The following is a 288,358-nucleotide window of genomic DNA, read 5'->3' as shown; positions in this document are numbered from 1 at the left end:
TGGTAAAACTGCCAGCTGCAAGATGTCTGATGATCCTGATAACTGCAGGTTGTTCCAGGGAGATAGGTAGCTGCAGGATGCCTCCCAGGCAGCATGTCTCCCAGGGGGCTGTCAGGCTAATCTTTGAAGGAGAATTTCCTTCTAGTTCCCGACATTTCTCCCTTTCTTATATAAAATATTTGACCATACCTTACCGGCCATGTTTTTAGGGGGTGATAGAAGCTCTGTTCCTCTAGAAGGCCTTAGAATATCTCCTGATCCAAGCGAGCGTCTTCACTAGGAGATTTCGAGGTGGCCTTGGCATGTTTTTGGAGGAGACGGATTTGAGGGGGGAGCATGCCAACCACCATCACCAGAGCGTGTCACTCAGAGGTCTTGGGTTTTGGGATCCGTGGATCCATCCTCCTGCAGTCCTTCCTGCACCCTCCGTTATTATGGCCTAACGTCTTCACTCCATGGGTGCGTCCTCCCCCAAGCGGAGGGGCCCATGGAGGAGCGAACCCTTATGGCAAGGGCAGAAGATGGTTGGTCAGAGCTGTTACTTATAAGAAAGAGAGATCTGTGGGGATGTAAACTTAAGAAGTAAGCCTGAGAGAAGGGTAGAACATCCTTTTAAATGTTGGCAGCACGGTCTTCCATCTCCAGACGGTGATAGTGGACCTGTATGGGCTTAGAGGCCAAAATATTAATCTGTTCTTTAATACATTTTACCAGCCTGTTTATAATGCAGGGTCCTAGGGACACCATTAAAAGTAAACCCAACAAAGGGCCTAATAGTGGAAGAAGGTAGGGTAGAAATCCATTAAGCCCAGTCCAGAGGGGATTTTCAAATAGTTCCATTTGTCTCTTTTCTAAATCTTCTTGAAGCTGCTTAATTTTAGTCCGTACTATGCCTGATTTATTGGCATAAAAGCAGCATCTTTCCCCCAAGGCCAAGCAAGTACCTCCCTGGTTAGCTGTCAGCAAATCTAAGCCTCATCTGTTTTGAAGGACCACTTCTGCCAGGGAGTCTATTTGGTCCTGTAAATCTTTAATGGTTCCTGATAGAGTTTGTACATCATCTATAAGTTGTTGAGACAGGCGACGGTAAGAGTGTATAGCTGTGCCGAAGCCAGCTGTACCTGTGCCCACAGCAGCTGTTATTCCAAGGCTGGCAAGGAGTGGTAAGGCCTGTATTGCCCGCCTGTGTCTTTTGACTAAGGTGTCTAGGCTACGAATGGGTAGAGGTTCATCTCCTGGGACAATAGTTATATCAGGGAGTAATAAGGCAAGAACACAGCCACCGGTCCAATTCGCTGGAAGCCTGGGGAAGGCTGAGTTTCCTCCACACATAAAAACTGTGCCATTGGGGGGACAAAGAGATGGGGTGGGTGAGGAATAATTTTGTACTGTTGAGCAATTTCCAAAGGAAGTAACTCCAACATCAATATCATAGGTATTATTCTGCATCGCGCCTAAAAGACATGATGTTGTAAAGGTAAAATTTCTAAGCTGATTCTAAGCTGCAAAAGTCTGAGTTAAAGTGTAAAAGACTAGGGCATTGTAAAGCTTCTAGATTACAAGGCCTGGGCTAAAAGGTAAAAGTCTATTGTTACAATTCCTCTGCTATCCCCGGAACCTATAATCTCTGTAAAGTTGTTAGGACAATGCAGGAACTGCCCAGTAAATATCTCCATTGATTCCCTGGTTGTTTAATAGCTAAGGGCTCCAGGTAGCACGGCACGTAAGCATATAGGCCCCAGAACCAATCAGTTTAAATGTGTACCCCAATTAGGAGTGACCAATCACCCCTGCCCAGCCTGTTCCCGCCAATGAATGGACTAATCACGTATCAGAATTGTTGTTCAATTTTCCCGCGCCTCATGATGATTTGTTCTGATGTATGCAAAGCCCACTGCCCTCTCCAAAAAGTGTACTTAAGCTCTGCTTGACCTCTGCTCTGGGCTCTGGGCTGCTCTCCCTTCTTGAGTGAGCACGGAGCCCCAGCGCGCTGGAACGGATCCCTAATAAATCCCTCTTGCCATTGCATGAAGCTAGTCTCGTGTGGTCTCTTTCTCCGACGCTTCGCCAGACCCTTACATTTGGTGCATTGGCTGGGAACTGCGCATCGCCGGACAGGGAGACCTACGAACTGCTTCGGGGGTAAGTAAGGTGCCTTTCTCTCTCTCTCTCTCTTTCTCTCTCTCTCCCCTCCTTCTTCTCCTTTTCTCCCCGTTGTTCTTCTTTCGCGATCGCTCAGGTGCGATCGCTCAGGTTCGGTCTCTGGCGGCTCAATGGTGGGTGTAAGTCCCCAAAGGGCATAATCTCTCAGAGCCTCAGGTGGGGTTGGCAGTGTGTGTGTGTGGCTGTCAGTGGAGAGCGTAAGCTCCCCCTGGCGGTGACTGGCAGACGTGCCTCAGGAGTCACAGGCCACGCCCCCAAGGGACGCTTTGGGGGACTCGGGGGGACGGAGGTGCTCCCCATCAGGTAGAGGGGCGGATGAACCCTTGTCGGTGTATTTTGCTGCCAACCTGTCTGGTTTTGCCGGCAACTCTTTCTGTTGAATTCACTGTCTGTCTTTAATTTTTGCTTCTGAATTTGTGTTAAACGTTTACTGTGTGTCTGTGTTTGCGTCACGTTTGTATTGTCTCTCTGCGCTTCAGAATGGCCCACCCTCGGAATTGAATGGCCCCCAGGAGAGTCCTTCCATCTCTCTCTCTAATCTGCAAAGTCAGAGATATTGTCTTTCAGCCGGGGCCGCATGGCCATCCAGATCATGGCTTCTAACCTTTCAGGACCGCACAGTCTGCTGGGAGGATTCCACCCGGTGGTATGGCGGATCTGTCCTGTCCCTGTTCCTCCCGGCCCCTCCACCCACCTGTCCTCTCCGCCCCTGGCCATCTCCCCTCCCGGGAGGGGGGTAAATGCTCCCGAAGGTTCGGGGGACGGGCGGATGGAATCGGGGGTGAGGTCCGTGGGGGACCGCCCCTCCTCCCCCTCCTCTGCCGGCAACTGGTTGCCACTGGGCGCATTTGCACCACAGCAGAGCTGGCGGGGTTGGCGGGGGACTGCCCCCCCCTCCATCCTCCCGGCAAGCAAAAAAAAGCAGCTCGGGGGCACCCGGCCCTCTCCACCCCCTCGTGGGGGGTAGAAGGGACCGGGTCCCCAAACCCCCCGAATGTTACAGCCCTCCCCGTCTGCAGTGATCACCAAATCCCGGGGCCAAAGAAGCGAACGGGTCTTCCTCGAGTCGGGCTGCTTGGAAATGCAGCCCAATGCGGATGATAAATTCCATCTAAGGCTAAATACTGAGACTAGGAAAGCAATGTTTTCTTTCCCTCCCGTAATCGGCTTGAATGCAAATAGAGATGCCTGCTGGGGATTTAACAACTTTGACATCTCGCTTTGACTTTTCTCAAAGCCCTGTCCTCATTATTAAATTGGTGTTAATTGGCTTTAGAGATGGGAACCAAATTTTCAGTCACAAATTTGAGTCTCCACTCTGCTTTCTTGGGGAAGCCTAGCACTCGAAACAACTGCAAGAGGAGGATGAGCTTTTTGGGAGCTGGCTACTAAAAAGTTAGGAAAAAAAAAAAGCCTAGTGCCTAAGGTCAAACCAAACTGGAGGAGCTAATCCTGTGGGTGGGAGTTAAGACTAAGGGACTCCCAGCAGCTGCCAGAGCCATTTTGCTTTGGGGAACTCCCTTATCTCTTATCTGTACTTTAAGGATTACTCCACCTTTGTTTACTTAAAAAGAAGGGACACTGAATGCAGTAAAGCCAGTCACACTGAGACCCTTGATTTTATACCTATAGTTGCCCCTACATGAAAACATCTGGTCCACTTGTGGGAAAGTCTATGGTGCCACTGATGGGAGTCATAATTAAATGAGAGTTCAAAACCTGGAGGGATATATTCTTATCTGGTTGTCTGATTGTTTCTTAAAGATAAACTAGGTTAAATGTGTGTCTAAAAAAATTTTTTTATTATTATAACAATCTGGTATCTGAATGGGTTTCTAAAGCATTGCACTATCTTGCAGTTAAAAGTTGGGTTTAAGCAGTTGTTTAGTTTGATTTCAGATAGTTCTAAAGAATTTCAATTTTGAACTGGGTAGCCTAAGGAGATTTCACTAGGTATACAGTGCATTGATTTGGGCAAGGATAGTAAATTATGATTTGGTATCTGTTTCTCTCAGTGTGTAAAATTAAAAAAAAAAGTGTTAAATTAAAACGTTGGTCTGGCTTATTAAAATAACATTAGATAATTAAATAGCAACAGTCTTAGAAATTTTTAAAGCTTAATTTCAGATATGCATGGTAGTGTGTAGTTCTTTTTTTTTTAATTTTTCAGGCAAATTTAATGTAACTTAATGCTACTTTAGAAACTTCAGAACAAGCAAAGTGGCATAGAGGTCTTAAAGAAATTTCTTCTGATGGTAGAGATCCTATTTCCAGTTTTATGTAAGCAAGTTTTTCTAGTGTAAAAAGATATAAAATTTTGGGAATTGCTTCTTAAATTTGTATCATAATTTTCAACATCCAAATCTGGAAAATATAACTTAAGGTTAAAATGCCTTAGGCCTAAAGTGTCTGCTCAAAATAGTAGTTTTTCCCTGCTCCTTCCAGACCTTAGCCAGGGCTTAAGCTGATATGAAAACAGAAGAAGCTTGGAACTCAGGCCCAAGGGAAAAAAAAAGGGTAAAAGTGTCTTTTTATGGGAACTCAAACTAGATTAAACCAAAGAGTAAATTGTATGGCATTTACTAATTACTGGCCGGTCAATTTTTTTTTAGGACTTTTGCCTTTTCTTAGATTCTATTTTTTTTTTTGAGCTCATGATTTTTATCCTACAGACAAGTTAATGTTTTTCTGATAAGTTCTAGTTTTGATCAACTGGAGTTTTTTTAAACATTGCAATGAGATTTCACCTGAGAAAGCTGCAAGGCCTTTTGTGTTATGTGTTACTCTTGTTATGTGTTGTATGTCGGTATGTCTGTATGTGTGTATGTCCATATATCCTGCAGTGATATAACAATTGACAGATGAGGAGCGCTCATAAAAAAAATTAAAAATGGATCCAAATATCTTTGATTCATGTGATTCAAAAGGCTCAATTTAAATTGGGTAAACAGATGAAAGTAAAGAGGTCTTAAATTAAGCTTATAAGTTTTTCTAGGTGTTCAAAAAATGCCCTAATAAAATGTTAACTCTGCTTAAATTTAAAAGTTTACAAGTATTGTTTCAAAATGTGAACAAAAGGAGGTTAGTAGATAAAAAAGAGAAACTAAAAGGTTCTAGGTATGGAACTAATAGAGAGAAAAAAAATTGTGTTTCTAGATAGGAGAGTCTATGTGACTAAGTAATCAAGAGGGTTTAAGTAAGGGATGAAGGAGGTTTATGTAAATTAGTTATGTGTATAAGTTTTTGAATAAGTTACACAACTATGGTTAAACAACAACTGTTGTTTTTCAATACTTTTCTTGTGCCCTCTTGCTCTGCATAATGAAGTTCCTTCAAATCCGATTACAGAAAGTCTCAAATCAAACTTCCAACCAGCTTCTGCTTAGGCACTACCAGCCTCTGATGACCGATGGACCCCCAACATCTTCAAGAGAACAATTCACTCAGTGCTGAAGCTCACTACCAGGCACGATGGAATGCAGCGGACATGGGACAGCGGGAAACAACAAGTTCAGAGAACCTCTTAATCTGCCATCCTGGATTCATGAGTCTTTATGTCCTTCTAAGCTTCCTCATGGTCCTTGGTCTCTTTTCTGTCAGCCCCCCAACATGGAACTTCTGCCAGAAATTGATCTTTGCTCTAATTTTTATCTTCATTCTGTTCTTATTCGCTCTGATCTTCTTCAGGTGCTGGTGATGATATCTGGAAAAACCTGCCAATAGACGGGTTGCCTGCTATTTATCTAAGCCCTGCCATCTCCCCCTTAGTCATTTCTTTAAAAGCCAAATATGGTTAACATAAAATTATCAATGTAATTATGGTAATTTTAATGTGTTCATATCTTCCAGGTTTACAAGTCTGTAAGGTAGAAGCTTCAAAAAAAAACATTATATCAAGCTGGTGTTCTAAAGTTGTATGGTAATTTTAGGCTTAAAAAAATGTTGGAGATTTATTTATATCATTTGTGTTCTATAACTGGACTTGTTATCAGTAAGATATGTAAAGTTCTATGTTGCTTTCTACACTGAGACACGATTTAAATGTGTTTTTAAGTCAATGAGAGCCTAATCTGGGTGAAGGTTTTATTGTAAAACACAGAAATACTTTGCTACTTTCCAACAAGAGGTTAGAAGCTTCCCGCCTTCCTTTAATTCATGTTTTAGATGTGATATTATGTTGTGTTAGCTAATATTCATGTAAACTTGAGCAACAATTTATGTAAACTTTTTAAAATGATGTCTAAAAAGCAAAGATCAGCTTCAGAACTATAGTATTTAAGACTTATAAAGAGCCCCACCTTACTTGAGATAAGGCTCTATGTCCCATCTCACTACATGTGGGAGCGACTAAAAAATAGACCAGATTTCAGTGCATTTAAAGTTGTGCCCAAAAGTTGGTTTTTGTCACGATTGCCAGGATATCAAACAGGGGATTATAATGTACAACTCTGCCAAAATTCTAGGTAGCTATTACATAGACTAAATATGTTTTTACCCTAGTTAGTCTTGTTTTGTAGTTTGCTTTTAGATGGACTAAGGATTGCCTGTTAATATTTTAAAGAGGTACTGCTTTAAGAACTCACAACCTGGGTTAATTTAAGATAATGTGTTACAAGGAGTTATCACTTACAGGATAGAGAGATAGGTACTAAAGCCCAGTACTCTTAATATAAGGCTGTTAACTTATTTGCTAGATGTTTAAGATTAAGTTTTAAAATTAAAAATTTGGCTCTTGCCCTCTGAGTCAGTCTGAATCAGGGAATAGGGAACTTTTTCAAAGGGCTCTGCAACTCTGGGCCACATAACTTCCCGAGCAGGGAGATTAATGAGACCAGTGGAGGGCAGAAGGCCAATCAGTGCATTTTCTGTAAAGAGGAGGGTCATCAGAGAAGGGAGACATCCCTGATGCTTCTGAGGGAAGCCGTATGGTCAAGCAAGGCCTGGACCCATCCTAGCGCAAATGGCACTAGCAGAACTGAGAAGCTGCTGTAAGTTCCCGAGGACTCCCAGGATAACTCAGCTGACTGTTAACAATAGGTAGAACAGAAGTCAGTTTGACTTGCTTCATCTTAAACACTTAGCAAAGACAGTCAAAGCCAAAGCACAGCTGTTCCTGGACATCTTAAATGATAATAATAGTTAAATATAACCTCCAACAATAAGTAAACTGGAGGTTACAACAGAGATTCTTAGACAAAAATGCCTGATAACTGTCAAAGGGACTGCTAGAGTAGTTTTAGTCTAAGGCCTTTATTTCTAACCAATGCAGGTAGGCTTGATGTTTGCTAACATGGTTATCCCACCCTAAGTAGCAGAATTAAAGATTTACATGCTCAGATGGAAGCCATGTCCTCAGCAACTTTGTCGTGGAAACAATATCTTAGCTCCTAGTTCCTGGTACTGCCTGATGGAAAACATTGTTGATCTTTGTCTTGGTTATTATACTCATTGGCATATTTCTGTGCTGTGGCATTTATTACTGCATCAATATGGTTCCAGTACTAATGAGTTCTTGTTTCTCTTATAGACCACCTATCATTCGAATGGCCCTCCAGCCTATTACTTCTCAATTGGACTTTTATCATGGACCACTCGATAGACCCGATATTTTTAAGGGGGACTCCAAACTGCTTGCCCCACACCGTCCCTTTTCAGCCTGAAGAAGTCAGAAAGATTCTCTTCGTCCCCCTTCCTCACAGCAGTAAGGAGTTCCCAAATTAGAGGGGGGAATGAAGCCAGATTTAAAGTTAGGTAGTCAGTGTGGCTGGATAAATTGGGGTCTAATATCGAGTGAAATCTAAAATGGAGGCCATGCTGAAATCGATTCTAGGAAACGCAGGACAACTCATAGTAATCAGACAACAATATGCTCCACTGGCAGAAATGAAAAATGAGACCTTCCAATAATTATGATTCAGTACTTTTAAGATTAAAAGTAGTCAGAAAAAGGAGTGGGGAATGTAAAGGTAAAATTTCTAAGCTGATTCTAAGCTGCAAAAGTCTGAGTTAAAGTGTAAAAGACTAGGGCATTGTAAAGCTTCTAGATTACAAGGCCTGGGCTAAAAGGTAAAAGTCTATTGTTACAATTCCTCTGCTATCCCCGGAACCTGTAATCTCTGTAAAGTTGTTAGGACAATGCGGGAACTGCCCAGTAAATATCTCCATTGATTCCCTGGTTGTTTAATAGCTAAGGGCTCCAGGTAGCATGGCACGTAAGCATATAGGCCCCAGAACCAATCAGTTTAAATGTGTATCCCATTTAGAAGTGACCAAATCACCCCTGTCCAAACTGTTCCCGCCAATGAATGGACTAATCATGTCTCAGAATTGTTGTTCAATTTTCCCGCGCCTCATGATGATTTGTTCTGATGTATGCAAAGCCCACTGTCCTCTCCAAAAAGTGTACTTAAGCTCTGCTTGACCTCTGCTCTGGGCTCTGGGCTGCTCTCCCTTCTTGAGTGAGCACGGAGCCCCAGCGCGCTGGAACGGATCCCTAATAAATCCCCCTTGCCATTGCATGAAGCTAGTCTCATGTGGTCTCTTTCTCCGACGCTTCGCCAGACCCTTACAATGTAAAAGTGCCTATAGGCTGTACTTTATACTATTTTTTTTAAAGAGAGAGTAAGAGAGGAGAGAGAGAGAGAGAGAATTTTTAATATTTATTTTTCAGTTCTCGGCGGACACAACATCTTTGTTGGTATGTGGTGTTGAGGATCGAACCCAGGCCGCACGCATGCCAGGCGAGCGTGCTACCGCTTGAGCCACATCCCCAGCCCTAGGCTGTACTTTAAAAGGAAATCTGGGTTGGCATGTATTATCATTGTTTATGATAGAATTAATAGGAACTGCCATAGACATGATTGCCCCTGTTGTCATGCAGAGCCAGCAATCACCAGCAAGGGTGGGGTTGGAATTATTAGTGACCAGCCTGGCCTCTTTGGCCATCCTCAATCCTCTCTCTTGTGAACAGGGAATGACTTGCACTGTCTCTTAGAGAATGAGCATCAAGCTGGGCCCCATGGGGAGGCTGCCTCACCCTCTGACATCCAGGTCTGGTCCTGAGGACTTTGACTGGGCACAGTGAGGGCCCAGCTGGCCCCTGGACCCTCCTGTGACAGCAGGTGGCACATCCAGCCATGCTTCCCTGCCCTGTGTCCCCTCCCTCTCTCTCTTGAATTTCCCAGGGAAGGCTTCAGTTGAGAGCTGCACTGAGCTTAGAATGGATTTGCACCATATGCTTCCTAGGCGGACTTGAAAGAGGCCCGTTTCTCTCGTGGAGTCTGTTGACGGGCATGGGATATCGGGTGTGTGGGGGGGTATCTGAGAAACAGCCCATCCAGGGGAATTTTGGGCACATCCCACACTAGGGACTTTCTTTCCTTGGCTGGGTCTTGAGGGGAACTTCCTCAGGGTCACTACACGTGTCCCCAAGCCCCATGTGGCCCATGGCAGCTCCGAATCAGGGCTAGAAACCCCATCTCTCTAATCTTTATGCATGTAAGCTGCAAACAGTCTGTCATTGCATTATGTAGAAAACCGATGTATTTTATTCATAAAGAAATCATGAAAAACAGTAAAAAAAAAAAAAAAAAAAACAGAAAAAGAATACAAGTAATGATACAATGATATACATTTTGCTTCGGTGCCATTATCTGCATAAAAAGCCACAGAACTGGCTTGTCGTGGTTTAAAAGTAGAGCACCAGAACAGGAAGGTTGAAGTCAACTGCACAACCGTGACAGGTTATCAAGAGGGGAGAGGCCCAGCCTGTACAGGGGCAGGGGACATCCACAGGGGGGATGCCAGGGTCACCAGGATTGAAACCCAATCTGGACAAAAGAAAGGAAGGGAAACTGAGCAGAGTCCAGGACCCTGAAAGGGAAGGTCATTCTTACAGCCCAGGAAGCTGCCCAAAGCCAGTGTCAACCTGCCATGTACTCTTTGTCCCCTAGAGACACCTCCAAAGACCTTGGCAGGGTCAGATGCCTTGGGCAGGGGACCAGCTGTGCTGCTGATCATCTCTGAGGCCTGGGCGGGTTTCCTTCTGCACATGGCAGCCGGGTGCACAGGCTCACGAGGACTGGGGGAAGTGACATATTGGGCCCATGCCCATGGGGCATTGTGAGGGGCCTCTTTCCTTCCAGAACTGGCACCTTGGAAGGTCCACAGCTGTTAAAGGCAGTGATGATTGTAACAACGGCTCTCGGTACTGCTTGTGTCAACACCTCCCAGGACCCTGAGGTGCCCTCTCCAGCTCCCTTGCACAAATGGGGACACAGATCCAGAGTGGTCAGGGAGGGGCTGTGTCCAGGCAGAGCAGAGTGTCAGAGGGACCTGGGTTTGGAAAGGGGCATGAGGAGTTGCGGAGGCCCCAGAGGGGGAGGGGCGAGAGAGACAAGTGGCCCAGAGCCCAACTCTGTGTGGGTGAGCCCTGCTCAGAGAAGAACTGCACCTGGGGGCCACGCTCTTGTCCAGCTCCTCCACCTGCTGCCCAAGCCGTTGGTCACTGTGGTACCAGCATCATCTCATATTCCCCGGGGCATCGTTGATGTGGAGCAGGGGGTGCGGCCCACTGTGGCACGGCAGGGTCCTGGGGGCGCTCCTTCCTCCCTCTCTTGGCTGCTAGCCCTGCTAAGCCCCAGCCAACACCTCCCTCTCCTGATCTTGTGCTTTGTGTTTGTCCCCAGGGTCACCCTAGCCTGGCAATTCTCAGGGCCTGGGCATGATGTCCTGGAATGCCCTACAAGTGACACATGCCCGGCACTCAGTTTGGATCCAAGAAAACGCCACATTCTGTGACAGTTCAGGGGGCAGATGATGTACTGCCAGGCCTTGGCTTGCCCTGTGCGTTGGGGTGTGGCGGTGTGTGTTTGGTTGTGCAAATCTGCCTGGGAACACGTGGTCTGGACTTCAGGGTCTGTGAAGTTAGAGTTGGGGGTGTGGGTTTTCTTTGGTGTGATTGATCCTGTGATGTCCTGTGATGTGCATCTGTGTTGGCGGTTGCCTGTGTGTTCCTCCGTGAGTGGGTGTCACTGTGGACTTCATAACAAGGCAGATGTGCGTGGGATCTTTCCAGTGGTGACTAGCTGGGGTGAGTGAGAGGGGGACAGCAAGTTCTTCTCCACCCACAGGCTGGGACGCTGCTGCCCCTGCTCCTCTCTGCCTCCGGTCTCCCCCTGGTGGTTGTACACCAGACCCCAAGTGTGGCTACCCACACTGCCAAACCTAAAGACAGGCGAGGTGGCATTAAGACACCCAAACATTTACAAAGAGAAAGCTGGGACCAGGTAGGACATCAACCCCTGATGGAAGAACAGTGACCCAGAGTAGCACAGTATGTTTATTATGTAGGTTTTATCATCAAAAGGTTACTTGTGGTGGGATGTGGTGGGGCACGCCTGTCATCCCAGTGGCTCCGGAGGCTGAGGCAGGAGGGTCGCGTTCAAAGCCAGCCTCAGCAACAGAGAGGCACTAAGCAACTCAGTGAGACTCTGTCTCTAAATAAAATACAAAATAGGGCTGGGGATGTGGCTCAGTGGCTGAGTGCCCCTGAGTTCAATCCCTGGTACCAAAAGAAAAAAAAGGGGGGGGCAGGGAGGAAAAAAAAGTTATTTATGGGAAGTTTCTGCAAAGTGGTCAAGCTTGAAGCCCATAGCACTTGCAAGATACTGTGGGTTTCTTGTCATGCTCAGAATTCTCTATTCCCAGCAGTCAGTATCTGAACTCAAGGTCAAGACTGTTATTGTTCCAAACCTTTGCACAGAACTTTCTCAGGCAAGGGCTTTACCATAGCTCCTGGGCAATCTTTTTGTTGTCGTTGTTGTTTTTCTTAGTCATTGATGGACCTTTATTTTATTTATTTATATGTCATGCTGAGAATTGAACCCAGTGCCTCCCACGTGCTAGGCAAACACTGTACCACTGAGTCACAACCCCAGCCCCTCCTGGGCAATCTTGTCCTGCACCTTTGCAGGGAAATTTCCCAGGGCAAAGCACAGCCACGGCTCCCAGGCAGTCAAAGACCATGATCCAAGTCACCGCTCTCCACACCCAAGGACATGGCCCAGGCACAGGAGTCTAAACCAGCGGGTGGAGAGGGATCTGGGACCCTGGGGGGGGGGTTACAGTGAGAAGGAGAAGAGGTGCTGTCTGGGGAGGACTCTTGGATAAGGAGGGGGTCCTGATCCCTGGCAGAGTGAGTGGGGATCCCTAGCAAGCTCCTGAGTCCCTGGGAAGGAAGGGCTTTGCTGGCTGTCTATCAAGGAAAGTCGGGGCTGTGGGCTCCTGTGTCTCGCAGGGGCAGGCGCGTGGTCCAGCAGACAGAGTCTCCTTCCTGGCCCTGGGTCCTGGCTATGGAATGGAGCTGGGAGCCTCTCCAGATGCTGGTGCTAAGAGGGAGCATCTGGCCATGGGGTGTGCTGGACTGGGGGTGGGGGTGATGGTGGAGGGAAGGCGTTTGGCACAGATGGAGTCACTAAGCAAACGGAGAGCACTGAGGTGCTGTTGCAGCTGCTGTTAGTGTTTTATTACCTGCGACCCCAATCCTCGAGCTCACCTGGGCCCTCCAGGAGAACAGAGGACTTCCAAGGAGGGCAGCAACCAAACTCAGAGGGACAAAAAAAAAAAAAATACTGGGGCCTCAGACCTCCTGATACCCCTCCAAACCCCACCCTATTGAGGAAATTGAGGCACCCCAGGGATTTGCCTAAGTCACGGGGTAGGTTCTGATTTTTTTCCTGATGACATCCCACCAAACTCCTTTTTCCGGAGGTCACTCCGTTTAATCTTGCCGGTGATGGTTTTAGGCAGTTCTAGGACAAATTCCACCTAGTTGAGAAGAAAGCAAATCCCTTCTGAGTCTGCTATACTTTCCCTACCCATTCCCCATGACCTTCCTTTCCCCTTCCCAGTCCCCTAAAGGATGAAACTGCCTGACAACCTAAGTGGGGTCCACTGAGCTTGGCAGATTCCTCTCCCAACTCCCTGAAGCTGGACAGAGCCCTGTGACTGGCTTTACCCATGAAATGGGGTGGAAGGAAGTAGGTTTCATTGAGGCCGAGAGTCTGGAACCAACAGCCTCCCTATCCTCCACCTCGTACAGCACCTAGCAGGTAACTATGTGGTGGCTGCTCCTTTAACTCAGCCCCAGGATGAGCGGATGTGGGGCAGAGATCCTAGAAGAGCTATGGGGGATGTACTGCATGATCAAAAAAGAAACCTTCATCGTTACAGCCCTTCATGGTTTGGGGTGCTGTATTACTTGCAGGGACATCTCACCTCCTCCCTGGGGAGAGCACCTGTTCTGCTGTCGGTGAGCTGGCAGAACATTATGCTTGACACGAGATTTGCTGTCAGACACACATGCATTTGGCTTCTAGTTCTGCCTCCCAATGAAGGTGATCCCAGTTAATCTCTTTTGCAGAGAGCAAAGCTCTCCACTGCAGGGCCACCCTCAAGATGTGCAACAAAACCCTGGGGACTGTGCGGGGCACGGGGCCCATCCCTCTGCCCTGGCTCACCTTTCTTGGGTACTTGTACGGGGCCGTCACCGACTTCACATGCTGCTGCAGATCCTTGGTGAGCTGGTCCTTGTCATGGGACAGGAACTCCGGGTTCAGGACAATAAATGCCTTCACCACCTGCAGAACGGGAGTGGGGTCTCAGATGAGGGCCCCTCAGAGGAAGGGCCTATTATGTACAGAGTTTAAAAAGTGTTTATTGAATGAATGGAAAGGCAAGTTGATGGCTGAGCCCAGGGTGGTCAAGAGCACCAGAGATTTGGAAAAGGAGGGGGAGCAGGTCCATGTCCCTGGCCTTCCTATTTCTATTTCATACCGAAACTCATTTTGCTTCTCTGGAAAATGGGGACAATACACGTGTCATTCCTCATAGGCTTTCTGTAAAAGACCCATGAGGTAACACATAGAAATCGTCTGTTTCCATTTGTTATCACTCCTACTAATCATCTTCATGTGGAGATCTGTGCTGGAAACCAGCAGGGTTTAATAATTGTTAACAATTCATTTTTACATCAGCAATTTTGTCCCAGTTCATTGCAAAAGATTTTGTACACAGAAGATATTCAATTAATACTTGTTGACCCAGTAAACACATGCTTTGGAGGTAGGTTGCTTGGAGTTCTCTTTTGGAACTATGTCCTCCTCTTCCATCTCCTCCTCCTCCTCCTCCTCCTCCTCCTCCTCCCTCCCTCCCTCCCTCCCTCTCTTTTAGGTACTGGGGATTAAACCAAGGTACCCAGTACTACTGAGCCCAGCCCTTTTCAGCTGTGTATTTTGGGTACGGTATCCATAAGTTGTCCAGGTTGGCCTTGAGCTTGCGATCCTTCTCCTTCCGTCTCCCCAGTAGCTGGGACGACGGGCATGGACCCCCACGCCTGGCTGGCCCCACCTCATATTAGGTGTGTGATTGACGGGCAAGTTACTTAACCCCTTCTTTCCCCTTGTCTATACAGAGAATACAATAAGCATCCTTAGATTGTTGGCTTTGCAAGCGTTTAGTGATTTGGCACATAGTAAACGCTCATTAAGCTTTAGCAGCTGTTTCAGAGCCTCAGCTGAGGCCACAGCGCCACCTGGTGACCCCATAGTAGTTGTGCACATGCGCATCTATTAGGCCTTCTCCCTGTTCTAGGTTTCCTGGAGCTGCTCCGCCAGGGCACACACGGACACACGGATCTGGGGACCTCCTCACCTCCCCACGCTTCGGGTCCGGGCTGCTCACCACCGCCGACTCGGCCACCGCAGGATGCTCCGCCAAGGCGTTCTCCACCTCTGCCGGCCCGATGCGGTACCTGCGGGATGGGATCAATAGTTGGGGCAGAGGCTGGGGCTGGAGGGAACTAAGTCTAACTCTTGTACCTTGGAGGGTCGCATCTCCCCTGGACCCCAAGGGTAGCGGTCCTGGGGAGTCTGAGACTTGGTAACTGCCTGTGTTTGGTCCCTATGTGCAAAGGCTTGGGCATTCAGTGCTGGAAGTAACCCTCGCAGCCCAGCCCAGCAGTGACCAGGGACTTCTGGCCCCAGGGCCTCTGGTGGGCGGGAGGGAGCAGCTTTCTCTTCCAGAGCCTGGGTGCTTGGGCAAGTCGTTTCCCCAGCACAAGACTTCCCGGGAGTCTGCAACTTGCAAGCAAATTCCACATCCTCTCCTCACTCTACCAACATGCTTTATTTTATTGAAATGGATAATATATATATATTTTTTTAAATATATATTAGTGTGCTGGCTTTTATATATATATGTGTGTGTGTGTGTGTGTGTACACATATGCACATATATGTGTGAGTAATATATACTAAAGTATTTACAAGCATGTTTATAAACACAATGCTTTACATACACATAGTGAAATTACCACAGTCTAGCAGATTAACATGTCCATCACCTCCTGTACCACTGCTGGTGGGTTATGTACAGTACTCATGCATGGCCAGAAACTTAGAACATACTCTCTTAGCAAATTTTCAGCACACACCCATATCAACATGTTTTAGAAATTTATAAGTAGGAGGTTTTATTGCTATTTCACAGCAGGGTGACTATCGTTAACAATAATGTATAACATATTTCAAAATAGAAGGGACGTTTGAATGCGCTCAGCACAAAGAAAGGATGGATGCATGAGGTGATGGGTATGCTAATGATCTGATTTTGTTACTCTTATTGCAGATGTGTATCGAATTATCATGATGTACAATTATTATGTGTCCGTTAAAAATATTGCAGTTTCTGAAATATTCAAGGGAAGTTGTGTCATATGTCTTGGTTTCAAAATCAGGTTGGAGTTAGGGCTCAGCCTCAGGCTGCCTCGGCTCTGATCGGGATGCCATCATTTATGACATTTGAGCCTGTGGGCCAGTTTCTTCACTGTTCAGTGACCCAGTTTCACTGTCATCTCCCGTTTGCATTGAGATGGGTTATAGAGAGCAATGGAGAGTTTCCACATGGTAAGTTCTTTGCAGGGGTAGGCTCTTATTATTATTACCACGTTTCTCCTTGGATAAGCTGTGCTGTGTAAGTGGAACACAGACATAAAATAAGCTCCGCTAGGTTGGGGGACCCAAACTGTCTCCCCTCCCAATCCCACCACCACCTTTAAATTGTGTGATATCTTAATCCCCATCCAGAACTTTGAACTCTGTTTTGATTGGCTTTTCTGGACACAAGAGGTGCACAGGACCCATAGATGCTAGAAATGGTTCTGCTCAGAATTAGACCTCAGGTCCCATCACCCAGGCATGGAGGAAGCTCAGACAGGCAGTGGATCCTGGGAGACCTGTGAGGGTGACAGGATCCAGCATAGGGTCAGCCACACCTACCCAGAGGCGTTGATGATGTCATCGTCCCTGCCCAGGAACCACAAGTAACCTTCTGCATCCATAGTTGCTCTGTCCCCGGTGTTGTAAAAGTCCCCACACTCCACCTTCGCTGTCTCCTTTGGGTTGTTCTGTAAAGAGAACAGACCCCGTTTGTGAAGGCGGTGAGGTGAGAGAGGATGAGCTGCAGCCTCAGGCTCGGATCTGGGGTTGGATTCTGGTTCTCCCCGGTACCTGGGCAAATTTTGTAATGCCTTTGAGTCTATTTACACCACATGCAAGAACTCGGTGCTGCTGCTTCTCCACGAGTGGACATTATGAGGCATTTTTAAAGACAGTCTTTAGAAATAACAGCTCACTTTTGTGTGGCATGCCACCAGAATAAAATTTCCCTTAATGTGGGAAAGCTTTCTACTTTATTCCCTGCTAGGAGCTCAGCATTTACAAGGTGCCTGGATAGAGGGGAGGGGCTGATGAGCATTCACTGCGTGAATTTTCTTCCCCAATACTTTTCCATTTGATCCTTACAGACAGCCTAGAAGGGTGGTAGTTTCAAGTTAACTTTTCCTTGGAAGATAATTGTAGATCTGCACACAGTTTTAAGAAACATGATAAGGAGATCCCATGTATCGCTTATCCAGTCTCCCCCAATGGTAACATCTTGCAAAACTATTTTTCAGTATTCCATTAAGGATACCGACATTGATAGAATTTGCTGATCTTATTCTGATATTTTCTAGTTCACTTTTACTTTGTGTATGTCTGTGAGTATATTTATTCATATGCAAATTGACCACCTGTGTAGGTTTGTGTACCCTCCACAACAGTCAGGGCACAAAACAGCCCCCACTAGCAGAATTGCTTAGGGTTTTTTTTTTTTTTTTTTTAATACCAGGAATTGAACTCAGGGGCACTCGACTACTAAGCCACATCCCCAGCCATATTTTGTATTTTATTTAGAGACAGGGTCTCATTGAGTTGCTTAGTGTCTCACTTTTGCTGAGGCTGGCTTTGAACTCACGATGCTCCTGCCTCAGCCCCCTGAGCCACTGGGATTACAGGCATGAGCCACTGTACCCTGCACTCAGGTTGCTTTTGACAGCCATGTCCAACTCCCTTCCAGTCCCTTTCCCTCCTCTCTTCCCATCCCTAACCCCCTTGGCAACACTATCCTGTTCCCTATTGTTATAAATTGACACATGATAACTCTGCATATTATTGGGAAGATTCAGTATATGAACACAATATGTAATGACCAAATCAGAAAAATAAGCATCTCTACCTCCTTAAACATTTACAATTTTTTTTGTGTGTTGAGAAATTTTGAACTCCTAATTCTTCTTTATAAAATACAAAATAAATTGTTGTAACTATAGTCACCCTATTGTGTTGTAGGACACTAGACTCATTCATCCTGTCTCATTGTTTTGGTATTCGTTATCCAAACTCCCTCTCTTCTCCATCCCTTATCCCCTTTTGAGCCTCTAGTGACATTATTCTACTCTCTATTTCTATAAGATCAAGGTTTTAAGCTTTTGCACGAGAGTTAGAACACAAGGTATTTGTCTTTCTTGTCTTTGGATTAATTTACTTGACAGAATGTCCCCCAGTTCTATAAGTGGACTCATAGTATGTAGCCATTTAAGACTGCTTCTTTCCCTTAGTATAATTCTCTGGAGATTCATCCACATTGCTGTGTTCATTGATAGTTTGATTTTTTTATTTTGCTGAATAGATTTCCTTGCTATAAATGTACCTCAGTTTTTGTTTAGCTATTCACCCATTGAAGGATGTCTGGGTTTTTTTCCCACTTGGGAGCTATAATGAGTAAAACTGCTACAAACATTTTTGTATGCGATTTTGTGTGAGGCTGGATTTTTTTTTTTGTAGCTTATTTTATAGAAGAAGAAACTGATGCTCAGAATAGCACAGTTACTTGCTCAAAATCAACCAACAAATCAAAGAAAGGGATGATATTTGAATTTAGTTCTTGTTTCATAGCCTAGTCCTTGATCCATAAGCCGCCCTTCTTGTGGGACACCAGATGATTTTAAGAGACACCTGCAAACCCAGGAGAGTACCCCGCTTTTTGAATTCACTTCTGATTGTTCTGCTTTTATCAAGGAGATTCTTGGTTTGCAGTTCACATGTTTTTAGAATTTCTGCAAATACCAAGAGGAAGGTAAGCTTTGAGATCAGAGCTTTAAGCAGAAAAAGGATTTATCTAAAATTTTAGACAGTTTCTTTAAAAATATTTAATTATAGTTACAACAGCCTTCGGATTTTCAAGTGATACTGTTTTCCACTTATGATACTAGATCAATTGTTTAAAAAAATTTTTAAGTGAAACAGTGAGTTTGTTTGAGAACATATAAGGTAGATAAAAGCATAGTTAACAAAGAATAGAATGGACAGTGGTCAGATGTGGACAGAAATGAATGAAACTTAGGAAACATTGCATTGTGGGTAATATTTCCCCTGATTCATGCACCACTGGGGTATGAAAGTATCTTTTGATACTTTGGTTAATGCACCCTGAAAGACAGGTCCTCCCTGATGGGAATGAGTTTTTCTGGTATCCTCTTCTCAGATAGTGCCTGAGCCTAGCCCCTAGAAGACAGCCTTACACATCCATAGAAGCAATTCTTTCCTCCTTCTGAACCTGATTTCTTGAAGGTGAACCTCACTAATCCTTCCTTGGAGAAAAGAAAAGCTCCTGAGGGTCAGGGAGAAAATATCTCACCTACACATGGAGAGGGGCAGAGTCCACATTTATCTCCTTCAGGTAAACCTCGGCTACTTTTTATTTTTTTATTTTATTTATTTATTTTTTTTAAAGAGAGAGAGAGAGAGAGAGAGAGAGAATTTTTTAATCTTTATTTTTTCGTTTTCGGCAGGCACAACATCTTTGTTTGTATGTGGTGCTGAGGATTGAACCTGGGCCGCACGCATGCCAAGCGAGCGCGCTACCAGTTGAGCCACATCCCCAGCCCCTCGGCTACTTTTTAAAGGTGGTAGAGGGGATTGATGTTAGGGAAATGGCGGATTAGAAGCTCTGATCTCTCGTTCCTCCATAGAAACATCAAATATCAAATCAACCACACAAGTGAAACCCGGAAGCTGTCTGAACTGACTTTGTAGTTGCTCTAGAAGGTAGCCAAAGATTTACACCAACTGAGCGATTTCTGGTCAAGGAAAAGCCATCTTCAAAATGGTAGAAAAGTTTGTGGCATTTGGACTCACAATGGCCCCACCTTTACTCCAGCACGAGAGTCATGGTCTGGCCGTGCCTGCTCCCCATTTCCTCCTCTCTCCTCCCACGACTGTAGGGAGCAGAACAGATCTTATGTGGATATTGCTATGTCCTAATTTGTCTGGTTGATACTTGGAGGGCTGTCGCGAGGTGATGACTTAGTTTAAGCAGAATTCAGGTGCAAAAAGCAGTAGGAAGAAAGAGAATATGATTTTCAGGGTTATATAGAGTTACCACATTAAGACAAGCACAGACCCAATTTTTAACACCACCACCAGGTGCAACAACAAAGTCACAGGCATACAAAGAAGCAGGGAAACATGGCTCATCCCCCAAATAAAATTAATGGACAGAAACGGCCTCTGACATCCCCAACATTGTCTTTACTTGACAGATAACTTGAGTATTTTACATATGCTTAATGAACCAAGGGGTAAAACAGACCAGAGTTAAAGGAAGTCAGCAAAATGACATATGCATGAAACAAAAAAAAAATCTAAAGAGAAAGAAATGATGAGATTTCTCTTTCCAAAAGAGAAATTCTGGAGCTCAAAGGTATAATAACTGAAGTAAAGAATGCACTAGAAGGGAAGTGCATACTAGAGAAGGCAAAAGAAAGAATCAGGGGACTGGAAATAGAGTAACTGAAAAGAAATCAAGTTTGAGAACCAAAAAGAATGAAAAAAAAAAAACTGAACAGGGCTGAAGGGGCTCATGAGGCATCACACGTCTGGTGGTTCTGAAGCAAGTCTTCTTTCTACCTCAGCCGTTACCCATTAAGCCTCAGAGGGGTTAGGGTAGGGAGATGGAGCGATGCCCTGTAAGCCTTGGTGGTAATTTAAAGGGGCTTCATCAAGTGAGAGCAAACAGAGGATGCCCTGAAGTAGCTCGGGAGGCAGGGCTCTGGGCAGGGGTACCCGGCGTTCCATTACCTCGTAGTACATGAAGAGGCCTGGTGGCCTGGTGGGCTTCATCCTGATGCCTATGTTTCCTTCAGCATTGGGGGGCAGGATGTTGCCCTTGTCGTCTATGATCTGGAGTAAGAAGCCTGTCAGTCCTGCCGTGCAGGACTCGCCCAGCCCATCTGCCCCCGCCTGAGCATGGCCTGGCTTCTACACGGGACACCAGGAAGAAATTGGGGAGAGTGATGGGAGAAGCATGTCTGAAAATAGAATATGACTTTCAAAATTCGGTGAAGTGAGTAATTGCGGAATCCGTGTCAAGGGTCAGGGTGTCTCATGAGTGTGTAGCCATCACCCATGTGCCTTTGGCACCACTTGGTGGGGAAAGCCTCCAACGCTCCGGGGAGGTGTCCTCCCTTCACTGTGTGTGAGGATCTGGCTGCCAGGGAGCCTCCATAAGAAATGGAAGAGAAACAGGGAGAGAGAGAGAGGGAAGGGACACCGGGCAGGGAAGCATGGCTGGATCTGTCACCTGCTGTCACAGGAGGGTCCAGTGCCAGCTGGGCCCTCACTGTGGCTTTCTGCCAAAGTCCTGAGGACCAGACCTGGATGTCGAAGGGTGAGATGGCCTTCCCCATGGAGCCCAGCTTGATGTTCATTCCCCGGAAGACAGCACAAGTCATTCCCTGTTCACAAGAGAGAGAGGATTGAGGATGGCCAAAGAGGCCAGGCTGGTCACTAAGCAGCAGAATTCACACAACACAGCCCCAGCCCCCGCCCTGCCCTGCACAGATGTCAATCATGCTCTACAAGGAGCCCTTGTGGGGGAAGCTGAAGTCCTGGACTCCATGCTCAGGGCACTGACCCAACTGTACAGTGACCCCAGCAGGGGGTGGCTCTGTCTTAAGTATGAGGAGACCAGTGCCCAGTGAGGGGTCAAAGAGAGATGCAGAGGGTGAGCCCAACCTGGGGCATGTGCTGTGGGGCCTGAGACACACCAGGGCCCGGCTGGGTCCTTGCCAGGGGAGACCAGGCGTCCACATGCACTTGCTCTAGGCTCCTGGATGGTGAAGGAATCGGCCTCAGCTCCCTCTCAGGGCCGTGTTGAGCGTGCCCACTGTGCTGGCCCCACTGCTGCTCCGCCCCTTCCCCTCCCTGACCACTGACCCCTTGGCTGCTCCTTGTTATCCCTCTTTCCAGGGCTGAGCATTTGCAGTGTGACCACAGCGCAAGGCCACCCAAAGGTGTAGGGGAGATCAGCTACGGGCCAGGATGCAGGAAAGCCCGCTGGTCATTGTCCTTCTGCAGGACTTGCTGCACACATCACTCTGCACATTAGCCCCACACCTCTAACTACCCTTGCTTGTCTGCCTCCTGGGAGAGAACAAGCCCCCGAGAACACAGAGTGCCCCGTCCACCTGTGTGTCCCCAGCAGCTCCAGGGCGAGCCTGTGCTGGGGCCCTGTGGCCAGTGCTGGGCACACAGCCTTTCCCTGATCACAGTCCTGTCAGCCGGCCATTAGGATTCGCATTCTCCAGGGGGACAGCTGAGGCTCAGAGGGTCAAGGGACAGGGGCATGGTCCTGAAGCCTGTCAGGGGCAGGGCTGAGACCTGGGCCTGAGCCCGAGCTCCTGGCAGAGGAAGGAAGCTCTGTCCCCACAGCGCAGGCCATGCACACTGGAGGTGGGTGGGAACCGCTGCGTGGATGGAGGACAGGGCTTTGAGGACGAGGCACCAGCTATTGTTGCAGATGGTGGACACAAAGGGACGGGGGCCATGGACGAGCCTGTCGTCCTCACCCACCCTCCTCCTCGTCCAAGCACAAGCTGTGAGCTGCCCAACAGCCCAGACTTGGAATGTTTCTTTTTTTTTTTTTTTTAAGTTTGGAAGAAAACCAATCAGGTGATTTTTTTTTCTTAAAAAATGTCAGATAAATATGTTGAATTGCAACAAAGGAACTAGTTTTCCAGTTTGTCCCAGGGCCTGAGGTGCGGTCATCCCTCTGTTAGCTGGAGGAATGATGGGCTCACCCAGCATCAGACATGGACTGAGAATGTGTTGGCAGAGGGGCACCCTTCCACACTGCTGCTGATGGAGTCTTGGAGGTTCAAGGCTTGCATGCCACCCTAAATGCCCTCCAACCCGGTGGCCCAGTGACACTCTAGGCTCACACAGAGTGTGTTTGTGTCTGGTCTATACAGAGAGTCTCTGGCCCCTCATCCACCCTGGTGGCATTCCACAGTCAAACCTGTGTGACCCTAACCACTCCAAGAGGACCCTCTGGAGCCAGTGTCCAGGCCTCTGCATGGGGCCACCTGGGAAGGGACACGCGGTGGAGTTGGCAGGACCTCCAGGTGGTGGTCTCCCTGTTGAGGGAGAGGTCCTCCTAGCCCACCCACCCCTGGGCTCCCTGAGCTAACATCACAGGCAGAGTGGCAAAATGTCCTTAGGTCCCTTTTTGAGACCGCGCCCGTCCGTCCTCAGGTGTTGGTGTCCTGGTGGGTTTTCAGCTGTGAGTTCTCTTTCTGTAAATCCACTGGAGGCAAATGAGCTTGGAGCCCTGGAGCCTCCTGTTGGCTCTGAGCAGTGAGGGCCACACAGTGGGGCTGAGCACAACACACAGTAGGACCAGCAGTCTCCAAAGCTCAGTGACCCAGCCCGTCCAGGCCCGGGCACCCACCGTCTCCGACTGTCCATAGAGCTCGTGGAGCAGGAGGCCCGTGTGTCGTCTCCACTGCTCATGCTCCTCGGGCAGCAGGGCCTCCCCGCCAGTGCTGCAGTGCTCCAGGGTGGGGAACCTGAGGCTGGGGGAGGGCAGCAGGGTCAGGCCTGGAGCTGGCCCCAGGCCTGTGCCTTAGCAGGTGACAGCGGTGTCCCCTGCATCATCCACCGCCCACTCCCTGACTTTCCTGTACAACTTCGGGTCATTGTGGTGAGGTCAAGGCCAAGTGGAGGCTCTCCCTTCCTGCCAGCCCCCGAGATCTCTCCTGGCATTGATGGGCGGGTGGTCGTGAGGCTCTGGGCTCATCAGGAAATTCGGGTTCAATTTGGATTTGGGGAGGGAGCAAAGTGGGTTCATCAGAACTCATCTTAGGGAAGCAGATGTGCAGCTCAGGGTGTGGACACGACCCTGAGGGACACGCTGGGTGGTGGGGGACCGTGCTGCCCTCAGTGAGGGCTGCTGGTGCTGACTGAAGGCTCTTGTTTCTAGGTGGGAAATGAAGCTGGGTTTGGAGATGATTTCCCCAGGGCCTCGGGGAAGGTGGGGCTGAGCCGGAAGAGACAGAGGCTGGCAGGGAGCAGAGGACACCTCAGAGCAAACAGAAGCTCAGAGAGAGGGAATCCCAGGGAGAACAGCAAAGTCTGATGGGAACGTTTCTCCTAATTGACTGGGTTCCTGGGTGGTGGGAGATCTCCCTCCCCTGAAGTTCTCCTAAAGCTCCCAAGAACAATCGCCAATCAGGGTTGGATTCCTGCAAGAAAGTGGGGGGAGGGATTGCTTCTGACCCAGCTGGCATGGGCGGTGCCTGGCCAGCCCCTGGGGAGGACAGAGGGAGTGGCTTCTGCACCACCTTCCACCTCATCCCCTCTCCTGGTGCAGACAGAGGGGGAGCAGGGGCGAGTTCCCCTGAGGAGCCTCCCTCCCTCCTCTGGGCTTTGCTCCACGTGCATAAGTGAGCAGAATTTCAGGTGGACTCGCTCATTTTGCACTGAATAAATCTTACTGGCTTTGGACAAAGGCCATCATCTGAGGAATGTTGCAAAATTTAACTGCGATATGTATGAGCTTGGAAATTCAATGGAATCAGAATCCAGCCAGACCAAGGCTCCATGAATAATGTCCCTCAGGTTCAAAGAGCAGATATCTGGTTAGCTAAAAATTAACTTTCAAACACAGGGACATGCAAAAATAAAACTGTGTAAGAATGGTGTACGTTCATCAGAGGGGCAAAAGTTCTCTTTGACAATAACAAATGTTAGCGAGGATGTGGAACAACGGAAACTCCTACATTTCTTTTGGAGCATTAGTTGGTTTAATCTTTTGGCTTTGTGTATTATCAGCATGATCTGCTCATTCTTCTAGAAAATCTCTTCAGAAATGCATGCTTCTGTGTACCAGGGTGCATGGCCCAGAGTTCATTGAGAGACTGAGTCAATAGCCCGTATGTGAAAACTACCCACATCTCCTCTACTGGTAGAATTGATAGAAGAAAACTGTGGCTTTTCCATAAAATGGGATATTATATGGCACTGAAAATTAACTACATTAATGGACAACAACATGGGAACTCTTAAAAACAATTCTGAAGAAAGAAGCAAGGTTCACAGAATGATGTAGAATTACAGATATCAAGTTCAAAAGCATGTAAAATGGAATCACTCGCTCAGAAATATTGCCTTAGTAGCTAAACTTGTAAAGGAAAATAGGGAAGGGACCGCTATCTGATTGAGACAGTGGTTGCCTTTATGGATGATGAGTCACGTGGAAGCCCCTGGGGTGCTGGCAAAATGTTCTATTTCTGTTATTTAGGTGAGTGCTACGCAGGTATTTTATTTTCAACATTGGATTCATCTGTAATCTTCCATCTTGTGCGTGCTCGCTGTATGTCTGTCATTTGGAATAAAGACACTTGAATAACCCCACAAAGATACAAGGCACATTGAGCTTTTCTCTCGGGTCTCGGGGTCACAGTTTAATTTAAATAAGTCTGACTGATAATCATCATCACCAGCAAAACACACACACACACACACACACACACACACACACACACACACAGTCTTCCCAGAAAAAGAGGAAAATCTCTCATGCCATGACACATCAGATTCCTTAAGAAAATAAATGCTACTCAGAGCTCCTTGTTACCAACCACTTGTACATACTTGGTGAATTTCTCCTGTAGAATCATTCGGAATACACCTGGTGCAGCCAGGAATTGGGTGATGGGGTATTTGAACAACACCTGGAAAACGGGAAGAGAGGGGATTTTATTTTGATAGTTAAGGTTAAAAGCATCCCCATGATGAACACGGCAGTTCTGACCTCCCCTCTAGAGAGCTCACTCATTTGTTAATTCTTTCCATATACGTGTATCGGGCAGGAACTTCATTAGGGCATGTGTCAGATGCTGTCAGGGGGGACACAGAACTAGGGAGGTGACATCAGACATGACAGAGCAGACACAGAGGAAATAAGACAGGCACCAAATGACAAGGCAGAAGCTGGCAGATGTCAGAACAGAGACTTGGAGGAGTTATGTTAAGAACACAGTGAGGGAAATAGTCCTTGTGGTTGGGCGGTCAAACCCTGATGGAGGAGGTGGCACTTAGGGGGGGGACAGTCACAGGTGGGCAGGGGTCTGCAGCAGAGAAGTGGGAAGCTCCTGTTCCATGCATTAAAACCCCAGTGGTGAGGAGGACTCGGGCCTGTGGGCCAGGGAGGCTTGTGCAGCTCTAAGGCTTGGGTGCCCAACGCACTGCAGCCGAGCACGACGGGAAGCAGAAGCTGATACCGAGTAGGGCTGGGGGTGAGGTTTGAGAAGCGCAGGCAGAGGAGCTGGAAAGGCGACCTGTCCCAGCTGACCCACCATCAGGGACACATGGAGAATGAGCCTGGAGAGAGAGGACTAGACCCCCCCCACCCCCTCCACCCCCCCACCCCCTTCACCCCCCACCCCTGTAGTCTTCACCCACCCTGGGGAAGAGGGAGGTGAAGGAGGCTGCTCAGAAGGAGAGGGAGGAAGAGAGGACTCGGGGACTGCGGGCTCAGGAGGGAGACAGGGGAGGCCACTGCAGGCAGAGGACATTCTATATTGAAGATGGTGCCAGTTAGGACCAGGGCCCGAGCCAAGGTGGAGCGCCACCAAGATCAAGGGAAGGTGCTCTAGCAGGGTGCCCTGACCATGAGCATGGACCAGGGAGGGGAGCTAAGGAAAAGTGAGACTCAGAACTTAAGAGGCCCCTCCCAGGAGCACAGGGAGAGGATCAGGATGTGCAGCCCTGTGTGGAGGCCGGGGGACCATGGACGGTGGAGGGACAGGCCTGGCCCTGAGGCAGAAGGAAGGTTGTTCAGGGAGACACAAAGAGAATTTTCTGATGAAGTCCACACATAGAGGGAGCTCATGCAGGGGACTTCAAATGTCATCATTGACGGCTGTTTTCTATGTGCCAACCTCAGGGCTAAACCCATTACACACTCTGCCAGGATCATCTCATCAATATTCCTAATGATTTTATCAAGCCATAACTATTAAACACCCCAACTTATAGATAATGAACTGGGGTCTGGAGATAGCCTTCCAATTAATTTCAGAGGTGGGATAAGAAGTGAGATCTGTCACATTCCAAGGGCTCCTTTTTAAACATTTTATTATAAGGAGTAGCAACACACACACACACACACACACACGCACACACACACACACACACACACACCACACCAGCTACCTGGCCCCAGGAGACGTGGGCTGACTGGGGTTGCTTTTGTTTCTCAAAAGGCACCTTCCGGGACCTCACACCCATAACATCTCATCTGCAGGAGGTCGGGAGATGGCCCAGAAATCAGGGTTCTCTTCCAGGTTACATTTTGATGTGAGTCTGATCTAGTGACTCTCGTTCAGTGTTCCACCCTGAGAACCTCAGAGCTCGGGTTCTCTGATGCACGTGGACCTTGCTTAGTATTGCTGAGCAGAAACATGGCCTGGAAACATGGGTTTCTTCTGGAGTTTGCTGATACTGGAATGTTGGTGTTCTTACCTGTACAATGACCTTGGGGTCCAACTGGGCCAGGTGGTGGATGAACAGCGTGGATCCTGCTGTCCACGGTTCAAGCAGGCACCCCACGAGAGCCAGAATCCAGCCTGGGTCCGACATGCACCACAAGACGTCCGAGGTCTTCAGCTGAAATACTTTCCTGCTAAACTCCAAAATGCAGTGGACTCAGCTGGGCCAGCAGCAGGGGAGCTGGTCAAGGGGGGAGGGGCTCTGGTTTTCAGCTAGGGAATCGCCCTCCCACTCTGAGTGCATGGGATGGGGCTCCGGGCACCCTCACCACGGGTCCCTAATGTGCACCACGTTCTCTGATCACAGGCTACCCAGACTAATGCTAATGATTCTTAAGGCCTAGGTAACGACAGCTTGGAAGAAGTCTGTTGCTGGATCTGAATCAGTTACCACCAGGTGATGTAGAAGACACTTTTCAGCAATGAGACACAAGCCTTTCTGAGAATAGCGTCAGCAAAGCAGAAACAGAGCTGAGGGGTGGAGAGAAGAGAACCCAATCTGGAGTCTCTCCAGCAATGTCGGGGGCCAATCAGTTCTCCTCTTCATTCTTAGGCTAAAAGGGTTCTGGGTGGGGCTTTCTGACCTTTGCAAAGGGGCACACAATGTGAGAGGGAGAAAAGAACCAATGAGCACCCACCTTGGCAAGGGACAGGAAGTAATTAGCCAAAGGGCTGTAATTGGAGGTGGAGTAGGGAGGGTTTGTCACCTCTCTGCCCCCCTCCTGCTGCTCCTAAGGGACCTCTGTGTGCACAGATCCTTGAGGAAGCTCAACACTCCCCTGAGCAGGCTGTGGCTGGAGGAGCTTTTCTGTTAGCAGGGAGGGGCTCTCACAAGCCACCCACAAGCCCCGTCCTGACCCTCTTAGGGGTGCGGTGCACCCACAGGAAATCAGGAGCGAGGGGCCTCTCTTCTGAGCTTCAGCTCAGCTTCCCATGAGCACCTCTTCTGGGGTCTCTCAGGAACCCCAAACCCAGAGTTCCTTGTGCCTCTTCTGGACTGTTTCTCCTCCAGCGTCCTCCCTTCTGTGAAGATCATCACGTCTCAGCCCATATCTGGAGGCCAACCTTGACCTCCCTCATCTCCCACACCCAGCCAGCAGCTCCTGCCCGCTCTGCCTCCTGCAATTTTGAGTGTATTAACGTCCTTCCCGTCCCTGGCACCTGGTGCAGGCCACTCTCCGCATCTGGACTACTCTAAGAGGTGGTACCTGTCTTCCCCACCTCCATTCCAACTCTCTCCAACTCCTTCTCTGTCCTGAAGTAACAGGGACTTTTTCCAAATGCAAATCTGGCCACATCTCCCCATCACCCAAACCTTTCAGCACCTCCTCATTACCTTCCTCCTCCTTAGGCCCAAACTCCACATGGAGGGCCCGAGAGCCTGCCCAACCTGGGCCTTGCTCACTCTCCAGCTCTTCCATTGGTCCTCTGTCCTTCATGCTCAGGGCCATCCTAGATCTCTATAATCCGATGAGTATACTTTCTATAGGATTTTATAATATAAATCTACGAATGCTTTTTATATCTCTGTGTTTGGACGTATTAGTCCAAATGCACCAACCTCCTTCCCTTCTCTCCTCCTGGAGTCTCGGTGCTCAGCTGCTAGCCTTAGCACTAACACCCCTGCCCACAAGGAGCCACTTCTGCCCCTTGTTCTAATTACTGAGTCAGAAAATAGGTGGAGTGTGTCTGATGAGAATATTACTAATTGCAGAGGAGGAGGGGTGGGCAGGAGAGGCTCAGTTTAAAGTTGGTTAAATGATTAACACAAAGCTCCAGCTTCAGCTCTACGGATTCTTGGTTCAAGGTCGGGGCAGTGACTTGGTGTAACTCAGTTCTAGATAGTTTCTTCCCAAGTACTTCATGGTTGGGAAACTCCAAGTTCAATTTATCCAAAATAGAGAAGAGGAGGGGCCATCTTGCCTCGGGTTATACTTCGAGATCCTTCTCTTTTCCCCACTGTTGACCACCTTCAGGGACACGACAGCCTGTCATTTGTGTGGCTTGCAGAATGCCTGCTGCCCCCACCCACATCTCCTCCACACTCCTGTGGAGGTGCTCAGGTAGGACCCCCAGGGCCTCCTTATTATTTTTCTGAGTCTCTGTCAACATTCAGGATTCAGGACTCCACCTCCGGGACCCTCAGTGGGCTGAAGCAGAGAGCAGACAGGAGGCCCAGCATGGAGACCCTCCTACAGAGAGCCGCGAGGCCCACCCTGCACATGGGCACCCACTGCTGGCACCAGACCTGGGGGCCAGCCTCTGAGCTGGTGCCCTCTTCCTACCTGGAGGAGAGGCAGGACTTTAAGGCCAGTCCGTGGCTGTGCTTCGCCATCTTGGGGAGCCCCGTGGTCCCGCTGGTGAAGAAGATGACCATGGGATCCCACGTCTTTGACTTAATACAGGTGTGGTTGGGGGACGCTGATCTGCAAAGAGATTCAAGACAAAGGAAAAGATGTCTCGCTTGCTGTTTCTCCATCTTCTGGGAACCAAAAGAAGCACAGAGTCAGGAAACTGGGATTTGCAACACTGGGGAGAAACGGAGCCCTCCAGGGTCAGCCATTAGAGTGACTGTGGGGTGACATGGACAAGTGGATTGGGAATGGAAGGGGGTGATGGAGAAAATAGAGTGGATTCTAAGAAAATCAATGAACACTCCCATAGCATGGGTCCCAGGCCACGCTCTGAGCTTTGAGAGAGAGGAGCTCACTCCATGCCCAGAGCCACCCCAGAGGGGAGCATGGCCCTCAGGAGGCCCATTTTGCAGATGAGGAACTTGCCTGGAGACATAGCAAGGGCAGAGCCAGGTTCCACCCCAGACCCTCTGGACTGTGGTCTGGGCTCCTAACCTCGCTGCTAAGCTTGTGATTGACACAAAGTAGCTTCACAGCAATCTAACTCCATGACCTTGGCGTTGAGGAGTAGGGGAGAGAAAGCAGGGGAGGACAGTGGAAGGCTGTGCGGGATCGCTGGTCTGGAGGGGCTTGAGCTGGCAGGTGGGATCTGCGGCTCCTTCCGTCTGCTGTGACTCTGAGGACCTCCTGGCTGAGAGGCTCCTGGCGACTCTGACTGTAAATGGCAACTTCCTGCAGTGTTCAGAGAAAGCTGCAGACGATCTCAGCACTGGAGGACAGGCCCTGGCTCTGCTGCTCTTCCTGCCAAATGGCACCCTCTTGCCTTGGGCCATTGGAATGGTTTTCTAAGAGTTTTCTTAAATTTTAAGGTTTTCTCATTTAATCCTTTGGCTTCGGCATAACATGTAGCTTTGCTATAATGTTTGCATTTTGAGGTTGAAATAAGGAGCTTTAGAAACTGAGGTGCTTCTCCAAGGACACAAACCCAGTATGGTTTGTTTGTAGGATACAAAATCAGCCTGAGTGCTTGCAGAATCCGAGTTGGAGGGAAAGGAGTCTTTCTTACCCCACCTAATCCCATGGTGTCCCATGGGCCCCTAGTTTCCGGCTGATGCAGTGTTTATGCTTGCTTGAAGCTTCAGGTCCACCAGAAAAGCAATTCAATTTGTACTGCAGCCTTAAGCTTTGCCTTACAAAAATTCATTTTTACATTTCATGAAACTTCTTCATATATGCATTTTTTATAGAAAAGTAAGATTTTTCAATCCCCTATCTGCAAGGAGTATATGACACAGCAGCCCTCTCTCTTTAAACTTCTCCTTTATATACATCCAGGCTGAATGAGAGAAGCTTGGAATTTCAATTTCCTTACAGATAAAGCAGCCAAGACCCAGAGAGGGGAAGGCACTAATCCAGGATCATAGAGCAGATAACTCAGCTGGGAAGAGAGAGTTTCTGACATCTAACCTTGTGAGCTTCAGATGACTGGCTGCTTGTCTCCCAGGTCTTGGGAGTGGATGCCCTTTCCCCACCACCCACATTTATCAGACCAGAAACTCACCTGATCAGTGACCGAAAGTCCAACCACCCTTCACGGCTGTGATCAGACACCAGCAGCTTGGTTTTCAGAGTGGGGCACTCAGAAGCCACAGAGTCCACCGTAGGGGCAAGCGTATCTGTGGTCACAATGGCCTTGGCTTTAGATGCTTGTAGTCGGTACGTGATGTCCTTGGCAGTCAGCTGGGTAGTCCCGGGTATGAAGACAATGCCTGGGGACAAGAAGGAACGGCTTGTTTCAGGTTCTTTCACCACCATTTGCTTCAGGCCTGGCTCATTTGCAGAGACATCACCTGACCTCTTGCTAGGCAAGGTATCGTCCACCTGGGATGCAGAACCTCGCACCCTGCACCAAACCTGCTGAATCAAAATCTTCATTTTAACAAAGTCCCAGAGGGATTATATACATGGTAAATTGTAAGCCTTGCCCTAAATTTTCTGCTTTCTATGGATCCATCCAGAGGACAGGTGGAGCCAGGTTTACACAAATTTATTACAGATTTGGGGACACAGTTGCGAATAGGACTGTGTCCCTAACATCAGGACTGGCTGAATTCCAGGGCCCATCTTCACCCTCTAATGTCTTTCTCTCCCAGTTTCATCTCAAATTTCCTCTCTTTCGCTCATTCCCAGTTTAGCAGCATGGTTCTTTTGAACTTGTCTACCTTCTCTTCCATTTCTATCACCAACAGTGAGTTGAAGCCTGCGGCCTCCTCTCCTCTGAATGCCCTGTTAGGAACCTTCCTGCCACCCAAGTTCCATAAGACACCGACGTTTTCCCCTCCACATTTCTTCTCTGCTCTAATGCCTGTGCCCTCTCTCCGTGAGACCACCCTGCCCATCCCGATTCTGCAGGGCTGTCCACCTGCCATCTTCCTCTCTCACAGCTCTTCTCTATTTCAAAATGGCCAATCTTCACATAGGCCACTCCTGACTCTAAGCCCGTGCTTGGAATGCTGTTCCTTCGCTTCTAACCCTCGGTAATTCTGCTCATCCCAGAGGGCTCAGCTCAATCAGGTCTTGGATTTCCCATGGATCATTTCTAAGCTCTATACTTCCTCTGCCATCCTTGTTATATTTTTAAATATTTTTTTTTAGTTGTAGGTCAACACAATACCTTTATTCTATTTATTTATTTTTATGTGGTGCTGAGGGTAGAGCCCAGTGCCTCACATGTACCAGATGAGCACTCGACCTTTGAGCTGCATCCCCATCCCTGACGTTAATTCTTGATTCTAAATAACCTGGTTGAATTCATCGATTATTTTATTAGTTAGAAGAGATGAGATGGAGAGAGAGAGAGAGAGAAAGAAAGAGAGAGAGAGAGAGAGAGAGAGAGAGAGAGAGAGAGAGAGAACGCAGGACAGGAGTGTAGCATGATGGAATAAGATGTGATTCAGAAATAGTAACCATGAGTCCCATGTTGGTTCTGAATCGCATGGATAAAAGCCATACAGGTAGTTACAAGAGGAAGGGCGCTCTCTACAAAAGAATTCCAACTGATAAATGTAGAGAATATGATACAGATAGACACTTCTGTATAAAACAATCATAATGTAACTTAATTCAGTTGAAAATTACTGATGGATAATTCTGATTGGAGTCAACCATAGTGTAAAGACTCTTGGGGAATGGGACATTCACACAGTCTCATACAGATTACTGCTAAAAAAAAAAAAGTGGTGAATACCACCTTGTTAAAGTAGTGGAATAATTACTATAGATGATCAGGATGCTCACACTGAGAAAGACCCCACCTTTCCTGGGACTAACCCTACCCAAAGTGCGTAACCTGAATAGAACCATGCAGGAAGAGACAGAACATCTGGCCCTGGACTCTTTAAAAATTTCCTTGTCATGCAGAAGAGGTGGGGGACCATTCTATATTGAAGGACATTAAGGAGACATGACAACTAAATACAATGCATGATACTTCATTAGGCTTAAAGAAATAATATCTACAAAGGATGTTGGTACCGCTGAGAAACTTGAACTCTGGGCGCGTGTGTTGGGTAGTGTGTTGTGCTATTGTATTCTGTCAAGGGATTGTCTTGGATTTTGACAGATGCATTCTCTTGTGTTTATAAGCATTTGCCTACTGTTGGTAGGTATCACAGTGTCCACAACCAATTCTTAAATGTTTCACTGAGAGAGAGAGACTGAGCAATCACTTAAATATGGGAAAATGTTAACAATTGATCAATCTTTAAAAAAACAAAAATGTCTGGGACCATGCAAGAGAAAGCATGTGCATGTGTGCAAGAGAGAGAGAGAGAGAGAGAGAGAGAGAATTTTGGCATTAATGACATTGTGCTTGAGAATGTATGAATGAGTGTGTGAGAAGAATTGCCAGAGCCAAGGGAGCCTGGCCCATGGTTCCAGCAAGAGAGCAGGGACTCCTGTGCCAGGCTGGGTGCCCAGAACCTGATATCCCAGGACTGACTGGCTCTAGGGCGTCCTGAGAACCACTCAGCACCCCTGGAGTCACTGACCTGTCCGAATGCAGCCCACGGTCACCAGCCACCACTCAGGCACGCGTGGCAGAATCAAGGCCAGATGATCTCCCTGCTGCAGGCCACAGGCCTGCGTGAAGACGTTGGCTGTGCGGCGGGTTAAGTCGGATATCTCCCGGAAGCTCCACTTCACTTCATCGCCTTGGCCGTTCACCCACCACAGGGCTGTCTCTGAACCTCTCTTGCCCTCCTAGGTGAGATCACACACCATGTGTTACTTCCTGCTTCAAAGGAAACGGCCACTTCTTTGGACAATCCATTGTCGTGGTCACATGGCTGGGTGAGCATAGCTCAAGGACCCAGATCCCATTTTAAACATATATGGAGCCAAGAGAATTTGGGAGATGAGGTGAGGACCCAGCCAACTTCTGCCCTTCTGTAGCCCCCTCCACCTCAGTTCCCATAAGACCATGCACGAACAGCCTTCATGTCTTCTACTGAAGATTTAAGATTCTGTTTCTTCATGTTTCTCTATTAGTTCTATTTGGACAGTGGATTTCTCTCTATGCCTCAGTGTCTCAATTATGAAATGGGAATAATTATATTGCATAGAAGTTAGTAGAGTTTGAGATATTTAATGAGAAAAATACTTATAAGAGTATCTGGCATAAAGTAAGGGCTCAATATTATCACAACAAAATAAAACAAAAGAGCATCACTTGATTGCTAAATATTTTGAGATTTTTTTTTTTTAGAGAGAGTGAGAGAGGGGAGAGAGAGAATTTTTAATATTTATTTTATTTTTTTAGTTCTCGGCGGACACAACATTTTGTTGGTATGTGGTGTTGAGGATTGAACCCGGGCCGCACGCATGCCAGACGAGCGCGCTACCACCTGAGCCACATTCCCAGCCCCATATTTTGAGATTTTAAAAAATTAAAAAGGTACTTCTAGAGGTCGGGATAACAAGTTAGCAAACTATCCAGGCCCTTATTTCTTCAGAAACTTCAAGTGAACAACAACAGATTTACTAAAATAGCTTCTGGGAGCTCTAGAAATTAGTCAAGGATCTTCAGCAATCAAGCAAATGCCCACAGCAAGCAAGAAAAAAAAAACAGTTAAAATGTAGAAAGATTTGTGATGTTTTTGTTTATCTTGGCCTCTTCCCCATGCTTGGGGTGGTGCACTGCAGTCAAGGGTAAACCACCCAACTCCTGACTCCTCTCTCAGGAGAGAAGAAAAAGAGTCTAACTTGTTTGCAATGTTCTGGCTTGGCCCCGGACTGCCTGAGCAACTGGTTTCTGTGCTTCCTGATTCAGAGGAAAAGCAGAGTTTGAGTATCAGATTGAAGATCTCTGAAAGCAGCAGCAGGTATCATGGTGACTGGGGGCAAGAGATGATGGACAGAGAAATACGATTGGACATCCAAGACCCTGAGAAGAATTGAGGATGAGGTGTCTAGGGCCATTATGACATTTAAAGACTTCCTGGTAAATGAGAAAATTAGTGGGAGGAGGAGCACTTAAACAGGCCCTAGGAAAACAGCTTTCTGAAAAGGCCTGAGCTGACATTAATCTATTAAGCTGGGCAAACTGGTGAAGGTTTTCATCTGTAGGGAGTCAGTCTACAAGACTGAGACAAGTGTCTTCCTCCACACCAAATGCTCACAAAGCACACAGAGGAACAGGGAAACATGGACTATTCCAGGGAACAAAGTAAATCTCCAAAAACTTACCCTAAAGAAATGTAGGCATCGGTTTCTCAATGAAGATTTTAAAACATCTATCTTAACTATACTCAAAGAGCAAAAGGAAGACATAGACAAAGCCCTAAAGAAAATCAGGAAAACTAAATGAACAAGTGATAACATCAACAAAGGGGAGTTAATTATTTTATTTTTTAAAAGAACTAAATGAAATTCAGGAGCCCCAAATTGCAGTAACTGATTTGAAAATTCACTAGAGGGGGTCACCAGAAGATTCAAACAGGTAGAAGAAAAGCATGAGTAAAGTTGAAGACAGTGCATTTGAAATTATTGGATTTGAGGAGCAAAAAGAAAAGTAAATAACAACAAATGAACAGAGCCTAAGAAACCTATGGCATATTACCAAGCACAACAATATACACATTTTGAGAGTCCCAGAGGGAGAACAAAGAGAGAAAGGTACATTGAACTTATTTGATGAAGTAAAGCCCAAACTTCCCAAATTTGAGGCAAGACTTGGACAAGAGACTCAACATCTTTAAGAAGGATAAACCCAAAGAGAACCATAATTAGACACATTATAATCAAAACATGAAAGCCAAAGACAAATAGATAGTCTTGAAAGCAGTAAAATAAAATCAATTCACCGTGATTCATTGTGTACAAGAGATCCTTAAGAACATTTTTAACAAATTTCTCAGCAGAAAACGTTCGGGCCAGAAGGCAGTGAGATGATATATCTGAAGTGCTTAAATAAAAAAAGAAAAAAATCCTATCAGCCAAGAATTCTATACCCAGCAGTTCTACTTCAAAACTAATGAAGAAATTAGTATATTCTCAAATAAACAAAAGTTGATGGAGTTTCACTAGAATTGCCTTATAAGATCCTAAATAATAGGGGTAGAAAACCAATGACCCTCACTTTCCCTTCACATTTTGTTAATTATTTTCTTGATGCCTTAAGGAAAATGTGAAATATGAAAACATCATTTTTATAAAGGTAGTTACATGTTCCAATATGAGAATCATCATTATTTTAATTTTGGCTTATAACTTTATACTATTTAAAATATAAGGCATAAAATATTCTAAATTTATGCTAATAGGTACATACTACATAAGGATGTCCTTTGTGACAACATACAGTGGGTAAAAAACTGTAAAGGAGAAGAATTTTTGTATGTGACTGAAGTTCAGTTTTTTTCTTTTCTTTTTGGCACAGGGGATTGAACTCAGGGACACTCAACCACTGAGCCCCATCCCCAGCCCTATTTTGTATTTTATTTAGAGACAGGGTCTCCCTGAGTTGTATAGTGCCTCACTGTTGCTGAGGCTGGTTTTGAACCCGTGATCCTCCAGTCTCAGCCTCCTGAGCTGCTGGGATTATAGGCGTGCATCACTGCACCTGGCCGGTTATTATCATTTTTTAAGTAGATTGTTATAAGCACAGGATGTTTTGTGAAATCCTCATGGTGGTCACAAAGGAAATATTTATAGTTTCCAGATATTCAAAAGGAAATGAGAAAAATAAAATAAAATCATGTCACTATCAAAGATCAACTAAACATGAAAGTAGAGAGAGAGAGGAAATGAGGAACAAAAAAGCTATAACACATGAAGAAAGCAATTGGCAAAATGCAAAGTAAGTGAAGACTCGTACGTTTTATTTACTTGTCTATTTCCATTATTTAGAATAGTTCTTGGTACGTCTTAGGTGTTCATCAAGTCTTAGATGAATGAATGAATAAAATTAATTAGAAACAGAATGAATAAATGTTGACATGAATCTCTCATGAATAAATTTGGATGCTGCTCCAGAAATCAACTGGAATTAAATATACTATCCTAGGATATTATAATAATACATAATCTGGCTTCCAAGAGCAACAATGGGTTACAAATTGGGTGGCCTCAATAAGTAACTATATTCCACTCATGGACCATGTTGTCTAGCTTACAAGCTCCATTTTGTTTTATAAGGAATTCTTGGCCAAGACTAAAATGATCAAAATATTTCACCAAAAACTCTTGCATTTCTAACTTACATTTTACAATTAAAATATGTTGAAAAAAAACCGAGTCAATATAAATGCTGTCACTCTATAATGGTTCGGGCATTGCCATTGATTAGGTCATGGATCGGTTTCTGTGTGATGCTTGTTAATCGGTAAGGAGAGGTTCAGGAAGCCAGAGAGGACCTTATGGATGGTCTTTCACAGGAGTAATCAGCAAGGCATGTACCAAAATTAGTTTATTCTACAACTGCAGTGAGAAACTATTATGTTAGGTACCAGACAAGTCTCTAGAGAGAGTCACTGAATGAGTCTAAGTTACTGATCATGATCAAGGCAATTGGTAAAACAGAAAAAAGACAGCCAAGAAATATTTTGAGAATGAATACCAATGGGATGCTGGGAGTGAGAAAGATTTGGAGATATGGAGAAATTGGCAGTAACTGATAATGATGTTATAAAGCCCAACAAAGATTAGCATTCTCTGGGGGGGAATGTTTACTTGGTTGTTAAATCCACAGGTTGATGCGTGAACTTATTAATCAGAACTTTAGGGACATAACCAAGGAAAAGGTGATATACCATTGCTTCTTCCTTTCTACTTCCTCTCTGGTTCATTTCATGTTCCAAAGTTCTTAACCAGATTTCTGGTTTGGGCATTGAAGAAAGTCAATTTATGCTCTGAAGGCAAAATCTGACCTCATCAGATTTTGAGACTTGGTTAAATAATGGATTATGAAAGCCGTCATCCCGGGCACCAAATTCTGCTCCTCCACCAGCAGGTTATTTAAGTCCTTGGAGCCTCAGTTTCCTCGTGTGGAAGACGAGGACCATAACTGCCCATAAAATCAAAGGATTAAATGCAAAGTGATTGACGTAAAACAAAATGTTTTCTGTAATGAAAGGCTCTATTTTTCTTAGGGTTTATGTTATCCTTGAAAAAATTGAGGAAAGTAAATATCATGTCTCTGAAATGCCTCTTTCCCTTTCTGAGAACCTAGCCAAGACAAGGGACCAATGAGAATAAGCATATAGATTGGAATGCCCAGATAAGGATTATCATGAAGGACACTGATTCTCACACATGCAATACATTTTAGAGCAAATGTATTATCTGTAGAACCTGCATTCTTACACATATGCCAAGATAATCTACTCCTTGAAATTATGGTTATACAAGGGAACAATGATGTTCCACTGATATCACATACTATGATATCACTATTTATGTACACTAACCAATAAAATCCCTCCCCCTGCAGTAACTGGTGTGAAACAGAGCGCTGTAGGGAGGATCCAGTAATCTACAATACTGTATAAAGCCCTATGAGGGATGGAGGTGCCATTTGTCTAGTGCATCACCTTAGGACCTTCCCTATAAGCTCGTTTTTAATTAACCCTATGTCTCACATACCATCTCCAGGTTTCTTTGGTCTCTCAGCAACTCATACCACTTCCCTAGCATAACTGGATGTGGACAGTCTGGGGTTATTATGAAAATTTCGAAAAAGGAAGAAAAAGAGGGTGGAGAGAAAGACATTTGAGAAGGCATATTAGCCTCAAATAATAATATATGGATGCATGTTCATGGGGTTCATAAAAAAAATTTTATCCGCTCCAACTCCATCTCAGGTGAATTCTCTCTTTGTACAAAGATGGATTCTGGGTGAATTTTCACAGTGTGGCTGAGACTTAGTAGCTGGACACACCACCCATTGTCCACTCTAACTTCTCGTGCCATCACTATTTTGCTCTTGGTCTGTGTCTTGGGTAAAGATGAGCCATGTGCTAGAGGATGAATATTTTGGAGCCCCCAGGGACTAGTTTCTCTGGACACACCTAATAAAAACAAGATCAGGCCACTGAGACGGACCCTCTCTCTGCCCTCAACACAGTGCACTCTTACCTTCTCCATCTGAGCCCAGTAGTCCAGCACTGAGCTGGCGAAGTTGAATTCCTCAGGTGTATCATGGTCACTCCACCTTGGGGCTCTAAGTCCTGATGAAGATTGGCGGCCCAACTGCCGAGGGGCAGGGTGGAAGATGTGGAAGGATTTGTGGATGCCACAGAGGATCCGGAATCTCATCAGCCACTGCATAGTGGGGTAGTCCTCAGGAAGTGGACACGGAATTCTCAGGTCACCACCTGCCTTGGGAAGAGATGGCTTTACCGGTTGACCATGCAGCAGGAAACGTTCCCACAAAAAGGATGAGTGTTCTCAGTTCCTGGTTAGAGTGAAAGCTTTGTTTCTGTTCACCAGGGGCTGGAAGGCACAGCTTATTGATTTAGGTGGGGATTTATCTTCTCCACTGAGGAATCTTGGGGTACAATGTGCTACATGAGGTTGGTACACATTCATGGTGGCCTTCTCCTTCAGCAACTTTGGATTTAAGTCAAGGATGGCAACTGTATGGCCAACCATTTGCCTTGTGGTAGAAACGGGTCATTTTGGAAGTTCTGTACCCCAGTCTGTCTTTATTTCAGAGATCACTCTTCCCACCATATTTAGTCTGGTGGTTCCCATAGAAATGGCTACGTCTTCAGATAACCCTATGTCCTGACTAAAGGTGTTTGGTTCAGGGTTGTGCAGTCATTTCTAATGATGTTATTAACCCAATCTGGGTCAATCAGAATCCCTCTCCGTGTGTGTGTGAGTGTGTGTGTGTGTGTGTGTGTGTGTGTGTGTGTGTCTCTGTGTGTGTGCGCAGGCTCAAAGAATAGATATGGCTGACTCTCACTAGGGGAAGCCCCAAAATGCACATTTGGGGAACTGTGTCTATGATTCCTATCATGTGAAAAGAGGGAAGCTTATGTTTAGAGAGATGGAGATGAGGGTAGCAGAATTCTGGAGACATTCAAATCCCTGCTTTATATTGCTCCTGAGAGGCCCTCTGCCACTCTCGCTTATATTCTGTGAGCCAACAATTTCCTCCTTGCCTGAGACTGGGTTTCCGTCCCTTGAAACCATGTGGATTCTAACACACATGCACCACCATCCTCAGGGAAGAAGCTGCTAGTCTGGGAGCCCCTTCCCCACTGGACTGGGATATAACCATGAGATCTTCCCTAGGCTCTCCCGGGCAGCCATTCCCGATCCATCCGAGTTAACACACGAAAGGAAACCTGTTGGTCCTTCTGGAGCCTGAAAGGTGTTTTCAACATGGGAGTAGAACTCTCATTTATTAAGATTCTTCTTGAATTTTGAATATGAAAATTGGCTTATGTGAGAATCTACCTTTCCATGAAAATGGCTTTATTTTGTCATTTTATGCTAGAAAATTCTTTCAGAGACTCTGTGTTTGGAAGTTAGCTTTAGATTTTACAGACTGGATTGCGATGGACTAACTGATGATGATAACTAGATTGTGGAGTTAAAGACTCCAACCGACTCTAATTTTATCATAGGAGTGACTATATTGAAGGGTGTAGGCCCTAGACATAGGGTCTTCATGGAATAGACGCTTGTTAGTTGTTGTTTTTTTTTTTTTAATCTTATTTTAAATTGACAAATAATAATTTTACAAATGATAATTTTGCATATTTATGGGCTACAGGGCAACATCTGGATCTATCCATGAAAATGTTCACTGAACAGATAGATGTTTTCCACTTGGCAAACAAGATTCAAGCATTTTATCACTCACAAGGCCACCCTCCCTCAGTTTTGACAGTAATACTCTTTGACAATAGCGTCATAGAGTAGATCAATAAGAGTAGTAATGGCCAGCAACACTGGGTTTTTATTTCAACCTGGCACCAACCGGCTGGGGATGAGGACTGTGTGCCTCATTTACATGGGACATTGTCCAAATTGACCCAGTTCACACCATTCCCTGTTTTATCGCACCTCCCTCCTTCAGTAACCTTAGCTGCTCAGCCCCTGTTGACATTTGAGCTTTAAATCCCTAGTCTAAGCTAAGGAGGGACACGGGTATCTCCAAAGTTGCAAGGCAAGTTTAACAGCAGAACCGTTTCATTTCCGCCTCTGTGATTTTCCCCAACATACACCTCCCTGCACAGATGTGAGCTGGTTTAGAGTGAGAACACCAAACTCAGTTGCTATTTTTCTACTACATATATGACCTCGGGGGTCTTCCTTAAATATTAACTCACTATTTGCTCCAAAGACAGTGCAAATGGCCCCTTAATAAGTGGCTAAAGAACAAGAGATATAATGAGGAAATTCATTTACCCTTGATTCTGTGAGCCAGCCATGTCCTCAATTGGATTTCTGTCACTTGAGGCCATACGGATTCTGAAACACATACACCACCATCCTTGGGGTGGAAGCTGCTAGCCTTTCAATACCTTCCCTACCAGACTGAGTGAACCTACAAGATCTGCCCTGGGTTGGTCTTTTACAGAGTCATTCCTAATCAAGTTGACATATGAAATGAAACCTGTTTCATCATTGGGCTGGATTGTGTTCCCCCAAAAGGCATGTTGGAGAAATAATCCCCAATACTTCAGAATGGGACTGTTTTTAGTGATAGAGTCTTTTAAGTTGAGGTTCTTAGGTGCTGAGGGCCATTGCCAAGTAGGAATGACGCATCGAAATTTCCTTGCCAGCGTACCCCATGTTAAATGGACTTGCCTTAGAATTTCGCTGTTGACATTGCATGTAAGGTGACCTTGCTCAAGGACCAGGGCGGATCCGGGTTTAGAGCTGATCAGGTTTGAGGAAGTATCCCGCTCCTTGAGTTTAGGGCGTTACCGGTTTAAGACAATAGGGGTTTTAGGGAAGTTCGAGGTTGAGGATTATTGCTGCTGGGATTAGGGTGTTCCTGCTGCCTGAGCTCCCATTGAGTTCTCGTGAGATTCAGAAAGGATTTTGGGAAAAAAGCCTCGTGGAGTAGTTGAATTGGGCGGTGGCAGAACGGGATTGCCCCAGAACGTGTATGGAGGCCGGTGTGAGTTTGGGAATAAAGAATTGCTGTTTGAATCTACAAAGCTGTGTGGTGGCTCGTGATTCTGTGCCCAGCCAAGACATTGGCACTTAGGATAGGTCCTCATACAATGACTGCTTGCCTTGTAAGAAGAGGAGATAAGGACACCGAAGGCCAAGAGAAAAAGAAGACAGCCATCTACGAGCCAAGGAGACAGGCCTCAAAAGAAACCACCTTGACTTTGGCCTTCTAGTCTACAGAACTAGGAGAAAAAAATGTCTTTCATTCAGACTGTGGTAATTTGCTACTGCAATCATGATGAACCAATAACCTTCTTGATCAAATACAGAGTAAATGACTTTGACATCATCATCTTATGGTTGCAATTCGAATTTAATCTTCATTATGCAAGACGGCCAAATCCGGTGCCCAGCTAAGGAGGAGTGTGGCAGTTGAGAATGTGGCCTTAGGGATCAAAGAGTTCCACTTCCAGCCCCTTTGCTGGGCACCTGCATAACTGTGAGCAGCCTACTGAACCTCCTCTGCAAACCTCAACAGGAATAGCAGCAGCTGTTGCCTGGATTCGTGGTGGTGATGTAAAGACATCCTGAGAAAGGCGTTTTGCATCAACCCAGCACAGATGCACACTCTCAGAAGATGAGCTAGTAGGTAACACTCTCCCTGGGGAACCTTGATGAAGCCCTGCCTAGAGAAATGACCCTTCAACCTCTGGAATAGGGCCTAAAAAGAAGTAGGGCTCGGTTTCTGAATGTAGAAACTACAGGTCCAATTTTGCACTGATATGTACAGACATAGAGGAACCTGATTCATGATGTTAAGAAGACTAAAAAGTCATCCAGGCCTGGTGGTGCATGCCTGTAATCCCAGCGGCTCAGGAGGCTGAGATAGGAGGATCCCAAGTTCAAAGCCACCCTCAGTAACAGTGAGGTGCTAAGCAACTCTGTGAGATCCTGACTCACAGACTGGGGATGGGGCTCAGTAGTCAAGTGCCCCTGAGTTCAATTCCCAGTGACCCCCCACCAAAAAAAAGAAAGAAAGAAAGAAAGAAAGAAAGAAAGAAAGAAAGAAAGAAAGAAAGAAAAAGTCAAAAATACCTATATCTGTACATCTATGTTTAGGCCTATGTCTCTATCTACATCAGTATCTACACCTATATCTACCCTCATAATTATTATTTTATCTATATTTATAATTGTACCTATATGCATATCACTATCTCTAACTATGTTGATATGTGCATATCAATAACTATATCTGTCCTCCATCTGTTGCTTATAGTGCTTGGCACATAGGAAAGTACTCAATAAATGGTTAGTTTTTTCCTTTTTTGTCATAATTCAGAAAATCAGGGAGAGAAAACCCAGTATGGCCATAGATTGAACTATAGAAAAAGATATTTGTTAATTTCTAAAATATCTATTGTGGATGTGCCACATATGGTTGTAGATACTATCAGAGATTAATTAGACTGAGAGAGTTCCTACCCATTTGAAACATTCAGTCAAGAACATTCTATGAAGATGGCTTTAAAGAACAGTCTTTGAGGTGTTTAAAGTCTATTCTGAAGGCAAGTTTGGACTTGGCTTTGAGAGGTAGCTGGCCTCCAAACTACATGTGCAGGCACTCAGGTGCCTTGAAAATCTTCTGCAACCAAACTCTGACTTCACAGCCTTTGAACTCAATAAGCTACTTAAGAAGGCAACAGCACTCGGTGTGTTAGGCAATCCTGGAGTTCAGAGACAGAGTTTGACTTTTGGCCCCCCCACCCCCATCTGGGTGCTCTCTGCAACTGTTCATGTCTCTGAACTTGGGGGCATAATAACACCTACTTCCCAGTTTTCCAGCATTGAGTAGGGTATGCAATACGAGCTCAATCAATGCATGTTGAAGTGCTCTTCAACTCTCAGTGATTCTAAAGCCAGCCACACTCCTTCTTTGATACATTTTTTTAAAGAAAATGAATGAAGGCATTCATTTAATAGAAAGTGGACCAACTTCTGCACTGTGAAGTTCTCTTTCAGTCCCTGGGCTCCCCCGCTGCACTCTCCACCCAATTCCACCACGGCCAGAGTTGCCTGATGGGTAAACTATGGGCCAGCCACTGGGCTCCACTGAACATGGTGTATTCCCATTTATTTATTTATTTATTTTTGGTGCGGCGGGGTTGGGGGGATACCATGGATTGAACTTAGGGACACTCCACCACTGAGCCACATCCCCGGTCCCATTTTATATTTTATTTAGAGACAGGGTCTCACTGAGTTGCTTAGCGCCTTGCTTTTGCAGAGGCTGGCTTTGAACTCGAGACCCTCCTGCCTCAGCCTCCCCAGCTGCTGGCATGACAGGCGTGGGCCACTGTGCCTGGTCTTATTTATTCTTCTTACCCCATATCACCATCCTTATTTTTCAGGGAAAGAAATGAAGTGTAAGAGAAGTTAAGTGACTGTTGCCCAATATGTCACCTAACTGGTCAATGGCATTATCAGAACTTGAAATTGGATTTTCAGTTCAGGGCTTCTGTGACACACACACACACACACATATACACACATGCACGTGCACACATATACACACATGCACGTGCACACACACACATACACACATGCTTTCAAAGAAGCTAGAGTCTGTTTCTGTCTTACCTGGTGCTGTTGAGGACACACAGCTGAATTAAGTCCCCGACAGGAATAGGAAAGGGGGCTTTGTTTTGTGCTCAGGTCTCTCCAGACAAGTACACACGGCAGACCTTGGATCCTGGCTTCAAAGAACCTTGAGCAGAGAACTGGTCAGGAATTGGTTGACTCAGCACGGGGGAGGAGATGCCCAATAAAACAGGGTAGAACACAGTCGCAGGTCTCTAAGAGAGAAAATCAGTTAAAGAGACAGATTCTACAGAGTCACCTCCTACTTTTGTGCGATGACCCTGGTGTGCAAGAATAATAACCACAGGAGCATGTTCATCAGCTGTCTGTGGCTAACTGGCTTCTCTCATCCAGCCCCACACCCTCATGTCTTCATCTGGTGACAGCTGAGTGGCAGCAGCTAGGTACTGCGCCCTGAGGCAGAAAGATCTGGGTTTGAGCCTCAGGTTTGTCACTTAACACATGACAGATCTTGTTGACTTCCTTGCTCTGTGGCTCACTTTCCTTATGGGTGAAACTGGAATGGTAACTGTCAATACCTATTTTCCAAGTTTTTTTTTCTTGTGTGTGTGTTTGTTTTAGGATTAGATGAGACAATTCATGAAATACATAACACCGTGCTAAGCAAAACCGTTAATGGCTGCTGTCTTAATCTGGGATTCTAGGAGAGACAATTGAGTGCATTACAAAATGCAAGAGCTGAGATCCTGGCTCAGCCACTTACAAGAAGGCTGTTGCGGAAGCCCTTGACCTCTTTATTGTTTTGTACTGGGGATTGAACCCAGGGGTGCTTAACCACTGAGCCCCATCCCCAGCCCTATTTTGTATTTTATTTAGAGACAGGGTCTCACTGAGTTGCTTAGGGCCTTGCTAAGGGGCTGAGGCTGGCTTTGAACTTGCGATCCTCCTCCTGTCTCATGCTTGTTCCATGGGACTATTGAAAGAATTGTGTGACAGAAAGTCTATAGAGCGCCTGGCCTGGGCATTAGACACAGGTTTGAGATGGAGGTTGCACTGGTCACCCTGGGTTGTCACAGGTACTGGTCTGTACTATTAGTTTGCTAATGGAGCCATATTTTATTGTGGGGGTGGTTCTTAGAGAAGAGAAGACTTCCAGGATTCTGGCCCAGCTTTCCCAAGCACCTTTGGCCTTCCAGTCGCCCCTGAGTATGGGGGAACAATACCTCGACTCAAAGTCACCGCTAAAGATCCCTGGCAACAGGGCTGAGGGTCAAGTCTAGTTTCTTACATGGGTAAGAAGGTTGGCTACTCATTAAACCCCCAATGTATCAAAGTACGAAAACCCTGTTATTAAAGCAGAGGTCTCTTTCGAGGACAGAATGGAGACTGGAGGAAGAGCCCATGAGATACATCCTGGAGTCCCCTGTGGGACAGTAGGACTAGTCTATGGTCAAGAGGACAGGCTCCGGGCCCAGGCAGCCTAGCCTTGAGTAGAACGTTTACCATTTCCCAGCTCTGTGACTTGGACAGGTTTCTTATCCCTCTTTGCCTCAGATTTCTCATCTCTCACCACAGTGTGTTGAGAGCCACAGCTGAGGGGGCCCCAGCAAACTTCCAGCTGCCAGCAAACTTTCAGCAGCCAGCTGATGATTAGCTCACAGCAGCCCCAGCAAACTTCTAGCTGCCAACTGATTGGCTCCTCTGTGGTGATGCTCATTGGGTTGTTTCCCTGCCCTTTCAGACCACGGAGCTGCTCATTGGGGGACTTTTTTTGGCTCCGCCCACGTGTCCCAGCCAATCCGGCCTCAAGAGCAGGAGGAGTGGGGGAGGTTGAGAGGCTTGTGGGTAGCCAGTGGTGGCAGTTGGGCTCTGAGGGAATTCCCGAGGAGCTGTGTGGTGCAGTGTGTGTGTTCTAAAAATAAAGTTCATTTCTTTTGACAAGTGGCTCCTGAATTGTGCCCAGCCAGACTGCGGCACAGGTGGACTGTGGAGATGGAATTCTTGGAAGATCTTTTTTTTGATTCTCTGATGTGCAGCTTCTCCTCTAGTTAGCCCTGGGCCACTAGACTCTAAGTCTGGGCAGCAAACTTCAGGTGGAAGTGACCCAGACACGTCTGGTTTAGGTCATGGGAGAAGCTGATAATCACTCTACGCCATGAGTGGAGAGAGGGACATCATCGAATGGCAGAGAGTCCCTCCATCGACTTCTCAAAATGACTTCATGGAGTTGACTCTCCTGTCATCCTGGGCCCTTGATACTTGCTGTCCTCCTTAGTCTCATAACCAACCTCTGGTTCATTCATTCATTCATCCAACAGGGACTTAAGGAGCATCTTGCAGGTGTGGCTGTAATATGAACATGTCAGACAAGGTCACTGATGTCAAGGAGTTTACATGCTCATGACAGAAAGGCAAAAGACAACAAGCCAAATGTCAATTAAATGGCTAAAAGGATTTCATATGGTGACATAAGGCAAAAAGTAGAACAGGGCAAGACGATGGTGTTACTAGGGGTGACATTTTGAGGTCAGAAGAGGGGATGGAGCCAGCTTTGGGAGAGGACTGTCAGGCAGAAGGCACCTACAAAGGTTGGTGGCTGATGGCTTCAAGGAACAGCTAGGAGGCTGGTGTGGCAGGTTATAGAGTGAGAAGTGTGATCAAGAATGAGGTCAGAGACACAGGCAGAAGGCATAACAGGAAATACTTTTAAGATCCGTATAATGAAGTCAAATTCTATTCTAAGTGCAATGGGAAGTCTTCCCCCAATTTTAAGGGGAAAGAGATGATCTGATTGATAACTAATTTTATTGATTATGTGATTTTGAAATAAAACTGGAGAGTAAAACATTCAGAAAAAGAAACGGCTAGATTTACAAGGCCTACTGTGGCAGTTCTTTGGAGAAGAGATTTTAAAAGGAGTCAAGAATGGGTAAGGGGGCTGGGGACATAGCTCAGATGGTAGAAAGCTTGCTTTGCATGCACAAGGCCCTGGGTTCACTCCCTAGCACCACATACAAAAAATAAATAAATGAATAAATGCAAATTAAAAAAAGAATAGGTAATGGGTCTCCAGCCAGGAGGCTGCTGCTCTAGTCTAAGCAAGTAAGATGGCGGCTCTGACAAGAGTCAAGGGAATGCAGGTGGAGAGGGGTGCGTGAACATAGAGCATGTTTTTGAGTTACCATTAGAAGGACTTGCTGTTGGTTTTGATAGGGAATTAAAGATGACAAGAAAAAAAGAATGAATCTCAGGCTTTGGGCATCTGCAGTAACATGCATGGTTGGTCATGACTCCTATACGAAGAAGTGGATGCTGCAGAGATTCCGTAACATGTCCAGGGTCACAGAGGCCCTATAGGGCAGGAATAAGACTTGAGCCCTGGTTTTATTTAAGCTGGTTTCACCTGTTCAAGTTTCCTAATGATGTTCTGCCTCTCTGGAGCACTTTCCCATTTGCAATCCTGGCATCTTCCACCAAGAAACAGACATGGTTGGTAAATTGAGATCTTTCTTATCCTGAGGAACTAGGAGAAACATTCTTTTGTCTTTCCATTACCTGGTCAACTTTATCATCCAACTCCAGGATAAAAAAGTAATAATAATTTGCCTCTACATTTAAGAACATGACAAAATCTCAGTGTGGTTTCATCTAGAATACATCAATGGCTTCCCTTTTCATCTCAGATTTAATATTAAATGGGGTTTATGTCCTGGGGTGGGGGGACGATTTGAAATAATGATGGGAAGACACTTGCCAATACTTAGCACATGGCAAGTGCTTTTCAAATGGTAGTCAGATGGACAGAGCTGGAATTCTCTACTACCTGTTACTATGTCACACAGACCCTGACAAAGCTCTAGAAATGCTCTACCTCTATTTCTTCACATGAAAACGACAGCACCTACTTCATATGATTACTGTGATAATGAAAGGGGATAATATATGTATAATAGCGACAGCTTAGAGTGGGCACACAGTAAGAGGAGTATTCTTATTATTGGTTATTAGGAGAGGGGAGTAGTGAGAGAAAATAAATAACTTTTTTCTTTTTAGCCTTCAACTTTCTTTTTGTGGAAAAAGTGGCAAAATGCTTTCATGTATCACAATGTCACCTTTAAATTGATTAGACTCTCCTTATTACCTTCCAAAAATACATTTAAATTCCTATTCCAGAGTGAAAAGTGACACATAAAATTATATATATATATAACTTATTGACCACAGGTTACTTTATCCGGCTATAAAACATCAAATGACATGAATAAATATCAACCAGATTTGTTATTTCTATACTAATCCAAGATTATTGCTACAGGCAATTTTAGTTTGGAGAATACAAACTAGGTAAAGGGCTTTTCCCTATGCTTTACACTTAACTAAGTTTAACTTTTTTTTTTTAAAGAGAGAGTGAGAGAGGAGAGAGAGAGAGGGAGAGAGAGAGAGAGAATTTTTTTAATATTTATTTTTTAGTTCTCGGCGGACACAACATCTTTGTTGGTATGTGGTGCTGAGGATCGAACCCGGGCCGCACGCATGCCAGGCGAGCGTGCTACCGCTTGAACCACATCCCCAGCCCCTAAGTTTAACTTTTAAAGTACAGTTTAGAACCCATAGTGTATGGTAACAATAATCACAGGGCTGCATGGGTTAAGAAAAAATCAAAGAATAACCTTAAATCCTCACACATGTAAGAAACAGTGTTACTGATCAGAAATGGAGTTAGAGTAAACAGATATGACAAGTCTTCAAAATGATAATGTGGCCTTTCTATGTCAGATACCATGTATAAAGGAGATCACTTACTGGTTATCTTGCTGGTAAACTTACATAAACTTTCATTTTATAAATTTTACATAACTTTTTGAGTTCTTTGTACATTCTGGATATTAGGGCTCTATCTGAGGTGTGAGGGGTAAAAATTTGTTCCCAGGATGTAGGCTCTCTATTTACCTCTTTTATTGTTTCTCTTGCTGAGAAAAAACTTTTTAGTTTAAGCAAGTCCCATTTGTTTATTCTTGTTATTAACTCTTGGGCTATGGGCGTCCTATTAAGGAATTCGGAGCCCGACCCCATTATATGTAGATTGGAGCCAACTTTTTCTTCTATCAGACGCAGCATCTCTGATTTGATATCTAGCTCCTTGATCCATTTTGAGTTAACTTTTGTGGATGGCGAGAGAAAGGGATTCAATTTCATTTTGTTGCATATGGATTTCCAATTTTCCCAGCACCATTTGTTGAAGATGCTATCCTTCCTCCATTGCATGTTTTTAGCCCCTTTATCAAATATAAGATAGTTGTAACTTTGTGGATTAGTCTCTGTGTCCTCTATTCTGTACCATTGGTCCACCTGCCTGTTTTGGTACCAGTACCATGCTGTTTTTGTTACTACTGCTTTGTAATACAGTTTGAACTCTGGTATCGATATACCTCCAGATTCACACTTCCTGCTTAGAATTGCTTTTGCTATTCTGGGTCTTTTGTTTTTCCATATGAATTTCATGATTGCTTTATCTATTTCTACAATAAGATAACAAATAACCCAATCAACAAATGGGCCAAGGACCTGAACAGACACTTCTCAGAGGAGGACAACAAGTACATGAAAAAATGCTCACCATCTCTAGCAATCAGAGAAATGCAAATCAAAACCACCCTAAGATACCATCTCACTCCAGTAAGATTGGCAGCCATTATGAAGTCAAACAACAATAAGTGTTGGCGGGGATGTGGGGAAAAGGGTACACTTGTACACTGCTGGTGGGACTGCAAAATGGTGAGGCCAATTTGGAAAGCAGTATGGAGATTCCTGGGAAAGCTGGGAATGGATCCACCATTTGACCCAGCTATCGCCCTTCTCGGACTATTCCCTGAGGACCTTAAAAGAGCGCACTATAGGGATACGGCCACATCAATGATTATAGCGGCATAATTCACAATAGCTAGACTGTGGAACCAACCTAGATGCCCTTCAATAGATGAATGGATAAAAAAAATGTGGCATCTATACACAATGGAGTATTATGCAGCACTAAGAAATGACAAAATCATAGAATTTGCAGGGAAATGGATGGCATTAGAGCAGATTATGCTAAGTGAAGCTAGCCAAGCCCTAAAAAACAAATGCCAAATGTCTTCTTTGATATAAAGAGAGCAACTAAGAACAGAACAGGAAGGAAGAGCATGAGGAAAAGACTAACAGTAAACAAAGACGAATGGGGGAGAGAAAGGGAGAGAGAAGGGAAAGCATATGGAAATGGTAGGAGACCTTCAATGATACACAAAATTATAAGAGGTTATGAGGGGCAAGGGGGAGGGGGAAAAAAGGGGAGAGAATTGAACAACAGCAGAGGAGGTAGAGAGGGAATATGGGAGGGGAGGGGAGGGGAGGGGGGATAGTAGGGGATAGGAAAGGTAGCAGAATACAACAGTCACTAATATGCCATTATGTAATAATGTGAGTATGTAACAGACGTGATTCTGCAATCTGTATTTGGGGTAAAAATGGGAGTTCAAAACCCAATTGAGTCTAATGTATGAAAGATGATATATCATGAGCTCTGTAATGTTTTGAACAATCAATAAAAAAAAAGAAAAATAAATAAATTTTACATAACACTTAGACAAGGCTTAGACAGAGTTCTCAGATGCATACATATGCCTGGTCAAATATTTGGGGTGTCAACTATATTGTTATAACCTAAAATATGTTGTTTACTTAACCAGTTACAAAGTAATCTTTTAAAAGGCTTTCAACCAGGCACAAACCCTAATTCCTTTAAGACTTGGTTTACTTAAGTAAAAAAGCCTAACATATACAGGAGAATTATCTTGATAGGCAAGAGAAGATAAATGATTCAGACTTTGCTTCATATCGGTCTATTAATTAAAATTAAATCACTTTGTGCTGATTATAGCCAATTACTCTTATTATAGCAAACCCTCTTTCTCTTCGACAGGCTTATACCTATAGGTGGCCCATTCAGCCAACATCTCTGTGTTCAAGAGACTATCAGTAAAATCAATGTAGCATGGTCCATGTCTTAAAGGACCAAGAACAAATACAAAACACACAGATAGAGAGATTTCCCGGAACCCAGGGCTGCCAGACAGGAACCTTCAAAACAGATAGACCTGCGTGTACAAATTTCTTCCACTTACTTTACCTTTGAGAGACCAACTCCAGTTGAAAGATTGTGTAATAATCCAGAAAGCTATTGAAAAGCCAGATGGTTACAGTAAAAACACGATCTTAGACATGCTTAAACTTGTAGATGGTAAGCTGAGATCTTTCTTGTCTTCCCTTTTCATCCCAGATTCAATATTAAATGGGGTTTATGTCCTGGGGTGGGGGACTATTTGAAATAATGTTGGGAAGACATTTGCCAATCCTGAGCACATGGCAAGTGCTTTTCAAGTGGTAGTACTTAAACTTACTTTCCTCTGACAGACCAACTGCAATCGCAAGACTGTTCAGAAAAGAAATACATAGACAACTAGAGAGGAGCCCCCCAACTATGGCTGACAGAGAGGGACCTTTAAATTGACCAGCCAAGATCTTTCCTAAGAGACTACCTGGATAATCAATGCAGGACTGGCCATGTCTCAAAAGGGGCAGTAACAGATACAAACAGAACACAAACACAAACAGATAATCAGAGGGCATTCCCAAACCCAAGGTCAACAAACAAATGAGAACCTAGAACAGACCAGTAGGGAGTAAATATCCCTAGAGTGCTGCTTAACCATGACCCCACACCAGTGACTCCACAGATGCTCCTACAAAGAGGGACCCGAGGTTCCCATGAAGAGAAAACAGATGTGTGAAATCAAGGGTCTCTGTGTGCACACTGGGGCACTTACCAGATGGCCAAGCGTGTCACAACTTTACTGAGTTCAGTTTCCTTTTTCTCAAAGTGGACAAAACTGGAGAAACCTGGGCCATTCAGGGAGAGATGGAGGGATTTCCCACCTTCAAAAGGAGCTTCAGCAGCTACTGGGATACTCCCTGAGTCCTTCCCTTTATTCACAGGAATAGCTCCTCCTCTGTTCCTCTGCAAACTCAGAGGACAGCAAACTCCCCTGTCTCCTAACTCTCCTGCAGGTGGCTCTCAACAACTTCACCAGCCACCTGAATCCTCAGCCTGCAAGTGGGGTTCCTTGGAGAGCCAGGCCTGCCCAAGAAAGCTGGAGAAAACTGCTCTTGGGCCCAAGAAAACCGCTCTGGCGTCCCACCTGGGTTGCCAAATCTGTTCCCAAAAGCTCAGTCCTCATCCCTGATGCCAATCCAATAACAAGGACACAGTTTCGAGGAAAAAGAAAAAAAAAAGATTTTATTGCTTTGCTAGCAAAGGGGAAACTCCTGTCCCCAAGCCTGTGATTCTCAATTATTTCTCAAGTCACCTCTTGCCTGAAGACATGTATAAACATCATCTCGCTCAAATGTATATTAAAGCCACAAGATGGGTGTTTTCTTTTCATGATGAAGATGAAGAAATTGAGACTCAAAGTTTCCATGATTAAATCATATGGACTCAAACATATCTACTGTTCACTGTGTTGCAGTGTCTCAAGTCATATAATGTTACACCTCATGTGGAAGGTATATTAGTACCGCTATTGCATTAACAAGAATATTCACACTCACGAATTTAAGCTCCTTGTCCAACCCCAGGAAGCTTGGAAATGACAGAAAGAGTATATGGACCTAGATCTATCCGGCTTTAAATTCAGAACTTAGTCACCAAGATCAATTATTAGAACAAGTTCATCCTAGGGAAAACTTCCAACCCAAAGAATACAGAGTTCTTTGCAAATCAGACTTTGTCTTCATCTCTAAAGTCCACATGTTCAGCAGGTGAAAACATCCAGGGGCAGAACAAAGCTTGGCTTGAAATGATTCAAATCCAAAAAGTTCTCTTACATCATTCTGGGAACCCTGCAGCTATCTTATGAAACAACAGTTTTTGTGTGTCTTTAAAAAAAAAACAAAAAAACAAAAAACTCTGTGTACACTCAGAGTAAATATCAGTGAGTGGCAGAGATTAATTAAATAATTCACAACTAGGACTAAACTGCAGAGCTCTCACTTCAAGTAATGGAGGGGTGAATCATCTGGAGGACTCCCTTCTGACTGATGCCATCTATCAAGTATGGACAACACGTTTAAGAAGCCACATCATGATGTTCTGGAGAGCAACCAGAACGGGCAGAATGTGTTGGTCATCTACAACTGGAAGATATAAGTGGGACTGTTATCAGCTTCTCATCTTTTAGGAAGGAAAAAAAATCTAAAGAGAGTGGGAGAAAATAAATCACAAATTCTATGAAAGAATTCTGCCCAAATTACCCGCAGATTGTGGAAATACACAGAATCCATGCAGCCTTGGATTCGAATAGCTGAGTGGAGTTTTTAATTGCTAGGCATTATCGGATGTAAAGAGTTTGGAGTCTGAGTGTGGCCAAGTTAACCACCTGCTAAAAAAGAGAGAAAGAGAAGGAAGGAAGAGAGGGAGGGAGGGAGAGAGGGAGGGAGGAAGGAAAATTTTTAGAGACAGAAAAAGCATTCTCATTAGAAATGTGACATAAGTGTAGATAACTAATGGCTCAGATGTTGGCATTAGTAGTCAAGGACTTTAACATCTGTGTTAAAGCTATAATGATTATGCCTGGGGACCAAGCAATGAACAAATAAAAATTTTTAAACAAGAAATAAAATTTTAAATTGAGAATAATTTGCTGAGTAAAACATTTATGACCATAAGTTACAAATTAACCAAATAGATTTTTTTTTCTGTCTCTATGCATTTTGATTAATTTTTAATTGGTTGTTCACAACATTACAAAGCTCTTGACATATCATATTTCATACATTAGATTGAAGTGGGTTATGAACCCCCAATTTTACCCCAAATGCAGATTGCAGAATCACGTCGGTTACACATCCACAATTTTACATAATGCCCTATTAGTAATTGTTGTATTCTGCTACCTTTCCTATCCCCTACTATCCCCCCTCTCCTTCCCTCCCATCTTCTCTCTCTACCCCATCTACTGTAATTCATTTCTCTCCTTGTTTATTTTCCCATTCCCCTCACAACCTCTTATGTGTAATATTGTATAGCAATGAGGGTCTCCCTTCATTTCCATGCAATTTCCCTTTTCTCTCCCTTTCCCTCCCATCTCATGTCTCTGTTTAATGTTACTCTTTTCTTCCTACTCTTCCTCCCTGCTCTGTTCATAGTTGCTCTCATTATATCAAAGAAGACATTTGGTATTTGTTTTTTAGGGATTGGCTAGCTTCACTAAGCATAATCTGCTCTAGTGCCATCCATTTCCCTGCAAATTCTATGATTTTGTCATTTTTTATTGCTGCATAGTACTCCATTGTGTATAGATGCCACATTTTTTTTATTCATTCATCTATTGAAGGGCATCTGGGTTGGTTCCACAGTCTAGCTATTGTGAATTGTGCTGCTATGAACATCGATGTGGCAGTATCCCTGTAGCATGCTCTTTTAAGGTCTTCAGGGAATAGTCCGAGAAGGGCAATAGCAGGGTCAAATGGTGGTTCCATTCCCAGCTTTCCCAGGAATCTCCAAACTGCTTTCCAAATTGGCCGCACCAATTTGCAGTCCCACCAGCAATGTACAAGTGTACCCTTTTCTCCACATCCTCGCCAGCACTTGTTGTTGTTTGACTTCATAGTGGCTGCCAATCTTACTGGAGTGAGATGGTATCTTAGGGTGGTTTTGATTTGCATTTCTTTGACTGCTAGAGATGGTGAGCATTTTTTCATGTACTTGTTGATTGATTGTATGTCCTCCTCTGAGAAGTGTCTGTTCAGGTCCTTGGCCCATTTGTTGATTGGGTTATTTGTTATCTTATTGTCTAATTTTTTGAGTTCTTTGTATACTCTGGATATTAGGGCTCTATCTGAAGTGTGAGGAGTAAAAATTTGTTCCCAGGATGTAGGCTAACCAAATAGATTTTTCTAGCCGATTGGAGATGATTAAAGAAAGTCAGATCAAAAGAATGAAATTAGATCAAAAGAATCTTGATTTATCACCCTAAAGAACAGAGGGAAGAATATTAAAAAAAAAATAGAATGAGTGGAGCCTTCACAGCATGTATAATTGGAGTTCCCAAAAAAGACAAAAATATTTTAAGAAATAATGGCCCCCCAATTTTCCATATTCTGGTGAAAGATATACATTTACAGTTCCAAGAATGTCAGAGAACCCCAAACAGGAGGAACACACACACAAAAGAATGATATTTAGGCATATCATAATCAGATTTCTTGGAATCAAAAATGGAGAGAAAATTGTGAAAGATGACAAAGGAAAATGACATGTGACACACGGGTGAACAGAGGTTCAGATTACCATCAACTTCTCAGCAGCAACCAAAGAAGCTGGCTCACGCTCCTCCCCCTTCAGCAACAATAATTTCTCAGCTATTCACAGGTTAAAAAAATGCCTTGGTGTGGAAGCTTTGGGATTCAGGCAGGAGTTAGTGAAACCCCAAAGGGGCCCAGAACCCAGGAGGGGTATTTAGAGAAGGTAAATCCAAGCCAAGGCAGACTCATTGGCTATGATCCTGCCTATAGACCTGGACATGGTCCCGTTCCCTCGCTGACTTGGCTGAAGTCCCACTTGGCATTTGCTCTGCAAGCAAAACTATCCACCAAGGGGCCTAGCAGGAGAGGCACACACCAGAAGTGCAGCAGAAGGCAGCTCTATCCAACTTGGTCTCAATTCTGGACCCTGAAATGGCCCTCTAACTCAGTTTCTGACCATCTCAGCTTCAGCATGAGATCATTCCTTGTTCACACAAACCCAGAGTGATGCCTGGACCAGCCTCTGGGGAGAGCTTGCAAATTTCAGTACCACAGAAGATCCCGAAAAGGCTGAATCTTGTCTTCAGCCTCTTTCCGTTCCCCATCAATTTTCTCTGCTCAGGAAACTGCTGGGATACTTGCCTGTCTATGTCTCTGGGACACATTTATCCATCTCTGTTGTACAGCAGATTCTGAAAGGGCCCCAAGCCTCAACCCCAAAGCTATGGACTGAAAGCAATTCTTTCCAGCCAGGAACAAGCTGAGAGACTTACTCATCTAAGTCCTTGGGGCAGACTTGACAAACCTGGGTCCTGCAGCAGATCCTGAAACAGTCCCGTGTCTCAGCTCCACTTTCTCTCAGTTGCAGATTGAGAGCAGGTTTCCTGGCCAGTGGCCTATTAGAAGACACTCCCACCTGTGGCACCAGGGATCAGTCCAAAGACTCTGGACTCTGTTGTAGACCCTGAAGCAGTGCTGCAACTTGGTTCCAGTCCCGATCAATCTCAGATTGAGTCAGTACTGCCTGCCCAAGGACCCACTCAGAAATCCATCCAGAGCCTTTGCAGAAACCTAGAAGAACTTACACTTATCCACAAGCCAGGCCACAGAACTACTGGCTATGCATTCTGAAAGTGACCCTGGATCCAGCACCAGCTGCTTTACCTATGTCCTTGAGAGAGTTGATTCCACACCTAGGTACCAGACAGGATCCATGCCTGTTCCCTAACTCACCAACTGTGGACCCCACTGTGGGAAGAGCAGCAACCGTGCGATTTGACTCCAAAAGCATTTGACTATGACCCAAGAGAGACAATCTCCTCACCCCCAGATATGTAGTAGAAAACCCCAAGCAGCCCAAATCAGTTTGTAAGAATTGGAGGAAGTATTTGTTCCTTCTTATGCACAGACACTAATGCAAGGCTACATGACTAAGAATCAGGAACACTAAAGAAAAATCATGGAGCTCCTTCAACTCACCACCAAGAATTTAATATATTTTAATTACTTGAGAGACAATTCCAAGTAATCATCTTCAAGAAGCTCAGTGAGATGCAGGAAAACACAGACAACTAAATGAAATGGAAAAAAAAAATGCATTCAAGCTTTTCCTTTAAGCTTGGGAATAGACAAGGATTCCTACTCTCACCACTTCTACTTCACATGGTATTGGAAACTCTAGCCAAAGCAATTAGGCAAGACATAAAATAAATACAAGGCATCCAAATCAGAAATGAGGACATGAAATTATCTCTGTAGATGACATGTCTTATATGTAAAAAACCCTAAAGATTCCACCAAAAAAAAAAGTCAGAGCTTATCAATAAATTCAGGAAGGTTGCAGAATATAAAGTCAACCTACAAAACTCAGTAGCATTTTATACATTAACAACAAACTATCTAAAAAAGAACCCCCCCCCCAAAAAAAATACCCATTCACCATAACAAAAAAAAAAAAAACATAGAAATTAATTGAACCAGACAGGAAAAAGACTTCTACACCATGAAACAAGGTGCACATGATGAAAGAAATTGAGAAAGACACAAATAAATAGAAAGATATCCCATGTTCATGGATGGGAAGAATTGATATTTTAAAAAATTTTTATAGCACCTCAAGAGACCTACAGATTCAACACAATCCTTATCGAAATTTCAGTGACAGTTTTCATAGAAATTCTAAAATTTGTATGGAATTACAACAACAGAAACCCCTAAACAACCAAAGCAACCTGAACAGATGGAACAAAGCTAGAGATCTCACATCACCTGGACTTCAACTTACACTGCAAAGCTGCAGCAGTCAAACCAGCATGATATGGACTTCGTAGAAGACATGGACACCAACAGAACAGAGTAGAAAAACGAGAAATAAATCCACACATTGACAGTCACATATTTTTAGACAAAGATGCCCTCAACACAGGATGCGGAAAGAATGGTCTCTTTAATTAAGAATGTCTGTACAGCTGGGTATCCACATCAGGTCCTTTATCTCAACCTGTTTATAAAAGTGATCTCATGATGGATTATACAAGTAAATGTAAGACCTGAAGGTCAAAAATAGAAGAAAAAAATAGAGAAAGATCTCCATGACTTTGGTCTAGGCAGTAGTTTTTTTTAAAAAAATGTTACCCAAAGTATCATATTTTTTTAAAAAAGCCAAAATAAGTCAAATGGGATGAAACTAAACTAAAATGCTTCTGCAGAGACAAAGTAATCAACAAAATGAAGAGATGAATGGGAGAAAAGATTAACAGACCATAGAGCGAATAAAGGATTAATATCCAAAATATAGAAGGCACTTAAATCAATAGTAAGAGAATAAATAACCTGATTGAAAATAGGCGATATCTGTCTACCTAGACATTTCACAAAAGAAGACATAGAGAGAGGGGGGGTTGAGAATAGAGAACACTTTTACACTGTTGGTGGGAGTGTAAATTAGTACAACCACTATGGGAATCAGTATGGAGGTTCCTCAAAAGACTAGGCATGGAACCACCATACGACCCAGCTATTCCACTCCATGGTATTTATCCTGAAGAATTAAAGTCTGCATACAACAGTGACACGTGCCTGCCTATGTTTATAGCAGCACAATTTACAACAGCCAAACCATGGAACCAGTCTAGGTGTCCATCAATGGATGAATGGAAAAAGAAAATGTGGTGTATATACACAAGGGAGTTACATTCAGCCATAAAGAAAAATGAAATCATGGCATTTGCAGGAAAATGGATAGAACTTGAGACCATCGCAGTAAACTAAATGAATCAAACCCAGAAGATCAAGATTATACATTTTTTTTTTCTCTCATATGTGAAAACTGGAGAGGTAAAAGGAAAAGAAAGGGTGTGGGTGGGGAATCTCATGAAAATCAAAGGGAGATCAAGCAGAGGAAAGGGATCAAGGGGCGGGATGCAGGGAGGAGGGGAGTACGTGCTGGGGAGTGATATTGGCCAAATTATTTTATTATATTGTGTGCATGTTTAAATATGTAAATTCCATCATTATGTACAACTATAACGTACCAATAAAAATGTGGTAAAAGCAGAAGACATATAAATAGACAATAAGGCATTTGAAAACAGGTCAGAGAAATGCAAATTAAAACCACAAGCAGCTATCCCCTCACACCTGTGGGAAAGGCTATTATCAAGAAAATGAGAGGTTGCAGGTGTTTTTGGCAAGGGTGTGCAGAAAAGAGAACTTGTATATATTGTTGCTCAAATGTACATTAGTAAACTGTTACGGAAAACATTATGGAGGTCCTCAAAAAACTGAAAATAGTCCCTCAATGATCCCACTTCTACATATATACGTAAAGGAAATGTGAGGAAGAGATATCTGTGGCCTCGTGATTACTTGGGCGTAGAAAGATGAATACTGCGTGACCTCACTCACAGGTGTGAAGGATATAGGAGAAGAACTCAAACTCAATCTCTTCCACTCTCTGCTCACATACAGATCACTTCTGTGACCCCCAAAACTCTGGGGATTTCTCCTCATCAGCAAACAAGCAATCAATTCTGCAGCAGACACCAGCTGGGTGTCCCCTAGTTCAATTCAATTCCGAGGAGATACTGCCCAAGGAGGGGACCCTTTCTGGCCACTCCCCTGTGGATCTTGGCTGGCCGGAGACTGCTTTTCTCTAAAAGTCAGAGGAACGACTCCATGTTGGCCTTGGACTAATCTTTAAGAAGACTGACAGCTTCTGCTATGATCTCAGGGAGACATAAATGTCTTACAAATGTCCTGCCTGCCCTGCAGGAGAAACCACATAAAGGTTTTTTGTTTTTTTTTTGTACTGGGGATTGAACTCAGGGTCACTCCACCACTGAGCCCCAGCCCCAGCCCTATTTTGTATTTTATTTAGAGACAGGGTCTCACTGAGTTGCTTAGTGCCTGGCTTTTGCTGAGGCTGGCTTTGAACTCACCATCCTCCTGCCTCAGCCTCCCAAGCCGCTGGGATGACAGGTACGTGCCACTGTGCCAGGCTCACATAAAGGGTCTTGAGATGGCTTGGAGAGGGGAAGAGGCCCAGTCAACCCCGCAAAGACTTAATTAAAGCATGAAACAGCCTTGAAGCCTCCAGCACAGCCCACCTGCCGGCTGACGACCGCAGCAGATGCCAGTTGATGCCATATGGAGTCGAAAGATTTCTCATGGCAGCCACATTCAAATACTTCACCCACAAAAATCATGTTTTAAAATGAAAGGAGGACCGTTTAAAGCTACTGAGTTTGGCATGGTTTGTAATGCAGCCATTAGTAACCATGCTCAATGAGTCCTCGTAACCATGCTGCAAGGTAGACACAGGAATGATCAGTTACAGGAGAAACTGAGGCCCAGAGAAGTTAAGTTACGTGACTCGGTCACGTGCAAGTGAGTCACCGGGTCTGTTCAGGACTTGGTCCACTGGCCTCCCACGGCTGAGGTCTTAACCACGGAATCAGACATTTTTCCAAGCTTGTGTTTGCAACACTTCAGAGTCCAAACACCGTTTGTCCCACCAGAGAGGACCACAGCTCAGCTCCTTGGAATGGGCATTGGTAAACTGAAGAGGCAGGGGAGTAAAGAGACCTTGTTATTTATTTATTTAGCTAAACGTAGCCTAGATGTTGTTGTTTCCCTTCAACAACAGGGAAAATAAGAGGGAAAAAAAATTTTAAAAAAAGATGAGCTGGGAACAGCCGGGGCCTGAGGGAGCAAAGAGTCTTGTTGACAACCAGTTGACCACAGGGTCTTGTTGACAATCCACTGATTGAGTAAATCTTGGATTGAGCTGGGAAAGTTTACCCTGGACTAGGAAGAAAGGGAGGGAGGAAGGGAAGCCACAACCTAGGCCTCTGGTCCCTGCTCTGCTAAGGATCACATTTCTTCATTCGAACACTGGGGAACTGGAAGAGATAGGGCTTCACGATATCAATACGGCTCCTGGTCACTGATGTTTGAGGGCCAAGAATCCTCTGAGGCAAGTAGAAAGCTGTGAGGTGTTTAGCAGCATCATTGGCTCCTACCCACTAGACGCAGGTAACCCTCACCTGAGTTGGGATGACCCAAAGTATCTGCAGACACTATCAGTGCCTCCTGGAATACAATCGTCCACCAGCTGAAATCCGTGGTGTTAGATACTCTCATCAGCTCTCAGACTTTGCCTCAGTTTCCCAGTCTATGTAAGGAGAATTTTAAAAACACCACTGCCTTTTTGGTTGACCTCATAAGATAATACAGATTAAATAAAAGATTAGATTATAACTACAGATGCCGTCCAGAGGAAGCTGGGTTCAAGGGTTTGGGCGCTGCATGGTGACCAGACCAGCTATCATGCATCTGGGTTTTGCCTACTTTTTGCCTCCGTGGTCTTGGTCAATTATGCCTGGAAATCTTGGCCGAGCTCCAGGCTGTGGATCAGGACAGACCTTTGCCCTGGACAACCGAATCACACCTACCGGGTCTGTCTCTGAAGCTCAGACTTTGGTGCCATCCCCAGGAGGAATTGGAGGACTTGTGTGTCAGTGAATCCCATGTAAGTGAGAAGCTCTGCTTTTCAAAGAAGTCAACTGCTTCCCAAGGCAGCTCAGAGCATCAGGGAAAAGACTTTTCACTTCCAGAAAGTTCTGAGGTTGTTCAAGCTGAGTTCGCCTTTAGGCTGTTCACCCTCACGGTTCCTAGATTGGCCTTGGGACCTCATAGAACCAGCCAACTTTCCAGGGATCCCCCCCCATTCCCAAGTCGGCCACCAGAGACAATCCAGGGGAGCTGCCTCTGTGCCCTTCCAAGATGACTCTGCCTTCCATGTAATATGGGCTGAAACGCCGAACCCCATGTACAGGTCAGAATCAGGTGGATGACAGGCTTCCCCTGTTATGTCCAGAATTCAGGGGAGACAGAGGAAGGACCTGAGAGAGAATGAGGAGGCTGGAGGGAGCTCCAACGGGGTGTTCATCCCAATACACCTGATAAGGAAGACCCACTAAGGCCCATCTGGCTCCCTCCAAATTCTCTCCCCACATGTCTCTGGAAAAATTCCCAAAGAGCCAGCATCGGCCTCTAGGGAGGAGAACTGTGATGATGGGGTGGGGTGGGGGGACCTTTCACAAATTGCCTGCACTTTAACAGTTCCAGGAACATCCTTGGGGATTATTGATTTGCAAAAACCGTAAGAGAAAACAGGAAAGATGGAGGTTGTCCTGACACTGTCACCTCCGGGGGCCCTTTCTGCATTTCAGGTTTCAGAGAAGTCCTGTTATCGATGGTCCTGCTCCACTGGCTGGGATATTGGGACCCCCCGGATCAACCGTGGGTTGGGCTCTTCATCCAGCCTATAGCCCCAGGGTCCCCCATATGCCAGGACCCTCTTTCTTGTAAAGTACCCAGGCCCCCTGGGAGGAGGTAGAATGACATCCAATAATGAGCAGAAGGTAAGGTCTACAGAAGGTCTGACCCCATCCAAAAGCTGGATCCTGGCTTCTGCGAATCTCCCTGCTCTCCTGACTACCCCACACCCCTCTCTGCTCATGCCTGCCTCCTGTCTCCCCCTGGCAGGGGGCTGCCTCCGTGGACTGGCCAGAGGCAAATACAAGGAAGCTAGCAGTTGTTTCTATTCAGTCCCCTCAGCCAGTTGGTTGTGTCCAGCCTGACCACCCCTGGATTAATGAACTAGCTCCATTGACCCCTACCCCTGTCCCTCCCACTGGCCCCTCTCAAGTCCTGCCCAGCTGTTTACCTGAGTAGGACTGGGCACATCAGTGGGCGTGATCGGCATGAATCTCTACTGCATCCCTGTGGGGGTGTTGGATGCTTCCATTTTCCAGACGAGGAAACCGAGGCTCCCAGTGGGCAGCGTATTTCAGAACTAGAACTCAAACCGACCCATCGCCTTCATCTCTACCAGTTAGCTCCGTTTCCCATGGGTCCTCAGCTACTTCCTTTTTGGTAAGATGACACCACTTGCCCTGCCCTTGACTGTTCCTGTGGGTTTCATTCTTCCCTTCTCCTCGGTGAACTCCATCCGTTCCCGTTCTGACATGGTTCCAACTTCAAGCATTCAGGCCTCCTCACCTTTATTTATTTTGCTATCACCATACCCAATGACCTCTTGTCTTATTGACTCAGTTTTTTTTTTTTTTAACATTGCTTCCTCTATTTTTTTTAACAAAATAAAAAATAAACTATACTAATCTAAATGAAACTCTGTATCCCTAACTTTAAAAAAAGTTTTACTTGCCTACAAACATATGGAATGAAAAGGGGACACAAAGACAGTCCTCTTGATTAGCGTCATCAAATCCCCCCCTGGATGTGTCTTGTTCTCTTGGTTAAAAGAGAAGGTTCAGGTTCTACCTGTCACTTATCACCAGGACGATTTTCACAACAAACCCTCTCGAGTCTCAGGGGCTTACACCAACTCCTATTTATCTTTCTCTCACAGGACTGCAGGGTGTCTGGGGCTCTGGGTCTACCATGGCTCTCCAAGGGCCTGTTCTTCTCACCAAGATGGCAGACACACCGCCCATCAAGTCCAGTCAGGGAAGTGTGTGCAAAACCTCTGTCTCCCCACCCAGTGGTCAAAACCAGCCACAGTCCCAAGCTCAACGTCAGCAGGAAGCTGTTACCTCCCCTTGGGGGAGCAGAGAGGGAATCGTGGCTGAATGACAAGTTCACTTTATGACGAAAAGGTGGAAGATGTAGAAGGAGCAAATTAAAATTCTTCTCGGCCTGAGGAACTTCCGGATCCTAGAGTCTAAACATGGACGTGCACCTGAGGCACTTCTGGATGCTACGGCCTAAACATGGAGGACTGAGGAACTTCCGGATCCGAGGGCCCAAAGATGGACATGCACCTGAGGAACTTCCAGATCTGGAGGCCTAAATATGGACGGGGGCCTAAATATGGACGTGCACCTGAGGAACTTCCGGATCTGGGGCCTAAATATGGATGCCTGAGGCACTTCCAGACCCAGGGGCTTAAACATGGACGTGCACCCGAGGAACTTCCGGATCCGGGGGGCCTAAACATGGATGGGCACCCAAGGAACTTCTGGATCCGGGCGCATAAACATGGACGTTCACCTTTGGAACTTCCAGATCCGGATCCGGGGGCCTAAACATGGATGTCTGAGGCACTTCCAGATCAGGGGGCCTAAACATGGACGTGTCCCTGGAACTTCTGGGTCCTTGTGCCTATAAAGGGCAGGGTACGACTCTCACAAGGGATGTGGCCCATGAAGGGGAGCTGAGTATGGGGCCTGTTGGGGGGCAGACTGAGCTGTCGCACCCTGAACTTGAATGTGACGGTGGCCTCACTTCCCGGCCTTCCCCTGGGTGTCACTTCCTCCCCTTTCAGGCGGTGCTGGGGAGGAAGTGAGGCCAGGCGCAGGGGCCAGTCCACCGTCTTTCTCCTCGCTTAGCCAGGCGCCCAGCCTGGCTGGGGACGGGGACGTCTCGTGACACTGGCTGCCTCCTACATCCCTGCCCCAGGACCTCAGGGACCACAGGCGGGGAATCGTTGACATGATTCTCCCCTGGCCGCTGACCCTCAGCCCTGGGGTCTGCCCAGGGAGAGCTCTGTCTCCCAGAGGGTCAGGGGGCCCCTGTGACCTGCTGCTCCTTACCCACCGTCATCCTGGGCGAGCACAGGTCAGGACACCAGACGCTACTGAGAGTGACATCTCCTGGATGGGCGGCTGGGGACTTTGCCTCTGTCCCCAGGCCTCGGACACCAGATGATCCCTCCCAGAGACAGAAAATAACCCCACACTGCCCAAAGCTTATTTTAAGCTTTGGATTCTGAAATTTTCCTGCTGCCACCTTCTTTGTGAAGCCAGTTTTTCAACAGAGACAATATTCCAGGGGAAAAAAAATACAACATGGAGTCAGTCAAACCAAGCTGACCCATCTGGTCCTCCCAGAGAAATCTGGATTGGGGGGAGAAGAGCCATCCTCAACTGGCGAAATAGTGAAGTTCCCTTGTCCTTATTTTGTGTAAGCAAAACGAATAATCCAATGTTAACTCATTGAATTATTTTTGATGAGTGCTTGGATCATAGGAAAACTGCTTCTGTTTTATGGAATGAAGTGTTACCTGATTTTAAAATGTAAAATGAAGCCAATTAGAATTGTTAAAAAAATAAAAATAAAAAAATAAAATTCTTCTCACTCTGAGAGCTGGAGGAGGACTGGCCCTCGTGGTGGGGCTCACTCCTATTCTAATCAAAGTTGGGGATCTTTTAGCCAGAAACAGAGTGGTGAGCAGAGGTTGGGGGACTGGCTGCTGGTGGGAGAGATGAGTGTTTGCCACGTTGCCCGAGCCCTCCCTCCTCCACAAGTTGCTTCCTTTAGTCTTTATCTTTTCTTTGGCTTCCCCCCCCCATTTATGTTTATTAAAAGAACACACGACCTTAGATGCTCCTCTCTCTTTCCCCCTTTCACTGATAAATCAGCAACAATTTTTTTTTTTTTTTTTTTTAGTACTGGGGATTGAACTCAGGGGCACTCGACCACTGAGCCCCATCCCCAGCCCTATTTTGTATTTTATTTAGAGACAGGGTCTCACTGAATTGCCTAGAGCCTCACCATTGCTGAGGCTGGCTTTGAACTCGCCATCCTCCTGCCTCAGCCTCCTGAGCCACCGGGATTACAGGCATGTGCTTCTGCGCCCAGCAACTATCAGGTTTTTATCCTAAAGTATCTAATGGCACTTTCTGATTGGCGGGGATGGACACTGGGAGATGTCCCCTCAAATGTTTTGCCACCAGATTTAATGGATCCTCTTCAATTCTTACTTATGGATGTCCTTGGCCGTGCTGATCTGTGCTTATACTGCTCTCTGCCATCTTTCTGACCCGACGCCTGATTTCTTCTGCGTCTTATTTCTCCATATCATTCACAGGATCTTCAGCCTCTTTCTATCCTTTAAATATTACTATTCTCCAAGGACCCCTCCTCACTTAGAGGAGAGGTAGCTGGTTTTGACCACCCTTCTGCTCTGTCTGTATTCCTGGTCCATCTTAGTCATTCTCTGTGTGGATGATGATACCCCAAACCACACTGGAGACCTTGAACTGAGTTCATAAATATCCCACTGATTACTAAATACACGTGAATCTTGGTTTTACATGAACAAGCTACATGGGCAAAGCCACAGAGAAACTCAGTGTCTCTGTAGTGCCGGATTCGTGGGACCCCAGGAGACCTCCAGGAGCCGAATCCGATGCAATCACACAAGAGTCTTTATTGCAAGCTCAAGCCTGGACTCACAACCTTTCCCGATGCAGCAGTCCCAGGGAGTGAATCCCGGTCCTTTGTTCAGTGAGATTTTATAGGTTTTGGGGGGATACTCTATGCGTCACAACATCACACAGTAAATCATTCCATACCGCGGGAAAGTCACACAACAGCTCTTAACGTTGATGAGCACATTCACTGGCGGGAACAAGTTGGGTAGGGGTGATTGGTTAGTACAAGAGGGGGATTACTTTGAACTGATTGGTTTAGGCCACGAGGGGTGTCTGTGCTGAACTACATGGTTTCCCAACATGTTATCAACCACCACAAACTACTGGGGGGTCATCTGGCATCCCAGGTATTTCCCTGTCTCATGCTGATTGGTGGTTGCTGGGGGGGGCGTTGATATGGGTCCTCACCTAGCCTGAGTCAGGGACACCTTTATTTGTAGACAAACAACTCAGCAGGTGGGTATGTGCCTAGAAAGGCTCTGTGGGTTTTTCCAAGGTCAAGGGTCACCCCCCCTTCCTTGGACAGGCCTTGAGGTAGAAGCTGCTGTTATTTATTTATTTTCAAAAATGGAGTCACATCAGTTTCTCATCTCTGATCTTCTCCTCCAGATTTTCTCTTCTCAGAAAGTGTTAGAACCATGGATCCGTTTACCTAATCCCACAACCTGGGCGTCCGCCATCCTTCAGGGCCTGCTTTCCTTTGGTCATGAGATTCCCAAGTTCCAAGAAGAGATTCTAAACACCTCTCAGTTCCCCCCTGAATCCTCTCACAGTTCAGCGATCAGGGTCAGCGTTTTAAATTGCACAGTGGACTGAGTTTGCTGTGCTCCTCGACCCACTTTAATGGTGCTGCTCTTTCGAGGAAGTCCAGACTCTTTATCATGGGATGGACTCAATGACCACCTCTTCTGACCTTCTAAAAGTTTAGCTGATGCCGTTATAAGACTGTAATGAGGCGACGTCCCTCCTCCAGGCACTAATGTGTGAGCTGACCTCTTATGTAGTAAGGACAGCATTGAGTCTGGGGGTGGGACGCTCAAGTGTGGGTGTGCACTGTCCACACAAGGTCCACTGAAGGTCCCATGAGGGGTGGTGGACCCTTTAAGACGAAGAGCCTCATGGAGGTACTGAGGTTGTTGGGATGTGCTCTTGAAGGATATTGTGGTTCCCAAGCTCCTTTCTCACATGCTTTTTGCTTCCTGGATCATGAAGTGAGCAGTTTTTTCTCTGCCACACACTCTTACCATGGTGTGCTGCTTCGCCCCAGCCCCCAAACACGGCCAACTAATGGGGGACTGGAATCTTCAAAACTATCAACCAAAATAAACATTTTATCTTTATAAGTTGATTTTTCTCAGGTATTTTGTTATAGTAATGGAAAGTTAATACACAAACTGGTACTGAAAAATGGGGTTGTTGTAACCATATACCTAATGATGTTGGAGGGGGCCTTTGGAGTTGGTTTATGTCGAGTTCAAAAAGGTTTGGAGGAACAGGCCATAGAAAGTTCAGAATTCTGTAAGTGGAGCTTAACGGGTGATGGTGGAAGGGGCTCAGAGGGCAAGGGTGCTGATAGAAATGGGCATAGTAAAGGCTCTGCTGATGAAGTTTCAGATGGAAACCAGGACACTGGAGGCCATGCCCGTTACGCTGTGACAAAGAACCCGAATTCACATGGCTTATCCCTGGGACTTTGTAGGAGGCTGAGCTTCAAGGTGATGGACGCCATCGATGGGTAGGTAGGGACACTGAAAAGCACAGGTGTTATATAGGACAGGCTGGGTTAGAATCTGGCCCTATCACTCACGGTCCCGGGGAGTTTCACTAAACCTCTCCAAGTCCCATTCCCCCCACTGTACCACGGGAACCACAAAGGCCTGACTGTGAACCTGGAGTAGGATCTGTCCACGGGCTCGCTTGGTGTCTCACTCGCAGCAAGTGCTGGGTAAGTGCTAAATACCACTGTGGCTGCTGTCATTGCTGAGTGTTCCCAAGAGAAGTCAGAGCCCACTTCCCCTTACTCCAGCCTGCAGGAAGGCTGACCCTCCACCTCCAGACTGTAGGTGAGGACCTCAGAGTCCTCTCTCCGTCCCCTCCTGGACCCCAGGGGGCCCGGCTACTGAGCCTGGGGGTCTGTTCTTCAACAGCGCCACCTGCTGTCTACCTCCGCGGGTTCCCTACCCCACGAGGGGCTGGAGACATCCCTCTCCTTCTTTGTCTTCCCCCCAAACCATCCTCAGGGTCTTGATTTAAAAATGATTTTATTACTTGATTCTAGGAAGACCAGATGATATCAAAAGCATGGGGCGTGGGGACTGGCTCCTTCTTAGTCACCACAGCTGTGATCAAGGATGAAGCAAAGGGGTTGACGATGTGTCTCAGACTGTGCCTGGCTCATGGCAAGTGCCAGTGTTTATTTCATGGACTTATTTTCCAATTGCTTTCCCTTGCTGGTGAATTTTTCCACGACATTTTAATTTCCTTTTCCTGTTACCCTCTTATTTTCCCTCTCATCCCTTTTCTCTTTCTTCTTTCAGCATCTAACAAGGCAATACTAATAATCAAGGTAAAAAAAACCCGAAAATCCTCACAGGGAGACTGAAGCCCCCGAGGGAAGGGAAAGGGGAGGGGAACCTTCAAAACGATCAGCCAAAATAAACATTTTATCTTTATAAGTTGATTTTTCTCAGGTATTTTGTTATCGTAATGGAAAACTACACAGAAACTGGTACTGAAAAATGGGGTTGTTGTAACACCCCAGTGAGTGACCCCGGGGTGGGGCGGGGTCTCACTGGGCCCGGGCTTGCTCAGACGTCTTCCACTCTCTGGCTCGAAGCTTTGCTCGTTCGATTTTCCCTGAGATGGTCTTGGGCAGGTCCAGGACAAACTCCAACTGTGGGGAAAAAAGGGACACAGAGGGGCTGGATTTTTCAGAGGAGTTTCTGTGACGGGGAATCCTGAGGCTGGAGGCTCCGGGTGAGTGAGGACAGAACCTGGGAAATTTCCAGAAAATCTCTGTGTGCAACAGGAAGCTTCAAACAGTGCCACGGGGGCAAGGAGAGGGTGGCTAGAACAGGGCAGAAAAGTCTAGAACTCTGGTCTCCAACCAACTGTCACTCAGAGGAGAAGCAAGAGAAGGAACTGGGTTTGGCACAGAGGCCAGCGCTCAGAAATGTCAGCTGTTATCAGTCTGGACGAGGAAGAGCAGATGGCTAAAGTCAGAACGCCTGGTTTTGTTGTTGTTTTGTTTTTAGTACCAGGGATTGAACCCAGGGGTGTTTAGCCACCAAGCCACATCCCCAGCCATTCCAAAATATTTTATTAGAGACAGGGTCTCGCTGAGTTGCTCAGGGCCTCGCTAAGTTGCTGAGGCTGGGTTTGAACTCGAAATCCTCCTGCCTCAGCCTCCTGAGCTGCTGGGATTAAAGGCGTGCACCATTGCCCTCGGCCAACCCCTGGTTTTTCATTTAATTTCTCAGATGGTTTCCTATTGATCTGCTTTGCTCCAATTTCACTATCTTCACCTGTTAAAGGCAACGTTGGAAGTTGAGAACCCTCCATGTCTAATAACCCTGAGTACTAAGATACAGATGAAGATAAACCACGGAGACTTCCAGTTTTAGGGCTCGGCTGACCACGGCCCTGGTCTGGGAGTCAGACGTTTCAAAGCTCAATAAAAATAATAACCACAGGCATCCCGACAGAGAAAGCGTATCTTAGCAGTGGATGTGAGATTTCTTCCATAGGCAACACTGACTGATGAGAAAGGAGTTTGTTCAGACCCTAGGGTCAGGGGTCAGAAACGACGGCTTGGGGGCAAAGTCCAGCCCTCTTCCTGTCCCTAAATAAAACACAGCCACACCTACTCCTCCAGGTATGGTAGTCCCTCCTGATCCATGATTTTGATTTCCATGGATTGATTCAGTTACCTGTGGTCAACCGTGATCCGAAAAGATCAAATGGAAAATTCTGGAAATCAACCATTCATACATTTGAATAGTTTTTGTTTCCGTAAATTGTTATAATTGATTTATTATTGTTATGGTTCATTTCTTATCGTGCCCAAATTTTAAGGTTTTCTTTATCATAAGTATGTACGTATAGGGAAAAAAAAAAAAAAAACGTAGTCTACCTGTCGGGTTGGTGCTATCTGGTTTCTTAGAGCCTATTCCCTGCAGATGAGGGGGCAGTACTGTCCAGTCTGTGGTCACTTTAGTATTCAGAGGCAAAGTTGAGGAGCTTCAACAAAGACAATGAGGCCTAAACTATGGACCCTGGGGCCCCCGCGGGGTAGACAGAGATGGGAAGTAGGTCAGAGTGGACATGTGGGTTGATGCTAGGTAGCACTCTCTTTGGCACGGTTGGTCAAAAGAACCTGCTGCCTTGGGAATTCTAGAGGAAAGACGGAGGGAAGGACTTCATCTAGGGGGGGACACTTAAGTAATATGCTGTAAACTATGGGATAGGGCCCTTCTACTAGATCTTCCAGAACATTCTATCACAGTTCAGAATTCATAACGACGTTTGGTGTGTTTTGGTTCCTAGTCTCCTTTAAAAGTACTGGGTGTGGTGGTGGCCCATGCCTGGAATCCCAGTGACTTGGGAGGCTGAGACAGGAGGACAGCAAGTTTGAGGCCAGCCTCAGCAACGTAGCCAGGCCCTAAGCCAACTTAGCAAGACCCTGTCTCAAAAAATAAACAAAACAGAACAACAACAACAAAAGGGCTGGGGGGATGTAGCTCAGTGGTAAAATATCCCTGGGTTAACTCCCCACTCCTCCCCCCTGGAAGAAAAATCATAACCCAACTCAGGGACTCAGGAAATGCTTCTTAGGTACCATCCTTCCAAGTGCTTAATGTCCTATAAATGTTACCTCGTCCCCGACAGCCTGTGGCGGATAATCATTAGCCCCATTTTAAATGTAAGTGAACAGAACAGAGAGGTCACGGGGTAAGTAGAGGGAGTTGGAATTTGGACCCACAGGCCTGTTCCTGAGACTCTGAGAGGCTGCCTCCCTCTGAGCTCGAGGCTGAGAGCCTGTAGGGGGGACTCTGATGGGCAGCAAGGTCCCCCTTCAGGGATAAGGACTTACCACCGCTGCAGCCCCCTTAGAGGATGGTCCCAGCTAAAGACAGCTGTCCTGCCCAGGCTCAGGGGGCAGCCCGCACCCACCCCTGATCTACAGGGGTCTGTAAAGGATAGGGCCTGACTCTGGATCATTCTGAAAGCTCGTCCTAACCTCAGACCCTCCGGTGGGGCTGGCTGAGGTCCTCCCGAGACTGGATCCCAGAGCAGCCTCACCCCCCAGTCCTGCTCCCTGCCTGTCCCCCTCCCTGCCCCCTAAGAAGCCTCTTGCGAGCCAGTCTCCGCCCCGGGATCTGCGTCTCAGGAAACCCCCATGTCAAGGAGCATGTGCTGAGGAGGGTGGCCATCGGGTCACCCGCCGATCCAAGGGGCCCCGGCTCACCAAGGTCTCTGTCACCTTCTGCTCCAGATTCAAAAGACCTTTGTTTCCTTTCCCTGGAACCAGCCCTTACCTTGTACCCAAACCTGTGAACCGGCTTCTCTTGCCATGTTGACATCCAGACCCTAGTTCCCTCCCCAGAGATCAGCCGAAGAAGACGACGACGGGTACAGGACATCTTACCCTCGGGGGACCACATGACCCAGAGCTGGCCGATCAGAGGATCTACCGCCTGGTTCCAGGGGTCGGTTTAGCCCTGGGGGCGCAGCCCCCCGGTTCTCCTACAAGCGTCAGCCCTGGGCCTCTGCTGGGGGCCCGTGGGGACATCCATGCTCTCTTCCCCCTGGGATTTGCTAAGCTGCTGAGAATGGGTGGGTGTTTGGAGCTTCTTGGAGCCACCAAGGGAGAACGAGTCCAGAAATGAGGCTAATAGAGAAGGAGGGCCGAGGTGTGCCAGGGACACTCCTGACCGCGCTGTCCGGGCACCTGGGATCAGGGGGATGGGACACCCTCCCCTGGACCGTCCTCCCGTGTGAGCCAGGAACGGAAACTTAACTTTCTGCCACCTGCAGCTGAGAGTTGTAGAGCCCCGGATGTCCCAGCAAGACCCCCGGGCAGGGACAGAAGGGGACAGGCCGGGGTTGGCTGGCCCTTGTTCGCCTGAGAACATTTGACATTTTGTCCCCATTGGGAGTCGGTCCAAGACTGAGTCTGGTTTCTAGTCCTCAGTGGATGGTGGTTGGGTTCTCTTGGGTGGCTTCCTTGGTCACAACCCAGGAGGGGTTTTGGACCGAGAGGCCTCGTTCTCGGCCCCCTCCCCTGGGAGTGGGAAGGCTCACCTTCCTCGGGTACTTGTATGGGGCCGTCACCGACTTCACGTGCTGCTGCAGCTCCTGGGTGAGCTGGTCCCGGTCACGGGACAGGAACTCGGGGGCCAGGACCACAAAAGCCTTCACCACCTACCGCCAGGGAGACAGAGAAGGGCGCGTAGGAGGCCCAGTCATCCCCTGGGTCCCGCCAGGCCCCGCAGCCACCACCTGGGTGGCCCCTCAATGTCACCTCCCCATATTTGGTAGGGTCTTTCTTTATTCTCAGAGTCCCTGGCAGAAGGATCCCATCCTTTGCTCCAAATCCTCCTCTGTTCTCTTGGTCAGGAATCAGGCTCTGATTCAAATGCCAAACAGCAGGAGGAAATTCCTTGTCTTCCCATAACAAGAGTCTGCATATAGGTGGAGCTTACTAGGTGCTTGACCCTGTCCTAACACTTTACAAATATCAACATACACAGTCCTCGTAGCAGCCCCTCATCTTACAGAGGAGCTAGCTGAAGAACAGAGAGGCTAAGTCGCTTGCCCAAGGTCACACAGCCAAGGTGCGGGCCTAGGCTGTGCACACCCCATCACCTCTCCTCGGTCGGGATCTGGACTGCTGATTACAGCCGACTCGACCACCGCAGGGTGCTCCAGCAGGGCGTTCTCCACCTCTGAGGGCCCAATCCGGTACCTGCAGAAGGACCAGTCCTTCAGTGAACACTGGACTCAGCCTCTAGGTCATCCACAAAGCACAGAACCCGCCAGGATAAAGGTCCAGAATGCCCTTCCCAGCCCAGAAGCCAAGCTCACCCGCTGGAATTAATGATATCGTCTGCCCGCCCCACGAACTGGAAATACCCATCTTCATCCTTGATTCCTCGGTCCCCCAGAAGCCAAAAGTCCCCGCGAATATTGGCTGCGGTCTTCTGGAGATTGTCCTGGTGACCGCAAAAAGCAAGTCGTTGTACCTGCCAAGTCTAAGTCCCTGTCCCAGGGCTACCATGAACAGATGTGCCGGTTGAGCAGTTGGCAACCTGAACAACTACACATGGTGGACCTGCCATGAACCCACTCACCCTGGATCCCTAATCCAACTGAATTTTCCTCCTTCATTTCAGTTCGTCCAGCTAGGGTCTCTCACTTATTTCCCTGGGTCTGGTCTGATGGGTAATATCGATGCACTCTTCCATCTGTACACTAGGGGATTTCTCCCCATTGATTTCAGCCTCCCTTCCGGACAGCCTCAACTCTGCTCACTCCCTGATACTGTCCTAGAGTTTCTGGTTGACTCTGTCCTTTTCCTGGCTCCCTCCAATGTGCGGGGCCCCTCTAGGCAGCTGAGGCTTGGGCTTCCTCCCCTCCGTGCACCTTCCTGTCTTGTTCAGCTGTGGGGGTGATGTGGCCTTCAAATTGGGTGTTCAGTTACTGGGTTAGACCGTGTCATAGAGGAGCCTTAGCCTAGCTCCCTCACTGGGGAATGTGAGGGCACTGAAAAATCAGAGAGGTCAAGAGGATTGTCTGAGGCTCAACAGCCATTCTAGGTGATAGAGCTGAGACCAGAAGCCAGATTCCTGAACTACTAGCTTAGCTTCCTTCCTCATGTCACGAGGAAACTGAGTCAGGAGAGCTCAGGGCCTTGCCCAAGATCACCCAGTGAATGGGGAAGCAGGGTTCTGAATTCAGCAAGCTGGATCCAGAGCGTCCGTAGGGTGACCAGGAGGATTGAATGACTAAGGTAGGTGAGGTGCTTTAGGACAGCGCTTCCCTTGTAGTACCAGCTCAATAAAAGGGGACACTTGTTAATCAACCAGCCTGGGGGCCAGGATGCATGTGTCAAGGGTCTTCCCTGCCTGCTTCCCAGTAGCCCTGGGCGTCAGTGACTCTGGTAATCTCTGGTGTCACCGTCCTCACCTGCAGGTGAGCCGCCTGAACTCAACGACCCTCTCTACCTGCACCTTCTGGGGGCCTGAAGCTCGGGATGCACCCCCCCCCCCCCCCGCCACGGGGAAGTCTCCAAGCTTCAGAGGGGAAGGTGCAGGTGTAGGCTGTAGGGCAGGCCTGTGACCCAGATCCCAGAGGCGGGCTCAGGTTGTTCGGGGAGACGGGGCAGCCCTTCCCCTTGGCGGAGCACCCATCCTGGGACACTGGACATCTTGCCGATGCCTCTTGAGAGGTTCATCACTTGAGGTCCCCTTGTGTCCCTTGGTGCCCCTCGTTCCCCCTGGAGAGAGGAGGACGGGCACTGGTCCTTACCACATAGCCCAGGAAGATGCCTATGGGCTTGGTGGGCCTCACCCTGATGGCCATGTCTCCCTCTTGACCGGGAGGCAGCACGTGGCCCTCCTCATCGATGACCTGGAGGAGGAAGCCGATTGGAAGGAGGTGACCCGTGTGGCCGCGTGAGTGGGTCAGACAGAGACCTGCTCTGGAGGAGTCTGTAGAGGCCCTGGGACATAAAAATCTCCCGTGGTGTGTGAGGCCACCTTGGAAAAGGACAAAGAGAGTCTCAAATTCCACCCTCTGCCTTAGGAGTAGTTGACTCTCAGAGCGCTAGGCCTCGAGGTTTTCTGTGTCACACAGAGGGACAGCCAGGTCAGGGTCTTTATCCAAACAAAACCGGACACTAAGAAAGCAGCTCAGTCAGTGGTTCTCATGGAGAGTGGGGCGACGGGTAATGACACATGATCCTGAACAGAGTATTAACAGTTGCCCTTTAGAGGCACACGACGGTGCACATGACCACGGGTCCACAAACACAGATCCTAGCTCTTGCAGTTCAGCCCCAAGAAATAAAGCAGGGAAAGGGGCAAAACTTTAGCTACCACCCACTCAGTAAGGTCTCGATTTGACTAGTCAAAATCTGGGTATCACCCTTTGGGCTGACCGATGACATATCTATTACCTAGTTATTAAAAGTCATGATGTACATTGGCATCCATTCACCTAGAGAGATGGTTACACACAGTTGGGCGCGGTGGCTCACGCCTGTAACTCAGCAGCTCAGGAGGCTGAGGCTGGAGGATTGCAAGTTCAAAGCCAGCCTCAGCAACTTGAGTGAGGCCCTCAGCAACTTAGCAAGACCCTGTCTCTAAATAAGATATTTAAAAAAGGGGCTGGGGACGGGGCTGAGTGGTTAAATGCCTGGGTTCCATCTCTGGCACCAAAAGCGAAACAAAAAAACCCCAAAAACCAAACCAATAAAAATTTACCCTTATTTCTATTTTTAGAACACATGTCCTTCTCTAGCCAATTTGTTAGCTGTACCAAGCTGTTCTCTGTGTATGGCAGGAATATAAATCTACCTTCCCTTCTTCTCCCTCCCTGTCTTCCTCCCTCCCTCCTCCCCTCTTCGCCTCCAGTTCCATATTATTTTCATATCTTTTATTCTCAATTATTTTTGACTCAATGAACAATCTAATAAATAGATGACTTAACAGGTTTATGATTTCCCTGCTCAGGGGCCCCAGCAGACCTGCACGTCGTAATGGGGTAAGGCCGTCCCCAGGCGACCCGGCTTGATTTTCATGGTCTTGGAAACTCTGCAGGTGAGTCCCTGTGAAGAGCAACAGACTCAGGAGCAGCCCCCAGGGGCACAGAAAAAGAATAGAGGCCGGGAAGAGAGAGAGAGAGCGATTCCGCCACCTGTTCCTGGCGCCCGCCCTTCCCATCTCCCAACTCTCTCTCCCCTTTCTTGGAACCTCAATCCTGCTCAGAAAGCAGCCTCCCCGGTGATGAGAAACTAACAACCACCTCATAAAAATATCTGACGGGCCAGGCATGGGGGCGCACGCCGGTCATCCCAGCGGCTCGGGAGGCTGAGGCAGGAGGATCGCGAGTTCAAAGCCAGCCTCAGCGACTTAGCCAGGCCCTCGGCAACTTATGAAATTACCAACCTGTGGTCTGAACAGGCCTAAAGGATGCTTGTTAGATAACTTCCTAGGATAGGACCGGTTCTGCTTGAATCCTGAGAGGGGGCCCTTACAATGGAGGTACCCATGTCCCCAAAGCTTTCCCTATAGGGCCCTCCCAGGGTGGCTGGAAGCTCTGGCCAGGCTGTTCCTCACAAGAGCTTGCTAAACTCTTCCCATATCCCAGCTCTGCCATGGCCCCCTGCAGGCGGAGAAAGAATTCCAAGAAGATCTCCCAGCAGGTGAGGTTGGGCCTTGCTGGCGGCCTCTCCCCACCCCTCACTTAGACGGAAGCAGCTTGCTACAGTGCCTGACAGGTTGAGTTGAAGGAGCCCGAGGCCCTTTCTAGAAGATGGTCGGATGCAGCCACCCAATCCTGAACTTCCCAGCCTCCAGAACCATAAGCCAGCATGAATCACTTTTTTTTTTTATAAATTACCCAGTCTCAAGGATTCTCTTATAGTAACAGAAAAATGGACTCGGACCCTAGCCCTTCTGTCTAGTTCACCTGCTTCATTTTCTATGTCACCTAGTTCACCGCGCTGTTCCATAGCTCTCCCGGGCCAGCTACCTTGGCATCTATTCATTTATTCTCTCTCTCCCGCACTAAATGCAATCTCTATGAGAGCAGGCGTTTGCCTGTTTTGTTCCCATAGCAGATGCTCAATAATTTTTTTTTCCAGGTAAGTGAATGCTAAAGGGTGGCTAATATGTTTATTATCAAAGCCCACCAGGTGCACCAGCCCATGATTCCCCTGAGAACGGGTACCGTTTCTGTCTGGCCGTAGAATTCCCAGATGTCCAGCCCTGTCTGGGCCCTCCAGTTCTCCAGAGTTTCCGGAAGCAGGGTCTCCCCTCCAGTAAAGCAGTTCTGTAGGTGTGGGAACTTGTGTCTGAAGAAGAGAGAGAGGTAAAGGTCCCTCAGCCCAATGGAAACCAAAGTCCCCCTGGCCCACCCAGAGCTGGGGTCTGGGTGCTTTGAAGCTCTGGGGCTGGTTTCATGGGACGACCCGTGTTTACAGGGTCAGGTGGACAGACTTTTGCATGTACATGAGGGAGGTCTGGGGACGTACCCACAGGCTCCTACCAAGCTCCCCAAAGTCCCATCACCTGGAAAGATCCTGTTGGAGCAACATCCGGTAAACGAGGGGGGCAGCCACCAGGTTGTTGATGGGGTAGCTGGACAGCACCTGAGGGGAGACAGACAGCTGGACACTCAGCAGGTCACATGCCAAACTTTCCAACATGCACAGAGGTCACCGCCCTGGGACTTGGAGTCACAGCGGTCTAGCTGGAAACCTCAGCTTGTTGGCCGGTTTCAGGCTAAATGAGCCTCACAATTCTCATGCATCAAGACACACAGAAACTGAAAAACTCCATCGCAGCAAAACAGTCTAGGACTCATTTGGAACACTGGCTGCCTGTTCCCGGCCATTTAAGACTTGCCCGAACCAACACACCACTTAGTAGTGTCTAAATCCCCGGGCATCGTGGAAAGACTGGGGCAGCTCAGCTGTGTGACCTTAGTAAGTCTCTTAACCTTGCAGAACCAGCTTTTTTTTTGGGGGGGGGGAGGGGAGGGGATACCAAGGATTGAACCCAGGGGCACTCGACCACTGAGCCACATCCCCAGCCCTGTTTTGTATTTTATTTAGAGACAGGGTCTCCCTGAGCTGCTTAGTGCCTTGCTTTGGCTGAGGCTGGCTTTGAACTCACCATCCTCCTGCCTCAGCCTCCGGAGCCGCTGGGATGACAGGTGTGCGCCACCGTGCCCAGCTGGAACCAGCTTTTAAATAAATTGTTTCCGACCTATTTTCCTGAAAATCTTTTTGGAGGATAATTGAGTTTTTTTTTTTTTTTAAGTTCTTGGAAAAGTTAAAAGTATCTGTAGACATTTCAAAAGAAATGTTGCAAAAAAGACCTAGTATTGACCACTTGCTATGCCCTGTGCTATCTTGTTTAATTCTCCCACGAACCTTGGGAACTCTGTACCGTCATCCCCATCTTATAGAGGAGAAAACTATGACTCAGGGTTAAGTAACTTTTCCAAGGTCACAGCCATCAAGTGGAAGATCAAGTATCTGCCCCATGTACTCTTCAACTGTTATGTAATATCAGCTTCAGTCCAGGAGAAGGATTGTCCAGAACTGAAGAGCAGTTTAAACAAAATGTCTAAAAAAATACTAACACGAGAGCACCGCACTGTCGGTTCATTCAGGGGCTCTCGATGAACTAGCATAAGCTACAAAAATCACCCTGCGTCCCTGCCGTGCAGGAAGCTCAACTTGCATTGACCTACTTATTTGCTAAACGTCTTCTCACCTCTCCTTTGTGAATTTGCTCAATTCCACCAAGTGGATTTTACAAACATGCATCTGTTGTCGAGTTTTGCTTTACTTTGTGTTTTGTTTGCAGAACTTAGCAAGAGCCAGTTCAGAATAGAATAATCTGTTTTGGGAAAGTAGTGGAAAAATAATCTGTTGAAGACAGAAGGATGGTGTCATTCCAAGAGAATCTCCAGAGGTAATCCAGACCACCCCTGACTTTTTTTTTTTTTTTTTTGACTTCTGAAGGTGTCATTTGTCCCTTAGTTTGTTTCTGGAGGCCTTGATGGAAGCCAGATGAATGTCTGGGTTACCTATGAACTGCTACAGAGATCTGCAGACCCAAGAAGGCAATGATCCAACTCCCACAGCATAAGCACAGTTCAAATTCATTAGAGCATTGCAAGCAAAATGAGGCCACTTTTACTGCTCATGGCTACATGTTAACAAATAGTTATGGTTTGTGGATTTTACTTAATGATTTCCCAATCATGTTCTATAGGGAAAAAAAATCCAATTTGTTCTTCAGGATTCCTCTTAGATAATACCCCCAAAGTAGATCGAATTCAAACATCCATCAATAAAAGATGGAGAAGAAACTTAGGATTGATTCACAGAATGGAATACTATATAGCAGTTTCGAAAAACAAACTTCAGACACATGCAACAGTGTGCACGAATCTCACAGAGAACAGGTTGAGTGAAACAAAAGATTACAAACACAAAAGATTACATGTTGTATGAGTCCACTTACATAAAGTACAAGAAGGGGCCAAATTAATTTGTGGTGGTAGAAGTCAAAAGAATGAGGAACATCTTGGGTGAGGATATGGTCAGGAAAGGGTGTGTGCACCTTCTGCATGGATGGAGATGTTTTGTGTCTGGATTTGGTGGTAGTTATCTGGGCGTCTGAGATGAATGCAATGTGCCATATGCATATGATGGAGCCCCAACCTTTCATGTGATGGTATTTGAAGGTGGGAGGTCATTACATCAGGTAATGAGGGGGGTGCCCCAAAGATGCATTAGTGCCCTTTTAAGAAGAGGAAGAGATTCTCTCAAGAAGGCACTCATTTGCAAGCCAGAGAGAGGACCCTCACCCAGAAGCCAACCACGCTGTTACAATGATCTCGGATTTCCAGCCTCCAGAACCGTGAGAAAAAAGTGGTGTCTTAGTCACTCTGGGGTATTTTTATCGTAGCAGCCCAAGTTGACTAAGACAACGTCGAACGTGGGTAAATTATTTTCAAGTTGAACTCTTGGGGCCACTTGGGTCAGGGACCATTTCTACCTTGCTCACCAAGCCCGCTCACGTGGGCTGGGCTCTAGCAAAAATGATATGAATGGAAATCCACTGCCCTAAATGGGCACATGCAAACTCTGGGCCCATCCTGACCAATCAATGCAAAGTGGGTCTTCTCTTACCTTCAGAATGGTCTGGGGGTCAAACTTGGGCAAAAGATGGATAAATACGCAAGCTCCCAATGTCCAAGGTTCCAGAACTGAGGTCAAAATGTTCAGGATCCAACCCGGGTCTGATACGGTCCATATGATGTCCGAAGCTCGCATGCCTGTCCAGGTGCTGGGCACAGAGAAAGCACACATCCATCCCGGAGAGAGCAAGTTGGGGCGTGTGCAACACAGGGTGTGTGTGTAGGTGTGTGTGCACAGGTGTGTGCGTGTCTGCCCGTATGTTTATAGGAATGTGCGTACGTGTAAGCAGGGAGAGGGCAGGAAAGTTGTTTTTCCTGCACAGTCTGTCGAGAGGGATCAAGTGTTCTAAATGTGACCCCAGCAGATATGACTGAATAGACACTTGGGTCTTATGTGTTCTCCTTTTGTCCTCAGAACTTAGTAGAGCATCACATGTGGTAACCACCCAGGATTAGTGTGCTAACAAGAGTCATCTAAGTAATAGTCTCACAAGGGCCTGGCCAAGTTCAATTTTGACTGAGCAGAACGCGGGTTTTCATTTCTCCAAGCATCATGAACAGGTAACACTAGTTCCCTTTATCTCTTCAGCTCAGAGTGAGAGGTATTAACCCCGTGTTAAAGCAAGAATCATTTAGATTGGACAGGAAGACGTCAGGACCACCTAAATGAGGCTGATGGTCACCACAGTAGGTGCCCTTTCTTGCAGATTAATATTTTCAGCTCCGTAGGAAATTAGGCCTATTAGGACCAAAGTTGGGGTGTGTGTGTGAATGAATATATTACCTATATTTAAATAATTTATCCTCCATTGTTTAAAAATGGCATTTCCCTACAGCTCAGCTATTAAATAATTTGTATAATTAATTACATTTGCTGATACAATGGGCTCGTAAGTAGGACAATGAAGTTTTTACAGGTTTTTTTCCCTGAAAGTATTTTTCCACTCTAATAACATAATAAAATTAAAATAGAACAGGCCAGATCCCAAAGATGTCAGAAGATTCCTTCTTATAATTGCATGAAGATCTTGCCATAGTGTTTCCTGGTTTCACAGATGAAGCTGATGTAGGAATGGAATACATTTCTGAATTATGTGGTCTGTGATCCAAAAACTCTGAGATCTCAGCTCATTTAACTCATCCAACTCCACCTTCCATTTTAATAAATTTGCAAAGCAATTTTCTGTTAACAAAAAAATGTCCTCTTGGAATACTGGTACCATCAAAGCCAATTGGCAGCATCCCACAATACAAGATAGAGATTGTTCTGGGAAAAATGCACATGAACTTTACTGCTCAACGTTTACCCTACTAGCCACATGGTTCAAAACCTGGAAGAAGTTTTGAGATTTGGAATTACCTGTAATGGAAACATCACCCTGAAGAGTGCTGGATTTCCGGTATGGGAAACCTTGCTTCTTAAGACCCCCTCCCCAGTTGTCTTCCTCAGAAACTCCCAAGAAGGGTCAGGTCTACCCTCAGAAAAGCCTGTATGTCTGGTCCCTGGGCTCTCTGGGAGGGGAGGGGCGTGGCTTACCCAGCATCCATCTGGGCCTTGATGCCCAGGCTGGAGTGGGAGTGTTCCGCCATCTTGGGAGGGCCACTGGTTCCACTAGTGAAGTAAATGGCAGCTGCTTCTTGGCTTCTGGTCGCCACACAGCGATGAGTGGTGGGTGCCTCTCTGATGGAGACACAGACTGTCACCTTCTCACATCTAGCCTGGACACCAGATGTCACAGTGACTCATTTGCCCACCAGCTCCCACTTGATCCACTTCAGAAGGAGGGAGGCCATTGAGTAGTTAAGATCATGGGATTCTGAGTTAGTCAGATTGGAAGTGAAAACCACTCAGGTTTGGCACTTTGTTAACTGTGTCAGTTTGTACTAGTCAATTAACCTCTTCAAGTCTCACTTTCCATACCTGTGAAAGGGGATCAATACAACCTGTCTCATAGACCTCTACCACAAAGGCAGTATTCATTGTGCTTAGTAGAAACTTCATAAAGACTAATCTGACTGTGGTGCACAGGAGGGGGGGCAGTGGGTGTTCCCAATGCTTTCTTTTTTTGGGGGGGTGGGATACCAGGGATTGAACTCAGGGGCACTGGACCACTGAGCCCCATCCCCAGCCCTATTTCATATTTTATTTAGAGACAGGGTCTCACTGAGTTGCTCAGTGCCTGGCTTTTGCTGAGGCTGGCTTTGAACTCATGATCCTCCTGCCTCAGCCTCCTAAGCCACTGGGATGACAGGCCTGTGCCACCGCATCCGGCCCCCAGTGCTTGCTTGCTTTCATCCTTTCTTTTTCTCACAGTGCTTCCTTGATGTCTTCTTTTATTCCTTGAAATCCCCTACACATCTCTCAGACACCTCCCCCGGCACCCTGATTTTGAAGCTGATGTCACTTCATTTCTGACAGTTACCTTAAAGACCATGACATTAGAAAGGAAAATGTCCCTCGCGGAGGGATTTCAGACATGTGACAGGGAAGCACATTCATTGGTGAGTCTTGCTATGGACCTTTGGAAGGACCCCTGGAAAGCCTTGCTCAGGGATGCAGAGGCGAGAAGGTGCTGGAGACTCAGTCCATCGGCCATCTCTTAGACTTGACCTCCCATACTGCTGGCCTCACGCGGGTTTGAGCCGCGGTTGCCACAACCCTGAACCCCTGGAGGTTACCTTATCAGTTCTTTCTTGGAAAATCCTGGAAGTTTCCTGTGTTTTCCTCAGAGGGTCCCCACACAAAGCTCCACTTAGCCCTTGAAATGACCTTCCTGCCCGCTCTTCTCTCCCAAGTCCCCCACTCTGCTTCCTGAGCGCCCCCACCCCAATAAAGCACCTGCCTGCGAGTGTTTGGCTCGGTTCCCCCTTTCGGGGAGCAGCCAGGCCCAGGCGTGCCGAGACTCACCGCATCAGGGTCCTGAAGTCCAGCCACCCGTCCCGGCTTTTCTCAGACACCAGTAGCTTGATTCTCAGGGAAGGGCAGTCGGAGGCCACTGTGTCCACTTCTTGGGCCACCTCGTCCCCAGCCACGATGGCCCTGGCCTTGGACGCCTGCAGCCTGTAGAGTATGTCTCTGGACTTCATCTGGACAGTCCCAGGCATGAAGACGAGGCCTGGAGAAGCCAAATGGTTCAGACAGAGCTGGGAGGAAGGGCGGGGGACGGTGGCCAGCCGCTGAGGAACGGGGGCCCAGGGGGAGAGCGGGAGGCACACTTCCTGGAGGGGCTGCTCTGGGCAGAGGCAGCTGTGTGTCTCTGCCCCGGGAAAGAGGCGGCTGCCCAGCCTGCGTGGCCCGTCACCAACCTGCTCGGAAGCAGCCCAGGGTCACCAGCCACCATTCAGGCACTCGGGACAGCACCACGGCCACACGGTCCCCACGCTGCAAGTGGCAGGCCCCCGAGAGGACGCTGGCGGCCTGCTGGCTGACTTCACTCAGTTCTCTGAAGTTCCACTGGATCTCGTCCCCATCGCCACTCACCCACCACAGGGCTGGGCCTGGAGGCCTCTTCCCAGCCTGGAGACAGAAGCCTGCGGCTAACTCAGGGTGGGGGACCAGCCCAGAGACAGACCCCAGGCCTTGGGCTCGCTAGGTCAAGGCCTGGCAAGCTCAAGGCCTGGCAAGCTCTCGGGACCCCCACAGGCTCTTAAAAGGTCTTGAAAAACTTCAAGTGTTGCTTTTTTATTTTTGAGTTAGATCTGTCAATATTTACCATGCTAGAAACCCAAACGGAGAATTCAAAAAAAAATATGTGTTTTTAAGAAGTGACAGTAATAAGCCAAGGGTGGGTTCTGGGAAATGTGTCGTTGGCAGCTTCAGGGTTGTGTACACTGTGGGACAAGCTAAGACAGCCTGACCTCATGACGTCACTAGATCATATAATCTTACAGGATCACCATCATGTCATTGGTCTGCCAGGGGCTGAAATGTCATAGGCAGCATATGACAGTCCAATTAATACAAGACCGCTTCAAAATGACACTATTCTGCTTCTTAATTCAGTAGTCACTCCTTATTCAAGGCTTCGCTGTCTGCTGAATGAGTACCCTGCTGTCCACGACAGTCCAAAAACGTGAAATAGAAAGTTCCAGATATAAACCGTTCGTGATTTCTAAATTGCATCCTCTTCTGAGCAGCATGATGATATCTCATCATGATTAGGATGATTCATTTATTTATTTTTAGGTGGTGCTGAGGATCAAACCCAGTACCTCAGGCTTTCGAGGCAAGCGCTCTACCACTGAGCCCCAGCCCCAGCCCCAATGAGTAAGATTTTTGAAATAAAAAAGTCAGTATATTTCCCCTCAAAAAAGAAAAAAAAAGAATAAATAAAACACAAGAAAAAAGGAAAGAAAGAAAGAAGTGGCATAATTTTACATTTACTTTTCGATTCATGTTTGTTTTTTAACGGATACATAAAAACATAAAACTTGTGCCTACTGATGGGCACCCATGATGGCTCAGTACACGCGTATACCTTTAAATCAGGGTGAGCCTGTCTCCTTGAACGTTTATCATTTCTCTATGGTTTCTCTATGGTGAAAACATCCGAAATCCTTTCTTAATCTCGTAAAATACCCAGTTGTCTCTGGTCACCACTGGGCAGTAGAAAACCAGAACTTCTTACCCCATCTAACTGCAACTTAGTTACCCTGATCAGCCTCTCCCTCTCCCTCTCCTCTCCCCATTTTAGCTATTTTCAGGTGTATAGTCCAAGGACATTAAGTCCTTTCACCTTGCACAACCATCACCATCTGGAGAAAACTCTCCATTATCTAAAACTGAAACTCTGGACCCTTCAGACAACTACCCCTCATCCCTACTCACTTAGACTCTGTCACCACCCATCTACTTTCTGTCTCTATAAATCTGACTCTTCCAAATCATACACTGGCTTATTTCACTCAGAATGAGGTCCTCAAGGCTCATCTCTGTAGATGCAAGTGTCAGAACTCCCTTCTTTTTTAGGGTCGAATCATATTCCATTGTATGGAGAGTCTACACTTTGGATCTGTTCATCTGTTAATGGACACTTGAGTTTTCCTGACCTTTTGGCTATTTTGAACAAAGTGACTATGAATCTGGTTGTATGAATATCTCTTTGATATACTCCTTTGGATTCTTTTGAGTATAAACCCACTGGTATGATGGATGCACTCTATGGTGTTGTATTTTGGGGGGTCAGGAGTGGGATTGCATTATATGGTAATTCTACTTTTTTTCAGATTTTGAGGAATGACCATATTATTTTCCATCATAGCGCCACCACTTTATGTTCCCACCAGCAATGCACAAATATTCTATTTTCTCCAAGGTTTATTTCTGGAATAGTTTTTCACTCCACAGATCCCCTGAATCTTGTGTCATCTCAGGGGGTTCCCAGGTCATAATTGAAGACCAACAGGCAAGCAAAAGAGGAAACACAAATATTTCAAAATTCCACTAGAGTGATATGAATTTGAGCTAAGAATGTGTTCTCTCCTGTGTTGTCAAACTGTGGTCATCAACTAATGTGACAGGAATAAAATATGATTTCAGTGAAGAAATTTTGCCATTGTCTCAATGATAGTTGAGTATTCTTTTCGGTATGTTGAGTAGTCATTTGAGTTCATTTTTCAGTGAACTGTCTGCTTATATTCTTTGTCCTCTTATTTTGGGTGAAGCCTCTTTTTTTCTTGTTTTATGGGAACTCTTTTATATAGGGGATATTAATTCTTTTTTTTTTCTATTACTTGAATCGAACATTTTCCCCCTGGTTTGGATTAATTTTCATTTTCTTATGGTGTTATTGATAGAAAGGTTCTTTTGATCTTTATGCACAGATTTTATTAAACCATTTCTTTTATGGTTTCAGAATTGTGGGTTGAGCTGGTCGGGCCTTTCCTCCGTATTCCAAAGAGATATGACTTTCAAAGGAAATCCAAAGATAGAAATTTTATTTTAAAATTTTTCATTTTAAAACGTGGACCTAACTTTTTTTTTTTTTTCCAGAACACCTGAACCTAGGTTCTATCGTCAGCCTGGGGGGCCAGATATTGTGTCACAGTATTGGAACTTCAGGACAATGTCACCATTGTGGCCACCTTTGAGAGCGCCCTTGTTTAAAACCCATTCTGGCAGATCTACGCCTTTGCTTATCCTAACCTTGGGTGGGCTCTTCCATCCCCAGTCATGTACACAAGGCTTCAGGTGAAGCACCAACTGGGTTGGCATTCTAGAAGCTCAGGAGAACTCAGAAAATGTGCACCACTCTCACTCTCTTTGCTGTCTCAGGAGGGAGCCCTTCTGAAATCTCTGCCTGGTGGACATCCTTCTTGCACGTCCTTGATGACAGACGTGTGACCCAACTTTCGAGAAGACTGGCTCAGATTTGCTCTTCTCAAACCCAGACCCATTTCTTCTGTGACCCCAGCCCACTTGCTCTTGGTTTGCTCTTGGGGGTCAGAACAGAGCCTGCGCCATCTTCCAGGGGTTACCGGATGGCACCATTCTGTGCCAGGCTCCCGGTGCCTTTCTGTCTGGCAAACCCATACCGTCTCATTTTCCCACTATGGGCGATGAGCATCCTGTTCATAGCTTCTTACAGGGACTGATACGTAAGCATTCAGTAAACATTTATCGAGTGAATGGAAGAATTAATGAAGCCAGCCAAACAGTCCCACCCAGTGCCTCTTCTCTCCCTCTTACCTTTTCCATACCAGCCCAGTAATCAATCACGTTGCTAGCAAAGTTAAACTTTTCTGGCACATCTTGGTGGCCCCACGGTATGGACGACAGTTGCCTGACGGTAACGTGGAGAGTGTACCTGGACATCTCAGGACTCCATAGGGTATAAAGTCTCTGAAGTTTTTGCAGCCAATGCATGTTTGGATCTGTGAAGGAAAGGAGAGGCAGGGCTGAGCCTTTCCTTAGAAGATTGCTCTATGAATCATCATCTCAACGTCACAAGGCTCTCTCCAGGAGTTGACTTGTGGTAGTCATGAGTGGGATTGGCTCTCAGAATCTGTTCTAGTATCCTTCTAATATGCCTCATTCTCTGAAGGCACCTGTTCAATATTTCTGACCATTCTGTGACATCCAATTTCATATAATGAGTCCCTTTGTGCTTAAAATACAGGGAGTAGTAGATTGTATTATTGTTCCTGGCAATTTGATTCCTGTAGTGAGACTATATCTATATCTATATTTATATCTGTCTGTCTGTCTGTCTGTCTGTCTCTCTCTCTCTCTCCTCATTCACTTCCAGGTGATTTCCCAGTGTGATCTGAAAGAATAGCATGTATACCCCTGCCATGGACCTTGGCCTTCCCACGTGGTATGCTCTGGTCAGTGGAAGGAGAGTGAGTTGGTCTTACTCTTGCATGTCGATTCTCTCTATGAGAATTTCATATCCAAGATGGGTATTTTCCCTTTATTCTGGGGCCCAGAATGTTAGGGCTAGCCACAGACAACCCTCAGACCCACAGAGGGAAAATATGAATGGTTAAAAGCTACCGGGATGATTTGGATGTTGGTGAGTGTATCCCCTGCTGACTAATACAAGGAGCATCTATTTCTTGAAACTGAAACTTGACCGATACTTGACTGGTATCTTAACTACTATGGACCTGCTACCCAGGACCCAAGACAATCACTTCCCAAGGTCTAGCTGTTGTAATTATTGTTTCCATATACATTGGCCCCAGGGAAAGTAGTTTCACAACTGGTTGGCCTTTGAGTCCCATCGTATGTGCCCTGATGATGTTGCAGAATTTAAGTCTAACAACCCTTGATTCCAGAAATCCAGCCGGCAGGACAGTCAACTGGCTCAACTCCAAGACATGTTTGTTGAGGCAGCAGCTGCCAGAATACTCAAAATCTCTGGCACATTTGCAATCTCTCCTATTTTCTAAAAGAATAACAGGCTAAGGTTCCCTAATACCTGGGTCCTAAGCAGGAATATATACTGCTTCTGTACCTGTGGGTGCTTCTCTCTTTCCATGACTGGCTCTTGTGCCTCCTTCTGTCCTCACCTTCTCAGACAGGCACCTTTCCTGATGGCCACCCAGCTCTTCCCTGACCACCCTCCTCCCAGCTCCACAGTCCCTCCCATTAGCTTTGCTACTATCACCCCTTCCTCTTCCCAGGTTGCTTCCTCACTAAGACCTGGCAGATGCTCTTTCTCTGTGAAGGGTCACTCTCCTTGTTAACAGTAACTCCTAAAGATTGGTGACACCAGGAGGCAGCACCCCATCTTCCATTCCTGACAGCAGCGCTCACCTGCTGAGTTCTTTCTGGAAGTCTCTCTGGGGATACCTTGGTCCACTCTCTTCCTGAATGAGCAGCGAGAGTGTCCCCAAAGCCTTTAAGAAGAGCACAGTAATCATGCAGAGAGCCCCTGAACTTAATTTCTCCAGACGTGGTGGAGAGCACAGCTAATCATTAACTGTGCATGGTCCTGGAATCTTATGTGATGTAACATCATTCCTCTTAGCCAAGTTTACGGACAGCCTGGCCCTAGAGCCTTCGGGTCCACTCACTCTGCACATGATCTCATCCAAGGTCATAACCACCTTGCCAGCGACCCTCACCTGTGCATCTCCAAAGTAGATCTGTTTCCTGCATCTTAATCTGCTTGGTTTCTCCACTTGGGTGTTTAATAGGCACTTTATACACACTTGTACAGAGCTGAGTGCCTGATATTATCTCTTCCTGCAAATCATTCCACCCCATCTCCTCTCCTACCCATCTCTTACCCATCTCTTCCCCTAGCATTCCAATTCTTCCTACTTGAAACCTTAGAGTCTTCCCTGACTCATACCTGGGTCTGGCAAACCCATCGCTTGTATCTCAGGCTATCCAGAATCTGTCTCATTCTCTGCCCTGTTCCAAAACACCACATTCACTCCATGAGAGTATGTTGTGGCCTTCTGTCTGGTCTTTCTACCTCTGCTTTTTGCCCCCTGAAATCTGTTCTCGAGCAGAGTTAGCCAGACTTAAGTCAGACTGTTACCAACTGGCCAAGGGTTCTTTTGTTCAATTCAGATACAAATCACAGAAAGGCGGAGTGAAGCTCCCTTAGTGTAAGCAGCTCTGGGAAGCTCCGCAGCAGCTCTCAGCTGCTCTCCTAGCAGCTCTCTCAGCTGTGAGCATTGGCAGTCCTGGCTGTTGGCAGCCCTTAACGTTACCAGCTTAGCAACCAGCTCAGCCTGCCCAATTTAGACAGAAATTACAGATAGGTAAAATAAAACCATTCAAAGGAGGCTTTACTGGAGCTTGTGCTGCAGCATAAAGGGGAGCAGGGCCTGGGATGGAGCTTTCTGGTCAGGCTGATGAGGTAGCAGTGCTACTGATGCAGAGAGATGGGCCTGGCTCACGCATGTGCAGTTTCCTGCCTGCTAACTGCAGGTGTTCTGTGCCATTATGCCAGTCTGTGAAGGCTGCTGAGCTGCCTGTCCTGGCTGTCACGGATCGGGGAGGTGCATCTCTGGACAGGAGAGAGGATGTTTAAAGCAGCTGCAGGATGGAAGGCTACTGCAGATGTGAAGGGGCCGTGCCATGCTCCTCTCTGCCTCCTCGGACCATCCTGGAGTAGTTGGGGCTGGTCCCTGACGTCACAAATGGTGCAGTCTCAACTCTGATCCCTGCCACCCCTCCATCCTGTGCTTCAGGCCCAGGTGCCACCCATCTTTATCCCAAGGCAGCAGCAGCTGCCCCTGAGTGACTGGGCTTGAGGAAGGGGTCTGGTAACTGTCACTCAAACAGCCTGGTGGGCTGACCCCTGCTCCCAGCAGCTTCGCCATGGGAAAGAAACAGCAATCTGTTCTAGAAAGGAGGAATCACAAAAAAGCAGTCTCGCGGACCTCCTTGCTGTTCTACCTGCATATAAGGCACTCTCCCGGCCTCAGGGTCTCTGCAGGTTCTGTTTCCTCTTCTTGAAATTCTCTTCCACCTAAACATCCAGATGATTAGCTCCCTTCCTACCACCACAGCTTTACCAAAGGATGTGTGGTCCTTCTCTGCCCACCTGCCCTAACCTCTCTGCCATACTTTGTCTCTTTGGTCATCTGTGTCTCACTACCTATGCTTTATTCATTGTTTTTCTTTCCTTTACCCAACATAAGCTCTCTGAGAGCAAGGATGTCTGGGTTTGGTGCTTCTTGATCCCTAAGCCCCAAACCAATATCTGGCACCTATCGAAGGGTTGGTCAATAAATATTTATGTTGAATAAAATGTCCTTCTTCATCCTCGGGACAATGCTATAAAACAGGGATTACTTCATCTCCTCTGGATACATAAAGAAGCTGAAGCTTGAAGACCTTGACCCTAAGCTCCCTCAGCAAGTGAAAAGCAGAGAGAAAAATCTAAGGGGCCATCTCCATGGGCTCCCCACTCACTTTTTCCTTGAACCTTGTGGAAATCTCACCTTTCCCTCCCTCTCAGGGAGTGTGACAAGGGACCTGTACTCATTAACCTAGGCTGAGGTCTGCTGGGCCCCAGTGCCATCTGGTAATGGTTCACCCTCCATTCCTCCCCAGAGTCACTTGGTATTTCTCCAAATGTCCCAGGTTCCCCCTCCTGCCCAACCATTTCTCAGTTTAGTGAGGTGGAAAGTACACGGATACTGGAATCGGGCATCCTTTCTGACCTGACTCTTACTATTGGGTGAATTGAATAAGTCAAGTTTCCCCATCTGGAGAACTCTGAGAACTCTGAGAGGGGCTTCCCTCTCAGAGGCGAGCGGGAGAACGTGGTGAAATCACCCTTCTAAGTCACTTTCCACAGCGGGGACATCTAACAAGATATAGTAGCCCTTCCGCAGCTGAGTCGTTCCTAAGAATCAACCCTCAAGGTCTCCTCAGAGGGTGGGCTGGAGAGGACTGAGGCCAGGAGTGGAACAGGTACTTGCTCGCGGTCCCATAGCAGGTCGGTTGTCGCCGGACCCCAGCCTCCCAGAGCAGGGTCTCCCGTCCATGCCGCTGAATTAAAAATGAATCTTAGGCCTAGAGGACGGAATCCAGAGGGCCCTGGGTGGCTGAGATGAGGTGTTTTCCAGGAAAGTCCGCCGAAGTGAAGAGTCTCCCAGCCAGAGAAGTGACCGCTGGCACTGCAGGCCACGTCAGATCCCGCGTCTTCCCCGTTGGGGAAAGTGATGTCACAGAGCTTCCACATGGGCAGGGATGGGGCTCCGTCAGCTGCCATTTTTCCTTCAGAGACAGAAGCCCTGGAAACACAGACCCACAGGCCAGGGCCCAGACGGGGGCACCAGAAACCTGGGTATGACCCGGCAAAGGCCCATACCAATGGACATCTGGGGGGTCCAGAGGTCTTGAAGGCCCTGGAATCCTGCACTCCAAAGGGGTTCTGGGGAGAGAAGAGAGAAGACACTTGAAGGGTACCCAAGAAGCAGTTTGGGCCCCTTAATAGTTTTTCTCTGGGCCAACCCTGGAAATGGTAGGGCTTGAAAAGTCTGTGTCTGAAAACAGCAACCACAACCTGGAAAAAGTTCTTCACCTGCTCTAGGAAAGCTTACAGCCCTGAAGATATCTGTCATCCCTTCTCCTACCATCCTGGCATAGACATTTCTGAGTGTCTCAGAATCACACTGCATTATGAGCCTCTTAAATGCCTTTCTAGGAAGTCCTCCCCATGGCTCCCTTCAGTCCCTCTTGCTGTTGCTATTCAGTGCCTCTCACCATCGGCCTGAACAGATGCTTCAGAGCACAAGGATGAGGTTAGTGGTGTACTCCTCTTTCCCTTTTGATGGGGACCAGTTGGCTAGAGTGGGGGAGGGAGTAGGACCCCAAGACCTGGAATGGAAATCGAAATCTTGAAGAAGGCTGCACCCAACTTATACAGTAGAACCTTGTAGGTTCGGGAGTCAGATTGTCCAGTTTGGGTTCAGGCTCCCTGCTACTGAGCCGTGGGGTCATGAAGCAGTGATGACATCCTTACCCTGAACCTTGGTCTTCTTGTCTAGGAAGTAAGGGATGACCTCGGGACACCTCTTAGACACATGAACCCTGAGCTGGACAAGACCTATCAAACACGTGGCCACAAAGATGTTTCCAGCAACTTCTGTTCTAGGAGGGTGGCCTTGAAACTGCTAAGCTTTTGGGGACAGAGGAGCTAGTTCAACTTTGAGCCTTGTTAAAGTGTTTCCTTTTTAAAAGTCAATTATTTAAATCTGAGTTACTTATTGACTTATTCCAAAAGGGGATGAGTAAAGATTTAAAAAGAAACAAAATGCATTATGGACTGTGAACGCTCCAAAAATTGCAGCACATGTGGTTTGGAATGGGGGAGACAGAGGGGATGTCACACACCTGTATGGATCGAGGTCTGGGGTCGGTGACCATGGACGCAAACAGATTTGGGAAGTGAGGGATGTGGTCCAGGGCGCAGCAGTCGGCGGCACACCAATGAGAGGAAGCTCAGGAAAACGTCATTTGTCCTCTCAGAAATTGGGGACCAAAGGGACCCACAGACTCATTTGGTTTGGAGCTTCCAGAACCAAATTCTAGAAGACAAGCCATGGGATGCTCTTCTTCCTGGCAGTATCCGTCCCTGTCCCTTAGTCAATTTATGCTGGGTACCTAACAGCAACATCAGAGTTGTGTCCCTCTAGAGTTGTTCTCCCTTAAGTAGAGGTGACCAAGACAGAGCCCTCCTGGTCTGGAAGTAATACAAATCATAACAGGTGAAATGACTTAGTTCCTGTTAGATGCTGGTAAGGGTCAGAGGTCAGTTCAGGTCACATCTCTGTTCAGAACCCACCTGGGAACTTCAGTTTCACGTAAAATAAACATTCTGACCTCACCGTGCAAGGTGGGGCCACACTCACTCTCCTCCTCTCTGCCGCCACCCCTGACTCTTGGCACCTCAGCAACACTAGGTAGGTACCTTCCTGCTCTCTGCAGGCCCAACCTGCCTCAGGGCCTTTGCATGTTCTCCCCCTCCCCCTCCCTCTCCCTCTCCCTCTCTCTTTCCCTCTCTCCTTCTCCTCAGACTGTTTTCCCCAGGTGTCACCCAGATAACTCCTGCTCCTTCAAACCTTAGCCAGAGATTTTTATCACCTTCTCAATAAAGCTTGGACACCTACTTAAAGTCATACCCAGCTCCAAACTGGTTCTCCCTCTGCCCCATTATCAGGTGCTAGGCTCCCTACCGCTCATTTTCTTTTCACATGTTTAGTTTTTCATTTATTTATTATTAAGTTTATTTATTATTAAGTTTATTTATTTTTAAGTTCATTATTTATTTAGTTTTTCATTTATTTTTTGTCTGTCTCCTTCCATTAGAATCTAAGCTTCATGAGGTCAGAGATCTTTGCCTTTCTTGCTCATTGACTTAGTTAAGGACTGAGGACAAAGTAAGTACTGGTGCAGAGTTTAGTACTCATAAATTACCAAGTGAATGAATAAGTAAATGAAGAAAATAAAACAATGTGATGTGATAATGGGTGTGACTGTGTGTAGCTGTGTGGGACAGCCTGTGTGTATGTGTGTGCATATGTAACTGCTGGGTATGAGTGTGTGTACACGTGTGCGTGACTGCACGCCTGAGTTTGTGAGTGTGTCTATTGGCTGTGGATGCATGGGGGGGGGGTGTGAGATTGTGTGTACATGTATGTGCATGGGTGTCTGGGTTTTGCAAGGTGATTTTAGATCAGCAGTTTTCATACCTGTGGTTTGATGTACATTAGGGGAAAAAAAAAGTCACAGCATGCCCGACGTTCATGAATACTGTGGAGAGTGCAGCTATTTTCTTTTAAAAGCGAGTTGAGCTGGATCCCGTGGCGCGTGCCTGAATCCCAGCTACTCGGGAGGCTGAAGCAGGAGGATTGGAAGTCCAGCCTCAGCAACTTAGTGAGAACTTGTCTCAAAATAAAAAATAAAAAAGGCTGGGGATATAGCTCAGTGGTAGAGGCCCTGGGTTCAATGCCAAGAACTATAAAATAAAGAAATGAACAATGAATGTGCACTGACCTAGCCCAGGGGTGAGAACACAGCTACACTCACCAAGGGACAAAGAAGATCAGCTCTAGTTGCAAGGAGCCAAGGCAAAGGATTCCAGTGGAGCACGCGGCCCCGTGCCTGGGGAGAGTAAGTTCTCGATGAATCCATGGAGGCAGTAGTGGCCAGAGCTGCTGGTATTTGTCACCAGTGACTTCTGGGGCTGGTGGGGAGGTCGGGCTGGGTGGTGGTGGAGCCTGGCTCCCCGAGCTACATCTGTGGCTGGGAGTTTGGCCTTTTTCTTTTTTTCCTATGGAGGTGAGCTGGGCTGAGGTCCCTTTGTGGGAAGGTTGCCTGGGGTGCCAGTGGGGACAGACATCCAGTCCTGTCCTGTACCTCCTGAAGTGGGAACCAGCCCAGGATTGCGGATTCCAGCCGGAGAGGAGCCCAGTGCCTTAGCCCGTGGGGTGGGCAAGAGAGTCCACTACCCAGCAGAGAGTGACCCTGTGCGGCAGGTGCCCCAGCCGCCATTTCCATCCAAGCCTCTCGGCTTCCAGGGGACAAAGACACGTAGCAGAGGCGGCTTAGCCCCCTAACATTCTGGGGGCTCAGGAATCCTAGCAGCCTCCTCTGCTTGACTCTAACCCCGCTGGCCAGGAAGCTGTCAGTGGCTGGACTTGCAGGTTTTCCTTGCCTCTGGCTCCCCCTACTGTTGACCTTGGGCAAAGCACCCAAAACCCTCAAGGTTCCACCTTTAAAACCAAGAGAATTTGCACCAACTGACCAACCAACCAAATAAATTGCTTCAATACATTTATCCTTTAAAGAAATATTTAAAATTTCAGCTTATGGATAAACCAGTTTTTTCAATTGAGCCACCCTGAATTATTCGTAAGAGGTGAAGTGTGTGGATGCCAAAGCTGGGCCTCCCGGCTTGATTTCCAGCCCTGCAAGATGCTGGCTGTGTGACCTGCAGCACGTTGCTGGGCCTCTCTGACCCATCTATGGAATGAGATGTGATCAGCGCCTACCCAGGAGGTAGCTGAGGCTGAAACCCTCAGGATGGTGCGTGGATGTGACTGTTTCTTCCTGAGTGTGCGTGAACTGTTCTGGGAAACACGAGTCTCTCCTTCCCACCCCAAGGCCTTTCCCCCAGCCTGCGTCCTCTGTCCAGAGAGCTAACTGTCTATCTCTTTACTAACATTAGTTGCATTTTTCCTTCAATCCCAGGTTACCAGAAACTTCTTAGGGAAGTCTCTCCCAAGACCCCAAGACCCTTCTGTCTCCACAGTCTGTTTACGACGTGGCATTTAACAGTGTGCATTGATCTCCATTATTCTGCAATAAATAACCCCAGCGTCCCCACTAGGCTACACTCTGCAAGAGCAGTGCTGGGGTTGAACCGTGTCCTCCTCTATCGGCAAGTTGAAGCCCCAGCGCCCAGGACCTCAGAGTGTGACTGTGTTTGAAGACCGGGCCTTTACAGAGGTGATAAAGTGAGATCATGAGCCCCTCGTCCAACAGGACATGACAGGTGTCCTTAGAAGAAGAGGAGACTGGGACACAGGGCCGAAAGCACAGAGAACAGATCACATGAAGACCCGGGGAGAAGACGGCCATCTGCAGTCCAAGAAAAGAGGTCTCAGAATGAAACCAAATGCTGACCCCTTGATCTTGGACTTGTAGTTTCTAGAACTGTGAGGAAAGGCACTTGTGCTGTCTGGGCTTCCCTGTTGTTGGCACCTGGTGATGGCAGCTGTAGAAAACTCCCACAGGTAGGGACTGCATTGGCTTTTCCTTATTATCGTGTTCCCGGATCCCAGCACTAGGTAGGTGCTCAATAAATATGTACCAGAGAGTGGCTGTAGGTGCTGGGAGTCAGGTGGGGGACACCCGGTTCCATGAGCTTCTCCTGCGTGTGGCTCGTCTCTGCCTTCCAGAGCCACCTTTCGGGACATTGGTTTCAGGTCTCTGCCTTCTTCCAGGGTCAGATATAGGACACTGGAACTCCAGGACACAGTGTGCAAAGGAAGTGCAAAGGAAGAACTAGACATGGGGCAGGAAGTGGTTCGAAAAGATTGTTTCTTTAAAATAACTTTTTCATGAAAATAGTTATATCTACTTAATAAGTTATCTTGGAAAATACAGGAATGTATCAAGAAAAGAGAAAAAAATGTTATTTTCCCTTTCTCCTCTATTCTCAGGAAAATCGTCACTAATATGTGAATGCATTTCCTTCCATTTTTTTTTTCAGAGCTGTGATTCTCCAGTCTGAAAATGGTTTTCATTCCAATGTTGAAAACTTAACATAGCTTATGCTTTTCCCGAAACATGGTACATTTCCTTCAATATTTCAGTGGCCACAGAATAAGCTATCAAGTGACTGTGATGTAATCATCCCCCCATGGCTTTGGCATTGATTTCTTTTTTCAGTTTTAAACAATGCCACGGCAAACATCTTGGTGCACCCAACGTTTTCTACATTTTGAATCCTTTCTTTTTATATTAATTCCCAAAGATGGAATTTCTAAGCTAAAGGGAATGGTCAATTTTATGGTCTAGAAATAGGACCAAATGGCTTCATCTAAAGGGTTAATCCTTTACCCTCCCACTGGCAGGGAAGGAGACCCCAAGCACCCCTAGGCCATGGTGACTGCATTTTGTAGGGATCAATGGGAATGTTGTAGGGACAAACGAGGCAAGACACCAAAGATAGCAGGAAACAGTTTTATTTGGCTGCAGCCAGGTTCAGAGGGCACAGCTTTTGCTGTAATCAATTAATCCCCTGAACCCCGAGTTCAGGGAGTTTCAGAATTTTATAGCCAGTGTGTAAGGGGAGGGGCTCAGAAGTTCACAGTCTGCAGAAGTTCACATAAAAACAGCTGTTTCTTTCACTGTTCTGGGCAAGTTAACTCTTCAAGGACAGCACCTGAGAAGGGGGGAGCTTCTTCTCCCCTTTCTTCCCTCCCTCTGCCAGCTGTTACCATGGAGCCAGTTGTAACTTATCTTAAAAATGTAGACATCTCTGTGAAGCCCAGCTCAAGGCCAGAGGCCTTGTCTGCACATTTCTTCAAAGTACTATACTGGATATGTTTGTAATAACTAATAACGGGGTGTTCAGCACCTGGAGTGCTGGTATCTTCTCGGCCAGTGGCCAAGTAAACAGGGTGACACGAAAATAGGAAGTTTATCTACATTGAACTCTTTTGCTGACAGTCCTAAAATCAGCCCTGGGGAAGAGGGCTTTTCTGTGGACAAAGGGGTGCCACTTCAGGAAGATGCCGAGAACAGCCAGACGGGGGGGGGAGCTGAGCCGCTGAGCACGGCTAGACCGGGCCTGGCTCTGTGCTCTGGGTCAGTGATGTTCTCTGTTCGGTTCTAAGAGCATCCAGAGGTTCTGGAGATGCCCCCTTGGAAGCTGAGTGTCGTTGTTGATGTCTGTGAAGTTGTCAGGACGATGCTCCAAGCAGGGGCTGACCAGTGACCCCACCAGGTCCTTCTGGGGCCTTTCTGGGGTGGCACCTCATCTCCCCCATTCTTGGCTCCTCAGTTTACTCCTTTGGATCTTTCCAGAAACTGTCTTCGGCAGTTCTGAAACAAAAGCCACCTAGGGGCCCAAAACAAAAAGAAAAAAAAAAAAACACTTAGAAACCATCATTTCCCCAGGAGACTTCTGCCTGGGGTCATCACCTTCTGCCACCACATAGGAAACCTCCCATGAGTCTGGGTTTCCCCAAGTGATCGCCATCAAGATTTGACCTTTAACCCGGATGCAGAGGGTGGTGCTGAAATGCTGGCAGCCCAGGCGCTGCAGGGCCCAGCCCTGTTGATGGCCTGTTGCAGGCCCAGCCCTGCAGCACCTCTGCCAGCATTTCAGCACCACCCTCTGCATCCAGGTTAAAGGTCAAATGATAGGGTAAGAACAAAATGGGCTTCAGGGAGGGCCAGTGAAGAAACAGGCCAGCAACTGGGGGTGTATGGATTTCTGGCTCCTCGGTACCAGGCACGGAACCTGTCCCAGCATGCACCCTTCTCATTCCCCCAGAATTCCAGACACTTGCCTTCCTGGGGTACTTGTAGGGGGCGGTCACCCTTTTCACATGCTCCTGGAGTTCCCGGGTTAGTGCTTCCGGGTCATGAGAGGAGTAGGTTGGAGAAAGAACTATAAACGCCTTTACCACCTGCAGGGGGAAAACAGAAGGGGTCAAGCCTCCCAGAACCACGCTTCAGCCTCGTGAACGAGCACTCGCACTTGCCAGGGCTTGGGCACGTCCAGTGAAATAGACAACATCAACTTTTCTGTCACCTTCCTTTCCAGGATCAACAGTTAGAAGCATTGGCTCTCGGGGAAGGGCTTCAGAGCCCTGTTTGTTCTCAGACTAGTCCCTGTCCCTGAGTGACACCACGAGGAACCAACGTTGCTTCTCCTAAGACGCCAACACGTTGGAGACCATTTACTTCCAGGTTTTCCTGCCTGAGAATGAGGCATGGGTCTGCTCGGGCAGGATTGAGAGAAATGGCTACCTCCAAGGGCAGGAGGGTCTTTCAGAGGCTGCATGTCTGCCAATATGGAGCTGGACAGCTTCTGGTCCAGGTCTATCCCGAGGGACGTTCTGCACCTTGGCTTTTCCTGTCCAGGTTTCTCCTACAGGGTGTCTACTGCCAAGGAGGAGGAATTTGGTTGTGTCCCAAACTCAGACACAACCAAACATGCTTTCTGATAAGTCCACTTGGCGGTTAGTCCATGCCCGCGTGAAACTCGGCCAACAATATCACTGTCCCTCCTGCTTCCAGGGTGGGAAGATCCTTGGGATTTCACGTTCTGGTAGAGCTGGCTTTGAGGAAGGGCTCTCCTGTACTGTGACAACAATGCACACTTGCTCTGTGCCAAGCTGCACTCTACGAACTGCACACAGGTGAGCTTGGAGCAGGCAGCCCTTGGTCACAGATCAGTCAACTCCCAGCATGCAGAGCAAGGCACGGTTTCCTAGGTGTCATCTCTCCAGCCCACAGATGGGACTCACACCTCCCTCCTTCCATAGCAGTGGACTCAAATGATATGGAGGGGGGAATTGCCTGGCAAGGGGAGGCCGGCTCACATGCAGACGCTCTGGGAGGCATCCCCTGCTGGCCTCGTTCAGCAGCTCTGACTTGAGATCTTAAGGCTGAATTTTAAATAAGAGCCCCAGATGACGCAGCTGTGAACAGTCCAGGGACCACTGTGAGAATTGATGCTCCGGCCCTGGTGCTTCTAAAAAGGCAAGGTGAAGCAAAGCTTCCATAAGGTAACTGCTTTGGCAGGGAGCAGTGGCACACGCCTCTAATCCCAGCAGCTTGGGAGGCTGAGGCAGGAGGATCGCAAGTTCAAAGCCAGCCTCAGCAATTTAGCAAGGTCCTAAGCAACTCAGTGAGACCCTGTCTCTAAATAAAATACAAAATAGGGCTGGGGATATGGCTCAGTGGCCGAGTTTCCCTGAGTTCAATCCCTAGTACCCAAAAAAAGAAAAAAGAAAATAAAAAGAAGATAACTGCTTTGTACTGAAGCATTATTTTGGATTTACAGTCAGTGAAAAGTACATGGGTCTGCATATAAAGCTCATCCTTCCCATTCTATCTGTGTCTCTGGGACCCACAAAAAGCAATTCGCATTTATCCAATGAAAACCAAGCTTATTAACATTGGCTCATTTTTCTCTTGCTACACATATACATATTCTGACATCTTCAAGTTGACTGTCCTTCCTGGATTACAGCTGACAGTAACCTTGTCTGGTATACTTGCTGCTTGCTCCTCTGTGAGGAGGAAGAAGTGTTTACTGGGTAGGATGGATGACAGAGCCTGTCCCTGCCACCAAGATCTCTGGTCCCATAGTCAGCGTCCTTTGGATCCAGTTCAATGTCCACCTAAAATGATAGTGTGGCATTTTCTCTATGTGTCCCTCTAGAAAGTTTCTGCATCCCTGAAGGCACGAGGCCAATGCTTAATCAAAAAGAGTGTGCATCTGTTGGTGGCCTTTCAACTTTGTGTTACTGGACAGGGTGAGGACAGGGGAATGTGGGTCAGAAGCAGGAGGCCGTGTCCTGGGCAGGCCTGCTCACCTCCCCCCGGGTGGGGTCTGGGCTGCTGACCACCGCAGACTCCAGCACAGCGGGGTGCTCGGCAAGCGCGCTCTCCACCTCCACAGGTCCAATTCGGTAGCTGGAAAAGAAAAGGAAACTTCCAGATGGCTCCCCTCCACCCGAGGAATTTCAGAGGAAGGAGGAAAGAGTAGACGCGCTGACCTCGAAGAGTTGATCACATCATCGCTTCTTCCCATGAACCAAAAGTAGCCGTCCTTGTCCATGTGGGCTCGGTCCCCTGTGATGTAGAAGTCTCCTCGTTCTGAGGCCGCCGTCTTCTCGGGATTTTCCTGAAAGACAAGGGAAGTCTATGAAGGACATTCTGCACAGCCACCCAGGGTGTGGCTTCTTGACTGTCCCAGAAGCCCCATGCAGGAAGCTGGAGAGCCCCAACAGCAAGTCCAGCCGTCCCCAAGACCATGCTGGCCCAAACTGCCCTCAGAGCAGGTGGCTATAGGCCTGGGAATTTGATGGAAGCTTCCAGGGAAAGATCGAGGGCAGCCACCATCGCCATCTTTAGAAGGGTGCTATCCTTGCTGAGGCTGGCTTTGAACTCGTGATCCTCCTGCCTCAGCCTCCCAATCCACTGGGGCTAGCGTGTGCCACTGTGCCCGGCTTGGGGATTGGGAAGAAGGCTCTACAAGGGAGAGGCAAGGGCCCAAGAAGGAAAAAGAAGTCAAACTGTGATTCTCAAAATCTTAAAGAGAAAGCTACTGTTTGGCAATAAAAAGACACAGATTACTAATAAATACAATAACCTAGGTGACCGGCCACACGTTATGCTGGAAAAGGCCAGACTTGCAAGAGTGAATGTTTTAGGATTCCACATTATATAAACGTCTTTTTAATGGCAGAATTATTATGTAGTGACAATAAATAATTTACCAATTGCCAGGAGTCTGAGGTAGGGAGGATTGACGGCCAAGGAGCACAAGGGAATTTGGGGGTGACCATACAATGTTCCACAAGTGACTCTGGTGGTGGTGACACAGGTGTATATACTTGTCAAAAGTCACTGACCTTCATACTTAACTTAAGAGAATTTTATTTCAGGTAAATTATACCCCTTTCAAAAAATACACTTTGAGGGCTGAGGATACAGTTCAGTTGGTAGAGTGTTTGCCTCACATGCACAAGGCCCTGGGTTCAAGACCCACACCACAATAAATAAATGAGCAAATATAATTTGAGGGGGAAAAAAAGCAAAAAAAAAATCTATCAATGCCTAAACTTAATACAAACTGTAAGATATACACAGAGAAAACTTAAAACTCTACAGAATGTTGAAGAAGATATCAACAAATGGAAAGATAGAAAACATTAACAGAAATGTCAGTTCTCCCCAAGTTGATTCATAGATTCAATGCAACTCCAACCAAAATGCTAACAGACATTTTCATGGAACTTGGCAAGGGGATTCTAAAGTGTATGGGAGGCCGAAGACTAGGTAAGATACTTTTAAGAAGTTGAGTAAGAAGGAGAGATTGTTGACTAGTTGTGATGAACTCCACCTTTGTCTCTTTTGAACAACACTGCAGTGGATATCTGCACTCTCGATTTCTTTCCCTAGGAAAGCGAGTCTATTCCTTATCTTAGACATAAAATGGACCCATGTGGGAGGCCAACCTTGCATGTGACTGGGTCACACTCCCCAGCTGGGTGCTGAGGCTCTCAGTCACAGAAATGTGCCAGAGCTTTCCCCACCCTTCTTGGGTCCGAGGGTCGAGGGTCGAGGGTCGCTGTCTTGTGCATGGGTGTGTCTTGTTACAGCCCCATGGGTGGAGCTATGCTCACCTGTTCCTTTGTAATCTAACCCCTTGCCCTGTTTAGGATAGAATCTTCCATGGAAGTGCCTTGTGTGTCCCCTTCTCTTACTGTGCCCTTGGGTGTGGCCTACCCAGGTGTCAGTCAACCTGCTGACAGTGGACATCATGAAGATAGACTCAGCCCCCTGAAACCTGACCCCTTGCCTCATTTCAATAGCTTCCCTCAATAAAAGGGGTCAGCACGTGCTCTCTCTTCCTGCGGACCCTTAAGGTCGGAGGAGCCGTCACAGCGACCCCAAAGAAAAAGGTATTTGGGTCTCTTGTGTGGTTATTTCGCACAGCTCAGTCAGCCCAGTTTACCTGGAGTGACCCCTGAGCCTTTTATTTTACTCGCGAGAACAGAAACCTGGCAGACCTAGCTATATTATGTTGACATGTGCAATTTCAGCTATTTGGTAATGGCCAACAGTACTTTGAAATGTGCATGCTTATTGTGGGGGCAGAATGTGTTTAACCTGTCAATACTGCTGAATTTCCTTCATTCACAAAGCAACCCTGGTGTGACATTTTCTATTAATTTTCCCCTATGCCGTGATTCTCATAAAAAGATTTCACATTTTTCTCTTAGTTAATGACATGGAAAGAAAATTAGTTTTTGGTGTGGGTGATGGAAAGGAAAATGCACAAAAAGTGGAGGTTCTGGTCCTGCAAATGACTTCAAAAATTACTTTAGTATTCCCTCAATGGAGTACTCACAGACCCAGAGAGATGTGTTATGTGAACTCCATGAGTGCCACTGTATACCTAGAGGCATGGAGCAGACACTCAATAAATAATGAACAATTTTTCCAAGAATGTTAATTCACTGCTTACAAAAATATTAGAAGAAAGTATATTAAAATTTTAACCTTATTCTTGCTTAGCATGATTATTACATTTAGAAGTAAGTTTATTTATATTTATTTTTTAATTGTAGTTGGACACAATGCCTTTATTTTAATGTAGTGCTGAGGATTGAACCCAGGGCCTCTCACGTGCTAGGCAAGTGCTCTACTGCTGAGCCACAACCCCAGCAGAGAAGTAAGTTTATTTTAAACAAAATAAAGCAAAAAAAAATCTCTTGTACTGACATAAAAACCCTAAAATACAACATAACGAAAACAAATTGACTGATTTTTATCTGCTTCTTTCTGCTGATGGACAGCTGAGTATGTGCATGAGATGGAATTTCTATAAAGCAGTTGTTATGGTTTGGGTGTGTGGTGTCCTCCAAGGACTCACGTGTGAGAGGAGACAAGGAGGTTCAGAGGTGAAATGATGAGCTTCTGAGAGCTTTAACCTAAGCAGTGGATTAATCCACTGCAGGCAGGTTGGGGTGGCTGGAGGAGCTAGGTCACTGGGGACGTGCCTTTGGGGTTTACATTTTGTCCCTAGTGAGTAGACCTCTCTGTGATTCCTGCCTGCCGTGTCCTGAGCTGCTTTCTCCCACCACATTCTTCTCCATGATGTTCTGCTTCACGTTGGGCCCAGAGCCATGGAGTCGGCTGATCATGGACTGAATCTCTGAAACCACGAGCCAAAATAAACTTTTCCTTCTTTATGATTTTTTTTTCGTATTTTAGTCACAGGGACCAAAAAGACTGACTATTTTAGCAATGGTTCTTAACCTTGGCCACACATTTGAATCCCCTGGGAAGTTGACCCACAGCATCCAAAATTCTGACTTAATTAGTCTGAGGTAGGACACAATCATCAGTAATAGCTGAATCTTCCCAGGTTTTTTCTAAATTATTATTTGTTTGTTTTTTAATGCACAGCCAGGTTTGAGAATTTCATGTTAAAGAATTGGGAGAAAAATCCATCATAAATGTTGGGAGTCCCCCGGCTCCAAAGACTAATTTCCCCATCTCCCAAGAAGAGCCGTCCAGTGGTGAGCCCTGCTGGCTCACCTGATCCTTACCCACCAATCAGACTAGCCCTGCTGGCTCACCTGATCCTTACCCACCAATCAGACTAGCCCTGCTGGCTCACCTGATCCTTACCCACCAATCAGACTAGCCCTGCTGGCTCACATGATCCTTACCCACCAATCAGAAAGCACCCCAGCCAACTGTCAAACTGTTCAACCATTAAACTGTCATAACTGTCAAACCGCTGCCGGCTCTATAAATATGCAGAGCTGTTCTTCAATAAATGGGCACCAAGCCTTGATCGTTCTTTCAATAAATATCAGCCAAAGTGGGTATAAAGAAAAGTTAGCTACTGGTTTATTTCAGACACTGGATCTGAAATCCCAGGACCTGAGGCCTTAGCAGCAAGGAGAACCCCCAAAACTCAGCCCTGACATAAAATTGCAGTTTCACCTTTGGTAAGTTCTTTCCCTCCCTGGAACTTGAATTTTCTCATCCTTAAAGTAATGAGGCCTCCTGCATGTCACTTTCAAACACTGAAAGCCCACGACCTGTGTGTACAACCTACATGTCACTTCTCTGTGTCGCTTTCCATATCAGTAACAGGATCTCGCTGACAACAGGAGCAACCTACTCCCTAGGACGACCTCAAGGGTTAAACAAATATTTATAAAATGTGCCGCACAAGGCTGGGCACGCAGTCACTGCTGAGAGAGTGGCCTTCCCTGTCTCTTACCAGATAGCAGTTGAAGAAACAGAAGGGCCGGGTGGGTCTGACGCGCACGGCGATATTCCCCTCTTCTCCTGGGGGCAGGATGTGGCCCTCGTCATCCACAATCTGGTCGAGGGATCATGGGGTGGTGTCTGGGCACCCGCACAGCCAGGCCGCCCGCCCGCCAGCCCAGCCTGTACCCAGCGGGTCCGTGTGTCCTGCTCCTCGCCCGCCGTGACCGAGGTGGCCTACCTGCACGTCGTAAGGTGGGGAGGCTTTCCCCATGGACCCCGCCTTGATGGTGGAGCCTCTTGGATTAGCACAGATTACAACCTGGAAGGAACCAGAGCCCATAAGGAGCCTCATCCTCACTCCCTTTCTCCTTCTTCCCTTTCTTCTCTCTCTTCCTCCTTTCCTTTTTCCTTCTGTTATGGTTTGGATAGAAGGTGTCCCCCACCCCCAAGCCCCTGTCCTAATGCAGGAATCTTTGGAGGTGAAATGCCTGGATCGTGAGAGCTGGAGCCTAGTCAGCCCACCCTCGTTTGAAGGAACTGTCTGGATGGTGACTGTAGGCAGGTGGGTCCCTGGAGGTGTGCCCCAGAAGGGCGCATCTTCCCTGTACCCCTTTCTCCTTTCCTTCTCTTGCTTCCTGGCTGCTATGAAGGATGCAGCTTTCCTCCATATCACCTGTCCACCATGATGTTCTGCTTCACCTTGGGTCCAGAGCAATGGGTTTGGCCAACCATGGATTAAACCTTTTAAACCATGAGCCAAAATAAACTTTTCCTCCTCTAGGTTGTTCTCGTTGGGTGTTTTGGTCACAGAGTTGCAAAGCTGACAACCACACCTTTCTCCTTCCTCACTCCTATCCCCTCTTCTTCCTTTCCCTTCACCTCCCCTTCCTTCCTTCCTTCTGTCTTCTTTCCATGGGGACATTCATTTATGGAGCTCTCGAATGGGCATCTGCACATCAAGAACTTAATGTATAACTAAGCTGAAGGATTCCATTGATCTCCACATCTCTGCCCTGAGGGCTATAGAAGTTGCTTCTTAGGATTTGGGGCTCTCCCAAAAACACACGTAGGCTGTTCCCATGGGGACAGACAACACCCTTGGCCAGGAGAGCTGGCTTACTGGTCATGGAGTAATTGTGAAGTTACCTCTAAACCCAAAGGTTCTAGCTGTTGGAGTTTTGTTAGCAGTGTTTCCACCCTGGGGACAGGGCCGTCCTGACAGGTATCAGAGAAAGGACAGACAGAAAGGCAGGAGGAACTATGGAGCCAGGGATCTTGTCCACTGGACTGAGAGCTCAGATGGTGGTGAACTGGGGCAGGGACCTGGCCACACAGCACTCACTGTTTCGGACTGCCCGTAGCCTTCGTAAAGCTCCAGGCCCGTCTGGTTCTTCCACTTCTCCCTCACGTCAGGGTTGAGGGCCTCTCCTCCAGTCAAACAGTGCCTCAGGCTGTGAAACTGGTACCTTTGTCAAATGAGAAGACAGGTGGCCTTTTCAGGACCCCCACTTCCACCTGCCAGCAACGTGGCCCAGTCCAGACCCCCGCCCGAGCACTAGGGAATAAACATCCCTGTTTTAGAATCTTCCTCAGGGACCCCACCCTCTGGCTTTCTAGGCATGTTCCTCAGGGACAGATAATTTTTTTTTTAATTCATTCTTAACTGAGTTTGGAAAAAAAAAAAAACTAGAACCTACTGATTTGGGAATCACCTGGGTGAGTTTCAGGTAAATTTGCCAAAATAATTTAGCTAGAAACAAACTGATAGATAATAAAGTGATTGAGATAATTACTGGATTGAAAAAGATAAAACAATTAAAACTGAGAAGATAAAAAGTGGTTCTCTGAGAATCTCCAATGGTTCAAAAATTTCTAAAGATATTAAGTTGGAAAGCAACCTCTCAGCTCAGCAAATTTTCTGAAGTGTTAAAAAGAATCAGTGATTGCAAATATACTTTTAATCATTTTCCCCTCTTTGGATCAAATTGGATGGATTGAGTTACTTAGTATTACTAAGCACTAAGTACTGAGAACTTAGAGTTATCACAGTGCTTGTGGTGATTAGTACCATTCAACCAAATTCCTTTTGAACAAATTACTCAGAACCTGTTTTCAGCTAAAATCATAATGTGGTGATGTCCAGTAGATGGATAAATGGAATGAATTCTTACATTTCATACTTTGAGAATCAAGTAAGATCTCCCTCTTTAAGCACTTCAGGGCCAGAGTGTGATAAGGGAAGATAAGAGGTAGGTGAAGAGAAAGACAGATTAGAATTAGTATGTTACTGAGGGGTGAGGGAATTCTCTGGTACCCCAGCAACTTGCTCTTGCCTTCCAGTCGACATTGCTTTGGATTCACCCAGTAGGACAGCCATCCAGTATTTTGTCACCTTCTCTCGAGCAGGTATCTAAAGAATGGCTGACTTAGGTCAGTCTGGGTTTGGGAGATAGAAGACCTACTGTGGTACGCTTTTTAGTCCCACCAGACCTATAGGTTCATTCCATAGGTGGTAAATAATAGCTCAACAATTTCTGTACTCTCACAGATAAAAACAGACACATTGCTGAGGGAATCGCCTATGGTAGGAAGAAAGCCAATGTCAAGTGTTGGAACGTCAGACTGCCTTAAATCTATTTAGTTCCATTTGGATATACATTCCTGGGGTCCAGAAAATCATCTTTGAATAGTGTCTACAAGGGATATGAGTGTGTACTCTTGTGAGAGAGAGAGAGAGAGAGAGAGAGAGAGAGAGAGAGAGAAATAAAGGAGACAAATAGACATAGATAGAGGCAGAAAAAAAGAGACAGAGACAAAAAGATAGAGACACAGAGACAGAGTTGGAATGAGAGGGTGGGGTTACATATATTCACATTCTTTGGCCCTCAAAGCACCAAATTGACAGGCTATACCTTGTCAGATCCTCCTGTACAAGCAGCCGGAAGATGGTTGGGACACAGCAAAGGGTGGTTATCGGGAACGTGGAGAGAGTCTAAACAAAAACAACAGGTGGAAGATTTTAAGAGTCCCTGGGGTGGAACTTCATAGACAAGGGATTAATGAACTGATTCTTCATATCCTCATTATTGAAGAAAGAAGTAGAAAACTATGTGTGGTGCCCAGCCTCCAGCCTCCAAGGTAACCTCTAATGATCTCTGTCTCCTGGTATCTGTGCCCTTGTGGGTCCCTTCCCACACTGCACCAAATTGGTTTGTGGGACCAACAGAATTCTGTTGAGGGGCCAGATATTACTTTTGAGATTACTTATGAAGAGGATGGCCTCTGTCTTAAATATTCTCACTATTTCTGCGTCTCTTGGATTACTCTTTCTGGAAGAAGCAAGCCACCATGCTGTGAGGACACTCAAGCAGTCCTGTGGAGGAGTACACAAATGAGGAATGGAAACCTCTGACCCAAAGCCAGTGAGGAACTAAACTCTGCTGAAAATCGCAAGCCAGTGTTTAAGCAGATTCTCCAGTCTAGATCAAGTCTTGAGATGACTACAATCCTAGATCATATTTTTTTAAAAAAAATTATTACTGAGGCAAAATACACACAACAGAAGATTTCCTCATTTTAAGAGTACAGTTCACTGGCACTGAGTATTTCCACATTGTTGAGCAACCGTGGCCATCAACTATCTGCAGAACTCTTTTTATCTTTTGAAATGGAAACTCTGTACTCATTACACAATAACTCTCCTTGACCCTCTGCCCCAATTCCTGGTAGCCACCTCCCACACTCTATGAATCTGACTACTCTAAGGACCTGATGGTAGTATTTGTAGGAGTATTTGTTCTTCTATGCCTGAATTCTTTCACTTAGCACAGTGTCCTCAAGGCTCATCCATGTTATAGCATCTCAGAATTTCTTTCTTTTTAAAGGCCGAATAATATTCATACAACATCTTCTTTACTCACTGATCCATTGAGGGACATTTGGGTTACTTTTACCTTTTAGTTACTGTTAATAATGCTGCTTAGGAGCTGGGGTTGTGGCTCAGTGGCAGAGCGCTTGCCTAGCACATGTGAGGCACTGGGTTTGATCCTCAGCACCACATAAAAATAAAATAAAGGTATGGTGTCCATCTACAACTAAATATATATATATATATATATATATATATATATATATATATGAATATATACATATAATATTAATAATAATAATGCTAAGAACTTTGTGGTACCTCATTGACATCTTGGCTACAGCCTCAGGAGAGCTGCTGCTCGGGAACCACTTAGTTAAGCTACTTCCAGATTCTTGACTTTAGAAACCATGAGCGAATGAATGATTCTGTTTTAAGCTTATAAATTTTGAGTTGATTTACTACATAGCAAAAGATGATGAGTACGCTATGTCAGGGCTGGAGGCAATGGAAGGAGAAGACACACGTGTTGGCTGATCAAGTCCTGTGTAAATGACGATGCGGATGAGTTTGATTGATAATAATAACTAACATGTGTAGAGCATGTACTATGTTCCTGGAATCACTTTATTCTTGTGACCACTTGATATAACTATGTTATCCCTTTCTGTGCTTCAGATGGGGAGACTGAGACTTAAGGAGTCTAAGTGAGTTTCCTAAGGCCAAGCTGCTAGCTAAGAGAAGGTGTAAGATGACAGTCCAGGTCTGACCAATGGCACAGTGTGTGCCATTAGTCACCATGTGATACAGCTTGCATCCATGCAGAGCACGGGCAGATGGGTCTTCTGATGTTTTAGGGAATGTCAGTCAGGATGTGGAGGACAGAAGAAAGCAGCCCTATTTCTTCACTGGGAGGATCAATTCTCCCTCCCTCTGAGAAGACCCTTGGAGACTGGGCAGCAGGCCTCAGGTCTATAGTTGGGCAAAGACACCCAATGAGCAGTAGGGACAGCAGCATATGGAATTGAGAAGCAGACTCTGATTTTACCCAAGATTTTGACTAATAACTAGGGTCTCAACAGGATCATAAAAAAGAAGATGGTAGAGAGAGAGAGAGAGAGGCAACCCAGGCAGAAAAAGATAAGATATGCAAAGGTCTAGAGAGATGCTCTTATTTATATCTAGGGATCTAGATTGAGCATAAGCAGTGATTGAAGACGGCCAGGTGGTCAGGAATGGACTACAGAAGGTCCTGGGAGACTTCCTGGTTAACATCAGCAGGAAGGAAGCCCATGGTCACCGGTTGGTGCGTTTTCTCCTACAACCTTGAAATCGACACCACACTCACCTTGTTTACACCAAAGACATAAAAGTCTCTTACATTTAGGATGACTTTGGCATTAACCCGAGGCAGTTCGTGCACAAAAATACAAGATCCATTAGGCCAAGCAGAGAAGAGAGCCCAGGCTGCCTTCACCCAACCAGTGTCGGTGGTGTTCCAGAAGATGTCTGATTCAGTCAAGGCCACCCACTGCCTGTCAAACACAGGGACAGTCAGCACCCCCAGCAATGCTTCTGACTTTACAAAGGATTACCTGACCCAGATCTCCTTATTTGGAGCCCCGATCAGTCAGATCTGCACAAGTCCACTATTATCTCAACAAACATTTATTGAGCGTCTTTTATCTACCTATGATCTAGGCTAGTGGTACAGAGTTAAAATGACAGGTCTCTCTCTTCTCAATGTACTTAACTCTTTGCTGAGCTCATCCAATCTCTTTTTCATTGACTTTAGACTTGCTGATCCAAATGCCTCCTCAACATCTCCACTTTTAACTAATTATGGAGATGCATAATGCGCCTCTCAAGTTTCCAGTGCTGAAAATTGACTCCTGGTTTTCCTCCCATGGGCAGGCTCATTCCACCATCTTCTCCATTTCATTGATTGCCATACAACTCAGCGTCATCCTTGACCCTTGTCTCTCTCATTCCACGTTGAAACAGTCAGCAAATCTCCCTATATCTATATTCAGAACACACTGGGAATCTTCTCTGTTCTCACCCTGTGGCTACGGCTCCCCTGGACGATCAGCACCCTTTCCTCTTAATGCACCAGCCCCTTCCTTGACCCTCCTGTCACCCTTTGTTCCTGGCATTTATCATCAACCCAACATAGTGTGTGAGCCTGTAGAAAAACAGCACAAAGGCATATTGTGTCACTCTTCTGTTCAAAATTTTCTGTTTCTTAAAAAAAAAAAAATCAAACATAGAATTGCTCTGCGATTGAGCCATTCTGTTTCTGAGTGTGTCTCCCCCAAGAATTAAAAGCAAGGACTTGAACAGATATTTGCACACATGTGTCCACAGCAACATTCATGACAATGGCTCAAGTGTCCCAAGTGTCGACCAATAGATGAGTGCATCTAAAAAATGTTTCCTGTGCCCACCATGGAATATTTTTTCAGCCTTAAAAAAGTAATGAAATTTTGACACCTGTTACAAAATGGATGAAACTTACCATGCTAAGTGAAAGAAGCCAAGTTTCAAAACCAAAGAGCAAATATTTACATAAAGGCAAATTTACATGAAGTACCTGGAGTGGTCAAATGCATACAGATGGAAAGTACAAGAACAAGAGTAGGCTCCTAATTGGAGTAAGTTATATTCCATATGTGTACAATATGTCTGAGGCCGGAAGATCATAAATTCAAGGTCAGCCTCAGCAACCTAGCGAGGCCCTAAGCAACTCAGGGAGACCCTGTCTCTAAATAAAATATAGAAAAGGGTTGGAGATGGGGCTCAGTGGTTAAGCACCCCTGGGTTCAATCCCCAGTACAAAAAATAAAAAATAAAATAAAATAAAAACCCACACTCTAATGTCATGTATATCTGGGGGTGGGGGGTAGGGGAGAGGGAAGTTGGCAGTTATTGCCTGCTAAGTGGAGTTTCTGTTTCGAAATCTATTTTAAAAGTTATAGACGGTAGTGACAGTTGTAAAAAAAAATGTGAGTATATTTAAGGATAGTCAATGATACACTTAAAATGTTTAAAGTGCTAACTTTGGCTAGCAAAAAGGATTTTGAATATTTTCATCATAAATAAATGATAACCGACTGAGGATGTGGATAGGTTTACCATGACCTGAACATTCCACAACATATTTTTGTGTATGGAAATGTCACATGGTACATAGGTATGATTTTATGTATTGGCTAAAATTATTTTTTAATAATGGCAAATTTTATATTATGCATATTTTGCCACACTTTAAAATAAAACCCTCCAATGGCTTTTCACATTACTCAGAATAAAGTCCAAACACCCTAGGACCCTACCTGATTTGCACTATCATTGCTTCTTTTCCTTTTCTCTCTCTTTCTTTTTCTCTTTCTTTCTCCTTCCTTCCTTCCTTCCTTCCTTCCTTCCTTCCTTCCTTCCTTCCTTCCTTCCTTCCTTCTGAACCTCGGGGTGCTTCGCCACTGAGGCACATCCCAGCCCTTTTAAAAAATATATTTTATTTAGACACAGGGTCTGGCTGAGTTGCTAAGGGCCTCGCTAATCTGCTGAGGCTGTCTTTGAACTCGCGGTCCTCCTGCCTCAGCCTCCAGAGTTGCTGGGATTACAGGCCTGTGCCACCGCACCCCTCTTTTCTCATTGCTTTCTGACCTCAGTTCTTGCCGCTCTCCCCTTCACACACCCCTGCTCACTCACCCATGCTCTGCTCTTGCACCCCCTAGACAAGCCATGCCCAGTACCTTCCACTGGCCACAAAGCCCAGCCCGTAGCTGCCCTGGGAGTGCTCAACCATCTTGGGGTTCCCAGTAGTTCCGCTGGTGAAGTAGATGGCCAGGGCATCTCGACTCTTGGTCTGCACACACTTGTGCTCTGCAGATGCCTCTCTGGAAAATGTAAAAACATGGGGTGGAACTCCCAAGAGTGGACACAGGGAACAGTGACCATATTTTTTACCATTTCAATAAATACATGTGAGGTGCTGCTTCAAGAGAGTGGCAGCTCGGGCTATCTACAGCCACCTCCTCTCATGATGACCCTTTTGCAGACAAGGAAACTGGGGCCCGATGTGATTAAGTGACTCACTCAAAGAGCCCCCTATTCTTGGAGCATGGAGTGAGAGGTTTGCACATCCATGTGCCTAATTCAGCACTTTTAGGCATGACCCCATCCCCACCTCAATTCCTAAGGACTTAGAACTACTTCTAAAGGTTTCCCCAAACTTGGAAGTTTGAGATTTGGTTAATTCCCAAGGTTTTGTGATTTGGAGAATCAGCTAATTTATGGTTCATGGTTCTCAACCCCGGCTGCACCTTGGAATCCCCAGGTAAGTTTTTTAAAAGAAATACCATTACCTGGGCCCCACCTTGGACAGATGAAATCAGAATCTCAATGCTTTTTAAGCTCCTCAGGAAATTCTACTAACAACTACAATTGAGAACCACTGGTCTGGGCCAAACTGGCAATATATCAAAATCACATGGGCTGATTTAAAAAAAAAATACAGATTCCAGGAGCTCTGCCTCATATATGGTTAACTATGTCAGCTATGGGACCTTTGGATCCATATTTTAAACAGAACCCAGGGAAATCTGGTCTGACGAACATTTGTGACTTGATAGTTCCAGTCTCTGAGGGTCCCCTTTTGGATGCCGGCCTCTAATCTGGAGAGAGGTTTCCACCAAGTCCTTGCTTCAGGGGAGATGTGACTGTGGCTCCATCCCAACACTTATTTAACTATTTTTTTTTAACATCTTGGGTCGGTCACTTCACTTTTGCAAATCTTTTTTCCTCACCTGTAAAATTATGTGACATTGCAACTCCTAAGGTATTTTTCAAGATTATTCATTACTGACTGCATTCTGAGCACCAAACACAAAGCTTGACACAAAATAGATGTTCATTAAACCTTTCCCTGCACAAAGGAATGGAGGTGACTGCTTACCTAAGCACATGATGCATGCACTTATTTTATTATCGGCCGCCTGCTGTGTACCGAATGCATGGCATAGGTCAGCTCCTCCACACTGAGAGCTCCAATAACTACTGCCAACAGTGTACAAAAAAAACAAGGCATAGGAAAGCTAGTGACACATTGATTACTGACTGAGTGAGTGACCTGGAACATTCAGATGGTCCCAAGGATTCTATCTCAGACCATTCTGGCTTCCAAGGTGAATGTCGCTCTCTGAGTCACTTTGTGTGCAGTCGGCAATGCCTTCTGTGGTCTCTTGTTGGCTAAAGGGGAAATGCCTTGACTTCTTTGTCATTGTCATTGTCCAAGGGAGCCTCGACTCACCGCAGGAGTTCCCTGAAGTTCATCCAGCCTGGGCGACCGCTGTCCGACACCAGGAGCTTGACCCGGAGGGAGGGGCAGTCAGCACTGATGGCGTCCACCTGCGGAGCCAGGGCGTCACTGGTGATAATGGACTTGGCCCTGGATGTCTGCAGCCGGTACTTGAGGTCCTTCTCCGTCAGCTGGGAGACGCCAGGAATCATGACAACACCTGGCATCACGCACAGGGAGAGGACGTTGGCTCAACATCAGGGAAGACCCCGCGTGCGGGAACCAGAGATGATCACAGGAAGGAGAGGACTGGGGCGCCCGAGCTGGAAGAGGGGCCGGTAACGAGGATAAAGAAATCCAAAAATGCTCCTGGAGCTTTGGCTTGTAGAGGAGCTTGATGTATCTTATTTAATTCTCATAACCTTGGGAAGTGCATGCTATTTGATACCTATTTTGTAGATTAAAAAAAAAACCCTAAGTTTTAGAACTGTATGCCTTAAATAAATTAAATAACTTGCCCAAGAGCACCAAGCTAATAAGTTGTAAAGCTGGAGTTCAAAGCCAAGCAGCCATAAATCTTGATTGAATTGTATTGCCTGAGAGAGCACCGAGCTCGGGGGTTTTCAGTGCTTTTAAATGAAATACCTCAATGCAGCCTTCTGTTGGGCGTGGGTTACTTGCTGGTATAAGGGAAGGATGAGGTGGAGGATCCTGGACCCCTCATATGGCTTCAACCAAAGCCGATTCCATCCCCCCTAAGGGGAAGAGGAGAGGAAGCAAAAACCAGGCGTCAATTTTAACCAGGCGTCAATTTTAACCAGGCTCAGAATGTCCATGGTCAGCATTTCCTGGGGCCCAACACTCTGATTTCACAAACAAGAGGAAATGGATCCTAAAAGATCCGTCCCCCGCCTGCATCCAGTTATTGAGGGCAGAAGAGAGAGGAAGGGGCCAGTCACAAGCAGCATGAGAGCCCCACCAGGGTCCTTGCCCTTTGCAGGATTTAGAGTCCAGCACGACAACTTGGAGCTGACCGGTGGGATTCCTCAGTCCACCTCCACGTTTTAGTTTTTTCCAGGAGCCAGTCTGCCCCACCTAGGGTTTTGGTGATGGTGCTTTGGGGAAGAGAGGTAACAAAAGAGTATAAGGAGAAAATGGGTGTAACCTGCACAGGACATCAGCTTGGGTGTCTTTTAAAGAGTTGGAGAGGATGTCAGACTTGATGTGTTAAAATGGTGTGTGGTTTCCTTGTTCTTTTTAACAATTTGCCATTTATTTACTTGGTGCTGGGGTTCAAGTCCAGAGCTAAGCATACCTTTTACACCACGCTCTACCCATGGGCTATACCCATTTATTTTTTCTTGCCTTTTTTTTCCCATATTTTTTATAGGTTCATTATAGTTGTATATAATGGTGGGATTTGTTGTGGTTTGGGGTTATTTTATTTGGACCTCAAAGAGAAGGATGACTATATACAATTGGAGGGACAGGAAATTTAGGTAACAAAAAAAAATAATAACAACCAAAGGGAAATTTCGATCATGCCAAACACTTCACCCCATGACTGGCACATAGCAGTTGCTCAAGAAAAGCACAGGGGCTCCTTATACTTTGGCCCATATGAAAGGACCTGCTTTTATGTATTGCTTTGGGGTCTTGCCCTTGGCTGCAGTCAAGATGGTGATGGTGATGGTTGGGCAGACAGAATGCCACACGGCACTCAGGATGCCGTGGGCCTCTGGCCGATAGTGTCAGCCCTAACTGGAACCCCAGCCCTGCCCACTGACCTGTGCGCATGCAAGCCACGCTGGCCAGCCACCACTCTGGAAGCCGTGGGAGCACCAGCATCATTCTGTCCCCGGGCTGCAAGCCACACACGCTCGCCAGGATGTTGGCTGCCTTCCTGGACCAATGTCCCAGCTCCTCAAAGCTCCATTTGACCTCCTTTCCTTTACCATCCACCCACCAGAATGCAGGATTCGGGGGCCGGTGCCCATCCTAGATGGTGGTGCAGGAAGAAGAAAAAGTAGAAATCCTTCATTAGAACTTTTTTTTTTAATTCATTTTTACTTTTTACTATAGTTAAGACATTCAATATATTTATAAGGCTCAGAAATCAAGGTGATACAGAAAGACACTTATGGAGAAGGTTTGTTCCCTTCCTCGGGCCTCTCTACCCTGTCCCCCACTTCACCTCCCTTTCACTAATAATAAAACCATATTGGTTTCTTCCATATCTTTCTAGTGTTTCTTTAGGCAATCATTAGTACATCTTTTCCCCAAACCATTTTTTTTTTGTACTGGGATTGAACACTGAGCCACATCCCCAAACCTTTTTAACATTTTTTTTTTTTTTAATTTAGAGACAGTGTCTCGCTGAGTTACTTAGGGCCTCATTAAGTGGCTGAGGCTGGCTTTGAACTCGTGATTCTCCTGCCTCAGTCTCTGGAGCCTCTGGGACCCACACCATCTTCTTAATGCAAAAGATATTCCTTTTTTTGAAATGTATTCCTATATATTCCTCTTTTTGAAATTGAAATATTGTTCATCTACCACTAAAGTCATCAAAGTTCACAATTCTTTGGCTTTTAGTATATTCTGCAAGGTTGCAGAACCATCAACACTATCTAATCTCAAAATATTTTCATTATCCTAAATAGAAACAGTGTACAAATTAGCAACTCTACCTTGGCCTTCACCTCTTGTTTGCTCAATAACCTCCAGGTCAGCCCAAGGTGAGAGCTTATGGTTTTTTTAGGTCTTTCTTGAGCATGTGCAAAGTCCTGGGAGTGTACAGAGTTCAACTTGGGATGTCGCTTCTGAGATTCCCAGGAACATATTGGAGATTTTCAAAGCTCCTAGGGATATGTCATTCCCTACCTTCTCATTTTTGGCTTTTGGTTTGTCTGTTGCTTGACCCGACTGGGATCCACCCCATCATGTAACCACAAAGTTAAAACACTTGTCTGTACTTGTTTTTGACCAATGGACTCCGGGGAAAATTCTTTTCTGATTGGTTGAGGTCTGAGTCAGGTCAAATACAAATAACCTTGAAAATGAGGTTTTCCTAAAGAACCACCAGACTGTTCGAATAATGATAATTCTTTGGGAATGAATTTTGGAAAAGGTCCCAGCTCCATTCTGCTTCCTCTCTGGCTTCCGGGAGGCCTGGGAATGAGGATATGGTTTGACAAGGTGACCATGTCACTGTCAAGTGGGGGTTTGGACTCAGGAGTGGGAAAAGGCCACATGGCTTGCCATTCTTGCCGATTTGGTCAGTCCTGGGATGCAGACTCCCTGGTTGCTGTAGTATCTGGTTGGTTTCTGGAGTCTGAGGAAGTTGATTCCCACAATTTCTCTGACTCTTGTTGCTTTTATGAAGCAGAGAGTTTTTGGAAGGTCCTTACTCCCCCATTTTGCTGACTTAATCCTGCTTGTTTGTTTTTTTGGATCATCAGAAGGTCTCTGAGGACGTCTCCTGCCCCCCAGCATGACAAAAAGAGCTGAGACTTTGTAGGCAGAAATGGAGCCTCGGGACTGCGATATTCACATTGGTTCCTGATTCAACTCTCACAGGAACTCTGAGTGCCATAAGGGGTGACTCCCATTTTACAGGTGAGAAAACTGAGACCTAGAAAGCTTAGGCAGCGTGTCCAAGGTCACACTTCCAGTGAGCCACGTCCACCTGACTGCAAAGCCAGCCTTTAATCTTGTCCCCTCATTCACCTCTCTGAGCTTCACCGAATTCACCAGCAGTACTTACCATATCTGCTCCTGCTGGTGTGGACCTCATTGTTTCTTTTTTTTTTTTTTTTTTTAATTTTAAAATGCAGGGCTTAGCTCTGCTTGGTAAGCCTGGGTCTGACTTGAACATAAACGCCAGCAGAGTAGACCTGCTCAGCCCTGGATGCATGCAGCTTTATTTATTTATCTTCCCCTGATCTTTTTTTTTTTTTTAATTATTTTATTGTTGGTTGTTCATAACATTACATAGTTCTTAACATACCATATTTCACAGATTGATTCAAGTGGGTTATGAACTCCCATTTTTACCCCGTATACAGATTGCTGTGTCACATCAGTTACATTTCCATTGCTTTACAAATTGCCTTTCTAGTGACTGATGTATTCTGCTGTCTATCCCATTCAAGGTTATCTTAAAATGAACACCAATGTGTTTCTTTGAAATTAAAATTTCTATTCCTTTATCCATGAAATGTTTTATTTTAACATAAATACAATACAGAAAGGAAGCAAGTCGCAGGAGGAAGTCAGGGTTATCTCACTCAGTGCTGTGTATCTGCTAGGATCTGTGAAAAGCGTTGAGCCTGAACTCCACTTTCTCTTTATTTAGAAGGGAGTGAATGAGAGTGAGAGAAATATTGAAGACAGAATAGCCACAAGGCAAAACTTCCTCTTTTCCTTGATGACAGTTATTGGAAGGGAATCAAGAGAGGGCATAACTGTCTCCTGGTATGATTTGGACTCAGAAATGTGACACATCTCCAGGATTATGCAAGGGTATTTATAGCTGGTAACACTTAGTCATAACTTTCCCTAAGGCTTAAAAGCTAACAATTTAAATTTTAGGATCTGCAAAGTTCCAAAGTCAAAATTTCCAAATCAAACTGATAGTCTCAAGTCTCATTGGGGTGGTGGGGGCAGCCTCAGATACCCTCGAGAGGCCCCAGGACAGGATGGGATTCACCTTCTCCAGCTGACTCCACACATCCAGCACGTCATGGGCAAAGTTGAAGTACTCAGGCACCGGCTGCCTCCCCAGACTGATGGCTTCCCATGTGCCCACGATCTTCCGAGGGGCAGGGAAAGGTGACAGGTGCCCATGAGATCCGCAGAATCCCCGGGAGCTCTTGAGCGCCTGGAGGACCCTGCATCTCAGCCACAGCCTCATGTCGTCTGTTGCCTCTTGCCTGTCACCAAAGAGAGGAGAGAGGCCATCATCTGAATCCTGCGTTGGGGGGTTGGGAGAACCCTGTGGCCAGCCCTGAGGGTGACTGCTGCTCATACTGGACACAGTGTTGGAATCCAGGCTCCGTTCAGTTATGTAACATTGGTCATTTCCCCTTCTCTGAATCTAAGGCCCACCCCTCCCTCCTCTCTCACCTCTCATTACTTGTGGGTCTTTGTGGGCCTGAGGTCCTTAACTCCAAGCCCACTTCTCAAAGCCAAGTCTAAAAGGAATCCCTCTCATGTTTGTTGTTATATTAAAAAAAAAAACTCTTAAAATACATTGTTAATTGACACATAGTAATTCAACACATTGGTGGGGTACAGTGCGACATTTCAAAAAACAGATACAATTGGGTAATGATCAGATTAGGGTGACTGGCATAGTCATTACTTAGATAGTCATCATTCCTTTGTGTTGGAGCATTCACAATCCTCTCTGTTAATTATTCCCTCTAATACCCTTTGATCAATCCTGAACTGGCCTGGCTCAGCCAAAGAGAGCTCTCTGGCAGCAGAAACAGAACATGGACCGCATACTCAACTTAGAACTTTCTAGTACTTTCATGAAGAGGAGTAAAAAGAAACAGGTGATATTTATCATAATGTCTTCTTAAGCCAGGTATATGGAAAATATTATCATTTCCATACGGAATCAGTGTGAAAGCAAAGGATTAAAGAGGTAAGGTGATGGTGTGAATCTGGAAGGCTTGGTTCCCAAGGCGGCAATGTTCAAAGGCGGAGCTTTGGGGACTGATCGATCATGAGGGCTCTGCCATCAGTGGGGGATTCACAGCTGAGTGGATTACCAGGAGGTGGTGGAGACTGCAGGAGATGGCACCCGGTTGGAGGAAGACGGTCCCTGGGGTCATGCCCAAGCAGGGTACATCTTGTATATCCCAGGCCCTTTCTCTCTTTCTCTCCCTCCGTCCTCACTTCCTGGCAGCCATGAGCTGAGCAGCTTTGCCCCCTTGCCATGATGCTCTGCCTTACCCTGGGCTCAGATACCATGGAGCCAGCCAACCATGAACCCAAATCTCTGAAACCATGAGCCCAAATAAATTTTTCCTCCTTAAAGTTGTTTTCCTCAGTTATTCTGTCTCAGCAATGAAAATCTAATGAACAGAGGTATTTTGCTTTTTCTTGTACTAAATCCCTGAAATGCAATATGCATTCCCCCCCAGCAAGCACACCCCAATTTGGACAGGCCACACTTTGAGTACCCAAGAGTCACAGGTGGGCAGTGACACGGTACTGCGCCGGGCTGTTTTGGTGTCCTGCTACTGAAAGGATGGTCTCTGGACCAGCTCCACCATCTGGGCACTTGTGAAACTGCAGAGCCTCAGTCTCCACCCCACACCTGTGGAACTAGAATCCGCACGTCAGCTGGATCCCCAGATGTATTGAGTGCTCATCAAAGTTCTAGAAGCGGTGACCTAGGGGCTGTGTCCCCTGTTTCAGTTCTCTCTGCCAACTTCCTCTTGGTAATAATAACCGAATATGGCAATAACAACAATTACAATACTTCACAATAACCAGGAAATCCAACCGCACTACCATGCATCGAAGGCTCACTGTGTTCTAAGCACATTGAAAATGCTATATAAATATTATTTCATTAAAACATTTATGATACCCCTATGATATAAATATCATTTTCTCCATTTTGCAAATAAAGAAAAAGAGGCAATAAAGAAAATAAAGAAAATGCAGAAATAACTTTTCACCTCACCTCTCAGCCTCCCGGCCTCCCGGCCTCCCAGCCTCCCAGCCTCCCAGCCTCCCAGGCTCAGCTGTGGCCACTAATTTTGGGCCTGAGGCCCTGGAGATTCTCTCCCTTCCCCTCTTAATGGCTCCTAAATTCTGTCCCAAGCCTGAGTCTTGGCTTTGCACCCCTAGATTTCCTAGATTTAATTTTTTTTTAACCAGAGATTGAACCCCAGGGTGCTTAACCACCGAACCACATCTCCAACCCTTTTTAATATTTTATTTAGAGACAGGGTTTCCATGAGTTGTTTTAGGGCCTCACTCAGCTGCTGAGGCTGGCTCTGGACTCAGCCTCCCGGAGCTGCCGGGATTACAGGCGTGCACCACCGCTCCCGGCTGGATTTCCTATTTTTTCACAACTGCTGATTAGAATCCCGGCCTCCCTCTGTGGTTTCCCAAGGCCGTTCTGTGGAGGATTTCTCGCCCGGTTACCTTGTTCTTGGACCCAGGAAATGCAGAAGGCGTCTGTGTTCTGCTCCTGCTAAAGGGTAGACCTGAGAGCCCTTAGCAATTCCTTTTTCAAGCAAGTTGCTGACTCACAGGGAACTTTGGCCTCAGAGGGAGCCACGAGAGGGCAGGTCCTGGAGCCAGCTGCTCAGGACACTGGGTCCCTGCCAGGCTGCACTCCAAGTTCCCTCCAACGTGGACGCCTGCCTACTGTTGGGTGTTCCCTGGGGACTTAGTTTGCCAACTAATCCAAAAGGACAAGGAGGACATTGTTCTGTTGAAACAGAAAGGATACAGTAGTGGGCATGACAGGGGCCAGGCCTCGCCCACTCTCTGCTCATGACCCTCCTGTCCATGGAGAAAGTCACGGAGGGGTGGCCCCAGATTAGCAGGGGTGGCATGTGATCGCACAGTGGCCGCCGGGGTCACGTGGGGCATCTCTGAGGTGATGCAATTGTTCTCCATCTGGGTGACACTGCAACACAGCTCTATGAATTTACTAAAAGTAATGACGGTGACAGTACCGACTGTACTACACCAAGTAAGACGGTAAAGAACCACCCACAGGCCGCCTCATCCCACGTCACTTCCTGCCGTCCTTCCCCTTCTTGTCTTCTTGCTCTTTCTGTTCCAGCCACACTGGTCCTGCTGTCCCCTGAGGATCTGGCTGAGGGCTGGGACACCTTCTCTGAGGACAGCAGCAGCCACTGTGGCCCTGACTTGTCGGGTTTCCCAGGACCTGTTGCCGGGAACTCCTGCCAGCCCGGGGTGCACTCCTGTGCCTCTGCGAGGCTGGCTGTGTGTGCCCCGGTCACCACCTCCCAGAGACCAGCTCTTCCCCTCCCCGGCCCCCAACACCTCCTACCCTGAAGTCCCTGGCTTTTCTCCTTGGCCCTGATGACTTCCTAATGTTCCATATTTTTATTTATTTATTTACTTTGTTTTTCCCTCCATGTACACATGCTAGGATGTGAGCTCCATGAGGACATATATTTTGGCTCCTTGGCACTACTATGTCCCCAGCACTTATATAGCACCTGCCATAATGGGAGAGTTCAATAAATATTTGTCAGGTCCAATGAAGGGGGGGTTGATATTTACTCATCATTTTCTATCTGAAATGCATTATGCGGAGACATTCTGTGCGTAGCAATTGATGTCTGTCATTCTGGGTACAAAATGTGGACATGGTTTTGTTTTTATAGAATCACACCAAACCCGGGAGAGTTCCCTGTCTCTAGGACCTGGAGAAACTTCATTCCATCTTTAGAGCATCTCCCTTATCCCTAGAACTGAGCCCACGTCCCCTGATGGAAGAGGAGCCCTGGGCGTCCTGTAGAGAGGACTCGGGTGTTTAGCCCTTTCTGTAATCAACCCCCCCCACCCCACGCCGGGGGGCTCTGTCTTATTGCTGGTTGGGTCAGAGTGGCCTATTTCCAGGTGAGCAGCTCTTCTCCTTGGCAGGCTTGGCCACCGTGTCCTCTACTAAGTCCCGGGTGACACTCTTATCTCTGAATTTCCAGCCATATCTAGATTTACAGTCTCCGCTCTGGGGTGGATGGATGGATTGGCTGTTCTTCAAGCAATCGGATCTCAGTGTCGCCACTGTCCACCGACACTCCATGGCAGGAGCACGGCAGAGGCCAAAGCCTGCAAATTGTGACCACAACAATGACGATGTCAGTAATAGTAACGGCCTTTCACTGATTCACTCAAAGAGCGTCTATCCGACACCTGGAACTTGGTAGGCAACAGGAATGACCTGGAACTTAGAAAGTGATGGACACCATGAAGGAAATTTGGAAAGAGGACAGGGAGTCCCTGTGAGCTGGGACGAAACGCTACACTGTCCCCACTAAATTCAGGGCCCGTCTAAGCCACCCCCAGCAGCCAATGCAAGTTTTGTTTCTGGCGCCCACGTGGACTCTGACCCCGGGGGTCCAAGGGCAAGGCCTCTCAGCAGGGGCTGCAGGGTAGGGGGTCCCTGTGACTCAACAATGGGCCGTTCTTCTCCAGGGTTACCCTGGGCCTCTAGAACCCAGGAGCTTAGAACCCGCTGCGGAGGCTGCCCTGGCCCCAGTGTGCTCAGGGAGGCCTGCGTTTCTGCCCCTGGATTTCCTGCTCCGAACACGAGGGGAAGCCGGGAGCCTGCTCTGAAGGCCACCACCTCCCAGAGGACCATGGGGTTTGCAGCCCCGGCTCAGCTTGGCCCCAGCAGCCCTGAGAGAATCGAAGTTTCCTTCAGGTATGAGCGACGGTGGTGAAAATGGCAAACGGAGGCAGGGCCTCCCACGGCAGCCTCCCCTCTGCCAAAGGTCATCAATTCAAGATGGCTACACAGTTGGGTCAATTAGGGGGCTTAAAAAAAAAGACACCCAGACAAACCCCACCCCAGACCTGTTAAACTAGAAGCTGCTGGTTTGGGGTAAAACTCCCCAAGAGATTCTAAGGTGAAGTCCTAGGTGAGAACCAAGGAAATGGGTCATGGGGTGTGTTGCAAGAATTAAATTAGGCGATTCATTCATTCATTCATTCAACAAACATCCATTGAGCTTTCAAATCAGCTTCAGGAACTCAGCTAGGAGATGCAGGAGCAGCTATGAATAATCGCATTTAAGTTAAATTTTAAAAAATAAGGTGAACTCAGACAATAACACAAAACAGGAAGCGATCACTTGTGATACAGCAGAACATGCTAGAAGCAGAGGTGGGTGAGACCCAGTGGCTGGGAGGACCCCTCTGCTGAGCTGGTATTTCAGTTGGGACCTGAAGGACCAGCAAAGGCTAAAGATGTGGAATAAGGATGTTGTAGACAGAGGCGAAGGTCCAGGGGCAGGGAGGGGAGGAGACCGGGTGTCTGCCACAGCCAGTGAGAGGACAGTGCTGAGCCACAGGAGGTCACCTGGGGACAGTCCAGAGTCCTGTGGGACTGACAGGCTGCAAGACCGGTCTTGGGCGGTGTGTGATGGCAAGCCCTGCAGCCTGTTAGTGAGCATAGAACTGATCTAATTCGTTTAAAGTGGGAATCTCTAATGGCTGCGCAGGGGGAGGGTAAGGGGGAGATGGAGAGTTGAAACAGAGAGACCAGCAGGGGGACAGCAGCACCATCCAGACAGGACAAGACATGATGATGGCCGGGGACATGGGGGTCTCTGTGGAGTGCCGAGGGACAGGATGGAGTTTGTGCTCGGCACCCTGTCTGCCTGGTAACTGGCCACTTGATGAGCAATTCTCATTAAGAGTGGCGCACGCCTGTCATCCCAGTGGCTGGGGAGGCTGAGGCAGGAGGATCGCGAGTTCAAAGCCAGCCTCAGCAACAGTGAGGCGCTAAGCAGCTCAGTGAGACCCTGTCTCTAAATAAAATACAGAATAGGGCTGGGGATGTGGTCGAGTGCCCCTGAGTTCAATCCCTGGTAGCCTGCCCCCCAAAATAGTTTCCCCTCATGCCAATTCCCCTATTGGGAGGTGACACTGGAGCTGAGCTTGGGATTTGTACAGCTAGGCAGTGCCTAGGGAGAGGGGGTCACAGAGGGACCACGGGGATGCCAGGCTGAGGAGCAGGTGCAGGAAAATAGGGTCCACTGCCCTGAGAACAAAGGGGCAGGCACAGAGGTGACAGAGGGCACACCGGAGGACCAAACTGGAATAGGGTTCAGGATGTGAGGGGACCTCTGAGATGATACGGAGCTAAGCTAAGGGTCTCGAGAGGGAGAGCAAGAGGGGCAAGGAGAGAGGAAGTGAAGGAGTCCCCCTGTCCCTCTCCTGGGAATGCAAATAGGTCACATCTTTGCTTCAGTCAGAGGACACCTTGTGCACAAAGCTTTCCAGGGTCCCCACATTGAAAATGTCGGGGTCCCCTTTCCCCACAGCTTAACACAGCCCCTTATCTACACCCCCTCCGCCCTTACCAGGGTCCGATACACCGTCTGTCTACCCATTCATCTCCCGTGCCCTGGACCAGGGCTAGAAGTTCTGTTTGGCTCACTGTGGTGTCCCCTGTCACCTAGACAGGCATCACGATCTCCAAAACATTTGGTGAAGCCACGAAAAAATGAATGAGTACGTGAGGCAGAGGGAGGTGCCCAAGGTAGCAGCAAACCTGCACCTTCCCCAGGAAGGGGCAGAATCCCCAGGGAACTGTCAGCAGCCCTTGAGGGGAGAGTGTGAGGGTGAGCCCGCCCCCCCCCCCGGTCCCCCTCTCATGCTCAGATGCTCAGCCACCCCCTGAGCTGAGCTGGCTCTGCAGCCACCCTCAGGTCACCAACTCAAGCTCCTCTTTCCTCCAGGGAGTGTCCTTCAGACCCCTCAGAGAGGCGCTCTCAACCCCTTGGCACTTTTCCAAATGGCCCCCTCCAGCTGGGCCAGGCTTCTGGGTTCCAAGGAGGTATGGAGGGGATGGTCAGTGTCAGGCCTGGGAGAGTTCTAGGTGGTTTACTCAACTAAGGAAGCATCGTTCTACCCATTTTCTGCAGAATGGGAAGTGAACATCACCGACACTCTAGTGCCTCGGTGGGCTCCTGCCTCCATGGAGGCAAAGATGCCGGAGAGCACTTCTCCAGCGAGCGACAGGCTCAATGAACAAACAAGCTAGGAAGTAAATGAGTTCTAAAAACCAAAGACCTGCCAGGGCTCATAAGTGGTATGCCACCTGGTGGGTCCTGGGACATTGCAGATCACCGGTGACCCTCCAACCTGGTCAGCAGTACTGAGCCTTTTGGCTGAGACATGGGACTTGAATCCTGGGCACCACTCAGCATTCCAGAAAACCAGGCTGCCCACCTGGCCTTCTCCCTCACCTCGGCTCTCTGTCTTTGTTGATTTCCTTGGATTCTGTGGCTGGCAAACTAAAGCCCGGTGCCACAGAATTACCCAGAAGAGGCTTTAGAGATGTAATCATCGGTGACAGTACATGCATCTCCTTTGGATCCAAATTCAAACAAAATTTTCTAAAGTGATCAGGGTAATTTGCACGCTGACAGGATAGTTGATGATTTGAAGATGTGATATTTTGTTAAGTATGATCATGGTATCCTGGTCATGTGATCTTTAAAAAAAAAAAAAACCCTTGTCATGTAGGGATTCTTAGTGAAGTATTTATGGGTGAAATGTACAGTGCCTGAGACTGGCTTCCAAATAATCTAGGGCAGAGTGTTGACGGGGCTATAAATGATAAGATGGATTGATACAGTAGCTGAAGTTGAAGGATGGATACCTTGGGGACAGAGCATACCATTCTCTCTATTTTTGTGAGGGTTCCAAATCTCCCAAGTAAAAAGCTAAAACAAAATGGCGAACATAGAATCATCTTGGGAAACTTTGAAATGTCTAGATATTTGAGGTCTTACCCTGAGCAATTCTGAATGCAGTTGGTCTTGGGTGAGATGAAGCAGCTAAAATCCCCCAGGGGATTTTAATATATTATCAGAGTTAAAAAACGAGAACTAGGCACCAAAAATATGTGTAGTCTGATTCCATTTATGCTTAAAAAATGTGCATTCAAAGTGTGTCCAAATAGGCATTTTCAATGTTTGTCAAGATTCACTCCAAGTTACCTATAGCTTTCCCAGTGGTGGAATTATGAAAAAGATATTTTTTTGGGGGGTGGTCCCAGGGATTGTATTCAGGGGCACTCGACCACTGCATCACATCCCCAGCCCTATTTTGCATTTTATTTAGAAACAGGGTCTCACTGAGTTGCTTAGCACCTCACTTTCGCTGAGGCTGGCTTTGAACTTGCGATCCTCCTGCCTCAGCCTCCCGAGCTGCTGGGATTACAGGTGTACACCCCTGCGCCTGACGTGGAAGAGACTTTTATTTTCTACTTGACATATTATTGTGTTTTTTGGAACATTTACAAGTGTGAACTTTGAAAACAAAATATTTACACTTGAGAATATTTCAAAAACCAGATGGAGGTTTCCTGCAAGGTAAACCGTCACAGGGGCATTCAAGCAGGAGCCAAGGAGCAGGATGCATGGGGCGTGGTTGGCAGAGGGGTCGCTGGGAGGCGGTTTGGGGATTGAGCCAGTGGTCTCTGAGGTCCTGGGGCTCTGGAATGGGCACCATCTCTGCAGAGTTTTCACCTGGTGGCCGGGAGGCTTGTGGGTTCCAGTGGCTGCTCTGACTGGCGCCCAGTGGCTCTGAGCTTCCCCAAGCTGTCCCCCACCCCGGGACTGGAGTTATCCTAATATCTGACCTTTGTCCAGGGCTGCTGCATGGTGTGGCGTGGCTGGAAGGCAGGTGCCTGCTCAGTGCCCACTTCCCCTGGGCAGAGGAGGCGGGCAGGCAGTGGGGATTGGTGCGGGGCCGGCCTCCTGTGTGGACAAAGGCTGTCTCCCTCTCTCCCTGCAGGATGGCCGTGGGGCTCCTCTACCTGCTGCTGCTGGCCTCTTGTGCATCCCCTGGCCACAGCCTGTCAGAGGAGTACACCAGCGTCTCCAGGTTCAACTTCTCCCCACCCCTGCGCATCCCAGAGGAGCGCAACCTGCTGGTCCTGAACACCATCAGCCTGCCCGTGATGCTGAACCAGACCCGCTTCCTCTTGGTGCTCTTCCGTGAGTCCCCACCCCCAGGGTGATGGGAGATGAGTGGGTGGTGCCTGCCTGCCTGCTTCTGGGGATGGGCAAGGGGGCAGAGTTTTATATACCACAAAATGCCTAAGGACACATAATCAATGTCTTCAAAAAGTTAACCTAGGTGCATCATGCCCAATTTCCAGATGCGGACACTGAGGTCCGGGTGATTTCAGCACATTGCTGGATACCACGCTGAGGCTTCAGTCGGGATTTATAGGGGACTCCTGTGTCCCACCCAAGGCAAGGAGCCAGGTTTTGCCTGAGGATGCCTTTACTGTCCTGAGCCTCAGTTTCCTCCTCTGTGAAGTTGGCATGAATATCATGACCTCGCTGGATGATTGGGAAGAGTGGATCAGAAGGGTTAAATTCCGGAACCCCTCCAGAGAGAACCAACCACTGTGGCTGTGCCCAGGCTCTGGAGAAAGGGTTCCCAGGCCTTCGCCTCTGCCTTCCGAGCTGGGCCCACACATCTCTGCTCTTTGGACTGTTTTCTTCCCCTCAGCAGACATTTCGGGGGATAGAATGGGCACCGGGCTGCACCTGGGGTCAGAGTGTGAGGGATTTTCATAACAGTTTTCACAGTGTGAGGGGGGTCACTGCGTGCAGCCGTGTCCTAAGCCCCTCATGAAATGTGAAGTCATTTGATGCTTGTAGTCCATGGTCAGGGGCACTGTTCCACCTCCCTTTTTTAAAAAATATCTTTTATTAGTTCTAATCAGTTATCCAGGACAGTAGACAGCTCTTCATTGTACACAAATGGAGCCGATTTTTTCACCTCCCTGGTTGTACATGAAGCAGTCACACCATTCATGCAATCATACATGTAATGATGTCCGTCTCATTCCACCATCTTTCCTACCCCCAGGCCCCCTCTCCTCCCCTCTCCTTTGCCCCATCCAAAGTTCCTCCACTCATCCATGCCCCTCCCATTAGGGATTAGCATCCACTTATCAGAGAAAACTTTCGGCCCCTGTATTTTGGGGGGCATTGGCTTATATTATGATAAGATCATGATATTCTCTAACTCCATCCATTTACCTGCAAATGCCTTGATTTTATTCTCTTTTAATACTGAGTAATATTCCATTGTGTATATATGCCACAGTTTCTTTATCCACTCATCTATGGAAGGGCATCTAACTTGCTTCCACAATTTAGCAGTTGTGAATTGTCCTACTATAAACATTGAAGTGGGTGCACCACTGAACATCAAGGTGCCTATAGGATTCACCTGATTTTTTTTTTATAGCTGAGAACACAGATGCTCAGAGAGTCCAAGTGATTTACCCAAGGTCACACAGTTCAAATGGGGACTACAGAATCCATAGTATACCATTTTCCTCATGGAAAGATCTGGAGAATGCAGAAAGGAGGTGTGAACACGGAGTCAGACTCTGTCCTGCCTTCAGAGCTGCTTTTGGAAATGGCTGGCTCCATGTCAACCCTCAGGGTGTGCTCCCAGGGCTTTCCAGGCCTGACCAGCACCCAGGCTCCCCAGATGAGCAGGACTTGGCTGCAACACGGGGCACCTAACAACCTCTGACTCCCGGGTTTACTGAGGCTGGGTTGAGAGAGTGGGCTGGCACAGGGGGAGGGAGCTTGAGATGCTGGCTTCTGTTGTCACGACCACTGTAGTTCCCCGTCTGGACAACCTCTGCAGGTAGCTGTGGTGCCAAAGTGGGTGAGTGTGCTGTCATTCGCCCCGAGTGGCACTCAAAGCAGGAGGAGTGATTGATTGTGCTGTTCTTCACCCTGACACTCAGGCCTGCTGTACCAGGCTGGGGATGGTCTTTGCAAGGGCCCCCTGGTTTCTGCTGTCAAGGACTTTCCTATTTAAGCCAGGAATGTTGCAAGGCACAGACTTTTTAATGCACATCATTAACTAGTCCAAACCGTACCCTTTGGTGCCCCAGGGTGGAGAAGCACCGGTTAGGCTTGTGGTCAGGTGGCCTCCCAGCCTCAGCAGCTGAGCAGCCTTCTCTGGCTTGGATCCTGCTCCCTGTTGTGCAGAGGATTCCTGAGCTAAAGCGAAGGCATCTTGAAACTTGGGGTTTGCTTTGACGTGAGAGAAATCCTGTTTGGCTTCCCAGTGAGGCCCCGGACAGTCTTTGGTGGGAACAGTGCTGCAGGCCTCACACGGTCACCCACACAGCACTTGAGTTTATGATCCCTGTTAGAAATTCTGGTCTTCCAAACCTCCTTCCTCTTTCCTTGTCTCTTATTTGAAGCATTGTCTCTGAGCCATGTCACTCCTAGGAGGAGTAGGGGGATGTGACAGTAGCAATAGCTCAGTTTTCTTGAGTCCCAGGTCTTCCCCAGCAGCCACTACAAGGCAACACGAGTCCTGTTCTCTTTGTGTTCTTAAGACTGACAGGAATGTTTGATGGACTCATGTTTGCCTCCACCCAATAGGGAGCATGCGCTTTTTTATCAATCCCTTCAAATGGTTCTAACCCTTGGACATCCCTCCACCTCAGGCTGTTAATGGTTGTCTTAAACGTAAGAGCAAGACGCATGCCTGATCTTACTTCAAACCTGCTGAGCAAAACCTGGAAGGAGAGGTTCAGTCTGGGCCTCTGCCTTTACACAGGAGGGCAGGCACTTCCGCTTTGCCTGATGGCTCCTCCATCCAGTTCTGCCCATCCCTCATCCACACCAGGACTTGGGCCTTAGCTCTTGTTGTTTCTGAGAAAAGTCAAGAACCCTGCAGCTCCAATATGCATGCTGTGGAATTGTGAGTTGTTTGCACAGGTCAAATATCCAAACCATCTTCTCCTTCTGGCTGGGGCCCTAATCTCTGAGTTCTGAACCCTCAACGTGAGTGTAGACAGGTGTAGAGCCAGCCCAGCATGCACCTCGACACACTTTTACCCTTTGAAAAATGGAGCCACAGGTGGTCGGGCTTGGGAACCTGTTCTGTCCCCAGGAGAATGCACAGCTCTCTCTGTCCAGTGCCGCTTCTATTTTAATCAGGGCAATATGTCCTGTTCTTGGTTCTTTGGGTCTTTTAACTCAGGGACTGACAATGAACCTGGGGTTACAGAGCAGCCAATCAATTTTGCATTCTTTAACTGCACTGGATCACAACCAATTTGAATATTTTCAATACTTCCCCTCAGAGGGCATTTTCTTAGCAGGGCTCCACACCAGCAGAGGTCTGGTTACCCAGAGACACTCAATTACCCTCATTACATCTGAATCATTGATTCCTGCCAATACTCCATTTAGTTCAAAATGAGTTCTCCAAAACTGGCTGGCCTTCTAAAGTGACCTTTGGAAAAATTAATCACTCAGGGGAAAGCATTCTAAAAGCCTTTTCCCCCCATGGTTAAATCGGCTCTTTATAAAGAGTGTGTTTTAGACATCGGCCTCAGGGACTTCCCTAACATCTCACACCCTTAACTGAAGTCCAGCTTCTCTCTTCTCATCTCTGAGGACCAGTCCCAAGGAGTGTGGGAGACCTCAGCGCCTTGGATTTGATCCCAGCCACCTGTCTCTTCCCATATCCTGCGTCCCCGCAACAGGATGGTAATACAACCGATGTCCAAGTCAAAACCCTCAAGGTTGTTCTCGATTCCCCTCTATTCTCCTCTCCAACCCACCAACATGCCCTGTGTCCTGCAGTGACCCCCATGGTCTCCAGTTCTCCCCCTGCCTCAGTCCCACCCTCTTCATTCCCTGTAGGAACCTCCCCCGGGTCTCCGCCTCTTTGAGGCTGTCCCTAACCACAGGCCGCAGGCCCAAGAGTTCTTTCTAAATGCAAATCTGGTTGAGTCACTCTCTGATTATAACCCGAAATGGTTTTCCAAAACACCAGACTTCTGAACTTGGCCACAAAGTCCTCCATGGGGTGCAGCCTAGACCTGCTGCCCCTTGCCCCTGAACACTGCTCTTCACCCTGAGTTACCTGTGGTCAGCAGAATGTTCGCCCTGGCCAGGCCTCCTGGCCTCTGCGTTCACAGTCCTCCCGCCTCTAGCCTCCTTCCTGAACTTCCTCACCAGGACTGTGAGACCCAGCTCCTGGACAAGAGGCTATTTTCACATCTGCTCCATCGTAGATGGGAGGAGGTCGCCCCACTCCATCACGCAAGGGACTTGCCCTGCGCCTCCTCCTCCTTGTAGCACACATTGTGCAGGATCAAAGCTGCTTTTCAACTTGGTGCTCCCCGGGAGCTACCATCTGGCCCTGTGCTTGGGACATGGCAGGTCTCCACAGGTGTTGAGTGAATAAATAAATGAATGATTGGATGCATAAGATGTTGTATCCTGTGGCCCAGACTTTTCCTCCATGAAAGTTCCCTTGAATGAGCTCAGGAGAAAAGGAAAGTCCCCCTGTACTGGGAGTGGCTCAGAGAAGCCTTAGGAGTGGACACTGGGTCACTGGGGTCGTTCACTCCTTGCCCCTAGGGCAGAGGGGGCAAGAGTCTGTCCTGGGAATGCACGGGATGGTGACGGTGGTCAGGATGATGAATGTGAAGACGGTGGTGACGGTTCGGTAATGCTGATAGACATGGCGGTGACGATGACGATAATGACGACGTGTAGGGGTGACAGTGACATCTCTTTATCAAGCACCTGTGCTCGGGCACTGCACTTGGTACCAGAGTCCCCATCTTACACATGAGACAAAGAAGTCTCACCAAGGTCCGACCATTTATTTGCTCAAAGTCCTACAACTGTATTTACTCATTCATTACTGTCTCGAGGGGGCAAAATTGCGACGTACGCAGTCATGGGGAGAAATAAATAATGTCCACTCATTTCTGCCCCTTCAATGCTTTATTCACTCAGATTACTCAATACAGTTTCACTCTATAGGTTCTGAATCAAGAAAACGACACTCCTTAATGCTGGGCACTGCAGTAGACATGATCAATCCACAGCAAACAATTCTAGATTAATTCTAAGCACTGCAAACACCTCATCATGACAGGCTCACGACAGACATTCCCTCTGCAGGCTAAGTTCAAAGATCTGAAGTCTTAGGCTTGGAGTCCAGCAGATGCACACTTACTTAGACCGCGGTGACCAGGTCCCGAACCAAGGCAGGCTTTTCCTGGCGTGGAGTGGACGACCGGTTGAGGAGAGGGTCCTGGGAGGAGTTGCGGCTCTCACCAGGTCCAGACGAGGAGGTAGAGGTTGAGAGCGGGTGAGGATCATGCAGAGGCTCAGGAACGATGACAAGTGATGGGATGTCAGGGCCTCATCAGGGACTCCAGCTCGAGAGCATCCTTATTTTGACTAGCTGAATCCCTCCCTGTTCATCAGCTCTATAATTTATACTAAATTTGGGGGCTTTTGACCCCCCCCCCCGTTAATTCTTATCAGCTACCACCAGATTTCTCAGTGACATCATTCACCCTAGGGTCAGAAACATCTGGTCTGGAGGTCTCCACCCTGATCTTCTCGCCTTTCCCTCTTAACCAGGCCAGGACAGCCTGCCTGGGGCTTCACTCTGTTTATCAGGGTGAGGCGAAGTAACTTGTTTGAGGCCATACTGGAGGGCTCTGTGGGTGTGCCTGGTAAAATTGGTGTATCATATGGTTAAAAATACTATGAGGAAAACAGTGGGTAGCACAAAGGGTAGATGGAGGCTGTAATTTTAAACAGAGCAGCCAAGGAAGGCTTTCCTGTGAGGAAGCAACCCATGAAGACATCTGAGATTTCAGGCAGAGGGAACAACATGTGCAAAGGCCCTGGGGTGGTGAGCGTACCAGTATGGCTAAAGCTGTATGCTGAAAACCAGAGTAGGAGAAAATGAGGTCAGATGGATGAAGTCACATCCTCAGGGACCTTATAGGCCAGGGGGATGGTCAGAACAATTTGTTGGCTGGGTCTGGAAGAACTACAAGGTTTGGATGACCGTGCTGAAGTCCAGATAGATCGTGAGCTCTGCTGACTAGTAGCCCTAGAGTGTGGCGAGGGTGATGCTCTGAATGTTTTTCCATTATTTGATCTGAAGTTTAATCAAAAGCCAGGTTTCTCATCCTCAGTCCTATTGATATTTTAGCTGGATGATTCTTTGTTTGGGGGATGGCCCTGTACATTGTCAAAGATTGAGCAGCATCTCTGGCCTCTGCTCACCAGAAGGCCAGGGCATCCCTTCTCCAACTGGGACCACCAAAAGCATCTTCAGATGTCACCAATGTCCTCCTTTGAGGACCACCAGGCTAACACAAGGCAGGCTCCAGAACCCTGTGCTGGGACCTCATCTCCATCGGCCACCCTCACACCCGCCCATTAGCTACTCCCTACATCACGCTGACTGCTCAGAAAAGGGAACCCAGGGCCATTTGAAATCCCAGGCCCCTCAGCCCCAGCACACCCACGTCCCAGGAATGCAGTCAGGGAGCCACTGCCCTGTCTAACAGCATCCCGGGACCATTTACTTATTCTGAAACTGCATGAGAGCCACGTCGTTAGATGGGAGGTTGGGTCTGGTTTTGTTTCTCTCCAGTAGCCTCAGCACTTACTGGAGATACAGTCTCCAAAAGACCCTCCCTTCCCAGAGAGCACCTGCTCGGAGCAAGGCCACAGGCTCTCCACCTCTATCCTCACAACGGCTGATGCTTATTGAGCATTCTGGGGCCAGACTGGCACCAAAGCTTTGCCCCTAGAGCAGATGCAGGGTCTGTTAGGATCCCCAGGACCTGAGGGAGGTGGCTCTGTGGGGAGCTCAGCCTGCGTCACTGGGGCCTGTGTCACTGCTCCGCCCCAGAGACTCCCTGAACTGTCTCCTCGCCCTGACCAAACTGGCACTTCCAGGGGGCCGGGGCAGGAAGTAGGCAGAGACACCCGAGGGATGGGCATCCGTTTCACCTTTAAGAATCTGGAATTCAAGATTCCAGAGCCCCAGAGGTAAAACCAGCAGGCACACTCTAAAAAGAGGGACGCTAGGAAGCAGGACTACAAGTCATAGAACGGGCTTGTCGCTCCCGTGGGCCCTCCTGGAGCAGGGAACTGGGAGCTGCACCCCATCGTTCTGTTCTAAGGAAAATAGACATTTTTTGGACAAAGTGCCTGATTTGGTAGTTGGAGCATGGCTCTAGGAGAGCATCAGCCTTGGAGTCGATGTCAGCCTAACCGCTTACTAGCTGTGAGATCTGGCCCTTCCATTTCCTTGCCTGTGATTATAGATGATCACTATCAGGGTTGTCTGCAGATAAACTAAGACAATAAGTGCATGGAACGCTTAGCAAAGTCTTGCCATATTAATGACCAATGAATGTTATTGTTCTTATTATTTTGTTATCATCATCACCACCACCACCACCACCATCACCATCACCATTGTCACCATTACCACCACCACCACCACTACCATCACCACTGTCACCATTATCACCACCACCACTACCATCACCACCATCACCATCACCACCACCACCATCATCATTGCCACCATCACCACCACCATCACCACCACCACCATCACCACCATCACCACTATTATGACCATCACATTATCATCACCAGCATCATTACACCATCATTATCACCATCACCATTGTCACCATTACTACCACCACCACTACCATCACCACTGTCACCATTATCACCACCACCACCACCATCACCACCACCATTGTCACCATTACCACCACCACCACCACTACCATCACCACTGTCACCATTATCACCACCACCACTACCATCACCACTGTCACCATTATCACCACCACCACCACCATCACCACCACCATTGTCACCATTACCACCACCACCACCACTACCATCACCACTGTCACCATTATCACCACCACCACTACCATCACCACCATCACCATCACCACCACCACCATCATCATTGCCACCATCACCACCACCATCACCACCACCACCATCACCACCATCACCACTATTATGACCATCACATTATCATCACCAGCATCATTACACCATCATTATCACCATCACCATTGTCACCATTACCACCACCACCACTACCATCACCACTGTCACCATTATCACCACCACCACTACCATCACCACCATCACCATCACCACCACCACCATCATCATTGCCACCATCACCACCACCATCACCACCATCACCATCACCACCACCACCATCATCATTGCCACCATCACCACCACCATCACCACCATCACCATCACCACCATCACCATCACCACCATCACCACCATCACCACTATTATGACCATCACATTATCATCACCAGCATCATTACACCATCATTATCACCATCACCATTGTCACCATTACCACCACCACCACCACTACCATCACCACTGTCACCATTATCACCACCACCACTACCATCACCACCATCACCATCACCACCACCACCATCATCATTGCCACCATCACCACCACCATCACCACCATCACCACTATTATGACCATCACATTATCATCACCAGCATCATTACACCATCATTATCACCATCATCACCATCACCCCACCATCTCACCACCACCACCATCACCACCACCACCACCACCATCACCACCACCATTATCATCACCACCACCACCACCATCAGCATCACCACCACCACCACTACCATCGCCACCACCATGTACCACCACCACCATCACCATCACCACCACCATCACCATTACCACCATCACCATCACCACCACCACTACCGCCACCACCTTGTACCATTACCACCATCACCATCACCACTACCATCACCACCACCACCACCACCACCACCATCACCACCACCACAACCACCATCGCCACCACCATGTACCACTACCACCATCACCATTACCACCATCACCACTACTACCACCACCACCATTATCATCACCACAACCACCACCATCACAACCACCATCACCACCATGTACCACCACCACCACCATGTACCACCACCACCATCACCACCACCATCATCATCACCACTACCATCACCATCACCACCATCACCATCATTATCACCATCATCACCATCACCCCACCACTCACCATCATCATCACCACCACCACCATCACCATTATCACTATGATCACCATCCCATTTTTCAGTTGCTCAGATCAATAAATGAGAGTCATCCTTGATTCCTCTTTTGCTCACACTCCACATCCAATCGAGTAACAAATCCATACAATATCTCCAAAATCTCTCTACACTTAGATCACTTTCACCCTCCCCTAAACCAAGCTATTGCCATCTCTCACCCAGATGAGTATAGTGGCATCTAAGTGGTTTCTCTGGATCTACTTTTCCCCCCGCTTTTTGGTCTAATTTTTTGCATGACATTGTGAGACCTCAGTTAAAAAATAACTCAGGTCACATCTAACTCTGCTGCCAACCCTGGAATCATTCCACATTCCTTAGAGGAAAGGTCAAAGCATCATTCCTATCCACCCCTTCCCCTGGCTCACTCTGTTCCAGATCCTGTGGACCTCTTGTCATTCCTCAAACATGCCATACACGATGCCCCCATGCCTTTGCCCAAGGTACTCTTCTTCCAGATATCCATGTGGCTTGTTGTCTCATCATCTTTGGTCTTTATTAAAATATTGCTTCTCAGCCATCCTTCTTCAATCTTTCTACTTAAACTCATAATTTCCCTCACACTCCCAATCTCCAAATTTGCTTCTTAGTTCCCCATCATATTTATCATCTCATACAGCACATATTTTATTTACTTTCTACCCTCTTCAATTCCTATAATGGCACCTGACACATGGCATTTCCTAAAAAGAACTTGTTGAATGAATGACTGGCTGAATGAATGGATGGAATGAATCCCGTGAGCATTACTGTTCGGTCCCATCCTGTTAGTTCTTAGATGGTGGAGTTCCAGTTGTAACAGTTTCTCTTGGCTTCACTGGACTGTGAGTGGACTCTCTAAAAGCTTCACCATTTGGACAATCGAGTCTTTCTCTTGCCCCGAGTGTCTGTGCTTAGAATTGAGATTTCCAGGTGATGTCAATCAGCAACTCGAAGCCCAGCATGGCCAAATCCACAAGGAAACCAAGAGGGACCCACAGAGCCCAGAGGCCACAGGCAGCCCCCGTAGGGGTGACGGATGGGGTGTCCAGGCCACCGTGGTGATAAAGCTGGCAGAGGCCAGCATCCATTTACAAGAGAGGCAAACCCCCTCTGCCCCTGGCCATTGATTGGGGGTTTAATGATAGTGAGGGTTCATTTCCGGCTCTACTACAGGAGCAGGTGTGCTATTAGAAATGGGGTGAGCGCCAGCTGTCTCGGGGGCCCAGCTTCTGACTATGTTTTATGAAAGACCTCCCTGTTGGACTTGGGCTTTCCCCAGCAGAGAGATGACCTGCACTTTCTCCAAGTGCTCTAGATGGACAGAGGGTTGGGAAGAGAGTGTTCTGGCTTGGAAGGGAATCAGTGGCCCTCTGCCCTGGCCTGGCCCACCTGCCTTCCTCAGACCTGGGGAGGTGAGGGACTATCACTATGCCATCATGAACAAGAAAGGCAGACTGGGGTGCCACTTAGTGCCCTCCCATGTAGGACAGACAGGCTTCTCCCAAGGTCAAGGTCACATGCCACTCTGAGAGTCTGTTTTCAGAAAAGGGCTCCCAGCACTGCCCAGCACTGTGATCTTCCAAGGAATCCAGAGCATGATACACCCTACCTTCACCTGCACCCCAACACACCCTATCCCCCAGGGGCTGTCTCTGCCTGAGGTTTTCCTGCCACATTACCTGAGGCTACAGGGCATGGGGGTGATTCACTGCTACCTCTAGAACATTCCACCAGGGGGCGCTCACGAGGTCTCCCTTTTCTCTCGCTCCTTCTTTCTGCCTCCAAATTTCTGACCACAGGAATTTTACAACTGTAATAACCGCAGTAATAATGCGCTATAAACTTACCTTGGGCCAGGTAAGTTCACCTGCGTAGTGGAGGTCAGAGAACAGGAACTCTGCCACCAGACCAGTGGGGGTCATGGGGTCATGACGATGATGATGATGATGATGATAACAATAATAATGATAATAATAATGACCACACAGGTTTATTGGGAGGAATAAATGGCTTAACACATGTAAAGTTCTAGCCTATAAGAAGCACTGCCACACAGTTGCTTGTTAAATCTCACTGGATTCTCACAAGGCCATGAGGTAGCCTCTATTATTTTTTCACATCTTACACTAAGGTGGAACTTAGAGTAAGCTGCCCGAAGTTGTATTTCTCGTGTTACTGGACCCAGAGAACCCTGAGGCACCCCTTCCAAGGAGTGCCATTTCATAACCCACCGTGTCCACATCCTGTCACATTTCGGAAACTTAACTCCTCAGCAGTGAGCTCCAGGAGCCTTGGGAGATGGGGTGGGTACGGAGGCTCTCACTAGCTCTGTCTTCCTGTTGGCTGTTTCAGACAACCCATCCTCAAAGCAATCCAGGAACCTGGCTGAGGAGCTGGGAGAAGCTGTGGAGATCATGGGCAAGGGCAAGAATGGTCTTGGCTTTGGCAAAGTAGACATCACGGTGGAGAAGGAGCTTCAACAGGAGTTTGGCGTGAAGAAGGCCCCAGAGTTGAAGCTATTCTTTGAGGGCAATAGGTCCCAGCCCATCAGCTGCAAAGGTAACGGGTTCAAGGGTCAAGTCGACTGTGTGCTCTCACAAAAAGCCCACTTGGCAACCGAGGCTGTGGGTGGGAGGTGCTGATCCTCATGATCTCTCAGGGACCCAGTGTGGCGGTGGGCAAAGGTGCGACTTATGCAGTCGAGGGGGAGAAATAAAGAATATCCAGGTGATTCTGCCCTTTTTAATGCTTTATTCACTCAGATCACTCAATACAACTCCGTAGGTTCTTAATCATGACAATCCTGAATGGTGGGCATTGTGATAGACATAATCAATTTACAGCAAACACACTTAATCATGACAGGCTCATGACAGACATCCCCCTGCATGCGAAGCTCCAGTGCCAGTCTAAAGTCTCAAGCCTTGGGCTCTAAGTCCAGCAGACACACAGGCAGACCGGGGTCATCAGGTCAGGGACCGAGGCAGGCTTCTCCTGGGGTGGAGCTGACAGCCGGTTGCGGAGAGGGTCCTAGGGAGAAGTTGCAGATCTCACCAGGGTCAAGATGCGGCTGTAGAGTTGAGAGCCATGAGGATCATAGAGAGGATCGGGCAAACGAGTCCAGGGTCCTCATCAGGCTCCCCGGCATGTGGGCATCAGTGTCAGCTGGCTGAATGTGTGTTCCTTTTCTCCATCATTTATACTAAACTTTGGGGTTTCTGACTGCCCCTTTCAATCCCTAGCAGCTGCTACCAGATTTCTCAATAACGTCATTGGTCCTGAGGTTAAAGCATCTGCTCTGGTGGTCCCCACCTGATTTTCTCACCTCTTGCCCTTATCAAGATGAGGGCAACATGACAGAGACTTCGCTCTGAGTTGGCCAGGGTTGTGAGAAGTGACTTGTTTATGTCAGGCTATGCCTGATGACCGTGTTGGAGGGCTCTGTAGGCGTGCCTGGTGGCACTGCAGGTTCAAACTGGAGTTTTAAAATGGAGTTGCTTAGGCTAAGGTCAAAGGCCATTCTTACACCCAGGGTCTTTCCAACTTGTGTCTCCCCCTTCCTTTAGGGTCTTGGCACCACCTGTTTCCCCCCAAGATCCAGCTAGCAGCTGGGTGAGGAGCCATGGGTGAGGATCACGGCTTGGAACTGACAAACCTCCCTTCTATTCACAGTCCATTGACCAGAATTCTGTTCCATGGCCCCCAGCAACTACAAGAAAGTCTGAGAAATGTGGTTTAGCCCCTAAAGGACATACAGTTGTCCCTACCACAGCCTATACCTCAGCGATGGGCCCCGGAAGCCCCAAGAGGTGGAGGGTGGGCATGGGACTAATAAACACCAGGCCACAGATCAAACTCCTACTTATACTTCTTGCCCCTGTCTTTGACTTTGGAATGATTTTGAAAAGGTCCCAGGCCAGGAAAGCACTCAGTAGCCGAAAGGGAGACTGAGAGATAACAACAGCAAGACAGGTTTGGGATGGAATTCTACTGAATACTTTAACTTTAAACTCATTCATTCATTCAACGTGCATTTATTGACAGCCTTCCATGTGTCAAGCCTGACCTTGGCGGTGAGGATTTCTGGAGAATTATGTGCCTTGGTATGGTACATGGTAGATCCTGATTTACACGTATGGATGCGTAAACATCTGTAAAAAGAATGGGTGGATAAATGCTACAAAAGCAACCAACACGGAGAGCCCAGCACAGCCTCTACTGTGCTAGAGAATGTTCCTTTTATGTATGTGTTGAATGATTGACACTTAGGAAACTGAGCCGGCAGCTTCCAATAAACCTGATAGAATTGTTGCAAGAATGGGGTGGGGGGTTGGGGAGGGCCAGCTTCTTGCCGGGGCTGGAGGGTGCTTTGCAGTTCTCAGGATGGACACAAGGGGGCATGAGGGACACAGGACACTCTCATGGAGGAAGGTGCTGCCCAAAGAGAACCTCAGAGCTGTTACATAATGGCTCCTGAAGGGCTGCAGCACCCAGCAGGTGTGCAGGAGGGTGGTACTTGTATGGCGTGAGGAGAGATGAGGAGTCTCTGTCACTTTCCTGTCCCTGCCAGCAGCGTGAGAAGTGACAAAGAGGGCTATTTCCTAAGACACTGAGTAAGGACCCTCCATATGGGGACCTGTGACTCCAGTAAGCAGCCCTTGGTGGTGTGTTGGCTTTGGGGTTGGCTGTAAAGACACGAGGAGCCCCCGTTACTTTGCTTAGGTCCACGTCTGCTCCCGGAGTGGCTCAGGTTCTGGTATATCCTCCCTCCTGGTAAGGGTGAGCTCACTCCATGGGAGGCCATCAGGTGGCCACGGGACAACTCCCAGGCTGTGGGTGACGGTGTCAGAGAAGATCCCTCTGTGGTGGGAGCCAGTACCTGGGGCCTCCTCTGCCATGCACCAAGCCTCATCCTCACCTCCCCAGAAAGCCTGCCCTGACACCCGGGTCAGGATGCTCCACTCCTGTGGTCCTCAACACTCGTGTCCTCCACCATCAGAGCTCTGGCCCCACAGGGTTGGAGCTGCCTCTCTGTCTGCTGACAGCGCCAGGAGGGCAGGGGCCAATCTGACTTCCACTCTGTGTCCTGTGAAGAGGCTTCCTGTATCGGCAGCACCACTCTCATCCAAGGAATAATCACTTCCTCTTGCCAAAAGTCAAGTTTCCTCATCTGCAAAATGGGGGTGGTGAAAAATATCTACCTCCCAGGGTTCTGGGAAAATGAACCAATGCTTGCAAGGCACAGGGCCTTGCACCAATCTGCACCTACCTGCAGCATTTACTGGACTCCAGGCACTACCTAGGCCTTCTCCTGTGTCATAGCAACCCAGTGTAGGAGGTGTCTTAGGGATTAAAAAACTAAGGGACAAAAAGACAGAGTGACTTTCTCAAAGCACACCCACTAATATGCAACAGGGTCAACAAAAGTTTCCTGCAAAGGGTCAGATAGTAAATACTTTAGGCCACATGAGCCATAAAAATCTCTGTCACAACTACTACTCTACTGATGCAGAGTGAAAGCAGTCATATGTCAATGAACAGGCATAACTGTGTTCCAATAAAACTTTATTCATAAAAATCAAACAGTGGGCCAGAGTTTGCCCCCTCCACAGCTGTAGTTTGTTGAGCCCTGTTCTGCATTGTGCTGTAATAAATGGTGGGTGTGTTTATTATTATTAGTTTATTAGTTTAAACTATTAGTTTCCTCGAAGCAATTAGGTTCTTAATAGATTTTTGAGTCTGAATGGAATGGAATCACAAGGGCCCACTGTAGGCAGGCAGGGGTGAGGGGTGAGGGGCCAGCCCACATTTCTGCTGATTTGTTTACCCCCTCCCCCCACACCATTGTCGTACTATTCCCAACCAGAGAAAGAGGCAACAGGATGTTGGGATGGAGCCCGGGCTGGGACGCAGGATGACTGAATTTTAGGACAAGCACTAGCTACGGGAACTTGAATAAGTTTGCAGACCTGGGGGCAACTGGGCTTGCAGTTGCTCATGTTGTTGACTTATTGACTGATGCCTCTTCTGCCTACTTGACAGGACGTCCCTGAGCCGAGAGGGGGACAGTACTTTGCATACTCCTGCAGTGTGACTTTTAGGAAAACCTGTCTTCCAGAGGCTGGTGGGATGTAGCCCTTGACGAGGTCAAGGCCGCAGTCCCATCCTCCTCGAATCTCCAGGATGGATGGTGGGAAAGGCCTCGGCTTTCTCCTGGAGGGCAGCAGACTCACACTGCCCCCAGGGCCTCAGCTAATGACATATTTATAGCCTGCCTGGGAACAGGCAGCTGTGCCAGCCCCTGTCAATCATTGACAAAGTGTTCACACCTCATTTGTCACCATGTCCTCTGGCTCATGGCCAAGTGCCAGGGGAGAGGCACAGTGCCCAACGAGGGAAGTGCCTCAAATGCAGGCGCCCAGGAATACGGTATTGGCCAAGTTCACAGCTATTTCAGTCTCCTGGGAACCAGAGGGGAAAAGGGGACCAACCATCCATCCCAGAGAAGCCGGTCCAAGATCAAGTCCCCAAGCTGGCTCACCTGATGTTCGTTCACTGTAACTGGGAATGATTTCTTGAGCACCTAGGATGCGCCAGACCCTCCTCGAGCTACTGGAGCAGCTCCCACTGAACAAGTTAACAGACAACCGTCATCACAGCAATTTCAGAGAGAGACAGGCTCCGTGGAGAAAGCAGAATGTGTCATAAGACAGAGAGGGACTGGAGAGTCGGGAGTGGAGAAGACGGAACCGGGACTTGAAGAAGCTGCCTTCAGAGAGTAAGGAACCCAAGCCTGGTGGCCTGGAGGACCACTGTGTGTTGACAGGGAGAGAGTGGCCCAGGGCGGAGCAGAGCCCCAGGTCCGATGGCCTGAAATCTAAACCCACATGAAGGGTTTCTGTACACTTTTTAAAAAATATATATACATACTTTCAGAATTTCTAAGCCAATTATTTTCCTGGAACTTTAAACAACATTTGGCTGGACAAATATCTACAAGAGAAGCAGGTTAATTTCTTCTGTGTCCATTTTTATCTTCTCCCGAAAGATAACTAGGAGCATCATGGACACAGAAACTCAGCTTTGGGACTGAATTCTCAGGTCTAACTCTGAGCAAGGCATAACCATGTCCAGAACTCCTGGCCCAAATGCCCTAGAGAAGTCCATTCAGTATGCCCAAGAGTCATGCACAAGAACACATTCAAAATGGCCCTCGGCTGGAAACAGTTCGCAGAGGCCGGCTGAACTGTGAAACACACAGTAGGATACCGCACAGCAGCAGGAATGGATCTTCAAGTGCATGAACAACAGGAATGAATCTCATAAATGTCACAAAGCCAGACTCAAGAGCACACACCATGTATTCCATTCACCCAAAGTTCAGGAACAGGCAGACGGATGCCTGTTGCTAGGAGTTAGGATAGCGGTCACCCTGGGTGGGTAGGGTGGGGTGGCAGCACAGCAGGGACTTTTGAGAGTCTGGTAACGTTCTAGTCCTTGATCAGAGTGATAGTTACATGACTACGCTCATTTTGTGAAAATTCATCAAACTATGTTATAATTTTTGCACAATTCTACATTTTTTTTTAAAGCATGATGCTTTGGGAATGCATAAGCAAAGAAACTGAATTTAGATCCCTTGGCAATGGACTTAGCAATTCTGGGTGCATTCATTAAGCCCCATGCAGTAATCTGTCCTGCCACAGGGTCTTTGCACAGGTCCTCTGCTCTCCCTGGAAGCCTTTATCTCCCCTTCCTGGCTCCTGGTTAACTCCTATGCATCTTTCAGTTTCCAGCCCATGTGTGATTCCTTCCAGTACAGCTTCCGGAACTTTATTGTCTAGGTCAAGTATCTTTGCTATAGGTTTGTAAAAACTGCACATGTGCTTATGTAATTATTTGTTGAATGCCTTCCTCGACAGAATGAAAGCTGCAGAACCATGGGGATGTGTTTGTTTCTGTCACCCTCATGTCCCCAGGACTAAGCATGGCACTTGAGACCATAGCAGGCATCCCATACACATTTGTCACACGAATAAGTGAAGAAATGAATAAGTGAGTGAATAAATAAAGGTCCGTGGATTTATTTCAAAGTTATTCACAACAACTTCTTCCTCTTACCAACTCATGTACATTGTTCTAGTCTATTCTACAGAAGACACTGAGAAAGTAATAACTTACATTGCTCACCATCATGTGAAACTGATATTTCTAGGAAACACATATGCATCTGTACATGGCCTGTGTCCATTCTGGCACACCGTGGGTCTTCCCAGATGTGACATATGCGTCTTCACTTTAAGTGCTTGGTACCTCCCATATACTAGCTGAGAATTGAAGTCAGGATCCTATGACCTTAGAGGATATTTGGGTCTCAGCTGGGGAACTGGATTCACAGAGGGATAACAGGATATCCCCCAAATCACAAAGCTATCTGGTCTTTTTATTTACATGTTAAGAAAATAAATTCATTTTTCTGTCACCTTGGAGAGTTCGTGAGAAAAGATTCGAAAGCTTCCTCCTAAGTTTGGACCCAGCTTAGTTAGTTCACAGGCTATTAGTAAGTGGATCCTTGATTTCCTCATCTGCAAATAAGGAGACTAAGAGTATCTATCCCTATATGATTGTTGTAAAGAGTTTGTTCAAGCAAAACATTCAGCAAAGGGTCTTGCCCTTGGAAAGAGCTCAGGAACATTTACCTGCTGTTGTTAATGTTTATACCTTGGAGCCTGGGGGAGAAAGGGAATGAGGAAGCTGATCTTGACCTTCAAGAGTGGGAACCCAAGACAAGGTACTTCTACCTGACACATGAGGAAGCTAGGCCTCCTCCAACTCAGGAGACTACTTCTGTGGTATCCTTTTCCAGGAGTGGTGGAATCGACAGCCTTGGTAGTTTGGTTGAGAAGACAAATTAGCCAGAAAGCATTTTTGTTCAACACCAGCAGTGATCTGGCAGATTTTGTGACCATCAGACCCTTGGTCATCGTTGGATTTTTCCAGGTATGGGGGTCAAAAGATGGGAGGTGGCTTTTCCACTGGTGGGCTTGGGAGCAGTTGAAGTAAGGAGACTCTTCCACTTGGGTTGTTCCAGACCCAAGTGCCCCATCCCATGAGCTGGCTTTCTGGGGAAGCTCCAGTGTTCAAACAAAAGGAGAAAAAAAATGGCAGCTGAAATGTTAGAGGCAGTGTTAGTAAGATGGATAGGAATGGAGAGAAAGAAGAGGAGGTTGACATATTTATCTAACTGGTTTTAGTCATACAACCAGTCTTTTGGGGGATTCCATTTAGAATGTCACAGAGTAAAGGGGTGTCTACTTTCCGCCTTGAGAGCTACTGATTTCTACGATTCTGGTAGCACCAGCTGTGTCTGGGGTGTGTTGGTCTCCACCCCATGCTCTGTCCAAGCGTCCCCATAAACGAAAACCATTAACACTTCTAAAATATGCACCCATTTGAAAATGCATCAGCCCTCATCATAAATATAATAAGGGAAGATGTTTGGAAGAGACATAAACCAATTAAAACTGATAATGAGCTATCTCATAATAGCTTTCTATTGATCTTATTATTTGTATATATAAATAATTTGCAACTTATTTTTGATTAGAAAATGAGTTTCTCATGGATTAACTTAATTACTCTAAATTGATGACTCCCCCTACTCCCAGCCAAGTCACAACTTGGACAACCTATCCACACACAGGGAGAGTGTGCCTCTTCTCCTTCCCCTTCTTTGTGTCTCTGGTCCTAGGTTTGTTTCAAGCTAAAGCATGAAGGCCTGAATATTGGCCGCATCTTGTTACCAAGTTCATATATGGTGTTACATGTGGTCAAATCAATTGCTGCTTCTGAAAGTAATTCAGGAACAATATTAAATACTTCTCCATCCCTAGGTTTTGACAACCTTTATTTTAGTAATTGGAAAAAGGTGGAGATAATCAGTTCTCTCCACTGACCTCTGACAGTTTGCCTAACTGAGCTTTAGACCTGGCCTGAGAAGCATTCTGGCTATGACACTTCTCCTAAAGGGGATTCAAATGACCCAGCAAAACACCAGAACTTGAAAAGTTAAGACAGATTGGCCACCTTCCCCTTAAATAAGCCAGATATTTTTTGCTTTCCTTTATGGAGCATGCTTTCCCAAACAGGACTTAGAAGAAGAGGTTGCAGAATTATTCTATGATACGATCAAAGACTTCCCAGAGCTGACGTTTGCAGTGATGGCTATCAAAAACACCCGTGGACGTTTCAGCGTCATCCTGGACAGTGTCCTTGTGTTCAAGAAGGTAGGACTTGGATCCTATTTTTAGTGAGGGGTCTCTAGTTCAAAGTAGAGGAACCTGTGTGGGCTTCTGGTCCAAACTCGGTGACATCTCAGTTACCTGGTGTTTCTCTGGATTTTATGGTCATTCTCCATTGGGATGATGCTGCTCCTTCTTCCTTAACCAGTAAATACCATCTTGTCCATCAAGGTCCAATCTCACACGTTTGTTTTTCTTCTGGCCCACGCTTCCCCATCCTCCCTCCATCACCCATTACCACCTATACACCCGTGACTTATGAATATCTGTCTTTGGCCAGACTTCTCCAGTCCCCAGACCCTGACAAGCAGCACCAGAGGGCTCAACACGGCTAAGCTCAAGGTCATGGTCTGCCCTTCTGGTCTTCTGCATGTTTTCATTCCCTTGGTAGAGGGTGCCTGGTCAGATCTCTGACCATGAAAACCTAGGCATCACTCCAACCTCTGTCTCTGCCCACCCTTCAGGACCAGTCCATCACCCCAGTCCTGCCGATCTTACATCTCAAACACCCCTGAATCTAGGCATCTCTCCCTGTCTCTTCTGCAACTATTCTAAATGGAGTGATCAGCATCTCCTGTAGCCTATGGCAGTCAACTTTGGCCTGATCAGAACAGATCAGGTGCTCTCAACAGCGTTCTTCCCCAAATTCAAGACTGGGGATCACCTCTCTCCTCTCTGAAAGCCCTTTAATGGCTTTCAACGATTAGTATATAGACTGAAATCCTTAATGAGACCTGTAAGATCTTCCAAGAGACCTTCCTTGGTCCCTTTCCACGATTTAGACCTGAGCTGCCCATAAAGCAAAAACTAGTCATTTACAACTATTATCATTAAAATTAATTGAATTAAAATTTTAGTTCTCCAATAAAACTGGCCACATTTCAAATACTCCACAGCCATGTGAGGCTGGTGGCTGTTGTATCCCAGAGCTCAGATTTACAGAGCATTTCCACCTGTTGGAAGTTTTGGACACTGTGGTCTGTTTCTGGAAGATCCCTCAGTTCCTTCCCACAGGAAGCCAAATCTTTCCAATTGCCATGTTACTTCCAGATCTTGTCCAGAGAGGTTAGTCACTTATCCAAGGCCACCTAGGAGATGTGTGGAGTGGTACCCAGATCTGCTTGACCTACAGGGAGGGCGGTGAGCCTTCAGTCTCCTCTCGGACCTGGGAAAGCCATGGAGAGGTTTTAAGTTGGTGGATACAGTAATCTGATTCACTTAGCATTGTCTTCTCTAACTCCATCCATTTACCTGCACATGACATGATTTTATTCTCTTTTATTGATGAGTAATATTCCATTGTGTATATATGCCACATTTTTAATCCATTCATCTATTGAAGGGCATCTAGATTGGTGAAGTTAGCCAATCCCCAAAAAACCAAATGCTGAATGTTTTCTTTGATATAAGGAAGCTGATTAAAAGTAGGGTATGAAGGGGGAACATGGGAGGAATAGATGGACTCTAGACAGGGCAGGGGGGTGGGAGGGAACAGGAGGGGACATGGGGTAATTAATGATGGTGGAATGTGATGATCATTATTATCCAAAGTACAGGTATGAAGACACGAATTGGTGTGAATATACAACGAGAGATATGAAAAATTGTGCTCTACATATGTAATAAGAATTGTAATGCATTCTGCTATCATATATAAATAAAAAAATAATATAAAAAAGATAGTTAAGTAAAATAAAAGGGAAAATGTAGAAAACAAATATTATTCTACCCTTTGTATTTTGTTCTTAAATATATATGTATATGCATACATGTAACATATAAACTTATATATGTTTATGTATCTAAGCATAAATGCAGAAGATTAATTAAGAGTATTTACTTGGAGGGAAGTGAATTGGGAGATTTGGGGATTTGTCCGATAAAGAGATTAACTTTTTATTATACATTCTTTAATATCATTGGAAGATTTGCCATATATATTATTATCCATAAAAAATTGTTTCATGTTTTACACCTTTAACTCTACACTTGGTAAGCCTAGCTCAGTTAAAAAGTTAGTCAGTTAGTCACTCTCATTTTAAGTCCTGGCTCTGGGGCTGGGGGTGCAGGTCAGCAATGAGCACAGGCGTAGCATTGGCAAGGCCCTAGGTTCAGTCCCCAGACCCTCCATCAACCCTGGCTTCACTTCTTACTAGCTGAGCAGCCTTGGATAGGTTACTTCACTTCTCTGTGCCTCAAATTTGCTGAAGTGCAAAGTAGGAGAGATAACAGCACCCAGTTCCATGAGATGCCAGGAGGATTAAATAAGATGGTTATATAACGTGGTTAGAACTGTGGGTGGCAGAATGTGAGCTCTCTAGTGTCATTAAACTATGATTTTGACCAATAAGGAGCTGAGACTTTATCCAAAGGATAATTTGGTGCTATTAGGTGTTTGAGTGAGAAAATGATGTATGATCAGTTTTGTGTCCTAACAACATGGCTGTGGCGGAAATGTGGGGAATGGATTGGAGTCAAGCAAGAAGAGAAGAGGGAAGGTCAGTGGGAGGCAGCTGCAGGGAGTCCAGGTGACAGGTCTGGACCAAGGTGGGTGGTGGCGATGGAGAGAAGGAGATGGAATAGAAATTCACATATATCTGCTGCTTCTCTTTCTCCCAGAGACTTTAGTCCTGGGCTACAAAGAATCGAATTGTTCTCTGTTAGTCCAGATCCTTCTGAGAAGCAGTTACCAAGCAGGCTGGGAAATGCAAAATATTTATTAGGGAAAAGAAGGACATCAAAGAGTTGGGGGAGACTCTGAGTGACATTAGACCATCGTAAAGATCTGACTCTTTGGAAGGAAGGAAGGAAGGAAGGGAGGGAGGGAGGGAGGGAGGGAGGAAGGAAGGAAAGAAGGAAGGGAGGGAGGAAGGAAGGGAGGGAGGAAGGAAGGAAAGAGGGAGGGAGGAAGGGAGAAAGGGAGACACTTTGACCCAGTGGCATTCTAAGAGGGTTTGTCAGAGTTGCCCACTGGGGAACCGATGCCCTCAATCACTGGGTCGCACACTGTCCAGCCTCAGCACAGATATTTTGATGGAGTCCAGAGCCCAGACGCAGTATCTGTCAATCACACTTCCTGTTGTTACAGATCTGAGGTGTTCACGGGCTGCCACCTGCCTGGACCCTACCTCTAGGCTAATCGGCTCAGTCGTTCATATTTATTAGATACCTGGATGCTGTATTCTCACCTGCCACCACCCCTCACCATTCTCTTATCCCAGGGAAAGATGGCACCGTTTGAATGTATTAAGTGCCCATAGCAAGGAAGCTACTGCCCTCCAATAATTTTCTTCTTTTGCTCAAGGGAAAAATTGTCAATCGTCAAGAGCTCATTAATGAGAATACCAACAAACAGGACCTCCAACAAGTCATAAAACAGCACCTTACAGATTTTGTGATTGAATTCAACTCAGAGGTCAGTAAGCAGAGGGTCCCCGGGAGACGGACAGCTGGGGTGAGCCACAGTGTGTGCTTGCGATGACAGGTTTTCCTTGGAATTCCAGAACAAGGATCTGATTTATGAAACGCGCGTCTTTAATCACATGCTGCTCTTTATCTCCAAAACCTCGGAGCCGTACGGTGTCATCATCCAGCATTATAAAATGGCATCGAAGGAGTTCCAGAACAAGGTTTGTAGAATGGGCCGTTGCTCCTTGGGGCTCTTGGGTGGGATCACCCGTCAGGCAGACTGTGAGGCCATTGGCCTGTCCTGCTTCTTATAAATGAAGCCGGGAATGGTTTGGGTATTGATTTCCTTATTTGCCTGTATCAATACTATGCATTATTTACTATTTAACTTTAAATCAGCCTCCTTTATTACCCTTGCCCAGCCTCTCTGCCATTTTGGCTAAGCTTCTGCTCCTTCACACATCTTTTATTAAGGCTCCTCTGAGAACATGATGGTTGGTTCTGTTTTGATGGAGCCCCTGGACTAATTGTGGGTGATGGCAATATGGTAGCATTTAGCATGGAGTTGAGGGGGGAAGGAAGACCACTCCTGCCTGAAGTCCAGGTATACGAAAAACCTGCAGGCATGAAGCAGCATGGATGGTAAATAATTGCTGAGATTCTGGACTTTAACAGACCCCAATTCAAATCCTCTCCTTCTTCTAAGCTTTGTTGTCTTAATCGAGTTTCTTAACTCTCAACCTCAGGACCCTCCTATGGGAAATGAAGACTTGTAAGAAGAATTGAATTAGAAGCACCTGGCTGGGTACAGTGGTGCACACCTGTAATCCCAGTGGCTAGGGAGGCTGAGGCAGGAGGATTGTGAGTTCAAAGCCAGCCTCAGCAAAAGCGAGGTGCTAAGCAACTCAGTGAGACCCTGTCTCTAAATACAATACAAAATAGGGCTGAGGATATGGCTCAGAGGTAAATGCCCCTGAGTTCAATCCCCGGTACCAAAAAAAAAAAAAAAAAAAAAAAGTTAGAAGCACCTGTGTTGCTTGTGATTATTGTCACCATATCATCATGAGAGACAAACCAGCCTGAACCCTAAACCTATACATCATGTTCTTACCACCACCTAGACTCTGGGGGCTCTTTACCTAACTATTTTCTTAATTTTTAGAAGAAGTATGATAATGGCAAGTTTTTTTTTTCATGTAATGAAAATTATTCTGAAAATTTTTTTAGTTGAAAACTTTTAAACCTAAGTTAAACATAGGATAAAGCCACGTGAGTCAGTCACCTTCTTGTCAATGTGATCAAAATACCTACTACAAGCAACTTAGAGGAGGAGAAGTTTACTTGGGCTCATGGTTTTAGAGGTTCAGTCCTTGGAGGGCTGAGTCCGTTGAGCCCCCAAGATGAGGAAGAGAATCATGGCGGAAGTGCGTTGTGGAGAAGCTCTGCTCTGTTCATGATGGCCAGGAGACAGTCAGCGGGAAAGGGCTGCAGGGGTCACAGCCCCTCCGGCCACACCCCTCCTGGCTACAGTTACCACTTATCAGTCCTTTCAAACTGGGATGGACTGATGCACAGCTCTCATGGTCCACGCGTTTCACCTTCTGAATACCCTTAACATCCACCCAGGAGCTTTGGGGAGACACCTCCTGGCCACACCATAACAGCGGGCATGGGCAGAGTTAATGTTCATACGACATCCTGCCACATTAGTTACCGGAAGGATGCTTCCTACCCCAGAAATCCTTCTTACAAATATATTTCCTGGTTTTTTCAAATTTACACTAAGATTTTTTTCAATTTTACTCTTATCACCATGGGATTGGATAGCAGTTCATTTTTAACCAAACCACCATCTTCCAGGTTATTTTTTTTTTTAACTCTTTGAACCAGCTGGAATTTATTTTAGGCACAGATGGAGAGGTGATTCTCTTTTCCCTAATTATTGACCTTCCCAAATGCCATTTATTGAGCCAAAGATAAACAGACTAATATTGTCCCAAAGGTCATATCCACGGGTCCACCTCATCGCCTCTGTACCCCAGCCCCAGCCTGTCCAAGGTGGCTGGTACTTGTTGAAAGTATACGAGGTGACCTCAACAGGACTGTTCTTTCAGTCTCCCTGGGGCCTAGAAGAGGGGCACACTTTGGAGGCCTTCATCTTCCAATGGATGAATAATGACCTGAAACACCAGGAGTCTGCAAGGGCCTCTCCTTGTCCCCTTGCCTACTCTCTTACTTTGCTCTGCCACTAGAGTGACCATTTAAACATTACCATCACGTCACTCTCAGACTCTTCCACGAGTCTCCCATTACATCCAACCAATCCCAAGCTCTCTCCTGGACCCCCAACCTTGACCTTGACAGCCTCTAACCTGGTCTCCCATGACACAGTCTCCCATGACACTGTCCCCCGTGGTGTTGAAGCCACAGTGGCTTCCCTTGTTTCTAAACAACTCTGAGCTCTGTGTTTGCCTTGCCACCAGGCCTTGGGGTTGACAGTTTCCGCCACGTGGGTCATGCATGGTTCCTGGGCTGGGTACTCATCACCCAGGTCCCAGGCAAAGCGTCTCCTCCTCAGATGCTCCTCCTGACCACCTTGACTCTTACTGACCCTGCTGCCTCATCTGTGCAGTCACTCTGTCCCATGCCCCTGACCTGTTGTCTGTCACTCAGTGTTCTCTGAGTTTATCAGTTTGCTTACTCAGCTGTCATCTGTCATCTCCATGGGAACACAAGCTCCGTGGCAGACAGGCATTTTGTCTGCTTCCGGCAGCACTGTAACCCCAGTGCCCAGTAAAATTCCCAGCACATAGTAGGTACTCGACACATCTCTGTTGCATGAACAAATGAGTCGAGCCGTGGGTTTCTTTTATAATTTGGGATACTAATAAGAGTTGGCATGCTCTGAGCACTTTCTACCTGCCAATCACTGAACTCAGCCCTTTCATAGTTTTCCTGTTTGATTCTCACAGTGACCCCCCTGGGGCAGGTACTCTTTGCCTCACCATTTTACAGATAAGGAAAACTAAGGCACAGACGAAGACTAGACCTCAGGACTTCTTGACTTCCTAAAGTTGTGTGGAGGGTCACAGCATGGGATGCTGATACCAGGCTGTCAATGGCTACCAGTCTTGCATTTGGGTGCGGGGCTGACTTTACTGTCTTTTGGAGGTGCTCCAGGACCCCATTATTCCCCTTCCATTAGTCCACAGCTTTACAGCAGTTTCTCTCCCTTAGTAAAAAGGTCCAGAGAGACAAGGGTTTTGTTCAATTTGGCAGATCCTTTTCATCCTTGTGGACGCAGACCAACCCAAAAACAAACGTGTCTTGGATTACTTCCGGATCGCGGAGGTCAATTTACCTTCTGTCCAAATCCTAAACTTAAGCTCAGATGCCAGGTACAAAATGCCTTCAGATGAGATAAACTTTGAAAACCTCAGGAGATTCGGCCGCAGCTTCCTCAGTAAAAGTGCCAAGGTAAGGTTGCTCTGAAGTAAGTTTTATCCAGAACTACCCATAGCTCACCAAAGGAAATCATTCCTTTCTTGTAATATTGCTGGCTTTGGTTGTCTGAATGAAGAGACAGAATAAAGGTCAACCTTTTGGCTCAGCATGGGGAAATATCACCATTTCCCCACCTGAAATCTATCCCACTTTTGGCCCTCCTGAGCCTACAATTCCACCATTCAATCTTGAGTTGTAAAGTAAGTTTCCAATACAAATGGCAGGTACCATGGAGGGCTAACTAGAAAGGAGGGTTTTAGCCTCTAATCAGAGGGATCCACTTGGCCCAAGGGTAGATACTTCCTTTGGGTGAGAGGAAGAACTAGAACAGTTATAGCAATCAGGATTTAGCCTCAAAAGATTTTAGGGACCTTCTGGCTGGGTGGGGGTGGGAGGGGATCTGTGTCAAGGAGTGACTCAGAAAGGTAGCTGTTTTAGTCAGCTTTGCCTCACTGGCACCAAAAGACATAACAAGGACAACTTAGAAGATAAAAAAAAAAAAAAAAACTTTCTTAGCTCACACTTTCAGAGGTTCAGTCCACGGTCAGTCGACTCCATAGCTCTGGGCCTGAGGTGACGTAGAACATCATGGCGGAAGGGCGTGGTGGGAGGGAAGCAGTTTAAGACATGGCAACCAGGAAGCACAGAGAGCTCTGCTCACCAGGGACAAAATTTAAACCCCAAAGGAACACCCCGAGTGACCCACCTCCTTTAGCCACACCCCACCTGCCTACAATTACCACCAGTTAATCCATCAGTGCATTAGTCTACTGATTAGGTTATACCTCTCATCATCTAATCATTTCATAAATGGAGATACTCCAGACAACCCAACATCTATAGTCACCTACTCCACATGCTTCCATACTTTCTATCCATTCCCCTAGGAATGCTGCATCCCTGTAGCCTCCTCAAGGAGAAGTTGTTCTTCTTTCACGCATAACATCATCATGGGGCCAAGTGGAAAGGCTGGTGTGCCAATTTATTTCCATTCTTTTCACCTTCAAAACCCCTATATTTTTTGGATCCCATGCTTTTGAACTTTAGACCATTTATTCCCTCTTCTGGTTGCTGTCCTGTGACCATGTCCCCTTCCCTCTCTGAGGATATAAGATCCTGACTGCCATCTTGCCCCAACACCTGTTCTGCTATCATTTCCAGAGATCTCAATATCTGATACCCTGCTCTCACTTTTCCAATAATTGGTGTGTCCATGCCATCCCAGCCCTCATCCTCACGGCCACAGCCCCTCCAAATGCCTGATTTCAAAGTTTCCATATTCTTAGTTTCCTCCTCCATAACCTGTTTTGCTACAATTCCTCACAATTTCTGTGGCCTCCAATCTTCTGATCCCATTTCACAGTTTCTTGAGTACCATCTTCCATGAACTTGGATTCCATTGTTTGTTGCTTCATCAACTCCTTCTTCTCCTCCATCTTCTATCACCTTTATATCCTGTAGTCCTCACTAGGGAAAATTCCAACTCTAGTTGATCCCTCTTAGCTTCTCTGTGCTTCCAGGCTGATACTAGAGAAAATGATCACCATGAAGCTGGATGGCTACAAGGAACCACCAATCAAGCCTTTCATAGGCTCCGAAACATCCTAGCACCCTGTACAAATTTCTCCTAGTGTGTCTGTTCTTTTGATCTTTGAGTCTATTTCACCTTCTACTCCATTTCTACTTTCACTGTAGCTGAGAGTCCTCCCATACCTCACTAAGAAAAGAGAAGTCTTCATACTTGGGCCTCCCATTTCCCATCATCCTATCTACACACCTTGGTCCATCCTCTGTCTCTCCCAGTTACATCTGAGGAGATACCTCTTCCCCCTCAAAGGCCAACATGTCCTCCTGTGCTCCTTCACATGATGTGCCTAATGTAGCCCATTCTAATTTGCCATCATTTTCACCACTGCCCATCTCCCATGCCCAGGCCACACCTGCTTTACACTCCCACTGAAGTAATCTTTAAATTCCTTCCAGGGGCTGGGGTAGGAGGTGGGCAGGACATAGTGGGAGAAAGAGCTAGTGAACTGAGCAGAGGCCAGAGAGCAAAGCCTCATAGCACAGTAAAGATTCATGATCTTAAGAGCAATGAGAAGCTGGAAAGAGACCGATTTGTAGAAAATACAGGCAGTGAGAAGAATTGGAGGAAACCCAGGCAGAACATCAGGTGTCTATTTCAGTGATGCAGGTGAGAGACATAGGCTACTTGGGCTAGGGTGGTAATGGAACAGATGAAGACAAGGATGTAGATACAAGGGACATTCATGAGTCAAAATTTGTAGAGAAAAACATGGTCTAGGATTTTGAACACTTCCTTGGAACAGATGCAAGGGCTGAGTTCATTCTTTCATTCATTTGCAAAACATTTATTGAGGTCCTACTATGTGCCAGGCAGTGGTTACTCAATGACAAGAAAAGAATCTTTTTTTTAATATATTTTTTTAGTTGTAGATGAACACATTTATTTATTTATTTATTTATTTATTTATTTATTTATTTAATGTGGTGCTGAGGATCAAACCTAGCCTCACATGTGCTAGGCAAGCACTCTACCACTGAGCCACAACCCCACCCTGAGAAGAAGAATCTTTTAGAACGTTCCATCCCTTCTGGACACAGTGAGACCTCTCAAATTTGCTTTTTAGGAACATCAGTCCAGTGAAGAGATTCCAAATTATTGGGACCAGGGTCCAGTTAAGCAGCTCGTGGGGAAGAACTTCAATGTGGTCGTCTTTGACAAAGAAAAGGATGTATTTGTGATGTTCTGTAAGTATCTCCAACAGAGGCTGAGTCAGGGGTGCAACATTGCTTTTCAAGTGCTGTTCCTGAATCTCTGAGCTCCGCAATCTCCAAAACCTAGGGATGCACCCTACTGATGATGGTCTGCAGACACCCAAAGAGACTGGATCAGGTTGCTTTTGGCTACAATGCAACCCTGGACCCCCAAATCTAATTCTTGAAATATTTGTCATGCCTTCCATATAATCCAGGCCTGTGGCTATTTGTAATAATAATAATGCGGATGGCTCACAGGGTTTGATTGAATGCCTCATATGCTGAATCATCGCATACCTTACCCACTTAATCCTTACAACATCCTTCTGAAAGTAACTACCATTATCCACCCTTTTATGGATAATGACTCCAACGCCTTCATCCACCCACACATACCCCTCTCTCACTCTTAGGTAGGTTTTTGGCAGAACCTCCAGTGCTGTACAGAGTTCCTCTGCTTTTGGCTTTATGGGACTTATCCGATGATCCATTTGAGGTGGAAACCCAAATTCTTCATGTAAAGGACTTGGCAGAGTGTCTGGTAGAAGCACAGTAAACAACAGCTACTTTTTGTTGTTGTTGTTGTTATTATTCCTATTATTGTTTCTAACACTCATCTGAGTTGGGACTATTGTCCTTTCCCAAGGTTTCTGGTCTGCATGGGAGATCCAAAGCTAGAGGCCTTCTCTTCCACCATGAGACACTGGGGAAGTTGACTCTGAAGTTACTTTAGGCATCTCCTTTACAGGCAGCGTTACCACTTAATGAGCATGAGTTTTGTGTAAGGTGTGTAACAATGAGCCTGTGGTGAAGGGATGGCGGTTTTCTCTATGATACAGGTCAGGAGCCCAGCCTCAGAGAGGGTCATTACCTTACCCCAGGTCACACTGTAAGTCCAAAAGTTCTGAGCTAGCTTTGTGCCATTCCTGGGTTAATTGCATCATACAGGACTTTGACAGTCTCTCTGAATTCATCTCTTGTTCACAGAGTGAGGTATTTCAGGTCTGCGGCTGAATCACTGCAATCTTCTGTCAGCACAGGAGAGGTGGGGTGGCTTCTCTGCATTCACCAGATGCCCAGAGTTCTAAGAACACTCATTTAGTTCTGATAAAAGGCAAAAGTAACCTCATTTTCTTGGAAGCAGGACTGTCGGACTGGCCCCCTGGGGCTGCAGCCATTAGGCACCCTCCTGTTCTGACCCTGGGCCTGCTGGTTTCCAGGGGCCCACTGGGGTGCTGCGGGCAGGCAGCGGGTGGACGGCCACAGAGGTGCATATTCGTAAATGGAAGATGATCATGCAAAGGTGACATGTCCGGGGCCTTCAAGGCCACTCCTCTCCCAGGACAGAAACAGAGCTTTGAGGAAGGACAGCAGGTGAGGTTGGACCTTCCTGGGGCTGCTTGTCTCAGTCCCTCCAGAGCGCACCTGGGCCATACTCAAAGCTCAAAGAACCATCTGGGACAAAGTCTGCTGTCCCCTTCCAGGGGAAGTCACACTGTCATACTTTTGGGGCACACCCTTTCACTTCTTGGGCATGTTCTCCTCCAAGGGACTGAAGGGCATGTTAATATTACACGGTGTTTTGTCATGTTCTGTTTGTAGTACAAAGGCTTCAAATCTAAGCGGCCTGTCTTCAAATCTTGTTTCCTCTGCTTAATTACTGAATGACCTTGGGCCAGCAGCTTAACCTCTCACTGAAAACCCCTGGGCTAAAAATCCACCCCCACCACACACACACCTCTCTCACATGATTTTTGGTAGACCCTGAGGGATCACCTAGCATAAATATTTTTCTTGGAAAGGGAACGAATAAAGAAGAAAAATAAATTATAGGAAAAAATGCTAATGTTCCCAGAGTGTTTGGGTTGAAGGGGGGGACGGGGGGACTTTTTTCTCATTTAATTATTCATCATTAAATTAAGGATCAGGTACTGTGAAAGAAACGTGAAAATAGCCTACAACCTAAATAAGATTCAAAAGCAGTTCAAAAAGCAGCCACATCATGAGTGCGGCAGGCCTGGGTGGCGTCATCTCCCAGAGTCTGACCGGGGCCCTCTCTTGCAGATGCACCGTGGTCTGAGAAGTGCCGAGTCCTCTTCCCCGTGCTGGAGGAGCTGGGAAGAAAGTATCAAAACCACTCCACGGTCACCATCGCCAAGATCAACATCATGGCAAATGACATCCAGCTGACCCACCTGGACCGGTACCCATTCTTCAGACTCTTCCCCACCGACTCTCAACAGGTCGGGCGGCTCTTTGGATCTACATAATCAAAAATGTTGTTATATTATCACTAGTTTCTCCCTGTCTCCAGCTCTGCATTCTGCCAAACCAGCTTCCCTCTCTGTCCCTGCCCTATTTTTCTCTCATGTTCAAGTTCAAAGGATATCATCCAGTAGCTTCCACTGGAGTCCTAAGACTCACTACGCTTGCATGCAACTTAAGTCAGTTGTTCATGCCTAACCACAGGGGCCAAGCCACTGTGGATGCTTGGATGGGTCAGGAATCTATGGCTTCCTCTAGAACCGAGACTGATCTCTCCTGAGACTATATGGGAAAAGGTGGGGAAATAAGGTGGGGGGATCTCCGTGGGGACATGGGGATAGGGCAGGGGCAGATGAAGGGAGAATGTGTGGTAGAGACAATTGATGAGTGCCTTTTACACCGTGGGACTAGTCATCCACCAATCATCCTTGGTGTTGATGGAGCACACCTCCATGACACTTGGCAATGTGGGGGGACAAGGTCAATTAAAGAGATGTGAGTCAAGGTCCCTGCTCCTGAAGAGAGTGTGGCTGTGCAGGAGAGAGAAGTCGTCACGGTGTGGTTCCATCTGTACATGTGACTGGAATGCAGGAGAGGGACAGAATCTGGAGGGCAGATATGGCAGAAGTCTGCATGAAGACGTGGAACTCTGGAGAATGGTGGGGATTTCAATCGGACTAGAGGAGGGGTTGAACTGTGAACTACAGTCAGGACAACTTAAAATATATTAAAAAAAAAAAAAAAGGATGGGCTGAGGGAATGAGCCTGAGTCCCACATCTTGAGTTATCTGAAAGGAATTTAAGCAATCAGGGGTCAGCAAGCCACTTCTTAACCTTCCTAAAGACTGAAAGGGGACAGGGAAGTAGCTAATGATGACCTCACTGTCCACGTGCCAGCAACCTTGTAAAATAACAACTATTGCGGGACTGATCATGTAGTAGTAATAACAACAATAGCAAATACTTACTCTGAGCCAGTCACTGTTCTAAGCATTTTTCATATATTAACTCATTTAATACTTATAACAACATTGTGAAGGAGGTACTAGTATCGAATCCATATTAAAGATGGGGAAACTGAGGCAGACAGGTTTAGCAAGCAGATCCCAGCACTAAGTCCTGCAGCCAGGGCTAAGCCCTAGAGAGGTGGCTTTATATTCCATGCTGGATCTGCTATATTATAATCCTATGAAAAATTATGTATTATCCTTATTTTGTAGCCATAGTAATGGAGACTCAGAGAGGTTGAGGAACCCAGGTTATTAGAAATTTATAACAATCCATGAACAGCTCACAGGAAGAGGCTCCCACCCTAACCCTGTTCTGTTTTCTTCCTAGGCTGTGCTGTATAAGGGAGAGCATACCATGAAGGGCTTTTCCGACTTTCTGGAAAGCCAAATCAAGATTAGGATTGAGGATGAGAATGAGGTAAGGGGCCTGAGCCACATGCTGGATGATTCTCTCCTGCACACAATGATCAGGAACTTGGTGGACTAGAAAAGAAAAAGTGTACCAAGCATTCCCCAGACTTCTGTGGTCTGGAGATGGCTGAGGATGGATGGACAATCACCCATGTGGGGTGACTTTCTTAGTCACGCTTTCAAGGGTATCCCAAGGGTATTTGTTATGAGGAAGTAGAAGGGACAGACTTCAGAAACACCAGAAAAGGCCAAGGTTCTGAAGTCACACACAGAAACTAAGGTAGCTTCCTTTGTCCACTCTCCTGAGATGGCCACGGGATGTCTCCATGAGATTTTTTCCCTCTGGCGCTATTGTCTTTCCCCTTAACCATACCTCAGTGAGGCCATCTTCTAGAAGGTGAATGTGGATTAGTTAGGACTCTATTTGTTGCAAACGTCAACAGAATTAACCCTTATAACTGGTAGAACATCCATCTGGAGCATCCAAAAACTCAAATTTGCTTTTGGCCTTGCCATCTCTGGTTTCTTCTGTGATGGCTTCCTTCTCAAGGAGTTACCTCCCCACAGAAGATCAGAGATGATCCTAGAGCTCCAAACCAACTACTTCTTAGAAGCCCCAGTAAATGTTCCAGACTGGGATCTCACTAGCTAAGCCACACCGAGATAGAGGTTAGGCAGTCACAACGGTGGGCTTGGAGTAGGACAAGGTAGCTCCCCAAAGCTCCTCTTCCCAGGACAAAACCACACTTGGGCACTTTACCACCAAAGGCAACTGCAGCTTCCAAGATGGACTCTCCAGGCATGTCCAAAAAGAGGACCTTAACAATTACAGTGTCAGTCATCACATATATTTCCCCTTCCCTCTCTTCTCTCCACCTTTTCTTTGATAGCTATTGTCTATTGAACCAAATGAAGTGATAGAGGAGGAGGGAGTAGCCGAGGAAAAAGAAGTACCTTTTATGAAGAAAGAGTCACCTGAGTCGCAGGTGCCCGAGCAGCCAATGCCCGAGCAGCTGGTCCCCGATCAGCCGGTGCCCAAGCAGGAGAACGCGACCACCCTGGAAGAGCCAGTGGGGCAGAAGATGACAGCTAAGAAAGAGGAGGTGGTCACGAAGCCAAAAGGATCTCCGACACCAGAGAAGAAACTAACACTCAAAGAGGAACTTTAGGTTCTCCAAAGCCAGGAGGAAGGGGCCCCTGTTTCAGGTCTGGTGTCATTTCTGAGTGGATCAGAATACTCCAAGAATATATCATTATGGCAGGGTGGGTGGGTGCTGAAGAATAAAACCCCTAACGACGTTGGCCCTGTTTTACTCATTACCTCTTTTATTTCCTGGTTGATACTGCCTTTGAGCTACACACAGATGTGAGAGAAGCCACAGAGCAACATTTCATAAGTGTTTACACACACATTCATAATTCTAGAGCATCACTGGAGGCTGGGTTTCTTATCCCCATTTAGATAAGAACACTGAGGCACAGAGAGGTTAGGCAATCAGTCAGGATCATGCAGAAAGCTGCTGGGTTAGAGCCCACAGGATCTCACCGCAGACACTGCACTGAACCTTGTGCCTACCACCTCCTGCCACGGTGGAGCTCCAGGAGTTTGACTGAACCTTCCAAATGTGGTCAATTGATTTGCATTTTGGCACAGCAAGGAATAGATTCAACTTTAAAAGACTATCCCTAGATTTTCACAGGTGACCTGCTCACTCAAGCAACTGTGCTGGAAGCATCCTCCATGGGGTCCTTTCCTTTCATTACCATAAAAGTTAATTTACCAATCCACATGATTCCACCCACGTCCTTCCATGTGGCCCCACCCACTTCCTTCCAATTAGCCCCTCCCACTGCCTTCCATGTGGCTTCACTTCCGTCCTTCCATTTAACCCCGCCCACTTCCTTCCATGTATCCCCTCCCACTTCCTTCCATATAGCCACGCCCACTTCCTTCCATGTATCCCCTCCCACTTCCTTCCATATAGCCACGCCCACTTCCTTCCATGTATCCCCTCCCACTTCCTTCCATATAGCCACGCCCACTTCCTTCCATGTGACTTCACTTCCTTCCTTCCACATAGCCCCTCCCACTTCCTTCCTTGTGGCTCTACCCACTTCACTGTCTCTTCTCGCAGTCAGCCTGTGTTTCTCAGCTGCAGAAGCCTGGTAATTCATCTTTCCTGCCACTCTATACCTTTCTTCTCCCGGCACCCAAATTTCATACAAATGCTGGGCTGATCTTTTAAAAGTCACAGCTGTGAGTTCTTACAACTCTGCCCTGCTTCAACCCCAGAGCTGCATCTTGATTGCTTTTAGGATAAAATCCACTCGTCTCACCTGTGTGCAAGGTCCTGAAGGTCTGCCCTGCCGATCTCTTCTCCCTCCCTCCCTCCCTCTCACTTTCTAGGCTCCAGTTCCACTTCTTGTCCATTCTTTGAACAAACCACATTCTCTCTGTCCTTGCAGCTATCCCCTTTGCCTAACATGCTCTCCCCTCAGGAAACACTCCCTGCCCCCACCTGACTCTTCATGTAACTGTGCTCATTATTCAAATCTCAGCTCCAGTGTCACCACTTCACAGAAGCCCTCCTGGATACAGATATTTGAATATTTACACTAATATTTCAATTACCTCATGGTGCAATTGTGTGCCACCTGTTCCCGTCTTCCCGCCCCAGCACGTCAGCACCATGAAAGTGGACACATCTACTTTCTTTCTTACTGTGTTCCCAGTGCCTAGGATTCTGCTTAGTGCACAGTAGATGCTTCATAAATGTCTATGGACCAAGTAATTATATCAGGCAGCACCCTCTCTCTGAGACACATAATTTCATGGTCACCCCAAAAGGAAGAGATGAGGTCAGTGTCTTCAGATCCAAATTAGAGCCTGTATTGGTTGCTCTGACAAATTAACACAGACTTCATGGCTCAACAAAACCACAAATTGATTGTCAGAGAGTTGTGGAGGCCAGAAACACATTTCCCTGGGCTACGTCATCACGGTTGCTTCCTTCTGGAAGAATCCCTCTCCTTCCTTTTTCTAGCTCATGGGTGCCACCTGCATTCCTTGGTTTGTGGTTCTAGCCTGGAGTCACTCTGACCGTTTGTTTCATCCTCCCATCTCCTGCTTCCTATGATTCTGCCCCAGAATCTCTCCTGTAAGCACCGTGGGGTTGAATCCAACCTGCCTGGGTAATGTCTGCATCTCAAGACCTTTAGTCACTCCTGCCCAGTCCCTTTTGTCTCATAAGACAATAATCACAGGTTCCAGGGATTAGGGTATAGACATATGGAAGGGAGTCATTATTCAGCCTACTACACATATTGCTGATCTATGTCATTTATTTCAGCCCATTAATAAGACTTCTGTTGAGGAGAAGGGTATTATTTTAGGGACTGGGGTATCTGTAAATCATCCAGCCCCCTCCACTTCCCACCTGTCACCTAGGCAGGATCGGTTTGTGCTTTTGTTCAAGTCTCCAGAGCCCATTTCCATACCACTCCGCCCCCAGCCTGGCCTGTCTGCATCCAGACGAAGCAGGGGACAGCCTGGGGCCCTGGAACTCACCTGTGCCAGGCACCCTGACACGGGCAAGTGTTAGTATTCAGGACACGGGACAAGGCTCACCTGCTTCCACCTTTAGGCCAGGTGGATGCCGGCTGAGGGTGGATTCACAGGGCCGCTGAGAATCACGTGGAACAGGGCTCCTGACCAGCCACCAGCCAGAGAACAGGTGTGCCACTTGCAAGTTCCGCAGGTATGACTGCGGCCTTAGAGTGGGACTCAGATGGGGGATGCGGTATAGGTGCATGGGGCAGGTGACATCCCTCAATGAGGAAGGTCTTCTCCCTTAGCTCATATTCTGCCCCTTCCCAATACCTACTAACCTCTGCTACTAATCTCTTGTATTCTGTCTGACCAATTTTCCAATGCTCCATTTCTTAGCTTCACTCTTCCGGAAAAGACCTAAAATCCTCCTAAGACCTTCTATGGCTGAACATGGAATGTTCTTTACCCTCTAGGAACACAGTCCATCAGAGGGCTAAATCTGAGTGAGGTTTAGGTTGGAGTCTGGAGTTAGCATTGACTAGCTGTGTCACCTTGGCAATGGTCCCCAGCCTCTCTGAACTTTGGGCATGTGGCCCCCTCCACCTCCCACCTGCCATGGGTTGTAACATGGATTGCTGCGATTCACTGTTTCCCGTGACTGAGGTAAAAACACAACACGTGACATCTGAGGAGTACTCTGTATGCCAGAGCTGTAGCGATTATTAAAATTAAGTCTCTTGTCCCTGTTTGAAAGTTAAGAGTATTTCAAGAGATCAAGTGAGGTTCATTCAAAAGCATTTCGTGAACCTTGACCTGAAAATAAGATTAAACATATTGGTTGTATTTGAACAGGGAGGTCTTGGATGGTCTCGGTGAGCAATGTCAATGGAGCTGGCTGCTCAAGGGCTATACAGCTGTGACCTAGAGATATGCTCAAAAATCATTCAAGACATTTGGTGATGAAAACCACAGAGAGGGCAGAAAATGGTGGGATGCGTGTGGGATCCAAGGACTGTTTTTGCAGAAGTGGGTGGCAGAGGTGAACACACCAGGGGGTGAGAGCAGAGATACAGGAGCAAGGGATCGAGGGAAGGAAAGGTCATGAGAGGATCTTTCAGAGGAAGGAGGAGGGGGCCTTCATCACAAGAGAGACGTAGGTAAATGGGTTGGATGAGAGGCCACAGCTCAGGGGCTCCAGTGAAGTCCACCATGTTGTGGGCAAGTGACCACCTGGAGACACTGCAGGGTGACCCAGCTGGGTCGAGCGAGGACAATGTCTACCGTTTTAAAAGGTAGGTTATATTATTATATATAAAGATGGCTTCTTATGCTCACAGATCCCAAGAGGTGGGGCAATGCCAGGCCTCGGAGGGGAGGGGAACGGGGATGGGGGAGGCATACGTCGAAGCACCTGGAGGTCAGGCAACAAGAGCCTTTATTGGGGTGTCTACAGCAAAAAATGGGAGAGGCCGGTAAGAGGTTAGGGACTGGCCAGTGTTCACAGTTCCAGGGGGGCCTGAGGCACAGGGGTCATGCCCAGCTTTCTGGTTCCTGTGTGTCTCCTGGGGGTGATCAGAGTGGGAAATGCGCCCGTAAGGCGAAGGCCCCACCATGAGGCAGGTGGACACAGGCTTTGGAGCGGTGGGAAGCCTGGGAAGGTCCCCTGGCAAGCAAGCTGATGGCTGTCTCTGGAAATTAGCTGTCCCCAGCGGGGATTGTCACAGTCAGGAAGGCACCAAGGGGTGGCAGATCAAACACAGAAACTAGAAAACACTGTGACACTTGGGAACAGATTCCAGCCCCAATGCCCCTTTGTCCCACCTTGTCATTTCCAGAAACCCCTGGAGTCGCCAGCTTTGAACCCCTCAAGGACACCCAGCCTAGTACGCAAGGGACCTCCTCAGAAAGGCACGGGCTACCAATGGCTGGTTCTAGAAAGAAGAATAAATGGTAATTCAACAAACAAAGAGGTGATAACATTCCTTTTCGCCCAAGAGCTGCGAAAGTGAGCCATGATGAGATACCTCTTATCTTCTTGGCCAAAATAAATTGAAGCCAGGCCCAGAGCTGGTGAGTCCTGAGGTGAGGACTGGCAATTACTTTTTGGACACCGCTGTGGGGTGCTGTTTGGGAAGAGGTACCCATAGTCTTCGTGCTGTGCCAACTTTTTTGACTCAGAAAATTCACTCCTCTGAAATTATCCTGAGGTGTTTGTCCCAGTGCCAAGGACTAGTACATGGGACAGATGAAGGAAGGCCCCCAAAAGTCAGCCCAAGTTCACAGGCATTTTTTCTCATCCTGATGACATCCTCTCTGCCACTGATTTTTGAGTTGCCATCCACAAGGGTCAGGGTCAGGAGACGTGGCTCCCAACGACTCAGGCCATTTTCTGCCTCTGTGACTGTCCATGGGCAAAGCAGCATTTGTAGAGTTTCCATGAATGAAATCGTCCCTGGGTGCCTTCACTTGGGTCATCTCCGTTAACTACCACTGTCTCTCAGGGAGATGGGCGGTCACCTGTTGTGGACAAGGAGAACGAGTTCAGGAAGATTAAGAAATGAGCTGGGCTTGGTGGTGCATGCCTGTAATCCCAGCAGCTCGGGAGGCTGAGGCAGGAGGATGGCGAGTTCAAGGCCAGCCTCAGCAAAAGCGAGGCTCTAAGAAGCTCAGTGAGATCCCTGTCTCTAAATAAAATACAAAATAGGGCTGGGGATGTGGCTCAGTGGTTGAGTGCCCCTGAGTTCAATTCCTGGTACCCCCCAGCCCCCAAAAAAGAAAGAAATGGATCTGCGGGGGTCAGAGTTATTATTTTTTCATGCATTTGATGAATATTAGTTAAGCACCTACTATGGACCAGGCACTGGGGACATGGTAATGAGCAAACATGATAGCGGCAGACCTAGGATTCAGACTGGCTGACTCCAAAGTCAGTCTATTTAAACCATAAAGTCATTCCACGGCCCAAGGGCCCCCTCTGCACATGGGAATTCAGATCTCCATGTTTCAGAGTGGGCTGGGTCCAGGATATCCTGGTCTGACTTCCTACCATTGCCCATGTGTGGACCCTGGAGGAGGAGGCTGATCTGGTGAGGACGGAGAACAGGAAGGAGCCCTCCCAGGACGGGGACCCATCCCAGCACGAGCAGCCAGCAGTCCTTTTACCCTCATGCAGGCTGGCTTCAGTGACTGGCATCTGCCTGACTCCCTGGGTCCACCTCGTCCTTGTCAGTGACCAAGAAAAAGTCCAGGCCCTGCCTGCCCAGTTAATGTCTAACCCAGGAATCTCTGGATGTCAAAAGGTGCAGAACAGAGACTTTGTATTTCCAGGCACAGGGGGACCCCAAGGTCAGTCACTTGGTGTCTCCAGTTATTAGGGGACAAACAACCACCTCACAGTTTGGAACAGGCCAACATGTTGCCAAAGGAAAAAAAGCAGACGCCCCCCACCCCCAAGGAAACGACCTCAAGGAACTGAACCAGAGACTAATTGGAGGAGAGAGTGCCCACCAGGGGCCATGTGTGTATAAATAGGAGGCACACACTCGGCACACACTTGTGTCTGGACCAGCCCTTCCCTTCTGCTTCAGGTAAGGCACCCTGTGGCTGTCTTCTCCTGGTCCAGCATCTCCCCATTTCGTTTTCTGCTGGCTTCCCTTCTATTTGAGGGAGGTGGGTGAGAAAGTCAAGTGTTTGGACCCTGGGGGTTCAGAGTTATTTTTCATGCATTTGATGAGTATTAGCTAAGCACCTACTGTGTACCAGGCACTGGGGATATGGTAATGAGCAAACATGAAATTCCTTTTAATTAAGCAATAGAATATATCCAGCAAGCAGTGCACGGTAAGGATAAGAATAGTTTGACAAAACTTGGATTGATTGATTGTGTGTGTGTGTGTGTGTGTGTGTGTGTGTGTGTGTGTCTGCATGCACACATAGGAGCAACTGCCCTGAATCAGGACATAACATCTTTTCCTTATGGCATATTTTAGTCACAAAGGTCTAGAAAACATGGCTCTAGAATGCGAGTTCTTTGAGGACAGGGACTTCTTATAACTTAACTTGGCACAATTTCCGGAAGCAGTGATCCCCACTTCAAAAATGTGAAAATCCAGTCTTAGCAGACTGACATACCTTGCCCAAGGTCACACTGGTAGTGACTGGCAGTACAGGGACTTGAACCACCATTGCAGGCCTAGTAGGAATTGGGATCTAGCATCCACCCAGGATAACTTCACTACTGGGTGACATAATAAGTGACCACTCTAGAAACATGGTGCTGTGTTGTGAAGGTTGATCATCTCTCATCAACCTTTGCTTATCTCAGGACATTTCCCTACCATACTTGAGTTGCAATGGAGACATGGACTTATCATGTTCCTTGTTCTCCTTGGCACCTATCTCCCTGTTGGTACATAGTAGCTACTCAATAAGTGTTTGCTGAATGGCTCTGAGTCAGTTCAATGTTTCCAGGCAGGGCATCGGGAGCTGGCTGTTAAGATCCAGAGCTGCCTCGGGTAAGGTGGGTGGTGAGTCCAGAACACTACCCCTTCTTGCCACTTGGTGCTCCAAGTGAGAGATTCAGTTCTTCAAAATGTGCAATGCGCTGAGACTTGGGAACCAAGGGTGGGTTGTGGGTGGGAGTGAGGGTGCCACAGCAGAGAGGAAACCCCACCAAAGCTAGGGGCTGTCACATGGCACATATTTGTAGTCCACATAAATGGCTCATCCGGGAGTCGCACAAGGTACAACCAAGGCTTTCCTCCCAAGTACAGAGAGGGGAGTCAGGTCCTCCATTTGTCCGACCATCTGTGATCACAAGACTTCCTGCATCAGGGCAGAAACCCCAAGGGGCCAACCCATCTTTGCCCTCGGGCAGCTGTTCCCAGGACCAGAAGCAGCCGGGAAGAGCAGAAAGGATGGGCCATCTGTTCTCTCTGACCTGGTGGCTGATGGTCACAGTGGCAACCGCTTGGTTCATCAGAGCTGTAGCCACCGACTCCTCCGAAGCAAGTAAGTGGTGCGTGTGTGCGCATGTGCGCATGCGTGAGTAGTGCTGCAATGCGCCCTTTGAGGAAGCGCTCCTTCTCCCTCCCCTCTCTTGCCTGGGATTTCCATAGTCTTTTTTCTAAGTCCGTTTCTTAGACTGTGAAGTGCACGGGACTCCCCTGGAAAATCTGCTAAAATGCAATTGGGTTCCATAGGTCTGCAGCGGGGCCTGGCACTCTGAATGTCTACCAAACTCCCGGGTGATGCTGACACTGTGGTCCTTGGACCTCACACTGAGAAGCAAGGGGCTAGAGCATCGCGAGGACTTTCCAACACCTGACTAGAGCCAGGAGCACACTCCACCAAACGGGGGATTTGCAGACACCCGGGCGACCCCCAAACACCTCCCCTTTCAACCCTCAGAGGTCGTTCCCTGGGTTGCGCACCGCCCTCACCCCACTTTCAGCCTCTCTTTGGAGCACAGCAAATACGATTGTTGGGCCGTAGTTAAGAGCCCACGCTCTGGTCCTGCCATCTGCGCGCATGTCATGGCTCTGCTGTTCTCAACTGAGCAAGTGACTTAATCTTTCTGAACTTCAGTTCCCTCATCTTTAAGATAAAGATAAATAAAAGCAGATCCCAAGGAGCCGCTGGGAAGGATTCATGAAGACAATGAATGAAAAGTGTATATCCTGTTACTTGGCATGTAGTAAATGCTCACTAAACAACAGCTTTTTTTTTAACTATTATTTTTGTGGTGGAGGAACAAAGTACAACAGCCCTGCCAGGTGGACTTGGGGAGGTCTTCAGAGAGCAGGCAACACTGAGCAGTGTCTTGATAAAAGCTCATCCAGCAGGAAAGGAGCCTTGGACAGAAGGCACAAAATGGGCAAAATCCACCAAGGGGCAGCAGGTTCTAGAAAAGTATGGGGGATCCTGTGCTTTTTCCTTTGAATGTGGGGCGATGTGTCAGGAAGACACAACTTGAAGGCGATGCTTAAGGTAGACAATGAGCTTAACATCGCCAGGGGAGGTGACAGTTCTGTTTTGGAGCAAACATCGGTTCCCTTGGGCGCAGGGTGGGGATCTTTGGTTGACCATTAGCCCAGCTGCTCGCGCTCTGAGGCTGGTCTTTTCTGGATACAGGGAGGTGCTCTGAATGTCACAGCAATGCCACCTGCACGGAGAACGGGGTCGTCACGACGTGCTCCTGCCAGGAGGGCTTCACCGGTGACGGCCTCGTGTGCGCGGACCTCAACGAATGCACCATCCCAGGGTCGCACAACTGCTCCGCCAACAGCAGCTGCGTGAACACGTTGGGCTCCTACGCGTGCGTCTGCGCAGATGGCTTCCGCCTGTCGCCAGGGCAGGGCTGCGTGGACGTGGACGAGTGTGCCGAGCCGGAGCTCAGCCGCTGCCACGCCCTAGCCACCTGTGTCAACGTGGAGGGTAGCTACCTGTGCATGTGCCCCGAGGGCTACGGGGGCGACGGATGGCACTGCAAGTGCTCCCCGGGCTCCTGCGGCCCAGGGCTGGACTGCGTGCCCGAGGGGGACCAGCTGGTGTGCGCCGATCCGTGCCAGGCGCACAGCATCCTGGACGAATATTGGCGCAGCACCGAGTACGGGGCTGGGTACACCTGCGACACGGACCTGAGCGGCTGGTACCGCTTTGTGGGCCCGGGTGGCATGCGCCTGGCCGAGACCTGCGTGCCAATCCTGCGCTGCAACACGGCTGCGCCCATGTGGCTCAACGGCACGCACCCGTCCAGCGACGAGGGCATCGTGAACCGCACAGCCTGTGCGCACTGGAGCGGTCACTGCTGCCTGTGGGACACGCCCGTCCAGGTGAAGGCCTGTGCTGGTGGCTACTACGTCTACAACCTGACGGCGGCCCCTGAGTGCCACCTAGCCTACTGCACAGGTGAGCTGCGCCCCTCCTCTCCCTCTCCTAGACAGGGGAATGGGGTGTGTCTTTGTTGACCCGATGTCTGTCCCCTGTGGTCCTGCAGATCCCAGCTCCGTGGAGGGCACGTGCGAGGAGTGCAGTGGGGACGAGGACTGCATATCGGATAACGGCAGGTGGCGCTGCCAGTGCAGACAGGACTTCAACATCACTGGTAAAGACAGCGGAGCGGAGGTGGGAGGTGGTTTGTTGAGAAAGTATCAGAGACTGGGGGAGGGGCACTCTCCCTGGTGTGTGTGGGGGGAGCTGTGGATATAACCCAGGGGACACATATCCAATCTGAAAAGGAGAGTTCCCCTAACACTCATTAAAACTGGCTCCCTGTGCTATTTTACTTAGTCCCAAAGCTCCCAGGGATTAAGGGACCTCACACTCATCCTTCTTTCTGAGGTCCCCCACCCTGCAGTGGACATACAAGTTGCTGCCACCATGTAGCCAGAGGCCACCCAAGCCACCTGTGGCATTGCAGTTCAGGCCCCGCTATCTATTGACCAGCTTGGGATCCTGGGCAGGGTACTGGCCGACTCCGAGCCTCAGTTTCTTCATATGACAATTATTGGAGATGGCTAGTGTCTTCCAGGCTTGTCATGATTTCTGTCACAACCCAGTGCCAATTTTCCAATTCTGCTTTCTCCAAGTACCACCTATGCTGTGAATTTTCTTATTATTTTATATATGTTTATTTGTTCTTATTAGACATGGTAGTGATCCGAGGCAGTGGAATGCATTTTGACATATTATAAACTCTGGAACCAACCTAGGTGCCCTTCAACGGATGAATTTCACTATTAAACCCATGTTTCTTCAGATGGCCTGCATCTCGTCTCCAAATTCATTTGGGATGTTGGTGGTCACCTCCGTGTTGGCTGCTTAGTAACGCCTACTTGAGAAAGTTACCTGTCAAAACAAATCAACAGAAAAGAAAGTTATTGCAATGATCGCAGTAATTTTCTAAAAACACTGAAAAATTAAGATGTACTTTTTTTAGGTGAAAATTCTAGCTGGCTGTCACTGCTGAGCCTAAGGCCTGCTCCCTGCTTAAGGGGAAAAGTCACAAGTACATAGTAATAAAGACATTAGCAGTAAGTGAGGACTGTCCCCTTCAGGTAGAGAGACTGGAAAGAAACTGCAGTTGACTTTTACTTTTCTTTTTAAAAATTGGATTCAATACTATTTAATGCTGGACCACCAAAGACCTCCCCCAAACCATCCCATATTTTGTGTACAACCCCCCCTTCGGGGAACGTGGGCTGCATGGTTGGCCCTTGGACCCATGCATGGGTACTCAGATGTAGTCTGTGTCCCCATCTCTCCAAGAGATGCTCCAAGGTGGAGCATCCCCAGCTGGTCCCCAGTCCAGCCACCTCAGCCTGACCCTTGGGGACTGCTGGGCACCTGGACTGCAGACACAGGCCCCAAACCCTGTCCTTCCTGACTTTTTTCAGACATCTCCTACCTGGAGCGCAGGCTGGAATGTGGGGCCAATGACATCAAGGTGTCCCTGGGCAAGTGCCAGCTGAAGAGCCTGGGCTTCGACAAGGTCTTCATGTACCTGCGGGACAGCCGCTGCTCCGGCTTCAGGGAGAAGGGCGAGCGGGACTGGATGTCTGTGGTGACCCCCGCCCAGGATGGCCCCTGCGGGACGGTGTTGACGGTAGGCCCGGGTCCCCCTGGGGCAGGGTCGGACACTGCCTGGTCACGCCCCAGGTCTACCACTTAGCAGGTGTGTGAGCATGGGCGAGTTATGTGGCCTGTGACTGAATCGGAGCTCACCAGATTGTTGAGAGGACTCAGTGAGTCACCATCAATGCGTCTGAAGTGGCTGGCACTTAGTAAGCGCTGAATAAATGTTACTTACCTTCAAATACAGAGGAGATCCAGGTGATCATTGCCCATTTTACAGATGGGAAAATTAAGATTGGTGGCAGTGATTATTCCCGGCCAGTAAGGGTCAGCATTGGGATCCGAAGCCAGGTCTGCTGGTTTCCAGTGGCCCTGGGAGGCAGGGTACTTGGAGACCCAGGACCTTGCCCACAGAGGCCTCATTCCTTGGGACGCAGAGTAAAAAGGTTTGAGTGAGAAGCATTTGCTTCTTTCTGCCTCTCTAATCCCCTGAAAGCAAAAGAAAAGAAGAAAGTAAATAATTGTCATTTGCATTGTGACGACTTGCTAGGAAGCATGGGCTACTGGAGAGAGGCGGGCTTCCTAGCTCCCCGGGGCTGCGCGCTTCAGTCACTCGGAACCTCTGTCTCCTCTTTCACCAAGCAGGGCTGTGGCAGCTCTGCCTCCTAGGCTCATCAGGGGACTAATTCAGTAACGTGGAAGAGCATGTAGCTCAGGGTCTGGCATGGGACATGTGCTCACGGATGCTCACTGCTGTCCTAACTCTTAATCACAGAGACTGGGAAGGCCGCTGGCAGGTGGCCGGAGACAACCTGTTTCAGCATCAAAGTCTAAGATTCTCTTGGTTCTCTCCCGCTCCTCGCCCTCCCACACAGAGGAACGAAACCCATGCCACCTACAGCAACACCCTCTACGTGGCCAATGAGATCATCATCCGCGACGTCAACATCAAAATCAACTTCGCCTGCTCCTACCCGCTGGACATGCTGGTCAGCCTGAAGACCTCCCTGCAGCCCATGGTCAGGTGCGGCCGGCAGGGCCTCCAGTTACGCCAGGATGGCCCCACCCACAACCCCTTCCTCACCCAACTCTTCTGCCCTGGCAGCTGCCACCCCCAAGGAGCTGGGTTTGGGGACAGGGAGTCAGGGTTGCTTAGTGGAAGGGCCCCAGCAAGGAACCCTGGAGCCCAGATCCAAATCCAGCCTCTGGTGTATTTTGACCAGTTTGCTCTGGGGAGACCACAGCCAGGGTCCCCCTGGGGCAGGTCTGGGTGTCAGCCCCCTGAGAAAGAAGAAGAAGGACCGGTATGTCATCCAGCCCCTCTGGATGTCAGCCAGGGATTGGACAGTACTTGTACTACTTTTCTTAGGAGGATAGCAGTATCCTGCAGATGTGAATCAAATAGTAGAGTCTCTGGCCTTTTAGAAAGGAGGGAAGAAGAGGGGGTCTCAGTGCAGCCCTGCGATGGGACTTTGGGCAAATCATATCCCAAATTTTGACCTCAGTTTCCCTTCTCTATAAATTGAAGATGTCTGACTACAGAGCATTTACGAATTATGCTCTTTGGAGGTGCCTTGGTGGGGTGGGGGTTGCTTATAGAGGTGAGCCAGAGAATCCCCCGCCCCCAGGATGGGCACCACATGAGGTTTTACTCCTTTTTTTTTTTTTTTTTTTGTACCAGGGATTGAACTCAGGGGCACTAGACCATTGAGCCCCATCCTCAGCCTTATTTTGTATTTTATTTAGAGACAGGGTCTCACTGAGTTGCTTAGGGCCTCTTGCTTTTGCTGAGGCTGGCTTTGAACTCGAGATCCTACTGCCTCAGCCTCCCGAGCTGCTAGGATGACAGGCTAGTGCCACTATTCCTGGCTAGTTTTACTAATTTTTTTTAAAAAGAGAAAAATCCTGTTGCTAAATAAAATAGAAAAATCTTCAAATAGGATGAATCATAGGCCAAGGATACCAACATTGGGAACATGGATAGCCATATTCATAATTAGAGCTTACTATGTCAGGTCTGTACACAGACCATCTCATTAAAATCTTATAGTAGCCCTAAGGAATGTAGATATTCCCCCTCCCCTCCCCCTCCTCCCCTTCTTCCCCCTCCCTCCTCCTCCCCCTCCTCCTCCCCTTCCTCCCCCTCTTCCCCCTCCTCCTCCCCTCCTCCTCTTCCTCCCTCTCCTCCTCCCCTTCTTCCCCCTCCTCCTCCTCCTCCTCCTCTTTTCTACTGATGTGGACATTGTGGCTCAGACAAGTTTGAGTCATTGACCAAAGTTGTAAAGTCTAGTAGGTGGCAGAGCTGGGATTCAAACAGCAGGTGGAGCGCCCCTGCCCGACGGTGGCCAGCACTTTGAAGCTTTCCGGGGGTTACCTGTTCTCTGGGCCAGCCAGACTCAGGGAAGGGTTCTGGGCTCAGTTGAGGGTGTGTGGCTGAGTTGGAGGAAGAAGATTGCTCACAGCAGGCCGTTGACAGGAGCACCACGTGGACAAGGAGTGATCCGCAGCAACCTGGTCCCGTCCTAGGCCTGGGAGGTGCCAGGGCGACACCTCTTGTGATCAGACCTTGTTTGGGTTTGAGCTAGAAATCTCACCTGTGATTGCGCTCCAGCTTCCTGGGTATTGTCATACTTTATTTCATGTGACAGTGTCCTTTGAAGGATCACTCAGTGAAGTTCACATTAGCATGACTGTTTTCAATGAGGTCACAGAATAAACCATTTGTAAAACCCCGTCATCTGACATAGGTTAGAACTTCACCAGGAGCTGAGACCCAGGTCTGCAGAGACCCTGTGAGACCCTGTGAGCTCTTCACGTCTCACCTGCTGTTCCAGACTAAAGAAGGGAGCCAGGTGGTTTCCCCCAGAAGTTGCTTGATGCATGGATACATTTTATATGTTCTAATTAGTTACCTTGAAAGATCCCAGGGGTTGTAGCACAGGCCACCTAGAGAAGGACCGGGTATGTCACTCGAGATACGGTCTATAGACGTGCGGAGTCACACCACTCGGGGGAACTTGGTAGACGTGCAGAACCTTGAGCTCCACCCTGAACCCACCCAATCAGAACCTGCATTGTAACCAGACCCCAAGGTGACCCCTGCTTGCTTGTCGCCGTTTGCAAAGTCATGGTGAGTGGCTTCCGGTCCAGCTGCTGGACAAAGATGCAGAGAACTGTCAGGGACTTTCCAGGCACGCTGAGCAGGCAGGGCCGCCCTCTGTGGCCGCCCCTGCCGGGTCCCCTGACCAGCCGCTCTTGCCCGCAGCGCCCTGAACATCAGCGTGGGTGGCACGGGCGAGTTCACCGTGCGCATGGCGCTCTTCCAGAGCTCGGCCTACACGCGGCCCTACCAGGGCCCCTCCGTGGCTCTGTCCACCGAGGCTTTCCTGTACGTGGGCACCATGCTGGATGGAGGGGACGTGTCCCGGTTTGCCCTGCTGATGACCAACTGCTATGCCACTCCCAGCGGCAATACCACAGACCCCCTGAAATACTTCATCATCCAGGACAGGTAGGCAAGGGCTCCCAGTGCAGGGGGGCTGCCATGGGTGGGGCTCGGGGAGGTCTGTGGGCCTGGATGGGTGAAAAGTGCATCTTTATATTCATTGTCCTCGAGTTAAAATGTGTCATTCCATTGGGAATGTAGACCAGGAAAAGAAAAAAGCAAAGAAGGGTTACCTAGAAGAGACTGTCAGTTCCTCGATGCATTTTATATGCTCTAATTCCACACGACTGAAGAATGCACTCAGATACCGCATACATAGAGGGAGTACGATTTCCCCTCCTTCTGGTTGTATAATGTAGACTCATATATGTCCAGACTCATATATGTCTGGGGTATCCTTCCTACCCCCACACCCCCTCTCCTCCCTCCACTCCCCTCCACCTAATCTGAAGTACCTCTATTCTTCCCTAGCTTCCCACTACACCTTGTTGTGAGTTAGCATCCACATATCAGACAAAAACATCTGGCCTTTGGTTTGGGGGGATTGGTTTATTTTGCTTAGTATGATAGTCTCCATCTCTATCCATTTACAGGCAAATGCCATAATTTCATTCTTCCTCAAGGCTGAGTAATATCCCATTGTGTATTTATATCACAATTTCTTTATCCATTCATCTGTTGAAGGACACCAAGGTTGGCTCCATAGTTTAGCTATTGTGAATTGAGCTGCTACAGACATTGGTGTGGCTGCGTCGCTGTAGTAGGCTGATTTTAAGTCCTTTGGGTAGTAGGAGGATGATAACTGGGTCAAATGGTGGTTCCATTCCAAGTTTTCTGAGGAATCTCCATTCTGCTTTCCAGAGTGGTTGCACCAATTTGCAGTCCTATTCATCAATACTTTTTAGTTACTATAGTACTAGAATTTCCACTGGACCTTACCATTTAATGCATTATCAAATATATATGAGCAAAAAATATTTATATATAATATCTATGCAAATGTGTAAAGTATATATCAAAGGTTCTAATATTTTAAGAAATGTGCTACCATTTAGTTTCTTATATAATCTTTAAAATATTTTACTGCATGCTTTTTAAAACATTACATTTGAGGCGGGTTGCATGAGCTTCCCCAGAGCACCAAACGACTCCTTTCCTGATGGAAAGGCAGGACCAGAGCCACGGGCAGCTTGGCACCTGGCCTGGAGCCAGGAGGAGCAGGCACTGTTAGCCAAGGACCAGTTGAAACAGGAAGACACTGGTGTGCTGCCTTTTACTCAAGAGGCTTTAGAAAACTGTGACCCTATCCATGAGCAAGAGCATTTCATCCACAAGTAGAACAGATACCCTGGAGGCTCCCTGTGTGCCAGGCTCTCATTCTGCAGTGAGTAAAAGAGACAAAAAGCTCTGCTCTTGCGTGGCTTATATTCTGAAGGGGAGATCAACAAGTAAATGAAAGTGAAATCTATAGTATGTTAGTGGAGAAAGGCTGTGGAAAATGAAGGGTGTTTGCCATTTTGGTGCAGGGGTCCTGGGGCTTAAACTCAGGGGCACTTGACCACTGAGCCACATCCCCAGCCCCATTTTGCATTTTATTTAGAGTCAGAGTGTCGCTGAGTTGTTCAGGGCCTCGTTTTTGCTGAGGCTGGCTTTGAACTCGTGATCCTCCTGCCTCAGCCTCCCGAGCCACTGGGATGACAGTTGTGCACCACTGTGCCCCGGCCATGTTTGCCATTTTAATAGCACAGTCAGGGAAAGCATCCTAAGAGGTCATGTCTGACCTATTCCGGTTTCAAAGGGGAGAGTCTCAGTCAGGTGCTAATCAGACGTTCTCTGTTACTAGGAATATCCCTTTGCATTTTTTTCTGCTTTAGATCTCTGTGCGATGAACAGTGTCTAATCAAAGTGTCTAGAGCTCTCTTGTTGACCGTGTCATTTGTTTGATCCTGTTCTATTAGTGGCGGAAGGTGATTGACAGTTGTGGTCCTGATCTAAAGATTCTAGGGAATGAATATATTTCATCAAAATATGTAAGTGGATTAAAAGTTGGACACACCGAGGGTTGCTGGAGAGGACACTTGGGTGCCTTGCTTGGGGGGTGTCCTTGGGCGGTCACTGGCCATGGGGGTCACCTGTCTCTGCTTTTTGGGAGGTGGGGATGCTTTCATTCTACCAAGCAGTTTGTGGTTTTAGGGTCAGATCTGACTTCTGGGGCACACAGGGCAGACACTGCCATCCCCACAAGTCCCTTTTTCAGTTCTCGAAGTCACGTTCGTCCTGTCTTCTAAATCAAACTTTGAGAAAAACGTGGGGAAATAGCAGAGGGTCACCCAGTTTGCCTGCCCCAGTTTGTCCACCTTCCGACGGGTGAGAGTCTCTGCATGTGCCATTTGGGGGTTGTAAGTGTGTTTCGGTGTCCTTGTGTACGCCTATGGACAGGTGCACACACTTCAGCTTGGTCAGTGACACTCAGCACCTCTGACGTTTGCATCGTTGCGACAGACGCACAATAGATCGCACAGAGCAGCTGACGAGCCTCGAATGGCATTTTCCAAATCATAAAGTGCTGTCTTTTAGATCACATTCAGATCAAATATAGATGACATCTACAGAGGGCCACATCCTGTTTGAAGCACTTGGAAAGATAAACTAACTTAATCCTCACAACGATCGTTCGACCTGGGCTGCAATTATTATCCCCTGCTGTACACAGATGGGGACTTGGAAGCTCAGAGACATGAAGTCCGTTTCCCCAGGCTGCACAGCTAACCGGCGGTGGTGGTGGTGCCCTCTTGGAACCCAGGAAGTCTGGGCTCCAGAGTCATTGCTTAACCAAACCCCTCATATGACATGACCCTCCCCTTCGCCCACCGTCAGGTGTCCACACACCGCGGACCCCACCATCCAGGTGATGGAGAACGGAGAGTCCCCGCAGGGCCGGTTCGCCGTCCAGATGTTCCGGTTTGCTGGCAACTACGACCTGGTCTACCTGCACTGTGAAGTGTATCTGTGTGACACCGCCAACGAGAAGTGCAAGCCCGTGAGTCACCCCCGGCCCCCAGCCAGCCAGCCAGCCTGCCAGCGCCCCTGTCCCATGACCCGAGGCATCTGGCCAGAGGTCCCAGAGAAAGCAAACATACTGGCTGCTTCCCTGTTTAGCACCAGGTCAGCAGGGACAGGGTGACGGGGTGGCCAAGGCCAAGCAGGAAACCCAAGATGCTGGGAAATCGCTGCTTGCAGTGACCTGCACCCGGCCGGGGGGGGGGGACGACTCATCTCACCGGCAGGCCCAAAGCCCTGGGCACCTTACCTGTTGTAAGGTTCCAATGGGCACAGACGGTGTAAGGGACGTGTCACCAGCCCCGTTTGCTAAGGGGGACAGGGGGACCAGAGAACTTAGGTGACTTGCCTGAGACCCTGACAGACGTGAGACCCGATCTCACACCTGCCTCTGCCTCCTCAGCCCCCGCCCAGGCAGGAGGGTGCCCCAGGATCCTACAGCCCCCTCCGATGCCGGGGTCCCAACAGCCTCCCTCACGGAAGGCTCCCTCTGTCACCCCGTCCCTGTAGAGCTGTTCCAGGGCCCGATTCCGCAGTGGGGGCTTCATAGACTCCTCCCGTGTCCTGAACCTGGGTCCCATCACTCGGAAAGGTGAGACGGCCGCTCCCTCCTCGGGGCTCCTGGCTGGGACTTTCTCTGGGAGAGGACAGGTGACAGAGTCCGGCTCCTGAGGATCTCATGGGAACAGAGGGACCAGGAGCAGTTCCCATTCGTTCATTCATTCATTGCACAACTGTGTCTTTGGTGCCCACCGTGCGCCAGCCCCCGGGGCTAGTGCTTCTGGTCTGTGATGGGCAGAAGCACCAACCCTGCGGACAGGGAGCCTTGTTCCCGTAACCCCACATAGACATGTCCGCCTGCAACTGTCCCCTCTGCGGCGAAGAAAATGCAAAAGGAGCCCCAAGCCCCAGGGACAAGGGAACCCGTCTAGTGGACTGGGGAGAAATAAGGCTAAGATTAGGAAAGGGAAGTGGCATCGACTAAGAGGGGCAGGGAAGGAGGGAGGGAAGTCCAGGAAGTGGGTACAGCATGAGCAAAGGGCCTGTGGCAGGAGGGAGCCCAGCCTCCTGCAGCCTCTGAGAGAGGCCCAGGCATGCTGGGAACCATGGGGAAGGAGCTGATGTGGGGGAGCCAGGCCATGCGAGGCCTCTTAGCTCACGCTAAGATGTTAGGCCTTTCTTCTGAAAGCACGGGAGAGCCCAGAGCAGGGTGGGACGTGACGAGGCCTGGGTTTCAGAAAGATGGCTCTGGCTGCCAGGAGCAGAGCAGACTGAAGGGGCTGGTCTCCGGCCAGACCTGCGGCCTCGTGCCTTCTCTGTTCACGGCTCTGCCCTCTGTTTCCCCCACAAAGGTGTCCAGGCCACAGTCTCCAGGGCTGCTTCCAGGAGCTTGGGTAAGTTGAGTCCTTCCTGCCCAGAGACCTGCTGCAGAACGACCTCTGGGGCTTCTTCCTGGGCCCCAGGGGAGCCGCAGAGCCTGGCCTACCCGGCTGAGCCCGGAAGAGAACGGAGGGCCGCCTCACTCCTGCTGCCTCACCACAGTCCCCAGGGACCCAGGCGCGCTCAACCACTGGTCGCAATGTGGCTGCACACACCCCTGAGGTTACACACACATCCACGTTTGCACACTCAGAAGCACAGGCACCTTCAGTTGCATGCACAGATGTTTGCACATTCACACATACACCCGTTACCCACTCCACACACACACACCTGCACCCATGCATGCTCCAGACCTGCCCCCGGGCACTTCCTCTTGGCTTCACCTCTAACACCTTTTGCGGGATTCACCTGACAGGTGACAAATATTTGTTGAGTTCCATTATGTGCCAAGAACCATGATTAGTGCTGCAGTGAGCACCCACCACCCCCCTCTCTCTCTCACACACACACAAACTCGTTTTTCAGCTTTCTGACCACAAAGAAGAGTGTCTCGAGGCCCTTGATTTTTGAGGTTCCTGAATTGTCTGCAAGAGACATGGAGAGAGACTCTATGCACCCATTGCCTTTCTTGGCTCCTGGCACCAGGATCCACGGGGGTTGCTACACCAGCCTGTTTAACCTGAGCTCTAATCCAACCCAGTATTAATGAACTTGGAGTTGGGGGGGTGGGCAGGGTGTTCTAGAGAGACCTGCCCTCTGTAAATAGCCTCCAGGGTCTCTAAGGATGGTTGAGCAGGTTGGGCACTGCATAAGAGTGCCCCGCGGAGGGGGTACCAAGCCTGCAGCCGGAGGATGGCCTGCCTTTTTCAAGTCAGCCCACCTGGGAAGACACATCTTCCTTCTTTTCTACCCCAAACGGGTGCCTTTTTTTTTCTCACTAGTCTTCTGAGCAGATAGGAGAAAACTCCCTGTTTCTAACGATCCTCAGTGTCCTTTTCTCGCCGGTCAGTCTATCAGAGGCCTCGGGTGTGGATTTGTACAGAATCCCAACAGTTCTAGCGGCGGTTCTGTAATTGCTTTTGTTTCAGAGCTCCTGAAGGTCTGGCTGCCTCCGCTGGTCTCCGTGGCCCTGACCCTGACATTTCATTGACGGACGGAGGAGCTCTGTGGCTCCCAGCCCACTTCCTGCCGGCCGGGAGGGGAGGCGCAGGTTGGCGCTCCAGCCCTGGAAGAGGGAGCCCACGCTGGTGTGACCTGCTCGCGTTTTCTGCCCTTGACTCCTCGCCTGGGTCTGTGAATGCTGCTTGCGCTCTAAATGGGGCTTGTGACGTGTCTGTACACGAGGCCCCCGTTTCCTTCAAGAGAGTGGCCAATAATCCTTCTGAAAGATCTGCCTTTGAAGTCGTTCATTCACTCCACAAGTATTTGCTGAGCACCTACTACACGTAGGTGCTGTCTGGGGGCACGGAGGATCCTGTGAGGAGGAGAAGCAGACCAGTCCCTGTCCTTATGGAGCTCACAGCTCGCTCACAGAAGCTGGGTCCAACCGGGTTCTGCTGCGTGACCTTAGAGGAGACTCACGATGCCCTGCATCTCATCCATCCGTTCATTGATTCAAGAGGCGTTTTCTGAGCTGCTACTACGTGCCAGGCACCATGCTCAGATGCTGGGGCTCCAGGGGAGACACCAGGGCAGTGAGCAAGTCAGACCCAGCCCTGCCCTCCTGCAGCCTCTGGTGGGAGAGAGAGAGCGTGAACAGGGCATTCCGAGGAGGTCAGCGGCTGCCCCTGCATGGCTGGGGGTGACCAGGCGTGGAGGGGTTTGTTTGGTTTGCAAGGGGCAGACTTTGAAGCCTGTCCTCTGGGCCAGGAGCTGGAAAGCCCCTGTGGATAGACAGACACAGGCCCCGCCTCCAGGCCCCCCCCCATCCTCAGGGTGATGAGGGACCACAGGAGCTGCCCGTCACAACCGTGGGGCCCCCTCCGTTCCCTGGACTCAGGTCCCTCCCAACCCAGAAGTCGGAGACCAATTTCCAGGGCCACGTGGGCCGTGGATGCGCAGTCCCATCCCCCCACTGGCAGGGGACGTTTGGCAGGGGACCCTTCAGGAGGCCCAGGCAGAAGCCAAGAGGTTGCTGGGACCCGGAGAGGCAGCTGTCCCCAGGGCCTCTGGACTTCTGTGCCAAGGGGCCAGAGAACCCTGAGGCAGCTGGGAACCGAGTGTCCGGGCCCAGCTGCTTCCCTGACCCCAGCTGGGCCTTTCCAGAGGGGCCAAGGCCTGGCTGGTCCCGGGAAGGCCACACGTGTGCGTCTGCGAGCCACGGCTGACGGAAGTCCCTCTTATCTCTCGCCAACTTATGCAGGAAGGCGGCCATACTCAGCCGGTCAGCTGAGCCCGCTGACCACGGGCAGGTTCAGCCACAGTGTGACTCAGGTGCGAGAGAAAATACAGGAAAGTCTGGGCCAAGGAAAATCAAAACAAGGCCCCAAACCAGAGGGGGAGAGAGGACCACAGAATGAGTTCTTCTTCCCTCTTCTTTCCAAGAGGCAGGGTCTGGTGTCCTTGCCGCACACTTGGGCAGCCCCAGGGCGGAGGTGTCACTCCCAGGAGAGAGTCTGCAGCAGGCACACTGAGATGTTGTCCGTTTGTCTAGGTGCTGGTTAGACAGACTCCCTGTCCACAAAGATCTCACAGCCTTCAAAGGGAGACAGATAGGTTATCAGGTCATGGAGCAGGATTAGAATTGACCTTGAGAGGACTGGGAGCACAGGAAGGGAGCAGCGGCCAGCCTGTGGGGCCAGGGAAGCCTTCCTGGAGGAGGTGTTCCGTAAGAAGCAGCCGGGGCCAGAGTGACCCAGGCAGAAGGAAGAGCATATGGAAAGGTTTGGAGGTGGCCAAGAGCCCAGAAAAACTCAGATGGGACTAGAGCAAAGAGTGTGCAGGGGAGACATGGTAGGTGAGGCAGAAACCCTGGACCGGGGTGGGATCCCAGGGAGCATATAGTGTAAAGAATGGAGGAGAACACACAGAGATGGTCCTGAGACCGGGGTACTGAGAGGGTCCAGAAGCAAAAGGGGGTGAGAACCAAGGAAGAGAGACCCATTAAACAGCCACAAAAGTCACCCTCTGAACAGATGGTGGCCTGCACTGAGGTGGAGATGGAGCAGGAAGGAGAGATTCCAGAAACGTTTGGGACATGGAAAGGCAGGGTCTGGTGACTGTTGGGAATGGAGGCTGGGTGGGGAGGAGGAGGAGCTGGGAGAGGACGGAGGCCCATGTCCAGCTCGGATGATGGGTGGGCGCTGGTGCCCTTGACCAAGGAGCAGGAGGAGGGGGAGGGGAATCAGCGGGAGCTGATTGGAGCAGCGGAGTTTGAGGTCCCCCAACATCTCAGCCGAGTGGAGAGGCGCCACGGCAACAGGGTGGGTGCACCTGGGCTTCAGCCCGAGCTGAGCACAGGTTTGGATCTCACCAGCTCGCGGATGGCACTTGCAATCGCGAGGTCACTGGACACCTCCCAGGGAGAGCATCCGGAGTGACGGGAAATGTGGGACCTCCCCGGGTTTTCAGGGACAGCTGGAGGAAGAGGGTCCTAGAGCAATAGTGGGGATGTCCAAATAGGACGATAAAAAGATTCTGCTCTTGGGGGTCAAGGAAATCAGGGTAACCAGAGGAAGCCGGTCCAGCAGCGAAAAAATGACCCCTGGACTCTCCCATGACCAACCTCCACAGGGAAGTTTTAGCCACACCCTTCACATGGGAGAGGTCTGAAGGTGATGGAGAGGCTGGTGTCACTCAGGAGGCTGTTCTACCAACATCCCCCGGTCCTCCTCCCCCGGGCCACCCAGCCTCGGGGAGCCACCCTCCTGCGCTCACTTCTATGAAATCAGCGTTTTCAGATCCCTGGCAGAAGGTGTGATTATCCTTCTGTGCCTGGCTGATCTCACGGGGGTTCACACATGAGTCCCTGCAGGTTCATACCTGCTATTGCAAATGGTGAGGTGGAGCGGGTACCGGGCACTGGACCACTGAGAGCTACATCCCTAGCCCTATTTTGTATTTTACTTAGAGACAGGGTCTCACTGAATTGCTTAGCTCCTCTCTTTTGCTGAGGCTGGCTTTGAACTCATGCTCCTCCTGTCTCAGCCTCCTGAGCAGCTGGGATTACAGGTGTGCGCCACTGCACCCAGACTTCATTATTTTTTATGGCCAAATACTATTCCGCTGTATGTACATACCACGTTTTCTTTATCCATCATCCATTGATGGACACTTAGATTGATCCCATATCTTGGCTACAGTGACTAGTGCTGGTATGAACTGGAGAGCACAGCTCTCCTCAACATATTGATTTTATTCCCTTTGAATGGGTACCCAGTAGTGAGATCTCTGGGTCACTTTAGTGGTTTAATATTTTTGAGGAGCCTCCATACTATTTTCCATAGTGACTGTACCAACTTGTATTCCCACCAACATTTATTTTCTCTTGTCTCTCTGCTAATAGTCATTATAAGGTGAGGAGGTAAATTCTGGTGGTTGGCCAAAGGGTAGATAAGGCTGGTTAGATGGGAGACATAAATTTCCCGAGATCTGTTGCCCAGCATGGTGACTGCAGTTAATGACAATATATTATATCCTTGAAAAGTGACAGCGGACGTTTATGGGATCTCACTACAGAAAACGAGAACCGTGTGAGGTAATGCATTTGTTGCGGAGCTAAATTTAACCACCGCAGGGAGGTATCTGCTTCACAACCTCATGTGGAGCCTGACAGAAACGTACACAGTTATCATCAACTTGAACCAACAAATACAACAAATCTTAAAAAAAATAAATAAGTAAAAGACAAGCCGAGGGTGGCGGCCTTGGGCAGGGAAGAGCAGAAGGCAAATATTTTTACATTAATGGGGAAGGGCCAAGGTCACAAGCTGTGGCCCTGGTTTTCTTGACGCAGGACGCAGAACACCTGTTAAGAATAGTGGGGTGTGGGGTGGTGATTGTCCCAGATGCCACTTTAGAGGCTGGAGAAGGTTCACACGGAACACTGGGGAGGCTGAGGAGGCACCTGGCCAGTCCCAGTGCGGTCGGGGGATATGCCATGGGCCCGGCTGTCTGAAGTCGCACATTTGGGAGATAGTTCCCCATTTGTACCAGGAGTAGAGAAGCTGGCTTGTATCCAGATTGAGACTTCGCTGGAGGGTTGTTGCTGGGGTCAAGATCCCTGAACTTCTCCCTCCCGATACCTTTGATTCCTTCGAGAGTCCCAAAGACATAGAGAAGAGGTACTGGCCATTTGCTCTCCAAAAGCCTAGACTCTTTTTTTTTAATCTGCCCTATGATGTCTACCATGGCCTGGCAGCCAGGTCCAAGTGGGGGTTTAAAAAGTCCCAGATCCTCGACTGGGCACAGTGGTGCACACCTGTCGTCGCAGCGGCTCAGGAGGCAGAGGCAGGAGGATCGCGAGTTCAAAGCCAGCCTCAGCCAAAGCGAGGCCCTAAGCAACTCAGGGAGACCCTATCTCTAAATAAAATTCAAAATAGGGCTGAGGGTGGGGCTCAGGGGTTGAGCGCCCCTGAGTTCAATCCCTGGTACTAAAAAAAAAAAAAAAAAAAAAAAAAAAAAAATCCCAGATTCCCTACTCAGTTTTGTACCCTCCAGTCTCAAGGGTAGCTCACACCACCTCCAAGCTGACTGCCGTCCAAGTGCCCCAAGGTGGTTAGCTGGGGACGCAGGGTACGTTAGCACTCTACTCTGAGAACAAGTGCCTGTCTCATTTCTTTCCCTCTTTCCTTTGGGCATCCAACTTCCTTTTCTTTGGTGTTTGTTTTCTGGAAATAAATACCACCCCAGCTTCGGGTGTCCATTGTGAGGATTAACGGGAGATGTCATGGTGCTGAAAACTTTGACGGCGCCCCGTGTGTTTTGCACTCAGTACACATCGCGATTGTTTGCAGAGAAGCAATTTGTGTGAAGGAAAAAAAATCTCTGGGAGGGATTACATGGCAGAGAGGGCCAAGGAACTTTTTCTTGCCAACCTTTGTGCTGAGTTGCTTATCTTTCCCATGCTCAGTGAGCCCAGGGCACACCTGGGAATTAACTGCTGCCCTACCTGAGCACCAATCGTGGACAGCCACATGGGTGGGAAACCCTATTAAAGACGGTCCCAGCGGGCTGCGTTCTCACGGTGGGCCAGACAAGGGCCGAGGCTCCCGGTTCTCAGCCCAAGGTGAGTCCTGGCAAGTTTTTCTCCTAATCCTGGGGGGGGGGGCTCCCACTTTCCACCTCTTGGACTTGTGAGGGTCCTTTGTTTCTGGAAGCTTCTAGAATCCAGCAAGGAGTTTGGGCCTTAGCCACTGTCCAGAGATCCTGGCTCACTCTGTGTCCAGCTCAGCCATGGTTCAGTCATCTGCTGGCTGCTCCGAGCCTGCAGAAGCCACCTCTGCCCCAGACACTTCCACCAGGAAGATGGGTTTCCACGGGGATTGCCTCTCTGAGAGTCACGGTCCTGGGTGGTTCCCTGTCCCCGCTGTCTCATAGTGTATTCATGACAGGGCTCCCAGAAACAGATTTCTGACTTCTTCTGAAGTCTTCCAGGGGTCGTGAGACGTTGTCCAGAGACTGGCCTTCCAGGGAAAGAGTTTCCAAAGGAGTGAACGTCCTTGGGTGCTGTAGGCTTCCATACTACCTCGCCTTTCCTGTGTATTTATTCATTCTTCCATTAAAATCTTTCCTGGGCATCCTTGAGGGCCTGATTCTGTGCTAGGAGCAGGGAACATGGGGCTCAGTCTGACAAGGTCCCACCCTCGTGGAAATTGTGCTGAGGACCCTTCAGGGGACTCTCAGCAGGACCCCATGCCTGACTCTGAGGCAGGCCACCCTGACTTCTCCTGCAGACATTGCAGCACTAGAATCCGCCCCCTCCCTCCACTCTCAGAGAGAATTTCCCTCCACCTGGACGGGGACCACCTGACACCCTTCCAGGAAGTGCTGCAGCACCGACAGACCCGAAACTTGCCTTGGCTTTGCTTGCTGTCCACTCCACCCCCTCGGGGAGACCCCCACTCCCGCTATCTCACCCGCTTCTGCAAGTTCCACCTCAGTTCTGCTTCTGAGAGCAGCACATGAGCGAGCTACTGAACTTGCAGCCTGGGCCTGGATTTAATGCTCTCAGCTGGAAATGAGATCAAGTACGTGAGGGGCTTAGTCCAGGTGCGGTCACGCGGTCGGAGCTAAACTGATGCGAGTCCCCATCTTAGCCTGGCACCTCAAAGGGAGCCCCTCTGTGGCTCTGATCCTGCGGCCCTTTCCTTCCCCAGAGCTGCATGGGGAGCCTGCACTCTGTGGAGTGAGTCACGCGCCTCGCCCTGCTGAAGGATGGCCGGCTCTGACCCCCTGTGGCTGGCCTTGGCCTCCTGCATCCTGACTCTGGCCTCTACAGCGCAGCAAGGTGAGTGCTCCGCTTATCTGGCACCTCGGGCGCCCAGAAAGACCTGGGGTGTGACTAGAGATGTGCAGGAAAGGTAGTTGAGGTCAGCAAGAGGAACAGGCAGGTCCAGAGCAAAGACTCCGAGCTCCATGTCAGGGAGACGGCGCCGAGAGAAAAGGGAATCGAGTCCCGGTGTGCCCAAGAGCCACAGTAGAATGTCCCCTGGAGGGGAAGGGGAAACACCCAGTGGGGGGAGACCAGGGGCTCTCTTAAACAGTCTACGATTTTACTGTGAGGGCAGCCTTCAGGGTGAAGACCCAAGCCACACGTCCAGGGTGTCAAACGTGGGAAATCTCATTAGACTGTGTCGACTGATGGGGAGGAATGTCTGCACTGTGGGAAGAGAAAGTACATGTTAAAAAGAGGTGAACGGCACCGGACTCGTTTTTGTTTTAGAAAATAACATTACACACACACACACACACACACACACACACACACACACCTGTGCATGGGAAGAGTGTGCAGGGTATACGACAAATGTAGGTATGATTACCTCTGGGAACGGGGTGGGCTTTGGACGGCTTCCCTTTTAGTCCACGTGCCTCAGAAGCCAGCATGGTGACAACTCTCCCTCCTCCTTTATTCCTTTTAACGATGTTTGGGGTTATTTTCCCCGGAGGCCCGCATGACATTTATGTGACACATAGAGAGCTCAGGCAGGACTGCCACCTTGGGCCCCGCTGGGAAGCTCTTGGGAACTCTGGGTGGGGCGCGGCGGCTGACGCAGGGCAGTGGCCCATGATGTCCTGAATGACTGTTAAATGTCACCCAAGGCCTCACTGAGTGTTCTGATTGCCAGGTGATGGACTCTGATGTTTAATCGACGGCTCGTGTGCCTGTCGGAACTCGTTCGAGTTCTTAGAGTGTAGGGCTGGGGACAGAGAGCCCGTGGACTGTGGAGTTGCTCGGTCCACCCAAGCCCTTGGTCCCTTTCTCAGGTTACAGAGACCCCCGAGAAGCCAGTTCCTATGGGATGGACTTGGCCTGTGGGGCCCCTGGCACCCCAGAGGCCGAAGTCTGTTTTGACCCCTGTGAGAATCACACGGTCCTGAATGACCCCTCCCGGAGCACACTCAACACAGATGAACTCCAGCAGTGTGACCGCGACTTGAGAGGCTGGTATCGCTTTGTGGGCGAGGGGGGAGTGAGGATGCCCGAGACCTGTGTCCCCATGTTCCGATGCCAGACGGCCGCTCCCATGTGGCTGAACGGGACCCACCCTGACCTCGGGGAAGGCATCGTCACCCACACTGCCTGTGCCCACTGGAGTGACAACTGTTGCCTCTGGTCGACTGAAGTGCAGGTGAAGGCCTGCCCCGGCGGGTTCCACGTGTACCATTTGGAAGGCAGCCCCAACTGCAATCTGAGATTCTGCACAGGTGAGTGGCAGCTGTGGGTGGGGTGGCCCGTGAGATGCTCAGGCCCCAGCCGAACGAGGGGAGCTGGTCGGGAGGGGAATCTGCAGAGCTCCCGCCAGCCCTTGCAGGATGCAAGTCCCCATGTTACCCTTGCACCCGTAGGAGAGCGCCTCCAGGTTGCCAGACCGTTCAACATTTCCATAAACTAGAACTTCCATGTGGAGGGTGGGATCTCCTGATTTAGAAATGCATATGAGCAAAATGTCAAGAACTCAGGCTCTTTCCTATCTGGGTTCCATTTGGGTGGTTTAAGTTACCTCTTAGAACCTCAATTTCCTGGTTCTGGTCTGATTAGAAAAAAAAATGGATAATAGCAAAACTATCAGCAAACCTCTGGTGCTCACAATGTACTCGTCACCATCCTCAGTATTAACTTGTTGAATAATCCCACCAACTCCACAAAACAGGTGCTATGTGGTTACCTGGATGAGAGCACAGAGAGGTCAAGCAACTCTCTTGACATCACAAATCTGGAATGTAGAAGAGCTGGGATTTGAACCAGGCACTGTGGCCCTGGTATCCAGGACTTGACCTCCAGGCTGCCCTGACTCCCATGGTTACCTGAGAAAGTATTTAGAAGAGTGGGGTGGTCTGGAGAGAGCGTTCTGATAGAGCTGTAGGGCTGTCACTTACTCTGCTGGATGGGGAATCAGGAGATCTGAGTCTGAGGTTGACCCTTCCACTAAGTACCTCACGCCCTTGGCCAAACTCCTGTGCCCTGGTGGGATGAGAGGGCTGGACTCGGGGGACCTCAGACCCACCCTGCATGGCCTCCTGATCCTCTTCCTCCCTGGCCCCATCTCCTAGACCCCTCCACTGTGGAAGACAGGTGTGAGCAAGCCTGCCGCCCGGAGGAGGAGTGCCTCCCTCAAAATGGCACCTGGGTCTGCGTCTGCAGACAGGACCTCAATGGCTCTGGTGAGGCGCTCACTGGAAACGGTATCTGCTGTCCTGAGTGGATAGGGCAGGAGCAGGGGGCTTTGGAGGTCATAGCAAGGTGTGGATCAGAGTCGGGGGGCATGGACTGAGGTTGGGGGGATTCTGTCCCTTTGCAAAGATGGGAGGGGGCGGGCTGGGACAAATTCCATGTCAGCTGCTGGACCATGGCCAGGATTGACCCTCGAGGGACAAAGTTACTGCACAAGAACTCTACACGCTGGGGATACGGCTCAGTGGTAGAGGGTTTGCCCAGCATGTGTGAGGCCCTTAGTTCAATCTCTAAGAACTACCAAAAAATAAAAAAAATCTTCAAAGATGGGAGCTACATGCTGCATTCAGGTATCAACAGTCTTCATGCTGGGAACGTGGTGGGTAGACTCCTGGGACAGGATGCAGAGAGTAGATGCTCAAGAAGCATTTGGTGGGCAGGGTGGCTTTGCACACGCTCCCTGCCCACTGCTTCTAGAACTCCGTGCACCTTACCTACCTCCTCTTGGCTTTGCAGATATTCAGAGTTTGCAGCCTCAGCTGGACTGTGGGGCCAGCGAGATCAAGGTGAAGGTAGACAAGTGTCTGTTGGGAGGCCTGGGTTTTGGGGAGAAGATCATCGCCTACCTCAAGGACCGGAGCTGCAGCAGCATCCTACAAACAGACGATGGGAACTGGGTGTCTGTGACCAGTCCCGCTCAGGCCAGTGCCTGTGGGAACATTCTGGAGGTAAGTGGTGCTCATGCCCTGGCTGCTAGATGGTGGGATGCAGGCCGAGGGGAGCCGTCATTGTGCTGAGCGATCCTGGGCACCTATCCCCTCTGGGCCCCCAGAGTCATGCGTGAGATTAAACACGCCGGTCCACTAGAGCCTGAGGTTCATAGATGTGAGCTATGGTCAGGATGATTTTCATTAGGGTTTCTGAGGGAGGGAGGCACTGGGCACCATGCCCGCCAGGCTCCGACTCTTCCCTAGGGCCAGGTATGTATTGACGGTTCTGTTCTTAATCTGGCCTCCTCATTCCTCTTCCCGTAAAGTTTTTGAGCCTCTGGAGGAGGAGGCCCCTTTACCTCCTGGAGGTCAGAAGACAGGGTGGCTTCCTGGCTGAGAACCCTCCCTCTGGTCTCAGATCTGAATTTGACCTTCACTTGCACACATCCGTGGAAACATACGTGTGGTTTTGTTTTTATACCAAAGCGTAATGGAACCCATGCCCTCTACAAAAATACTCTCTCCTTGGCCACCAACTTCATCATCAGAGACGTCCTCGTCAACATCAACTTCCAGTGTGCCTACCCACTGGACATGAAGGTCAGCCTCCAGACTGCACTTCGGCCCATTGTGAGGTATGGCATGACCCTTGCCCTTTGACCCATAACCCTGACTTTGGTCCCTCTCCCTTCTAGCATGGTTCATGATGTCCACACAATGCCACTGACCCCTTTGGGGAGCTCCTGCTCATTCATTTCTCAAAATGTGTTGATTGGACATTGGGGATCCTCATCATGAGCAGGGCACACATGGGATAGGTATTTCCTGGATATTAGAGATTGTCATTATGAAGCAATGTCGGGCTACGAAACAGTGCTTTGAAACGTGCTTAGGAGCAAAATGAGAGGACAGGTCCCTTCTCCTTGAAGAAGGTCATTAAACAACTATGTCAACAGATAAATGAAATGTAAGAAGAGCACAGGATGCTCTGGGAGCAGGAAATGGGGGTCCCGAACCTCATCTTGGTGGGATAGGGATGGGGGGCAGGAAGGCTTCACTGCAGACTTGGGATTTAAACTGAGACTACCTTTGACTGGATAAACAGCATCTTTGTCCCACCAGAAATAGAACCCAAGAGCAAGCTGCCTGAGATTCAATACAGGCCAGGCCGCTGTCTGTATCCGTGTGCCTGGAATAGGGCCTGTCCCATCAGGTCCTTAGCATTCCTAAGCTTACCAGGGGATTTTCTGAGCTGTCTAGAAATCCAGAGTGCCTGTCCCATTCCCTCATTATAAACTCCTGGGCTCACAGAGGGGCAGGATCAGAAGGAGTGGAAAAGTTTTTGAGTTCAATGGTTTTCATTTATATTATGTGGGGGCCCATGGGTCACAGAGAATCAAAATGAAAGACACTTATCTTGTTACAATGATGTTCAACGGAAGGTTGTGGGTGGAGGGAAGAGATCTGAGGCTAAAAATGGTGAGTGAACAGAACTGGTCCTCAGCCCCATTCTCCAGGTGGTAAGATGGCACTGTGTGCTAACCCTTCTTCTGTGAGCAAGAGTTATGCCACCTACCAGGGCGATCAGTGGAAATCCCAGAGACGGAGACGGAGTTCTCTCTTTGTCATTTTTAGTGCCTAGAAGCTAGTAAATGCTCAGTTTAAATGGATGATTGAATAGGTCCTTTAGAGATCCAAGATAAACCTTTGCCTCCATAACCTTACACAAGTATGGGGGTTGATCTGTGTCGTTCTCTCTGGTCAAAACCTGATGTTTCCACGCCTTCTCTCAGTTCCCTGAACATCAGTGTGGTTGGGGAGGGAGAGTTCACCGTCAGGATGGCCCTCTTCCAAGACCAGAACTACGTGAATCCTTACGAAGGGGATATGGCTGTGCTGTCGGTGGAGTCTATACTCTATGTGGGCGCCATCTTGGAGAGAGGAGACACTTCCCGGTTCAACCTGTTGTTGAGGAACTGCTATGCCACACCCTCAAGTGACAAGGAAGACCCCGTGAAGTACTTCATCATCAGAAACAGGTACTGGGCAACTCAGTCTGGGATTATCTTTTGGCTTTAACAAAGTTGAGGGGGAAATATTAATCTCATTCCTGCTTGGCAGTTGTGTAAGTTGGTTTACCTCCTTGGGAAAAATTTGGCATTACATATTGTATAATACCCTCTGAGCCAAGAATCTCACTCCTGAGAGTTTAGCCTAAAGTATTAATGCGTAATAGGAGGGCAGGGTAAAGAAATGCCAATGATTTTTCCATTTCAGTATGTTTGAAGATTTTGACAATAGGCTCGTTGTTCAAAAACAGTCTCATACAGATGTTAGCACTGATCAACATAAAAAATGATCTGAGAAGTATTGAGAGAAAGTATCATTCGAACTGACAAAAACAAAAAATATAAATATCTACAGGTCATGATTCAAACCATAGTAAAGACACTAGATAATGTTTTTCATTGAGCTTAGCTACGTGCCAGGCCCTGTGCTGAGCAGTGTACCTGGTAGTCTCATTAAGCACTCCCATCCACTCTATGAATATGACTGTCTCCATTTTGCAGTCAGGTTAAGAAATCTGCCCGGGACCATTTAGCTGGAAACTGGGGAAGGCTGGGATTTAAAACTATTCTCTTTCACTCCAGAGATTGGGCCCCAAATAATTTAAGCCACAGAGGAATTGAAAGAGTTCATGCTACCATGATGGCAGTCACTCTGTGTGTGTGTGTGTGTGTGTGCGTGTGTGTGTGTCTGTGTGGGGGTGCGCTTTAGTTTTCTCCAATGAAGTCACACCCTTTCCCTTCTGCCCCTCCAGCTGCCCAAATGAACGTGACGCCACCATCCACGTGGCAGAGAATGGGGCGTCCGCGGAAAGTCGGTTCTCGGTGCAGATGTTCATGTTTGCTGGGAATTATGACCTTGTTTTCCTGCATTGTGAGGTCCATCTCTGTGATTCCCATAATGAGCAGTGCCAGCCGGTGAGCGTTCTCTTTGGATGGGGCTGTTCAGAGCCTGGCATGGGGCTGGCACCCGAAGGCTCTCCGTACATACTTTTTAGAGTTATGGAGGGAGGGATGAATGGAAGGGTGGATGAATGGGCAGATGGATGAGGGAAGAAGGTGGGCTGGATGGATGCGTGAAGAGATGGAAGGACAGATGGGTGGCTGGGTGCATGTGAGGGAGGGGGGCAGGGAGGAGGATGTACAGATGGACTCTGGGCACTTCTGAAAACTCATTCATAAGCGCTTACGTTGTCCGCCGGAGGTGGAGCCGTTTTCTTTGGCATGAGACCTAATTTGAATGATTGTGATAATGCAGGTGAAGCATCCCTGCTCTGAAAATCTGAAATCCAAAATGCTCTGAAATGCAAGACTTTTTGAGGGTCGACATGATGATCAGAATTTTGGGATTTTTGGAACATGCCGGGTTTCATATTTTCAGATGATGGATGATCAAACGGTAAAGTGTGTGCAAATATTCCCAAGTCTAAAGAATGCCAAAATTGAAAAAAAAAACCCTCTGGATCCAAGCATTTTGGATTTTTCAGTGCTTCCTCTGTGTTGAGCCTCATGCTACAACTATTGCACACCTTATCAAATTTAGCACAACGGCTCTTTAAGGAGAGCTTTAAATTGACCTCATTGTATAGATAAAAAGACTCAGAGGAATCCTTTACCAAGAGCCACACCTGGCTGGAGGGTATCGGAGCTGGAATGGACCCCAGTTGAGCTGTGGCTCTAGGGCCCCTGCCCTTACCCCCATTGGCCACTGTCTGTGAGTAGCACTCAACTGTGTCTACCTGTTGGCAGAGATATATTTTTTTTCATCCTAATCTTTCAAACCAGATATGTCCCATTTAATCATCCCAAAGAGAAGTCATTTGCCCCCAATCATACAACTAAAAGAGAGCAGAGGTGAGATTCAAACCTGGATTTGTTTGACAGGACAGTGAGACTTCTCTGGTTTGAGAAAAGCAGAGCTTCAGAATTAGGAGGGAAGGGTGGGTGGGGCCAAGTTTCTGGGCCAAAGCCACCCGGGGCAGGGAGTCTGGACAGGAACCAGGCATCAAATTAAATTTGGATCTAATGAGAGCTCTCTATCCTCACAGTCTTGTTCAAGAAATCAACTCCGTAGTGAAGTACCGGCCATTGACCTAGCCCGGGTTCTAGATTTAGGACCCATCTCTCGGAGAGGTAAGCGGCCTAGTTCTGATAACAAGGTCAGCAGGCAGGGTGCTGATAGTGCCTAGGGTCACCCGCCCAACTCCTCAGGGCTCTTTTGCCTTCTTGGTCCGGCCCCCACTGGTGGATCTGTCTTTCCGTGATACAGAATGACGTTGTCAATTGTGATGGTCCTCCTGTGTGCAAGAGTCCTGGCCAAGCTCTTGGCTTTCAACAGTTTACTTAATCCACCCATAACTGTGGGCATTTTACAGGTGAGAGGCCAAGGTTCAGAGAGAATCAGGAACTCACCTAAGAGCAAACTGCTCCTAGATGGTGGAAATGAGGCCTGAGCCCAGCTCAGTCTGATCTGAGAGCATGTGGCCTTGATCTTACTCCACCTGCTCCAGATCCCCATAACTGGGTCCCTTTGGGGTGAAGTCTAAGGTTCCTGCTTAGATGAAATTCTGTATTCTGGCTGTTTTCCAACATTCAGTTATAGTATTCTTGAGTAGGATATTAGGGGAACCTTTTCAACTGCTCCCAAAATTTTATCCATCCTACACATGGGTTCACTGTACTCTCCTGGTTTTATTTTCCCACCATAATGGAGGTGTCAAGACATGCAAAAATAATGAAATCAATTTTTTTTGCCCTAAAGAAATGAATATGTAATAACATTAGTAATTTTAATAATGATAATGATACTTATTTGTACCTGGCACCATGCCAAATACCTTTATAAAACAACGCTCTGAATGCTCAAGCAAGCACTATTGCCACATCCATTCTCCACGTGGGTAAGCAGAATCTGTCTCATGAAGGACACTCTGCCCCTTTCCTGAGCCCTCTATCTGGTGTCTTCTGTGGTGCCCAGGATAACTGAGAGAGGAACTTCCACTCTGGAGTCAGACATCCTGGGCTTCCAATCCCAGATCTGCTACTGATGGGCAAGGTCAACTCTGCAAGTCCGTTAACATTGCTGAGTCTCAGTCTTCTCATCTGTCAAGAGGAGACGAGGACATTTTCCTCACAGAATCTATCAGGAGGATTAGGTTTATCATGCATGAGTTGCATTTAGAAAGGTGCCCACTGGATGTCTGTGGTTGTGGGGACCAGGTTAGGGTTTGGAACAGCTGCAGTCACAGTGCTGCAGTCACCCAGAGCATGACTGAGAGGTTCTTGCCCTCTGTTCCCGCTCACAGGTGCCCAGTCTCTTGGCGTCATGAATGGAACTCCTGGAACTACAGGTACATCATGTCCTCGTGTCTCTCCTGTGGCCTTCCCAACTCCCTCTCCTTCCCCTCTTCAATCTAGTCCCTTCTACATGCCATTTCCTGTGTTAGGGACTATGCCTGCCACAATGGGCCAGAGCTGAGACTGGCTCCTCAGTCTAGCAGAGGAAACAGTCATTGGATGACAAATATTCAAGTGCCTACTGTGTGCCAGGCATTGTTCTAGGCACTGAAATTATGGTGGTAAGCGAGACCGACTGGTGCATGCCCTCGTAGAACTCATTACGTGAGAAACAGACCATAGAAAGTAAGCATAATTTATTTAGAAATTAAAAAAAAGATGATGGGACAGAAAGTTACTAAATGCCTAGTGATGTTTAAATCAGATCGAAGCGTATTGCTCTCATACAAAAGTGAAATCGAGAGGCAAGCAGTTCAAGGCAAGTAGATCGGCTCTTTCTAGCTCACTGCTTCGGCATTTTGAAGATGTGACTATCAGCTCCATGGTCCAAGATGGCGCCGGAGCTCCCACCCTCCCATCTAGAAATCCAGATGGAGAGAACATGGAAGAAGTTAATGAGTGTTGAGGCACATTCCTGGAAGCTGGCACCGTATAACTTTATTCATAGTCACTGACCAGGGCTTAGCCACATGGCCCCAGGTGACTGGGTGACCATGTACCCAACCAACGATCAATGGTTTTATTACCAAAGTAGGAAGGAAGAGTGAATGTCGGAATGGATAAATGGTCAGAAGCACAATTGGAAAAAGTGATATTCAGTGGAATGAGAAAAGGAAAGTGGGCAGATCTGGGGAGAATGGAATCCATAAGGAGAGGGGACATCAGTTCATTGCACCAATGAGGCTGGCACATAAGGAAGTTAGTGGCGAGCTAGTAGAGAGTGCAGAAGGAGCACAGGGAGACTAATTTACTGTACTGGAGGAGGTCATGAAAGAATTTTATGGGGTTTTGATGAATGACTTGGAGTTCAACAAGCAGACAAATCAAAGAGGTTTATTTTGGACAAAATGGGAAGCACGTGTATTAGGATTTTGCTCTCCTCAAAAATGACCTACCTTGACAAACACAGTCCTGAAAAAGTTCCCTTCATCCTCAAATCCTCAACTAGACCTCTGTCTAAAAATTTTCTCGGGAAGTCCAAGATGGCCTCTTCATGGTTAATGCCAACATTCATTCAGACAATACTAAGAAAAGAAGTGTCCATGGGAGAGAGTGGATAGAGCTCAGAGTAAAAGCAGCTTGAAGTCAGGCACCTCGAGTCTCCTTCTGCTCTGCTGGCCCTTCAGGTCAGCTCAGGGCCTGGAACAGTGTGGCTTCCCAGAAGAGTCGGCTGAATTGTCTGATTTCTAGGGTGGACAGTTGGGAGCCTTCTGGAAGAGATCAATCTGATGTCAAGGCAGCAGACCACCACAAGAGGGCACTGTGGTTCTCATAGTTTTCTCTCTCCCTCAGTCATTTCCTGATATTTTAGAATTAACAGTCCATCCATTTCATGTGTCATCGTTATAAACTGGCTGAAGATCATGGTAGCCCTCTCCCTTCTTCTAGGACGTCATCAGCAGATTACTTTGAATTTTGGGGTGGGGGGTGGGGAGATGTTATAACTCGATGGTGTTGTGGAAGAGGGTGCACATGCACCCTTAGCCTTTCAGAAAAAGACAGCTATCATCCAGGATCCATGACCTTCCTTAACACTGAGTGTAATCAATGTGCAAAAAAGATTTGATCCCAGCTCTTCAGGTCTTAAGAGTCTAATTTTTAAAACCAGCACTAATATGTTTAGTGTGTGCCATACAGTATTCTAAGTGCCAGATATGAATTTACTCATTTAAGTCTTACAAAACTCTGGCAAGGTGGTAGGTGCTACCAATATATCTGCTTTGCATACAGGAAAACTCAGGCACAGAGAGGTTGACTACCTTGCCTGGGACTTCCTAACTAAAGATTCTAAACTAAGTAGTCAGGTCTCAGAGGCATTGCTTTGTGCCTTTCTGATTCTTCAGTATTAGTCAGTATAAGTCATGCTAGCTGCTATAACAAACAATCCCAAATCCTCTGTGCCTTTACACAACAGTATAACTTCCCACTAAATTGCTGAAGTAGGGTGTAGTCCTAGTCTATGTACTAGGAACTCTGGTTCCTTCTGGTAACTTCTGCCAGCTCCATCATTCCCTGTGATCCTAGCCTTCATCTTCCACAACTGATCCCTAGAATGGTAGATGAGAGAGCATGCAGGATCATGTTGGAGATTTTCAGAACCTGGCCTATATAGATGGCCTGAATGACTTCTAGACACATGTCATCGGCCAGATTTAGTCACATCGTCCTACCTACCTGCAGAAGAACCTGGGAAAAATTTGCCTTCGTGTTCCAAGAAGAAAATGGGGAGAGTGGTTAGTGGTTAGATAGCTATGCCTCCGCCACAGGGGTCCCAGGGGCCGTGACCCCCCACCAGACATGAAGGACATTCTGCCTTCCCCATCCCGTGTGGCACATGGCAAGGAGGCCAGCGCATATCGGCTGCTGAGTTCCCAAGCCCAGTACTTGACTTTCATGTCTCTGTGTTCCAGGGTTCCTGGTGGCCTGGCCCACGCTCCTCCTGCCTGTCCTCCTGGCTTGGCTGTTCTGATAGCCCAGCTGGACATCTGGCCTTAAAGTCCATGCTGTCCCCTCTGGCAGTGGCTCCCATTCACCCTTCCTGAGTGGGTCCCTTGCACTTCCCGCAGAAGTTTTGGCGTTAACAGACTCAAGACCAGGCCCAGCTTGGGAAGTAGAAGAGCTTTCGTGGACTCTAACACTGTCATACCTGTGTGTCCCCTTTGTCTCTTAGTGGGGACCCTGTTGGCCTGTCGTGGGCTGGCTTTCTCATTTTCTCCTTTACTCTTGGAACCCTGAAAGCAAACTTCCTGGAGTAAAGACTGTGGCTCCAGGCTTTTCCGGGAGTGTAGCACATGTTGGTAACTGTGGGGGCGGGGTGGGGGGCATCTCCTGTCCTGACGGCTGATGAACTGGACAGTCTGACTCTTGGGTTCTGTCCGCCTCCTCTCATGTGTTTCATCCTGCTCTCAACGGTCGCCATGGGAACATGTAGCAAGGCCACTTTTGGAGATTCTCCAAGGGAGGAGTGGTCCCATTGCTCCCCTGTTCCCCCCACTCCACCTCATGGACTTTCTTAGAGCCACTAAGAAACTCCTGCCCCAGGGACCTGGATGCTGAAGAAGTTGCTTGATTTTGGTGCAGAGATGCCATCGTCCCAGAGAACGCGCCTCACTCTTCCAATCATGGCGCACCTGCTCTGAAGGGTAAACAGGAAGTCCTGGCAAAAAATGAGAGGCCTGTCCTGCCCCTGGAATGTGGCAGCGAAGCCAGAGAGATGGGTGGCATCCCTTCCTGGAGAGCTTTAATGGGCCCTCACCAAGCACTCCACAAGGATGCCACCCACCGAGAATTCTTCCTCTTGCCCCAGCTACACCTCCAAGCCGGCCATGGGGATGGGGTCAGGAGCCAGGGTCAGGCCCCTGGAAGTTGAACCTGTCTATTTGCTGACAAGAGAGTTTGCAGTGCTCTCTGCCTCCTTCACAGAGGATGTGCCTGCGAGGAACAGATACCCATTTCCACTCCCTCAGACTCGGGGCAGTTAAGTATAAGGACAAAGAAGCACAAAGACCAAGGGCAGGGGCTACAGCCTGGCCACCCATGCCCTGGGAGTCAGGTTTGAGCAAATGTGAGCAACCAGGGTCCGTCTGTCTTTCCGCCTGTCACTCCTCCTGGGACCCCGTAGCCTGCTGCAGCTGCTCACCTGTGCGTGTCTCCTGCATTTCCTCCTCCCGGCTTCACCTGCTCATTCATCACTTGATTAAACATGCACATTCCAGCTGCACATCACTTCGTAATCCAGGGGCCAACAGAGACTGGCTAGCACCTTAGTGCTTCCCCAGGTCCGCTCCCTGGAGGTGGGGTGAGGGGCACCAGCCAGCCCAAATCCAGCCACGGGAGCCAGCCCCAGGCCTCAGACGAGTGGGGCTGTTTTTTGGACAGACATCCAACAAGGCCCTGAGGATGCTGGCTTCTAAAAGTTACTGGGAGGAACGGTTCCTATTTCCCAGTGAGTTGGAGGATTCATACCTTCTACATTCCACGGGAGATGGTGGGTAGGAGGAGGTCTGAGAGCCTTCAGGAGGTCGTCAACTTGCCCCTTCTGTAGAATAAAAGGGATTGAGCTAGAACAAGGCCCTCAAGCATTTGTAATAGGGGAACTCTTTCCTTAAATATAATTCTACATAGGTGTCCTATACAAGGAGAACGGAGGCGTGAACTCTCGCTGGGCAGGCAGGGGCTTAGCTCCTCCGTTCTGTGACTCCTCATGCTCAGGCCCTCAACACAGCTCCCTGATGACCCCCAGGGCCACTGGCAGCGAGGTTTTGGAACTCCCTGGGAAAGATCACTTGACTATCTCTTCCAGAATAAAGTGGAATCCACCTATCCAGAGCCAACCCTATCTATCATCTCTCTCTCTCTCTCTCTTTCCTTCCTTCCTTCCTATTATATATCTAATCTATCATCTGTCCATCTCTGTCTATCATCTGTCAGTCACCTGACTGACTAGCTAGTTACCTTTCTTTTTTATTCCTACATGGGGCCTCTTATCTATCAGTCTCTGAAACAGTCTACATTCATTTGGTCAACACAGATTTGCTGAGCAACTCCAAGATAATGAATGAGCCAATCCCTCCACTTAGAAGGGATAAGGTCCTGGCAGAACACACTCACAGAGGAGCTCGCAGGAAGACCACACTCAAACGCACACCCCCACTGAGCCTCAGGCTCGGGCCCTGTGTACCTCCAGGTTCCCTCCACACCAAGACACAGATTCTAAGAGACACATGTACCAAGCTCAGGTGCTCCAAGTCACAGTTACACATGCAGAGAGCCACACTCGGACCCTCAAGTCCAGTCACTTCTGTACTTATGGCATGAATAACGGCAACAACCAACAATTTTAAACAAACCTTATTTATCAGGTTTTATTTTAAGTATATTGTGGACGTTGCATCATTCGGCCATGACATTAGACGTTGAACCTTAAGCACCGTTATTATTTTCAATTTAGAGACAAGGACACCAAGACTTACAAATAATGACTCTCTCCAGGGTCTACAGCTTTTAAAAGCTGAATTCAGGAATTTAGGGCTCGAACCTAACTATCCTGACTTGAGGGCATATGCTCTTAAGTAAACACTGCATTCTGCCTCCAGTTATAACTACCCCATGCAGCAGCACCACTGTACACACAGATGCATGATCATTCTTCTGTGTACCCATCTGCAGATACATGAGAACACGTGCAGGCATACAGATTTGCCAACAGAGGCCCTCACACATACATAGTCATTGGCATTCATGGACGTACTGATGCTAACGTGTGCATGGACTCATGCATGGTTGTTTAAACGCATAGATACTTACTGCAACTTAATATAGAAATAAACACAGGAACACTCACATCTGATGCTTGCACATGGACACATACATACATACACAAACCTGCATCTCCGTCCCCACACACAGAGGGCCTGGATCCACCCTCCAATGAGCCAGGCAGGACTGTGACCAGGTGCCCTCTCCTGTTAGGTTTCTTCTCCCTCCATCTCCAGTGTGACCCAGATAGCCACTGACAAAGACGAGGTTCAGCCCAGGGCACAGTAAAAATGGGCTCTAAACCCAGCCTCTGAAAGTTCTGAGCAGAAGGATGACAGAGAAACCCGACCCCCATTCAGGGACGCTGGCCTCTCAATCCTGAGGGAGCCTCTACCAGGAACTGTTGGAGAACACAGGGAGGCTTGGGACAGTGCTACCCTCCAGGAGCTGCAGGGCATGCAGACTCCGGGCAGCAAAAGCTAAGTAGTGCCCGGCTGAGCCAGACGCAGTTTTGAGATTCAGCCTGGGAGAGGAGGGAAGGCCTGGAGCCCAGTGGATTTAGTTCTTCCCGTTTTACAGATTGAAACTGAGGTCCAGCAAAGAGAAGTGGCCCCTCCACTCTTAACCCCTTAAAAGAGGATTGTGGTCAGGTGAGCACGAGAGAGAGGCAGGGAGAAAGGTGGAGCTGATCACCTGAAGGATATTGGGAATGGGAGCCCGGATGATCAGTTCCGCCCAATCGAACCATTGCATGATCTCCCCTCACCCCTGGGGCTCCTCCAACCTCTTTCTCCTGGGAAGTGCTGCAAGTCACCCTCTTATTCTCCTTCCTCCTCATATTCCATTGGGCTTTCTAAAGCTCTATTAAGTCCATCCACTTTCTGCAGCCCTGTGGACTCTGATCTCTAAATGACTCATCTATTACCCAGGCCACTGGGTAAGACCTGACTGGTCTTCTCCAGACTCACCCCCGCCCCCAGTGCACCCTCTACTGTGCAGCTCCTGAGCATTTAAAGCAAAATTCGCTCACTGCCTCCGTCTGCTCCTAACCTTCCCTGGAGTGAGTTCTGCCTGCTCAGTGGGCGACCAAGCCTCCATCTCTGAGCCCTTGCCTGACTCTGCAGGTTTATTTCCTTCTCAGCTTCATGGAATTGCTCCCAGGTCCCCGAGCTGTTCTCTTGCACCCCAATCTCCATTAGCTTGTGCTGTTCTTGCCACCCAGAAGACCCTCCCCTCACTGGGGGTACCAACCTGAGGTCTCCCCTTAGGGGTCAAGCCTTCCTGACTCCCCTATCCAGCCCCGAGTTGGTCCACCCTGCTTTGTGAGCACTTCTCCATAGACCATAGTGCAGCGAGAATCCTCTGCATCTCGGATGCTCTATTTTGACATCTGTCCTCCGTCCCCCCGTCTCCACCCCAGACTGTTAGTTCTTTGAGGGCAGAGACTTTGCCATGTTCAAACATTATTGAATGAATAAATGAAAAAGCAGGCTGCTTGCTTTCCTCTTTGTTCCTTGACCTCCTGAGTAATCATGCTGTAATCTTCTGGAAAGGGAAGAAACGACTTTTAACATCAGAAAGAAAGGAGACTTTCTCACTTGGACAATTATGGTAAAAAGGCCAAATCAGAATCAGAAATAGGAATTCTGAGCTCTGCCCCAGACATCCACTGCCACATGGTTTTCAGCCTACTTTATGGGATGATCCGTTTCTTTTCACCTCATTCCCTTCCTCTGGGGCTTCAGGGGAGGTGGGTTTGGATTTTGAGTGTTGTTCTTTCACGGAGGATGACTGTGGTGGGATCCATGTAGTGCACAGTGGCAGACGGTAAATTGAGAGAAGCTTTGATTAATGGCAAGAGGGGAGGGGGAAAAAAAAAGCCAACCCTATAAAGAGCTGGGAGACTAAGCTAAGTCTAGAACTTAGTGCATTCCATAGCCAATTAGCAGCCAAATCTTAGAAAGTCACAGAGAGGAGCTTTTGAACCTCTACGTATCAGAAAAAGCATGTAAGGGCTGGGGCTGTCGCTCAGTGGTAGAGCACTTGCCTAGCACATGCAAGGCCCTGGGTGCACCCCAGCACCATGCACACACACACACACACACAAAAGCATGTATTTGGAGACCACCCAAAACACCAGATTCTGGGAACCCCTGTCACGGGCAGCATGAACTTTGTTTCATAGACTATCTCGCAGGTTTACTGGGTTGGCAGGGAGGGTTGGGGCCTGGTTGCACATATTTTCTTTCAATGTCTAGATCCAGTTCCAAATTCACAGAGAAGAACTACAGTTTTAAAGGGTAGAAACCTTGGACTCTTGGACCCCAGGCCGTGCATGCATGTGCTCCCCCCTCCTGAGAGGTAGAAAGGGAGTTAGTATAAAGTCCCCTGCAGATGACCACTGGGTTGTCATTGTCACCATCACCAGGATCGCTGTTGCTTGTTGTTCCCGGTTTTTTAATGGCTTAAGCTGCTTTTCACATCTCTTCACTTTGCCCTTGTGACCAAAAGGAGGCCACCCTTAAAAAAACGCGAAGTAGGTTCCCTCTCCGTCAGCACATGGAATCTTTTATGAACACTCGTATGTCCAAGCCAGCCTGCCGGATGTTTTCTCTGTCGTCTCCAATTTAATCTACACTACACAGCTCCTTTGAGATGGAGGCTGTGATTCCATTTCACAGAGGAAGACACTGAGGTAGAGAGAGGGCTAGGGACATCCCCAGTGCCGTTGCATTTATTTACTGCCTATAGTTAATACCTGTCATTTATTTATTGCTCGTGGATGAGTCAGCACTTCTCATTTTACATCTTCTAGGCGACCGAGGGAGATTCAGGGACCTCAGGTCACTGGCTGTGTGGTTAGGAAGGGATAGGATCCAAGGACAGAAATCAGATTTACTTTAAATGCAATAGATGCAAACTTTGTGTCTGCCACACTGCCCCCTGCATGACCCACGATGCTCTGCAGTGACCAATAAAACCCTCCTCAGAGCTGTGTCAAGTTCTGCAAGTGTACACATTGCATGTGTGTGTGTGTGCGTGTGTGTGTGTGTGTGTGTGAGTGTGTGTGTGCATTGTGTGTTTGTAGGGGGCAGCAACCACAAGTCAGTTCTGGCAAGACTGAAGGGTATTAAAACCACTCTTCCTGAGACATCATTAAGATCTCTTCACCCTCAGCAGGAACTCAGAGGAATCATTGGACCCAGGAGATCCGGAGGAGCAGTACAGATGATCTAATCCATCCCCCTCTTTCTGTCCCCAAGGAAACCGGCACCCCGGGGTGCCATGGGCCAGCAATCAAGAAATTCATATTGCAGTCTGACTTCTGCCGACGCGAGAGTTCAAGAATGCCACTTTAACTTCCCTTGAGTCATCTGTAAATTAAGATAAGGACGCCCCCTCTGCCACACTGGATGATCTGTGACTCTGCCATTGACAAGCCATCCCTGTCAAACCCTCCAGCCTCAGCACAGCCCTCTTTTATGGAGCCTGGGGCTGTTGCAAGACAAATTCCTACTGGTAAACTTGGCCCCAGGGCCCTCAGATTGGGCCAGAACCTGGAAGAGTACCCCTCAGGGCAGACAGGGAGGCGGACTGGATTGCAAATCAGAACCCTGGAAAGAAAGCTCTCCCTTGCTGGGTTCCAAGGGGCTCTTACTGAAGAGCCAGTGAACCAGCGCCCTGGCTGGGCATCCCTCACTCTGCAGGGGCTCAGAGAACTCTGCCTTGTCAAGGTGGTTCTCTTCCATCTGGGGCTCCCCAGGGAGACAAGTAGCACTTGTCCTCAAGATAACTATGTCTGTGTTGCTTGGCTGTTGGTGACAGCAAGTGTTTTTTGTGATATTATCGGTTGTGTAGCCACAAAATGCTTTTGCAGTATTTTATTAGCATGTAACACACAGTTCCTGGGCACACCTCATGTGTGCCGCTTGCTAAATCCTCGTATAATGAACGCCTGCGTGGAACCAGCACCCACCTCAAGAAATAGAATGATGGCCACTCCCCAGAGCCTCTCTTGCCCTGCCAGTCCCTACACATCTCCAGGATGACCATTTCTCAGCGTCTAGCCCTGTACATTAGTTTTTGTCTATTTTTGAACTTTATATAAAAGGACTCATACAATAGGTATCTTTTCCGACCAACTTCTTATGCTTAGTGTTACCCTCAGAAGCTTGGTTCACTCACACCTTTGTGCTTCATTAAACTATGGTCATTCTAATGGCTGACGTTTTTCTACTGGAAGAACAGAACCTAGTTTATGGATATTTATGGATCTATTCTACTATTGAGGGGCATGAGGGCTGCTTCCAGTTTTCAGCTAGATGGCCACGTGTTGCCTTCTTGTCTGTCTTTTGGGGAGCAGTGTACCCATTTCTGTCGGGGTGTGCATATTCACCTATAGGGACACTGCCATGCAATTTTCTAAGATGATTCTATCCTTGGATGTAATGGATTCAACATTCTAAGATTCACCAGCTTCCCGTTCTGGGACACACCAAGGTCTCTCTCTCCCCCAGAAAGGGACAGCTCAGGCTGCTGCCTTTGCTGTGGTATTCTTTCCAAAGGATCTTCCCACGGTCGAGTCTTCATCCTTTAGGATTCACCTAGACATTTAGTTCATGCTCTGTAAACGGTTTAGCCCCCAACTAATGTCAGCTAAATAATATTGTTGTTCTTACAATCGCGCTTTTTTTTTTTTTGTACTGGGATTTGAACCGAGGTGTACTTTACTGCGGAGCTACATCCCCAGTCCTTTTTGATTTTTTGAGACAGGGCCTCCCTAAATTGCCCAGGGTGACCTTGCACTTGAGCCTCTGGAGTCGCTGGAATTGCAGGCGTGCTCCACCGCTCCCGGATATTGCAGTCATCTCTGAGTCTCACTTTGTGAAATTCTGTGATCTTGGTAAGTCATATTTCCCGACTCTTGTCCCCTCTGTGCTGATGCGGATGTGCCCTGGGGGTTCTGTACCCTCAAGCGAGAGAGGCTGCCGCTAGAGGTCTATGTTGTCCCTGTCGTCTACCTATCGGCCAATAGGGGGCACTGTGGGAACGCGTGGAAGGACTGGTCCGAGCTCCTGTGACTGAGTCAGCGCCAGAAGGGACTTTAAAACCCATCTAGACCCAAACCTTCATTTTACAGATGAGCAAACAGATACCCAGGCAGGAGACGTGACTTGCCCATGGTCACACAGCTACTGCGTGGCCAGCGGAGATGATTCTTGGCCCCTGGGCATCGGGTGCAGGGGAGGCGCCAGCGCTGGATGAGCCAGTGGCCCCGGGGCTGCAGCCTTGAGCCTGCGAGGCCCCTGTTCGGGAGCCCCATGGTCCTGGGGGTTTCCCTTCCTGCTTTCTATTCCATGAGAAAGGCTCCAGACATTGGGAGTAGGACCAGGCACATGCCGTTTCTACCATGATCATAATGACAGCTACCAATTATTGAACTAAGTGCCAAATATTGTGCTGCGCGCAGTGGTATATGGTTGGGGTGGGGGGGGTTCAGTTATGACCTTTCTTCTGGGAGGCTTATTTTTCCTATTCTCCCCATTGAAGGAGATCTCTCTTCTCCCACTTCTTGTCTATGATGTCACCCAGCTCTTAGAATTATTTTAATAATCATTTTGCTTATTTCCTCCTCTATTTATTCCGTTGCCTGCTTCAACTCCTTCTTCCCCCCCCCCCCAGTAAATTCCACACTCCATGAAAAAAAAAAGATTCCAGAGCCAGATGGGCCTAGGTTCAAATGCCAGTTTTGCCAGTTTGCCAGTTTATTAGCACTGTGGCCTGGCATTAGTCACTCAAACTCCCTAGGGCCATCCCTCCCTTTGTAAAATGCTTGGCCAAAGCTCCTGGTTCCTTTGGACTCGGGCTGCCAGACTGAAGGGAGGAGATAACCCTTCACCGGTTGGAGAGAATAACCTGGCGTGATGCTCTGGAGAGGGCTGGGAATGTGGCTCAGTGGTAGACTGTGTGCTTAGCCTGCTCAAGGTCTGGGGTTCCAGCCCCAGCGCTGCACAGAATAAAATGCTGCAAAGGCTTTGAGCCAGTGGCCAAAGGTGAAGACATTGATAATGGCCCCAGCCATTATCAGATGCAAATGGAATGGAAAAGAAGAGCGAGTGGGAAGATCTGAATGCAGGAGGTCAGTTCCAGAGTCCACCCTGTTAGTCATTATGTCATATGTCTTTTTGACTCTGGTTACTGCTATCCCCTGAGGTTCTCTGGTCCACTAACAAAGGACATTGAACTTGGGCTTCAACTACATTCTTCCAGGATTTCTCAATTTACCACTTTCGCATCAAAGCAGCCGAGGCTCAGAGAGGTCACATGATTTGAGCACAGCTGAGCAGAGTCAGAAACAAGTCTGACTCCCAAAGTCCAAGTTTGTTTCACTCTGGTTTGTGCCAGGAGCAGTCTCACCGACAGCCACTGGACTCCAGCCAGGAAATTACCAGCGTGCTGCCAAGGAGCCTTCAAATTCATGCTGAAGGACCCCATAGGATACATTCACGGGATGACTCCATCCATTTTGGATGTGTCTATGTGTCTACTTCCTAACACCTCCTGGGATTTCTTTCTGTCCCCAAGCTAAATTCAAGGCTGTCACTTCCCCTCTTCTTGCTGTTGCCTTCAAATATGTTTATGTCCCTTTGGCACAGAAAAGTCCTCACCCTTGGCAGCTGGAGTGATGAATGGCATGGCGTCTTTTCACCTCCCATCAGCACTGGGCCAACAGATGACCAGTGCTAAGAGTTTCTTCCCACACCTCTTGGAACTCGCTGCTGTTGTGGTTACGTGTCTCTCTCTACTCCTCTAAGTTGTAAAGTCCTAGAGAGAATGAACTATCTTATTCACCTAACACAGCTAGTGTAAAAGGGGCACTTTGGGTACTATATAAATGTTTGTTGATGGGTGGATGGATGGATGGATGGATGGGTGGATAGGTCGATGAGTGGATGGGTGGATGGATGAATGGATAGATCAATGGGTGATGGATGGGTAAGTGGATGGATGGATAGGTCAATGGGTGGATGGATGGATGGATAGGTTGATGAGTGGATGGGTGAGTGGATGGATGAATGGATAGGTTGATGTATGGGTGGATGGGTGGATGGGTGGGTGGATGAGATGGGTGGATGGGTAGGTCGATGAGATGGATGAAATGGATGGAAGGATGAATGGATAGGTCGATGGGTGGATGGATGGATGGATAGATAGGTCAATGGGTGGATGGATGGGTAGGTGGATGGATGGATGGATAGATCAATGGGTAGATGAATGGGTACGTGGATGGATGGATGGATGGATAGGCCAATGGGTGGATAGATGGATGGATAGGTTGATGAGTGGATGGGTGAGTGGATGGGTAGGTTAATGAGATGGATGGATGGATGGATGGATAGATCAATGGGTGGATGGATGGGTAAGTAGATGGATGGATGGATAGGTCAATGGGTGGATAGATGGGTAGGTGGATGGATGGATGGGTGCATGGATGGATTCATGGATAAGTAAATGGATAAGAGAAGGATAGACAGGTAGATGAATGGACGGTGAGTGAATAGCCCAGATGACTCTCAATACCACTATTTCTTACCACCATCCCAATCCCAATCTCCTTTTCACCTCTTCTTCAGAAAGATGTAGAATTCTTCTAAAGGGCTCCTCATTTCCACTGTGGCTCCTGCTAAAATCTGTTATTCATGAAACTCCTAGGAAGATCTCTGTAAAGCGCATCTCATCATGGCAGCCTTGTCCCCTCTACATAAAACATGCCAATGGCTTCCTACTGGCGTCAGAATACAGACTAACGCCTCCCCAGGGCTTCCATGGCCCCCAAGCTGTGGTACCTGCCCAGTGCTCCAGGCTCACTGATGTCAGCCTCCTGCTCACTAATGATGTCTGGGCACTCGGGCCATCTTTCATGTTCTAGAATGAGCCAAGCTCCTTCCTGCCTCAGGGGCCTGTGTCTGCACTTGCTGTTCTCTCTGCCTGAAGCCCAATTCCTCAGACTCTTTGCCGAGCTGAGCTGACTCCTCCCTCCTTCAGGGTCTTAGCTTCAGAAAAAATTCTTAGGGAAATCTCTACCACCCCACCTGGGGCCCACTCTAACCCACAGCCTCCACAAGTGCTTTATGGAATTTATATGCCCTACGCATCTTCACGCACCCTCTGATGAACACCAGCAGCACCATGAGTTCAAGTCTGTCTTCCTGGCTCATCTGCGGGCTCTACCAGGGCAGGGAGAGCAGGGGCCAGCTGCTTTACTCCTTGCTGAATCCTCAGGACTTAGCAAACAGTCAGTACTCAAAAACAGGCTTAACAGGAGGTTGGGTGACGGGATAAACTGGCCCGGGGTGTGTTCTGACATTTCATCAGGCGGAGCTTGTACGAGGCCAATCAGCAGGCTCACCCTTTCACCGAGCTTGACTGACAAATAAGTTTAGGTCCAGAATCATGGAACCTGACTACCAGGAGCTGGTGGGACCTCTTGATCATTAAGTCCAGCTTTATTTCACTTTTGGAGAGAAGGAGCCTGAGAGGAGATGACCCTTGTACAGGCTCATTGTCGTAGGGACCGAACAAAGGACATTTTCTTCTTTGTCCTTTTGAGCAGAACCTGGATTTTGTTACTGGTGGTGGTATTCCCAGGTTTTCAAGAAAAAGGAAAGACAAAAATCTATCTTTGCCAGCCTCCCTTTCAGAGAAGGGAATGTCCTGTGATTAAGTTCTGGCCAATGAGATGTAGGTGGGAGTGGTTTAGTGCAGCTTCCAGAAACTCTTCTTCAAGGAGGGTCTGTTTTGACAGGCATGTCCTTAACATTCCCCGTCCACCCCCAAACACATTTTCTTTATCTGGAATACAAGCATGAAGGCTAGAGTGGAGGTGGCCATTCTGTGCCCATGAGGGAATCTTAGTGATAGAAGCCACATGTTAAAGAGAGCAGAACATCAAGTTAGGAGTTTGGAACATTGCTGACAACCGGGACCTACACACAAGCCCTGGATCACCTACTTCTGCCTTTTATATCACACGAAACAAAAATAAACCCTTATTTTCAACAAGCCATTTTTGTTTGGATTTCTCCCTTTGACGCAGTCAACTCTATCCATAACAGATATGACCACGAACAGATTAGTGGCACATCCAGGACTTAAAGCCAGGGACTCAAACTGAATGCCCTTTTCATTGTACCAGGAGTAAGCTAATGCATAGGTCATAGTAGGCTTGGTTAAGAAGGGCCACCCTGGAGACGGTTCTGGAATACAGCTATTCTCTCCAGAATAGCAGCAGCATTGGGAAGTGGTTAGATTTGCACTTCCCCCAGTTCCTTGAAGACCCACTGGATCAGAAACTGCAGGATGGGACCCAGCTATCTGTATTCCCCCAAGCTTTCCAGATGATTCTATTGCACACTAAAGTATGAGAACTACTATGGTGATACCATCAGGTTAAGGGATGCACAAACAAAGCAGATGATTTCTGTAGCTGGCTGAGGCTTCTGTGGTCTGCAGAGGGGACAGAAGTCACCTCCAGGGCAGGAGGGAAGAAGGGGGCTTCCTTCAGTTCAAGAATACATGCATCCCCACCAGCAAAACAGACACATTATGCTTGCATTTTTATTTGCAGCAATCAGAGTATGGGCTACAGATCAGCAGCATTGGCTTCACCCTGGAGTTTGTAGAAAATGCAGAATTTCAGGTCCCCCCTCAGACCTACTCGGAATCGGCATTCGATACGATCCCCAGGTGGTTCACACCTGTATTAAACTTTGCACGCCCAATAGAGACTGTGCACAGGGACAGGGTGGTGTAGGCGCCGCTCCCTGAGAGCACCCGCCTGAGGTGCTCGGGGAGAAAATGCACCCGAAGGAAATGAGGATACGAAGCTGATGGAGGAGCTGCCAGGTGGCACCTGTTTGCTGTCAATCCTCCCACCATCTGTCTTGCTCCATCTGATCTCCTCCTCAACGTCCTCTTCCCCATCTTAGTGGTTACCAGAGAGGGTCCTGGGGTAGCTCTGCCTGGGTCCAACCTTACCACTTCCTGCTGTGTGTGTGATCTTTGAGTCTGAGCCTTGGCACTGGCTTCATGGTGTTGTCATGGAGACGAAAGGCGTTAATGCCCCTCAAACACCCAGCCCTGGGCTTCCCAGTGCGGGATCCTTATCGGCAGCACCCGAGGAGTTTATCAAAAGTACTGATGACCGGCCCACCCCCAGGCATCCCCCGGGATGCAGATCAAAACAAGAACCTCTGTGGCTCTTCCTACCTAGCAGCCACGACCGAGCTGCAGACCTGGAGCCGTGGCGGGCGCCCAGCGAACGCTCGGCCCGGGCTGGGTATTGCTATGCACGCTGTGTGCCCTTCCGCGCATGCACCAGCCGGCCTCTGCCCAGCTCTATCCTTCGCCTTAGATGACCTGCCCTCCCTGATGGCCTGGCAAACAGCTCCTCCTCCAGGATTCGGCAAGGGGCTGCCACCTTCACGAAATCCTTCCCGATCCCTCCAAACAGAATGGACTGCTTCCTCCGCTGAGCTCCAGTATAATTAAGCTGATAATGAAAATAATGACTTTACCCTCTGACAGATTATCTAACCTATCCCGAGCAGCATGCTGGGTTGTGTAGATATTTTCAGTCTTTTTCTTTTATTTATTTATTTATTTATTTATTTATTTATTTATTTATTTATTTATTTAATGTACCACAAGGTTGGATGATTGAGGAGATAGGGTTCATAAAGGTGCAGTGGCAGCCGGTCTGTGGGGTGCACGCCTCTAATCCCAGGGAGGCTGAGGCAGGAGGATTGCAAGCTGGAGGCCAGCCTCAGCAAATTAGCAAGGCCCTAAGCAACTTAGCAAGATTCGGTTTTGAAATAAAAAGTATAAAGAGCTGGAGATATGGCTCAGTGGTTAAGTGTCCATAGGGTCAATTTCTGGTACCAAAAAAAGATCAGTGACATGCCCAAGATCACCCAGGTGGAATATTGGGAGGTGATATTTGCACCCAGATTTAATTCCTCCAGAGCCCGCGTCCTTCCCACTGTCCCACACTGTCCTCACCCTCTGCATGCCTGTCTCATCTCCTTCTGTAGCACATTATGATTTTCAAGAGCAAAGACTGCACATAATTTATCATTGTATTTCTAACACCTGGGACATATTAGATACAGGATAATGACTTAATTAATCCGCTATGAAGATGGAGTGTGATACGTAGACACCATCGAGCTTGTGCCAGGCCATCTGCTCTCCACTCTCTGGATACTGGGGCAAGAGAGTAGACCACTGACCTGAGAACCCTGCCGTGGGGTCAGAGATCGCCCCCAGGACCCCGCACTGGCCACCTCTGGCAAGTCATGGAACTTCTCTTCACTGTCAATGGGGACAAGATGTGGCTCTGTTACAGGACTGAGTCACACACATAAGACACCCACTCTGTGCCTGGTACACAGCAAGGGCTCACTTCGTGTGGGCTGCTGTCAGCACCTCGTGCCGACCTCACGGTAGCCCGGGGCTGTGGAGACTGTGCTAGGCTGTGGCTCCCTGTCTTCGCAGAGGAACCGAGTCTCAGAGGTGGCCACTTGTCAGAAGACACAGGGCTCCTCAGCTGCAGAGCAGAGACCTCAAGTCGGGTCCGTCTGGTCCCAGGGTCTGAGCTCCTGCCTCTCCAGGTCTCTCGGGCAGACAGAGGGGTTCAGGGACCCTTCCCCCTCCACAGGGGCAGCTCTGGCCTGAGGAGCAGTGAACAGATGCACTTGCTGGAAGGAAGAGGCCGCCTCAGGCGTCCGGGCTGAGTCCACCCTCTCCAGTCCCCTGTGGCTCCCTGGTCCCCGGGAGAGATGGGGCTGGCTGCTGCCACACAGGCTGGAGACTCCATGGCCCCGAGGGATGACGACCATGGAGTGCAGGAAGAAGTGGTCAAGCACAGGGAAGGAGAGGGGACAAGAAGAGGAGGGGCCCAGGTGGGAGACAGGAGGCAGGGGAGGGGGTGGTGGCAACCCAGGATGAAGGCCGGGAGCAGAAGGAAAGGTGTCTAGGACCGTGGGGGGCAGGGGACCAGGGGCTGAAGATGGCCTGGTGGTTCGAGCTGATCTCTCCCCAAGTGGAAGAGCGGTTGCCATGACAACGCAGAGCCAGATCGATGCTTGGCGTGGACAGAGGCTCAGTCACTGCCAACCGGGCCCCTCCCCTCCCTTGAAGGGGGAGGGTGAGAGTGAGTGTGGGGGAGGGTGGAGATCACCCCTCGCTCCCCAGAGGCCCTGGACTAGCCCCTGGAGTGTCCCAGGCTGCAGTGTCCCCCATCCTGCCCAAGAGTGGGCTCTGGTGGGGAGAAAATCGGCTCCTCTTGCTCCTCCAGGGCCTTCAGCTGAGGAGAGATGAGGGAGGGCAGGTTCCCCTGAGAGCTGGGGACCTCCTGGCTGTGTCCCTAAGGTTCAAGGGTGCAGGAACCCAGTGTCACCTCCCTCCCTCAGTCAGGCAAAGACAGCCCCAAAGGGGATCGCGAGGCCCTGGTCCAGATTCAGGTCAAGGCCTCCTCTCTGTGGAGCCCGCTGAGGTAAGAGATTTCCTCTGAGGCCCTCCCAGCCAGAAGGCGGTCATTCCCACCTCTGATCCTTAGAAGACCAGGCCACTCTTTGGCCTGACCCCAGGGGCCAGGGAATACCCGCCTGCCTCAATATGTTTCCCCACAAGCCAGTCAGGAGGGTCCAAAATTCCACTCAGGGGTCCTTTCATTGAACTTCCTGTAAAAACTCAGCTCCCCGATGGCAGGCCATGTGTTGACCCCTTACCAAGTGGCAGGCCCAAGCTTCTGGAGGCCACAGCCCTGAGGTCCAATGTGGGTCCTCCATTGAGTATACCTTTAATCCTGGCAAGTTCTGGGACTTCTCTGAGCCTTTGTTTCCTCCTCTGAAAAGCAGAGTCTAGAAGAATTTTAATATACTGGAGTAGTGAGGTCATTAAATGAGGTTATAAAAAATAAAAAAAATATATATATTTAAAAGCAGAAGTCATTATGTAAAGCGATGGGTCACACCTGGGTGAGCTGACATTAGCCCTGGCAGGGAAGGGGTTGGTGAGCTCTGGAGAGATGGAGTGAGTCCCTGCTAGCGGCTGGGCTCTCTACCAGCATCATCTAGAGTGGGCTCCTCATATCACCCCCATTTTTCAGATGGAGAAACTAAATCTTGGCCAGGTGAAACACTCTTCTCGTTAGGGTATCCTGAACACCAGGAACCTGGTTGGAATTCGAACTCAGGTCTCTGCCTCTGAAGTCCTCACTGAAGTAAGCAGCTTCCCGTCAGGAGGGCCGGGCGTGGGGCTGGCAACCCTGGCATGAAGACGTAAGAGGATCTGCCCTGGAGGAAGTAGGCAGCAGGTGGGTGGGTGAGAGACTGAAGATCCTTTTCCCCATCTCTCCTGGGAAGTCCCAGAAGAATTTCTGAGTGAGCCCAAGTTCAAGGGGACGGGTGCGTGGGGCTGGGGTGTGGATAGATGTCCGCAGTTTGGCATGGATTTGGGCTAAAGAAGGAAGGGAAGGGAGGAATGGTGAGCCAGACATCCTGGGTCCCAGGACTTTTCCAAAGTTTGCACCTGGGCGGTCAGAGGCAGCCCCGCATGGCAGAGGGGAGGCAGGAGAGCAGCAGCTCGGAGCAAAGCAAGAGGCTGACATAGAGACCAGGACTTCTGCAGAGGGGAGGAGGGAGCACTCCTCTGTTTGAAAGGGAAGAGCTGTGCACAGGTGCCCCAGAGCACCCAGGAGGCTTCCAGAGACTCAAAGCTGCCAAAGGCCTGGAGCCTCACGAGCCTCCACCCTGGAGCGACTCAGCGTGTGGGAGGCTGCGGGTGGGAGCTGGCCCTGCAGGGAAGGAGACCGGCCTGGGGAAGAGGCTGGCATCGAGGAGAAGGCAGGGGGCTCTGGGAAGGAATGGCGCTGTGGGTGCCCCCTTCTGCCGCCCGCTCTGCGGTCTTCCAAAGCAGGGAGTTTAGCTCTAACTAAAGTGGATCGCTGCGCCTGCGCACGGGGGATCTTGCACATTAGGGCGCTCCTTGGATCTGCTGCTGATCCCGCCCTTGAGAGCTGTTCAACCTCCCGAGATCAGTGTCCCTCTCTGAAAAACAGGCAGAGGGGACATCTTCCCTGGAGCGTGGTGGCAGGGATTAAACAAGATGACGTGTGAATGGTAACTTAAAATGACTTCTGTCCTACAACTGTGACATGCGAAAGGGCTTTCATGGGCTCTCCTGGAACCTTAGTGACCTCAGGGTGGGGCTCTGAGGCCCCCAAGGAGGATACCGTCACTGAAGTTGGGAGAGACTGGGCGAGGTGAGGGAGGTGGACAGGGTGTCCTGTGAGGGCAAAGGATGTCCTTTCCACAGGCAAGGTGACACCAGTCCCATTCTACAGATGAAGGGACTGAGGCTCAGAGAAAAGTTGTTACCTAAGCTCACCTGATCACCAGGTGCCACCAAGTGGTGGAAGCTGGACCCAAGTGCAGATGTGTCTGCTTTCCAAACCCTGCCTTCCAGATTCAGCCCCCAGAGGGAAGCCACTGAGGGCAGGCAGCCCTGGGTGCTGGTTCCACCATTACTAACTTAGACAAGGGACTTCACCTCTCTGAGGCTCAGTTTCCTTCTCTGTAAAGTAAGGATTAGATAAGCTGTCCTACAGAAGACATCTTAGCAATGTCAGGTTTGGGAGGTGTGTTGGGAACATGATCTCCTGAGAGCTGCCATCCCGGGAAGTCCTGGTCTTGCCCCTGCCTCACCTGGCTGTGTGACCCTGGGCAAGTCACAGCCTCTCTGAGCTTTAGAGCATTAGAATTTCCAGGGGAACTTTAACCATCTGTGTGACTCAGCTTCCCTTCTGGAGACTGGATCAGTTGGTCTGGCAGGAGACCCGCACACCTGAGCTCTCTCCAGCCCCTCGGGGGCACGGAATGTATAACCAGAGTTGAGATGGACAGCGGTGTTTCTCCAAGTGCGGCCCCTGCAGCAGCAGCAGCAGCAGCCTCACCCCTGTCAACCTCCAGAATCAGAAATTTTGGGGTTGGACCAAGAAATCTGTTTTTAATAAGCCCCCCTGAATCTGATGTGCACTCAAGTTTGAGGGACCCTGGGCTACTGGATTCAGCCCTAAGGTCCTAGTCATGTGCATCAGAGGAGGAAGATGAGGGGATTATATAAGGGCAAGAGGGACCACTGGGGACATCAGGAAAACAGAGTCGGGGCCGGGGGAAGAGACGCCAAGAATGAAGAGCCGGCCTCAGACTCTCCCTAGGCATGTTGACACTGCAGTTCATGAAATCTCAAAAATGTATAAGGTCTAAAAAAACCAACAAGATCTCCAAGGACCTGCTTCTCAAAATGGGACGTGTGGCGGGAGGAGTGGAGCACAGAATGAGGGTGGTGCATCTTCCTGGAAAGCCGATTTACCAGAAGATGTCTTAGGGAGAAAAAAAGTTGAATTATTTCACCAATGAGTAATAGAAAACATGACAGTTAGATTAAAGTGCAGGGATATACTGTGACGGGAATAGCACCTGCTCACAGGCTTCTGGATAAAGAAAAGCCTCAGAGTCCTTTCATACTTACAGCCGGGAGGTTGAGGCCGGAGCTTCAGAGCCCAGGGCGGCCAGTTCCCCTTCCTACCCTGTGGCCGACCTTGGTGGAATATGGGAACCACAAAGGATAAATTAATGGATGGAGTCATCAATTGGCTGATTGATTGAACAAAGGGTGGAGTTGATTCCTTGTGCCAAACACTAGACCAGACATCAAGGATTTGCCAGTAACAGAAACAGGCAGAGTTTCTCCCCTGAAAAAAACTTATGGTGTAATATGGGGGTGAGGGGGATGGGAACGAGGTGGGGGGCGGGGAGGCAGATCAGACATCCATCCAATCTTCACACAAATGGATGGATCATGGCAAGCTGTGACAGTGTTCTGATCAACAACAAGTAAAATAAAATAAGGCAAAGAGAGATCTAGGAGAGGGGGGCAGGGACCAGACCTGCAGTGAGGGCAGGCAAGGCTACCCGAGAAAGTGCCCTTTGAACTCTGACCTGGATACACAGGTGAGAAGACCCTGCCTGTGCCTGCTGTACCTGCGCTTCTCAGCCAGAGTGGATGTCCCCTTCTCCAGAATCAGTGTAACCCTGGCCCTTCCCAAGGGTCCACATCAATCCAGTCCCCTCCAGGAATCCAGGACCCTGGGCCTCTCCATCCTTTGAATTTCCAAGGCTCATCTCCCAGCACCTACTGTACAGCCAGCACCTGGTTTCTGTCATTCGGGTTCCTCCTGCGTGATGCTTTTCATTACCAGGTAGCACCAACACCAGAGTGGCCTTAATTAGGTCCTTCCATTTTAATTAGAAAAATATATATATTTTAAAGGAAAGTTTTATTCAGCATCTTTGTAGGAAAGCCAAAAATAAATAATGCCATAAACATGTCATAAATAAAAGGTGACTTTTAAAATGAGTGCCTCTGCCTTTGCTATAAAGGAGACCAGCCAGAATCAGAGGGGACAAAGGGCCTAAGCCCCAAGGGACATCATCATCATGACAGCTCAGAAAGGTGGAAGAAAATGCAAAAAGGGAAAATGTTCCTACTTTGTGATTGGCTACTTGTCCACCTAACTTGTGAAATGACTTTACATGCCAGGTATGGTGGCGGTCGCCTGTAATTCCAGTGACTCAGGAGGCTGAGGCTCGAGGATCAAGTTTGAGGGCAGCCTCAATAACTTAGCAAGACTGTGTCTCAAAATAAAAAAGAAAAAGTTCTGGGGAGGTGGTAGAGCACCCTTGGGTTCAATGCCCTGGACCAAACGAGGAACAACAGCAACAAAAAAAGGGAGAGACTTGAGGTCCCACAGTGGCACACAGCCTCTCCCCTACTCCACAGCACCTGCAGCAGGTGTTCAAACATTTCTTTTTCAAGAGGAAGGGTTTTTGACCTGCCAGGGCCCCTGAGGGCTGCAATCTGTTGAGTCCATAACCTCTTCTGTGAACTGGGCCAGTTCTTTGCATTTTTGCCACCACAACCTGGGGACAGAGGTAGCAGTGCCATTTCAGTTCTACAGAAGAAGAAATGGAGGGTCCGACAGGAAAGAAAGACGTGGTGAGGCCAGTCCAGGAAGGAAGAGGCTGGTGGAGCCTAGAGCCCTGGTCTGGCACTGAAGTGCTCATGGCCAAGAGCTCATGGTCACCGTGACCAGCTAACGGGCCGTTGGGACACAAGGGGACATTCAGAGCTGAATGATTGATTCTGATGAATGGTGCTCACTTTTGCAGAGGACGTCCACCCCCAGAGGATTCTTCTGAAAACAAACTGAAGACACACATGTAAAAAAGGAAGAAAGAGAGGATGCCAAGCCCCGTGGACCACCCACCAGCTCAGCGAGTCTATTACGCAGCTCGGCTGGCTCCACGTGGCTCTCAGACACCCAGTTTACGTGGATTGCTGTGACGCAGTCCACCATATATATTGACTGTATTCCTGTTAGTAATAAAGAATTGGACTTTATTATTGTTTTTTTAAAGATACTTTTTAGTTGTCAATGAACCTTTATTTACTTAGTTATATGTGGTGCTGGGGATCTAACCCAGTGCCTCCCGCATGCTAGGCAAGCGCTCTACCACTGAGCCCCAGCCTCAGCCCTGGGCTTTATTTTTAATGCATTTACATTGTTGAAAAATGCAAAAGCTACAAAAGGGTCTACAGACACTCTTTGACTTAGGGTGGCTCAACTTATGACATTTTGCCTTTACAATGGCATCAGAACAGTTCACGTTCCCTAGAAATTATTCTTCAAATCTTGGATTTCGTTCTTTTCCCCAGGCTGGTGACATGCATTATCTTGCTGTCTGGTGACACAGGGCAGCAGCAGTGAGTCACAGCTCCCGGTCAATCACACAGTCACGGGGCAAACAACTGAGACGCGGTGGCATGCTGTGTTGCTAAGCTGGGGTGTCTGGTCTGTTAGGTGCATTAAGTGCAGTTCAACTTACAATATTTTCAAATTACAGTGGATTTGTCATGACCCAACCCCAGCGTGAGTAAAGCAAGAACTCTCCATCTACCCTGTCAACCAGCTCGCCTTCCACACCTACTATGGATGTCTTGTGTGTCCTTCCAGAGAAAGGCCATGTGCACGCGCACACACACACACACACACACACACACACACACACACACACACACGGGAGCTTATTAGATGTGATATTTAGCCAATTGCTTTTAGTTAACAACACACCTTGGAACTTGCTCTGGGGCAGAATGCTCAAAGCCTTCTTATTTTTAAAGGCTGTTCCGTACCCACCTGCCAGTTCTTCATCTAGTTCCCAACTGATGGACATTGAGATGGTTCCCAATAGTTTGATATTACAAATAATGCCACACAAATAAACTTCCAATTGTCATATGTCTTTCAACTATGTTGAAAAAAACTCTCTCACCCGGAAATCACAGGTTCGATGGACTAATTACATGCTTTTCTAATTCATATGAAGATAGATAAACAAAGCTGGTTGCTGTAGCACATGCCTATAATCCCAGTGGCTCGGGAGGCTGAGGCAGGAGGATTGAAAGTTCAAAATCAGCCTCAGCAATTTAGTGAGGCTCTGTGCAACTTCATGAGACCCTTTCTCTAAATAAAAAAAATAAAAAGGGCTGGGGATGCAGCTCAGGGGTTACGTGCCCCTGGGTTCAATCCCTGGCACCAATAAATAAATAAATAAATAAATAAATAAATAAATAAATACTCCATAACTACCTAAATGATGGTGCCTACCCCTACATACCACATATCATCATTTTGCTTAGCTCCTGTACCATGCAGACACTTTTCAAGGAAACACTGTCCTCCTGGATAGGTTCTAAACTCCCTAGCCAGGTGCACATGGCCTTTCGGGGTCTTCCCTCTACCCTCCTCTCCAAGCTCATTTTGCAGAGGCCCTATATGTAGGCCTGTTAGATCACATGCTGTCTCGGATTTATGCCAAGTTTGATCCTGCCCCAGTGACTTTGCGGGCTGCTCTCCTGCAAGAGCATGTGCGCATTCGACCTTGGACAGCTCCCTTCCCCCTTAAGTCACATCTACAGCTCTGCCCTCCAGGAAGCCCGTCTGCCTTTACCATCCAGAGGGCACCCTGCACACCCCTTGCAGGCGTCTGCCCTCGAAATCAGCACATAAAGCTAGTGTGGCCAAGTGGCTAAGGGCAGTGTCTGGAACCCAGGGACCTGGGTTCAAATCCCAGTTCCACTACTTACTAGCTGCTTGATCTTGGGCAAGTTGCTTAATCTCTTGGGAACTCAATTTTCCCATCTGTAAAATGATAAAAACCCTGACATCTACCTTGTAGTTACCAAGAATTAAAACGTGTCTAGCACAGTGCCTGGCATAGGGTACATGCTCAATAAAATCTCCTTACAGCCTTGACTTTTCAGATCCACTTTTTCCATGTGGTATTAGTTCTTTTAATCTTCTTAACTCTTTATTTGAAAATCCTTCCAGATGAATTCCAAAACAGAGCTTCTTTTTTGAGCACATCTTGTCTCGTCCACTAACGCCAGCCTCGCACAAACCATCATCTTCTCCCACCTGGACATCAGTACCCTAAGAGCACCACGTCCCCTTCCCAATTCCCTTCCGTTTGTGCCCTCAGTACAGGGATACTTCGAAGGAGGGGTCAGCCTGGCCTCAGTTCATTCTGAACCTCCAAGCGTTTCCCATCATTCTTTCTTTTTAAACAGCTTTATTGAGATAGAATCCACATATCACCCAATTTGCATTTAAAGTGCGCAGTCCAGTGATTTTTAGTATGCTCACCCCGTACAACCTCCATCTTCATCAATTTCAGCACTCTCCTCACCAAGAAAGAAACTCCATACCCGTTAGGTGTCACTCCCAATTTCCTCCCTCCCTCCACATGTCTTCTCCCCCCACCTGCTGTCTGTCCCAGGAAGTCACTTTTTTACTTTCTGTCTCTATATTTTCTATTTTGGACCATTCTTCCCTTCTATCTAACTGTAATCACACGTCCTTTGGCCAACATCTTCCCAGCTCTCTACCTCCTGACCTCCCAAGGTGTTTCCCAACATCCTAAAACACAAAGTCCTTGCAGTGGCCTTCGATGCCTTTATGATCTGCCCCACGTCCTCCTCTCTCTCTTTCTTGCTTCTCCACCTCCAGACACACTGGTCTCTTTGCTGCTTTCCCCACCATGTGTCGTCCTGGTTTCAAGACTCACTCACTCCGGGACCCAGGTTCAAATCACATCAGCCCTGCACTGTCAGGTGGATGAAGGTGCCTTAGGAACAAAGCACCAAGCAACCCCACCGCATGCATGTGTGCCCAAGAACCACCAATCAGGCACCATGGAACCACCTGTCCGTCAGCGGGGTCTCCTGGCTAATCCTGGATCTTAGCCAGCTACCACCCCCCGACCAACCCCAGTAAGACAAGGGACTCTAAAATCCCCTTTTCCTGTCCCAAGCCCTCCCTTCCTGCCCTAACTATAATAAAAATTCCAGTCCAATGGAGATGGAGCTGCGCATGCTTCTCGTCAGACCCTCTTCCCTGCTCTGTCCGTCTAAGGGTTCCGCTGGGAGTGAAATCTCCATAAAGCCTCCTTCGGCAACCTTCTTAAATCTGCCTCCTTTTGGTCGTCTTGCCTGACCTCATGCACAGGCCTCTTTCCTCAGTGCTGCTGGGTAGCATTCCTTTTGTATGAATGTGTCACATTTTGCTTATCCATCTGCAAGTTGACGGGTGTTTATTTTTGTCTCCACTTTGGGGTTATTAGGAAAAATATTGTCATGCACAAGTTTTGGTGTGAGCATATGCGCTCAGATCTCGGGGGTAGACCTACGGGCGGAATTGCTGAGTCTTACCATAAGTGTCCGAGGACTCTGTCCTCCTAAGTCACAGATTAAATCTGGAGTCTCTAGGCAGCCCTTTCAATATGGTAGAGGAAAATGCACGTCAAACTCAGCAGGAGCCGCAAGCTCCACTCCAAGTCTGAAGCGTGTGGGCAATTCTTCAGGCCCGTGGTTGAAGTCCATTTGTAGCTGTTTGATATATTGTCTGCAGGGAGACGGTGACATTTGCCAGCCTTCAGACTAACAACTGAACCTAATTTTTCACCCAGTGATTCTAAAGAAGTTTCGTCTTGGCAAAGGGTCGAGAGAGGAACGGTTGATGAAATTGATTGTGGCAAAATGATGTGAGAAGGAGGGACACATTCTATACCAGCTCAGAGGCACACAGAGGAGGTCAGGAACCCACAGCAAATGAACTCAGCCATGAGGAGACTTCCTGGCTCCCCCGTGAGGCCTCGGCTGGACCAGGCCCACCAAGGGTCTTCCACCCCCCCACCATCCCCAATAGCAGAAGCCTTAACACCTGGGCCCTGGCACCCACGATCTCAGATGCCACCAGGGGCACCCTGACAGGTCCTTGCTTCAGGTTTTCAACTTTGTTATGATGAGAACCATCAGGGGACCGAGCAGATTGGGCTGGAGGGAGCAGTTACAGAAAGCTTCCGGCATTTAACTCCTGCCGGCAGGAGCTGTTCCACTTCGGTTTCAAAGACTTCACCCCACGAGGGGCTGATCTCCAGGTGAAGCCTCGGGGTGGACCTCTCAGCCCCACCCACCCTCAGTCTCCCCCATGAGAAAATGAAATGCTTCCTGCAGCCGTCCTTAGAGATCTTTGGTAGCATAAAATATCGGTATTGGTTCTGGGATATAATTTGGCTTCAGAAGTCAATCCCTGATGTTCCTAACTGAACAATGCCCATTGGAAAAAAAAAAAATTAAAGGAGACTGAATACAAGAGCTTTTTAGAGATTTGGGGTAAATAAATATTCTCTCTGATGGGTTCCAGCCTTCATGCAAAGAAAAACAGACACTGAGAAAATCATCAGTCAGTGGGCAGAGTTATTTAAGGTGTTTTTGTTGGCTGGAGCCAAAATTCTAGCTGAGAAAAGGGGAATCGAAGCTGTCGTTAAGCTCTGAAGGGCTGGAGGTCCGCAGGGCCTGGGTGATCCAGTGTGGGTGGACTGGCAAGGATTGGGAATGGAAGAAAGAGGGGCCTCTGGCTGGGGTCTGATCCCCGAGGAGAGGGAAGAGCGGTGTCTGTGAGAAGAAAGGGCCCTGACGTTCTAACTCAGGGCTCAGGGGCCGACTTGGTCCATTTTGCTTTGCATCAACAGAATCCCTGAGGCTGGGTAATGTGTGAGGAGGAGGTGGTTCAGCTCACAGCATTGGAGGCTGCGAGTCCAACATCAAACAGCCCCATCTGTTCGGCATCTGGTGAGTCCTTCTGACTGCACCACAAGAGCGAAGAGCAGAAATGGCATCGACCATGGAAACAGAGTGCCAAGGCCTGGGGTGGCCTCCGTTTATAACAACTCACTCTCAAGAATGACATTAACTCCTTCCCAGGGCAGTGCAGTGAGCTGAGCGACCTCTACTAGTCTCCGCCCCTTAAAGACCCTCCACTTTTTAACACCACTACACTCCCAAGACTCTGGCACATGAACCTCTGGGGGACACTCACACCACACCCAAACCAAACCAAAGACAAATTGGGGTACATGCAGGGAGAAGGCAACATGGGACTCACTCTAATGTGGCACAGAGTGTGGCCTCTACTCTGAATGATGGTGGGGAGGCAGCCCAGCTGTGTAGGTCCAGCTACAGGACCTGGCTCGCCTGACTTCAGACAAGTGACGGAATCTGTCTACACTTTGGTTTCCTCATCTGGAATGTGGATATGTTAACAGTGACACTTCCTAAGTTTACCATTAAATGAGTTAGGACAAGGACAGTGCTCCTTGGAGACAGCATTTGCTACATGTTAGATGTTATCTGATGCTGTTGCTGTTATGGTTGAGGGTTACCAGCTTTGGGGAGCACCCACTGACACCATCCCTGGGTCATACATCAATGATGTCAAGGGGACCCCAGCAAGAGCTGATGAGAAATGGCCTCTGAGACCTGGAGGCTGGAGAGGCCCTTTCAGAGCTCAGTGAACAACCCTTTAGGAGAGACTTGGCCCTGAGAAGGGAGAGCCTGCAGGCTTTTATCGCCCAGATAGGGTGGCGTCCACTAAGAGGCAATGTGCCTCTGCTGGCCATGACCAGCCAGTGACACAGGAACTGCCACTATTGGCAATGACCTCATTATACCCTCAGCTTCCGGGGCTTGGGACATATGAGCTACTGCAAGAAGAGGCTGCTGTCAACATAGTCAAAGAACAAAGCTGCCAAGATAGCTTAGCAGCGGGGAGCATAATATCCACACTCCTTGGGTTCAAATCCCAGCTCGGCCACTTCCTGGGTTTGGGGCAAGTTAAGTCTCTTTGTGTCTCAGTTTCTTTAACAGCAAAATGAGCATAAAGACTGTTAGGGTCTGTAAACAAGTCAGGATGGCGCCTGGCATTTTGCAGAGGGAGTGGTTTGTGAAGTAACAACAGCAAGCCATTAAGTGTGGAGACTCCTTATTGGTTGACTGCTGTATCTAGTTTATGCTAATTAGATAAGCTGTGTGGAATGTATATATACCCCTCCTGTCCTACAATAAACGGCTCCCACTCCTGCTGTATCAATCTACACAAGTTGCTCGTCACTCCCCGGTTATTTTGCTGCAGCCGGACTGCGGCAGATGGTGGCCCGTACGGGGAGCCCCGGGACACTCGGGGGGTAAGTGACGAAAAAAAAAGCTGCCAGTCCATAGATAGGACGGGAGCAAATCTGCTCGTCCCTAGGCAGATAGGGCGAGAGGAAAAATGGCCATTTCGAGAAAATGGAGAAGACTGATACAGTATGTTTGTGTCTTGTTTTGTCTCAGTGTATTGTATTGTCTTTGTGACGAAAATATGGAAGGGGTGAGAAGTAAATTGATAAAGGAAAGAGACACCCCAGTGGAACCATATAGAATAGTTAGGGCATGTGTTGATGGAAGCCCAGGAACTCTAGTCAGAAAGAAGAAAGTCCAGAGGAGGAAGGATTATCAGGAAGAAAGTTGCAGCAAAAGGCTATTAAAGGCTATTACTGAACACTTCTCGTTACCGGAGGGTTCGTGAATCTGCGCAGCGGCTGCCACGTGCACAGCAAGGACTTTCCAAGCGGTGGCAGCTGGCTCTTCCCACTCCCACCCCCCACCCACCTGGACGCCACTTCGAGAGCCCAAATCCAAACCTGACCCGGAGGCACGGTCTCGCAGGCTCTTGTTCCCTGTGCCCAGTGGCAGTTTGAGTCCAGAACACTCCCCGGACTCTCCCTGGGGCCATCTGGGGCTGCCGGGACGCTGCAGGCGGAAGACAGCCTGTGTCCCTGAAGTTTGATCATTTCCAAGGCCAGTAACTACAATGGTTCTCCCACACCTGGAAGCTAATGAGTAATGAGCACTATTAAGGCTTATTTCAAATGTAAAAAACCTTGAGATAATGTACTGAATTGTTCAGAAGGTTGTTTTCTTAGTGCCTGCTGGAATACTACAGGATTTTCTTTAGCCAGCATTGCCAGAGTTCCTGCCTTCGTCCCAGTGCCGGTGAGGACAAGGGTGGAAAAATTTCCAGTGTTGCTGAGAACCAGACGAGACTTCGGATCAAGCTAGCTGCCTGCAGAATTTACCTGGACTGTGATTTAAGCTAGCTGCCTGCAGAACTTACCTGGACTGTAATTTACCTGGACTGTGAGTTAATCTATTGAGACACTGCTTTACCTGGACTGAGACAACAAACTGTAATTCACAACAAATTGTAACTCGGTATCTTTGCTAACAGTGTCATTGCTGGTATAATTTTTCCAAGGGCTTCTTGCATGGAGCCATCAGTTGGCTTGGTATTGTGGCATTTTGTATCCTCCCCTTCTGTTTGTAGCAGATTATTTATGGTGTTTGTGTAAAAACCACTATGGTCGTTATTTAAATTAAACAAAAGGGGGAAATGTTAGGGTCTGTAAACAAGTCAAGATGGCGCCTGGCATTTTGCCAGGGGGAGTGGTTTGTGAAGTAACGCCAGCGAGCCATTAAGTGTGGAGATTCCTTATTGGTTGACTGCTGTATCTAGTTTATGTTAATTAGATAAGCTCTTTGGAATGTATATATACCCCTCCTGTCCTACAATAAACGGCTCCCACTCTTGCTGTATCAATGTACACAAGCTGCTCATAACCCCCCGGGTTATTTTGCTGCAGCCAGACTGTGGCAAAAGACAACAATTCCTATCTCATAAGGTTTTGGTGAGCTTTAAAGAGATCAATAGCCTAAAGCACTTGACATGGTGTAATGTCCATAAAACATGAGCAATCATTATATTCTCATGCAAACCAAAGGAAAAATGACTAGCTACATTAATAATGCTGTTTAATTAAAGGGCACAGGATCCTGCCAACAGAGTGAATGACCCTCTTGTTCAGCCAAACACAAACATCTCCACAAGCTCACGCTACCCACAGAGGTCTCCCATCAGTTCCTAGAACCTGCCTGGTTTTTTCCAACTTTGGTGACTTTACAGATCTTCCAAAAGCCCTTTTCCTCCTGTTTTCCCCTGGATAACTCCTCATCATTCAAATTTCCACTCAAATTTCAACTCTGCAGACCCTCTCCCTTACCGATGATTGTCTAAAGCAGCACCCCACCTCCATCCACAGACCGCAGAGACGTGCTCTCACATCCCTGTGAAAGTCCTTCCTGGAATTCATCATGATCCACAACGTCGTTGGTCTTTGATTATTGTGGGTATTTCCTGCTAGAACTTGCTCCCTGGGTGAACAGGGATCTTGTGTCTTGATTGCAACTGTATCCCCAGCAGTTTTCCTAGTAGGTGTTCATTAAATCATTACTGAGTATGAAGGGCTGAAATCATGCCCCCCCCGCAGCTACTCCTGTTTACATTTGGGGGCTTTGGAGAGGAACTTCACATCCTCAGATGGTTCTGGAATTCTCATAAACAGAGGTCAGTCTACTCTGGTCGATGAAGACAACCAAATGTGTGATTTTACCCACCCCCACCCAATTCTCTGACACCAATTAATGTCCAATGATTCAATTCTGTTCTGGCACTAACTTCTCAGAATGAGTACAGGCTCAAAGCTCAGTCTTGGTCCCACAGACACCCAGGGTCCCCCTACTTCAGACTCCCAGGGTGCCCAGTTTACCCACAGTTCTGCCTAGACAATGACAAATTCAATGTTTCCATCACCCCTGTCAGGTTAAATCATTCACTAGAATAATGCGGAAGCCAGGCAGGCTCTTTACTGACAGTTACTGGTTTCTTATAAAAGGTCCCGTCCCAAGCAAGAGCCAAAGGAAGAGGTTCACAGGACCAGGTATGGCAGCAGGGGTACCATCTTTCCAGTGTGTCGATGTGTGCACTGATCAGAAGCTCCTCCATCTCACTGTTGGAGTTTTTCATAACTCACTGGGTGAAGCTGAAAGTGTCCTCTATCTAATCTATTTGGTCTTTCTTGGTGACCAGCCCAGATCCTAAATCTCTTCAAGGACTCCATTCCAAGTCACCTCGTTACTATAAACTCAGGTATGGTGGGAAAGGGCCTGCTGCCTGCTTTTTTAAATAAAGTTTTATTGGAAACACAACCACACCCATTTATGTCTGTATTGTTCATAGCTGAGCTCCCATTGCAACCACAGGATGTGAAGTCACTACAGAAACTGCAAATAGTTACCTTCTGCAGACAAGTTTAATGACCTGGCCATCCCCCATCCTCAAGGATGAAACTTCCAAGATTGGACACAAACAGCGGCCACTCAAAGGTGGTACCCAGAGACTCCTTGGGTACCTGAGGGATTTTGGCAGGGGCTTCTGCATGGTGCAGCTGAGCTTCCTCATGGAGAATCAGAAATCTTTTAAGATCAAAGAGGGGAGAGGGCTAGAGGGTTTGCTCCAGGACTGACAGCTTTGTCCCCAACCCTCCTCATTCCCTGTCACCCACTGCTCCCAATGCCTACATCCCAAGCCCAGGGGGGGCCTCTCCCTTTCTCTCCTTCCTGTTTTATCTCCTGCCATTCTTCAAGACCAACTCCTCATTCAGCAAACACGCACAACTTGAATGAGCTCTAAGAATGTCCCAGGAGTGGATACCCCTGCTCTCCAAGAAGTTTCAGGAAAGAGACGGGGACAGATAAGGAACCAGGAAACCACAGCTCTTTTCAGTAAGGGTTCTATGGATAGTGTGCTGAGGCTCTGGGCTCAGTCCCCAACCAGGTTTGGGGAATCAAGAAAAGTTTCCTGGAGGTAGGGATATCAGAACTCAGTCCTAAAAGATAACTAGGATGAGCCAATCTAGCAGATTAGGATGAAGAGGGTCCTATGAATGGAGACAGCATGTGCAAAGGCCCGGGGGCGGGGGGGGGATAGAGAGCAGAGCTGCAGGAGGGAGGAGGGAGTCAAGATTGCAACACTGGGGACCACAGACCTGAAGGGGGGCTCTCAGGGCTTCTCTTCACTGTGGAATGATGACCAGGGGAAGTTTATGGGTCATTTTCCCAGTGCCCTTATTTGTAGTTGTCTTATTAAACTAAAATGTAAGGTCTTCCAGGGCAAGAACCCTGTTTCTCCATCTCTGTACCCACAGCACCTTTTGTTGTACCCCAAATGGAACGGGTACTAAGTTGGTGTTTGCAGGGTGTTGTTAAAGCCCTGAGGAAGCTCCCTATCAGGATTCAGGTCTTGCTTTGCCCTTGATGATTCACAGCGGCATGGCCAAGTCACGCCTGACGTTTTCTGGACTCACGGAGGATGGGAAGGACACAGTTAACATCCACTCTCCAGTCAGCAGGAGCACCAGGGCGGGGAACCATTTTTTCCGCTCCATCAAGGGCTCCTTTCCCACTCACAGGGCGGATCAATGCCGGATTCTGCTGGGTGCTTGAACTTCACATCCTCTCTTAAGCGTGCATCTTTATTTTCAACGTGCTGGTCAATCCACCTCGAGACTTCATTACCCCCAACCCAGGTGGGGATCCCTAACCAGCACTTACCACGGTGATAAGAAGATCATAATCCTACATCACAAATGAAGAACGTTAGTCTCAAAACAACTGGATTGACTTGTCTGTGTTTCCGACCTGGCGGGAAAGGTGTATAGTCCAGACTGGAACTTGGGTCTTCCTGAATCCCAAACTTAGGCTCTGATCTTCTGAGAGGGGATCTTGAGTGCTAGTTAAGAAGCTTTGCCTAGGGGACAAAGGCTTGAGGTTTTGGGTTCTGTCCCCACACTAGACCTGCAGGGTGGAAGACTTTGGTCTGGGGTCATGCAGCAGCCATTTTGGAGACTCCTTGGAGAAAAAAATGAGAATCCCAAGGGGCCTCTAAGGAGAACCTAAAACTCCCATCATGTCCATCGTCCATATTGACCAACAGAAGTCAGTGTCAACAAAAATGTCACTTCACAGCTTATGACTGTTGGGAAAAATAGGGCAAGGCTCCGGCTATGACATCAGACAGAGCACAAAGGGTTCCGGTCACCTTCAAGTTAAAAAGCCTCCAGAGAGCTCACAATTTCCTGTCTCCCAGTCCCCATTCCTTTCAAGAGAATCAATGTTTTCTGTTTTGCTGGAGCTGAAATGCACAATTAAATACCCATTACATCATAAAATACACCTCATGCATGCACACCGACTTACCAAATGTATTAATGACTTTTGCACTTATTTTTTTTCCGTAAAAAAAAAAAAATCTATCTTAATGTAATATTGCTCCGTCTCCATTAAGGCACCTCCTTTGAATTTTGTCCCAGCAAGAACCCTCCTTAAGTGCCTGAAATTCCATTCCTACTCTCAGCTGGGAAACTCTAAAACTAAAGAGCTACAATGAAGTGAGCACCTACTATGTGCCATCTAAGGTACGCAATGATAGACTCTAAGATTTAGGGTGCAAGTTGGCTGCTGAAACACAGACTCCCAAATAACAGTGGTGGAAGGGATTTTCTTTCTGTCGTTCAACAGGCTACGAGTGAGCAGCCCAAGGCTGGAGTGAGGCTCCAGAGGCCCTTCCGAGTGGTGCTCTGCCATCTTTAAATATCGCTCTTGTCCAAAAAGGTGCACTTCTACATTCCAGCCGGTTGTGAAAGAAGTGAAGAAAATGAATGCTCGTCTCCCTTAGAGCTACAAAGCCATGGATGGTGCAGCTACCCCTTTCCCACTAGCTGGAGTTGAGCCTCACCAATGCGCAAGCACCAGGGGAGGCCGGGAGGTGCCAACTCTAATCCAGGTGGCCTGGACCCAGGTAGGAACCAGAGGCTCCACAGCTAAGAAAAGAGGATAATGGAGATTGGAGGCAGCCTGAGCAATATGTGCCCTACAAAGGATCCTGGGAGAGACCAGACCCTGGAGATTTGGGGACCTCACTTAATGGGAAATCACCCCAGTTTGTACTCCCTGCATGGCAGGGACACACACGATGGCCCTGTGGGTAGAGGTGGGTTTCCTCCTGCAGGGTGGGCAGTGCTGGACAGGAGGTGAGGACGATGAAGACGGACCTCCAGTGGGAATTATGGGAAATTCCCTCGTCTCGTAACCAGTCGTCAGTTTGGCCTGAGCTTCACAGTGTAGAGCATCCTGGGCCGTTTCTGTGAGAGAAGAGGGAAATTCAGGCCCAGCCACGGGGAAGAGGGGGAGAGAGAGAGAGAGAGACCGATCTCTATAAAGCTAAGCAGTTAAGAGGACTCAAGGTCGTGCCTGGGCCTGTCCAGCCATTGTAAGTTATTCTGCTTTGCATCTTTCTAAACTAGCACCACATCATCATGCAAACTTGTTAAAAACTGCATCTTGTTCTCTATTGTCATGTGGCGAGTCAAGGCAGAGTGCCTGCCCCACACTGGGAATGAAGTAGGCACAACAGTATGGCCTTCTTTTAATTCCTTAAACCTGCCACATTCCCTGCTGCCTCTGAGGTTTGCACATGCCTCCTCTCTACCGGAAATGCTGCCTGGCCTCACTTTTTACTATATACTCCTGCCCACCCCACGTTAGGGCCTAGAATGTCATTTTCACAGGAAAACATTCCTAGACTCCCCAAATCCTCACTCGAGTAGGTTCTTTCTGATACTCTTTCCTAAACCCTCTATTAGTCCATTATTGTTACTATAGCAAAATACCCAATGTAAGGCTGACTTTATAAAGAAAAGAGGTCTGTTTAGCTTACAGTTTTGGATGCTGAAGGTCCACACAGCATGGTGCTGGCTCCCTGTGGTTGCATCACCTCACGGTAGGTGGCAAGTGTGGGAGGAGAGACCACATCTTGAAACAAGAAGCCTCAGAGGCTGGGATCCCACAGTGACCTAAGGGTCTCCCTCTAGGCTCTGCCTCTTAAGAGTCCCACCAACACACTGAGGACCAAGCTGCCAATATGTGGAATTTGGGGAGACAAACCACATTCAAACCATGGAAACTCTCTACTTATTGTTTTATGTTTTGTAATGACATATATATTTATGGAATTATTTGATCAGCATCTTGCTCTCCTGCTAGGCTATAAGTACCCTAAAAACAGGAACTGTGTCCATTTTTTCTCATTCCTGAATGTCCAGCACCTAGGACAGTACCTGTCACCTAGCAGGTGCTCAATCAATACGTGGTGAGTGAATGAATGAGATCCGCGCCCGAGGCTGGAGTCACAACACAAGGGTCATCAGCAGAGGACATCCCTGGCCACCAGAGATATGGGCAAGAAGGTTGCACTGAGAGGTATGATGAGAAAAAACCAAGAAGCACAGCTGGTTAAAAAGGGCCACCTAGGAGCCACGTCAGGGGGGAAGGGGCTGGCCTGCTGGCTTCTTATAGTCTCAACATCTGGATTCTACACAGGGGAGCACTCTTGTGGAATTCCCTAAGCACCCACCCTGGGCAGGCATGTGTATCCCCAGTTACCAGGTGGGAACTGAGGTCAGAAGTGTTTGGAAACTGCCCGAGGTCACCCAATGAGTAAGTGGCCTCTATTCAAACTCAGGACTGTACACTCCAAAGACTATCCTCCTTCCTACACCCAGTTTGCCTCCCAGACAAACTCACCCTTCAGAAATCAGGTGGCTGCAATGCTCAGTCTGGCTGCTCTTTGTTCCCTGAGGACTGTCCCTGTGCCTGCGTGCTCCCTGGCTGGCTTCTCCCGCCCGTTGTCTGGCTATTTAAACTTGACACTGGCTTCCTTTCATGAAGTTTGATTTCAGCTACGCTCTCCAGCTACCAAATCTTTGAAGACTGCTCCTGGGGCTCCCCTGAGCCACCTCTCTCCCAGCCTAAGTGGACCTTCTTCACTCCCGTTACTCAGGAACAAGTGGGCTCCTGGATCCTGTGCTCCAAACACACAGCAGTTTATTCATGACCCTTGAGGGAAGCATCACAAATGGAACAGCTGAAATGGGCCCAGTCTCTGAAAAGGGCAGTTAGGGTTTGCAAAAAAAAAAATGAACATCTCTTACACTGAGTGTTTCCACTGGAGGGGGTTTATCTCAAGAGCATAATCAACCAGTTGTGCAAAGATGTCGGATCAAAGATTTTATTAGTAAAAATTTCTTTTTAAATCTTGAAAAACTGAAACAATCAAATATCCACCAATAGGGGATTGGCAGAATAAGTGGGGGTATATCTGTGCAGTGTCATCATTAAAAATGGCAACGTAGACTCACTGATGACGAAAAACGTTCACAGTGAGGAAAAAAAAAACAGATTCAGAAGCAAATTGTATAATGCCATTTTATTTCTGTGAAAACACAGATTTATGTATTTGTTCAGCAAAATATATTGAGTGGTTGCTGTTTATCAGGTACTATGCAAAGAGCTGAGGATATAATAAAAGACAAAATAAATACTGTTTATCAGGGGATCGACACTCCATAGCCCATTCTCTGTTGGTGCATAGGAAGCTCTGCACAACTGTGATGAACTACCTGAGATAAATAACTTATAAAGATAAAAGGTTTATTTGGACTTTAAAGGGTTTTGGAATGTCCAGTTCACAGTTGGGCAGACCCATTGCTTTGGCCCTTTGGTGGGTGTGCCAGATGGCAACAGCAGGGAGAGCTTGTCAGAGCAAACTACTCACCTCATGGCCAGAAACAAATGAGAAAGAGGAAGAAGATACAGGGGTCCTACAATCTCCTCTGAGAGCGTGCCCCCAGTGACCTAAGTACCTCCTACTAGCTTCCACCTTCTAAAAGTTCCACCACCTCCCAGTGGTGCCAGTCTGGGGACCAAGCCTTTAGCATGTGGACCCTGGGGGACACTTATGGAAACGTTGGCACTTAGTGATCCCTGAAGTCAGTGGCTCAAATTCTGAGTCTCAGTTTCCTCATCTATAAAAAAGAATCTATCATGACAACAGCAGTTATATTATATTCTTGAAAATTGCCAGGAGAGTCTATTTCAAGTATTCTTACTGCATAAATGATAAACGTGTGCGGTAAAGCCTACGTTAAATAACTTGACCTAGATATTCTGTCCTGTGTACAAAAACTGAATCCTCATGTTGCACACCATAAATATAAATCATTTTTACTTGTCAATTAAAATATTTTTAAAAAGATAATGACAGTCAGGCACAGAGACGTGGGAAGGTCAAAGGTGTGTGCAGCTGCTGATGTAAGAACCCGAGGACTCAGCAAATGTATGTTTATCACTCCAAAATCGAACCCTGACTGCTCCCAGGCTACCAGGGATGCCGTGATGTTATACAAGCCCCTGAGGCTGTAGCTCAAGTTCTAGCTCCAACAGAGCCATTAACCGTCTGCACAAGCCCAGGTACAGGAGATCACCTAGTCCCTTTAGCCAGTTAGCTAGTCATCCAACCAACCCTGCTGGCACCTACTATGTGTCTTACCATGGCACCTACTACATGTCTTACCATAGCCTAAAAGGCTTTTCATGTGTAGTCTCTGCCACATGCCCACCGTCTGCTCTTGCCATCTCTCCCCGCCTCTTGGGGCACACCCTTTCAGAGTTCCTCCTACAAACAAGTTTGCCCCCCTCTCAGGGCCTCTGGTCTTGTTTCCTCTGCCTCTCGTGCTCTGCCTGGCCCACTGGGGCCTTCTGTCTCTGGTCTCCATTTGACTATCTCCTCTCCAAAGGCCCCATCACCCTAGGACCTCCCGGTCCTGCTGCTTATCATGCCACCTGACTGTCTTAGAGATGACCACCAACTCACAGAAGCAGATGTCTTTTCTTATCTGTTATCTGTCTTCTCTGCTACAAGGTTAGCTCCCCGAGAGTAGGGACCTAGTTTGTCCAGTTCTTTGCTGAACCTCAGCTCTCAAAACCATGCCTGTCATGGAGTGGGTGTTTAATAAACGTCTGTCAGGCAGATGAGTGAAGGAAAGGATGGGTGGATGCGTTTGGCACTATGCTAAAGCAGAGGATAAAGCACAGAGTGGGGCCCCTGGACACTTGTATGTTTTGGGTTTGTTTGTTTTTTTGATACCAGGATTGAACCCAGGGGCACTCAGCCACTGAGCCCCATCCCCAGCCCTATTTTGCATTTTATTTAGAAACAGGGTCTTACTGAGTTGCTTAGAGTCTCACTTTTGCTGAGGCTGGCTTTGAACTTAAGATCCTCCTGCCTCAGCCTCCTGAGATGCTGGGATTATAGGTGTGTGCCACAGCGCCCGGCTCCCCGCAAACTTTTATGACCATCACCTGGTGAAGCCTCCTTTCTCTTCAGTCTCCAGAGGGGAATTATTCTTGGCCTCATCTTACCTGAGAATTCTGTAGAGTTATGAAACCAGCTCTCGTTTAAATATGCACAGCCCTCTATCAGATCCTTTCTCCAGGACTCTCCTCGGCCAGAGTGCTGAGTAATTATCCTTTCAAAATCTACAATGGCTCCAAATTTTGATTAAATGCTTTCCTGGCTTTTAAAATTCTAGGCCAGACGATTAGGCTGTACTCTGCTGTGGCATTAGCCGGAGCAACGATCGACTGAGATGGACCTTGTCCCTCTCTTACTTTGTAGCTATTTCCTGGAGTATTTTGATCCGGGCGAGAAGTATGACATTATTGATTCGCTCGCTCTGCTCTGCTCACCAACTGCCTTATCTGCAAGAGCTGGGATCTTTATGGCTTCAATAATTTCCCGGAGTGCAGAGGACTTTTATATATTTTTTTTTCTTGCTTGGCATTTTGCAATTCTGTAAATTTTTTATGGACACGGAGGTTGAATTTCGTCCTCTTGCTCTCAGGTTCACCAGGATGTCTGCCTGCTCTAAGAGCCTGACTTTCCCCTACCGCTCACGTTCTTCTCCACCCTTATATTTAGAGAAGAAGGGAGAGAGGAATAGTATTCTAGAGCTCTCTATATTCCCTACTTCTTTCTGTATTGATTCTTTCTAGTTCTGTGGAACATTAGGGTACATTTTGACATAATCACAAAAGTATGGAATATAATTTGCTCCAATTCAGTTCCCGGCAGTTCCCCCTCCCCTCTTTCATTCTACTGCTTTTTCTGCAATTTATTTGTAGTTTTTTTTAATTAGTGTCTTGTGGATATTTTATACTTCTTACTGAAAAGAAAAGTTAAAAAGAAGCTCAGAAAGATTTAGTGAATTCTCTAAAATAACACAGCAAATAAATGGGAAACACTCCTGCTTCTGGAGTGGTCACTGGGGCTATTCACCACAAGTTTGTTCCACCTTTTCCTGGGCACAAAGTAGGATTGCCATTTTCTTCCCCCATAAGGTCACAGAATTGCTGTGGCCACTGGAATGCCAGTGGATGTGGAGTGTCATCATTTCCAGGTGAACAGCTTTAAGAACTGGCACACAATTGATTCATTGTGTCCTTCCCACTCTCAGAGGGTGGAGGCTCCATCTACCTACAACTGTAAATGAGGACAGTGATCTAAGTGTGACATGTAATGTGAATGGGAAATAAATCTGTAATTTTAAGAACTAAAAGTCAGGACTATTTGTTACTGCAACATAACTCAGCTCATCCTAACTGAAACAGCCTCCAATTCCAGAACCTCCCTGGTAAGATGATTTGGAAACCTTGAGGAGATCACTTTGGCCAGAGGATCTGGGGCAAGGATAGAGCCTGAAAATGTGGTTGCTTTAACATCACACATTTTCCACCTACGGTTTTGTTTAGAACAGGAGTTGACCAAGCCATGAAACAAGGGTAAGTTCAATTCATTAGGAAAATATTCAAATCCCTTCACACCTTGGCCTTCAACTTTCTTTCCAGCCTCAGATCTTCACCTGCCCTCTCAGAGGCTCTGTGCTTCACCCTAATGAGCCTCTTCCCCTGCTCACATCTGTCCTTTCTTCATTCCCACATTCATTCATTCCACAAGTATCTGCTGGGTTCCTGGTATGTTCAAAACAAACGTTGGATGTCAAAGTATCAAACTGTCACATGCACTTCTTGCTCTCAGGTCCTCAGCTCCACTACCCAGCTGTATTTTCTACACACAGAAATTTATTCATATTTCAAAACCAGATCAAGATCCTGTTGACTGGCTTTTCAGACACCCCCTTTCTTTTCCAAAAGAGACTGAGCCCCTATTATTGTATGCATTTCTTTCCACTGCTGGGCATATGGTCTTACAATGGTTTGCAGATTGATCTTCTTCACTAGACTGCACACTCCTTGAGGACACAGTTTGTTCTTCAGTCAATTCTGAAGTTTTAATCCTGTCTCCTGGTCCTCGCCTAGTAAGTATTTGGAGGATAAATGGTGCAATTTCAATCTGGCTGCTTTTCCTGATTCTGTTTCCAACACCCAGCACCTTCTTTCTCTTTAGGGGAAATGGCCACCTCCAGACTCTCAGAGACGTGGCCAAACTGGATGTTTGGCTCCATGTTTAATCTACAGACGTCCCTGGGTGCATTGGCACGGATGGAGAGCTACTATCTCTACACCTGCTTGGCCCAAGAGAAGCAAAGACCCCCATGGATGTGCTAATACATCTGGGTGGTAGATGGCCACCAGGACTGGCTTGCTGAGGGAGCCAGTATCTCATAATGAGCAGGGATTACCTTCTTATAGGCCCCAGAACATAATTATGGGCAGTTAGCCCCAGTCTTGGATCCCGATGGTGAGGGCTTCCAGCAATCTGTCATTTCTCCAACAATGTCAGCACCATCGATCTGTCCAAGTAACCCCAAGTCAACTGGGCCTTCTAATGGCCACCTCCCCACTCAGTGGCTCTCCTTCCCACACTTATGTCTTCACAGAAACTAGGCTGTGTTGGTTTTCCTCCACCACATTTGACATAATCCATATTTTCCACTTTAAATATTTATAGCAAACTTGGAGGGAAAACATTCTCTTTTCAAGCAGCTTTCTAATTTCATTTAACAGTGAAGGTCAGAGCAATGAATGCTTTTGCAAAGAGATTTCTCCCCTCCTTTTTAGCAGAATCAAGGACAGAAAACGGAATCCTTTTACCCAACCTCATCCCCCCTGCCCTTCCCCCACTACCAATTACCTGAATGCCCCGTTAAGGAAGAAAACAACTGAAAAATTACTTCCTGATAGATTCATAGTAAAAAAATACAAATCCTCTGCAATAATTTCAGAATATATGTAGAAGAAACTAGAGGTCACATTTAACCCACCACCCAGAAATAATGACTATCAACCTTTTTTTTAAATTTATGGGTACCAGGGATTGAACTCAGTGGCACTAGCCATACCCCCAGATCTATATTGTATTTTTTAAATTTAGAGACAGGGGCTCACTGAGTTGCTAGCACCTTGCTTTTGCTGAGGCTGGCTTTGAACTTGTGATCCTCCTGCCTCAGCCTCCTGAGCCACTGGGATGACAGATGATTATCAACAATTTCTTGCATAATCGTTTAGATTTTTCTCCCCAAAAGGGATTACATTATTTCTTACTAAAATGAATGGCATTATGCATACCCTTTTGCAAGCTTATTTTTCTAATAATTGCACTGTGGGGATCTTTCCTGAGCATCAGTCAGCATACTTATGTATAGGTGTCACTCACGTCATAATGTCTAATGGCTGCATAAAATTCTGTTTCACAAAAGTACAAGGGATAATTAATCCATTCCCCATCTCTGTATGTTTAAGTCATTTCTACTTGTTCATTTATTGTTATTTTTTAAATGATTTAAAGACTTGGGGACTCCCTCTGCATAGAGATATTCTTCTCTCACTATTTCTTTCCTACAAATTTCTTGAGGCCTAGTTGCTGGGTCAAAGAACATGAGTCTCACCGGATGCAGTGGTGCATGCTTATAATTCCAGTGGCTCAGGAGGCTGAGGCAGGAGGATCAGAGTTCAAAGCCAGCCTCAGCAATTTAGTGAGGACCTAAGCAACTCAGTGAGGCCCTGTCTCTAAATAAAATACAAAATAGGGCTGGGGATGTGGCTCAATGGTCGAGTGCCCCTGAGTTCAATCCCTGTTATCCCCCCACACCAAAAAAAAGGAGTGAGTCTTTTAAAGACTTTTGATTTATATTACCAAAAAGAAATTTGACAAGCAACGGGTGGTATTTACCACCTCACCAGTTCTGAGCATTAGTAATCTTTAAATTTTTGACAAAGCAGGCAGAAAACAAAAAGGGTTATTACCTTGCTGTCTCATTTCAGTATATCTCACTAATATTAAGTTGAAATTGTGCATATTTAGATAGTGTTATTCATTTTTTGCCTTAGGAGTAATTTGCTGTGCTGTCATTGTAAATATTAAAGAAGTAAGGCTCTAAATACTTCTCTTGGTGCCCCTTTTGCCATTTAATTCCGTTTTCTCTGCTATGCAGATTTTAAATTTTGTGTAATAAAACCCGTCAATGTTTTGGCTTGGTGGTTTCTGACTCAGATGTCAAACTTCCAAAAGCTCTCCCTTCTCCCAAGAGAACAGAAACAACACCTCCATTTTTTTTTACAACATTTTGTATTCTTGTTATAAAGTATTATTTATTCATGTTTATTTTTTGTGGTACAGTGAATCAAACCCAGGGTCTGTCCCTTGCCAGGCAAGGGCTCTACCAATGAGCTGAATCCTCAGCCCTATTATCTGAGCATTTAAACAACAGGAAATTTATTAGAGTATAAAGTATGAGGTAGGGGTCTATGTGTGTTTTCAAATAAGGTGAGTGAAGGTAGACAGGACCTTTAAGTGTCTGAGTCACCCTTCTCACTGATTTGAAATGACAATAAAAATCCCTTTTATGTTGTGCCAAAAGACACACTTTCTCAGATAGGTTTGTTCTGGTTTTCATTGTTTTTCCTTTTTTAGAAAAATCTCTTTGGAGTATTTTCAGATAGAAATTCTTCTGGATGAATTTTAGTTTCTCATCTTGTAATAAATAAAGCTACTATTGTTTTAATGAATAGTGTATAATATGTATTTAATTTGCGGTAAATTGGCAGATACCCAACATTGAAAACACAGTTTCCACTTACTAATCTCTTATATCCTTTGATAGAAGATTTGTAATTTCACACCACATACTATCTACACATTTCTGATTAGAAACATACATTACCTAGAAATAAACTTATGGTGATCAGAGTTTCATTCTGATTTTATCTTATTGAATTTTACTAACTTGTAGGAAGTTTCGGAAGGGGGGGATGTTTATTTTTTACTTGTTGCAAAGCTTTGTTATTTTTTAGATGTTGATGGACCTTTATTTTATTCATTTATTTATTTGTGGTGCTAAGAATCGAACCCAGCACCTCACACATGCTAGACAAGTGCTGTACCACTGAGCCACAACCCCAGCCCACTTGCAATCATTTTTGAGGATGATTATTTGTCTGGTAAAGGCATCTTACTATACTGCATAGTTCCTTGGTTATATTACAGATAGGCATAAATCATGCAAACTCATCTGGAAATACCACCAGTATAAATAAGAATGCCAGCTGAGCGGGTGTGGTGGTTCAGGCCTGTTATTCCTGCAGCCTGGGAGGCTGGGATAGGAGGACTTCAAGTTCAAGATCAGCCTCAGCAACTTAGCAAGGCCCTAAGTTACTTAGTGAGAACCTGTCTTAAAATAAAAGACAAAAAGGGCTGGGGATGTAGCTCAGTGATAAAGCATCCCTGGGTTAAATCTCCAATCCCCCCCCCCAAAAAAAATAAATAAACAAATACAAATAAAAAGATATTTTGGGGGGAAAGATGGCAGCGGGAAGTGAGTAAGCCGCTCCGTGCTCCGTGCCGCCGCGTCTGAAAAGATGAGGTAAAGATCATTAAAGGAGATCTGTCAACAAAAACCCAGCACCGTGTCAAGAAAGGGGCCTAGGTGGAGTGAATCCGCCACGAATCCAGCCAAGGTAGCGCGAGCAGTAAGGCTGCAGCCCCAGCTGCACGGCTCTATCGGCCCCATCTTCTTCTCCTCTCCACCTCTCCGCCTTGCTTCTCCCCAGCTGTCTCTCCTCCCAAGCTCAGTCTCTAAATCTAGATCTCAAATTCTTTCCCCCACCCCGCCCGCTCTCCCGCGTGTCCGGTACCCGGCCCGCGCAGCCCCGAGGCGCCGCCTCCCCTCCCCCAACCCCCACCCCCTCCCCGGGGGTCCCGAAGGCCGCTGCCGCCGCCGCCTCCCGCAGAGCACCATAGAGCAGACTCTTCACTGCGCGAGTGAGCTACCGAATTAAATGAAACAGCTGATAAGATGAGTGACAATTTAAAATCCAAGTGATCCGAGAACACGCACTGAGCCCTGATCGGCTGAATTCAAGCTCCCGTTCACCTGCTTCCCGCAGACAAACAGCTATGACTCAGCATTAATCCATCCGGCTGAAACAACTGGTCAGCCCTTCTCATCCTACGAAGGTAAATGCCTACCAAGCCTTCATAAGTAGTGGCCACAGGTTTGAAACGGGGCTTGGGAGAGACAGTAAGGACCCACCCGTTGCATTGGTCGCCCGGCAAAGGGAAACGACGTCATCAGACTGCTGTGGAGGAGATAACTTCATTGAAACCTGCAGCTACAGGTGTGTGATCCCCTAGCCTTCCCTCTCCACACATCGGGGAAACCTTAAGGGCCCCTCCCAGCTCTCCCGTAAGGGCCCCTCCCAGCTCTCCCGTGAGTGCTACAGCCAGCCCGAGGGAATCAGAGGTGGTGCGGGACCCGCGGCGCGGAACTACCGCTCCCACCAGGGCTGACTGCTGAGGTCTCTTGCACCAGCTACCGGGGGAGTGGATACCGGAGGGCAAGTAAAATCCACTGAGGATTCTCAGCCCCAAGCTCTACAAACTTAGGGTCTGAGGGAATGGCAAACTGGAAGAGTGTGCCCAGTCGTTCATGAAAACAGGGCTCCCAGGAGCAGCAGACCTGGCGTGTAGCCAGTATTGTGGTGAGAGGGGCCTGGCTAGAGAAAAAGTGGGAAGTGACTAGACACAAGAGGAGGCCCTAGACACTTAGGATTGGAGACTCACCCAGTCTGGGAGGAGCTGCTGCACAGTGATTGGTTCCCGCATATTGACAGGAGAAACTTGACCTGGTGGGCACAGCGCCATCTACTGGAAGAGAAGTTAATCAAACTCTAAGACGGCATTTATTAGGTTTTTTTTTTTCTTTTCTTTTTTCTTTTTCTTTTCTCTTTTTTTTTTGATTTGGGTTTTTCTTTCATTTTCATTTTTCTTTCTTGTTGTTTTATTAATTTTTTTTACAAAATATTTTTTTTAATTTTTTTCTACTAATTTTAATTTTAATTTTTTTAAATTATTATTATTATTTTTTTAAAATTTTTTTCTTTTTTTAGTTCCTATTTTTTTCTTCTTTAGTCTTTTCATTTTTCTTATCCCCCTTTCCTTGAATTCTACCTGCCTACTCTCATTCTCTTTAGTGACTTCTTCCCTTCCCTTCAAATACCTTTCCTCCCAAGCATCAAATTAATTTATAGGAGTAAACAGTAACTCAGCAGTCAAACAGAACAAGAAGTAACATGAGCAGCTTCAAAAAACAAGGAAGAAAAGGAGTACAAACAATGCAGGACAGCCTAAATATTCAGGAGGACCTAGAGTCATCAGAAAAACGGTCATATAAAGAACTCAAGGAACACCTTAGACAGATGGAATGGAACCTTAAAGAGGATACAAGACAGCAAATTCAAGCAGCGAAAGAACACATTGAGAATGAATTTCATAAACAGATAAAAGAAGAAGTTAAGCATCTTTATCAGGAGATAGAGATTATAAAAAATAATCAAACAATAATTCTAGAAATGAAGGAAACGATAAACCAAATTAAAAACTCAATTGAGAGTATCACTAACAGAGTGGAGCAAGTAGAAGCCAGAACATCAGATAATGAAGACAAAATATATCATCTTGAAAAGAGTCTAGCCAACTCAGAAAGGCTGGTAAAAAATCATGAGAAAAACATCCAAGAGTTATGGGATAACATAAAAAAACCAAACTTACGAGTCATCGGGATAGAAGAAGGTACAGAGATTCAAACCAAGGGAATGAGTAACCTGCTGAATGAAATAATTACACAAAACTTTCCAGAAATAAAAAAGGAAACAGATATACAAATTGAAGATGCATACAGGACACCGAACACACAAAATCACAGTAGACCAACGCCAAGACACATTGTTATGAAGATATCCAATATACAGAACAAAGAGAAAATATTAAAAGCTACAAGAGAAAGGAGACAGATTACATTCAGGGGTAAACCAATAAGGTTAACAACGGATTTTTCATCACAGACACTGAAAGCAAGAAGGTCATGGAACAATGTATTTCAAACATTGAAAGACAATGGATGCCAACCAAGAATTCTGTATCCAGCAAAATTAAGCTTCAGGTATGACAACGAAATAAAAATCTTTCATGATATACAAAAGTTAAAAGAATTTGCAGCCAGAAAACCAGCATTGCAAAGCAGTTTGAGCAAAACACTACACGAAGAAGAAATGAAAAACAATAACCAAAACCATCAGTGGGAAGTGCCTCAGTAAAGACAGAGGGCAAGGGGAAAGACAATCATGGAGAAACAAACTAAAATTTTTTAAAAAAAGGATAAACAATCAAACATGGATGGAAGTTCAAACCATATATCAATAGTAACTCTGAATGTTAATGGCTTAAACTCTCCAATAAAGCGACATAGGCTGGTATCATGGATTAAAAAAACAAATCCAACAATATGCTGCCTCCAGGAGACACATCTGATTGGAAAAGACATACACAGGCTGAAGGTGAAAGGATGGGAAAAAATATACCACACACACGGTCCTCGTAAGCAAGCAGGGGTGGCCATCCTCATATCAAATAAAATCGACTTCGAGACTAAGTTAATCAAAAGGGATAAAGAAGGTCATTATATACTGTTAAAAGGAACCATTCACCAACAAGACATAACAATTATCAATATTTACGCACCAAATAATGGTGCTGCGACATTCATAAAACAAATTCTCCTCAAGTTCAAGAATCAAATAGACCACAACACAATAATTATGGGAGACTTCAACACACCTCTCTCACCATTGGACAGATCCTCCAAACAAAAGTTGAATAAAGAAACTATAAACTCAATACCACAATCAATAACCTAGACTTAACTGACTTATATAGAATATATCAACCATCATCAAATGGATATACTTTTTTCTCAGCAGCACATGGATCCTTCTCAAAAATAGACCATATATTATGCCATAGGGCAACCCTCAGTAAATATAAAGGGGTGGAGATAATACCATGCATTTTATCTGATCATAATGGAATGAAACTGGAAATCAATGATAAAAGAAGGAAGGAAAAATCCTACATCACATGGAAAGTGAACAATCTGTTACTGAATGATCAATGGGTTACAGAAGACATAAAGGAGGAAATCAAAAAATTCTTAGAGATAAATGAAAATACAGACACAACATATCGGAATCTATGGGACACAATGAAAGCAGTTTTAAGAGGAAAATTCATCGCCTGGTGGTCATTCCTCAAAAAAAGAAAAAACCAACAAATAAATGAGCTCACACTCCAACTCAAAGCCCTAGAAAAGGAAGAGCAAAACAACAGCAAATGTAGCAGAAGGCTAGAAATAATTAAAATCAGAGCGGAAATCAATGAAATTGAAACAAAAGAAACTATTGAAAAAATTAACAAAACTAAAAGTTGGTTCTTCAAAAAAATAAATAAGATTGACAGACCTTTAGCCATGCTAACGAAGAGAAGAAGAGAGAGAACTCAAATTACTAACATATGGGATGAAAAAGGCAATATCACAACAGATGCTACAGGAATACAGAAGACAATTAGAAATTATTTTGAAAACCTATATTCCAATAAAATAGAGGATAGTGAAGACATCGATAAATTTCTTAAGTCATATGATTTGCCCAGACTGAGTCAGGAGGATACACACAATTTGAACAGACCAATATCAATGGATGAAATTGAAGAAGCCATCAAAAGACTACCAACCAAGAAAAGCCCAGGACCGGATGGGTATACAGCGGAGTTTTACAAAACCTTTAAAGAAGAATTAATACCAATACTTTTCAAGTTATTTCAGGAAATAGAAAAAGAGGGAGCTCTTCCAAATTCATTCTATGAGGCCAACATCACCCTGATTCCGAAACCAGACAAAGACACCTCAAAGAAAGAAAACTACAGACCAATATCTCTAATGAACCTAGATGCAAAAATCCTCAATAAAATTCTGGCGAATCGAATACAAAAACACATCAAAAAAATTGTGCACCATGATCAAGTAGGATTCATCCCTGGGATGCAAGGATGGTTCAACATACGGAAATCAATAAATGTTATTCACCACATCAATAGACTTAAAGATAAGAACCATATGATCATCTCGATAGATGCAGAGAAAGCATTCGACAAAGTACAGCATCGCTTTATGTTCAAAACATTAGAAAAACTAGGGATAACAGGAACTTACCTTGACATTGTAAAAGCTATCTATGCTAAGCCTCAGGCTAGCATCGTTCTGAATGGACAAAAGTTGAAGGCATTCCCTCTAAAATCCGGAACAAGACAGGGATGCCCTCTATCTCCACTTCTATTCAATATAGTTCTCGAAACACTGGCCAGAGCAATTAGACAGACGAAAGAAATTAAAGGCATAAAAATTGGAAAAGAAGAACTTAAATTATCACTATTTGCAGATGACATGATTCTATACCTAGAAGACCCAAAAGGGTCTACAAAGAAACAACTAGAACTAATAAATGAATTCAGCAAAGTGGCAGGATATAAAATCAACACGCATAAATGAAAGGCATTTCTGTATATCAGCGACAAAACTTCTGAAATGGAAATGAGGAAAAACACTCCATTCACAATATCCTCAAAAAAAATAAAATACTTGGGAATCAACCTAACAAAAGAGGTGAAAGATTTATACAATGAAAACTACAGAACCCTAAAGAGAGAAGTAGAAGAAGATCTTAGAAGATGGAAAAATATACCCTGTTCATGGATAGGCAGAACTAACATCATCAAAATGGCGATATTACCAAAAGTTCTCTATAGATTTAATGCAATGCCAATCAAAATCCCAACGGCATTTCTTGTAGAAATAGATAAAGCAATCATGAAATTCATATGGAAAAATAAAAGACCCAGAATAGCAAAAGCAATTCTAAGCAGAAAGTGTGAATCAGGCAGTATAGCGATACCAGATTTCAAACTATATTACAGAGCAATAGTGACAAAAACAGCATGGTACTGGTACCAAAACAGGCGGGTAGACCAATGGTATAGAATAGAGGACACAGAGACTAATCCACAAAGTTACAACTATCTTATATTTGATAAAGGGGCTAAAAGCATGCAATGGAGGAAGGATAGCATCTTCAACAAATGGTGTTGGGAAAACTGGAAATCCATATGCAACAAAATGAAACTGAATCCCTTTCTCTCGCCATGCACAAAAGTTAACTCAAAATGGATCAAGGAGCTTGATATCAAATTAGAAACTCTGCGTCTGATAGAAGAAAAAGTTGGCTCCGATCTACAGATTGTGGGGTCGGGCTCCAAATTCCTTAATAGGACACCCATAGCACAAGAGTTAACAACTAGAATCAACAAATGGGACTTAATTAAACTTAAAAGTTTTTTCTCAGCAAAAGAAAATAAGAGAGGTAAATAGGGAGCCTACATCCTGGGAACAAATTTTTACTCCTCACACTTCAGATAGAGCCCTAATATCCAGAGTATACAAAGAACTCAAAAAATTAGACAATAAGATAACAAATAACCCAATCAACAAATGGGCCAAGGACCTGAACAGACACTTCTCAGAGGAGGATATACAATCAATCAACAAGTACATGAAAAAATGCTCACCATCTCTAGCAGTCAGAGAAATGCAAATCAAAACCACCCTAAGATACCATCTCACTCCAGTAAGATTGGCAGCCACTATGAAGTCAAACAACAACAAGTGCTGGCGAGGATGTGGAGAAAAGGGTACACTTGTACATTGCTGGTGGGACTGCAAATTGGTGCGGCCAATTTGGAAAGCAGTTTGGAGATTCCTGGGAAAGCTGGGAATGGAACCACCATTTGACCCTGCTATTGCCCTTCTCGGACTATTCCCTGACGACCTTAAAAGAGCATGCTACAGGGATACTGCCACATTGATGTTCATAGCAGCACAATTCACAATAGCTAGACTGTGGAACCAACCCAGATGCCCTTCAATAGATGAATGGATAAAAAAAATGTGGCATCTATACACAATGGAGTACTATGCAGCAATAAAAAATGACAAAATTATAGAATTTGCAGGGAAATGGATGGCACTAGAGCAGATTATGCTTAGTGAAGCTAGCCAATCCCTAAAAAACAAATACCAAATGTCTTCTTTGATATAATGAGAGCAACTATGAACAGAGCAGGGAGGAAGAGTAGGAAGAAAAGATTAACATTAAACAGAGACATGAGATGGGAGGGAAAGGGAGAGAAAATGTAAATTGCATGGAAATGAAGGGAGACCCTCATTGCTATACAAAATTACATATAAGAGGTTGTGAGGGGAATGGGAAAATAAACAAGGAGAGAAATGAATTACAGTAGATGGGGTAGAGAGAGAAGATGGGAGGGGAGGGGAGGGGGGATAGTAGGGGATAGGAAAGGTAGCAGAATACAACAATTACTAATAGGGCATTATGTAAAATTGTGGATGTGTAACCGACGTGATTCTGCAATCTGCATTTGGGGTAAAATTGGGGGTTCATAACCCACTTCAATCTAATGTATGAAATATGATATGTCAAGAGCTTTGTAATGTTGTGAACAACCAATAAAAAAAATTAAAAAAAAATACGAATAAAGAATGATTATCTGGTTCAGAAAGTCCATCAAGGATGACTATTAATTATTAATTATGTTATGGGTGGTATTGGTAATTAAACCCATCAGCATTCAGCCACTGAGCCCCATCCCCAGCCCTATTCTGTATTTTATTTAGAGACAGGGTCTCACTGAGTTGCTTAGCGCCTCGCTTTTACTGAGGCTGGCCTTGAGCTTGTGATCTTCTTGCCTTACCCTCCTGAGCCGCTAGGATTACAGGCATGTACCACCCCGCCTGGCGATAATTATGCTTTTTTTAAAAAAATCTGTATTTTATGACACTTAGCCATCTTAGAGCTTTACTGACCCAAGAGAGGCTGCCCTCCCAGAGTGAGTTGATTCCTACAGATCCCAAACTTCTCCCAGTGCACAGGCCTCTCCTATGCCAACCAACTAGCCTGGAGCCTCAGATGCCTCCTTTGTTAGGCTCCTGTGCTCTAGGGTGACATTCCTCTGTCCTAATCATCCTGGGGCCAGGTACAGGCCACACAGGACAGTGCCTGCACCCAAGTCTGCTGAGGGTTTTTGAACAAACCAATCCTGAGCCCGTATTAGCTACCCGGCCTCGCCATTCTTCCTGTGGAAAGCAGAGTGAAGCTCTTGCCCAGCCTCTCCTGCCCTTCCTGTCTCCAGACCAAACCTGGTGCTTCCTCATGTGGCCCTGGAGAGATGGCCAGGAGCCCCCACACTCTTGGGAACTATGGGTAAAATCACTGTCTTCCCAATGGCTGTCGTCTTGTGATGTGTGGACTACACCCAACTAATAATGCAGCTGCACTTTAAATCAAGAGCTTTAACGGAACATCAGAATTACCCTATTATAGGAGGAAGAGCCTAGATTTTGGAGCCAGACAGTCCTGGAGTTAAACTACATGGCTTGTGAGATGTGTGACTCTAGATAGTATGCTGCCAGCCCTGATAACTCTGTGAGCTGGAGAGTTTGAAAACCAGAATCACCCAGGTGGTGCGTGGCTGAACTGGGAGTCAAACCCATGGGAGTCTGAACATAGGTCTGTGCCCAAGAACACACTGTCTGTGTCTCATTGTGATGTGTGAGAGTCCTGCAGGAGCCCAGATACCAACCTGAGTCCCTGAGACCGTCGTCCAAGTCCAAACCCAGTTTAAGATGTAAAGAGAGTAGCTCCAACTAGCTGACACCTACCATTCCCACGGGTCCAGGGTCCTGGGAAGTTGATTCTTATTATCTGAGATGAGGCCAAGCCATGCTCTACATACAGTGCACCTTGGGACACACCAGCTGTCACAGTAGGGAACAACAGTAAGAGAAGACACCTGCTCTGGCACTGTGGGTACAGCTCTGTGAAGCACCTATATAAAATGCATGAGGCCCTGGGTTTGATCCCCAGCCCCACAGGGGTGGATGCCCAGTCTAAGATTCCTGAGCAGGCTGGTCCTTGGTGGCACAGGCCTGTAATTCCAGCAGCTCAGGAGGCTGAGGCAGGAGGATCACAAGTTCAAAGCCAGCCTCAGCAAAAGCAAGGTGCTAAGCAACCCAGTGAGATCCTGTATCTAAATAAAAAAATACAAAATAGGGCTGGGAATGTGGCTCACTGGTCAAGTGCCCCTGAGTTCAATCCTCAGTACCCCCACCACTACCAAAAAAAGGTTCCTGAGCAATTTCAAGAACCTACTTCCTCTCTTCTGCTCTTAAGGGGTACTCATAAAAAGAAGAGTCCACGGGCTGGGGATGTGGCACAAGCGGTAGTGCACTCACCTGTCATGCCTGCGGCCTGGGTTTGATCCTCAGCACCACATACCAACAAAGATGTTGTGTCCACCGAAAACTAAAAAAAATAAATAAATATTAAAAAATTCTCTCTCTCTCTCTTAAAAAAAAAAAAAGAGTCCGTGCAGGTTCTCTTTACATACATCTACCATTAATTGAGCGTTCACTTTCTGCCATGTCTTAAATATATACAATGAAATGTATTTTATTAAAGAAAACTAAAAGAAATAAAATTAGGGGGAAAAAAAAGAAATTTCATCACAAATTCATATAAACCTAACAACAGGCCTGTGAGAAAAGAACAGTCATTATCTCCAGTCCACAGATGAGGGAAGTGAGATAAGGTCTGACTCAAGGTCAGGTATCTAAGAAGTGGCAGAGCTGGGATCTGAAGATCCAGAGCCTGCAGATCCAAGCCCCGAAGCTGTAACCATTTGGCTCTCCTGCCCCCCGTTGGCTATGGATGGTGCCCATTCACATCCTGGCATCAACTAGTTTGGACTGGCTATTAGTCAGCGGCCTTTTTAGTCCAACAGTGAGCCAAATGAATATTCACAACAGTGCAGGTGGCATGGTCAACAGTCTTGCAGAGATGTCACATCATATGTCCTTTCTCGTTCACCCAGTACTGTTGGTTGCTCTCCTGCTTGTTCAAGATGGCAGTGGTCATGTCCCGTGATGCACTAAATATGTAAAGCACGCCTAGACCTCAGAGCAGCCCCATAAACAAGAGTTTATGTTGGATTTAAGGAAATTTCTGATAACATCCAACACAAAGAATTCTGCTGATGAAATGCTTCTATCCACCCATCTCTTGTGAAATAGCATACATATCCACCAGTGGGAGAAAACTTCCTTGTGCAGAAACATTGTGCCATACAATCTACAACTGGGTGTTTCATGTTCTTGTTTAGGCCATCAGGTGTCCACTGGGTTGAGCCAAGCCCTTTTACTAGAATAGCTATGTTCACCAGTGAACTCTGGTTGTGCACTGACCTATTGTCTCTAGGAGCTGCTGAGCTCCCAAGAGTCATGATGGGAACTTCCTAAGCTCCAGCCCCAACGAGCTCCACAGCCCAGAGTCCATTCCAAGGCCCTGCTTTATGGAATACATGATCCTGCCTGGGAGGCGAGAGCAACAGCACTTGGGAGTGAGCAGGAACAGAAAATCCCTCTGCTGAAATGTTATGCATTAATGTGAAGCAAACATCTGGTCCGGAAGCCAGGGACCCCTTGGGTTTATGTATGACCTCAGGGAGCCCTTAGTCATCATAGACATTGCCACAAAATCACATCAAAAAGGACATCGCTTTCTGCTAAGGACACCAGGTCCAGAGCCTGCCGAGCATATGGTGAAACAGATTAAGAGAGCAAGAGGGACTTCCTGTGCCAAGATGCCAGCCTCATTTGCATGGATTAGCACCTATGACTGAAGTCATTTCCTCTTCGTCAAAGGCGGAGGAGCAAACATGGAGACCAGGACAGGGCAAGGAGTCAGGGGAAGGTGTGGGTCATGTCTTGTGACTTTGCCTGTTTGGGGCTTTCTGCTGAGCACAAATCCATTTGTTCCAACAGTTCCAAGAGAGAAAGGGACATCAGCAGTGCAAATCACTTAGATGTGGTTTGGATGTGACCACAGGGATTTTCTGGCAAAGCCTCCAAAGCACTGGATTCTTCATTACCAGATAACTGTGCATGACAGGCATCTCTGAGCCTCCTCCTGCACCCCCGCCCATCCCTGGCTCTCCCCACCCTTCCTCTCTCCAGGCAAACTTCTTTCTTTTTTTTTTTTTTGAGAGAGAGAGAGAGAGAGAATTTTTTTTTAATATTTATTTTTTAGTTCTCGGCGGACACAACATCTTTGTTGGTATGTGGTGCTGAGGATCGAACCCAGGTCGCACGCATGCCAGGCGAGCACGCTACCGCTTGAGCCACATCCCCAGCCCAGGCAAACTTCTTTCTATCTGTTGTCTCAGGAAATGCTTAAAACCACCCATGAGTAAGTGGCAGCCCAGAGACAGCAGCATAGTGCGGGGTTAAGGACCCAGACATGAGCCAGGTCACTCTGCCACCTACTTTCCATGCGATCTGTAATACAATGTGGGCTTAGCAGTGGCTCAGTAGGAGGACCTCGTTGCCAGAACCTCTGAACGTCATCCTATATGATAAAGATTTTGTAGATGTGATTAAGAATCCTGAGATGGGGAGGTCATCCAGATTTTCTGGACCAGCCCTAAGGGCCACTGTAAGAGAGATTGGACACACAGAAGAACAGAAGGTTACACAACCAGGCAAGCAGAGACTCAGGGATGTGGCCACAAGCCAACAGATGCCAGCAGCCATCAGAGACAGAGAAGGGATTCTCACCTGGAACCTGGCTTGTAAAACACCTTGATTTCAGTCTTCTGGCCTCTAGAACTATATGATAATATATATTTCTGTTGCCTTAAGCCACCAAGTTTGTGGTCATTTGTCTAACAGCCACAAGAATTGAACATGTAAGGGTTATAGTATTTCCTACCTCGTAGGGCTGTTTTAAGAATTCGATGACTCATTGTGTTTAAAGCAACTGATACAATCTCTGGCACATGGTTCATTCTATGAGATGTCTTAACCAAATGAATATTGGCACTATTCTCTCTCTTTTTTTTTTTGGTGCATAATAATTATACAGAATATTGGGCTTAAGTGGTGGCATATTCACACAGGCGTATAACATGATTTGGTCAATTTCAATCCCCAGCCATTTTTAAATTCAGGAAGAAACAGTCTCAGTGAGGTCTGTGTGGTATGAAAGCTAAACTCTGACATTGCTGTTTCTCATGTTTGAGATCAAGTCTTAGCGTCCTAAACCGCAGCAAGAGCCTGCTGGCCTAGCCACTGCCATAGACTCCCAAGCTCTTCTGGGAAGGAAGTTTCCAGAATCCAGGGTCAAACTAAAACTACGCAGTCACAGTTGAAGTCTGAGCTGGACATCAGGACATGGAGCACAGTACCACCATGCCCGCCCCTGCTCATTTGTTTACTCTTATTGCCCAAACCTGCCATCCACTCTGCTTATATTTGAGGCCAAAACCATAAAAATAACAATGACTACTACTATTGTTTATTTTCACTTACCTGTGCCAGGTTTCGAACTAAGCACTTTAGACATTTGCTGTAGCCATCTTACGGCGTACGGAGGCCCCGACGGGCTGAGTGCACGCGGAGCTCAAATGCAATTCAACTCCAGGTCCGCCTGGCCCCTGCCCTAGGTCCAGAAACTCTCCTCAGCAGAACAGCTTCCTGCTCTGTCAATGAGTCATGTTGGACTCTGCATGTCACAGCTCACCCCACCAGGGTAAGCTGCCCAAGGTCACCCTGAAGGCCAGCAGCTAGGCCAGGACTTGAACTCCAATCCCTGACTCTGGAGCACCGGCCCAGCTCCAGCCGGCCTCCTCCTCCTCCATCGCTGCTTGGACTCCCACGTGGACGTCTTGGCCCCTCATGGTCACAGAGGACCCCAAGTTCACCCCTGGCCTGCCTTGTCCCTTTGCATTCAGAGGAGACTGGCCAATAGAAAGCCATAAACTGGGTGCGCGGGAAGTATTCCTACCCCGTGCTGACGTTAACTAACTCTTCACACTCCTCACGGTACCCAGGGTGAGTGACACCTAAGGAAAACTGGGGCAGGGTTTGCAGGAAGGAGCAAGGTCACTCCCTGTCCCTGAGGCTGGCGGGGTGGCCTGAGAGAGCTCCCCCTTTGCTGTGATCATGGAGGCAGTTAGCGGTGACTGTCATCATTGGAAAGGGTCACGGTAGTCCCCTTCCAGCCCCACAAGCCCAATTTCTACAGATGTCCCTCTGGGAGGATTCCCCTGGGCTTAAGCCTTGCGGCTTCTCTTCCATGAGGTTCCAAATTTCTGCTTGGTGACTGTGGTCTCCCTTAACCTTTCCTACAGTTCTGTTTTTCCCAACTGTCTTGGGCAGCCTGAGGCCAGGCTCCTGGTCTCTTCCCTCTTGTGCATCCCAGGAGTGTGGATAGAAGCCACCTGTGGGGAGCCACCTGCCAGGTCCCTGAACATTTGCTTGTGGTAACTTGACATAGACTGCCAGCATCTCTTTCCTCCCTTCATCCTCACAACAACCCTGTGATGTAGGAATTAACCATCATCCCCATTTAACAACTCCAGGTCTTTTGATGCTGAGGAGGACAATGAAGATGCTAATAATAATGTCCCTTGGCTCTAAGCCCTCACTCTGGCAAACACTGTTCCAAGAGCTCTTCATCCATTAACTCGTAAGGTTCCACCTCTAAACAATGAGTATCAGGAGGTACTATGATTCCCATCTTACAGATGGGGAAACCGAGGCACAGAGGCACTAAATAAGGTCGCACCTGGCAACTGGAGAAGGCAAGAGTCACACTCAGATGATTTATTCGGGGATCAGCTAATTACTGCATGCCAGCTAGTTGCCCAACTTTGTACATAAATTTTTGCTGGAACCCTGCCATGCCTGTTTATTTATTTATGGTACTTTCATGCTTCAACAGCAAAGATGAATAGTTGGAACAGAGGCTGTGGGGCCCACAGAACCTAAACTTTTCACTATTTGACCCTGTACGAAAATGGTGTTGACCCCTAGTCTAGCTCCAAGCCCATGGTCTGGGGAAGCCAAATGTCATCTCCTTCAGGATCTCTCCCCAAAGCCCAAGTGAAGAGGTCAAAAACACGAGGTCCTCGGGGAGATGCCTCTGAAGTGAGTTCCCTGCTCTGACACATTGTCTCTATGACACAGTCAGATTTTATCTATTATCCTAGTGCACTGGTGTCCCCTATGGGTCCACTTTGATTTGAAGCTTGGTTCTCAGGGTGGCCTTACTGTGGGAAAACCTGTGGGAGGCAGGGCCAGTGGGAGGTCCTTAGGTCACTGGGGGCGTGCCCTGGGAAGGTAGTTCTCAAGAGACCCCTCCTTCCCAAAGGAGCAGGCCTGACCCCTTTCTTCCTCTCTGCTCTTGGTTCCAGACATAATCACTTGCTTGATTCCACACACGCCCACACCAGTGCTGTCTGCCATCCGCCATTACTTATGAGCTCCTCATTGGAATTGAGCTGATGCAGGTGCAGTGCCCTTGAACCTCCAGAACTGTGAGTTAAATCAACCTCTTTTTCTTTAGAAGGAACCTGTCTCAGGTATTTCATTATGGTAATGAAAAGCTGACTAATACATTTAGGGATAACTAAATCTTTCTCAGGGGCTTGTGTGTGGAGAGGATTCTATGAGATACTATAGGAAAAGGAGGCAAACATTAGGAACACGGTACCCAGAAATCACCAAGGGTACAGGTGAGGTGGAGACTCCCTTCACCTCTCCTGCATCCCGACAAAGTGTCGGCTCCATCCTCCACCCTCATCTATAGAGAAATAACACCTGCCATTCCATTGAAGTGCAAAACAGTTCCCATCTATTTCACATTTGCAGGCGATCATCAATATGCTGCTTCAGTTTGGCAGATGCAGAGAGAATACACCCGTCTCTAGCATAGCCGGCTGCCTCCCTGGTGGGCGAGGAGGAGGAGCGGCAGAATGGGAATGGAGGCAGAGCCCAACTGCAGGCCTCACAGTCCCTTGGTCCCTCCTTGATATCCAGGTAGCCCCCACCTCAAGTTGGACAAAAGGCCATTGACAACCTGGGGGCAGAGTTCCCAGAATCCCAAGAGCTGATTGCTTTCATAGAATTCTTTAATAAAAGAAGCTCTGCAGAGACCTGGAATCTGTCTGCCAAAGTCAGGTCCTGCTCCTCCACAGAACTGCGAGGGTGAGAGACAATCGGAGGTGTTTTATCAGGATGGCTTCCCTGGATAGCTTCCCAGGACACAGTCAGGAACCCAGCCACCACTAATAGTAATAGCTTACAGTGATTGAGCACATGCCCTTCAACACTCACTAACACCCAGTGAGGACGATCTCCATCTTACAGGTCACTGGTGAGAGAGGAGGTGTTTCTGCAGAAGGAACACAGGCTCTGGAGTCAGATGGATTCTGACTTGCATCCATATGACCTTGAAAACAATTTTATTTCACTTAGCCTTAATTTCCCCATCTATATAATGGGCATGTCTTGCTGTCTATTTTCCTGGGCTCCTGAGAGAATTCAGTGTGATATGTGAAGTCCAATACAGTAGTAGGGATTAGATTAGAGTAATAATACCCACTGTTCTTATTGTTTTCTATGTATGTACTAGTACTGGTCATGTTTTGGCATGACCAATACCTCTTCCCCTTTCCTGGTGATCCATTGTACTTTATTTTTTCCTTTTAGGAACCATAGTTCTTCACACTCAGATGGTTTGTGGATGGAAGTAATTATAAAAACAAGAGGTCCACTTCTAATCACCGTCCACATTTACCAGACTGACTGGGGGTAATATTATATCCCATGGCTGTGGCGATTGCTTCAGGTGCCAGCACACAATTTGTTCTGGGCCCATATGTTTCAGATTGGAAGGTGTCAGTTGAGATACTGGTCAAGAAGGGCTTTCCTTCAGTTGAGGTTGCTAAACTGGCAGGTCAAACCGGAAGCTGCTGTGGCCCACCAGAATGAAACAATACAGCGGAAATCACATCCCAAAGAGGGAGGAAGAGAGTAGATTTGTATCTACAACACATTGCTCACAGCCCTGCATCCCGGTAGATCCGAAGGGAGAACTTGGGCCTCAGCTACAAGAGCCAATAAATTCTCCCTTTTTGCTCAAGCTGATTTGAACAGAGTGTCTTGATACATCTACTCAAGTGAGCATCCCTAAGTGACACTTGATGGCCAGCACTCAAGACTTCTCCTTGCAGCTTTCCATCAAAGCCCAATTCGATTTTCTCACTTCCCTTTCATCATTCCAGCCCCTTTTCCTGCCTCTTGTGTTTCAAATCATTTTCTTTGGCTCTTCTGAGTCATCCTTTTGAGATGACTTTCAGATGAGCTTCGAGAGTATGCAAACTCGGCCTCTATTTCTGCTGGGTCTACACGCTCTGCAGGTAACAAGGAGCCAAGATCAAAATCAATTGTACTTTGGCCAAGGGGGCATCAGGCAGCCTCCCTGCAGGGAACGATGCTCACACAGCTTTGCAGAAATAAAGCCAGGCACTTGGAATACATAGCGAGGGGAGTTTGCTACAGAGGCCTTAGCTCCCTACTCTGAAGGTCAGCATTTCTAAACGGTGTGCATTTTCCTTTCCTAGTTCATTCCTCTCATTCTGGGAGGGGAGGAGAGTACATGTGTTTATTGAGTGCTGCTCTAATATCTACTACGGCTTGAATGTTTGTATCTCCCCAGAATTCATATGTTGCAATCCTAACTCCAACTAGTCAGTGTTAGGAGGTTGGGCCTGTAGGAGGTGCTTAGCCAATGAGAATGGAGCTTTCATGAATAGGATGAGCATCCTTAGAAGAGAGGCCTTGGAGGACTCCTGGCCTCTTCTGCCATGTGAGGTTACAGTTAGAAGACAGCTGACCCCCACCAGACAGCACATCTGCAGACAACTCAGTCTTGGACTCGCCAGTCTCCAGACAACTTTCTGTTGTTTATTAGCCATCCAGTGTAGGTTATTCCTTGACAACACACCCAAACGACTTCGAATCAGAGCCACGGGAAGCAAACGCTTTTTGTTCTTGGAGAAGACTAAGATTTACAAGAATGCAAACAAACTAAGCAGTGACCTACTAATAAACAAAGGTACCACCTCTTCCAGGAAGCTTCCAGGACCACTTCTTTCGACCAAGACCAGGAAAGTGCTGATGCTGATGTCTCCCTCCTGCCCCCACCACATCTGCCTCTTTCTTACTATGGTATCTTTGAGTTGCCAGTTTGCATGTTTATACCTCCCCTCAGACTGTAAGCTCCTTGCAGACAGGCCATGTCTTATTTACATTTGTATCCCCAGTGCTGTAGCAGGTTGAATGGAGTCTCCTCAGGGATATTCCAGGTCCCAATCCCCAGAACCTGGGAATGTTACCTTATAAGCAAACATAATTAAGTTAAGAATATTGAGAGAAGAAGTTTATGCTGGACTGACAGCCCATGAATACAATCACATGCATCCTTAGAAGGAAGACACAGAACACAGGGTTATAACCAGAAGAGAGGCATGTGATGGAATGCCCGCTATCAGGGAATGCCCACAGATACCAGAAGCAGAAAAAAGCAAAAAGTGAGTCCTTCACAGTGACTGCAGCCTTGCTGACACCTGGATAATAGACTTCCAGTCTCCAACCCTGTGAGAAAATAAATTTCCATTGTTTTAAGTCACCCAGGTTGAAGTAGCTGAAGCAACGAAGAACTAAACAAGTGCTTTTGCACAAAGTTCAGCAGGTGGTAGCCAGGGAAGCCAGAAAGACGCCACCACACTCACTCACTCAGATCAACAGGAATGCCTGGGAGGATGGGGGAAGGGCCTGAGTCTGCTCTCCTCAGGGAAGGAGAGGACCCTTGACTAGTGATGCCTGCCACTCGTTAGGAAATGACACAAACGTCACCCATGGGTGCTTCCCATAAGGATACTCAGTAAAAAGTTGTCAAATCAACAAGTAAATAAGGCTTCCGCAAAAAGACCCTGTTGATACTTAAGGTACTGAGATTCTTTAAAAGCTAGCAGTCTTGAGCACAGCTCAGCTCCAAGCCTTCTGGGACCCTGGGAAACTCCTCCCTCCCCAAGGCCTCTATGGGGGAAAAGAAGGAGACCGGCACCATTAGCAAACCACGCCTCTTTTCACCTTTGTTCCTATTTCATCTCCACTTCAGAGAAGCTGGACGGGCCACACGGATGTCCTGGGTGAAATAATCCAGGTGTCTGACCAGGTTAAGTCCTGGGGTCCCAGTAGTTTTGTTTGATGCGTGTGTTTGGGAAGATGTCACTTATCACGATTTCAGCCGTGAGTAACAGAATTCAGGACCTGAGCTGGCTTCAGTGAGTAGGAACCATGCCATCTCCCCTCCCCGTTGTCCCAGGGAAACAGGGTTTCAGGTGTGGCTGATTCGGCCACTCTTCCCTTACAGATGACCCAGATTCTTTCCAGTCTCCCCTCAGTCACTGTCGGGGCTGGCCTCACCCTCAGGACGGTGCCCTGACAAAGGAGAGAGAGCACTGCTGCCCGTCACTCAAATCCTTTAAGACCTTAGGTTTCCCGGAAATCCCAGGCAGATTTCTCATCACCTCCTATTGGCTATCCCGGGGTCACGTGCCCATTCTGAACCATTCCCTGATTGGCGAGTGCAATTACTCACCGGCCAATCAGATTCACTCCTTGTGCTGGGGGCTGGGTTCAGTCTCCTGAGGTTCTTGGCTGGGTCGAGAGGGGAACAGATCCAAGGTGGGGTCAGGAAGGGTACGGACGAGGCCAGAGCCCTCATTATGGAAGAGTGGAAGGCACAGCTTCAGGTCCGACATCATTGAGATGCCACCCTGATGGAAGACTCCACCCTCTCTTGACAGGACCACTGCAATGGCCTCCTGTTTCCCATCATCCTCTCTTCTGCTCCACAATCCATTCTTTTATGGCATAAGGGGTCACATTTTTCAAAAGTGCAAATGATCTTCCCAACAGCTCTCCAGGGCTCCTGTAGCTCTCAAGACCAAGTCCAGCATTGGCACTAATTTAAATCTGCCTGCATGACCTGGCCCTGCCAACCACCCCACTACCGCCTTGAGTCAGTTTCTTCCCTCCCTTCCCAGCCTCATCTTTATGTCTTGAACTTTGCCCCTTCACCCGCCCTGAACCTTGAAGAAGTTCCTTCTTTTCTTGGTGACTTTACATATTCCTTCTCCCAGCCCACTGTCTGCTTCGCCAACTCTTCTGCTCGCATCTAATCTTTTCATATCCAAAGTTAGCCCACCTCTTCTGAAATTTTGTTCTCACAGTTCTCTCTCCTTCGTCACATTTGTTACCATTGTAATTACAAAGTTTGTTGTGTAGTAAATATTCGACATCCAGACCCCCTTGCTAAACTGCAATCACCAAGAGAGCAGAGACTAGGATTTTTTTTTTTAAAACTGCATCCCACAGAACTTGGCATGCAGCAGGTACTCAATGAATAATGCAATTATGCAAGACTTTTGGAATTGCAAATGACTCACTATATTATTTAGAATGCAATTCACTATATATTATTTAGAATTAAGTTATTTAGACTATAACTCACTATATATATTATATTATTTAGGATATAGCTTCAGCAACTATACCAGAGACTCAGAATAACAGAGTCTTCATAAAATAGGAGATTTTTCCTCTGGCATGTAATGGTTTCTGTGTAAGCATTACTGGGCTGACACAGCCGTCCCATGGTGTTGGGACCCAGGTTCTTCTGAGCTTGTCACTCTACCATGCTTTGCCCTCATCTTTTTGATGCAAGATCATCACCATGTTGACACTGCTCTCAGCAGGGTGGGGCGAGGTGGGAATGAGCAGGAGAAGATCCACCCCTTTTTGTTCAAGGATACAACTCAGCTCTCTGCTTACATAGAGTTGGTCAAAATTTAGTCACATCATCGTCCCATTGTAAGCACTTGGTAAGAAAATACAATCTTCATTTTGGGTGACCACATAGATAATTAAAAGTCACAGGTATAAAATGTATGCTAGGAGAAAACTCAGTACTACCTGGAACAAGTTTTGCATCATTTCTAAAATATGGCTTACAATCAAACTTCATGAGGGGCAGAGGCAGTCCTCAGGAACAAGGAGAACTGAGAAAGATGCTCCGTCTATCTTCATCTCAGTTCCTTGTTACCTGTCAGCATTTTCTCAGTGTGACAGCTGCTGAATTATACATCTCACAATGCCCGAACTTGGACAGCGTCTCGCCCTCTCTCTCAATTCCTGGGAAAGTCCAAAGCCTCTTTTAGAATAAGCAACTGTGCTCAGGGAGACAGGGCCCTGTAAGAATATTCTACTAAAACCAAGGAGACAGGAAGACAGATTGAATGAATGAATAAATGAATTTGAACATCAGTACCTATCATCATGTATTTCTGGCTAATATTTCACATGTCAACTCCTTGAAGACCAAAGCCCATGTCTGATATCTCCATGTGACTCTATTCCTGTTGTTCCAGACACACCGAGATCATTCGATGAAACTTTGTTGAGACAAAGAATCAATATTTGACATTAATCTTAGTATCATAAAAATGATCAGTGAACTAAATACATGGAGAACTTGAGAGTAAGGAAACTTAGCAAACATAGAATGGAAAAGGTAACTGAGGATTTGGAAAAGCCCCAGAGCTGTGGTCTGCTGAGCTGGCTCTTTGTATCCAGCTGATAGGAGATCCTCAGGGTGCAATAAGGGCAGCCCGTGCTAATTGAGGCCAGAAATTGTCTTCATTACCACAGTGTTTCTGTTATCCTTTATATCTAAATGAGACCCAGTGGGGTAAGTTTGGAACATGATTATCAGGGATTTTGCAATGTGGCTTATTAACATAATTCCCCTAATTAGACACCAAAGAAGCTCTTGTTCAAAATTTTCCACTAAATATTACAGGGATATAATTCCTGCATCATTTGGTGCCAGCTCTGAATTCTAATTTCAAGCCTCTCACTGTGATCTGTGAGGGGCTCAGACCGGGAGGACTTTGTTTCATCGAATCGTTATTTACTGAGCACCTGTGTGTTGGGTACTGGGTTAGGTGTTGAAGAGAAAGAGAGATGGTGAAATCCTGACCTTAAGGAGCTCACAGTCTAACAGGAGAGAGAGATGATCCAACAGACAATTCAATGCAAAAGATAGATGGGGGAGAGAGAGAGAGAGAGAGAGAGAGAGAGAGGGAGAGGGAGGGAGGGAGGAAGAAGGAGAAGCAGGAAGAGGAGGAGGAAAATAGCAAAATGAAAGATGCTTTGGGAACTCCTAATAGCTCCTCAGCTAGGTAGAGGGTAGAGATAGGGGAGGAGACTCAGGGAAACGTTTCTGAATGAAGCAGTATATTAATAATTTTTTGGGTCAGGGGGTAAAGATGGGAAGAATTCTGACTTGAGAACTACATATACAAAAGAACAGGACCATGAGAGACAGCAGCAAGTCCCTGGATACTCCTGAATGTCTGGAACTTAAGGGAAAAACAGGGGGGAGGGGCAGGCATATCTATATTGGCAGGTGGGAGTCAGACCACAGCATGGCTTGGAAATCACAGTCAAGAGCATTTTTAAAAGCTAAGAGAAGAGCCAGGTGGGTGGCACAGGCCTGGAATCCTAGCAGTTCAGGAGGCTGAGGCAGGAGGATTGCAGGTTTGAGACCAGCCTCAGCAACTTAGTGTAGGCTAAGCAACTTAGCAAGACCCTGACTCAAAATATAAAATAAAAAGTGCTGGGCATGTGGCTCAGGGATGAAGTGCCCCTGGATTTAATCTCCAGTACCCCTGCCCTCCCCCACCAAAAAAAAAAAAAAAAAAAGGGCAAAGAGAGAGGTCACTGGTCAAAAAGATTTTCTATTTGTTGCCTACAGGATTATCCTCCCAACAAAAGCCCCTTCATCTTACCCTATAAACCTTTCCACCCACGTGCCAATCCTTGCCATGTTAAAGAGACTATATCAGAGCAATTAGGTTTCAACTTGACCTTGCCCGTCGTCTGTATCTGATTGGTTTAGAGAAAGATCATCTGATTCAAGCTGGACCAGTCAGGCTTCAGGAAGGTTCTGAAGATGGGGGTAAAATACTGTGTGCAGTCTAGGGAATCAGAGAGGTCTTGACTGTCTCAGTTCATCCAAGAGTGTACTCTAGAGAAATAGAATAAGAGCTGTGCAGACAGGTGAGGGCATTTATTATGAGAACTGGGAATTGTGGAGGCCAGGAAGTTCCATGATGCTCTCTCTGCGAGCTGGAGAACTGGGGAAGGAGGTGGTTTAATGCAGTCTGAGGTCAGAGTCCTGAGAACCTGGAGGTCTGATGCCCAAAGGCACGACATGGATGTTCCAGCTTCAGAAGAGAGAGCAAATTGGCCTTTCTGGGACCCCTGGGGATGCCCATCCATGTTGGTGAGGAAGCACCTTCTTTTCTCGGTCTCCTGATTCAAATGCAGGTAATTTTGGAAAATACCTTCACAGTCAAACCCCCAAAATAATGCTCGACCAGTTATGGGGTGTCCCCTAACCCAACCAAGTGGACACATAAAATTAGGTGGGCCCCACCCCTCCATGTCCTGAGGTGTAAGTTTGGGTGGGGGTCACTTTACTTGGATATTATGGCAAGGTTCCCAGGGCCCAGTGTTCCCAATCACTGGAGCGAAGAGAATAGTTTTCCAAAGCATAAACTACCCCAGAGCCCTCTGCTACAAATTTTCTAGGGGATTTAACATTATTTCAGACCTGCCTCTCCCTCACTTATTTTTGTCTAACATGATACAGTATCTATCTTGTGAGAAACGGTGAAATGGACTATGATAAATATATTGCTTAAGTGAAGAGAGTTGACAGGAATATAAATACAGGGCATGATATATAAAACCCCACACATCCCAATGGCCTCATTTGTTAAAATCTTGCCATGCTAAATTTACGAAGCATATTCATCTCTATATGTGACCCCATAAAATGCCGCTTTTGCAGTTGCTCAGATTGAAACCCTCCCCGATTTGACTATTAGCTGACCTTTTTATGCATAAACCTCAAGGACAGGCTAATGTCCACAAGGGACTCGACATTTAGGTGCATCGGGGTAGGATTTAGATTTGGAATAAAGTGGAAATATGATGCTCTGGTGAAGATGCAGGGTGAAGAGGGAATTTCTCCAAGAAGGATGCTCTCCTGGTTACCCTTACCACTAATTGCCCATTTCGTTAACTCTGAGCCAGCTCGAAAGTGATCATCTACTTCTCTAATGAATATTTATTGAACACCTACTACGTTCTCAGCGTGAGACAGAGAGGAAGGAGTCACACCTCTTGCCTTTAAAGCCCTCACAGTAGAATGAGTGACATAAATGCACAAATATATAGTACTGACACTTTGTGATAAGTGGGGAGGCTGGGAAGGCAAAGAAGAAGTTGGGGATAAGATGATAGCTTTGAAAGGTACAGGCTCGGAGTCAGATGGAACTGGCTTAAAATTCATACCCTTCTACTCCCTGGCTGTGTGACCTGAATATATATATATATTGAACCTCCCTGGGCTTCTCAATCTTCAGGAGAACTCAGGTACGGGGTGTTCACTTTCTCTCAAGTATTAAGTGAGATAATATAAGGCATTCCGCACAGAATCTCATTTGTAACAATCACTCAAGAAATGCAACTGTCCATTATTATTGTACATGATTTTTATATTTAAAATTATTGCTAGCCAGGCATGGTGGCATATGCCTGTCATCCCAGTGGCTGGGGAGGCTGAGGCAGGAAGATCTTCAGTTCAAAGCCAGCCTCAGCAAAAGCCAGGCGCTAAGCAGCTCAGGGAGACCCTGACTCTAAATAAAATACAAAATAGGGCTGGGTGTGAGGATCAGTGGTCGAGTGCCCCTGAGTTCAATCCCTGGTACCCCCTCCACCCCCAAAACACTTCAAAGCTACATGCCCATTTGTATTGAGGACTCAGGACCAGACTTTGTTGCTAGCATCATTTTCCTGCCCTGTTCCCCCTTGCAACACAGGATTCATCTATGCTGGAAATTGCCACTGTGTCCCAAATGTCCCTGCGCCACACACACATCCAATCAATGAACTAAGCTCCGTCTTCCTCATGGCCCTCATCTGCTGGCCCTAATTGACCAGGATGAGGCATGCTCAGGAGGTCCCTGGGCTAATTGACTGTACCCCCACTTAATAGGGAACTCCCCAAGCCCGGGCAGGCTCCCTGCTCCCTCCTCTTCCGGGTGCATTCTGGGAGCCCATGGAGGAGGGGAGGTCGGCATCTGGTCCGTTAATTAGGAGCATGGTGAGAGCTCTCACTGCCAGCCCAGCTAACCACTTCATTAAAGCATCCTCAGCCTCCATCCCAGTCCCCCACCGGAAAGTCTCCCCCAGCCCACCATCCTGTCTGCTGCTGGGAAGACCCAATCCTGCAGGGTCTGGCCAAGGCGGACAGCCCCTCCCCCTTCCTGCTCCTCATTTTTTTTTTTAAGTTTATTTTATTTTTAATTGGAGGTTGGGAACAGGCCACTCCTCACTTCTGAGCTGGGGGAGAAAAACAAAAAGGCCCAGAAAATGTTCTCTGAGAGCACCTGAGAAGAAAAATGGCCTAACTTCCTCAAAAGGAAGGGGATTAAAGGAAATAATAGAAAGTAAAATGAAGTTTTTCCAGGAGAGAACCCTCAGCCAGCCCTGCATCAGCAGAGCCCGCCTACCTCATCCTGGGGGGAGGGGGGGCCCTGTTGCTGTCAAGTCATCCTCGCCTGCCACTAAGATAAAAGGTCTTTCCCAGCCTCCCAGAGCAGGAAGTGGTCATGGGACACTTCCATCCACTGAGACGTTGGAAGCAGACCTCAGGGAAGGTGACCTAGGACACATAATAATGTGGGACCCACAGCTTTTGCCCCTGACCTCGGCCCTTCTCCTTTTTTCTTCTCTTGAAGACAAATGCAATGGCTGGATGTAAAGCCACCATTTTGAGACCATAAAGGATTAAAAAAGGATCTCTAAGGAGGACTGCAGTGAATATGGAAGGCGCCTGGGATTTCCAATGGTGTCAGGAAGAGCCCTAGCAGCCTAGGCCTTCTCTCTGAATTTTTTTGTTATATGAGAAATAAAATAAGTAAAGATTTGGTGGAATCACTGTGATCAACTCTGACCTGCAGCTCCATGCACTGCTAACTGATACAGATGCTGACATTAGCCTGATGCATACGTAGATGGATCAATGCGTGATGGTAACAATGAAAACAACAACAACATATAATGAGCATGTCTACTGCAGAGTATGTTGGCTAGCTTTCCATTACTGTAACAAAATGCCTAAGATAATCAGCTTATAAGTATAAAAAGGTTATTTTCATTCACAGTTTTGGAGGTTAAGGCTCATGACCACTAGGTCCCACTCTTTGGGCCTGTGGCCATACAGTGCTTCAGGGGAGGAGTGCGTGGCAGTGGATGACGCCCATACCTCATGGCCCATAAATGAAAATGAAAGAGAACAAGACTGTGAACCCAGACTCCCCTTCAAGGACACACCCCCAGTGACCTAACCCCCCTACACTAACCCCACCTCTTAAAGGATCCACAGCCTCCCAAAGCACCAAGCTGAGGATTTAGTCTTTAACTTGTGGCCTTGGGGAGATCATCCCAGATCTACCCTATTGCACTCAGGATTATTGGAAGGATTACCTGAGATAAAGTGTTTAAAACTCTTAGTTCCGTGGCAGGCACAGAGCAGCATACGTGAATCCTGTCTTTTGTTAAAACTTGAGGTTGGGAGTTTGTAAGGCTTATAAAGAAGAAACTGAAGAAAAGTGGGAAGGGGGAACCAACTCCAAGATGTGGGGAGTTACACAAGAAATGAAAACATCCACCTGGACTCGGAAACCTGCCCCGTCAGTGGAGATCCCGGACCGCCTCTTCTCTGCCACGTGACCGCAGCAGACTGCTTACCCCCTGGGAACCTCAGTTTCTTCTTCTGAACACAAATGGGGCCATTGTGAAGATTCAATCAGATGTGCCCAGTCAAAGGGTGGGGCAGGCAGGCTCAGCACACCGGTGACCGTTTCCACCAGAGGATGGCTGGGGACCTCACAGGAGAGAGCCCCTCAGAGCTCAGGATCAGGTCACAGAAGAGGACACCCCAGTCTTCCTGCAAAGGTGTTTTCTGTCAGCCCCCCATGAAGCAGGAAGGGAGGCCCTCAGCGTATTCCTCACTTTGATAAAACATCTCTGAGAGGTGCTAAATGATCAGATCCTTGTTTCAGTTAAATCAAACATTCCACGGATTTCATCGGCATTTAATACTGATATCGAGGCCTCCAGGAATAACAATGAAAGTAATTAAGTTTAATGATTCCAATGAACTCAATATGCCTGATTGCCGTGTGTGGGCCTAATTATTGGTGCGTGCGTGTGTGTGTGTGTGTGTGTGTGTGTGTGTGTGTGTGTGTGTGTCTGCGTGTGCACTTGGTACAAATAAGACCTTTTGGGGGGAGAAAAAGGCTCTAATTTTAAAGATGTATTAGGGAGAGATGCATCTGTGGTACCTTTTGAAGGGCTTCTTCACTCACTTCAAATCCTGAGAGGGGAGAGAGTCACTTGGCTCATCAAAATCCCTTGGCTCAGCAGGGAAGACACCGTGCTCGGGTCTCTAAGCTGTGTGACAAGACCAGGCCTCAAGCACAGAGGTGGAACAGAAGAGGCCTGAGGCCCTGGCCTCCACCTCCTCTCCACACCAGGGGAAGGAGAACAGAGAGGAAGCTGAGGGTGGAGGCAAACCCCAGCCTGGGGGTGGGGAAGCTCAGGCCACTGCCTTCAGGCACAGTCCCCTCTCCTCTCCTGGGATCCGCTGAGTCTCTGGCTTCCATTCCCCCACATCTCCCCAAATCCGCATTCTCTGCAGCCAGACTTCCCATTCCCTTCCACTTAAAGGATAGCAAATACTCCCCACCCTGCGACTTTGGGTTTGAACATGCAACGTGGTTTAGGTAAAAGAATGAGGTGAGCCGGTGGCACACGCCTGTCATCCCAGCAGCTCTGGAGGCTGAGGTAGGAGGATCTCAAAGCCAGCCCCAACAAAAGTGAGGTACTAAGTAACTCAGTGAGACCCTGTCTCTAAATAAAATACAAAATGGGGCTGGGGATGTGGCTCAGTGGTCATGTGCCCTTGAGTTCAATCCCTGATACTCCCTGCCCCAAAAAAAGAATGAGGTGTAAGTGGCAGGGTTCCAGCTAAGCCTAGAGTCTAACAGCCGGAGTGCTCCCAAGGGCTATCTGCGTTCCCACCATCTCCATGTGCCCGTGGCTGGGCAAGCCTGCCAGTCTCAGGTACAGAAAGGACAACAGCAAGAGACACGGAGTCAGACCCAGCCCAGATCAGCCGGTCCCCGCCAGGCCACAGACACAGGAACTGCTCATGTCCTTACTGTGCACTGACTGAGTAGGTGCCACTGGGATTTTTGTTTGGTTTAATTTTTCCCTGTGGCTTAAGGGGCTTTGATAATCACTGTAAAAACCTTGAAATGTTTTTTGAATTTTGTGATGGTCAGTGATTTTCTAGGGAAATAATTCTCCAGTTCTTTGAGGATTTCTTTAAACTACATCTAATCCAAGAATCAGGAGGCCTGCGGCAGTTAACGCAGCTAGCCGTGCTCACCAGGTGGTGAGAGCTCTGGAGGTTTCCGTGGCTTTTCTTCTCGGGCTCCCCCCTGCCTGCTCCTGACTCCCATTCGGTGGTGCCACACTAGTAACTTGGAGCTGGTCCTTTGGGGAGCATTTATACCTCACGAGTGGGGCTACCCCACCTCTGCTCCACCTCCCCTGCCTCAGTGTCCCCACCATGGGCTGGTCGAGTCCTGTTGATCCCCCTCAGCTGCATCTCCAGCCAGTGGCCCCTCGACCCCCTCTGGACAAGGCCATGCTCATTGCCTTGCATGGCAAGTGGCCCCGAGCTGCACAGAGTCAAGTGATCTATGTTCAAATGCAAGCTTGGCCACTTCGCCATTGGGTGATTCTAGAAAGTTCCCTCGACTTTCTCAGCCTCGTTCTGCACATCCATAAAATGGAAATACCAAAGTGGTATCTAACTCTGTGCCATCAGGAAGACTTGATGAAATGGCTCCAATACAGCGGGTAGCGCTCTGCCTGGCGCCTGCCAAGCAGACCCGCGGTGACAGTACCCATGGCGTGGCTCGCGTTCATACCCTTCCCATAGCCAGTGATCAAATTTTGCGTCTTAATAACTAACATTCGTTAGGCACTTACTGTATGCCGATTATGAAATGCTCTCACTTAACCCTCACAGCAGCCTTATAAGGTAGGTATTGTGATTCCATTTGGAAGATGAATAGCAGAGTCACAGGAAGCTTATCTTATTTGTCCCCAAATTATGAAATACCAAGTGGGGGATCCAGGATTAAGCTCAGGGAATCAGCCCCCAGGGTCTGCACTCAAAATGCCCACACTCTACAGTTTTCCCTTCTGAGCGACTCCAGCTGTTAGCTCCAGTCCCCATCTTCAGACAGATAAGTTATTAGCCATGAGAAGTGGAGTCACGTGATTGCTTCTGATCTTAAGGAATTTCTCCCACACCTGCCAATGTGTGCTGAACCACACTCAGAAACCCCACTGAGTACAAGTTACAGAAAGTATCACCGCTACCAAACCACAGCCACCACGTCCCAAGGACTCCTCGCAGGTGGGGTTAAAGGGCCACTGGTATCTTGCTTGGGGAACACCTTCCTAAAGTTACCTAGCCTAGTTGGGGACAAAAGATCCACAGAGTTTTGATGAGCAAAGTCTAGGGCAATCATGTCACTCCATTTGTTTGACAGCAGGCTAGGATGGGTTTTTTAATTTGGCACCCCTAGCTTCTAGCCCCAGTGAGTGGATTTTAATAAAGTTATATTTTAAAAATGTGTAACCTTAGCTGATACTTTACATTTCTGAACCTCAAAGTCCTTACATGCAAACGGGGAGAATAATAACAGCTAATATAAATAGGTGTGGAAATTGAAGGAAATAGGGGCTGGGGTTGTGGCTCAGTGGCAGAGCACTCGCCTAGCACGTGTGAGGCACTGGGTTCGATCCTCAGCACCACATAAAAATGAATAAACAAAATAAAGGTATTGTGTCTATCTACAACTAAAAAATATTTTTTTCAACAAAAAAACTGAAGGAAATAATCTGTTTGCAAGGCTGACGATTAGAAATGAGCGATCGATATTTATTATAGTGGGGCTTATTATATCCTGACTGGAACAGCCCTTTTCTGGGCAGATAATCTGCCTGCAAATTTTCTAAACTGTGCTAGGCTTTAGATAAACCTCTCTTTTCCACGAAGACACATGGTAGAGCATAAATACCTCTGGAGGGGGGGAAGATGCATTTCAGAATGAATCAGACAGAACTTTCCCTATGTGCATATAGGAATGCACAACCAGTAAAACTCATCATGTACAACCACAAGAAGGGGATCCTAACTAGAAGTCATACTCCATATGTGTATGATATAATGCACTCAATTATCATGTATATCTAAAAAGAGCAAATAAAAAATTAGACACTTAAAAAAATTTCTTCAGTGTATGTGTGTGTGAGTGTGTGTGTGTGTGTGTGTGTGTGTGTGTGTGTGTGTGCCTTCTCTGCTCTTTCCCCTTTCCCAAAGCTCCCCAAATCTCCCCCAAGTCCTCCTGACAGAGGACACTGGAGGGAACAAATCTTCCAGTCCTGATGAGCTTCCCCTTGTTAAGTGACAGGCTACAAAGCAATTTAATTTCATTGGGAGGAACTAGTTTGGAAATCAAGGTCATTCAATTTCTGAAAGGCAAGTGAAGGGCTTCCTTCCCTAAATGATCCTTCTGCCATTTCTTCCCCCCGTACAATGAAAAGCTCAGTGGTTCACACAGCGGCATCAAGGTCAGATCAGACCCCCTTTCCAAGGCAGGGAAGAATTCTTCCTACAGGATTTTAATTAGGTCGAGTACAACTAATTCTTCCTTGGGTACTTATTCCATTTCCTTTCCTTTCTGTAATTACCGCCAGCATAATGCTCCTCACACACACAGACGGAGCTCCAGAAAGCCCTGCGATTATCCTTTATTTCTCCTTCATGCAAGAAAAGAGGGGGTGATCAGCCACATTCAGTCTGTAAATGGGAAGATGATGGTCCTGATATCCTACCCCACGTGAGCGAGCGTTAGCATCACTGTGGAAGTGGGGGGCAGGGTTCCAATGCAATCACAGTCCCCACACAGTGACACTCTTAGTCTCCCCTTCACTTTGTCTGCAGAAGATGAATCGGCATTCGGATAAAGCACATCAACTGCTGCACACGGTGTCAATCAATAGGAGTGAAGGAAGGGCCAGCCAGAGACTCGGTAGGGTGTGAGGTGCACAGGGACGCAGCTTGAGGAAGAGACAAAGCTCTGCTAGGTTTGGCAAAATGTGCAATTAGCAGACAATAAATTCTAGGGCTGGGCTTGATCCTAGAAGAACAAAGGTCCCGTGTGTGGTGGTGACAACAGGGGAGACTTTACAGAGGAGGAGGGAAGGCTGGAGTCGGCATTGGAAGAACCAGAGAATCCAGATCATTTGCCACTAGATCATTCGTTACTTAAAAAATAAGTATTTGCTCAGGGCCCAATCGTCTAAGTACTTGGTGGGCAATATTTCATTTAGTCGTCACTTAAATCCTCTAATATATATATATATATAAAAGATGTTTTCTTAACTGAAATGTCAAGCAAACTACTCCAAACACATAACAGCAGCAGAGTCAGGCTTTTCTTACTCCAGAACCCGAGATAAAAAGGAAGAGAAGAATGGAACCCACCAGGGCAGGGAGAGGTCATGCAGGTCGTCTGGACAGGGGGAAAATGGAACCAAACTTTTATTACGTACCCTGAAGCCAGGCTGTGTGGAAAGGGTGTTTCCTCGAGTACCTGCCACATCCCTTTAGCGGTTCTCACTACCTGCAATTTTCTTGCTTTGATTATTTATTTATCAGCCTCCTCCTCCCTCTAAAACATGAACGCCAAGAGCAGAAGGCCATCTCTGGCTTGAAGACTGCAGAGGACACAGCCCCTGGGTCCCTGCCGGGCAGATAGTAGGTGATCAATTAGTAAGTACATGTGAGATCGAGGACTGATCTTCATTCCCTATGAGCCGCCAGAGGTCCCACTGTATCGTCAGCACCTTGGACAGCACCCGCAGCGCCTAGCAGCTACTAAAGACGCAGACTACAGAAGGGAGGACACTGGATCGCTGGATTAGAAGGACACAGTCCAGCAAAGTAGAGTTCAGTTAAGTCCCTATCCACTCTGCTGATGGACAGCACCACACTGTTTAACACGGAGCCAGAGAAAACTCACTGCCCTGGGTCCATCCCCAAGAAGACCCAATGCCTGGCCGGTCCACGCTACCCAGGATCTCCTCTGGACACACCACCCTGACCTGGACCCAGAGCTCAACGCCAACCTGGATCTTCTTCTCATTAATTCCTGTTTACCTAAGGAATATTTATTCAGGTAGTCTATGTTTGGGCAATTACTGAAATTATGTCTAATTATGTGCTGATGGTAAATAATAATAATCACCTAGCTACAACAGGCACTGTTTCTATTATGAGTGAGGATTTTGTGTAATTTGCAAAGAAATGTTGTCATGCAGGAGCGCTGATTAGGAAGAAGGGAGACTGTTGTTTGGAATTATTTGGTTGAGTTAAAGATATTTCTCCCCAACTGCTAAGCAAGAAAGCCCCGGCCCCCAGCCTCTCTCTTTTTTCTCCAGCCTTGAGACTGTACTCTTTGGATATTATTACCGTTATTACTATTAACGATAGTCACTCTTCATTCAGCTCTTATGATGTGCCAGATCCACTTTAAATCCAAATTAAAATTCATTGCAAACCTGAATGGCTTTGGAGACCAAGCGAGCATGGTCAATGACCAAAGCAGGTGGGTTGGGGATACACTGGGGAGGAGGGGGTTCTGTGCAGAACTGCAGCTTTCACAGCCCGTCCATGGGAGACACTGGCCACTAACATAAAGCCAAATATTGCCACGTGGAAATGTGGGGATGCTGCTGCCAGTTCTGATTTTTTTTTTCAGAAGTCAGGAATATGGATTTTAATGTGAAATTTTCAGATTTTTAACCTGGTTGTGTGCCAACAGTCTCCGGGCTGCCTGTGTGGACCCTGACCTCAGGCATCCCTCTTCAAAAGCCTCTGGGGGAAACTGGCCTGGTAATAGAGACTGTGTCAACTGTGTTGAAGGTGACATGGGGGAAGGGAAGGAAAAATTGCAAAGAGCCATTGTGAACCGTTCAAAGCCCATTTCTCATTTGTACGTAAAATCTCCTGGAGGTCATTTCAGAGAACAATAGTATATGGTCAGAAGCCTGGCTGGAGAGAGACCCAGAGGAGAGTGATACAGCTCCTGGCTCACAGATAAGGGAGGCGTAAACAGGCAAGCCAGACTCTCGAATAAGCCACCCTCCTCCCTTGGGGGTCAGGGATGCTACAGCCCCTGGGAGTGGCCAAGTCAGGGATCTGCAGAGAAAAGGTGTCAGGCTGCCCAAGGCAGAGCCCTAGACCAGCAGGACCAGAAAGAGGCTGGACCCAGCTTCTCTTCCCTCAGTGTTAATGCTGTAGCTCAGGGAAGTCCAACAGCCAAGTCTAACTTGGAACTTGTTATTCTCTCCAGATAATACCCTTGATTTCCCCACTGTACATCCATTTCACATGGGATTATCTATTTATGTCAGAACCACTCACCCTCAGAAACTCGAGATGGGCGATTTTATCCGTCTGGTTCACCTCTGTATCCCTAACGCCCCTCCTGCCTGACACACACAGTAGGGACTGTTTGGGTTAGGGTTTTTTTGTTTTTGTTTTTTCTCCACAGTGACCAACAGTCCCAACAAGAACAATTTTATTGGAGGAAGAGTTTATTTGGCTCATGATTTCAGAGGTTTCAGTCCACTGTCAGCTGACTCCGTAGCTCTGGGCCTGATGGGAGGTAGAACATCATGGCGGAAGGGTCTGGTGAAGGGAAGCTGCTTGAGACACAGCAATCAGGAAGCAGAGAGAGCTCTGCTCACCAGGAGGAGCAGAATGCAGACACTAAAGGCACATTGGCAGTGAACCACCTCCCCCAGTCACACCCTACCTGCCTACAGTCACCACCCACTTAATCCCCAGCAGTGGGTGAACCCCCCAATTAGGTCACGCATCTCATAATCTCATCATCTCTCCTCCAGAAAGATTTTGCTTTGTCTTGAATATGAGTTTTTTTTTTTTTAATATCTAAACCATAACAGGGACTCAATATAGGGCTGGGGTGGTGGCTCAGTGGCAAAGCACTTGCCTAGCATGTGTGAGGCACTGGGTTCGATTCTCAGCACCGAGTATCAATAAATAAATTTTAAAAAAGGTCCATTGACAACAACAACAAAAAATGCTATAAAGGAAAAGGGAACGAATAGTCCTTCATCCTAAGGCAGGAGAGACTTCATTGTACAAGGCCCTGCCCAAAAAGCAGGAGCAGCAGTGGTACCTCTTATAACTGCTGTCTTCTCTCTGCCAGCGCCCACCAGAAACACACACACTATGCACAACTGGCCTTTCCAACCCCCAGATTCTATCTGCATTTGAGGATTCTACCAACCATAGGTCAAAAATATCCCAAAAGCCCTGAATCTACACTGAACACAGACATTTTTTTTTCATGTCATTATTGAACAAACAATAGTACAACAACATGGTATTTGCATTGTATGATGTATTTTAAGTAACCTAAACGTATTTGAAGTACACAGGAGGATAGCATGGGTTCTTTGCAAATAGCATGCCATGTTATATAAAGAACTGAGCACCTGTGGGTTGTGGTACCCATGAGGAGTCTTGGGACCAATCCTCAGTGAACACTGAGGGAAGATTGTATTTTATCTGTTTTCCACAATAGGCACATGAGTATTATTATTATTATTATTATTATTATTATTATTACTACCAGGGATTAAACTCAGGGGCACTTGACCACTGAGCCACATCCCCAGCCCTATTTTGTATTTTATTTAGGGACAGGGTCTCACTGAGTTGCTTAGCGCCTCGCTTTTGCTGAGGCTGGCTTTGAACTCGAGATCCTCCTGCCTCAGCCTCCAGAGCCACTGGGATGACAGACGTGCACCACTGCACCCGGCCATGAGTATTTTTATTCCTAATTTTTACTGAGGAAACCCCAGTTTGCAGATGCATGATTTGCCCAAGGTCACCTGTAAGGAAGTGGTACAATGGGGGTTCCCACCCAGGACTGAGTCTCCCTCAACTCCCCCACAGGAAAAGGGAGAAAGCTGTTGCTATAATCTGGTAAAGCTTGATCTCAGCTCATGACCACTGGTGGTGGTGGAAGAGGTAAGAGGTGGGGCCCAGGAGAGGTCTCCAGGTCACTGGAGGTGTGGCCTTGAAGGAGAAGGGGACCCCCGCCCATTTCTCTTCTCTGGCATTTTTTAGCCATGGGAGGGGAGGTGGCTCTGCTCTGCCACTCCCTCTCTCCATGAAGTGCCGCTTTGCCACAGGCCCCAAAGCATCAGGGCCAACAGACCATGGATTGGAGCCTCCAGAAATGTGACCAAAAATATCGCTTTTCTTTTTGTTAAAGTTCATTATGTCGGGCATTTGTTCCAGTCATGGAAAGTCAACACAGCCGTTCAATCAAAGCAAGTTTCACAAAGGAGGTGCATTTATTCTGGGTCTTGAAGGATAGATGAGAATCTGGAAGGCAGGAGAAGCAGAGACAGCATTCTATGAATATACCGCAGGCGAAAGTCTCCAGATAGCAAGTCCACTCAAAGAATGATGATGGGATCAGGTAAGATAAAAGTGAGTCGCGAGAAAGGCTGGATCCACATTGCAGAAACTTTGAATTAACTTAGCCTCTCAGCAATCATTTATCGAGTGGCCACCAGAGTGAGGCCAGGTGACAGGGAGATGGGGCAGAGCGCCCTACCTCCTGTGGCCATGGGCATACAGTCTAGCACTCTGGTTCCGTAGGATTGCTGCCAAGACCAAGTGAAGTAGCCGAAAACTTACTTGGAAAAGCTCAACAGGGCTATTTAAATTCTCTGTTCTGTTCTATTCTGTTAGATTATTTATAGAAATTAAGTAAAAACTTCAGTTCAAAATGGCTTTTACCAAAAGAGAATTCATTGACTCGGGTAAGAGCGGTTAGGTAGAGAGCTGTTTGACCCTGTTGGTTCCAGGGACTCTACAATGTCACCAAGACAGAGTGCCCCACCACTCTTGTGACCCTCCTCTGTGTGTGGGCTTCGTTTTTAGACTGGCTGCTCACTCTCAATAGCTCTAGACCCCACACCTTCTCAGTGGCCCATTCTGCTGAGATAAAACCTGCTCTTCCCTGGCATTTGAACTTGAGCTCAACTGTCATGGGCCAGAAAATGATCAGGTGCCCATCTTAGAATTAATTAATACATCTGTAAGGATACAATATGCTAATTAGTGTAAGCCCATCAGGAACCCCCTTCTCTGGACTAAGCAGGGTAAAGAAAATCCAAACTAAGGGTCAAAGAAAAGCAATTTTTCAAATGCGATGACAGGAATAATTTTGTCACAAGAATGGTAAATTCAGAAATGGTAAATTTCTTAAGAACATAAACCTCATCTTGGTAAGCACCAAGATTTTCAAAGACCACATTATAACGTGATGGTTTGAGGGCCCTGAACAAAGTCAGACTTGCAAAGTCAAAGCCACAGGGATCTGGGGGAAATTTTTCAGTAATAAAGTTGGTCTTCTTTTTAAAAGTAGGTGCATTTACTTTGTAATCACAAGCCATTACACTGACCAGAATGAACCTAGACATCACTGAGCAAATCTTTAACAGCACTTGAGATTAGTCTCCAGTCAACAAGTGTCCAGTATGGTGGCTCCCAACCCTGGCAGCACATTAAATCACCAGGAGAGCCCTGATGCCCAGGTGATTCTGACTGAATTTGTCTGTGGTATGACCTGGACGTGTTTTTTTAAACAATGATTCTCAACTTTGGCTGCAATTAGAATCCCCAATTCCAGACCACCAGGTGCATTAGAATTCATGGCAGCAGGATATTTTGAAGCTTCCATGAGCAACACAATAAGTAGCAACCAAAGAGAAGAACAGTTATACATGGTGTGGGAACACCCAGCTGGGGACGGCAGACGACTGCTCCACAAGGCACCTGTTGCCTTATAATGTACAACTTCTCTTTTCCAATCCCTGTGTTCCTTCCTATTACAGGCAATAGAGGTTTGAGAGAGGCCAGTCATGTCCATTAACTTCACTGATAGCATCAGATCCATTTTCCAACTATGAAAACTTGTGTAGTAAAAGTGGCCTGGGGCAGCACTAACATTCATGGTTTACCTGAGGCACCAGGAGTCACGAGCCTGGCCAATCAGTTGAGTTAAAGATTTGCATTAGAGCTACTGTTTGATAGGGACTTTTTTGTACCAGGTATGAGTGGGCCAGACATGACTTTAAATCTTCAGAACAACCCCTCTCTGCGTTATCACAGATGAGGAGACCTCGCCACAGAGGGGCTCAGTAACTGGCCCAAGATCCCATAAGTACTAAATTGGGTGAGTCAATATTTGAGCCTAAGCTGGTTTCCAAGTGTGGGAGGAAGTCTTTCTAGAAGCTAAAGGGAATGTTCCATCCATCTCTTTTTATGGCCACCCTAAAGAGAGCAGGCAGAGCTGGAAGGCAGCTTCCTCTGTGCTCTCATTAGAGACAGTGGTTGGTGGCCTGTGGGTTGGTAGCCTTTCAGATTAGTTCCATGGGCTCCCCTGCCTTTTGTTTGCTGGATCAAATGATTTGATGGTTACAAGAGTCTCCAGGGAGTAGTGGGGAGGGAGGAGGATTAGTCAACACCCTCCGTCTTTGCTCAAGGAGAATGTTCTCTCTCCACCTTCCCCTGGTGAACAGTAGCCTTAGCTTCAGTCCTCAGCTCACGATCTTAGTGCCCTCTGAGAAACTTCCCCTTTTCAATTCCTTCCCATGCCCAGGTATTTCGTCTCTCCTGAAAGAACGATCAAGGCTTGCTGTTGGAGAAAATGCCCGTTTATTGAAGAACAGCTCTGCATATTTATAGAGCCTGGGGGGGGGTGGTTTGACAGTTGGCATGGGGTGCTTTTTTATTGTTGGGTAAGGATCAGGTGAGCCAGCAGGGCTAGTCTGATTGGTAGGTAAGGATCATGTGAACCAGCAGGGCTAGTCTGATTGGTGGGTAAGGATCAGGTGAGCCAGCAGGGCTCACCATTGGACAGCTCTTCTTGGGGGATGGGGAAGTTAGTCTTTGGAGCCGGGGCGACTCCCAACATCTCCTACATGAAGTATGGAGACAGAGTCAGTGTTTTGCTGCTGTGATGAGAAGACCCCATCAGCACAACTGGAGAGGAGGAAAAGTTTATTTGGAGGCTCACGGTTTCAGAGGTCCCAGTCCATGGACAGCTGGCTCCATTTCTCAGGGCTCGAGGTGAGGCAGAACAACATGGCGGAAGAGTGTGGCAGAGGGAAGTGGCTCACAGGATGATCAGGAAGCGGAGAGAGACTATTCTCCAGAGACAAAATACATACCCCTAAGCCACGCCCCCAATTCCCACCTCCTCCAGCCACACTCTACCACTTCAGTTACCACTCAGTTAATCCCTACCAGGGGATTAATTCACTAATTGGGTTAAGACTCTCACAACCCAGTCATTTCTCCTCTGAACCTTCTTGCATGGTCTCACATGTGAGCTTTTGGGGGATACCTCACATCCAAACCATAACAGAGACAACAATTCTCAGATTAAGAGTTGAGATTTGGGGCGGGGGCTGCACGTTTTCAGCAATGCCACTATGATGAGCAATTTGGGTCATGGAAGGACACATCCCAGAGTTTGGAAGACTTAAGACATCCGCCCTGAATGCCTCTGAATAACAATGCAGGAGGAATTTGGATGAGAGAAATGCAGAGACCTGTAAGGGTGGGGGACAGTGTCTTGGCTGCAGAACAGGAGCTGTGAGGAGTAACGTCAGATAATGAGAAGTTCTCCCAGACCCTGGCAAGTCTAGCAAAAGCACCTTAGAATGATGATACCTAGTGGTTCATCTTAGGCCACAGGCCGGGCTACAGGTCAACCTCTTTATTAGCTCTCTCTCGGCCAAAAAGAAAAATTATTCAGTGAACCTTGACTTTGTGCACCTTCTTCAGCTGACTGGCATTCTGGAGAGGCAAGGGGAAGAGGCTCTGCAGCCTATTTGGACTGATAAAGAGAGGACAGAAGAGCCCAGCACAGAAAGCAAGAGACCAATGCAGCTAACGGTAAAGGAAGTTAGAGCTGCAGACATGAATGTAAACCACAGGGTTTTGGAAAGTCTTGGGGAAGCCTGATACAGTCTCAGGAGCTGCCGCTGGAAGATGAGCTGATGTTCTTTAGTTCTTCAGAGACAAGGCAAATCCTGCTATTATTTAATTACACAGTTTTGTTTTATGTGTTTTGCTTTTTGTTTTTTTGAATGATGGTCTCTCAAAGGCACTCACCTCTCCGGGACAAATTTTCAGCATGAGACAGGAATCCTTAACAAGCAACTTTTTAAACAGCCGTGATTCTGGCTGTACAGAACCATTTTTTTTTTTCATTTGTTTTGTTTTGGTACCAAGAACTGAACCCAGGGGTGCTCAACCACTGAGCCCCATCCCCAGCCCTATTTTGTATTTTATTTAGAGACAGGGTCTCACTGAGTTGCTTAGCACCTTTCCTTTGCTGAGGCTGGCCTTGAACTCTCAATCCTCCTGCCTCAGCCTCTCAAGCCACTGGGATTTCAGGTGTGCGCCACCTGCCTGGCATGTATGGAACCATTTTATTCTCCTCTATGAAACACACTTGCCCATCGTCTTTGTCTACTTTGATTTCTATAATTCTTTCAGATCTCAACTGGAGCTGTCAATTCCTCTGATAGAGGAGTGATGGTGCTTTAGATTGCCAGTAGAAAAACTAAATCTAACCCAAAATAGCTTCAACTGTATGCACTGCCTATTGCATTAGACACCTCTCAACTTCCACAGCCGAACTCCATGCTGGGTTCTTCATGCCAGTTGGCCAGCAGCCAAAGAAAGGGATCGCAAGGCTCATGGGCGCCGATGATGCTCAGCACATGAAGAGCAGGGGCCGCCACTACAGAATGGAGGCGGGGGAGTTGCTTCCATGTCCTGGGATCACAGACATCTGTGGATCGATCAGGTGATTTTGTTTGTTGTGCCCTGGGTTGAACCCAGGGGTGCTTAATCACTGAGCCACATCCCCAGCCCACCCCCTTTTTAAAATTCTTTTTTATTTTGAGACAGGGTCTCACTAAATCCTCAGGTAAGTTGCTGAGGCTGGCTTTGAACTTGGGATCCTCCTGCCTCAGCCTCCAGGGCCCCTGGGATTGCAGGCGTGCACCACCACAACCAGCCAGAAATCTGTCAGTTTAAGGAAACAGGAATCAACAAAGACAGGGCACCACGGGCTTGCACTTCTCAAGGGAGGAAGCCCAGGTCCCCCTTTCCACCCAGACAAATTCAAGTCCTGGCCTAGGCTGAGAGAAACCTAGTACAGTAGCCAAGATGACGGATATGAGTGAGGAGCATGCGATGGACTAGCCCCCTGCCTTGAGGGTTCCCAGAGAGTTCACCTGGCTCCCACTTTGAGGAGGACTCCCCAACGGATCCCACGGGACCTATTTCTCTCTAGAAGAAGTAATGGCATCTTGATGCAGGGGTGGGCGGTACCAGACGCCCGACTCAGTGTCACCACCACTGAGATTGCACCAGGAGTAGGTGCCCTCTGCCTGCACCCCAACTCCTCCCTGAGCTGCGCTCTCAGTACTCCTCCTTCCCCTTCAAAGGCTCGTCCTGTTGACTCCAGGCTGTTGGACACTCACACAGGTGAAGCCCAGAGTCTGAGGCAATGAGTCACCACAGGCAAGAGCTGGAGCCCCAGGGGACTGGAGCGGATAGAATCATCCTCCTCCTCTTTCCTCTGTGCCCTGGACACATCAGCAGTTGCATGACTCTCTCTCTCTCTCTCTCTCTCTCTCTCTCTCTCTCTCTCTCTCTATATATATATATATATATATATATATATATATATATATATATATATAAAACTGAGCACAACAGCATGCATAGCAAAAGATAGGAAGGCAGCAAGTTCCAGACTTTGGATGGATGGATGCTTTTTGATCCTTCCAGGCTTCCATCTCCAATGCGTTGGGTTTTGTCTTAACACATCCTTTTGGGATCACAGAAGGTCAAACACAAATCCAAGTTCTGAAAAAGGAAGACACCCGCTTCCTCTCACAGGATAAAGACACTGCCCAGAAATTCTTCTGAAAGACACCTTCTCCCGTCCTACCGACCCGAACTCCATCTCACTCTCCAAGTGGCAATTTCTTAGTGCGATCAGAGTTCGACCTTTGGGACTGCAGATGACACATCCTTCCCCAGAATCACAGAGTACTGAGGGTGCTTTAGGTGGCCAGTAGAAAACAAAATCTAACCCAAATACAAGGTTGCTTTGGTTTGTTCGTTCTTGAGACAGGGTTGTGCTGTGTGGCCCAAGCTGCTCTTGAACTCCTGGGCTCAGGCCATCCTCGCACCTCAGCCTCCTGAGTGGCTGGGACACACCCGGCTTCCAAGGCAAGGTTCTGTTACCAAGAAAGAAGTGAGGAATTAATAGGCACAGACACAGCTGCCGTCGTTCTCAGCGCCCTTCGCTTAGGCCCATTTCCTATTCTAGAGGCTAAAAAAGAAAGACATTCCTTTCCAACTTCTCTTGCAGCTAGAGGTAGACTATGGTCTCTATCCAGACCTTTGAATGTAAGGCAAAGTCTCCTGTGGATTCTTTTCTTCTTCAATAAAAAGAGAATGACTTCACATGAGTTCTCTCTTTCTCTCTCTCCTTCCCACTCTCTTCCTGGCTATGCCTCTGATTCCTATCTTTTGACTGGCTCATGTGGAGATATAATTTCAGAGCTTCAGCAGCCATTTTTCAACCATGAGGCAAGAAGAGAGAATTCAACAAGGGCAACATAGAATGATAAAACCAACCTAGATCTTTAATTAATTCTCAAGCAACCAAAGAAGTGCTGGGTTTGCCATTCTGTGACTTTTTTGTTATACTTGATCATTCTCTTGCTTCTTTAGCCTCATTATTTGAGTTTTACATTGCACTCAGCTAAAAGCCTTTCTAACGGATAAAGCCATCAACAATGACTGCCACTTCCAGGAAGTACAGATTGTAGTAGCCATCCCTTTCCTCAGACACGCAGGCTTTTTGTGATTGTGGAATCAACTCTAAGTCCGAATTTAAACATAAGAGAGCTTTATTTACCTGGCTGGGGACTGTCACCTGTAGAGACTGACACTCTGTGGGAGAACAGCAATTTCCTGGCCTGTGTCTTAGGAATTTAAGGATGAAAACCACAGCTCAGGGACTTTCCTTAGCATCATGCAAGCAAGCCAATCACAGAAGCTGAAAGCAGTTAGCAGAGCAACTCAGACAACCGCATCTTGGGTCTAAGCAGGTGTTAAACAACGTATCCTGGGTTCGAGCAGGTGGTTAATGGGAGTGAGAATCTATTTCAAAGCCATGCAGACCACCAGGACCAACGTGTCTTGGGGTGGGCACATCTTGTGGGGTACAAAGTACAGAAAAACAATTTTTTAATAAGAAAACAACTTTCATTTTATTTATTTATTTTCAGAAATAGGTCAACCAGCAGCCTTCCCACGGGAGCAGTAACAGGAAAAGCCAAGGTGAGATCTAGAACAGCTAAGACGGGGTCTCTGCGGCCACATGGGTTTGTTCACGGACAGATGTAGTGACTCCATCTTTGCTGCTCCAAGTGGCCAACCAGTTTTACCACAATGATCACTTTATACAACTAGTTTTGGTAACTTACTTAAAGTTCACTTAGGACTGTAGCTAACCTATGGGCCTACACACACATTTACTTCTCATCTTACTACTAACATCCTAAAGAATTTGCATCTCGATCTTATGCACAGCCACGTGGTTATGCCAATACAATTGTCTGTGGCCATATTGATTTAATCTTATCTATGCCTGTGTCAACCTTTTGACCTACATTTATCTATAACTGTTCAAGCCTATTAACTTATACTTATCACTTTGCATTAGCTTATCTCATTTCTTGTGGCTTAAATCCCATGTCTTACTATCTTACCTTATCTTGCTTATCAAAATCCTATCTCTATAGTCTATGACCTTTAATCTATATCTTTTACTAATCTATAACCTATAACCCATACTTTTCTTGGCTTTATCGATTAGTCCACACCACAACAGTCATCACTGCACTCAATTTTCATTGTTCAATTCAGCAGAGTTTTTTGAAGTACATAAGGCATGCGAGAAAAGGCTGAGCCGTGGTCATGGAGATGATACAGTCTAAGATTCCTGCTCAGGGCAGTGTCTTGACCAAAGTGTTCCCCAGAGTCTCCTAGAATGCTGAAATCTATCACCCCAATTATTTTAATATGAATTTCCATGTATAAACAGGAAAAAATGCTTTGCTAACCACTGATACAGACGATAGTTTGAACTCCCTTGGGTTGTTCAGTGTGGCGACCCTGGAGCCAGGATTTGAGTGTGTGTCTAGTTGAGTTCTGAGTGAGCATTTTTCTTCCATGCAGAATAGCTAGGAAGATTTATGTCTTTTTACTTACATTGTATCTGGCAAACTGCCAAACTGTGGTGTTGACTAGGGAAAGCCAATACAAAAAAAATGACTTGTTTGTGATGTGGAGAATTTCTAGCTACTTTTCCACTTTGCAGATGATTTGGGTTTCTTGGCTATTCTGAGCAGGCCTGTCTCCATTCTCCTTCAGGAATACAGAAAATGCATATGAAAAATAACCAGGTGTCCACATTCCTTTCATACTGAAATGATATTCACAAAGTATTCTCTGTAGTTATGGCTAATAAGTTACTTGTTTCCATTCTAAAATTCTAGTCAATATGCCCCTCAAAAAGCTTAAAACTCAAAAGCTGTTCATGTAATGTGGCTTTTAGTTAGTTTCCTGTTACTAGAACAAAGAACCTGAGATAACCAACTTATAAAGAGAAAAGGTTTATTTTTCTCACAGTTCTAGTTCTAGTCCATGATCAGTTGCCTCCATTGCATTGGTTGTAGAGTGAGGCAGCACACTGTGGTGGGATCATGTGGCAGAGCAAAACCACCGATATCATAAGCCAATGTCATAGGCCCTACCTCTCAAAGGTCCCACCATCTCCCGAGGGGGTCACCCTGGAGACTGAGGCTTTAACACAGGGCCTCTGTGGACATTCAGGATACACAGTATATATAGTTCTGGTATTTATCATCGTAGTTCATCACAGTCTATAAGTAACAGAGGAATTGTCTTTGTAAAAAGAAAATAAAATAGAAAACAAAAATTAATCAAATGTCTACCTGCAAACAGAAAACTTTTCATAAATAGTAACAACGCTCTGAATTTTGGAAACACTTTTTGTTTATAAAATGCCCCTGATATTTTTTTTTTTCTCTTCACTGAATGCCTTCTGGGTAGTCAATGAGAAAGAAGAGAACAGAACAGCCCTATCCTCTGGATGCTGTATCCTCAGTGAGTCCCTGTACAGGTAGTGTCTAAGTAAATGATTCTTTCATTTCAAAAGCACTTTTTAAATTATATAAGTAACGCACGCTCATTATAGAACGTTTAAACAATTATAGAGAATAAAAATCAAGAAGTTAAGGTTCCTCTTCACCCCTAAGCCACTTACTTCCTAGAGATAACTTCTGTATTTCTTGATGTGTATCCATCCTGACTTCCTTCCTAAGCATTTTCATAAATAGACATACTCTTAACTCTTACATGAATATATAAACAAACTATGTTTCATCTTTTATATATACATATATACCAGAGAGTAAACCTAGGGGCGATTCACCGCTGAGCTACATATCCAGTGCTTAGTTCTATTTATTTTTTTATATCTTTTACTTTGAGACAGGGTCTCACTAAGTGGCTGAGGCTGGCTTTGAACTTACCATCCTCCTGCCTCAGCCTCCTGAGTCACTGAGATGCGTGCACCACTGCACCCCGTTCCTTGTTTCTTCTATTCTTGGATCCATTTTTTTTTTCACTTAAAAATCTCTGAAATAAAAATGCATCATATAATTAAAATCACTGTGTGGTAGCTGCTTTCTTTCCTTCTCATGAACACATAAAATAACGGTGCATCTTCCAGTAAGTGGCACTTCAGAGTAACAAATGCAGCAACCCAGAGCACAGACAGGTGTAGGGATGCATAACTGTGTAACCTGCTATGGACAGCTGCCGCCCACCTGGGCCACCTCATTCATATCAATGCCTAATGCCATCTTGCAGCATGTACATACACTCCTTTATTTAGTCGTATCTTTTTTAGATGGATTTTCAGATTATTTCCAAATATTCCCAGTAGAAATAGGGTTGCAAAGACCATCCTTGTCCCCAGATCTTTGATCCCATGCATGGATGCTTGTGAAGGAAGCATTTGGGTTGAGAGAAAGTTGATTGCTCAGAGGTCAACTAGACAGATGTTCAAATCCTGGCTCCAGGGCCACCATGTTGAAACTCCAGAGAGTTGGAATCGACCTCTAGATTGGGGTCACCAAATGCTTTTTCCGTAGAGCTAAATAGTCAGGTTTTATTTTTTCCCATATTTGTGGGCCTCTCTGTCTCTATTGCAATGACTGAACTTTATTTGATCAGTGCACAGCAGCCATAGGCAAGTACGTGTGGAATCGATTTGTCCCAATAAAACCCAATGACAAAGACGGTTCATACAATGAATGTTGGTGAGGATGTGGGGGAAAAGGCACACTCATGCATGGCTGGTGGGACTGCAAATTAATGCAACCACTCTGGAGAGCAGTATGGAGATTCCTCAGAAAACTTGGAATGGAACCATCATTTGACCCAGCTATCCCACTCCTCCTCAGTTTATACCCAAAGGATTTAAAATCTGCATACGACAGTGACACCATCACATCAATGTTTACAGCAGCTCAGTTCACAATAACTGAACTATGGAACCAACCTAGATGCCCTTCAAGAGATGAAAGGATAAAGAAAATGTGGCATATACACAATGGAATATTACTCAGCAATAAAGAAGAATGAAATCATGGCATTTGCCAATAAATGGATAGAACTGGAGACTCTCAGACTGAGTGAAACAAGCCAATCCCCCCCAAAATCAAAGGCCAAATGTTCTCTCTGACATGTGGATGTCAATAAGGGGGGGTGGGGTGGGGTTAGAAGTTCATTGGATTAGACATAAGGGGAATGAAGGGAAGGGAGGGGGGATAGGAATAGGAAAGATAGTGGAATGAACTGGACATAATAACCTCCCTGTGTTCACCTATGAATACACAACCAGTGTAACTCCACATCGTGCACAACCTCAAGAATGGAATGTTATACTCCATGTATGTAAGATACGTCAAAATACACTCTACTGTCATGTATAGCTAAAAAGATAAAAAGAAAAATTCTTGGCAAAAAAAAAATTTTAAAGCAGTTCAGAGGCGAGTTCTGTGCCCCATGCTCTAGGCTGCTGACCTCTGGTCAGGTGCCGAGGTCTTCTCAGCAGCCCTGCCTGGCGGATCACCTCCACGGACCCAGCTAGAAAAAGGGTTGCAGCCTTTCCAAGCTTGAGGTTTTCATCTTTAATTATGAAATATGATTTACAATTATAGAAATCTTTAAAAGTGGGTTGTTGAATTAAAGCCAATGCCTGAGTATGTGCTGGTGACTCGGTTTCCCTTGCCACTCTTATTAAGAACGTCAATCTATGTCCAGCCTGTGAGAGGACACATGTGATGCTGCACATGGGACATCTGCAAGTACCCTCAGTCCTCCGTGTCCTCGGGGCCTGAATCTGTGAATCAACCAACCTGAGATAGAGATTATTTGTATAAAAAAAATTACATCTGTATGGAACACGTCGAGACCTCTTCTCTCGTCATTATTCCCTAAACACTATAGCGCAACCACCATTTACAGCATTTGCACAGTAGGAGGTATTGTAAGCAATGTAGAGATGATTTAAAGCATACAGCAAGATGTGCAGAAGTGATATGCAAATACTACACCACTTTATAGGAGACACGTAAGCATCCTCAAATTTCGGTAGCCTCAAGGGTCCTGGAACCAATTCTCCATGGATGCTAGTCAAGTGCTGTGGTTTTAAGACATATTTGTTTGCTTGTTTTTGCAATGCTAGGGATTGAACCCAAGATGTCACACAGACTAGCCACATGGTCTACCACTGAGCTGCACACCCCATTCCAAAGCCACGGCTCTTTGAAAAGCCTTTGTCTGGTTAACTGATGAGGAAATGCATAGTTACTAATGCACAGAACTACAGCATGAACCAGGTCACTGCAAAACCTGTACCTCGCCTAAACACCTGCTGTCTCAGAAGAAAGAGTCGCTACATAGACAATCTGAACCCACAGAAGCTCAAAAAATGGATAAATTCCACCTTATCAGGAGAGAACATAATAATGGGGCCGGGGTTGCAGAGAATCCAGCCGAAACACTGCCCACAAGAGGAGGCGGCTTCTGCACCATCACAGCCCTGGACTCGCCAAGGTCCCAGGCAGAGGATTTTCCTGTTATTTATGCCGATTCAATTTGATCACAGTTCTATTACCTGGATGGAAATGCAGCCACTGAGGTGTTGATAAAGCTGTCACAGCAAGATGGAGATAGTAAGTCTCATTAATATGAAGAAAAGAACAAACCCATAAATACGAGATTATCAAGCAAAATAAGATAGTCTCTCTTCCAACTTCTAACAAATCTCATGTGCAAAACCATGTCATTTCCCCCGGCGTCCTCCCTGCCACCAGATGTATAGAATATGAATCATGCAGGGGAGGGGAATTGGTATGCAGAACAGGAAGTCGGCAAAATAATTAGAGCCCTGAAGCTCTCTGGCTCTTTGTGTTTTATTTGACAAGTCACCAAATGAGGAACTGTGGGGTCCAGGCCACACTGAGTAGGTAACATCACAGTCCTTGTACATAACCTGGAGTGGCTGATACAGAGATGGGTCAGTCCCCTGAGGATGAATGGCAGAGCCCGGACTGACCAGGGTCAGCTAGGGGCCACTGTCTTAGGTGGTAAGAACAGGTGATGCCCC

General features: G+C 47.4%; 6 protein-coding genes across 8 annotated transcripts; 3 read left to right on the top strand and 3 right to left on the bottom strand.

The window, feature by feature from the left end:
• Nucleotides 1-12,333: 12,333 nt before the first annotated feature.
• On the bottom strand, nt 12,334-39,612 carry ACSM1 (acyl-CoA synthetase medium chain family member 1; the record flags this gene model as incomplete). 2 transcript variants are annotated; one of them, XM_081296907.1, is made up of 13 exons in its annotated part: nt 12,334-12,990; nt 13,683-13,802; nt 14,875-14,974; nt 16,500-16,627; nt 20,682-20,783; nt 21,257-21,337; nt 23,332-23,455; nt 25,536-25,615; nt 27,408-27,567; nt 29,719-29,859; nt 31,349-31,556; nt 33,837-34,047; nt 39,421-39,612. In XM_081296907.1, 13 exons carry the CDS (start codon nt 39,610-39,612, stop codon nt 12,874-12,876), a joined length of 1,764 nt encoding a protein of 587 aa, XP_081153033.1. In that variant the 3' UTR covers nt 12,334-12,873. The 2 variants fall into 2 exon arrangements, with proteins under 2 accessions (XP_081153033.1, XP_081153034.1); XM_081296908.1 differs by having other exon boundaries at nt 23,332-23,449.
• Nucleotides 39,613-69,891: 30,279 nt separating this feature from the next.
• ACSM2B (acyl-CoA synthetase medium chain family member 2B) lies at nt 69,892-87,909 on the bottom strand (the record flags this gene model as incomplete). The annotated part of the gene is made up of 13 exons (XM_081296909.1): nt 69,892-69,996; nt 73,407-73,526; nt 73,971-74,070; nt 74,190-74,317; nt 75,633-75,734; nt 76,852-76,932; nt 78,057-78,180; nt 78,398-78,477; nt 81,037-81,193; nt 82,582-82,725; nt 83,953-84,160; nt 84,351-84,561; nt 87,733-87,909. 13 exons carry the CDS (start codon nt 87,907-87,909, stop codon nt 69,892-69,894), a joined length of 1,737 nt encoding a protein of 578 aa, XP_081153035.1.
• Nucleotides 87,910-97,693: 9,784 nt separating this feature from the next.
• ACSM5 (acyl-CoA synthetase medium chain family member 5) lies at nt 97,694-121,990 on the bottom strand. 2 transcript variants are annotated; one of them, XM_081296905.1, is made up of 14 exons: nt 121,836-121,990; nt 119,377-119,599; nt 116,456-116,666; nt 114,681-114,888; nt 113,125-113,268; nt 110,751-110,904; nt 108,414-108,493; nt 106,844-106,967; nt 105,740-105,820; nt 105,512-105,613; nt 101,262-101,389; nt 101,079-101,178; nt 99,042-99,161; nt 97,694-98,587 (listed from the first exon to the last, which is right to left on the bottom strand). In XM_081296905.1, the coding sequence occupies exons 2-14, from the start codon at nt 119,578-119,580 to the stop codon at nt 98,504-98,506; spliced, it is 1,740 nt and encodes a 579-aa protein (XP_081153031.1). In that variant the 5' UTR covers nt 119,581-119,599; nt 121,836-121,990; the 3' UTR covers nt 97,694-98,503. The 2 variants fall into 2 exon arrangements, with proteins under 2 accessions (XP_081153031.1, XP_081153032.1); XM_081296906.1 differs by lacking the exons at nt 97,694-98,587; nt 99,042-99,161; nt 101,079-101,178; nt 101,262-101,389 and adding an exon at nt 104,088-104,426.
• A 6,212-nt stretch (nt 121,991-128,202) lies between these two features.
• Nucleotides 128,203-162,250, top strand: PDILT (protein disulfide isomerase like, testis expressed; the record flags this gene model as incomplete). Its single annotated transcript, XM_081300058.1, has 11 exons — nt 128,203-128,404; nt 139,754-139,960; nt 146,268-146,401; nt 147,550-147,687; nt 151,007-151,117; nt 151,206-151,331; nt 154,390-154,587; nt 157,266-157,386; nt 159,460-159,638; nt 160,999-161,088; nt 161,972-162,250. The coding sequence occupies 11 exons, from the start codon at nt 128,203-128,205 to the stop codon at nt 162,248-162,250; spliced, it is 1,785 nt and encodes a 594-aa protein (XP_081156184.1).
• Nucleotides 162,251-169,547: 7,297 nt separating this feature from the next.
• On the top strand, nt 169,548-182,503 carry UMOD (uromodulin; the record flags this gene model as incomplete). The annotated part of the gene is made up of 10 exons (XM_081299162.1): nt 169,548-169,641; nt 170,764-171,540; nt 171,629-171,736; nt 173,028-173,236; nt 174,081-174,229; nt 176,471-176,716; nt 179,528-179,690; nt 180,221-180,302; nt 181,063-181,104; nt 182,182-182,503. The coding sequence occupies 10 exons, from the start codon at nt 169,548-169,550 to the stop codon at nt 182,241-182,243; spliced, it is 1,932 nt and encodes a 643-aa protein (XP_081155288.1). The 3' UTR covers nt 182,244-182,503.
• A 4,731-nt stretch (nt 182,504-187,234) lies between these two features.
• Nucleotides 187,235-199,690, top strand: GP2 (glycoprotein 2; the record flags this gene model as incomplete). The annotated part of the gene is made up of 11 exons (XM_081299489.1): nt 187,235-187,319; nt 188,410-188,540; nt 189,521-189,961; nt 190,808-190,918; nt 191,445-191,656; nt 192,125-192,273; nt 193,432-193,677; nt 194,460-194,622; nt 195,753-195,837; nt 197,010-197,054; nt 199,632-199,690. Exons 2-11 carry the CDS (start codon nt 188,468-188,470, stop codon nt 199,688-199,690), a joined length of 1,584 nt encoding a protein of 527 aa, XP_081155615.1. The 5' UTR covers nt 187,235-187,319; nt 188,410-188,467.
• Between the last annotated feature and the right edge of the window lie 88,668 nt (nt 199,691-288,358).

The sequence above is a fragment of the Spermophilus citellus genome (assembly GCF_964194105.1).
Source record: "Spermophilus citellus genome assembly, chromosome: 6".
In the NCBI taxonomy this organism is placed as follows: domain Eukaryota; kingdom Metazoa; phylum Chordata; class Mammalia; order Rodentia; family Sciuridae; genus Spermophilus; species Spermophilus citellus.
The sequence above is the reverse complement of the archived record's forward strand: the minus strand, read 5'-3'. Positions and strand labels throughout refer to the sequence as shown.

What these genes read in the sequence shown, in the direction of transcription:
- ACSM5 (XM_081296905.1), bottom strand. Translation starts at nt 119,580, where the DNA reads ATGAGGCTGTGGCTGAGATGCAGGGTCCTCCAGGCGCTCAAGAGCTCC. An exon ending in GTACAGGAGGATCTGACAAG is followed by an intron (nt 106,968 to 108,413) that starts GTATAGCCTGTC and finishes CATTTGACAAAG; the next exon opens with GTACCAGTTTCACAGCCTGA. An exon ending in GCTACGGGCAGTCCGAAACA is followed by an intron (nt 105,821 to 106,843) that starts GTGAGTGCTGTG and finishes GGTTCCTTCCAG; the next exon opens with GTTGTAATCTGTGCTAATCC.